Source organism: Argopecten irradians, chromosome 3 (genome assembly GCF_041381155.1).
Source record: "Argopecten irradians isolate NY chromosome 3, Ai_NY, whole genome shotgun sequence".
Classification (NCBI taxonomy): domain Eukaryota; kingdom Metazoa; phylum Mollusca; class Bivalvia; order Pectinida; family Pectinidae; genus Argopecten; species Argopecten irradians.
In genome coordinates this window covers 7,327,444-7,564,087 of record NC_091136.1, presented here as the reverse complement: position 1 = coordinate 7,564,087, position 236,644 = coordinate 7,327,444, and the positions used below count along the sequence as shown (strand labels likewise).

The 236,644-nt window shown below is 34.6% G+C and overlaps 5 protein-coding genes across 7 annotated transcripts; 2 read left to right on the top strand and 3 right to left on the bottom strand.

Annotated features, from left to right (window-relative positions):
* Positions 1-11,239: 11,239 nt before the first annotated feature.
* LOC138317185 (medium-chain acyl-CoA ligase ACSF2, mitochondrial-like) lies at positions 11,240-13,635 on the bottom strand. The gene has a single exon (XM_069258737.1). The coding sequence runs from the start codon at positions 13,619-13,621 to the stop codon at positions 11,948-11,950; it is 1,674 nt and encodes a 557-aa protein (XP_069114838.1). The 5' UTR covers positions 13,622-13,635; the 3' UTR covers positions 11,240-11,947.
* A 4,882-nt stretch (positions 13,636-18,517) lies between these two features.
* Positions 18,518-39,832, top strand: LOC138317452 (protein sel-1 homolog 3-like). The gene is made up of 24 exons (XM_069259128.1): positions 18,518-18,589; positions 21,327-21,885; positions 22,269-22,395; positions 23,486-23,616; positions 24,205-24,320; positions 24,611-24,669; positions 25,046-25,178; positions 25,967-26,105; positions 27,287-27,501; positions 28,455-28,589; positions 29,753-29,870; positions 30,294-30,355; positions 31,035-31,154; positions 31,728-31,865; positions 32,092-32,154; positions 32,450-32,623; positions 32,887-33,011; positions 33,283-33,366; positions 33,786-33,876; positions 34,001-34,091; positions 34,351-34,457; positions 35,323-35,450; positions 35,765-35,867; positions 36,765-39,832. The coding sequence occupies exons 1-24, from the start codon at positions 18,524-18,526 to the stop codon at positions 36,867-36,869; spliced, it is 3,189 nt and encodes a 1,062-aa protein (XP_069115229.1). The 5' UTR covers positions 18,518-18,523; the 3' UTR covers positions 36,870-39,832.
* Positions 39,833-39,970: 138 nt separating this feature from the next.
* Positions 39,971-62,900, bottom strand: LOC138317451 (serine-rich adhesin for platelets-like). Of its 2 annotated transcripts, XM_069259126.1 has the most exons (5): positions 62,426-62,900; positions 47,158-51,429; positions 46,624-46,732; positions 45,118-45,195; positions 39,971-41,990 (listed from the first exon to the last, which is right to left on the bottom strand). In XM_069259126.1, exons 1-5 carry the CDS (start codon positions 62,478-62,480, stop codon positions 41,948-41,950), a joined length of 4,557 nt encoding a protein of 1,518 aa, XP_069115227.1. In that variant the 5' UTR covers positions 62,481-62,900; the 3' UTR covers positions 39,971-41,947. The 2 variants fall into 2 exon arrangements, with proteins under 2 accessions (XP_069115227.1, XP_069115228.1); XM_069259127.1 differs by lacking the exon at positions 46,624-46,732 and having other exon boundaries at positions 39,972-41,990.
* A 24,419-nt stretch (positions 62,901-87,319) lies between these two features.
* LOC138317450 (fibrocystin-L-like) lies at positions 87,320-157,060 on the top strand. The gene is made up of 56 exons (XM_069259125.1): positions 87,320-87,484; positions 103,472-103,697; positions 104,060-104,141; positions 104,632-104,689; positions 105,560-105,653; positions 106,854-106,907; positions 107,024-107,097; positions 109,170-109,212; positions 110,327-110,397; positions 110,927-111,028; positions 111,296-111,385; positions 111,968-112,236; positions 112,890-112,978; positions 113,635-113,909; positions 114,631-114,780; positions 115,978-116,129; positions 116,515-116,748; positions 116,964-117,094; positions 117,566-117,717; positions 118,250-118,404; positions 119,051-119,150; positions 120,374-120,528; positions 121,456-121,578; positions 122,454-122,559; positions 122,981-123,250; positions 124,239-124,363; positions 124,525-124,660; positions 124,888-125,074; positions 125,390-125,634; positions 125,949-126,137; positions 127,725-127,901; positions 128,603-130,087; positions 130,402-130,551; positions 131,560-131,725; positions 133,324-133,480; positions 133,840-134,079; positions 134,442-134,571; positions 135,636-136,016; positions 137,012-138,507; positions 139,848-140,013; positions 141,789-142,040; positions 142,206-142,472; positions 142,833-143,081; positions 143,377-143,544; positions 143,723-143,956; positions 144,148-144,846; positions 146,223-146,385; positions 146,867-147,102; positions 148,065-148,310; positions 148,615-149,148; positions 149,872-150,167; positions 150,592-150,963; positions 151,968-152,361; positions 153,490-153,671; positions 154,312-154,459; positions 154,721-157,060. The coding sequence occupies exons 1-56, from the start codon at positions 87,421-87,423 to the stop codon at positions 154,888-154,890; spliced, it is 13,359 nt and encodes a 4,452-aa protein (XP_069115226.1). The 5' UTR covers positions 87,320-87,420; the 3' UTR covers positions 154,891-157,060.
* Positions 157,061-173,975: 16,915 nt separating this feature from the next.
* Positions 173,976-230,911, bottom strand: LOC138317449 (fibrocystin-L-like). 2 transcript variants are annotated; one of them, XM_069259123.1, is made up of 56 exons: positions 230,800-230,911; positions 214,558-214,652; positions 207,018-207,237; positions 206,661-206,751; positions 205,838-205,895; positions 205,592-205,685; positions 205,162-205,209; positions 204,700-204,779; positions 204,467-204,509; positions 204,047-204,117; positions 203,495-203,605; positions 203,102-203,191; positions 202,653-202,921; positions 202,304-202,392; positions 201,608-201,891; positions 201,141-201,290; positions 200,476-200,627; positions 199,763-199,999; positions 199,412-199,542; positions 198,998-199,149; positions 198,234-198,388; positions 197,643-197,742; positions 197,113-197,267; positions 196,821-196,943; positions 195,776-195,881; positions 195,191-195,460; positions 194,539-194,663; positions 194,238-194,373; positions 193,397-193,583; positions 192,795-193,039; positions 192,256-192,444; positions 191,757-191,933; positions 189,896-191,386; positions 189,466-189,615; positions 188,907-189,072; positions 188,372-188,528; positions 187,967-188,206; positions 187,624-187,753; positions 186,850-187,230; positions 185,065-186,560; positions 184,603-184,768; positions 183,725-184,249; positions 183,218-183,466; positions 182,846-183,013; positions 182,163-182,396; positions 181,256-181,957; positions 180,820-180,982; positions 180,377-180,612; positions 179,713-179,958; positions 178,915-179,451; positions 178,285-178,580; positions 177,693-178,064; positions 176,788-177,178; positions 176,274-176,455; positions 175,737-175,887; positions 173,976-175,530 (listed from the first exon to the last, which is right to left on the bottom strand). In XM_069259123.1, the coding sequence occupies exons 2-56, from the start codon at positions 214,622-214,624 to the stop codon at positions 175,217-175,219; spliced, it is 13,548 nt and encodes a 4,515-aa protein (XP_069115224.1). In that variant the 5' UTR covers positions 214,625-214,652; positions 230,800-230,911; the 3' UTR covers positions 173,976-175,216. The 2 variants fall into 2 exon arrangements, with proteins under 2 accessions (XP_069115224.1, XP_069115225.1); XM_069259124.1 differs by lacking the exon at positions 230,800-230,911 and adding an exon at positions 219,554-219,608.
* Between the last annotated feature and the right edge of the window lie 5,733 nt (positions 230,912-236,644).

Below are 236,644 nucleotides of genomic sequence, written 5' to 3'. Positions count from 1 at the left end.
TTCATTATTTATATTCAAATATCCATTAAACTCCATTTTCGATGCAAGTTAGAATTATGATATGAAATGATTAATCTAGGTCATCTTAATTTCTTTAATATGCGCATTGTATGTAATCCAAGCGAAGCCAGTTTACAACGACTAATTAGATGAGTTCCGGGTGATTTTGTCACAGTCGTTAAGCACGCGTCGCCATGGATACATAGTTGATGGAGCTGAACATGCTTCCCTATGGTACAGTGATGAAGTGGGACACCACAATCGTTAGAGAGTCACTCGGCCACGCTTATATATACATAGACATTAGCAGCTGGGTATGTCAATAATCAAGCTTCCTCGTACGGAATGACACTTGTATAACAGATAAAAACTAGCCTACTTATAATACCATATCATATTGGCAGCGATCAATCAGGAATGTAGATTGGTTTTAGAATTGTGTATCAAAATAAACAAATGTTTTAATCTAGCGAAGAATGTACTAATGCTTTTTTATGTATTTTCACTCGAATAATATGTGCTTAGTTTGGTTCAAACCACGTGTGTTATTTAGTTCTCTGTAGTGGGTCTTAGATTTATTAGCGTGCTACATATAGGTAATTATACATCACGAATGTGATTACATGGTGTTACCGAAACACTTAATTACATAACATTAATAAGAAGTAGACTTTTAAAATCGGCTAAGCGTCCCGCTATCACAAGGAAACTAAGCAAAATTTACCACAGCCTCTTAGGGGACGTGCTGCGCTGTGTCTTTGTTATAATGCTTCAGTTGATAGAGACCGCAGATCCAAATTATTTCGCTATCTAAGATTTGTTAACGTTTGTCACTGTCCAGGTTAAATGGAGTTTTCAAGTCTGTTAATCTGTCACTTATTTTGAAGAAAGGCATCTCGCATACCTGCGAATAAAAAGAAATTGAGATCTACCTTCTTGCTAGACTTTTTTTTCTGTGTGGGGGGGGGGGGGGGGGGGGCTAGTGCTATATATGTTGAATTCCAAATTGACTACAATATTTATTATGAAATTCCAATATTGATTACCTCCCCCTGTCAGAAACACGCTTGACAGAATTTTAAAATTTCTTTACATATTTTACATCTACTTGTATTGCCCAACCCACACATTAAACATTTGAAACTGATGTGCCCTGAATACCCAATCAGCAGGCTTCGAAACATTCACCTCTCTGTGTGCCCACAAGGGGATTTCCTGGAATCTATTTTTGGTTTGATTCTGCGGTCCCTTAAATGGCCTTAGCGGTACAGGTGCATAACGATTAACGAACTAATAGACATATTCCCTGTCTTCATTCATTTGATCACAATTAATCTCACCACATATTTTATCATTACCTGAAACCTAACAATAGAGTGATTAGCAGTTTTATTTCTAGAAATTTAACCTTGATGAAACGACAAAATCTTTTTATTGTGAACTAAAATGCTTCTCTGTAAGTTTCGTGTAAGATTTTTTTACATTAGCATTGCAATGTGTGTTATGGATTTTGACTCTAACTAACTTTATAGTAATTTCGTATAGTGTTATTCATTGTTATTTATTCATTAGTATCAATTTAATATGTGGCTTATTGACCTATTGTTAATTCTTGTCACAAAATTTCGAGCCATGGTAGATATAATGGCAGTGCTCACTGCATTGTCCAGCAGGCCATTTGTTAGCTGAATGCCGGTGTAACAATTCCAATATAAAACATTGAGACTAAGAGGCCCAGAAAGCCCACTTAGATTGGTTACTATCGGTGATGAATGGATACAATTGTACTGCTATCTACATGTTATAAAATCTAATGGAGAGAATTTGATTCAAATTCTCGCAGTGTACACCTATTTAAGGCACAGTCTGGCACAGTCCATTCTATAGTAAAGAATGTACTGCGTTTATACTCCATTTTCTACGCCACGAGAAAAAAACACGGTCGCCATTAGACCTACGTATAAACATTGACAGAAGTTACAAAATATGACAACTGCAAATTAAACTCCAAGTTTCCCCCCAAATATTATACTGATAATTTCAATAAACAATTACTGTTTTCTAAGTCTTACTTGGTAAAACACCTTAAACGATGTGTGATTATGACCAAATTAAAATTTGCCTTCGTAGATACCCCAAGCGCACTGCAGCCATTACATACAGTACTGCCGAGATCCCGAATTTCGTCATTTTTCATAGTCACAAAATTATGTATTCTGGTTAACTTTTTCGTCAGAAATTTTGGAATTTAGTTTATAACATTCAAATGAGTTCATTTTATAGTTACTTTTTATCATATTTTTTTAACAAAACTTCGAGTATTTTAGGATTCTCGAAGCCGTGCGCAATGTGTCCTGGTCGGCATTTATAGTAATTACGATCTACATTGTAGCTATATCATAAATCTAAATGTAGTCTATCTAACATGTATTCAAATTATTTAAAAGTAATATCACCTCAATTTGGGACTTCACATAACGGCACATGGAATAAAAGTGATTAAAAATTTAAAAAAAATAAACTCATGAAATTGAACGATTTCACTATTTTATTTTTCGAGATATCGGCAGCCATACTGTACGTCTACGTACACATACATGTATATCTTCATTTATGTGTAACGGTGGTTTATACCATTCATTTAAATTAATATATACATGGGAAATAACGAAATATATATATTTTACAAGTACTTATTGAGATATGTGTTGGTAATTACGTATAAATATTATTAATTTCCCAACTATCGGCTGTTGCCCGAGGTGATCTACCAGCGAAGCCATGCACGAGCGGCCGTGGTCTGGCCAGGTGGTTCACATTTCGTTATATTTATATTAAATAGTGTTATGAACAGATTTTTCGTGTATAACAAAAATATGATACATTGAAATCATTTATCTATTCATAACTTTTTCACACACATGGATTTCTACGTGTGAACAAAAAGCGGGTACGTGTGACGGCCCGGCACCGCTTCGCAAGCTAGCTTCAACACTAAATCTAAACAAAATATATTTAGCAATAAACACTTGTAAATATAAATGTCTGTAACCTCTGGAAAACAATAAGAAACTATTTTGAAATCAAAATTTGCAAGTATGAAAGTGTATAACTTTTGTCAAAGTATCGATTGTGTAGCAGGGATGTACGTATCTGTTATTGTTTTTATTAGTCGCCATACCGTGTTTGTACCTTTGAGGACCCGGATGTAAACTTTCTGTGACGTCACGCCATCTTTTCTGAAATCTCCTATACGGAGTTGTACCTTTGAGCGCCCGGATGTACCTTTGTGTGACGTCATCGCCATCTTTTCTGAAATCTCCTATTGTACTGCTATCTATATGTTATAAAATCTAATGGAGTGAATTTGATTCAAATTCTCGCAGTGTCACCGGCACCGTCCATTCATAGTAATCCACAGTCTGGCACAGTCCATTCATAGTAAAGAAAGTCTGGCACAGTCCATTCACACTAACGACAAGCTATAATTAAATCTACCAGCTAAAGTCTCTTTCCGGTTTTGGTCTATACTTAACCTTTCTGCAATCGTCGAATGGGCTATATAATTGCTTTAAACTTCTCAATGCCATCTAAAAGTAGCAAACATGCTAATGTGTACAACGTGATACGGTTTGTGAAATGTCCTGTATGTTTTGGGAGATCATATATTCGTATTGTGTCTCCTTGTGATAGTGATATGAACTTTTACCTTTTCTATAGTGGAATACAAACCAACATAAACTAAACGAATAAACTTTATTGACACTTTCGACAGAAAGATGCTTCACCGCTAACGGACCATAAATGATACTCATCATTTGAACTATAATTGGAGTTTAATCGTATATATATATATATGTCTAATTAACACAATAATAATATAAAATAATTTATTTTGCCTTTGGTACATGCGCAATCAGTACATCATTCCATATAGGACATAGTGCCACGGATTATTTTTTTCGGGATGCAATTATTCATTTTTAATATCTTTATCTTCAAGTAAAATTAGAAGCTCAAAACTCTCACTAGTTGGTAATAGTGTAAAGTAAGTAACTTTTGTAACAGAAGAAAAATACTTAATCGTCTGCTCCTGTATTTGATAGAGAAAATACCGTTTGTCAGCGGTGGAGCATCTTTAATAAAGAGATGCCGTGAGTATTTATACAAAACAATGTATACAACCTTATAACGCTGAGCTACTGTAAACCAACTTTCTTTCGCGTACGATTCATTTTTGCGAATTTTGCTATCAAAGTAAATTCGCGAAAGTTTATCTCCGCGAAATCATATTTTAGACCGTTCTAGCACAATTCAATGTATTTCCATTTTATTTTAAATCCCCGAAACTTAATCTCTGCGAAAATGTTTTGATTACACAAGTGAAAATTGCGAAATCTAGTAGCCACGGAAGAAAGTTGGATGACAGTATGTATTAGATATATACACATATTTTTCTGTAAATTGAATATTTCAAAATATCAAGAAACCGCTAGATACCGTAAATTATAAGACGTTGCAGCAGAATATTTGCCTTCAGCAGCTTTCTTTAACTTTTTGAAATTATTCAGCAAACGGACACTTGATGTAAGGTGAGAGTTGTTTGTACCTTAAAGCGCACAAATATTCAGGGCGGGTTGAATAATAAACGTAATTATACAGCAAACGGACAGTTGATGTAAGGTGAGAGTTGTTTGTACCTTAAAGCGCACAAATATTCAGGGCTTGTTGAATAATAAACGTAATTATACAGCAAACGGACAGTTGATGTAAGGTGAGAGTTGTTTGTACCTTAAAGCGCACAAATATTCAGGGCTTGTTGAATAATAAACGTAATTATACAGCAAACGGACAGTTGATGTAAGGTGAGAGTTGTTTGTACCTTAAAGCGCACAAATATTCAGGGCTTGTTGAATAATGAACGTAATTATACAGCAAACGGACAGTTGATGTAAGGTGAGAGTTGTTTGTACCTTAAAGCGCACAAATATTCAGGGCGGGTTGAATAATAAACGTAATTATGCAGCAAACGGACAGTTGATGTAAGGTGAGAGTTGTTTGTACCTTAAAGCGCACAAATATTCAGGGCGGGTTGAATAATAAACGTAATTATACAGCAAACGGACAGTTGATGTAAGGTGAGAGTTGTTTGTACCTTAAAGCGCACAAATATTCAGGGCGGGTTGAATAATAAACGTAATTATACAGCAAACGGACAGTTGATGTAAGGTGAGAGTTGTTTGTACCTTAAAGCGCACAAATATTCAGGGCGGGTTGAATAATAAACGTTTTTATAAGTTAATTGTAAACGTTTTTAGAAGTTGATGCAAATAAAGTTTAATTATATAAGCTTTCAGAAAATCATTTCCAGGAAACGTTCTACGGGGTGTGCCCTGTTACAAACATTTTGTATACTTGGAAGGCTTTCCCGAGTTTATGTGATATGTCCGAGTTTGGTGACTTCAGTGTTATTGAGGGAAACTGGCTAGTATGCACCGTTAATATTATAGTGGAATCTCATCATCAGCGGCGCATCGCAGCAAAATTGCACCAGACTTCAAGACCTTATTCCTCTGTCACATTATACTGAAAAATTGAACAAACAAGTGTTTTGATCTGTATATAACCCGGAATGTGGAGGCTGGAAACGTGTCCCGTAACAAACAATATTGACATTAGACGTTAACATGATTAAACCCCCCACTTGCACTGGGGGAGATTATCGTCGTTTCTTCTGCTTTCTAATTGCCATTTTTCTTTTTAACATTTCCATTGACACCGTCGCTATCTTGGCCTTTAATTGAGCACATGCTTCAGTAACCAACCATAAGTCTCGAGCTAAGATTTTGTAACATCCCAACCTTGGCTACGCCCTCAGTTACAAAATCTTAGCCCTCGACTGGGATAACCACATATCTCTTAATATATTATATAAGTCTTTGGCTGGAAACGACACTATATCCATATGAAATATGGGAGATATTAGAATTTTTCCCATCTTTGAGGGTAGGGCAAAAAAATATCTACCCGAGACTTGCCACCCGAGTTGTGTCTATAGCTGTATCTAGAATTTGCAAGGTATTTAACAAACATACGTTGTAGTATATGATGTATTCGTTAACAGAAAAAAATGTTTGACATGTATAGCCGTCACCACGAAAACCACATTCGTTTTTAAATTCAAATATGTTTTCTCTCAATACATTTTGCACGTTCTCTTTCGATGCAAAGAAATCTTGTTCGTCATAATAACTGCTCAGGTCATTAAAGGACATTATTTCGAATGTATTGACTAGTCCTCTGCAAAAATAAAAATAAACTCTTGAAAATATATCAGGTACGAGCCAATTTAACACAGTTAATTGACATTAACGGCTGTTCAAATGAAGTCTCGTTAAAGCTTCTGCGCCAATTGCTTTTCTATAAAGCTTCCCATTGCATAATTTAGGAAATACTTCAAACCATAAGAAGTATGCCGGCACATCGCCAAGACTGTCAATAGTTTGTCCCTTGAACATAGTAAGTTCAAAGAAGTTTCTCACGTCTTCAGGACTAACCTCACTAGGCGACACATAACAAACGCAGACTTCTTCATGAAGTCGTCGGTCTGGGACAGGCACTACACATACCTCTTTGATCGTCTCCATTTGTTTCCAATGTAGCTCTATACTGCTAGGATATATCTTGATAGTGGCTCGGGATATGACCTCAACATCTCTGCCGAGGAGAGAACAAGTTTCTGGTCGTGGATACTTTAACCATTGTCATCCCGTCCTGTACCATTTCTCGTCTGCAAAAGCATCTGCTATGAGCTGCGGATTTTCAAAATATTCCTTCCATAACGTACGGTGAACGAACCTGGACATGTCCAACCACTCCCCTCTTGACCGGAAATATCTCGGTCGGTCCCACCACTCGGATCTCCACACCAGGCCAGGGCCTACCAATATCTCCCACTTCGAACTTTGAGTTGATGTCAGAATATATACATCCACTGATCACAGCCGATTCGGTACTAGCATATAAAATTATCAAATTACGACAGAATTTCCAAATAACTTCAATATAACATTTGTCTATCATCTGGGAGGAGGTTGTAATACTTTGCAATCTATACCCACCTTCTGTTGCAGACTTGGGCAACTCCAATAAATCGTTGATTTCAAAAGGCATAAGAATTGCATCTGTACAATTCTCTTCCTTGATAACATGCCATACGAATCAGCGTTTTGACGTCCTATTGTTACAGATGTTTCAATCACGACTCTAGTTTCATTTTGTACAATATTGTTGAGAAAAGTTCCGGAAATCCACTGAAACGATGCGCGCAAAAAAGCGAATACTTCGACTGTTTTTTCAAATGCTGGTTACAAGTATTAATATAAAAGTGTGTATGGGAAACTTGTTTGGGTACACCAGTACTTCCAATCTCTCCCAGAGTGCATTGTGCGGTTACCGTTCATTTATACTCTGGGAAAGATTGGTAACCGCAATGCACTCTGGGAGAGATTGCAGTACTTCCGGACGAAGTGTAAACTACTGCATTGTCATTTGGGTAAATGTCTGGTAGAATTACCTGATCAAGTTCCAATAATAGTATGTTTCCTAGAGTTTCATGCTTTTTTGAATTCGTGTGATTCAACATTCCTAAGAAAAATTACCATAACTCTTTCATTATATGCATTGTTAGCTCACCTCGTCCGAAGGGGCCAAAAGGGGTCAATTTGGCTTATTTCCATATAAACGACTTCTTCTCTGAAACCAAGCATGGGGTAGCACCCATAATGCAAATGTAGCATCTTTATAGGGTGGGGATTCAAAATTGTACAAATGATGGGGCTGACCCCCTTGGGGCCTGAGGGGCGGTGGTCCAAAAGGGGGTCAATTTGGCTATTTCCATAGAAACAACTTCTTCTCTGAACTAAGCATGGAATAGCACTCATAATGCAATGGTAGTATCGTTTATAGGGTGGGGATTCAAAATTTGTATACAAATGATGGGGCTGACCCCGGGGGGGGGCCTGAGGGGGCGGAGTCAAAAGGGTCAATTTGGCTATTTTCATATAAACGACATTCTTCTTCTGAAAACAAGCATAGGATAGCACCCATAATGTAATGGTACCATCCTTATAGGGGTGGGAGTCAAAAATGTACAAATGATGGGGCTGACCTCCCGGGGGCCTGAGGGGCGGGGTCAAAAAGGGGCCAAATTTGGCTATTTCCAAATAAACGACTTCTCTCTGAAACTAAGCATGGTATAGCACCCATAATGCAATGGTACCATCCTTATAGGGTGGGGATTCAAAATTGTGCAAATGATATGTGGGCATGGCTGGTGAGGCTTGTCATTGATTCTCATAGATGGTATAACAGGAGCTTTCAGGAAACAGTAAGCTGTGTTCACAACGTCATGGTACAAAACTTCTTTAACGTGACCGCTCTCCACATACCTAAACAAAACAAAAAATAATAATATAACTTTGATCAAAATATTTCATGTTGGTTGATACTTTCGGTATAGATCTATATGAGAAACGTTCATGGCTTTAGTTATTATATTCTAGAATTATGTGTAATGCACCTATTTCACACCGCTCCTTCGTGGCCCTAAATAAATATCATAAAATCAAACAGGTGACCACAGTACCTGTATCGTAGGCCTGAAGATTTATCGTATATTTCTACCACGGACGGCCACATTAGATGGAGTGTCGTATGTGTTCTCTAGGTCTACTGTAGAGAAGTCTTACAGAAGACATGTAGGCCTATGTTTTTACTTTTAAATGTTAGCAGTTGCATTTATTGTATAGTCGGCGATTGAACACGTGATATTAATGTTAACAACTTACTTGTAAGCTTCCAAGCTCTTGTATGCTCTCATTGAGTCTGGACTGAACATGGACGGCGTCTCTATCAAATAAACGAATACGTGGGAGAAGCTAAGGTTCGGCCATAAGTAAGGATCATTTATCCACTCTGCCTTCGAAATGGTGTAAGGATCTGGTAACGCCGCTGTACACTTGTTTACTTTGAGCTTTTCGAAATATCTCGTCTTAACATCGGAAGGTAGCGAATCAACGTAGCTCCTCCCACTGCCCTCTTTTCCGACTGACGTCAGTTTAAACCTGCTCGCCATTGGTGTTGTTGTAAGTTATTTACATAACAAAGATGGCTATCCATCATAGCTTTGACCGGAGGAAGTAAGATGTTATACCTGCCACAATCCACTAATATCAGTTTTGCATCCATAAGTTGCTCCTTTGCATCATAAGCAGTTTTCATACTGATGCTGATATTCAAAACGACCGCACCAGCCAACATAACTCCCAGTGTTCCGACTACCAACTCAAGTGAATTTCGGACCCAACACACCAATAGCATCTCCTTTTCTAACTCCCTGCGACACCAAGTACTTTGCAAGTTGTTCTGCCTTTTGGTACAGACTAGCATGTGTCAAGCTTGATCTTGATCCGTCCACGTCTCTGAGAACTATAACCTCTCGGTTAGGATATAATTCTGCATTTTCTCGCATTTGCTCTTCAGTATTTTCAGTGTTCTGATTACGAAGTCCTTTGACTTTTATTAAGTGCTTATCGAATATGCTATGGGCATAAAAACAAAAGCAATAACATCGAGATGAAAAAAGGAAATTAGCACTTTATATGTTATGTTATGATAAGATTGTGAAATAAAACGTAAATACAGCCAATACATTGTGGAATAATTACTTGCTATATCTTTGACTTCATCAAACAACTTTATATGTCATGACTATGTAACATATCTTGGGTAAACATTAAATGTAATATACATTTTTTAACGAAGTTAAAACATTTTTATCACCCTGAGTGATAGACAATTAAAATAGTCCGTATATGTTCTTGGTCAAAATATCCTTCAGGTAGGGTGTTAGAATTGTACCTTCTGATCGTAAAAGGCGACTAACTATAGGATATTTTCTCTTTTTTCTAACAGCTCCCTTGGCATATAAAAACGATTGCATGTATTCTTTTTTTGTTTTAAAAGTAACATTAATAAACCCACCAATCTTACATTGTTATCTTAAGTCAATTACATATACTGATTTTACATTGTCTTTTGTTTTAAACATAAACGTATTGCCATCTAGGCTATATTGTAACAAAGAAACATGTAATGCATGTATATTAAAGTACATATCTTAAATATTACATCCTTATCAATAACCAGCACAACTGTTTGATGGTGCTAAATGCTAAATCTTGAAAAATCGTGGTTCGATTTTCGTGTCTTGTTAATTTTAATTATACAAATATATATATTTCTATAACAATGATGCTTCACAAATTTGACCTTTTTATTTTTATGAGAATGTTTTGTGTAATTTACAAGCATCTTTTTTTTTTACCTCATTATCACCAAACATTAATTTCTACGAGAATTGAAGCAATTTTATCCCCGAAAAAGGCATGGATATAAATCACAAACCTGTACTCAATACAAATATCATAGAATATTTTATTTGTAATTGTCATAAACGGTGTGGAAAAAAGATCGCATTTCCATCTCTCCAAAACATTGACAGAAGATGTATAATAACATACCGGGTAATTACTTTAAAATAGAACGATTTTAAATACATGTATAGGAAACGTTCGGGTTATGAAAGAATATCACCTTAATGTTTAAGACCTTATTTAAACTAGTGGTTTTTTGTATGCCTATATATCACTTCTTAGGTGCACTTGAACATAACTTAGTTGATATAAAGTTGATACCAAATATTATATATTTGAATCATATAATCTAGAGCGGCCATTTTCCTGACAAGGTCAAAAAGGACTTGATATATATAGGTTTATGGGGGTATACACCTCAATTGGTCTTGAGACCAATATAACATTATGAACTGTGACGCAAACAGATGGGTCAATTAATGTTTTCAATCAACTTCTGTAAGTCGATCATTGTTTTGCAGGGGTTGACGTGGGCAACGATGGCCAATAATATTGGCAAAATAGCAGATGAAATTATTTTTATTATTGATCTTTGCAACGGCACTAACATTATAGTCATAGCGAATTTTGCACCGCTCTCTTTTTATATGGCATTTAGAGATGAATTTTAGATTCATATGGTAAGATGAGCCATTCACTTACCAATTCCAACATAAATAAAAATAAACAATATTAAAACATTCTTTATTTTCAAACACCGTGATAGACAAAAAACAACCACACAGCATTATCTTATCTAAGTTTACGTTACGTTACAATTATATGAACTTATAGGATTCTCTGGTAAAAACAAAAATAACCCCAACATAAAATAACCGTCACCATGACAATCGGTATTGTTTACTACATGTGAAAGGTATGTCAATAACAAAACATTTTACATCAAAGCTGGTTACGTATTCTTTTTATCACATAGATTATCTGGGTTTTTTTCTGTTGCTATAGCGTTAAAATAACAGCTTGGCTCTTTTTAACGATGGTCTCTATTATAAAACATTTGTATTTACGGTGCAACTTGAAATATATCTTACACTGTATGTAGCTGTGTGAAATCATGAAAACGTTTTGTGGTTAGTGATAACATCTGAAAGCTTAATGTTAACAATGATAAAACGAAAGCTGCCATACAACGCTAATTACATAGCATGCAGTATGTGGTAATGGTACGTTAACAAAAAAACTATACTATAGTATCTGTGTTCTGTCTGCTGCAATAACAGAAACTTTAACTTTATAGTGCTATTTCATCCATAGTGTAACCTTACTGCACTAAAACTACGAAGAAAGCCAGATAGAGCATCATATAATGTCACTTTAATATCTTCTCTGTGATAGAGTTTACGTAGTGTTAGGATTACACTAAATAGACACTAAATATTATTTACTGTAGACAGGTCCTATGGTCTATAAGGAAAATGCCAAGATACCATTAACTTTTACAGAGCATGTAGTTACAATCTCGATATTGCATTAAGGCGTATTGCCTTTCTATCAAGCTTTCCATTGCATAGCTTAGGAAATGCGTCAAACCGTAAGAAGTAAGATGGCATATCGCCAAGAGAGTCAAAAGTGTTTTTCTTGAATAATCTCAATTCAAAAAAGTTTCTGACGTCATCTGGTGAGGTCTTTATATATGATGTATAACAAACGCAGATTTCTTCATATAGTCGTCGATCAGGCACGGCCACGACGCAGATCTCTTCGATTGACTCCATCTGTTTTAAAAATAGCTCTATACTGCTAGGATATATCTTATTTCCGGCTCTTGATATAATCTCCACCTCTCTGCCGAGAAGAATTAAGTTTCCTGCTGTAGATACTTTACCGTTGTCGCCTGTCCTGTACCATTTCCCTTCTGCGAAAGCATCTGCTGTGAGCTGGGGATTGCCAACATATTCCTTCATAACGTACGGTGAACGGACCTGAACATGTCCAGCCACTCCCCTCCTGACCGGAATATCTCGGTCGTCCACCACTCTGACCTCCACACCAGGCCAGGGCCTACCGACATTTCCCACTTCGAACCTTGAGCTGATGTCAGAATAAGTGTACGCAGTGATTACTTTACTTTCGGTAGAGCCATATGAAATGACGAAATCGTGGCAGATTTTCCCAACAACTCTCTTATAAAAGCTGCCGATTATCTGACCACCTGTCACAAGTCTCTGCAAACGGAACCCGTCTTCAGTGAAAGAGTCAGGTAACTCTAATAAGTCATTGATTACATAGGGCAGAAGCGTCGCGTCGGTGCAGTTTTCATCACTCACCACCCGCCATAAGAACTCAGCGTTTAGGTTTTTTATTGATTCAGCTGTGTCCGTTGTAATCCTGGTTTCATTCCGAATGATGCTAAAAAGAAATGATCCGGAAAGCCACTGAAAAGAATTGACTGAAAAGCGAATAATTCTAGCATCAGCCGAATTAAAGGTAAGTCGTTCTCGAGAGTTAATGAAGCTATAGTGAGTATGGCCAGCCTTCTTTGGTGTGCCAGTACTTCCGGAGGAAGCGAAGACTATCGCAATGTCTTCTGGGTTAATGTCTGGTAGAACAACCTCATCCAGTTTTAATTGGTATACGCTTTCTAATGTTTCGGCCTTCATCAAATCGCCCAAGGCAATTTTTCTAAGGCAAAATACCATAAAAGTTTCATCACATGCATTGTTTTCGGTGTGGATAACACAATTATCTAGCATAGCTTTGACCAGAGGAAGTAAACTATTATCTTTGCCGCAATCCACCATTACTAATTTTGCATTCACCAGCCGTAACTGTTCCTTTACATCTAGTGCTGTTTTCATACTGATGTTGATATTTAAAACCACTGCTCCAGCCAACATTATTCCCAATGTCCCAACTGCCATTTCAAGTGAATTTGGACCTACCAGGCCTACGTAGTCTCCTCGTGTAACTCCTTGCTTGACCAGATACTTTGCAAGTTGTTCTGCCTTTATGTACAGACTAGCGTTTGTTAAACTTGATCTGGATCCGTCAACTTCTCGTAATACTAATAACTCCATGTCAGGATATACCAGAGCATTTTCCTGTGCGAGCTGGGTTACGGTTGTGTACAGAAAAGGCTGGTTACGTGGAGTGTGAAGGTAGCTGATATCCGTCAAACCAGCCATTTTAGTCACCTACAACACAGTTAACGTTGTCTATTATCATTAATTCAGAATGGGACTCATTCACGTACCACGTGATTGTTATACCCGATAAAGTTTGTGCGGGACTATTGTTTCTATTTGGGATAGAATGACTTTCAAAGACGATATCCCACGCTAATGCCATTTCAGTGTAAATATTACAAAGAGTTACGTTCCACCACCACTTGAGATGCTTATTCGGCACAAACGTTATCGGCTATCATCTCATTGTGATATACATTGCATGTGGATATAAACACAGACTCTGATACAGAACATACGAAATTGTAACATAACGGATAAAAGGCATATCTTCAAATTCAAAACGTATTTAATCTTAATCCATTAGATAAATCATGCAATTAAAACAGGCCTACATATCAATCATCAAGTGACAAATAAGAAGTTTATATAAAATTAGGAAAAAAATGATTATAATCCAATACTCTTCTGGCGTAACTCAAATAACGAATCTTGAATGAAATAAATAGTTTGATATATTTGCTTTGAATTTTTATTTTAATTCGAAACACTCGATTGATATGGACATTGAGTTGTGTTTATCGTTAAATGATTCGTGTTGTGCCGTTAACAGCGTTTGTACATATATCGACCAAGATATCCATACTTAGGCATTTGAAATATAAAAAAGTACAGAGGTATTATAATTATAAAATGTATAATATACCCTGTACACTCCTACTACAGCCCTCCTACCGCAGTGAAATATTGACTTTACATATCCAACCTAAAAGGGTTTTGTTCAGAACATAAAAAAATTCATATTCACACTTTGATATAAAAACAAAATAAGTGATAGACTGGTCTTTATCCGTCAAGTGTGATTATACAGCTCACGCTTAGTAGCTTTACGGCGACGGACTAACTTACGTGTAACTTTTGACCATAAAGTGTGACGGGGTATGTTAATCAATGTCCTCTTTGAGGAAGAATACGCTGCTACTACAGTTTATAAACCGCAAGTCATACCTATCTTCCCGTAACTACAAGTTGCATATATTGGAAGCTTTCCTTTCTTGACCCTATCAATTAATTTAGACGTTAGCATAAGAGATGAATCCATTAAAGTAATATGTGCCGTATTTTTCATACTCACGAATCAAAATAAACTTTTTATATGTTATTCATCACCAAAAGTTATTAACATTTTGAAAATTACAGTACTTTCAATGCATTGGTTTTAATTTCACAACTATAAATAAGAGCAGAAAATGATTTGTAGCAGTACTGCCGAAAATCATTATATGTACATCTATAGTAAAGCGAAATGAGTACCTACGGTCAGACCATGAAGTCAAATTGTGGTCTACAATTTCATTTCACATTTTTACAATGTTATTAGTTATTATAAAGCGATTTCTGCAGGAAAGCTTCCATCTAAATATACATAAGGCATAAAAACAACAATTTTCCAGTACATAATTTCTGTGTTGTAACTAACGTTTATAAGGCATCTGAAGCCATTTTAATGATTTTCACGGCTTAATTACTCAAACCTTATGATTTGCAATAGATTAACGAAGAAAAATCGGCACATATAACTTTAAATGATATCAATGTAGCCCTGGTCAAGACATTCCAATTTGTAACAATGATCTTCATCTAACAACCCTGTGATTTAAAGAAGAACTTGATAATGTAAGTGTTTGCGCAGTTGCGTGAACATTCGTTAGAAGTGAAAGCGGTACAACAGCAAATTAATTCCGGGTAGAAAGAGAGACAGACGGCAAGTAAAACAATAGTTACCCCATTTTCGGTTCGAACGAATATGATTAAAATAAAATAATCTAAACGACACAGAAAAAAAAGAACTAAGAGTTAAAGGGAGTGATTAAAATATCGTCTCAGTAGTTACAACAATATCATTGTGACATTACACAAGCGATAATAGTAACAGTAGCTGTATGCTTTGAATAGCTTACCGTTGTATTATATGGAATATGCTGTACAGTTTGTCACGTTCCTCGGTCTGACGTGAACATATGACATCAACAGCACCGTCCCTCACCATTTGGTACTGGCTTACTTGTCTTAAATATAGTTAATGTATTCATATAGTATCGACATATTTAAGCGAATTCTATTATCGTAAAACGAAAGCAGTTTTATGAAAATTAAAATTAAAATCTTCACCATATTTATGGGTCGTAAATGATACCAAATGGGGAACATGTGTGTTTATATTCAGATATTTCAATAATGATGGCTAATATTGAATTTCGATATGATTGTTATTACTAGAATATGTGTGCCTAAAATGATACTTTTTGTCAGGCGATTGAAATCCTGACCATTCTATACAAAACTTGTTGATACAAGAGAAACAATGACTATTTGTTATCGTTTTGAGTACCATCGCTTCCGCCCCTCCTAGTTTTTGAAACGGCGGACGTCGTATGCAAATCCTGACTATTTACTTATAGCCACACTATACGTAAATATCAACAAAAATTCAAGTTAAATTCGACTCCGATATTGTTAGTATTATTTGATGTAGTTGAAATTAAGATATATTAAAGAATATTTATAATGTTATTTTGATAACTTTGGTACAGCAGTTGTTCAAAGTCGATACATGTAAACATGTCTTCATTTTAAACTTGTCGCCATAGAAGTTACGATTATTGCCGAACGGAAGTCGGAAAGTTCATGACCCGTTTTCGGAAGAGTTCGGACAGACGTTACGTAATTACGGTAGTCACGTGACGTTCTCGGCAACGACGTTACAATGTCGACTAACTTCAGCTTGTGGGACCAACCTAGCGATGTTCAATATTTATTTGATTTTCATCAAAAGTTTCCGAATCATTATTGCTGACCTTGACTTCGATTTAGTCCTGTCTCTGCATGATTTACAACAGGATTTTTTTTCAACATTCTTCTAAATCATAAAAAAATAAGAAAGATACGAATATTGGGCCTTTAAAAGTAAATCTAGCTTTTCCACAAAATAATTCATTATTATTTGGTTTGCTATTGAATGATCAAATTATATTATCTAAGAACTGACAGCCGTTGACAGGAAAATGGTACAAAAGGAAACTTGTAATATATACTAAAGAATTTAGTATCTAGAGTCCGATATATGTTTTTCAAGATCTGGGCCGTTTACACAATCTCTCCCAGGGTTCATCGTAGTCCCACATTCAAATTATTAGGACCGCAATGCACCCTGGGAGAGATTGCCATTTACAGAGGTGAAATTGTGTAGACCGCAATGCACCCTGGGAGAGATTGGTACATCATATGTGGATGCCATATGTTACAGTGTAGATATTGTTTGTTAAAACGAATTGAGTCATTAAAAAGTTTTGTTATAGTCTACATGGTAAAGATTTTCTTTCATATTCACTATTTCAAAGTTATTGTCAGTAAAATTGATATAAAACAATGTGTATGTGTACAGATTACAAAAGAGATTAGATATTCAAATTTGGTAGCTAAACGGCTAAAAATTGTCAGATATATTTCTCTCATTTCTTACTGCCATTGCATGTTCTGTGTCTAATGATACTTTGTAGTAACTTAGCATTTATAGTAGAAAATAGTAGAAGTCGCCTCTCTCGCTTTATTGAATTTACTAGAAAAGAAATCAAACAGTTCAAAACTAACAAGATCTGAATAAATATTCAAAATCATCACTCTGTAAAAAACGTAATAAATAGATTAAAGTAAAAATCTTACATGGGTCTGAAAGTGGACAAGTATTTCTCCCATACTCCACATGGATATCCCGTGGTTGCTAGGTAAAAGACACTTCTATCTTACACTGGGAGGTGTAACACAGCTCACACGCGCTAGACAATAACGTGACGTCATTAATACATGCAGCGTAACTGCGGCGTGCATTGTAGATAACGTCATCAATATTGACGCATAACGACGTTCCTTCGATAATGGCGCGATGAAAAAGCTGAAAACCAACTGGAATTTCATCATTTTTTTCCACTATGTATGGCAGAAATAAAATCAAACATGGGTCTGTCACGTAGACAGGAATATCTCAAAACCCGTGGAAGATTTGGCCGTCAACTCTCGACTAGCCTCGTGTTTACAAGCTTGAATCGTTTACTCGGGTTGAGATATCCCTGTGCACTTGACAGACCTATGTAAGATTCTATTAATTTCAACCCGAGTGAAAGATTTTGGCTGGTCAATCCGAGGCTTGCCGAGGGTTGACGGGCAACATCTTTCACGAGGGTTGAGGTATCCCTGTCAACTTGACAGACCCATGATTGATTCTTTTTCTCCCATACTCTCACGAAACATTATAAAAATGCAGTTTTAGAAACATATCTAAAGCGCTACCATCATAGGAACGTCGCTGCACGTCAAAATTAATGACGTCGCCGACAATAGACGCCGCTGTATTCATGACGTCACGTCATTGTCTAGTGACCTTGGGATATCGCTGTCAAGTATGGGAGAAAACCCTATCAATTATTGGAGAATATTTTTCGTACATTGTTATCACTACACGTATACCGGAATATGCATTTAGCTTGTAATTTCAACATTTTTCATGTATTTATCTTTAGTGTTTGCTCTGTTGCAGTGTCCTGTCCCAAATATTCAATGTTTTGTATGCATTAAAGTGCAGAGAACTGTTATTGTTTTGCATTACACTACATGTAAAACAAAACCTTATCTACCCTGTATATTGTGCAATGTTCCTAGTTGTGACCTTTAAAGCGATTTCTCAGTATCATGGTTGTTCGTCATGTCCATGTACGAATATTCTATTTCACATGAAAAATGTCGATTTCACCTAAACCCAAATCATGACGTCACCACGATGCGACAGCTGGAGAAAATATCGGGTTAAAGGAAGACAACTCTATCATTAGTAACATACACATCAAGATGGCGAAATACCTTACGAACTTTCTTCGTCGACACCTTATACCTGTTCTGGTAGTAATCACTCAGGTAAGTCAGAGTAATCAACAGGTGTGCTTGCGTTACGTCTTAGATATGTTAATTCGAAATTATATTGTTATTTAAAATAGCCGGCTGATGGCGATATATATTTTAAATCCATTTCAAATGTTATAGTAGGGTGACGTGTGCATTGACCGAGACAGTTGTATATACGGTTTGTACGAAGATCTGTGAGAAATGGACCTTCTTTTGATGTCCGTTCAGGTGTGATGGGTAAATTAAATGTACATAGATACCCTTCTGTGTTACTTAGATGGTGTTTATGTACCAGATGTATTCAATTTACATATATACGATGTGTCTTTATAATATCTGTATCTTATTCCACTCTTCTCAAATGTTGAGTTATTCATTTGGCTTGATAATAGAAGTTCGTATATTTTCTCAGAGGATAAATGCTTTTATTTAATTCTGTAAATAAGAAAAAATCATTTACTTTGCCACGTTCGTTAATTATATATGTGCCGTGAAGGATAAAGCGCTACTATGTTTTTGCTTCAATTGAAAATCGCGTAGTAAATAAATGTATGAACAGTGTGATACGAAAATAAAACGAAACTAACTGTGGTTAACAAACTACTTTGTCTTAAGTGTCTGTGAGTTTGTGTATAAATAGTGATTTGTTTATACAAAATGCGTTCAGTTTTGTAAATCCTGTGTATTAAAGATAAAAAAGAGGGCTAGTGTACACGATATTTGCAAAGTTTTGCCACGTACCCGTCTAGTGAATTTAAACATCCAGGATTACATTGATCGGATGCACGGTAGGGGTTACTGCCTTTCAACCTTATCTTTCAACTTTGTTATCTGGCCAAACTTAGATACGTACTAGCGCAATTTAGATCTTTTTCATTCAACAGCATTATCAGTTTAAGTAATAAAGCTGAGAGGAAATGCATTTGTCAAGTTTTGAATACGACAGAACACTTACATTCCTTTCAATGCTATTTGCTGAAATCCCCTTTATTGAACCCCTTATGTTTTGTTAAAATCCTATGTAAATATAATGGAATCAATTTCCGTATCTGACAACGAGTATCAATTTGAGGTTCCCTACGGGTTAAGTAAGGATTCTTCGAAACATCTGTTGCCAGTCAGAGAGAGGAATCGATAAACAAATAATACAAATGAACTAGTGACAACTATTGATACCCCAGACGACATTGTGTTGTCTACAAAGGTGACAGCATGTAGGATCACAGAGGTCTGTAATGATAAACTTAAAAAAATAACAATTAACCAGAGTTAGGAATCTCGACTCTTGATTATAATAGTTATCCTCATTAAGTTCATCATTACAAACCTTCGTGCTCAAATAGTGTCGAGGTTATAGATGTCACGTAATGACCTAATGGCTTTCGCTGTTTTTATTGTATTGTTCACTTCATAAGAACACGATACTTTTAAGATCATTAAACTTAGTATATCGAATAGAATACAGTATTTATGAATTAAAAAAAAATATTATAAAATTTGTAATATCATAGATTTTTATACATCGACCGTTTTTGTGACTAACATTGTACATGTATAAATACACTATAAAGTAATTTCTTGAGCAGTAAATGAGGATTAACTTGCAAATATTGTAGACAATTTAGCGATAGGTAAAAAGTCAAAATGCATTATAGGGTGCTGTTTGCTTAATTTGTTTTGTAGCTCAATCACATCCTAATTTATGGAAGTTAGCAATATAATAAACATAATCTTTCAAAGTGACAAATCTTTTGAGAAACCTTTTTTTCTCTCTAAATTTACGCCATTGTAAAAGCCTAACATATATAAAATACCTTACTTAAACAATACACATGTCTATTCTTTGAAATGCTTTTGATTTTATATATAAATATGTAACAATATTCAATTTTATAGTTTTTATCGCTGCAGTTGTTTGAAATAGAGAAGAAAGAATGTAACATGTACAATACTTAGATGCTTTGTTGAACGCGATTAATATATATCATATAACGTACCAATGAGTGTAATATTGTAATGATGATATTAATATCATATACTGTAAACGTGGACTTTTTCGCGAGTGCTCAATTTCGCGATTTGCATGCGTTGAACTTTTGCGGTGTTATTAATTTCGTGATAGATACACTTTTAGACTTTTAACAGCAAAGTTTGTACATGAACAAAATATTACGTGCGGGGGAGATTTTCGCGATCAAGTGACATTCACATAATTAGCGTTAATATCCCCCTCACGAAAATTTCCCCGTTTACAGTATATGTAACATAATATTTGAATCACATAACTAGTTTTAATGAGATGTAGACAAAGCCCTCATTTACGTTTAGATATATCAAAGTGAGGCGAAGTCAGGCTTAGGGTAACGATTTTTTTTCGTAAAACCGGGTATCATATAAAAACAAACAATACTCAAAAACAAGATAGCAATGATGAATTATATCTCAAAATTAATACCGAAAATGTACACAAAAAAACGCTGAACATTTTTAAATGTCAGTGACGAATTTAAGAATGTTACAAACAACTAGAAAATGAACAATCAGTAATTTCCCATTTTTTGACTCTGCAATGCACTTTTTCCTTTATCTCGCTGTTGTAATATCATGAAAATGAGAAATAAAGAATATCTTTATATTAACATGATGATGTAAATTAGTAGCCGTATATTCTAATTTGTTTACGTCATAAAATGTCTTCTAAATTTTGTATGGTCTGTTAACGTTCATGTTGATTTTTAAACCAAAACAGGTTTACGGAAGTCGATATCCAAGTACTGTTTCCATGGAAACGGGAAAACAGAATCACGAAGATTCGGATATAATACAAATACTAAACCCACCAGAAGTACTATTCACCGGACAGAAAGTGATGGTTGAATATCGCTGTTCCCGGGATAGAATAATCGGACTAGAAATTACCGGAAGTACCGCTAAACAAAAAGAGGACAGGAAGCTGTTTCAAAAAGCATGGAAGTGTAATTCGGGAAGTCACAGTGTAAGGACAAAACGAGTGACGTTAAGGTTTCCTGATAGTATAGCGTTTAGACCGGATTTATTTAATTCAAAGATGACATTTGTAAATTCGCCAAAATTAAAAGCATGGAATCTAGATCCAGTGTGGTGGCCAAGCTGCCGGAAGTATCATAATGCGTTTTGGAGAGCTACAGCAAAGGTATCCTATGACGTCACATTACCTCATCCGTATGCTAGGCCATCCAAAGGCGGATTTAACTCTTGCCCCAAATGGCCTCTTCTCATATTAGCGGATGCAAAAATGAAAACAATAGAAATGTGTCCAAGAGAGCCAGGTAACTATTTTTACCATTTTTTTATTTAACAGTTCATATTTCCAATGTATACTTTCTAATACCGTCCAGTAGATGTATTGCGGTGTCAAACAATGCAGGTATGAAAATATGGAAATAGATTAAATTTTTTTCTCATTTTTTTATATAATTGTTAATAGTTGTTATTCTAAACGTTATATCAAAACCATGAATAAACATGGTTCATTTGTATATCTTTTCAGACATTGAAATTTACGCGGTTTTATCTAATATTATTTTGAATTTATTGGAACTTAGGTGAAGTAAACCTTCATGTCCGCGGTAAAAGGTGGACTATGCCACGTAATTTTGAGTTTATGCAAATCAAAAATAAATTATGAGATTTTCATTTTCATTTCTTCCAGAATATATAAATACTATCAACTTTCCCGTAGCAATCAATGGACTTTCATACGGAGTTGTACGAAAATTCCCAAAATACAATGATAGTACGTTAGAAGCCATTCGGCAAGATTCCTTCCGAAAACCAGTGTAAGTATTTCTGATCATCCAATTTGAAAACCACATATAAAAGTATCTTCTATTACGTTAAAGTTATTTATCTGTTATCTTACAATTTCAACATTACGTTTTCTGCTTAAAGGATAGAATTGGTGAAATGATGAATCTTTCATTGTTTATATCGATCTATTTAAAATTAGGCTTGTAAATTCCCGCTCCACTATGATGCTCTACGTTACGCTTAAATACAAGAGTCACCTCAACCGGGGAATTATTTGATCTTATAGTGGAGCGTAACATAGCGCATTGTATTGAAACGGAATTCTAATTTTAATTAGATTGTTGTTCAAATCAAAAGACTATCTTGTATTACGTAATGTTCGCTTGAGAATAAGACCTATCACTTGTAAGGATAGAATTATTATATTAATCTGTGTTAAAAGAATACTTTTAGAATTCAGAGGCAAACGTTTCATGCCAACCCACCACGTTATCATCCATCTGCGATTACCTTAGATTAGGTTTAGATGACGTATGCCCTGCTATAGGTTATCATTATGTCCATAGACAATGTTTATGGATATCTAAGTCCAGCGTCATACTTAACATTTTTGATAGGATTTTATTGAACTCTGTATAGCTATGTTTTATTGCAATTTACCTCCGCACTGTAAATTGTTTGTTTGATTTTCTCCCCAAAAATAATGGAATTTAACAATATTAAATCTTCGCAAAAAAAAATTAAATCATGATATGGTTCCCTCGTTTGTAGTTTTTTTATGTTAATAGATTCAATTTTTCCTGACAGTGACTTCTACTTATCGTTATATGCTATGCCCTGTTTTATCTTTGCTCATCACTGCGACATCTGCTTATCGTTATATGCTATAGTCTGTATCTTTTTTCCTCAGTGCACGACCTCTACTTATCGTTATATGCTATGCCCTGTTTCATATTTACTCATTACCGCGACTTTTTCTTGTTGGTATATGCTATGCTCCTTTTTGGATTTACTCATTTGCTATTCTTTGTTTCAAATTTACTTCTCAATGTGACTTTTACTTACAAATATTTCCTAAGCTCTGTTTCAAATATAGATAGTTTCTATGCTCTGTTTCAGATTTACTCTGTCCATGTGGATATACATACTAGATTATTGTAAGTTTTCTAACACGGGATTGTGTAGTTTGATGTACCATGTGACCTGGAACTCCACGTTTATGACTCCGCTAGTGTTTGTGAACAGAAAAGGTAAGTAATAAATGGTGAATTTAAATAAAGGACTTAAAATTAAACGAGCACCTAAACCAAACTCTTTTGGCTATCTTGTAATAAATTTGTGTTGCAAAAAGTTCAGCTTATTGATGAATCAAAGCGACTAACACATTTACATTATCACCAGTTTATGTGTAAGTTGAGATATGTAAAAGATAAATATTTTCATATTTTCTTTTCTGTTTTAAATAATACCGATGCATTTGATATTATTTGATTTCACAATCTAATTTTGACGATAATATATTCACATTGGGAATCATTCTCGATTGTGATATTCAGCATTTTAAAGGGTATTGCGCTGTAGAAATCCAGGAATAAAAAACGAGACTTCAATCTAACAAGTTTGGTCAACACGCTTTAATTTACTAACCGTTTAGGGAATTTTTGTATATGAATAAAAACAAATTATTTTGTTGATCTAATTGATATAGCTAAAGACTTATTGGAGTATTGCTTTATGGTTTAACATAAAACAATATAAATGTTGTTCCCTTTGACTTTTGTCCGATTTGAATAAATTTGACAGTTTCAATTTTAATGTCCTAAATACTTCCGTTAAAGGGCAACTTCATATCCAGATGAGCAAGGAGAACCATGATACACTAGCAGCCGTTACCAACATCAAAGTCCCCAGGAAAGAGTGGTTTAGACTCGTTCTGACCTTCGCAAGGAATCACGTAAGTCACAGGAACAAAATTGTAGCGCATGTGCAATAAAAAAAATCGTTCCAAGAAGTTTAAGTGAAAATTCATAGAAGCGAGTACAAATGATACCTGAATCCATCGCATGCACAAATAAAACCACAAAATCAAATATAAAAAAATTGTAATAGATGGTTTACAATGAAAACTTTCAATTTGATTTGGTTAAGAGAATTGAAATAAATTCTGAATATGAATTAAGCGTTTTAGTTTAATTATGGTTAATAAATTAAAAAAATGTTTTGAACATGCCTTATCTGTTTCAGTGGAATTTAGTAATAACTCACGGGAAGCATCTAAATGAAACAACTACAACGTCTTACAAGTGGGTACATAAATTGTTTATATACCCGTAGCTATGTGCATACTCTTAAGTAAATATTTAAATGAAAAAATATCCATGATTAATTCCTATCAAAACGCTAATTTTGCAATATAGACATACTATGAAAAAACAAATCAACATTATATATACGGTGCATTTTGTAAGTATATGCAAATTCAAATGGGTATCGTATACGTGTGTGCTATTTTTTTTAGATTTTAATGAAATTGATATTCTACAGTTTATAAACACATTATTTGCCTTGTTACCCGAACAAACATGGCAATTTTAAAAACAAAATAAACGCATACATTTGTGAGCATTAGTTAATGACTTCCGTAATTGGTGACTGACCAACATTAACAATATAATCCAGCGTTCCCGGAGCCACCTTCATGGACGATACGGCGGGACATTTTGTGTTCGGAGCCTTTGATACCATACCGTCCTTCAAAGGGTATATAGGTCAGGCGACCTTCTACCGGAACAAACTGTGGCGTTCTGAAGAGGTATAGATTTATACTTATATATATGTATATATATATATATATATAATATCCATAGAAAGAGGATTTTTGCTTTCTTCAAATTAATATTTTACCTCAAACATATCTTATAATAAAATATGTTCCAGTTCCAGACAAAAACCTCAGAAATTTTAATGTTGCGAATGAACTTTCCTATAACCTATCGGGGGTAGTTTATTCATCGATACAATCTATGTAAAATGATGATCAACGTTTTATTCACAATCTTTAACTGCAACACATTTTATATTTACCAACGTTCCAATCAATTTTCTCTTTCAACGTTGCACATGAACTCCGTGAATGCCTATCTGAAATAGTACAGATAATCTATTTTATATTTGTACCTTAGATCTATTAAATCTCTTCCATAATATTATCTGCACTTTTTCAATGATATACCGTAAATGAAGACGGATAAAACCTGTTATTAGTGTTTGTATAACTGTTGAAATGTTTATGCGTTTATATTAATATGACATTTTGTTTATTCCGACATGCAATACTATTAAGTTTTTAGATATCTTATTTTGTAAAATTGCCTCTCTCTCGAACGATGTTTGAATCATTAGAATATATCAAGGAAATTCAACTACAAATGTACATAAAAACCTTGATTTTAATGGGTTTTAGTTATATATTTTCAGAATTCCATTCCAACTTAAAAAATAATAATCGGGATTATTCATTTAACCACTTATTGAAAATGGAGACCGCATAGAATTGTAGCATATGAATACTAAAAATTGTCTTTATTCTACTCCTCGTAGATCCCCCTGCCAAGTCCTTACCACGCCATGTTTGAACTTGACCTCTCCCAGAGGTCGGTTAGATGTGAAAGGTTCCAGGCCTGGGTCTATGGTCGTAGCTCCTACTATGTCAAGCAGGTGAAAGCAACACGTCAGGCAGGTATGTTAAATACAAGGCTCTGCGTTCGAGGCCCGTAACGTAACACAATAAGTTCTAAAATATCACAGTATGTAATGTAACTTCCAAAAAATTTCTTACTGTGGTGCCGTTCTTGTAATAACATGGGTTTTTCTTCTCTTGCTTAACTATAATATTATTGATATATATAATTTAATTAATACTATTTAAATATCTGATGATATGAGTGCCCGAGTCACAATATCGAAGCCTTCTGTTAAAACTGGCCTTGTAATATAGTAGGATTCATCTGGATAGTCTTACCTCGAAATACTATAATTGTAATATCTACGTGCAGGCAATGTTCACATTAAATGATAGAAATGTAGTGTATTAACCTAGTGCAAAGATGCATGAAATTTGCATAAAAATAACTAGTTCTTGTTACGAAATTACTCGTAATTGCATAGTTACGTTTAAATTGATTTGTTAGCATTTTTAACACACCTGTCCCGAAAAGATAAAAAGATAAAATATTTCAGAAATTTGTGATCTAGAATTTATTGCATTATTCACGTATAGGAAAACCTTGAACACAAAGTCATTTACACCTGGTTTGACTGTGGTTTTCTTGAATTTGTTTGTCAACGTATACGTAATTTGTAAGAAAGATAAATACTATAAGGCTCTTTCATATGTTGATATCCTAGGCTTGCAATCCAATTCTCCATGCAGGAACATTGCACATTTTCAACGTAAATTCTGTTGTTAGCATCTTTTATAGGAAAACCAACCTAGTTTCTGAAAAAAATGTTGCAATTTTACCTAGATTGAGTATTTTTGCTAACGCCATGACGTTATAGTATAACTACATAAAAGCCGACCATGGGAATAAGATCTTGCATCAAAGAGTATTACATTGTATGTTCCGGTGCCATTACTTATTTTCTTTTCGAAACTGGTGACATATTATTTTATCTCTTGTATTAAAGAGGTATATATGTCTAGTGTAAATTTAATAATTTATCACATGACTGGCTCGTCCAGCCATGTCATACAGACATGTCAAAAACATTGTAAAACACATGTGTGATAACACTATTATGATGTAACATGTAGTTTTTATGTCATAATCTATATTTCATATTTCATAGCCAATCATGTAACATCCCGGATATCCTCACGGAACAGCATATTGTGACAGATATTTGTTGTTGTTATAGATCAGTGCCATACATATTTCTTCAACCTTTGGAGGACTATTACGAACAAGAAACATGATGAAGATTTTTCTAACCGTTGTCATCGATTTGGGGAGCCTAAATCTAAATTGTACGGCTACATGGACAGACTGATTAAGCGTTTCATACATAGGAGTCGATTTCCTTCATCGGAGCAGATTGGAGAAAAACTTTACAAAAAAGCTGTCAGATATATTGTAAGTGCCAGTGTAGAGTTATGCTTTGGTCACAATGATCGGCCGGCATCCGGGAATAGAAGGTAATAGGGAGTACACCAGTGGTTTCGCCATTTTTCCGACATCGGACAACACCGGTCAAAACATTTTCACATATCATTTACATTAAAAAGGAGGCCGTACGTGCATACGGTAATCGTACGGCGTTTGTTTCGAAGATAATTTTTTGGGGACCAGTGAGGCAGTGAATATCGACGGAACATATAATGCTAATCGGCCGAATATCATAGTATGTCTATACGATAACCGGCCTATTCACCGGATAACGTACGACTATCGCTCGATTATCTTACGGACAACGAACGATATGTACCAGACCGGCCGAAACAATGTCGGACGGTGTTATTGCCGCTCGATTACCGGCCGCATTTCGGACGATTGTAAAAGATGCGTGAAGTATATGTTACGGTACACAGGAGAGATTTTAACTTGCAGTTAAAACTGTTCGGGCACAACCCCGATTATGCCCGAAAGCCTCAGCCACTTGCCGGCCATGTCTGGTTTCCGGCCGGGATCCAGACCAAAATGACTAAAAAACCATGCCGGGAGTACACCCTAAGCCTAATCGAAAGGGGTTGTGACCAAAGCATTATGCGTGGTATTGTCATACTTATGTAAGAGCGTTTTATTTATCTTACGTATAATATTGCGATTAAACTCTCAAGTATATATGTCCTGTGACACCAAATATTTAACATAGTCTCCCATAACACACGCAGTAAACACAGTAATACTGGAACAGTTGTCGTTAAATGACTTCTTCATCGATGTCAATGGTTATCTTATGTCAGCTATCATAGGCCCATTTGGTATTATACGCTGTTGGTTAAGGATTTAAAAAAAAATTGTTTGTTTACATTTGTTTACGAATAAAAATGATATTGAACCAGTTATGGATTTTTTGTTTTCAACAGGATAATGGATTTAGTGACGTGAGACGTGCCATACCTTTATTGAAGCAAGCTAGTTGCTATGGCAACTATGATGCCATGTATTTGCTGGCCACTCTACTGAACAATGGCGTTACAGTAAAAGCAGATGAGCGACAGGTGAGTTAGTTTTTTGACATTCATAATATGACTAATTCACGATACCTGATCATTTTGTGCGCGACTGTTGTTTCAATAGGTGATAAAATGACGTCAAAAGATGATATCCCACGCTAACGTCATGTCAGTCGGGAGATAACAAAGAATTACGTTCCATTACCATTGGAGATACTAGTCCCGCACAAAAGTCATCGGGTATCTCGAGATACGTGAATTTTCCCATTCCAAATATTTTCGAAAAATATTATAGTACATATCCTATCAATTGTTTATATTGATGAGGCCAACTTGGTATCGTTAAATAACGGTTTGAGACTACTTTTAAGGTTTACTTAAAATAGTAAAGGATCATATGTATAGTGAATAGAATTTTCAAGGAGCCATTTTGAGGATAATGTTTCGAGCTCCAAATGATAATTTTTCGCCTTACCCACCAATGTCCAGTCTGAAATTATCGTTATATAAAGTGATCATTTGCCATATAAAAATGTGTGTTCTATAATCTTATTTCCGCCCTCTGTGATCTCTGACTTATCTTGGGTATTTATCAAAGCTTCTGGTTCTACTTTTTAAGTCTTTATTAAAGTCAGTTTTTATGTAGTGCCAGAGGTTTGGGTCCCCCACTCATGCATTCAATTATTTTACAAAGTGTCTCTTTTGTTTAATATATATAATGCTATTCATTAGTCAGTATGATGTTTTTTTTGCTATATATTTGATATCGTTCATGTATTTATAAATTGTCACCATTTGTGTCTTTCATTTGTGTGTTTTTTATGTGAATATATGGAGGATGCATATAGTATATTTTCTTGGTCCGTACTTGCGCAAAAATTAATGATTCTGATCAAAAATATTTAACTGGTTTTGTTACTTAAGTAAAGACCAAAACTAAATTCAAAATAATAAAACAAATGTTTTAAGACTAGGAAACTTGGGGAAAGTGTGACCTGATATTAAATGTGAAACAAAAATGAAGGACTGTGCATCCTCATATGTTGCCCAATGGTATCGGGCTAGGATACATATGTATCAGAAATATTGCCTGGTTGAAAGATTATAAAAACAACAGAACAATACAAATGCAATAGCTTATAATAAAGGGATGTGACAAAGCATTAAGAATGCTGTCAGAATTGCATCAACCTTTTGCTCCTGATCAGGCCCAAGCTTACCTGATGAAAGGATGTCTAGAGAAACACCGACTCTGCTGTCTTGCCATGGCGCACAAACATCGGTATGGACTGGACGGGGTTCCTCAGGACTTGGAACAGGCTTACTGTAAGTCTATACAACTGTCCCCGACTAGAGAAATTAAAAGCTACATTTATAACAGGAGTTGTATAATGGTATAGATCTTGGAGAAGAACTTCTGCGATAAAGCACGTTGTTTGATAATGTATATTTAACTAAATACCATTTTTTCTGCACTATGTTCTATGTAATTATTATGTCAGATTGTTAACGAAATGACAACAAAACATGATGTTTTTATATCAAAGTAATTTTTGTTTTCTTTTGTTTTAAAACTAAATGAAAAGCGAATTGTAAGTACTAATATCCAAAATAAACAAATTCAAGCTATTGAATAAAATGTAAAATATTTATTTGGCAGGTGTTTTAGAGGATAGTTCTGTAAAAGAAGAAAAGATCATTAAGAAAGTTGGTAAACTAATTGTTTTATTTGCATTTTTCAAAATTTAGTGTATTACAAGTACGTAGCTGACACCGTTAGGGTCGACAAGGAAACTCATAAGGAAACCGACGTAAGTATCTATCATAATGTACTTCTCTAGTGTTTGTGTTGTTTACTGGGCTCTATCCATTATCATAAAGCCACACATAAATGAGCAGGAATTCCTGGATAATGCAACTTTAATGATATAACAACCATCCATGTTCTATTAGAACATTTCTTAACAAAATTGTATGTATCTGATTGGTCTGTGCTTTTTCAGAGTTAACGTCCTACTCTCTTTCTTCTTATCTAAACTTAAAGATGCTCAACCGCCAACAGATCATAAATGATACTCATCATTTGAACAATAATTGGGGTTTAATCGTGTATATGCATGTCTAATTAACACAAAAAATAATATAAAATAATTTGTTTTGATTTTGGTGCATGCGCAATCAGTACTTCATTCCATATAGGATATAGTGTCAGGGAATTTTTTCGGGATGCAATTAATTATTTTTTATATTTTAAACTTTAAGTAAAATTAGAAGCTCAAACTTTTCAATGGTGAAAATGGTGTAAAGTAAGTAACTTTTGTAACTGAAGAAAAATACCAAATCGTCTGCTTCTGTTTTTGATAGTGAAAAAATACCATTTGTCAGCGGTGGAGCATCTTTAATATTGGCTAATCAAATCATCATAAGCTATTGACTTGTACAGTCATTTTACTTTGTGTTTATGTGTTGATGCATTACATTTGATACCAGGTATTGACGGAATCCGTGCGGCTTACAAATGAGGAACAGCTCCGTGAGCAGACGGACGAGGATGGCGATGTGTTTCAGTGGCTGAAACACCAAGCGAGCAACGGGGTCCTATCAGCACAGGTGTGCCACATGTCAAATGATAGATCAGGCGCGTGGCTCAATACAAATGTCATGTTTTGTGTTGGCTACTTTTGCGAGTTATCGTTCTTTATGAGTTTTATTAGGAAAGACTAAAACGTCAAGTCGTTTCTTAAAAGGGAAAACAGTTTGCTTTGGCAAGTATTGATGATTAAAACAAAGTTTACAAATTACATTTATTTTTCTTTAAAGTAACATGCATATAGCAATGTTTATGACGCAAACCATTTCCTGTGAGTAATACGATCCTCAATTACCCTTACATTTGTTTATTTCTTTAATAATGACATTGATCTTCGGAGACCACGTGGATTGATTTCAAAGGCGCGACTGACTCCTGAAATCTTGAAATGCTATCTTATAAACAAAACGAGGATGAACACACTAATGCACTTTATTAAAGTGAAGTAGACTATAGAACGTTTTCCATCTGGTTTTCTACATGTAACTGTGAGACTATTATGTATATAGTTTTCTTTGTAAAATAAAATTTAAGTAAATCGCACTTTTGAAAACATTCCCAACTGAAAATTGATTTATGCTTATCTTTGATAGCAACACATGGCGCGCGCTCTGTTCTGGGGCTCGCAGGGATTGAAAAGAAATATGGCGGCTGCCACGGAGTACTTCCGGTTAGGGGCACAAGCTCAAGATCCACAGGCTATGTATGACTACGGAATCATTTTGCTGAAGGCAAGTTTATCTTCGGCATTTACGTTACAGTTATAGATAAATTCGGAATGTCTAAGGAGAATTTTGTTTACTTATAAAGTAAAATATATACCGAATACTTAAATATATAACAAATGCTATTTTTAGTCTACCTAAGCCGTTCCTATTACAATTCTAAACAATCACTTGAAATATATAATCGGAAATGGTGTCTGTGCGTAATTACTCTTCGTTGTTGCTACAATAGGGCCAAGGTACCAAAAAGAACAAGACAGAAGGTCTCCAGCAGATACAAGCTAGTGCAGAAAAGGTATATAACTGAATCATAAAAATTCTTTATTATATAAACTGATAATGTCACTCTTTGGGCCTCAGCCGTCAAATAAGATAGAATATATTAGGAGAAATCGGAGCTAGAATGAATTTGTATGTATCTTGGTTCCATCTTCACATGGATGCATAAAATAACGCTGCCGTTCATACAAAATAATATCAAGAATATCAGGAAAGTATCAAATAACCAATATTTTCAGTCTATTGTAAACGAAAATTGAATACTCTTTCTAGTTAATGTTTCTGATTGTTGCTTGTCATTGGATATAAAGAGAAATCCGTCTGCATTGAACGCGCTTGGTTGGTACGCTCACAACTTTGAGAAGAATATGACGGCTGCAGTATATTACTTTGAGAAAGCGTTCCGAGGAGGCAATGCAGATGCTGCTTATAATCTTGGGTTATTTCATCTCAATGGAGAGTATCCAGGGAAACCAAGGAATTCTGTAAGTATCAATGTATCACATTAACAGTATTTTCTAGCTACTAATCATGCACTTTTTTTCTTCAAACCGATGGCAAAATGAAGCGGTTTGACGCATGCAATATGAAACATTATTCGAAATTAAAAAAAAATAAATACTGTGCTTGGGTTTCCTCTCTCTTATCTTTATTGGGATTAAACTAATTTTGACTAAATTTCTTTCGATAGTAATGTTGTCTATCAGAATGTAGTGTTAATTCTGTTAAACTGTTCACATATTTCCAGGACACAGCGTTAGACTATTTTAATTTTGCGGCCACACGGAACCAGATTGATGCCGGTGTATATGTGGCCTACCTGAATATGAAGGGGACCAGACTTAGAGGTCGGCAGGTGTATGTGGCAGCTGAGTAAGTTTTATAAACAATCTGAAATGACGATATTACAAATAGATTCATTGAAATAATCAGGCGATTCTGGTATATACAATGTATTGTTTGTAATGGAGACGTTTTGATAATGATTTTTGAGTCATGGATATATGAAATTATGATACATTTTCGATACAGGATAACAACGAAATATCCGTTTGTGATGCTATTATACCTATGTCCACAGGGAAAGAAATGGCGTCCGCCTGCTGTAGTAGAATAATATTTGGTGTATCTTTTATGATTTCAGATGGGCCAGATTCATTGCTGAGAAAAATCCGGCTCTTGGATTCGTTCTTAGAAAAGGCCTGAAAGCCTTCAGAGATGGAGACAAGTAATTATTTAACAACGTTGTAAAAAACATTCATGTATCAGTTATGTAGTCCTAAACGAAATATCTTGATGATTCTATAAGACAATCAGATATATCAATGGTTGGGTCTGGTTTCCATTGCTTAACATCACACTGTGTTTTAATTATGGTTTAGAATGATCCTTCTCGATAACGCAGATCAACATGGCTCCAAATATAGGTATAGTCAGAATTTCAATACGTTTTAATAATGATGCATATATTAAAAAGTGTTAAATTATTCTCGAATTAGTTCTTCAACAAATACTTCAGACTTGTAAATGATTGATATATTTAGAATCCAAATGATATCAAAACACTATGCAAAATAACGATGGTATTATTTAATGTAACTCTGATATTAAACTATCTTATTACTTCTCTGACTGATTTTCTTACAGACCAGTTGCCCTTCTGTATTACATGATGGCTGCAGATGCTGGAATAGAGGCGGGCTCCTTTAATCTGGCATGGTTGTGTGAGGAAAATCAGGTAAGTAACGCATATAAGTTCAATGATCAAGTAATTGACAATTTAACACAATGTCAATTTCACATTTATATCGCCATATCTAAAACTTACATTTCATTGGTGTTTACAATATCACACTATTTAGGATGGCATCGTCAGTTTTATTGAGAAGGAGTGTCAGTGGCGACAGTACAACATTACTACTCATAGAGAACAACAGTTTATCGACCCATATGGTGAGTAAAACATTAATCTGTGTGCCCCTGTTATTAGAATCAATTTCATTTCAAGCGCTTTTGATATCTACTTATGCACTAGATGGACATGTTCTTCCAGTTATAATGATTATTCATTAGCAATTTGTTTTTATTCATTTACTTACTTATTAGTTTGATATACGAAGATGCATTGAATGGATCATTTTCTTAAATTTTTGGTCATGACTTCGACCGCAATCTTATCAGAATTTCTATTTATATGTTGATGGTGTTTCAGCCTTGATTAAGATGGGGGATTACTACTGGTATGGATGTGGCGGTAAAAGAGACACGACAAAGGCGGCCGATATGTATTCTCAGGCGGCCAAGAAAAAAGACCCACACGTACGTAAATATCAATTATATCTTGTGAATGCTCTGTGTAGTAGGGAGAAAGATTCTTCATATGAACATTGTTATACTTTTAAATGGTATATGGCTTCCACTATAAACCAGCTTCCTTCGAGCGATTTACTGTCGCAAATTTCTCAATCGCTGATATATAGAGGATATTCCATATTTCTTGATGAATACCAGTTATATTTCATCGAGTGAGGTGGACACTTATAAATTGTATAAGCATGAATAGAAAAATCAAAGTCTCCTCATCACGAGATGAAATATTATTGGTAATCATCAAGATTCTATTTATTACATTTGTTTTCCCACTTCCATATACAGAAGATCATCACAACAAGTTCCGCCAGGGGTTATAAATTTAAATTGAGTTATTTGCCCTTGCGATTATTACGTCGCAATTTGCGAGAGCACAACGTCATATTTCTACACAAAATTATGACGTGAATGTTGTGCACAAACTAATGACGTAACAACCAAAATTGATATTTCCACTGGAGTGACTATATCGCTTTTATGTTCACCGTAAAACCTTATTTTTCACTGGGAAATATGATACATATTTTGATTTAGTTCTCAAACCTGCAAATGTTATTTTTAATAGAAATCTTGAAAATTAGTAGCCACGATAGTCAATAAGTTTACACCATTTGATTATAGGGCAAGTGGGTTATATTTTTTGTATTTTGTCATTTAATCTGTTTCCAGGATTTGGAGTTGTATCTTCCATTACAAATTTCAGCTTTTAACATATTCCATGCTTACAAAGAAATATGATTGTATTATCCATACAGGCGATGCTTTTGACATCAACAATTGTTTTAGCAATCCGATTTAATGTCTTATTTCACAGGCAATATTTAATTTGGGACTGATGCTGGAGGAGGGAACGAGGATCAACCCATCAGTCTGGAATAACCTCCGTATCTCCAAAGAGGTCCAGTCTAACAACTACACTCTTCTCACCTCTATCTACCGGAAGTAAGTCCATACATATGTAATAAGGACATGTTCAGATATTGGGTTACTTTATATCAGTAAACAAAACATACCGGAATGATACGAATATCAATTGGTGCATCGCAAAATTTCACAGCAGTCTTAGTAACATGTATGCCATTTGATGAATGTTTGTTAGTTTAAATAAGCGACTTTATTTCTATTTTATTTGTCAGATTTGCAATATGTCACAATGCGTCATGCATATATTAAAAAAATGGAGTCACGACTCGTAGATGAATACGTAAGATAAAATTAAGGCTGTTTGTTATAGTATTTATATTATTACTATTCAGATGCCGAGATTCCACTAAAACAGAGGCTTTTTTACCATGCTCTATGGCATTATACCGTATCCAGTTCATGCAGGCATGGAACAAGTACAGTGACATCATACAAGTAAGTTTTCAGGAGTATTATTGTAGCAATGTTTGATATTAACATTCATTTATCTTCCTCGTTCCATTTCCTCCAAATATGTAAGGCAAAAACGAGAAATAGGAATTGTAATTATTGAATAACTCAAATTAAAGTGATGTTCAAATATCACAAGTTTGTTTAGGTAACATTAGGTTGTATCCTGTCAATTTGATTTAACATGTTTCTCTATTTTACAAATTTCACTAAATTTTGCATTCTTTAATTCTTTGACAATAGCTCGGGTTGCGATTATAGCGAAATGTATATATATGTACTTTTTCTATATAGAAAATTAAAATTTCTAGACAGACATTCAGCAAAATTAAGACATTGACGTTATATGGTGCTCTGAAGATATGACAAAAATATTTAATTTATTTTATATAATGTATAGAGTAGTTCAGAGATCAACTACAAGGTATAGAATTATCGTCATTGTTGTCGTTAAAGATGACATGCCGGGAATTCTATGATTATGCAAATATGTATTTCAAATATGTTAGATGTCCCTGCATTTTAATTAATATGTAGTGCATTGACTTAAGGGGTCATTTGATTGAGTATATGTTTTTGTTAATATGAGGTCGAACGGCGGAATTGTTGACGACTTCAAAATTATATATGTAAGATAGATTTAACAACAGTTTGAAAGTAGACAAACACAAATACTACAAAGACTCCAACCATTCTGAGCAAGCCATACAAATGACTCCAGCTCGTTATCCAGTGTTTGCAGGTAGGTAATGATTGTGAAGTCAAGTGGTTGCGAGATGTGTATCTGTATACTTGCATATATAAAATATTATCACAGCTTGGTATGCGGAATTGAATGGATTCAATGCCTTCATGAGTGACACATTTTCCTCTGCTTTACAGACGGTCAGTTTCATTCTATCCGGCGTTGTAACCGTCATCAGCTTTCGTCACATCGTCCAGTCGTTGAGAGATCGTCATCGTCCGGCTGAGCTGGACATTCTGTAACAAGGCGGTATTATGTTATCCTCAAAATTAGCCAAATATGTTACTTTCAATCGTCTCGAAATGCTGAATGTTCCAGGCTTGGGAGCAAGCAAACGTACCGACGTTACAATTAAGATTATGTTTAGTGCGTCACAATAATCATAGATAAAATGTAAGGCAAGTTATTTTACTACTGCGGAAAAAATAATTTACTTCATACACGAGTGTAATCCTTTAGTTAAGAGTTGAAAATGTATTACAATTTATGTTACTCTGTACTCGTTGGTTGGTTTTGATTGATGCAGAGTGGTAAAATAATTTTGTAGTATGAAGACCTTGTGGCCGAATAATTTAATAGTTAATGAATCTAGGAATTACTGGATAATTTGCTCTTGCTATTTAATGTAATAATCAAATGTTCGTTTTAAAAGATAATTATTGTTTCCTAAATGGGTATTGTACTTCCATAAATTCTTTTTTACCGTTTTCCGTATTTAATGACAGTGTAGGCAAACCGTGAAATCATCTAAATTGGTGTTTATACATAAAGTCCGCAGGAGAGGTACCTGTGAAACAAAGGCGGTACCGATGGATGGTTTCTACATATTAATGATTGAAAAAATAGAGAATTGCAATATACCTGATAAAAAGCAATATGTATCTAGTCATATGGATAGGAATTTTATACATCAAGTGGTATGATGTGTTCTCTCGTGTATAGGTCTGTTTGAATTACGTTCAGGAATTGGTCGTTATGTTACCTGCATACAAATTCATTTATTTACATCACAAAGTGTATATACCAACATTTTCATCTCATTGATATTTTAAATTGTTTGTGTTAAATTAGTTATGCGAAGATTATAAATTTGCCTATAGGATCAAAGACTTCTGATTGTTCAGTATGAGTGGACTATACTTATTCTATTTCGACTTCATTTTCACGTTGTAGATGCTTAGGTATGATTCATTCGAAAAATGATTATTTCATTAACACTATTGTTGGTTTAAAATGATATAACATTTTGTTTAAATGTAAACTGTGATATAGCTGTTAAACCGTGGCTTGTTTTGTTTTAGTTTACTTACTGCAACTTGTCAACAAATATAGTGTGTTGTTGTACAGGAGTTGTCTCCCATTACATTTAACTACTTTGATGAGGTAGTAAAATGATGAAAGTTCACACATTCTAGTTAAAAGTATTGATATAAGGACCACTATAATTAAACGACAGAAATGCATTACGAAATATATAAGTCTATTGCTAGTGGCCTATTGAATGAAAGCAATGGAACACATCATTGTTAATATGTGTTTCACAGCTTGTTATTCAACGCAGTGTATGTTAGCACGAATTAGCCCATGATGTACTTTTGTATTTCTTGGTTATGATGGTTTTTTCCCATTTTTTTAGGTATGAGAAACAGTAGTTTTAAATCGACGAGTTCCTATCAAACCACGTATTTTCATGATAATATTCCAAGCTGTACCAAATATTTGACTCTTTTTTTATTTTTTGGTTGTATGTTGCATTCACCCTCGTTTTATTTGATGTTACATCATTGCTCTCTAGTCATTTTTCTGAATGTGTACTGTTGTTTTAATTGTTTTTATGTTGAGTTTTGCTTTGTTTTGTATATAAACCAATTTTGCTTTAACAAAACTATTTCATTCTATTTATATCATTTAGATCATTGATCTTATTCTCACGCGAAACAGTACATCAGAAGTGAATCGGACGAAATTCCACATTTGCATATAAATATTTTTAGATATCATTAACCTTAATGTCCAATTATTATTCCAACAATTTAAAATCGTTGTTTGCTGACATGTTCAATGCATCATTTGAAATATATATTTGTAGAAAATGCAATTTACAGACCAGTAAAGAAATAAAAATATTTCTGATACAACGAATTCGTTATCCTATCCTTTGCGATGCAGTTTCCCCTTAAGTTAAGGAATATAGGAGGTTTCTTTCACGAATCGATTAGTTGCTACAGCGATATGGTCTTGCCTCATAACATTAACAATATTTTTTCTCAATAAAATATGTTTGTGTTTTTATACATTATTCGTATCCTGTCGTAATCTTCATCATCGGAGGTTGTCTTCCTATAACCATGTGTACTGTTAAAATGTCTTATTAGTACTAATTGAGTATTTCATGGACAATCATATTCTAGCTTATCTATAATGGACGATATAAAAATCATCAACCATGTCATTTATTGTTACCGATATAGTATTGTATACATATACCAAAAATAAAATACCATAACCTCACAATTGTACGAAATGTCATATTTTAGTATATATCGTTTGATTGACAGTCTATGCAGTATTACTGGGTGCGATATATCTGTATTTGTCGTAACAACTAAATACTGTATTTTATGAGATATGAGCTTTATAAAACTGCCAAAACTGTAATCGACGTCGCATATAAATATGTGTTATCTGGAACTTCTGGATTCATGAACAAGCATTTCTTTCGTGGACCTTCAAAATGATATATTTTCTTCATATTTATTTTATCCTACTATGCTTTTTATTCATGTCTGATACGTTTTATATTCATTTTAATTGACATTGATTTTGAAATTTTCGCGGAAGTTTTATTGAATACCTATGCGATATCATATTTGAATTTGAGTAAAGCGTAGCAAGAAACATTTACATAACACAAGTTGTATTTCAGTAGAACTATAAATGTTAATAAATATTTACTGAACAATGAATGATAAATATGTTTCTAGGTTTTTCTCATTGAACAGGTATTTTGTTAACGTAAAACTTTCGTATTAACTACTGTGTGAATAGAAGTCAATCTGCTATTACTCTACTACATTTTGTTGATTTTGGTCTTAACGTGCCTCTAACAAAAACCTCTAGTAAAATTTGTATCTCCATACATGTTTGATCAATATTTCTGTCATGTCGTTAATTTTGTTTTTGAAATAAATGGTTGGTAAATTGATTTGGGTTTATGCTTAATTTCAACACAAATACAATAAACATTCTTTGTTTTCATTTTACATCATAATATAGATCCAATTTGTTTTGAAAAATAGTAATAAAATTTAAACAATAAATCATTGTTTCATTTATTGTTTTTTTGCAATCACAAGGAGAACCGGCTTTTAAATATCTTCCTCGAAATGTACAAATCTTGTGCTACATACATGTGTGTACACGCATGGTTAATATTATCCAAAAATCCAGCATCAATTCACTGTATCCTAACATTTTATTAGTTATTTATAATTGATCGCATGATCAATATAGCTTTACCGCCGATATTTATGTAAATAGTTCCTTTTATCTTTCCTCTTCCTCCATTTATAGAATGTAAATTTCATTTACTTCACTGATTTAGTACGTTGTTCATTTATTGCATTGTTTTTTTAAATATTTTTTTGCAAAAGTAATAAGCATTATTTAAGATATTAAGATCGAATAATTACTATATTTTTAACAATATTTTTTATAATTGCTACCTTTTATATTTCTTCTTCAATCATTTCAATCATATAAATATCGGCTCTAAGTGTTTTACACAATATTAAACCTTCGGCTATCAATCAAAATTGACATTTATATTATTTATATTAAAACATCAATGACGCAATATCTCAGATATTTTCGACTGATGAAAATTAACTTTGGATTTTATTAAAATAACATCTGATCAATCTTTTTCCATTTTGACAACTTCTTTTTTTGGCCATAATTCACACCTCTTTAATATTGATTGATGGATATAATCTTTGATCTTTATCAAATAGCACAAACTACAGTATCATTACATTTCACTTTATTAACTAATTCCGTTTTGATAAATTATGTACTATACAAACATTTGATGTTTTTTACATTATTGGAACATAATATGAAGTGTAGAGAGACTATAAACAAAGTGTCAAATTTATGTGAAATGAACTAGCAAATTATGAAATTTATTCATAATCAATCATCATGTTTTTGTTACATGCATTGGTTACTAAATATCACTCATTTTAGGAACTAAATAGTCAGCATATTTGTAATGAAGTTATTTAATTGGAAATGTTTGAATTGAGTTCTGACTTTTCTTAATTATCAGAAATAATTAAACTCACTCAAAAATGATATATTCACTCTCACTACCAACTCTTCCATAACCTTCTTTCATTACGGGATACACATAATAACAAAAGCACTAAAATATACAATAATAATTTTCTTCACTAATTTCAAACATTCTTTGAGCAAAACACATCTTGGTTTTACATCTTTAAATTCAATTTAAATATTAACTTTGTATTAGATAGATTCCGTTATCAGTTGCATTTGGAACCGTTTGTAATGTTGACCTTTAAAATACGTTGAAAAACAAAGATATCATATTGCGACAATCCAAGGTCATACATCTTTCCAATATGTTAAAAATTAAAATGTTTCGCTTTCTAACAACAAAGTCACAAAAGCCAAAAGCGTTTGTTTTTTTATCTTATATATGAAGACACTTTTGTGTCGTGATGATCAAAATTGAGACATATGTACATAATCTTAAGTAACTTGATGACATCATGGCTTTGGCAAAAAATATGATATTACGAAAAGTTTAATTGGTTAAAACAAACAAATAAAGGGTTTCGTTATCATGGAGCTTATAAATTACTCAGTTAACAAAGGAAATATTTTCGTCATCTAAAAGTGTTAATGCAAATGATCACCCATATGTTCTACTACCAAATTTACTTAATATATAAAGTAAATTACGTAAGCTGTAACGGCATCAGAAACATTTTCATAATCAATTCAGCTATTATTGTCATTACGGAATAAAACGGGAATAAATAATGATCAATAACTTTTACACACAAATTCACCACTGACTACATTAGGCTCATAATTAAGCGTTTGCATAGCACAATTTGGAAATTCACTTAATTTTGTGGCGAAATTAACACATGGAAATGTCTTTGCACATAGTATTGAATCGTTGTCCCAATTCACAGATGATATAACCTCGTTTGTGTCAACTTTCCCCCATGATTTGACCGAGGTGAAGAGCGACCCCTAGTGTTTTTACTTTTGAACGGTTATGACGTCATCTAGCATTTACATATGTCACCACCGGAACGTAACGAATCCTGAAATGAACAAAAATGTTTCAAAGCGTTAGCACAACATGATCATGACTATGATAACATCTGCTGGTGACATAAACTTAGAGTATATAATGATGATTTTAAAATACATATGGATGGTTTGTCAAGTATCATTTTCGATAAAATAAATAATATGCAGAAGTTACATTCAAACATATAATCTAAAGAAGTGGCATTTAAGACGAAATGAAAAAAAATCTTATGATAAATATTTCTTTCGCTAACCTCTAAATGTAGTATTCATGTATTTTCCATACACGACGAGACGTAAATAAAAACCAAAAACAAAAAAATGAAATGTTTCCTGTTTTTATATCAATATGCACTGACCCTATCACTAGGCCATTGAGAGAAATGTACACTTTTCTCTCTCTATTAATATTATCTAGTACATATATATCTACTTACGGATACAAGGGACTTCACCTTGTCCCTCACGATACACGAGGAACAGTTAATATCTATACAAAATTATATCTATACAAACTCACTACTACAACACAGCAACATGTTTCATTTAAAAAAAATCTATTTCTAAAACCTAATCAACATATTATGAACTAAAACATTGATCCACGAAGTATTTGAAAAGTGTAAGGTTCAAATGTTTGGTATACATATACATAATTATATTACAAATCGTAATATCGAACGATATTGAATTTATCTAAAAGATTACCAAAATCACCATTTGCACGTTCCCGTCGTTGGTTTAGCAATTTTTTTTTTATTATTTTTTTGTAACGAATGATTTGTGTTTTCTAAATGCCACCCCTATTTGTCATTGAAAGTGATTTAATTATATTTGACAAATGAACAAAGTTGTTTCAAAGGGAAATAATAAAAAAGAATGAAGATTTACAAAATGCGTTAAATGATAAATGAAATTGACTCCTGACGCCGAATTTAAGAGGAAATAACTGTTTAGAAGCATGTGAAAAGATAGATAACAACTGAAAAAGATAAATTGAAAACAAAAAGCAACAACCTTAAAAGTTGCTCGGACATCAAACACATACTATGCACATGTTCTTTAGTGTTCTTTTGTATTTCTTTTATTCGCGACATCTTAGTATTTCGGGTCTAGACAACCGCAGACTTCAAAGGTATGTTACAGACTTCAATAAAGCAAACCGTTCTAGCTGTTCTATAGCTATGCGCAACTGCTTTACCACTCCTGACCTATCAGGGAGATATCATTTGTCAGTGGGACTTTTTCTCTAATATCATAATGGGAACTAATGTAATAAGTCATTAACGAGGCATTCTGTGTTAGTTTTTACAGACGGACAGGACACAGAGGTTACCATGGCGTTAAGGGGAAATCCAGTCGCACATGATATGAACATGAATCATATTTCACCGGACCGGAGACATGTGGTGTATACACTAATGAGAAAGTGATTATCTGTGTTCAGAAATGGATCATGACTGACGTTGAACACGTTATGAATGTACTCATCAGCGCGGCAGAGCTACACATGTTTTATGGTATATCTCACCGGCTGTTCCGGAAATAGTGTCATTCGCGTTGACAATTATTATATTAAACATCCCCAAACAACAAACTTACATCTAGGTTTTACAGTTTAATTCAGTTGTATTGCCTAATGTGAGGCTATGCTGACCTTTATCAAGGACATGCTCTTTTGTCGATGTGACTTTTTTTTTACATTTTTACATTCAATGCTTGAACAATTTTTAATATTCAAAAAATACTTTAAGTTATGCCTGGTATTTCTATATAATGATGCATTACAAAAAGCTAAGAAAATTTTACTATTGATGATTTTTTTTAAGTCCTCAAATGCAAATGATATCGAACAATTCACATCTTTTCACAGTGAAATCTAAAGATTAATGATGAAAATACGTGTGGAAATTTCAATTAATTGATAAAAACACAGAATTTACAATGGATATTAAAGTTTAGCGGGAAAATCTTTTTTAAATATCAAATCAATTTTTTTACTTCATTGTACTTGTCGGAGCATAAAGGACTAGATACGATAATGGCTCTTTTTGGCCCCTAAATCTACCAAATTTTAAATTAAGTATTTAGAAATTAAGTTGCCGCGTTTGAAATATTGAATACACCCCTGATTAAAACTTAATGATGTTTTTGTTGACAGAAAGTATGTTTTTGCTATATAACCATGGTAACTTTGCATAAATTATGCAAATTTGAAAATTTTGTCAATTTTGGCACATATTTTGATAGTTTTTCTTTTAAAAGCAATAGAGCGCATTCTAGAACAAACTTTATATTTTAAGAGAATTAGCAGACTCGAAAAATACATCATTTTGAGAAATATAAAGTTTGTTCTAGAATGCGCTCTATGTTAACTAGATGAAAAACTGCATAAAAAATGCCAATTTTGATGAAATTTTCACATTTTGCATAATTTATGCATAATAAAATGGTTGCCATGGCAACTAGAACTGCTTTATTACCTTATAGCACTATCAAATATGTCCGGTATGTAGTTAATATTTGAAATGCAAGAATAACATCTTAAAATAACAGACTTTGAAAAATAGCGGATTTGGGGGCCATAGATGACCCTTACCATATCTAGTCCTTTGTTGTATTTGAATATATTTTCTTCGAACGTTGCGCCCTATGTCTGAAAAGAAATAAGTAAGCGGGGAATACCTAAAGAGGGCAAACGTAAATAGGTCTCGAGGCAGATTGAAATACACCTGTATTGGTATCTTGAACCTTGGCCAGGACGTAATAAAATGTAGTAAGTGGAATATTACTTTGTTTCTTGATGAATAACAATTATTTTTATTCATGAAACGATTCTCAACCAATTCAATAAAATGTAAGTGGTATTCATCAAAAAATAATTTGTTATACTTCAACTTTTTTCAGGTATCGAAAGATATGTTGAAGACAATTGTGAAAAATTACCCAAAAGCCACAGAGAGGCACAGAAATGAGTTTATGCAGATGACTAATTATAACGAAATCTTTTGCGATATTAATGATATCATGGTATTAGGTAGTGTTCTATAACAAGTGAACTTTCCTGCATGGAGCAAATGGATCAGATTGGAATCACAAGTTATCGTCACCTCGCCAGTATCTGATGTCAGGACTTACCTTGAATTGAAATGTCCTATCACACCAAACGGCGTCTGATATGGTCTGCTGTCTTGTCTTTTGTGCCACGTGATAACGCTATATTGTAAACGGGTAGTTGTATTAGCACATATAGAAATTTATGATTTAATTTAATATCACTTCGCGCAAATAAAGCAGCAGGTTTACCCAATATACGCTTTTTGAAAAAAAAATCATTCAAAATATCTGTAATGCAGTCGACCCTCGCTAACTCAAAATCGTTATTTCAAAACTGTCGATCTCGTTATTTCGAAGGTGCTGATATGACATGAAACAGGGTGCAGGATTTACAATGTATTTATTACCTGCCTCTGCCAGGGATCGAACTCGGGACCTATGGATAACTAGTCTGACGCTCAACCGATCGAGCTTCTCTTACTAACGCTAAAATAAATTCAGATATGTTCCATCAATACAAAACGTTCTTAGAGTAAACAAGAATTGACTGCAAAACCGCGTAGTAGCATATATAGTAAGCAGAAAAAAATCACATGTAACGCAAAAGCTGCGATTAGAGCAAAGCAAAAAATTATCCCTGGTGGTTTACTTTTTTCTTTTACTTCTTTTTGAATACACTTGACCTGAAAAATTAATACGACTGCTCTGGTAATATGCTAATTTGGAGTAAGATAATTCTATCAAAGCATAGATAAACAGACTACAGTTTGTCGAAATAATATAACTAGACTGAACATACTTACACTAAATATCTATCACACTTTATTGTATCCGGTATCAGTTTTGCTAAATTAATGTACCATGTACATCTCCCTTTTGGCACGTTTGAGTATTTTTTGGCGAAGGAGTAAACTGAATTACCTAGCTTATTCCTGGTACTCACTTTTCACCGAAGTATCAATACATTAACAGACTAAGCTAAGCTAAGTTCACTGGATTATAGACTTTTGACACAGGTTTGTGCTATGTACTACTACGCCACAGTAGGTTACATTTGATAACTGACATTCGACACTGGTTGCGTCCCGCACCAGTTCACTACATACGCTACAGTAGGTTACATTTGATAACTGATATTTGACACTGGTTGTGTCCCGCACCGGTTCACTACGCTACATAGGATATCTGATAACTGACATTTTACACTGGTTACGTCCCGCACCAGTTCAGTACGCTACAGTAGGTTACATTTGATAACTGACATTTGACACTGGATGCGTCCCGCACCAGTTCACTACGCTACAGTAGGTTATATCTGATAACTGATATTTGACACTGGTTGCGTCCCGCACCAGTTCCCTACGCTACAGTAGGTTATATCTGATAACTGACATTTGACACTGGTTACGTCCCGCACCAGTTCACTACGCTACATAGGTTATATCTGATAACTGACATTTGCTATTGGTTGTGCCCGACACCAATTCACTACGCTACAGTAGGTTATACTTGATACCTTACATTTACAACACATTTTGTGCCTGCGTCAGCACACTAAGGTACACAGAGTTACACTTGATGACTCACATTTGACACGAGTTGTGTCCTGTAGAGAGGATGACGGCGTTCTCTTGATATGTGACGTCATACACAGGACACATGTTGCTCTTTCTGCCTATGGTGGTAATATTCACCGCTGACGAGGGGAGAGAGTGAGTTTTAAAGGGATGCATGCGTGTTAAAGCTTGTTAATATTAGGCATAGGTCTATAGCAACTTATGCAATGAGCGCGTAATATTAATTGGCACTTATCAATTCAAATACAAGCAAATAAAATTGTAAGAATCCCAATTCAGCTGAACAAGCGTGAGGATGGGGAAATACCAGATTTTGCCTAAGTGCAGAACGTAATAAATGCGCTGTGCAAAATTCAAGATCGATTGAAGCAATTCTGCAAAGCTGATTTTACAGTATGAGTTTTAGCAAATACGCAAAATACAGCGCAAGCTAATTAAAAACATGTTAAACATTGTTATAATAGGTTTTAGTACAGCGCTTTAAAACATTTGTTAAAATGGCATACTAAAGGACAAAACCACGTCATAAGCAATTTAAACTTACAATTCCAACGTCCCTCTTTTTCTAAGGCAAGTTCCCTTGCTTCGCTCCTAGCTGTTGACTTCCACGCCTCACCCGTGTCCGATCCGCTCCTCGAATGACTACCAAAACCCCCGGGTCGTTGTAACCTACGTAGCGCCTGGGCTTGAACTCGTGCGGCTGTGGCGGATCCTTGACCTGATGTTGAGGCACTTTGCCTTGATGTGGCGCGCCGTCGTTCTACCGTTCCAGGTGTATACTTGTTAGACTGAGAACTTTTTCCAGACGTTAGACTTCCACTGCTGCTTTTGGCGTTTACATTTGTATTACTATTTGAACTTATCTTATTCTGTGTAAGGTTAGGGCTACTATCTGGGCTAGACTTTACTGAAGTCTTTACATGTTTAGATGTAGCTTGTTTATTATTACTGGCACTATTACTATCAATATGGACATTGTTTATATCGGTCGATATTGTCTCTGATGCTTTATTCGTTACTGTCTTTGCCACAGTTTTCTGTCCGCCACTAATGTTTCGTTCTTTAACATTGTCTTTGGAATATGCTCCGCTGTTAGCATTTACATTCTTGCTTTGATGAGTTTTAGAAACTATTTTCACACTGCTTTTTGATCCCTGAACAACTTTTCCAAGTCCTACTGCCTCCTCTTCAGGTCTTTGTTCACCGTTAACACGTCGTACTTTAACGTTTAGTGTACGGAACTGCATATCATTTACTGGCCCTGTCAGACGTAATATTGGAGTTCTACTTTTAGTATTTTCTGGATTTTGACTATCCATTATGGAATTTCCTTCAGATATCTTGTGATTGCTGCTGCTGATTACTCCTAGCAGATTTGTGTTGCTATTAAGAAGTGCTTCTGCGTCAACCCCGTCCACAATACTACCACGCCCAGGCGCCATGTCAATTGTATTAGGGTGCTGTCCTAAAACACCCGTGGACGACAGTTTTGCTATGACGTCATTTCTTGGTAATCCTTTTTGTTGTTGACCTTGGTCTTGGGTCGGTTGCTGTTTCGTTCTTTCAATATCACGGAGAAGATTAAGAACTCGAGGGTTATCCGACGACAATGTCTGATCTATGTTAGTTATGAGGTCGGTATTAGTCGGGCTACCAGAAGCGCCTAATCCATTCTCTGTCGTCATTTCGATGAAGTGTTTTATCACTGACGCTGGACGTTGTTGGTCAATCAGGTTTTTGATATTTTTCATGTGTCTATTTCTATCTGGAGACGTTTTAACAGCTGCTTTGTCGATATTGTTATCGCTACCCCATGATTGTCTGTTATCATTATTCGGTCGTATGATTGCTGGGACAGGTTTGGATGACTTTGATTTGGGCTTGATGACCGAAAACGTACTAGTTTCGAACACGATAGGTTCATGTTTCTGTTGGTTTACATTTGGAGTATCTGGCTTATTGGCTTCGTTAGTCTGTCTGCTTCCTTTCGCTTTGTGTCCACGTAGTATAGGTTTCGGCATGAAGACGAAATTCCCTCGTTGACGGTTGCTTCCTCCTTGGTTGCCTTTGCTTTTCTTTGCAGTTGGATCAGACACCACCATCTTCATTGCAATAGTGACATGAGCTGTTTCAGGTAACATTGGTTTTTTGCTGACTTTGGTGTTTTCTACCATTGGCTTTTCGGTCACATGATCTACGGCCGATGGACGTTCTATATTGATATTCCCATTCTTACGTTTCCCTGAGCTAGATTGGGGATATGCATGACTTCCTTTTTCTTCCGTTTGATGTGCAATTGCACTATTTATGTCTTTGAAAATAGGTTGTTTCTCCTGGTGTGGAATAGAATTGACTGGTTTCTTTTCTGGAATGGTCTGAAAATTGCGTCTTCTGGTTAAATTTGTTCCCGTGTTTTCCGGCATTGGTGATTTTGAAGGAACTTGTTGTACAGTTGGGCGGAATATTCTGCTTTCCTGTTTGCTGATCACACGGTTATGTTGTCTAGGAAGTTGAAATTGCCTGTTATCATTATTTAGGTGACTCGGCTGGGTAGGAAATCGTTGCTGCGGTCCAAAATGTCTTTGTACATTCTGCCAATCATGCTTATTTCGATCTGTATTACTTGTTTGTGTATTAACAGGTTTTGGATCAACCCAGCCTTCAGTTGTAGTTTTATAAGCAGTGTTTGGAGGCAAATTTATCCTGGATGGCTTAGGTGTTATTCTCCCTGACACTACGGGTTGTGGGTCTACCCAGCCTTCGGGAGCAGTCTGATGCACATTTGTTGGCGACGTGTTTGTCCTTGATGGTATAGGTGTGACTATTTTTGGAACTACGGGTTTCGGGTCTATCCAATCCTCCGGGGCAGTCTGATGTACATTTATTGGCGATAAATCTGTCCTACGCGAGTTTGGTGTGACTGTCATTGGAACTAAGGGTTTTGGGTCAACCCAGCCCTCAGGTGCTGTTTCATGTACATTTGTCGGAGGCATGTTTTTCTTAGGGGATTCAGGCGCACTATTTCTTGGCACAACGGGATGTGGATCAACCCAGCCTTCAGGGGCTGTCTCTTGTACAGTATGTTTTGGAGACACATTTGCATTTGATGCTATGGACGACATTTTTCGTTGCATCGGTGTTCCAGTATGTGATGGTTGTCGTATTGTTCCTTGCGTCCCTCTCACTTGTGACCTAACTGTGGTCGGAGTATGTCCATTTGGATTAAATAGTTGCGTTTGTGCTGGTCGTTGGGCCATAGGAGTAAATCGATTTGTCGCCTTCGGTCGTGTTTGGGCAGGGTTAGCATTGATGGATGGCTTTGCATGAGCAGTAGTTCGTGTTCCTTCAAATTCCTGTCGAATCAAAGAAGCTTGATTTAACTGTTGTTCAGTATTCGTATCTTGGTTTATTGCATTAGCCCCAAATCGAGGTGAAGTGTCAAGCCAAGCACTACCAAAAGTATTCCCTTCCGTTCGCTGTGAATCTGGATTTCCTGTCCTTGGATGTGTTTGGCCATTAGATAATGAATCAGGAACACTTTCCTGTTTTGTTACAGCTTCCTTTTCATTTGTCGGATTTTCACGATTTGTTTCTGTTTGCTTCGTTCCTTGATTTACATGTTCAACAGAACCAGCATATGTCGTCCATCCGCTCTTTGCTTTTGAGTTATCTATTTGTCGTTGATAAGGTTTCTCGCCAATTTCAACCCAGCGTCCCTGGAAGTGAGTGTCTTGTGTTTTTCTACCTTGACCCGCTTGATTCTGATTTCCTGAGCTAGTGTTTATTCCACTTTCCCATGTATTTAATGCTGGTCTTGTTTTCTTTGGAGCTTTGGTAGTTGTTGTTTTTCTCCCTTCAAATTCGTTTTCGACCTCAGCAGTACGTCCACGCACGGTAACCCTTCCACTTGTAACCGAACCACCCGGTGCTACCGTTGTGACATCTTCAGCCTCGTATTCCTGTGTAGTGGTCGTTTTCTGTGTATTTGAGACGCTTGATTTAGTCGTCCTATCTTCAGCTTCTATAGCTTCGTGATCGGCGCCTATCCCTCCTTGTGTTTGACCACCTCCCTGTGGTATGCCTTCCTCTGGTTCATAATCACCCATCCCACCATGACCTTGCCCATAGGTACTGCCTGGTGTAACGTCCTCGGGCTCGATTTCCTCTCCTTGGTTACGCATCTGTTGTTGCCTTTGATAATGTGCCCATGTACGATATCTCTGTTGACCTTGGCCCCGGTTTTGACTCAAACGACCTCGACCTTGCTGGTCCTGGCGATTATGCGGACTACGTTTTTCGTAATTATTAACTCCGGTATTCCTAGTATTTTCACCCGTTACCCCTGAACGTTTTTCACTTGATCCAGACCAAAACGATGTCCCTGACCTTGATTTCCCTCGTGCATTACCATTATTTGCTACTCCCGTTCCACTTCCAGTTTCACCAGTGTTGACAACCTCCTCGCCTTCATTGTCGTGTTTCCCTCTAGTCCTTGACAGCCTATTTTCGTAATTTGAATTGCTCTTGTGTTTACTGTCTAGGTATGCACTATACAATGTTTCTCCCATTGATATTTCTTCACTGCTGCTATCAGACTCGTCACTGCTATCAACTGACTGAACGAACCTTCCGTAGCGGCGTCGTAACGATTTATTGTCTGCATCAGAGATAACCTTTGAGATGGCGTTATTTATAGCTCCGTCGCTGTTCCTATTTAAGTCAAATTTATCCAGATCGCCCATATTTGACCAAAGAAAGTCCCAGCCGCCGCCTTTACCGAGTCCGAATCCCCATTGGCAGTATGCAGCAGGAAAACCTAAAAAAAACAGCAATGAAACTTGTCTCAAATAACTATCTCAAAAAAGTATATTTTCATAAATCATGATCTATCAAATCAACATAGCAAAAAGAGTGTTGTAATCCACATTCCTTTTGTGGCTACTAAACTGGGTTTTTTTTCAAAATAAGTTCTCGGGATTAACTTTCATGAAATTGTTTTTTAATCGAAATATAAATATAGATTCTAGATTTTATGAATATCTTTTCACGGAGATGTATTTTCGCAAGTATACTTTGATTGTAAAATAAACAAACAAAACTTAACATGGTTAAAACGAAATAATTCCGAAGACACATAATAAGGATAATATAATTACAATAATGTTATACAGGTGATTTAGTTGTCGTCCTGATTTAGGAAATCGACAAAGAATAAACTCTGGATCATCGTATGATTGATGATGTAAACTATATGAGGAAATAAGATGTTGTTCAGGGTTGTATGATTTATTGCAGCTGGGGACTCTTTTCAGACATGATATTGCGGAAGCTTATGGCACAGAAATTAATGAATAAAATCCGTTGAACAGATTGTTCATTTAGGATAACTTGTTTAAATGTTTCCCAGATGTTGACCAATAACAAGAAATATTTAAGAAAATGAAACGTATAACAAATTGTAATTGTAAATTAATCATCGTGATGCAAACTTGTATTAATATTGAAGAGTTATGAAAAATGATGCAAAGTTGTAATTGATTGAATTAATTAAATTCAATTTACAAAATATAACCTTGGTAAAAGTATAAATTCATTGAAAAACTTAAAAAGTAATGTAAGTGTAATAATAGAACACAATTTTCAATCAAAACATTTATTTTTAATTTTATAGAATTTTTATATATTAATAGTATTAACAAATAGAAACAATCTTTAGAGTTATGCAAATTGTTGAAATATATTTTACTTTGTATACCATCAAACGTCTTTAAAAGGGAAGCTGAAAACTCTCCCGAAGCAGGACTTTTTGGAGGTGATTCTTGCATAAATACGTTTGTATATATATCAAGTAATACGATTTGGTACCATGCATAAATTTTGTTGACTTTTTATCAAATTTAATCGCTTCTAAGTGTTTTGATAAGTTCTAGAGCAAAACAGAATTGATCAATAATAATATGATTTTTTTATGTTCTATTTGCATATTCAAAGGGGAGATAACATCACAAACAAAACAACTGCAAAAGATTAACCAACACCATCGCCTTTTTAACTTAAGATTCATCGCTTAGTATAAGAATAACAGTTGCAAATATGTAGTGTGTGTGTCTGTTGCAATGATTTGTCTCGCATTTTCACATACTGTCGCCATTCGTTGTGATATATATATAGACAGAATAATGCCGTTTCTTTAAACAGTTGTTTCATGAAATGACATAACATTTTTTTTTTACATTCTTTTTATGTTTAAATGTTAGTGACATTAATGTTTGTGTAGATTCTAAGTGTCATAGGTTGTAATTTCTGTTTTCATTTTTTACATAATAAGGAATTATTGTGTAATTACGGGGATACGGATGAACATATCTAAAAAAAACAACAAAAAAAAAAAAAAAAAAACACAACATGTAAGGTAAAAAACATACCACTGACTAAAACCTAGAATTCAAAAGAGCCATTTGACCTTGGCAAAGGTCACTGGGACGACCTGATGATGACGTCATAGACTTAAAACACAAAATGGACAACATCGAAACGTATAATGTCAAACAAGAAACTATGCCTCATGTTAAAACAAGCTTTGCTATGAATGTATGTAAATGTCAAATGCATCGCTGAAATACTGAACTTTCTGTTTTATCAAATGGTGCAGTTCAAGTATGCTGACATTTACATGCAGTGCTTTTTTTCATTTTTGTTATTTTTGTTACCATGAATGGCGTTTACCACTTATCTTTGTCTGTCTGGTGGATGATGAATCATCTGAATTGAAATGACTACAAATTCAACTCGTTTGGTGATTATGATCTTGGTATTTCCACTATTTCGATGCTTAAGTTGCACCATATGATAGTTTTGTGATGTATGATTTACAATATGTATCTATCTTTAGATTTAAGTTATATGTACCGTAATTTTCACACTCAATAATCAGATCCGAGTTTTAAAATATTTATTTACCAATAAAGTGTACCGCCATTTTAAGAAAATAACAACTCTTACAATATTTAGGGCTTACCTTCACAAGTAATAATAAAAGCTGAAAGAGCAGTACTGCAAAAATCCATTTAATTTATATCTACAGTGCAGTAAAATGAGTACATATGGTTGGACCATTAAGCAGAATTGTAGAATTTCGTTGGACAGTGTTATTAGTAATTGTGATTTCTGCCGGTATATTTCCATCTTAATATCTTAATATAAAAAAGACATAAAAAAAGAATGTTAAGTCGACATAATGTTTACATGGCGTCATACACGTTTGTCTATCCATTTTGATGATATTCACGTCTTAATCCATCAAATCTAATGTTTTCAAATGATTACCAAAAAGAAAAAATAACTTGTCAAAATGCTTGTCCAGTTAAGGCACATATTAAGATTAAACAGGGAAACAGTCACACCAAAAGTGCCACGTATTTTAAGCATCAAGAAATACATTTTTTATGATTTCCTGTCAAATTTTTATGACAATTTGATGTATTTTTACTGTGAACACAAAACGTCTAGCATCCGGTGAAACTGTCGAACCGTGTAACGCCTCAAACGTCGGTGACAGAATGAAACCTCCTACACAAAGTAGACATTCATATTTTTTATATCAAGACGAAAAACTTCATACATCCAATTACACACTGCTAAATGTTGTCGCTGACATAGACAACCTTTGTTTTATCGTTTTATCAAGTATGTAAAACTTTGATTACATGAAAGGATTGAAAAAATATGAAGTGTGAGATAATTTAATGTAAATTCGGCAAAAGTAGTGAAATATGATAATTTGTGAAATAGATTGCTTAATCTTTATTGTTTTAATGTAACATTTGTCTTTCGTCTGTTTTAAAAAAGTGATGTATAATGCATTTATATTTATGAGGCAGAAAACTCGAAAATGGTCTTAAACAAATAAAGACGATACAACTTTGTGATAAAATTTCTAAAGTTGTCGCTAGCAAAAAGACAACAACAAAAAAAAAAACAAAAAAAAAAAACACGAAAAGACGAAAATATAACGATATCATCTCTTAAAGTGACTACTGAAACCTGCGATATAATTGATGTCGAACCAGAACTGCAAAGACTCAGAATATTTTGTTTTGTTTCGAGATAATAAAATGTTGTATAATATCCAACGTTTATTTCATCTAGATAAAACATGATATTTATTCTGCGATGTGTATACTACGAGCTTTTCAATCAAAGTTATAGAAGAAGCGTGAGCCTATTAACAAATGTAATGCATCAATAGAACGACCATTCTGCATTTTCTGTTGATAACTTTTTAAATTGATCATTAGTTTATTATTGAGATAATCTTCTCTTGTTTACAGGGCTTTGTCACACTTTATGAATCACTCCGCAGGCAAATAAACAGGCTGTGCGTCAATACTTTAGTATTGATGGATATGTCTGTAGTTTGACGTTACATGTTATGACGGCTCTCAGCGTCGTTGTACAGATGAATACCTCTGATGTTATCTTATTTGAAATAAGGTGATGTCAGCCCGCTATGTCAAAATCAACAGGATTGGTGATATCGGTAGTTAGATATGTATAATGATACTATTGTTTGTTTGAAGATGTTCCACCGCTGGCAAATGGTATTTTTGCATAAACAGGAGCAGACGATTTAGAATTTTTTCTTCAGTTACAAAAGTTACTTACTTTACACCATTACCAGCATTGAAAAGTTTGAGCTTCTAATTTTACCTCAAGTTAAAAATATGAAAAATGATTAATTGCATCCTGAAAAATCCCTTGTCTCTATATCCTATATTGAGTGAACTGGTTGCGCATGCACCAAAGGCGAAATACATTATCATATATTATTTTTTGTGTTAATAAGACATATATATATATACAATTAAACACCAATTATTGTTCAAATGATGGATATCATTTATGCTCTGTCGGCGGTGGAGCATCTTTCATCTGTATGAATGATCCTCTCACAAAAAGACAACACCAGTACTGTTTGTGAATGTCTGATACATGCATGATTGTTGTATATTACTATTATGATTAAATCTGCTTTAAAACTATTTCACGTAATACATTCTATGTGTGTCGTGTAGTTTTGAAATGACAAAAAATTACATCCAAGATAAATAAATATGACTTATAGAGCGTTCAAAACAGAAAATTAGATACAATAAGTAATAACTTTGTAACTATATATCTATAAATGGTTTCAGCGCCTTTCGATATTGCTGTCTTTTTGCTCGTTATGCCACATATTTTATTTTCATAGAAACCACGATATGCTGACCCATGTTAAAATATAAAAGCATTGAGCCATGTTAACATATGAAAACACGTATCATAATTGTAAGAATAAGGAAGCATGTCCATTTGTATTCGTAATTACGAATGCAAGAAAAAATTGTATCTTACATATGTAAAGAAACCTATAATCATACCGTACCAGTCTCTCTGAAACCACTTTTTACATATCTGAAATAGTTTTTGTAATCTGCAATGAATAAGCATCAACGTCACAATTTTATTTGAATATGGGCCAATCAGATATTTTTAGAAATGTAAATGCGGAACTGAAAAAAAGAAAGGCATGCGCAGTACTTCAATCATAGAGCAAATGGATGTCGTGTAAAGTTTTTGTCTGTATTCAAATCAACCATTGATTGTTGATTTCGTTACAAGTGGCAAAAGTAAAATGTACACAACTACACAATGACGTCATCAATGAGATTACATCTGATAATTGTTTTTTTTTCTTTTTTCTTTTTTTACTGTCGTGTAAAGCCGGATAGTGGTCATCCACATATCAATTAATCATAAATTTTGAGAATTGACATAATCAGAACCGGCGATATGTTTTAGAGACTGCGTCAGTCGAATGATAACTTAAATTATCACTTTGAGATTTTAATGAACTTGTCTGTCTTGATTATAGTCCAATAGTTCTTGATATCCGAACTTTTACGTGTACTTAATTATATTTTCAAGTATTCTAGTATAAGAACTATTTATTTTAAGTCATGATAAATATTTGAATTGGTTTTGCTGTGTTCCCGAGTATAAATAACATATCTATTAGTGGTCTTCTTGAGATAGCGGGACTTTAACATATTTGATAGTGCTACCTCACCGACATATCATGCAACATCCACCAATCAGGACATTTCATCTGATCACGTGATAATACTAAATGATATATGCACACAAGGAATTACATCAGTGAACATCGGTGGAAATGGTATGTGTATTAAAACATTTTTTCTAAAACCCGACTGACTCTTCGTCAATTTCATTAAAGATGCTCCACCGTATCAGAGCATAAACGACAATCGTTATTTGAACAACAATTGACGTTGAATTGTTGATATAAGTCTTATAACACAACCAACAATATAACGTATCGTTTCATTCCATATAAGGATTGCTAGGCTATTTTTGGGACGCAATTAATTATTCTTAATATGTTTGTCTTAAAGTAAAATTAGAAACTCAAATTTCTCAATGGTGGTAATAATATTAAATAAATATTTTGTCACTGGAAAAAAATGTTTCGTCTTCTTGTGCTTTTAATAGAGAAAAAAGGAGAATTTGTTAGCGATGCAGCATCTTTAACAGTCGGCCTTACAAAAGTTTGACTATTCTACTGCCTATGCATGCCGAAGTGATATGCACTAATATTAGTATGTAACTGCATGTATATACTGCAGGCTAGCCATTGTCGTACACGCCTTGTAATAGTATAGTGTTGTATCGGTAATGTTTGCCCTTCGGCGACGCTTCACAGGAACGCAGATATGGTTCATCGACCAATGGTCAAATTTGGCGGGAGGCTAAGACCAATAGGCGTTAGGTGACATGATAATATGTACAAGCTACACGGTAGGATGTATGTCACGTGATCAGGAACTTTCCTTTTATGGTGACATGTGAAGGAAGTTTCTCAGAATTTATCTAATTGCTGCATAAATAGTTCGCTTCAGCACGGTTTTTAAAACAAAAAAATCATAATTATGTGCACGATTATTTCCATTTCTTCCTCTATGGATATATTGTCTTATATTCATAAAATATGTTAAAAATTGTTATAGTTGTTTTTATGTTATTTTGTTTGTGCAATCTGACAACAGTCGTCACGCGTACCATGGTGTTATACATTGCTGGTTTTGGTTTTATTATTGAAACGTCCTATTAACAGCCAGGTCTGTTGGTGAAGGAAAGCCGGAGTACCCTGAGAAAAAGCACCGACCAGTGGTCAGTACCTGGCAACTGCCCCACATTGGATTCGAACCCGCATCCCAGAGGTGGAGGGCTTGTGATAATATGTCGGGATATTTTAACCACTCGGCCACCGCGGCCCCTAATACACATTGCTACTTAATACAACTAACATATCGCGAGAGTAGAAAATATTGTCGTCAGAGATATCATTTTTTTCTCATATTCATGTGTACACAAAGGCGTAAACGTTCTTATTCTATAGAACGTCATGCTCTAGCAAATTGGCACTCATTAAAGCTTTATGATGCGTATCTTCCAGGGTCCATAAAACAAACAATGACTAAATAATATGGTGTAATTGCCCTTAAAAGTTATGAATTTTCCTAAAATTGCAAGTCAAGAAACTATGAAGTACAAAGATTTAAATATGCAAAAGTGTATTTCAAACTTGTATTCGGTCCGAACGAAAGTCAAAAGCCACCACCTCCAAAGCTTAGATATGCTTCTTTGCGCATGTCCGGAAATTTTGATATTGTAATATTTGCCTTTCATATGTCCCCAGGTTAATCTCTAATCTACCACATCTCAAAAGTTAATATAAAGGTAATGACAGTCTGACAATTCATGTATACCTCAAATTTCTCTTCACACGATTCAAGAACATAAGTCATTTAAAATATTGCATTTCGTAACAAATGACAAATATCCGAATAGTTAATCAGAATAACTTGTATTGTGTAAAAGCGCTTTAATTAAAAAATCAGTTTTTGAAATGATGTTTACTAGTCACAGTGACAAACTACTGTATACGTGGATATGTTCGCGAGTGTTTAATTTCGCGATTCGCATGCATAAAACTTTCACAGTATTGTTATTTTTGCGATAGATACACTTTAAACCATTTAACAACAAAGTTTTTACACGTACAGAATATTACGCGCGGAAGAAATTTTCGCGATCAAGCGACTTTAACATAGTTAGCGTAAATTTCTTCCTCGCGTAAATTTCTACGCTTATAGTAAAATAATTGTAATTATAATAGACATGGAATCGTTACGATACCGGATAGTGACATTTAAAACATTGTAGATATATGTGATGGGTTATATGATATTGATGTCGAGGTATGTTACAAATTGTACGATACTTATAAAACAGTCTGTTTGAGATGTCTGTGGGGAGTGATAACAGAGTTGCCGTGCAATTGATGTTATGACAATCTGAACAGGTTGAATCCTATATCAACATGACTCGTACATAATGCAAGATCGACTATCAACCCAAGTATTATTCTTTTGGACGTATTTTGACACAGCAGAAACACATAGGTCTACCTCATTAAATCATTAAGCTTGCCGTTCGTTAGGGTTTATAAGTACACAGATTTCACCATTAACGTCAAAACACACTCATATATTTGTTTTACAAATGAGCATGTCCATTCCGCTGTATCGGTGTGTCCAGTGCTACTGACCAGTCGCGCTATTGATAAGGAAATGACAAAGTTATCGTCCGTTTTATTAGGGGAACGCCAATGAGTGACCATTGGTAATAGTATCGACCATGACAGAAAGTAAACAAGACCAGCATTGTCAGCTTACCCTGTTGAATTAAGAAACGATAAATTTGATTAGATAAGAAGAAAATATAAACTGTTATAAAGTCTAAAATTTGAAGTTCATCATGACATTAATCTGATCCAGGTCAGACAATCTAACAAGGAAATAATTAAAACGGTTGATTGATTTCCCGATTGTCCTCGTTTATTGTCGCTTGTCAGTGTAAGTAAGCTGTTTATCATATTGTCATTATTATCAATATCAATCGTTTGTTGTTTTATAGATGCGATACAATGATCCCGTCCCACACGGAACAATTACGGCAAATACAACGTCGAACAGTCTCGACCTTAGACGACGTCAAGACGAAGGGGTAGTGACGTCATCGATACTGATTGGCAGAGATCGTGATGACAATATAGAAATTCGTGTTAAGTAGCCGATCCTCCATATCGATCATCCACAAGAATAGGTGCGTACTTTTCCGATTATTGTATTGACGACGTTCTCAAATCCTCAGGTTTTCCGCCCGTCGCGGGGCGGGCATGCTAGGGATCGAAAGCCGAAAGTTGAGGAGTAAACACAATTGTCATGTCTCACCGTTTCTTTGACGTAATCAGTATAAAGTTTTGTCTGTTGATATCTATGATACGACCTGGAAAAATCATCAGATTGAAAATATATCCCATTTATCAGCCGGGAATGAATCAAGTGCATTTTATATTGCACGCCCAAAACAGGTCAGAGGTATGCCAGTCACGCCTCGCTGTGTACGTATACTGACGTTACGTAGTCTGACGATATCTAATGTATTCACCTTACATGCCAGTGGACTGCTTTAATAAAGTAGTAGGATTTTATAATTAGTACACGTAGGATAACATAATGACGATTAACCCTGCACAATATCCTGTTATAAAATGCGTAATAACTTTTTTTTTTCATAATATTATTTCATATATTTATGCTCTGTAGCTCGATGACGTTCCAAAACAACGCCAAAAGGTCATTTCTATAACCCTTAGTGCCGCCGAGAGAAAGGTGTGTAAAATAGCTAATTAGTATTGTTGTTTATAAACATCAAAGTTCCTACGTAGTTTGCATGCGGCGAATGCAGGAATGGAATTTACGTAATTGCCTAATTAAGTCATCATTTAATCACTGAAATCTAATTAATGCATACCGTAATTATATACTGACATTGTAAATGTCGCGGTTTTTGTTTTTAAACCACAATAGGTAGGTCTATGCACATAATTATGCGATTTCAATATAATGAAGGCGGTTTGCCTTCCTTCCTAGAACATACATGTACATAGTGACCATTTATTGTCGATTATATTGGAATGGATTGTTAATGTAGAAAAAAAGTCTTAACCTTATTTTGTATTGAGTCAAATTATGTACATTCAATGCATATATTAATGCCAAAATTGATCGACTTTACTTACTTTTATCACAATATAAAACAGCTACACACTTTTCAAGTCATGAATACTTTTGTAGATCTATATGAAATGGACATAAATGTCATGTCCATTTATTGTACTCAATCGTTTTAAAGACATTAACTCAACCTTTAATTCTTCACTTTCAAATGTTTGAGATTGTATGAAGGATCTTTCTCATCTTTGTAATTATGTTTACGATTTTGCAACCCATATTGTATTTGCCTACACTTGTAAAAATGTATAATTAGTTGGTAAACCTAATTGAATTAATTGTGTCGTCTTTTGATGGTGTTTTTAAATGTTTTAAAATATATGTGCTTCATTTATAAAGATTGCGGCATAAACAAACGTGTTAAAACCGACCATCATTAAACGACCTTTAACCACAGTAGGTCAACACGAGAGTCTGATGTCACTAACACAAGGAAATGAAAATACATGTTCATGTCCAGGGCAAAAAAGTATTAAACAGAGAGCTACAAATTATGTGGTTAACTAATAGAATATACGAGCAAACACTCGATATGCGATTTGTTGTTCGATGATAGACATAAATTAATAAATATTTCCTGAGCTTTAGATTTCACAAAACCGCATTGCCAAAATCTTAATTTAAGGCCTAAACTTTTCAGTACAATTAAAACAGCCTTTCAAGTTGCGTAGCCCAGGGTAAAAACGGCACATATATAGAAAGATCTCGCCTCTTAATGTGTCTACGAAAACCTGCAAAAATTAATGTTGATCCAGAATTGTAAACATAGAAACTTTTGGTTTGTTTCGCTTAACATCCAAAGTTTATCATACATAGTTAAAACATTATTATGATTTTGCAATATGAATAGTATGAACGTGCCAACCAAAACAATAGAAGTCGCATCAACAGAATGACAATATAAATTGTGCTACATTTTCAATTGATACCTTTTTAAACTTATCATAAGTTTGATATTGGAATAAGCTTATCTTGCTTACAGGGCTTTGTCACACCCTTATAAATCACTCCGCGGTCAAAATTTTAGACAAAATACGTTTTCAATAAATCCGAAAACTTCAACCAGTGTAGTAGACTGAAAAAAAACCAACAAATACATCTCGGCTCTAATGCATAAGAATTCGCATGGAGTTGTTTGATTTGATTTTTGTCGAATTCAATATGAAGACAGGAGTTCTACTTTAATTACATAGTCCAGTTTCTGTGGAAGTAATCATATTATACGTTTGAAATAATCACATTCGAAAGTAAGCTGGTGATCGTTTGTTTTCGGTTAAATCCATTGGCATAAATCTTTTCAAAAATAAATAAAATAAATAAGTATGCGTTAACTTGTATCTAAACCTTATTCTAAGTCTTTACTTCTATATTTCTTAAGTTAAACATAAAGTTCGTTCATCGAAAGTTACAAAATTAATGCAAAACGTTAAAACGCCATGTTTCTGTGGATTTAAAAAAAACTTCAAACATGTACAGACTTTAGGTTGTTCGATGTAATGTAATAAGAAAGAAAACAATAATAAAAATCGAAGTATAATTTAACTGAATTAAAATATTTAACCTTTAGAGCAGGCATTTGGTTAAGACAGATGTGAAGAAAAAAACAATACTTACTAAGAAATAGTCCGAAAAAGACTGTAAAGATTCGCAATGTTGTTGTAGCCTTCATATTGTCGAAAGTAATTTCTATGTTTTAATCCAAAATGTGTCCTTAACTGTATCCACCTTTTCTAAAGTCACTCACATATAAGTAAGGTATTGGTCCACTTGTTAAACTAATAGGTTCCTTGGTGATTTCTGGTAAAATGTCTCTTGAAAAGAAGCGAAAAAAATCCTTTTTGAATTGTTAAAACATCTCGTGAACGTTAGTGTTGAAAAGTTTCTCTCTTAATTAAACGGATAATGTCCCTATGTCCATTAAAGTGATGCGAACGACTTGTAGTAAGTGGTAATAATAGTTCTCTCTCCGAGGGATCAAATTTTTGGTATTTTTCAGTCTATAAAGCGTTCATGACGTGATGTGAACAGCGGAAACCTTTCTCGTTGTACAGGTAGGTAGCGACTAGATGTGTCGGGTTCGGGACATTAACACTAACTATTCGTTTACCTGTATCATTGTTTTATATAGCTGTAATTAATAAACGAATGTCATGTTTACCTAGTAAGATCATAAATCTGTCAGAGTCGCGAGAACAACCCACAATGCAATGCGCCGACGTTCCTTCAATGCACCGTCACATTTAGAAGATTGTCATCACAGTTATTTATAATGTATTGTGCTGTTCAGAATATCTCACCTTTTAGATATATTTTCTGAAATATTCGTATTAGCTTATTTTACGTAAGAGTGACGAATACATGATTGTTTGTGTAATACAGTTGTTTGTGTAGAACTGAAGGCCAGGGAACATAATTTATTTTAACATTTCGTAATAATAAACGCAATTATTCAATTCTACTTGTTTACAAAGTTACGTGGGTGTAATATAACCGAGAAAAACAAATCAAACGATTGATGTGTTATTGATTTTTATTGCAAACCCTTGCATATATTCAAAAGTTCTTCTTTTAAACTTGCGTCATACTATTTAGTAAGAATATATTTTTTATGTTATGGAGATATAACACAACAATTTGAGCTCTAAATAAACCACGAAATTATTTATGGGTTAAAGAACACTCATAAAACTAATCAAAGGAGTTATCAAAAATCATTCTTTCCTTACGAAATAAAAAGTGCATATAAAATGATATGATAAAACAAAACCTCATTTTTGTTTTCTTGCAAATAAATGCAGTGGAGGTCGATATTGAATTCATTACAAAATATTTTTATCCATTCATCTTAAGGTCAGATGTTAACCCGCATGGAACTGTTTGCCATGTGCCATATAAACCGTGTGGTAATGACCCGGAACAAGGTACCCCCTGAAGCGAGAGTGAGAAAATCAGGATTTGAACAGAGCTAAGATTGTTGCATTTATCTGCATTTTAAGACGTTTTTGGATACTGACGTTTGGTGCACGTGTTTCCGAATATATCAGCCATACAATGATATATAAATGGTTTTCTAGAAGTGTCGCAAAAAAAATTGACAGATGTAAACATGTCACCACGCCAAGGGAGGTACCGACGTAAATCGCCTGTCGCTCGAACAAATGCTGGAAAAGAACTTTCCATCGACCATAAATACATATTTTTGTACTACATTACTCTATTATGATATATAAGGGTAGATTCACAAGAAAAATAATTCTTCTTGGCCCCATCTATTTATGTTATGGGAGCAATGTAATATCTCGGTGGTGTACGGCTCATATCTTATATTTTATTTGGTGGGTGTACGGCTCATAGCAAACTCAATATCGCTCAATGCTTATATCGCTTTGATTTAAGAACTAACAGCAATTATGGAATTCCTCTTCAAAGACTTTCTCTAACTAAATCTTCTTTTATACATTCTTCTCTGCATGTATGTAGAATGACTTGGATGAAGCGTCTAGATCAGTATCTTTATCAGCAAATTTAAAAAAAAGTATGTCATGTAATTATGCTGAAAAAGAGCCAGCCTTCTACAATTTTGGTGACACGAATACAAATGTTGTACATGCAAAGTTAAGACATCGGTGCAGTCAGTTAAACTTGTTTCGTGCAAACATCATCAACAGTCTAAATTGTATCAGTGGTCATGAGTGTAAGAGTGCCTATCATTTTTCCCCAATGTAATAAATATTTGAATGGCAGAATTACTTGAATGCTGATATAAATTTGAAAAATTTCACTACGCGGTAGCTTGCTATATTCTGATCATATCATCCAAAGTATTTTCAGACACGTGCATCAATATATAAAGTCCAGCAAAAGATTTTGGTTTTATAAAAGAAAAAAATGTATTTAATGTTATTAATATTGTCAATATATATTGTCTCTTGTTTCGTCATTGTATGTTACGAGAAGGCTTTTTAAAGTTGTAATAACTTTTGCCTGATTTTTTTTGTCTATTGAATTGACAATAAAATATGTTTAAACCAAAACTTTTCAATTTTCTCAACATTCCTATCTTTGACTATCCAGATGGCGACGCATTTATTATAGATGTACGTATTGTCGGGGAATTTGTTCTATATTCGCTGACGTTATATGTCATCTGATGACAAAGATGTGTATATTCATCAGACAAACATTTTTTTTATACAATTTTACACCTCATTTATTGTCTTAATGATATTTAGCGATATTGAGGTCACTATGATATTGAGGTCACTATGAGCCGTACACCACCGAGATATTACATTGCTACCATAACATAAATAGATGGGGCTAAGAAGAATTATTTTTTTTGTGAATCTACCCTTGTATATCATAATAGAGTAATGTAGCACTAAAATATGTATTTAATGGTTGATGTAAAGTTCTTTTCCAGCATCTGTTCGAACGACAGGGGATTTACGTCGGTACCTCCCTTGGCGTGGTGGCATGGTTTACATCTAGTAAGTTTTTTTGTGACACTTCTCGAAAACCATTTATATATCAATGTGTGGCTGATATATTCGGAATCACGTGTAACAAATTTCAGAATCCAAAAACATCTCAAAATGCAGATAATAGCTATGATCTTAGCTCTATTCAAATCCTGATTTTCTCACTCTCGCTTCAGGGAGTACCTAGTTCCGGGGTCATTACCACATGGTATACCTACGGTGACTGTTAATGGTTTTTTCTCAGGATACTCCGACTTTCTTCATTTACCAACAATTTCTGATACTTTTTTTTCTTTTTATCTCTGACTTTTAAGACTTAAACAATTCAAACTACTCCCTTACAATCATTGAACAAACAAACTACATCCCACCATCGGAACACACAAACTACTCCCCAACCATCGGAAAACACAAACTATTTCCCCAACCATCGGAACAAACTACTCCTTACCATCAACAACAAATACTCTTACCATCAAACCATCAGAACACACAAGCTACTCCCTTACCATCACTGAACACACAAACTACTCCCCCACCATCAGAAAACAAAAGCTACATCCCCACCATCAGAATACCCAAACTACTCCCCATCAATCGGAACACAAAAACTACTCCCTTACCATCACTGAACACACAAACTACACACTCACCATCAGAAAACACACAAACTACTCCCCAACCATCGGAACACACAAACTACTCCCCAACCATCGGAACACACAAACTACTCCCCAACCATCGGAACACACAAAATACTCCCTTTCCATCAGAAAACACAAACTGCTCCTCAACCATCGGAACAAACAAACTACTCCCCAACCTCAACATCGAAACACAAAAACTATTCCCTCACAATCGGAACACACAAACTATTCCCTCACCGTCGGAACACACAAACTACTCTCCCGCCATCCGAACACACAAACTCCTCCCAAACGGAAACACTCCCAAACTACTACTCCTACCATCGGAACACACAAACTACTCCCTCACCTCGAAACACAAAAACTATTCCGTTACTATCGGAACACACAAACTACCTCCCCAACCATCGGAACACACAAACTACTCCCCAACCATCGGAACACACAAACTACTCCCCAACCATCGGAACACACAAACTACTCCCCAACCATCGGAACACACAAACTACTCCCCAACCATCGGAACACACAAACTACTCCCCAACCATCGGAACACACAAACTACTCCCCCACCATCGGAACACACAAACTACTCTCAAATTATCGGAACACACACAAATTATACACCCCCCACCATCGGAATACACAAACTACTCCACAACCATCGGAACTCACAAACTACTTCCCAACCATCGGAACACACAAACTACTCCCCAACATCGAACACAAAAACTATTCCCTTACCATCGGAACACACAAACTACTCCCCAACTATCGGAACACACAAACTACTACTCCCTCAACATCGAAACACACAAACTACTCCCCACACCATCGGAACACACAAACTACTCTCCAACCATCGGAACACACAAACTACTCCCTCAACATCTAAACACACAAATTACTCTCCCATTATCGGAACACATAAACTACTTCCAAACCATCGGAACACACGAACTACTCTCCCACCATCGGAACACACAAATTACTCTCCCATTATCGGAACACACAAACTACTCCTTCACCATCGGAACACACAAAAACGCATGATAATGTGCATATATTCGGGATTTTTTTAAACAATATATTATCTTAGTTTCATAATACGCAGGTCATATAAGATAAAAATTGATAGATGACGCAAGTTTGACATTGATAATCGATTGTTTTGTTCTGTCTATAAGAAGAATTGCGATAGAGCTAGTGACCAGCGGTCAACCATGATGTGGTTAGTTTATTTCTAAAATACATCATTTGACGGAGGTGTTGTGTGACATTTACAGATATATAATAACCGACCACCAAGCAGTTTTAGTTATAAACTACCACACTGTGACGTTCATATATTCCAGCGGAAATATGCGCAAAAAATGAAATGTTTAGATATTTGACAAAATCATTAACTATAGATAAAGAGTATTATTTCCGGCAATACCTATCATTAATTATGTTACCCCTTTATAATTAATTATAACTCTGTACAGTTATTGCATATCTGAAAAATTCTTTTAAGAGCGGAAATGAATTTAAAATGTAAAATTCAAAATGATTCTCCTTCATTTTGGTTTATATTAACAGATGAAAGTACATGTTTAAAAATAAAAAGATAGAAAAGAAATTATGAATGTCAAAATATTTTTTAATCTGTACAGCCATATTCATCGATACTATAAAAAAACGCATGGCACAAGTTTCGTATTCTATAGCCCTCTCTCAAACGTCTTGTCATCAATGCATGCTCTGAACTTGAAATGTGACAAAACCAATATGGAGCCAAACTTCGATTTAAGTCTATTAACCTATTTATTATATATAAGCTATACACAGTGATTATTTGGATTTAAGAAACTAGTTTTCAAACTATTATTTGTAATGTGTGACAATTCGAATTGTAATAAAATCTAGTAAAAGCCTGCAACCAACCGGATATATTCAATTATAGTTTTAATTTAACCGTTAATTTTATAGTTTCGTACTTCAATTAAAGCCGATATCATTATACGTTATCAGATAAAACATCATCAGAAGAAAGGCAAATATTATTTTAAATACCACGATTTGAATAGATTAAAACCCGTAAGACCCTTTTTCTTTAAGTTTAGTTGACATTAAATGACATTGATAAGGAACAAATGCATTTTTTGTTCTATAAAACACTTAAAAGGCTCAAGTTACACCCACTTTAATTCGATTTGATAACATGATTTTTAACTTAAAACTATAAACGTGTGTTGCTGTGTCAAAATTGATAAACTGGGGATTAATACGTAGATTTATCAACCCGACAGGGGTTATTAATAAAAAAAGTGGTTCTAGCGGCTTGAATGCTCTCATATCCGCATCCCCGTGTGTATAACGAAAGAGAATCGTGTGTGTTCCAAAACCAACCATTCTTTATTTAATTACCGCCATTCCTAGAATATATCTCTCACACACAATGACACATGCGAGACAATGGAATGATTTTCTTATCAAGGACATATCTAAGGCTGATTAATTGTTTACAGTAATGTGTGTCTGACCTGTTTACGTACAAACATCGTAATATCTTTGTGGTCACATCATCACGATGTGTAACGATAGGTCAGGTGTAAAACTTCCGTATTAACCACGACCGGCTCTTGTATTAGTCAACACGACAAACGAGTCCTTCGAGCGTTTGAAATGATTGAAGATGCTGTAATTTGGATCACGGTTATCGTTATTGTTGTCTGATTCACTTTTAGCATGATAAGATTATGACGTCACTTCCAATATTTTTTGGGGTTAGAGGATGTGTAAATCCAGCCGCTTTAACCACGAAAACGTTTGAATAAGACACAACTGATGTATGTGAGATAATTTTAATTGTCAAACAATTATCCACAAAAAAAACACAAAAAAACCAACAAAAAAACGCGTAACTCACTCATTTTCTGCGTTGTTGAACGGTAAGTGTCATGGTGATTAGAAACTCTTTACCGTTCACAAATTAGCATGGGTTATCATGAGTTCGCTTCCTGCCTGGACCCAGTTGTTCAAGGGGGGTGATTAGGCTAACCACAGTTTAATGACAATTTTCAAATCAAGATAAAATGTTTCTTGTAATACTAAATCTATAAATTTTTACAGAAAATTATATATAATCTTTATTCATTTTACATCAATTGAGAAACAAGTTAAACAATTTATGTAAATCACTCTCGATGGCCCGGATGTAAGCGCACGAGGGGTCTTAGTGTGGGAGAAAACCGGAGTGCCCGGAGTAAACCCACGTGATCGGGCAGGTGACCCATGACCTTTTCACGTCCGTGCCGGGGATCGAACCCCTGCCGGCTAGGTGAAAGGCGAGTAGCTTAACCACTACATCACCCGATCACCCGGAAATTTAAAGTATTTCATTCTCTACCTACATGCCCATATTAGAGAAGACATATCCACAGATTTTGCAGTAAATGAGATTTGAAAATTTCAATTATCGTTTGATTCAGCTAATCACCTTTTGAACAAGTGGTCCAAGGACGCGATACGATTATAGAGTTAGTAAAAAGAGAACGGGCAATACTTGTATGTTTTTTTCCTGGAACTCTTGTTTTCCCTCAACAGTAAAATCTCTCTTGTATCTTTTCAGCTCGTGAGAGTGGAAAACATAATTAAATCGAACGTTTAATACGTCTATTTTATTAATATATGTAATTAGAAAGTGCTTCAACCGAACAGCGTATGCTCTGTGACAGACAGAGGAAATCAAACCAGCTAATCTGTCTTCAAACTAATAAATCAACTCACCACATTTCGAGCTTTGGCCATTTTTTACTGTTAATGAATAATATCAAATGGATATGTTTCAAAGTCATCAATCGTATCCCGAGTTTTTTTTCTAGTCATCTTACTTTTTTTCATCCTTGCAAACAAAAGACCATATATAGGCCGTATAAACGAAAACAAAAAGAAGTAAACAAAAAATCGATACGCAAAATGTATTATAACACGGACATGCTTTTCCTACCTGTTACGAAAAAGAGACAGATGTGACAAAAATACACATAAACGTAATAAAAATCGCTACCTTCATTACAAAAGTGACAAATTGATAGGAAATCAAATTTATCTTATTATAACAGTTTACTTAATTCCGGTCTATGTGAGTGACGTATAGATATACATGTAATCGAAGTGATCTGTTTGTTTCAAGTCATTAATTTATGTAACTATAAATAGTAAGATACGGTTCGATAAACCGTGTGAAGGTTAAGTGTGATTAGGCCAATCGTTGTCTCATCATTATCAGTCACTTCTTGCGGACTTATAGATCCGGTAACTTAATACACATGGTGCGAGACTTGCTAGTATCCATTTAGTTTTTTTGTTTTGTTTTTTTTTTGTTAATCATATGTTACCAAGGTATAAATAACTAAATGTACATTTGACTCCACTTTCGTTAAAAACTTACTAAAAAGTCATTTGTATAGTTGATTAAAAAGTATACACATTAAAGCAATACAATAATGATGGCGTGACGTCATTTCGCCTTCATATTCGTACTTGTTAAAATCATTGTGTTCCGTACATAGACATTTGAGAAAAAAAACACATTTAATACATATTACTGATTCTCAGATAGACATCTGAACATGTGTTGTAAGGTTCATTTATATGTGTTTTTGTTCTGACATTATAATTAGTGAATTTTCTTTTTGTTACATCTACCCGACGATGACCCTCATTGACGTAAAAGGCATTACTAAAGAACATAGTCTTACGTTATTGTACTGATTTCGTCAATGTGGTAACTGGTGGCTATGATACTGTAATAAAAAGCAGAAATACTACAGACATGTAGCTAATTAAAGATTTTCCGATTTTCAATATCCACATAGTTTTAGGTTTGATTTCTCATAACTCTTCTTCATGAAATAATGAGGCCAAATGCGAGATTGAGTATTTGTTGGCTGTCTGAGAGGTTTAATAAATAGTTATTGAGAATAAAAATGAAAGGGTTGTGCATTCATTGACATGGTAAGTGAAGTAATTTTCGTTCTAGCGCGTCCATGTAGTTAGTATCGCTTTGCATTATGGGATTCGTCACACCTATTTACTTATATAAATACAAGTATTCTTTCAATATTGTAAGTAAGTAGGTAAATATGTTTACATTTGCTTATATAATCTTTACAATTATCGATTTTAGTTGCTATATATAATGAAGTTCAAGTCTGGTGGTATGTTTCTTTTTTTTCTTTCAAGCACACGTGCATACTTTACCAAAGTGTGATCAAAGCTCCCCTAAACCCTGATTGGCCTTCCCGTATGTTTGATGAACTGATGCTAAGTGTCCAGAAATTCAGGGACAGAAACCCGATTTTCAATATTTATTTCGACTTAAAGCTGCCTCATTGTAAAATATATCAAAAGCTGAGTCGTTTGATCCGGTTTGCTGGATTATTTGCATTGTTCCGTGATAAGTTGGTTTGGAAGGGATTCGGCAGGGACAACATTGCATCCACATTGTTTCAGCCCTGACTATACCCCTGTCCTTTACAAGTTACGATAGTTGTTGTATATATGTAAACTGCGCGTGCCTCCCGTGATGACACACATTTGAGTTTTATACATAACGTTAATATTTCTTGCTCTGAACATAATCCATAGTATACAGGGAAGCCAGGAAGTTTGGTTGTCCTATAAAGAGTTTTAAAACATATGGATACGTTCCTGTAAGAAATATGAACTTGTCCATGTCGCAATGTGACCTTGTGACCCCGTTATGTGACAATGCGATATTGCGACATGGCCGAAATCAGCCACCGTATAAACTAGTGAACTTCAATCTTTTAAAGTAATTTGAGCTTTAATTAATTTAATTTTAATCTACGATGGCACCCTAATGATAAAAAATACCACACACAATGATCGTAAAAAAAACTTTTAAACTTTCAGTCATTTATTGTCTATGAAAACATAAAAAACGGACCCGCCATGTTGACGAGCTCAGTATATTTATTGTATATGCAATAATATGAAAATAAGCAGAGGTTGATCTGAAGCGAAATTCAATGATCCGTGTACAAAAACAGGGATACAAAAAACAATGTAACAACATTGGCTGGAGCTGTCTTCCTTGATCAAGTATCTTTCTGTTATTTACATACACATTATCTTGTCCTGTGCCCCATACCAGTGTTATGTACCACACACTATACGTCTCGACTACACCCTGAAATATAACACACCCCAAATGTAATTTATTTGTAAATTACAGAGTTTTGTGGAGGGCTGAAGTTGGTTGCGAGTTCCTAGTTCCTAGTTCCGTTTAAGTTAAACGGAACTGAGGTCTAGGTATCAGATCCGTTTAAGGAAATCTGTGTTATAGATATTAATTCCGTTCTGTATTATTCATGGAAGCTCTAAGTTCGATTCCTGTATATAATATGTAATTGAACATGCAATTAGAGGTAGAAATCCTAATAAACGGAACTCCGCTCGTTGGCCAGTATGTTTGTTAAACGGAACTCGGGTCTGGTTCCTAGTTCCGTATAAGCTTAAACGGAACTCGGGTCTGGTTCCTAGTTCCGTATAAGCTTAAACGGAACTCGGGTCTGGTTCCTAGTTCCGTTTAAGTTAAACGGAACTCGGGTCTGGTTCCTAGTTCCGTTTATTAAACGGAACTAGGAACTAGGAACTCGCAACCAACTTCAGCCCTCCGAGTTTTGTATACTTCAACATTGAATTTAATTAACATTTTAACTATTCTGCTACGTGAAATCTCAATACTGTTCGTTCATACACTGTACTGTTACTATTCAAAGCTGATGGCACATATTTAAAAAAAAGTTTTCAGTTTGAAATATATTTCAAGTAATTTACGTGAACGTGTATATATACATGCACAACATGTATTGTATTGCCCATAATGAAAGCAAACCTTAAGTTATAGTTCTTACCAAGTATTTGAGTCATATAAAATATTTTTTTTTTGTAATTTTTTATTTTTTGTCAAACAATACATCAGTTTTACATCAATCACATATTCATGAATTATTGATATAGTTATCTTCCATGCACATCTTTCACTCTGCCATTCTTTCATTCATCATTATAATTTCATTGTTTGATTTTTTTTATAGAGAGAGGGGAGGGAGAGAAAAAAAAATAAAAAAGAACAAAGAATTGGGAAGGAAAGAAGGGATAATGGGATGAACTAGAAACGAGAGATCGTGAAGTATAATATTTAAATGTAGATATATTCTTATATGAAGAATAATGAATCAACTAAATGAAAACACGATTAAAACAAAAAAAAAGTAAAGAAAGAAAAAGAAAGAAAGAAGGGGAAAAAAAAGAAAAAAAAAGAAAAGAAAAAAGAAGAAGGAGGCAAGGAGTTAGATAGTCATTCTATATTTGATAGTTACAATTGAATTAAAAATTACTGCTCAACATCCTGATCAAAAGCAAGCATGACACATGTATGTATGACAACAAATAAATATATATTCTATTTTAATAAAAGATATGTGCAACTGTCAGGGATTTGTGAGTTCTATTAGCTTTATCCATTTTTTCCAATCTTTGGTAAATTTTTTAAAAGTTTTTTTTCTCCTTTTTTATAAGCTATATATCTTTGAACATAATAATAGTCTTTAATACAGTTTAAAAAAGCTGTCACATTTAAAGAACCATGTAAACATCTTGTTTTATAAATATAGTGTTTGATAAAAAGAACAATTTCATTATCGATTCTTTGATATATTCCGTTATGATTAAATTTTCCGAAAAGCATAGTTTCTTTATTAATTGCAAATGGTATAAACAGAATATCTAAAAGACTTTCAAAATTAGCTAAAAAAGCTAAAAAATCCTGAACTTCTATATAAAGAGTCATATAAAATATTTTCTTTCTTTCATTCATTTTTTACGAGTAATGTATTCAACAAGGTATCTAATAAATAAATTTAAAATACTACAAAAAATAATCGAACACTTGTGTTTTTGAGCTATCGTTATCACGAAGCGAAAGGATACACATATATATATATCTATATAGCGTCAAATCGACTGACGTTCATTTTCTTCTTAAATATCTATCAACTCTCGTTCCATCAACATTAAATGAAAATTAATGTGATAACATATCCCTGTATAATATTTACATTTGTGAGCAGAATTATTGTGTGTAGAACATAATCACCTTTTATGTATGACGATGCTATTTTACACCTGTAACCTATTACGTGTACCTCAATACGACATTAAGAGACTGGGTAGCACACAAAGAATATTAATTTGAAATCTAATGATGCCATTAATGATGTAAACTTGTTTTTTTATATATCAAACACTATTTACGATATTTCAAGCATATTCTTTTATGTAAAATGGCCATAAAATAGTGTTTGTTGTTTCGAAATAGCACAAACAAATCTTTGTTCAGCAGCTAAAACACTGTGCGTGTGATGACCATTCACTTTATACTGTTATATTTAGATTCAAGTTTAATAAGCCAGTTAAAATAAATGGGCTATTTTAAATTACATTTGAATACGATCTAAATTTGCCTCTGTGTATTGAGTATATTCACTTCCACTGATTGTTCTACTGTACCTATAACTCACGTCGGTAAGGACGCTGGTCAAGTTTTAGTGATGTTTTCGACACATAAACGCGAAGATCTACGTTCATTATAATGGGATAGAGAGATGCTGTAATTGTTGGTGTCCTAGGCTCAGTTATTATCGGATCAAGGACGTGAAGCCCCATCAAACAATCAGTTTCAATTTGTATATGTTATAAAGGGAGCGAAATGGGTAAGGGTGGCAGGATGGAGAAGAGGCGGGAGCAGCATCAATCTGGGGGGCAGTTTACATTTATTTATCTGACGACAGTCAACATATATCAATCTTGGGATAGTCACCATTTATCAATCTGGGACAGTCAAAATTTATTAATCTGGGGGCAGTCAACATTTATCAATCTTGGGATAGTTACTACTTATCAATCTGGGGGCAGCCAACAGTCAGCAATTGGGGAATAGTCAACACTTAGTAATCTATGGGAGAGTCAACATTTATTTATTTGGGTAAGTTAACATTTATTACATTTATCAAACTGGTTGTTTGATCAAATGGTACAGATATTATGAGTTAGTCCTTCTTATGGGGTAAAGGGCAATAAAAAGAACAATAGCACATAAAAACAATGGGAGTGTATGATAGACAATGCCATTGTGACGTAGTTGACCTATAATGATATGAATATTTCTCATTATATTGCGGTCAGATTCTTTTTGGACTTTATATTAAAGATTTCGTCTCATTAAAAACGACAAAACGTTATTGTTTTGAGTTTAAACGTATTTTATTGCAACCTTTACAACGGGGTCGGGTACAAGTTATTACAACTTATTAAAACCTTCAACAATGACATATAAATAATATTGCCCCAAATAATATCTGTATTAATAAATTTACGAATTTGTATACGCTAGAAATCACTATTTTCTCAGACGGCGTACCTCAAGTGAACTCGTGCTACAATATAAACCAGTGTTATTAGAATACGGTTGCTATTTCAGCGGAATGAAGTGTATGTAACCAGCGGATTCAATATTCGAATTTTCAATCTCCCATCTTGTAAGCGATTCCTTGGGAAAAACCTTGATCTCTTTTTACTTATTTTATACTATCATGAATATAATGTCGATCATATGAATCCAGTTATTCAATCAAATAACTCCATCATTAAAGTAGTATGGTGAATCTCCAATCCGGTTTTGTTATTCGAACTTCCAGTCTGTTTATGTCATTCGAATCTCCAACCCCAATTACGAAGTCCAGTCCCATTGATTTTTTTTCTGAGTTAGCTTGATCTACTCGGTGCGCAAAGGCCAAGCATTTCACTAAGTCACTGTTGTCTTTAACGGTGAAATTCATTATTTATGTGTTAACGGAAAATACTTTAAAGATAAAATAACGGATTAGTAATATCTAATATTCATAGGTCACATGAAGCCATATATTTGATGATGAACTGAAGCGGAATAAACTGCCAATATGGGAACTAGTGGTCACGGAAGCGTGGAGAATGGCCCGAGTCGTGTTAAATTGATCATGAATATCTATGTCCATTCCGTCAGATACTTATTTACAGAAGTAATTCATGACCTGTCAATAACAATATCCTTCATTAGCTGTTTTGTTTATCAATTCCGTTTATCACGTCCTCAATGACGTTAACAGTCGCTTTGAAGGTATTTTTACGGTCCATAAGTCGTGTGATTGTAAAATGTATATTAGTATTCTAAAGAATTTCGATAATTTTGTCCTAGTTTACTTTTGTTATGTATATTATAGGTTCGTCACAATATACCCCAGTAAAGGACCGGTATGATCTTTGTTTATCAGGTTAACAACAGATATTGTTCTACTGACAGGTACTATGCTGAAAGTCCATCGAGGCGTGTGCGACCTTGTACCTCTATCAACCTTAAGGACAACAGTACCCAGTACAAACACTAAACATGACCCATAACATGTCATAATGCATGCATCACAGCATGCATTTCATATGACGCCTATTGGTCTATGACATGGACATCAAAAGACCTGAACTATTTGTACCTTTTGGATAGAAAAAAAATCAGAGAATGATATTCATATCTGTATGAAAGATAAAAAGAAGGAGACGTTACAGAAAACAGAAAATTGATAAATAAACATATACAAAACATGGTCTAACTGGTAAGTAATTTTCATTTAGGTTAATGTTTTGGGAGCATATTCTAATAATGACGTCTAGAACCAATTTGTTCCGTCTGAAATGACGACAGACTGTCTAATCAACGACTGGAGAAAAGGTTGAAGGAGGATGGCTTCAAACTATAATGACAAACTTTCTCTAATGGTTGCCTAGAGTCAAACTAATTTGTTAGCCTTGGGCTTCTAGGTTTTACGGTAGGTGTCACAGAGATGAATTAATATAAAGAACCTAGTATTAAATATATTGGTGGAAATATTTAGATTTCAAAAAATCTAGAATATGACATGTGTACAAATTTGATGTAGGTGACACAAAATGTGGAGTAACGGCAATGGGCAACGGTCCGAGAGATATTGGCGGAACAGAATGGTTATAGGTTAGATAAATTGTTGATGTCAATAACTTGACTGCGTAGAACATGTGTGGGATATTTACAAAATATGTGAAGGGGGCATGAAATAAAGCAGTTATTTCATAACAGACGGACAGACAGACAGACAGATGGACGGACGGAGAGATAAATGGACAGACACACAAAACCCTGCGAAATTTTATCAAACAGATACAGGGCCGACAAACAAAGGATGAACAAAATTTGCAATCGTGGAATTTATAGAATCTTCAAAAGGTTTTGTACGTGGGCAGGAATAGTTCAAACCAACTGTTAGATTTTTGGCTGTCGAGTATTGGCTATGCTTGTGGTGATGGTTGACTTGTATCTTGTGAGTTGGCTATGGTTGACACCTATCACCTTCGTTATACCTATAGATCATGTTGATCCTTGAGTTGGCTATACCTATGGTGAAGGCTGACACCCACTTCGTTAGGTATCCTTGTCGAGTGTTGGTTATACCTATGATGAAGGCTGACACCCACTTCGTTAGGTATCCTTGTCGAGTGTTGGTTTTGCCTATGGTGAAGGCTGACACCCATTTCGTTAGGTATTCTTGTCGAGTGTTGGCTATGCCTATGGTGACGGCTGACACCCACTTCGTTAGGTATTCTTGTCGAGTGTTGGCTATGCCTATGGTGAAGTCTGACACCCACTTCGTTAGGTATTCTTGTCGAGTGTTGGCTATGTCTATAGTGAAGGCTGACACCCACTTAGTTAGGTATCCTTGTCGAGTGTTTGCTATGCCTACGGTGAAGACTGACACCCACTTCGTTAGGTGTCCATGGTGGGAGTTGATCCTAGTGAGAAAGGATTTGACACTGAATCACCTTTTGATATTTGTGGTGCGTTTTTTTTAAAAAGCCTAATTTAATTCTAACTTTAATCTTATTCCTAAAACGTGGTCCACAGACGTGTAAGTATCGAAGATAGGAAAAAATTGTTAAAAATATGTAACAAACATTAGAAAAGCAACTAGAAAAAACACGATTCAAAATACACATAATATCAAGTTTTAGGTCAGGACTCGAGGGATGCCTCTCATTGCAACTATTTTCATTAAAATTGAAAACATGATTCTTGCGCATTGGAAGATCTCATTTTAGGAATAGGGTAAAAGTTGTATTTCATAACAATGGATATTATGAGTTAGTCATTCAACTTCTTTTTATCTAATAAGAATAGCCCTGAACTTAATCGACAATGAATGCCATCAAACTTGTTTATGTCAAAAAACTTGATAAGACTAATGCCGTGAATATATACTTAATTCATTAACATTGAATTAAGTAGTCGTAATTATCAGGTTTAAAAATTTTCTGAATTTGTCAATAACATTATTTACTGAAATATACGTTGTGAAATTAGTGCCAAGCGGTATTTCTGTATAAAAATCGACATCCTGCTTTTATCGGATGATTGAATTCAATTAAAATTTCGCAATTACGTGTAATCATCCGAAACATTCTCCGAAATAGCTGTCTAACATTTTTATGCTACATATATTTATGATTACACGATACATTGAAAAAACATCAGTGGGGAAATTTTGAAAAAAAAATTATCGGTCTTTAATTGTATTTAATGTGGGTATCGATTTTAAAGAGAGTTCAAAATAGATTTGGTCCTTGTAAAATATAGAATTATTTATGGCGATAGGCCAATTAAGTCAATAATGAAATATCAATTATTTATCAAAATTCTTTTGAAACAAGATTTATGTTATTTACAAAGTCATTTATGGCTATAAAGATCAATCAATTATGTCAATAAAACTTCTTTACACATTCTGTAATGTCAAATAAACACCTGCCAGTGTCAGGACATTTATTATTTCTGTCAATACACAAAATATTTAAGCAATATAAATAAATCATTTGAAGTACATTGTATATTAAATTGCGGGATTGGTATTAGATTTTGAAAAAATAAATCATGAGGGTTTAACATCTTTTCTTTAAAAAATTGAAGCATGTTATGATAACCCAATATGTTAGCGTCAAAGTGTTCTCGTAAGCATCAAGAAAAAAGTCATACAGCGCTAAAACAACGTGTTTTTACATTCCTATTTTCAATAAAACTTCTTTACACATTCTTTAATGTCAAATAAACACCTGCCAGTGTCAGGTTATATGTTAATTCTGTCAATACACAAAATATTCAAGCAAGATACATAAATCATTTGAAGTACATTGTATATTAAATTGCGGGATTGGTATTAGATTTTGAAAAAAAAAATCATGAGGGTTTAACATCTTTTCTATAAAAAAGATTGAAGCAAGTTATGATAACCCAATATGTTAGCGTCAAGGCGTTCTCGTAAGCATCAAGAAAAAGTTATACAGCGCTAAAAAACGTGTTTTTACATTCTTATTTTAATTTCTAAAGGTTCTGATATCGTTAACTGTTTTTTTTAAATGTTCCTTATATTTTACAATCGATAGTTGGCCAGTAGTTTAATTTACACAAGCAAAGATTAAAAGTTACATTTTTTTAATATAAAATTTCATGAATAGTACCTGGTATATCTTTGTTTATTGTGATTTTTATTGTGGACATTTTGAAGTCATTCTTAGATCTATGAACAACTATAATGGATATGCTGTTTTAAAGTTTCCGTGCCATTTGTTATATATAAGTTGTTATTTGATACTTTCAAAAATTAAAAATTTGAATTCTAGCCAACTTGTAAAAAACTGTTGGACCAATTAGCAGCCTCTACAGTATTACGTTATGGCAACGTAATTTTTCCATTTCCATTCCGAAGTGGTTCCATTGTATTTGGCATACAAATCAACTTATTCCCATTTCCACTGAAACCGGACAATATCTAATTTCGACTAAACAGAAGCCGGGGAAATTTCCAAAATTTTGGTTGAAGAATCAAATAACTGCAAGTACCATCACACTCAACCTATATAAAACACTTCATCAATAGGAAATAAATTCGTTAGGCTTAGTCACAGATATCTGAGAGCGAAAATAATCTGTTGTAAGGAAATGACAATATCAACAGCATTCTGTAAACGAACTTATTTTAGCGCAGTTAAATTTCCGCGAAAATGCGAAAATCTATAAATTATGATTTTACTGAATTTCGCGATTTCCATTTCAAAACAAGTTCGCGGAGATTAACATGAAGGGATTTAAAATTGTTCGGAAATTACTATCAAAATCAATGATGTACAAGCAAGCTCATTCGCAAAATTACTTGAATCGCGAATTTCACGAAAGTAAATCGTTCGCAAAGAAAAGTTTGTTTAATAAAATAATGCTGCGTTTTCAGTATAATATTTCACTTCTTAGAAGTGCTTAATATTAGATAAAGTGATTATTTTCAGTCTCAGTTCTTCTTCATGTTCTTCTTCTACATATTTGTCACTACAATGGCAACTATTTTTTGGCTCCTTTTCAGAAATGATATAACTCAGTCGAGTGATTATATATATGTGAAAACACGTAATAACTAATTAATATATATAATGCATATATATATATCTACAGAGAGAGTAAACTTTGTCTTTTCAATGAACACCTTGAGAGTGCATTGTATCTAGCAGCCCGTGTAAATAACTTTGTTTACAATATTAGATACATTCAAAGTTTATAAATGAATATTTTGATTTAAATAATGAATATTGAATATCAAATGTAAATGCTTTATGTACCCATGTAAAATCTCTTTAAAAATAAAAGAAAAAATACAAAAAAATATTTGTCACTGCGATACTACATCTGAGCATATATTCCACCATATTTTCTTTTCTCATTATATGATTGAAATTAAAAACCAATTATGAAATTTAAAAAAAAATACCAAAAATGTCCTTAATGTACACCGGCTGCTGCTGATGATGATAATAATGATGCTGATAATGATTTTAGAACTTTAAAATAACGTGGCACTAATTGCTTTTTCCATAAGCTTTCGTGATGAACTCTAGTTAACATTAATTAACTATGACCTCTAAATGATCTGTCTCACTTGATTAATCATCTAGTTAGTACTGTTCTAATTTTTTAAATAATGTATTGTTGACAGAATTGGCACGGGCTATTTATGTCATATTTAAGAAAGAAATTGATTTCAACCTGTTTGTTAAATAGCCCGATTTTACATTATCGATACATCTTAGACGTACCATGGTCCAAAGACAAACAAAAATCAGACACCTGTCAGCTTTGTCACAATAGGTCTGCCAAGGTACCGTTATAATACTGCCGATAAATATTTACAAACATGACTGAGACTTGTGGGGTAATTGTTTGTTTATTGTTGGTCATGTAACCTGAAACACGTACAGTTTTAAGTTCGTGCTAAGGTAAATAAAGAGACCGAAACGGGTTTTCTTAGTACAGAACAGTTTTGTAACAGTTCAGGTGTTATTCATGCATACGTAAATCGAATGAACTTGTTTACGGACGCAAAACGTGAATGCATAAAGGCTTGACATATTCTGTTACGGTTGGTCACCTCGTTTGCGTCCATTGGGAATATCAACAATCTGATCAGAGAGTGGAATTCAAGCATGACCAAACAATTAGATTTCCAACGGATAAAGCAAATCTATATATTGTCTTAAAAACACGTTTTTCTATAATCCAATAAAAAAATACTTCTTAATTTATGTAATATTACAACAATTTTAATTTCATTTCATATTCAGATTGTACGTGTTAATTCAAAATAAAACAAGATATCTTTGGTATACGCGCTTCAACAATGTTGTCCATAAGAGACACTATATAGTGAAAGATGAAGCATACTTTTACCTTTTTAGTTATCTAGCTATGTCAACTTGGAATGACAAAATCGTTTTTAATCATTTGTTCATTACATAAACAGTTACGCAGTTTTTGTGATTGGTGTGAAACCATCAATACAAAAACATTAAACGATTTTTGTTATAGTATTATAACTATTGCTTCGTCGATTAGTCACGGATATTTCTATCTACGAATCTAAGCTTCAACACCCCAACCAACCAACCCCCCAAAAAAAGACAAAAATTAAAATTCACACAAATATTTCATGTTAGACTTTATCGGAAAATTTTCGATGTTTCATCCATCCCTTTAACAATTATTCTGTCAATTTGGTAACTTTTTATATTACCTGACGATATGTTTATCTAAAGACGGCAAATAGCACAGTCATGAACGATATCAATCGATATTTTTAAAGGGGAAATGGGGAAATTTCAAATAAAAAGATAAATGATTGCCGTATTGGTCATGATGTAAAGTTACATGACGAACAGGAAAATATTAATGACAATACACGGAAATAAAGATTTTACAATGCTATTAAAAATCACCTACATGCGATTGCGCATTATGAAAATCACTTGAAAAAATGATTATTGTATCTTACCAGTATCTAGTATCAGTTTTCAATTTTTGTGTTCAGTTTGATAATTCAACAAAATTTTCAAACATATATCATAAATAGTAATGTTTTAGTCACGTCAAAATGAAAGTTTTAAACCAGTACATATGGACAAAGACTGAAGAAACTAATGTTTTCGGTATGTTAATGGCAATTTTTGACACATTTTTGTCTTAAATTGACATTAACTATGCTTTTAATTACTTCTCTGGCGTTTATTACTGTCACCCGGGGCGTGTATTGAGGCGTGTGTCGACTTGATCTTTATTTCATTACGTATAAATATCAAAGTCATAAACCAATAAAACACTTATAAAACTTGTCAATATTCCAATGTCAATGGGAAGTTTATGGATTCACATGGATCGTAAACCGAAATTAAAAAGTATTGATCTTGAGACGGGTCACATTAAATTATTCAATGTATATCTAAGTAAGCTGATAAACGGAACCTGTTGAGATAAAATGTCACTGATCTAAATATGTGCTATCGATCAACGTGTAATGGATAAAAACATTAACATTTAGTTTTTAGAACAGGATGGCGGCGTGACTGTCACAGTATCGCTAAAATCAAATAAACCTGAATTGTTTACTGGTAGATATTAACAAACATTGTCATAACAATTGTTGGAAAACAAATAAGTCGTACTTTTATCATATTTGCATTTTTTCCCTTTGAAATACCTTCGTTTATTTTGATGGTATTTCGGTATGTATTTTTTATGATCCTCACAAATTTACTAATGAATTAAGTATTTTTTAATCCTTCGGCCTAATGTTTTTCACACTTATTCATTTATCAATCCCTACACACGTTTTTGATACATTCGTTGTTCCTTTTCATGACTTTACGTCTAAAAATACGAATATAAATCCTTCAATCATTTCGGTTATTGTGCTTTCAAGTTAGGAAACAATTTCAAATTGAAACGATCGTAAAACTGATCAATATTGTTAAAAACTAAATTTTGGTCAAAAAGGTCCTAAAGTCTACTTCAAATAACTTTCTAATCAATTCAAAAATAATACAATTCGATCATGTTTCAATATTAATTTGTGTATTTTCATTACTGAAAATAATAATTGATAAAGTCCATAACTGAAACGTAAATATGTTCCACTGACTTACAATTACGTCAACTATTCCTGCTAAGCCGAAATCCCTCTATCGCACGGAGACACAGTTCTGAGTTTTGTAATTAATATCTAATCCAAGGATATCCTTTCTAATGATACAATATGTTTAATTACACAAATCAAAATATAAAAAAGGTGACACTAAATCCCAATGGTGATAGGCTTGGAATATGGATATTAATATTTAGTTCTTTTGTAATAATAGAAGAAACTGCGCTGAATATTTAGTTCCTTATGAAATAAGAAAAAACTGCACTGAACCAGGCTATCAATTTCCAAAAAAGAGTTTTAAATTGCTGATTAAATTTCCTAAATTTATACAAAAATAAATTTACTAGGGTATACTTTATCGGTATTTAAATGTTTGCATTCACAACATTTAAAAAACATGTTTAAACGGTGTCAGCACACCCTTTTCACACCATGGCTATAAAGATTTAAGATTTGAGTGGCCATTAAAAACAACAGGATATACAAGCTTCAGTTACGGCTTACCCTACAAGTGTGCCAACAAGTTAGAGTTAGGATATCAACAGTCAACACGAACAATGATCAGTATAATACAGACAGGTTTCAATTTCTTGGTAAATTTCATATTTTCCCTATTTTACCCTCAGTTTTACGTAACTGGAAACCCCTGCAACAAAACATCCTGGTCATTAGTTTCCATGGCTACCACATTATAAACAACATTGTATAATGGTATATGTATGTAAATAAGTTTCTGGTTTTGCACATAAAGGGTGGTACAGGAAGTGTATTATACCATTATGCTTGATTACATATCACTGACGAAAAAACTCGCATAATTATTAAATGTAATTTCCTAAAAGATATCTGGTGTACAGAGGCCCAGATAGACACTTTAACAAATATTACTGGTAACACTGTCTGACACCAACGTATTAGAAATCAAACTCTCATATTGATTTGATAGTTGAAATGGCATTTCGTTCAGAAATAAAAAAAAATGAAATTATTCCGTGCTTTTAAATGTATACCTAATACGTATGGAAAGTTGTGCAATACGGATGTATCGACAGACAAAATAATCATGAATATTTGTAGGACTCAAAACATTCAGTACTGGCAAATTAAAATATTAATGCATTGGTCCAGATCATTTTAATATTGATGAAAAGAATATTCATTTTACGGTTCAGCAAGATGCATTACTGCAGTTTGAATTATTTTAGTTTAGACTGTTTCAAACGATGAAGTGTATTATAGCGTAAGCATTAGCAGCTTTCATCATATCCTACGTTTTATTTATTTCCATTTTTGGATGAATATAGTTTTAACTTTTATAATAATTGCAGTTCACGAATCAGCCAGTTCTTGTAACGCAGTTCAAGGATTGTTGAAAAAAATTATCTATTAGGATTAAAATGTTGTTAACAACCAGTGTCACTAACAGACAATCTTACTGCCGTTTGCATTGTGTGTATATGTCGGTATGCGGTGGGATGCGGTGGTATATTCGTGTTGTGTCATCTTGTACATTTAAAAGTAGGTTCCGTGGTATTTTTATAGTGCTACCTCGCTGAAACATGCCACCAAAGACATCGAACAACACATCACACCCGGTAACATTATACGGAAAACGGATAAACCAATCGTCCCACTCCCTTATGCTGAGCGCTAAGCAGGAACAAAACACTATCGCTTATGGTGTGTCTCGGCCAAGAGATGGAATTCAAAGGCTTACTCACAAACGTGAACGCTCAACTCTAGGTCAATCGTGAAGCGGCGTCTAGATAGGGCTAAAGAGAAAAAGTTCAGTACAAAAGAAGAGAAAACATCCCTAAAGTCGCTTTTTACACTGCTTTTGGGGCAGTAGGAACAACTCTAACGCCCTACCTTTAAGGCAGACACTGGGGGTCTTAGACTCTATGATTAAGATGGCATTGTATAATTTGTGTCTTTTTATTTTGTAAGTTTACTTTTTAATTAAATTATTTGCATTGTAATACATGTATAGTTCTATATAAGTTACCGTTAATTCACCTCTACACGCCTGTATTTAACGTTGCCTTAAGCTACACTATGGTTATTGTAGAGACGGCCTGGCTAGTCCTGATATGGACTGTTGCGTCGCCATTGATCGGTTACAAACAAAGTTACACATGGGTTAAAATGAAATATCCCGGCATTTTGTGAGCTTTGCGTTACTTAGTACTATGATAAGGCCAAATATAGTTAAAACTACTGTCATGATCAGTCAATTAGGATAATTTGATGAAATATATAGTTTGAGGTATTCAATTGTATTAATACTTGAAATGAGAGGGATGAAATCTGAAAGAAAAATGTGAATGTTAATATATGAAAACATCGAAGTGAAGCTACTTATTCACAGTTGTGCGTGTTTTTTCTGGATCCTGATGGGTATTTTAGGGTTATGAATTTGTGACCTTTTTGATTTCTAACATAGAAATATAAATTCTTTAAAATAGATTTTTTTTCAATGATAAGCAGTGACAATGTATACCAAGTTAAGTTGAAACAATGCCTACCAAAATCTGTATCCGAACCGTACAAACACAAGTAATGAAGCTTTAAAATCGTTTTTATTAAAAAAACTTTTTATATGTGACAGAAGAGTACAACTAATCATGTAATATATCAATAGTAAAAATAGCCTTGTTACCTAGCTGTGATTTCAGACAAAGACATGGTACAATTTTTGTAGGGTAAATAACAGCAAAAAATTACATTGACCTGGCGCTTTGTGACGGGTTCGTGGATACGATGTACCGCATATCTTAATTATCAAATAATTAATTGGTTTAATTAAAGGATAGTAACTAGACCACAAGAACGTCTTTATTTTTAGCGCTTTCTACTCAAATCGAAAATAAATTGATAATGAGTCGTGTTCAAAGGTATACGTTTCACCGTTTTGCCCTAACACCTCAAAGTTATGTTCAAATGGGTTTGGTATTTGGGACATTTATGAACATCATATAAGGTAAAGGTGAAAAATCGCAGATCAGAAATCAATAAAACAATATAACGACATTTTCAAAACCAACGATAACAAATGGGACAGCAGTCGTTGAATCAGTAACAGTTTACATCTGTAATACCAGATCGAGCATTTGTTTGACAGGAACAGTTAATCATTTAGTTACCATAAATGGGTATTGTCATCTCTGATACTATGACATTAAACGAAGTTCGCAATAGTATAACAGATCAAAAGTGATAATGACAGATGTACACCAGATAGACATAGCATGTTTATAAGAAGGGAAAGTTTGAATATTAATTCCTACTTTTTTAAAGCCAAAACTCATATTCTGAGATGATTGGTGTAATTATAAAACCCATGATGCTATGGACAAATTATGATCTCTTTTTTATAAAGAAAAAATGCTTGCCGACAAGACTAAATACAATGTTGCAACGCATATGCCGTGGATTTCAAAAGTGCCAACTCATATTGCATCTTCTAAAAAGAGCGACATCCATAATTGATTCGATTTCGTGATTGATCATCTTCGATCGAACAGACTAAGGTTACATTCAGTAAACGTTAAGCCTATGTCTTGTTTTGCATCGCTGATTTTTTTTTGTATACTCATCCGCGTGTAGAACTACAGGAGGATACGAAACTATTCAACTGTGACCATTGTAATGACAGGTCACTGTTGATTGGTGTAGAGTCTATTGTATCAAGTGTTCCGATTGGTTGTATCTACTATAGAACACGGGTACAGTGGGGCGGTAGGTCACACACCTCGATGTAACATGCTTATATACACCTGGTAAATGACACATGTTTCTTGCCCAAATGAACTAAAATTGACCTAAAGTGTGGAATGGCGTGCGGCGATCGGGTATTTCTGTGCGTTGCCGCTGTCTTGCTTCTGGTCAGGTTTTCAGGTAAGTGACCTTTACCTTTTATAGTATCTGTATTTATTGCATTATATGCATTCAACAGCATCTCATCCTATATTTAACAATATTCGTTTCTATGAAGATGTTTTAGAGGCGTTTTACAGGGTTACATATGATATTAAACGTTTTTAAAATGAACATATTCCTTCATTGGCCATAAACAAGATGTCATAATGTCAAATACAGTTTTGATGAAGACATTTAAAAGGGATGCATAACGCAATGCGTAATCCTGGTTTAAATATTCTTATAGGAACAAAACAAAAACTAAAATCAAGTAGTAGAGCAACCATTGTTATAGTATATGTATAAGTCGATACGAAAACCTCGGTGTGTAGTGAAAGATACATCGATAGCGTTTTAGCTGCACGCGATCGCAACATCTGACGGTCGGGTAATAGGACTATATACAACCTAGTCTCTGATTAATTTATACTGGTGTTTACTCGAGTCTTCAGACAATAACAGGGTGGCTGTGCTATAGTAAAGTAAGTGTAGACCAAAGAGATTACGAAGATGTGCAAGGAAGACGAATAAAATATAAATATCGAATTTTGCATTTTTGAAACATTAAAGAGGTTCTACCGCCGAGCACAAACGACACCCATCATTTAAACAGTAACTGATTATAATCGTGTTTATATGTGTCTAATTTACTCAAATATTTAACTTAAATGCATATCAAATGATTCATTTTGCTTTTGGTGCATGTAAAATCAGTACTGAATTCCATATAGGGCATATTGCCATAGGCTTTATTTATCTTGAATTAAAATAAGACGCTCAAACGTTTGAATAATTTGGAAGTGAAGAAAAATTCAAATTCTTCTGTTCCTATTTTTTTGAGAAAAAATGCCATTGGTCGGCGATGGAGCATTCAAGAGTATTGGTATACCAGGGGATCGTCCCTGAATTCTAGACTTAGATTCTAGAATATCAAAACAGAACGAAGAGCTATATATTTTGTTGTTTGGAGCACACATATAAAGAGGTAGATGTAAAATGTGTGATTAGCTACTGTTGTGTGGAGCACTGTCTAAAAATAAACGCCTACTTCATTTAAATGTGATTAATTTTGAAGAATGCTCGAAGTTTTTAAAACCAATTTGTTCAGTTTTAATCGTGATCATTAATTACCGCTGCTAAAATGACGCATACATTCAAAATTCATTTTTGTGGTATGATAATAACTTTCCTTTTTAAACTGTTGTATGTTACATTACTGAAACACATGAATCTGTTGCGCAACAAGCTTCACGCGCATACTGACTTTTCAGTTTAGGATAAAACTTTGTCCAAGTGTACTCGACCAAGTTAATCTACATCCTGACCTTGCCTGGCCTTAGTGTGTCAGACAATAAACTGTAACAGACTACAACAAATTAAGTATAGCACCTTTGAACCTGATTTTTTATTTGTTTGTTCGTCACGTACTCGGTTGAAGCAGACCGCTGTCTAGTAAACTTTTAATGGCAATTTCAAACCACTTTACGTTTTAATAAAGGGCTATTGTTGACCATTTAAGTTTTATGACACGCTATCACGTGACATCCGACTGATTTTTTCTACTTAATATAACTTGCTCCGTATTGTTAATTAATGTCACGTCATTGAAGATGTGTCTTCGTTTATTAAGCATTACAGAGTTATGAAACACTAATTATGACTAAATAATATCATGTTTTTGTATTTATGTTTAGAATAATCATATCAATATTTAAGTATCCTTGTGAGCCTTGGTGACTAGATAGTAAGTGCTCAAGACTCCCCAAACTGAAGATAGAGTCAAAATTAATGATTTAGGTTACCGAATAAATTTGTGTTTCAGTTTAGATCTACTGCACTTGAGTCGGTGACAATAAGTCCCGAATATACTTTTTACACGAATAACTTTTTTAGTATTATATATTGACACTCAGTATGGCAATTTTTTTATAATGTATCAGACTATGAAAGAGTAAAGAGACAGACAATATCGCTGTCCACCTTGAACTGGGACGGAAGGGAGGGACAGGAAGAAGCGGAAATTGTGTTGAACGATACGTTGTTTGTTTTAACGATATTGACTATGTCATATACTTTTTAGTGTCACCAACGTCTTCGGCATCAATACAATGACAAGAAACTGATTTGTTATACATCCCAATGACAGGTGTCATAACAGCTGTAAATCATTGTATCCGGTTCTCCGTGTACCGCAGCTGACTTAACAGTGGAAATATATGTTTGTCATTGCAAAATGTTGTAAATTGTATTTTTTAGTATCCAAAAAAATATCTATCATATCAATATCTCTGACATTTTACTGATAAGCCGCGTGAAAGAATAACGGATTTTGACTTTCCATAAATTGATTGAAATAATAATGACAATACATTGTCAGTTAACTCATTATTTATAGAAAGAAAATTCGTCTTTTAGCTATACGATCCATTGAATACTTAATGTTACTCCTCTTGCATGTATATTTTGACATTTCATCTGATATTTGTGAGTGACAGGTATAAATGGGACAAAGCAAATGTAGGATACAGTATACACATAGGCGATTACGTGATAACTACACTGATATGTTATTATCGCACGTTCTAATTTGTAGGTAATAGATAACGTCAAAATCCCAAATATGGTATATAGCAAAGTACGCTTTAAATTTTGTGTTATTATCAGACTGGTAAAGAAAAAGTTAATGAATCAACAAGTCAGCATTGTATTTTATGGTGTAGCAACCATAACCTTTTTGTTAGAAATAATCGACCCAGTTTGTGCCAAATGTTTTGAAATGTATCCATCTTCGTGCAGCAATAGCTTACTTTGTTTACATATGGACATTACGGATCCGGCCTAAATACACAAACCTATTGTCTGCGCATTCAGACTGCAATTTTATACCAACATCATCAATAATGGAATATTTGTTTCATTGATATCTATAACTGATACACGTTATTTTTTAATATCTTTGTATTGTCGTAATGGAATACCCATTGTTTACGTACATATTCTGCGTCAATAAGTCAATGATCCTAAACAAAAAACCCACTATGATAGGTACGCGATCCTCAACAAAGACTTTACTATACCCCGGTAAGTGTATCAACGCTCCTTAACTTGTCAATCACGAATGCGCCCGCTGTAACTACCTATAGGTACACATGTTGACGACGTGTACAAAACTCGACGATTAAGTTTCATAGGTATCACAATATCGCAGGTAGGGGAGAAAGTGAGGAGGAAGCCTAGCAGTTAAGGTGTACTACTTATATGACTCATTTTGAACTTGATTCTGTTTCAGTCTTACGTGATACAGGTATCATTATTTGAATAAAAAGTGATATCTTTAGAAATATATCTTGTTTATTTTAATGTAGAATTTTATCGCTCGAAAAATGTTACCCGAAGAAATGCGAATGCAATTTATTGGTAATGGTAATATTACCCAAGTGAATAGGTAATAATGCAAAGATGATATAAAATTTAATCTCAAGGAAATGAATGGGGGATTTAACTGAAATGGGTAGACGATATTTTCTTAATGCCTAGTTAATTTCATAAACATAATAGCTTAATATCTCGCTGTTTTACAATTCACAGAGTAGAACCCGTTGAACCGTGAAGTAGTAGGTGATATCACTACTACAACACTGAGTAGTTGATGCAACTTAGAAATATAATTCATATAAATAAATTAACAGGTAAGTTGATTAAAAAGAGGAGTTGACATAGGGATATCATCAATTGGTTTATGTATACAGATATAATGATATCATGTTAGAGTTGGGGTCGAGGTAGAAACGAGCGAAGGCCGTCTTTGATTAACATATAACTATCACAATATCCAATTCAGTAGAAATCGGTCCAGATGATCAGGGGCACTGTCACAAAAGCTTGTATTTCTTAATCAAAATACACAGAAATGCTAAAATTAAGAAAAGGATGATATTTAATGATATATCTATGATATATGTTATATAAAACGAGATGTGTAAGACCTGACTTCAGCAATGTTTAGTAATCATTTATTATTCCTAAATGTATTACTATTGCTTATAAACTTATAACAATGAAATAACAATGAAATATAAATTAGATATGTGAAGTCTCCAACTTACCAACACATTCGACATGCTACATGTAGATAATCGCCATCGAAAGAGAACATTAATTTGATATTTACAATTCATCTCTTGGGGAACAAAAATGTTGTGTACATTCTACAAATGATACGATTTTGGATCTACCAGTTTAATTGAAAAAAAAAATAGAAAAATAAAAATATCAAAAAACCATACCGCGCGTCCCGGTTAAATTATAATTGAGATTTGTGAGATTCTAAAATAAAATACGTGGATACTTTTCAATTAAGTACATCAACCATTTACTCCAAGCAGTCAAAAAGCACAGTTTGAAATTCATATTTTCAAAATTAACCAAGTCATTTATTTTATGATTGCGCTATGTTTATTCAAATGTTACTGTATAATCGTGAAGGGAGTTCGGCTCGCTGTGTAAATGATTCCCATTTATAATATCATATCACGAAAACAAATGCCGGTAATTTGTACACTAGTATTGTAAAGTCTCTTTAAAAAGGTAATATTTCATGGATATGATCATTGTCAGTCAGTGAAATGATAAAAATCTCATTTAGAAAGTTAATCGTTATTTTAACTACTTATTTCGTGTAATTTTATACCAATTCATTCACTTATGAATCATTTTATTCCGTTCATTATCTGCCAATGGCATTTACCGGTTTAAAGGCGCTAGAGACTCGAACCATGCATATACTGTTAGCATCATGTTAGAATGGTGTATGATAATTATGTTTAAACAAGGAGTTTTGCATACTAACAATATACTTGCAATCAGACTTTGACAGTCGAGCTGGGTGGATACTGTGGATGGTAAAATCAACTGTCTTGACTCTTCCAATTTGTAATAGAGGATAAAAACCCTTCATTACCTTCACAACCCAAGGCCTTCTAGAATCCGGGTATCAACCAAAGACACACAAAGTGTGATATTGTTATAGAAGATGAATGTACGAAGATTACATTTGGTAAAGCGTAATTGTTATTGCAGCGAGATAAATTCAAGTGTACACTGACACTCGCACATATCGCGTTTATGAGACCGAATGGATTTTGAGTTATTTACATGTTTACGTTGACCTGGCGGATATTTACCCATTTACATTAAATAATCATGCTAACAGTATGTAATGAAAGTGTCTGATACCTGCTTCTGTGAAAAGATGACCCGGATCTACTCAAGGATGCCGCGCTAGTTAAGGTCAGGTTATTAACCCTTTGCCGTTATAATGTCCTGAATAATTGAGCTGGCTGACACCCACTGTTTATATACTTTCATACTTCGGCTACCACAGGAGATTGGGAAACGACTCGGTCTCACATAATTGTATCTATCTATGTAAATTATCACCTAGTTATAGAAGTCAAATGTTTAAACGAGAATATCTACTGTAAAGCTTGGTTGTAATAAATAACGCCAATCACGTTGTCAATGTTTTAATCACATTACAGACTGAGATGTGTATATACATGGTTACTTTCCTTCAAACGATGACAACAATAATTATAATGATGATTGGAAGGAACATTATGGTTTGTAACGAGAAAAAATGATGATTGGAAGGAACATTATGGTTTGTAACGAGAAAAAATGCTAAGATGAATCAGATACGATTCATTGATTATTCTTTAAAATCAATGATGCGGAATAATTATTACATCTCCTGAACTGTGATGGTAATTTGGCGGATATGAATCAGGAAACAGTACATGTGACCTAGAAGGCCCCTCGCTGATACCAATTATGATCTCTGGTGATAAACGTACCGTTGTATTTTAAAAGAAAAATATCTCCCCGGGTTTTGGATGAGGGAAATGCCATAACGAAGTCGAGAATATTAGACAAACTATTTCTCATCAAAGTGGGCTGCTATTACTGACAGAGTATGTGTGACATACATGTATGTGTATTTAAGGGGTCTTGGAGAGATGAGGAGATCGAGTTGGGTTTAATTTCACTTTTGCAGATACATATTATGTAGTTTGCAATATATCTGATATCATCCATTCGCATTCCCTGTCTACATTCTCAGTTCGATCTGCGATCGACTGCATCAGTTACAGTACTACTTCACTTAATGAGGAGTTGGAACAAACGATGAATATTTAATATCTCGTTTCCAGAGGCATGATCAAGTAAACTCAAGAATATTGGAAAATGTGTGAGGTACATGAGTATACGTTTACATCGACCGCTAAGATACACTTCCATTGCGTACGGCATAGTGTTCGGGGTATAATAAGACAATGCCAGATGTTTATTGCTAAATCTTCTAAAGCAATGATGTAATGGATAATGGTAGAATGTCATTAGGGTTACTAAGTATAAACTATCAGGGGTTACTTGGTTTATTTTATAATAATTATACGTATATACGTATACGTAAACGCGGTTTAATTAGACGTTATACTTACGCTAAAAAGTTTAATCGTTTACTGTACACCAACTCTCTTCCGCAAGCGATCTACTTTCTCGCATTTCGCGATCCAAATAAATTCGCGAAAGTTGATCTCCGCGAATTAACATCTAGATCATTTTTCCAGTCAATTTTTCAAATTTGTTAATCTTCGCGATCTTGTTTTAGAATGGAAAATACTTCTATCAACAATTTGCACAAAAATGTAATAGTTTACCAAATACTGTCTTAATTTATAATTATTGAACTCTTTGTTCTTTTTTTTAATGTAAAGTGTATCTCTACTAGAAACAAATAAAAATTTGATGATGAAAAGTGATGTACATGTAAAGATGCAAATATAAAAAGAAATGTATTTTAAGTGGGCAATTCACTGCACAAAATTATAGATCTATATATTAATATGACGCGGTCGGTATAGATAGGTTTTACTGGCTTAAGGCGCACGTGTACAAACACGAAACCAGACGTACAGTATAATATATACAGGTAGGCATGGATGACTAAGGATTTTGCCTATAGTCGATAAAGCTGTTAGTGTATGTAAATGAAATAAAAAAAAATGTAAATTTTATCTCATTTATGTCACCGCTAATCCCAGGTGCACTTATCAGAAATCCTTTACATGGTACCGAGACACAATTGTTCTGATTTTCCTCAACCGGTTTAGAGTTTTTTCTAACAATACTCTTTACATGTTTTAAAGTTTCATGTTTTTTAATGTTCATTAATTTGCAATCTGATCGTGACTACACCAAAACTGAAGTTAATTTAAATGAGGTTTATATATATATATATCTACCGTGTCGGTAGTTTCAAGTTACTTGATTCCTTTGATCTACAGTAAACAATGTTACATTACAGGCACATGGTTTTTTTTCATAACTTAACTAAATATCTCGATTCATTTGGATGTGTAACAGGGCACAGCTTCAGCCGGTGATCAAACTGACGACCCTTCGTCGCCGAATCAATCAGGACGCATGCGCATATCTGCCTCCCCTCCACCTATTCCTCATCATCAGCATAACGTTTATATCCATGAATGATCTCAACAGTTATATTACGTTAATCCAAACACAATAATCATCTTATCATCAGTAAGTAATGACAGTTTTTTTATAAGCTGACCATAAGGTAAACTTAAAATGTAAAAAGATGTATTATCGAATATATTTTCACGTTAATGCCTCATTGTTTGGATATGTACAAATAAATATGATCTAAGACAAATATCAAAAACGTTTAATTCTCCTTCTATCGGTATTTAAAGGTAATGTGTCTCTAATAGGCATTTGAGATTTACTAAAATATTTAAATACTATTAAGGTTGTTGTTTACGTGATTATGAATATAAATCAATTTTATTGGTAGTTAACAGAATTACGGTGACACACTCGAGATACCACGGTGTTCGTCACATTTTAAACACGCACGGACCTGCGTCGGAACTCCTCTATTTTACGTAATGATGCGTGACATTTAACGGACTAGATACAGATTGAACAGTAGTTTGATTGCGTTAAAAGTGGTATGACCGCTATCAAAACACTGTTCAATATATATATTTATATAAATAAGTATACTTTTACATGTTCATCGTCAAATCTAAAACCATGTTAGCTACTAAGTTGGGTTACTATGGTAGTCAGGATGGCCGAAGATAAAGTTCCGATTTTTTAACGTTGTAGTGTCAGTTTGCTTGAAAACTTTCAATTATTTTTGAAATATTTTTTCTACCTGATCATATATCAATAATTATCATTTCGAATAAAAAAAAATGAGATAACCGGGATGGTGATGCGGTCCGAAGTGGAGCGAGCCGCTATATTAAATTCTTCATAGTCATATATAACTTTCATTTTATTGTACGGAGGAGGTAAGTGTTTGGATGGTGTGTGTAGGCCTATTTTGAATACAAGACGGATGGTAAAGCTGATGTTACTGTTTTAGATACAGTATTGTGTTTTTTTTCTGGAAACCTGTATATGATCTGTTAACCTGTTGTTCTCCAATCAGTTGTTCTGAATATTTAGGTGAGAGGAGTGACCGTACACACATACCTGTACTATCGTAACTATGGAATTCCCCGGACATTCCGCAGGAAAGCCTCCAGTTTGCAGCCACAACCACCGATTCATTTTGTTGTTTATCACTGTTACAATGCTTGAATATCTATTCTGTTTTTATATCAAATACATCTTTAATTGAATCTTATAAAAAAATCTTTATTGTTATTTCGAAATTCGTCAACTTATGATGAAGAAACATTGTTTACATTTCCTACAGTACTGTCAACTGAGTACTGACGAGCATAGTATTGTCTGTGCCGCCTTAGGACCAGTCTTGAGACCAATAAAGACCGAAATCGTCTTTTAGTTTATCATGAATTCAAACAAAATCTGTCATATGTTTAAACAAAAAATGTGAATTAAGTAATTAAAGTTTATTTAGATTATCATATGACGCAAAATTTTACCGAAGCGTGAACTAGAAGTAGTCCGATCCTGCAGTGGGTTTGTATTCATACATGTTCGTCCTTGCGTTCACGCTAATTTGAACGCAACTCCCCTCTCGTTGACTATATAGGAAGATATGTAAATATATATGTAAATATATGATGATAACTGAAAACTTAGTTGACTTTATGTTACTTTAATCAGTAGGTTATTGTTGTTTCTGCTGTGATTAAATCTGTTTTTTATTAAATTATCGTAAAGTGATAAAAATCTTAAAATATATTAAAATCATAAAATGAGAAGACTTGGCAGCGTTTTAACTGAAATAATAATCGTATAATGTCCCTACAAGGAGTTCCATCAGACTGAATAGCCCTTTAATTTAAAGTTAAGTTGTACTTTAAACAGTTGTACTGTTTTCATGATTTCTAAAGTACACGTATCCGATTCAATATTTTAAGCCTGCGACTAGCTCAAACTCCACATTATAACTCGTTGATATTTAATGCTTTTAACCAATTTTGCATCATTTTTTTTTATTAGATCAAATGGAATTAAATTTTGGATCGGGCAGCAGGCGAAGCCAATATACGCCTTCTCCATATGATTACATGCATCTACATGTATACTTTATTTTTAAACGTATATTTGCACTAGATTGGTTCTGTATTTTGTATCAGTCATGAGCAAATGATTACTAGCATATAAGAATTGTTTATAATGTCGTGCAGTTATGTTCTGCACCGGATGGGCTACTATACTACAAGAGTTCCCGAGATATAAGTACAACAGCCAGTGCATCTGCCATGGTGGATGTTAATTCTTTATATAGGCTTCGTATTTATGCAAAAGGTGTCTCAAATTTGTGTTAATTTCAGGTGAGAAACTCCTCTCGAAGTTTTAAGTTTTGCTCATCTCTGCTCGGAAAAAATACTTTCGTTTCATAAAAAACTCATATGATATAAAAACTCGTTTATGATCCTATCTATACACCTATATATACATATATAAACAAAAAGGTGGAGCTCCAAAGCATGCCACAAAACTAAAGTGACTTCAGTCAGTTCAGAAACACAAGACAGAAAATCAAAACACAACAATGTTAACGTGCTCTTGCAAAATTTTAATCTACTTGTATTTGTGTTACGACATATCCAGTCTTTTTCGCGATATAATATAGTTTTACAACATTTATTTATGTAAAAACGATGATATTCTTTTTTATAAGAAAAATAGCATTCCTACGTTCACGCAAAAAAAAAAAAAAAATCTCACCTTCCATGCACCTTCCATGTTTGCGAAAACATTCAAGTATACTTTCTTGTAAAGAAAATATAAAATAATAAAGGTATTTTTGTTTATCACATGCGTATCGTACAAGGATGTATCGCGTGGCTACCCATGCGATATAACCTTGTGACGTCACTGTGTTAACAAAATTACTATTTCCCTAGTTAAATATAATTTCAGATTATTTTCCTTATCTTTAATATATAATGCAAACACAGATTTGCATTAAAATATTATGCATTTTTTATTGATGGAGAGCTGACTTACAGTCACTGTGTTTTTTTCGAATTTTATCAAGATGTCAAAGTATTTTAATCGTAAAATTGTAATAAAAACGTCGAATTTTGAGTAAAAACATTCTTTCATGTGCAGATAGGATAGCATCATTCTTTTCGCGGGAACACAAAATAGTATAGCACCCTCGGAAACCTCGAGTTTTACGACATCTCAGGTAGAATACCTCTATCATTAATATTGACATATGATAGAATCATATAATATACCAACATGCACAATGTCTATAATACACTGACACTTTTGTACAAAACTTGTTTAAATCAGCATTACCTTACGGGTGATATACCGTCGATAATGAAGAATAAAGATAAGAACATTAGAATAGAAATCGATATACCATATTCTTTCAACAAAACTTTTCTTAAACGCTTTTTATAAGATAAAGAATGAGGTGCTCAAAGAACTTCTTTGAGTAGATTAGCTGCTAACTATGATGAGTACACAAAAGCTAAAATTAATTAGTCATAAAAATATCACATGTTTTATTAATAATTACTGCATATCAATTATTTAGAATAAAAAATCTCATGAATTATCAATAATTACTGCATATTAATTAGTCTGAAAAAATCACATAAATTATCAGTATTTACTGTCTTACTAGTCCTAAGGACCAAATAGTGACTGTTTACATCGAATTAAAAGTTATTAACAGCAGGTTATTATATAATTAAATAATCCAATATTCTTTTTAAATTGCCACGGTTTTTGTAGCACCTAAATTGTCAAATTTGTAATCTTTGCACCACCTAAATTGTCACATTTGTAATCATTGCACCACCTAAATTGTCACACTTAAAATTGTCACATTTGTAATTTTTGTACCACCAAAATTGTCACATTAATTTTGTAATTTTTGTACCACCTACAATGTTACATTACATAAAGCGACGTCCTGTATTTTAACAATCTTTATATGGTAGAAAATGACAACCGTCGTGTGAATCATGCACCAGCACAAGGTGAAAGATGTGCGGATCATTCAACAATTAAAATTACTGAACCTGCAGTCTCGACCCTTTAATTGTTCAAAAATCATTTACTTCTCGACATTTTTATTTGAATAACTTACTTGTCTGATATAAATATCTGATTAAGCATAGTCATGGTTGTAGAAAGCATTAAAATGCGTGATATAATGCTGCGTTTTCTCAATAAAGCCAATATATATTGGTTGTGTATTGTATTACCACCACTGGTTCTGATAAGCTACAGAACTACAGTGTAAAAATAAATCAGTTCGCAGCTGCGACTAATCTAGCTTAAACATATTATAGCGGAACCATTACAAAACACTTTTTATTGTTAGCTTGCTATATAACAGATATATAGGTTAATTTAGCTTTAACATATGCTTTAAAATGAGTTTTTAAATAGTTTCGTTTATATTTTATAAACGCAGTTAATACAACACACTTTTTATTGTTAATTTGCAAAAAAACGGGTTATTGATATTGAAAATGTCTTTGCTGTTGAACGAGCCAAAATAAGATATGTTACAATTTTGAATATTTTTTATCCCTGACGCATCCTCGCGTGATAGGAAATCCTATTAGTGTAAATGTCGAGTTTTAGTCTTTCTGTAGATTAGTTTACACCTCTCTTAGACGTTTTTCAGCGATATTTTGTGTAAATCATGCATACTGCAAGTCGAAACATATAGGACAGTTTGTTAGAACATGACATGATATCAATTGACTATGGAGAAGTGAAATTAACAGCACAATACCATCACATTTTGGTAACTAACTGGGTGAATGATTAGTAAAAAAAAATGTTATTTTTTTATTTGCATATGATGGTTATAAGTGACATAAATACAGCATGAACTAACGATTTTACTACTCAGTATTCTAATACAGGGTTATACCCTCGTATATATTCAGCATTAATACCTTACGAATTTGTTTATATTCACCTTATGGAACAATTAAAACAATGAATAAATAGACAGTTATTTTCTGATCTTTCTATTGACAAAAAAGTGTCCTACGGGACCATAAAAATCGTCAGTCTGACGGTAAGTCCATCATAAATGATATTTGTTCCTCGTGATTGGCGAGAGATAGATACAATGTCAATTTGACAATTTGAACTGATTTCCAGTATCGAAAAACACCCACACATGGTCGCAGTGGGAAGCGACATGTATACTTTTTGTTGTTTAGGGTCAGCCATAAGTACAAAAGGTCGGGTACGTTTCATTAAATATTCTGCCTTGTGGGATAATGGATTCAATCGGCATTAAGTGGTTTTAAGTACTTAATCATTCATGGCCGGCCGTGAGAAGATAATTGCGATTGACCGAGTGTCTCCTTAAGAAGATGTACACACTTGTAATCGTTTAAAATACGCCATTTGGTCGTTTTACAATGCAGAAATATCAATGCGCGAATTTGTGTCTGGAGTTGAAGTTTTATTCTGTCGTAAAATATTCATGTTTTAATCGCTGATCCGTCTGTGTTTAGTCAATAACTAGTTTGGTGTCAATACGTTTTGATAGTGTCTTTTCAACACGTTTTGGTAGTGTCTTTTCAACACGTTTTTTAGTGTCTTTTATAGACGTTTGCTTCTTGTTATACCTACTACCCTCTGGCTGTTATATAGAAATGAAACATCTCACTTTGGCATGTAGATGCATTGTGTCACCATCAGGAGAAATGCGATATCCGTCTATACTATTTTCTATGCTGTTGCAAGGTTCGGTTTGTTGGGTCTAACATAATACAGTTAGGCTCATTTGAGGGCGTTCAAGGTTTAGGAGGCGGGGAAAGCAGGGAAATTACTTCCTCCCCCGAAAACAATCCTACCGACCAGCAGTTGCGTACGGTATTTTACTACTACCCCACTAGAAGTTCGAACTTGATGCCCAAAGTTGGAGTGCTCATCTAAACAGTTGGTCCTGATATCGCGAGGACACACGCACCAATCTACATGTACCAAGGTTTAATATCCTCTATATACGGAGGAGACCTCCTTATAACCTCGTAAACTAGGACATTTTACATCAAACCTACCTAGTTTTGGGACGCTGCCCGCAAACAACCGTAGCGTGATCAGCACAAATATACGATATCGATTTGTATAGGAGGGCCGTGGGATTGATACTGTATCAAAATCAACCATGACGTGACTTAACAGAAATGATGTTGAACGCTGCTTAAATATTAGCATTGTTATTAACGGTACTTATTTTTTTCCCTTTAAGCTGTTCAACCATGATTTGGATAGTTAGTCTTCCAATAGCAACAAAATCAACAGATACGCTCTATAGTCAAGTCTCATTAATGTTCTTTGTGGATAACAATGGACACGTTGGCTCTGTATATATATTGTTTATAATGGCCCGCTCAAATATTCATAGCCCGATAATTATCTATCTATATAGAAGACACCCTTTTGAACGTTGATAGTTATTAGTCTATGTGAAGCGGTTAAATTGCGCATGGGCTGCCAAATTGGTGGATACGGTTAATTGCTGCAGTCCATAAAGATCGTCTATAGTATGGTCAGTGACACTGATATGAATACCAATAAGATATTTCAGGAATACTTTTTATTGTTTGTTGTTTACTGGTGTGTAAACTTTATTTTTTGTACAGATATTTTAAATAACGCGTGTTAGCGCGTCATGTTTAAATATCCGTACAAAATTGCAGTTTACACACCAGTAAACAACAAACAATAACAATCATTCCTTATTTTTAGATTTCGACCGACCTTTCATTAAAAATTAAGTGTTCAAACAAAATCAAACTATGCTTTTTCAATCTTATACGATTGTTGGAACAGCTGGTCAATAGATGGAATCCCGGAACTGCTGGCTTCAATATGGCAGGAAATGTTGTCAAATTCATACAGTACACAAAATACAGCTCCACATTAACTTATCTCTTTTTCAACCCATTTATACAATATTTGTTAAATTTTTTATTTGCTGATATATAATTAAAAATTTACAGTATGCTTATACATACAGTATATTGGAGATTTGTCATACAGATACGATAGGCGTAATCGGATACGCATTCGCACTACTTGCGGAAGTCATAGTTCCAGTGTGTGTATGCAAGTGTAAACGATTTCGCAGTTGGTAAGGTTATATAGCAAAGAGAAAACGGAAATGTAAATCTATATATATACCCATCACGTAATTCAATAAAAATCCTTACTTGTAATGAAAATAACCTAACTCAGTATTTGAATAGTTAGACTATAAACTCTCAACGTCATATTGCAGACAAAATGTCAATGTTTTTGTGACTTCATACAGTTAGCTTAGACTATGAATACGCAATACGCTCTTCGGAATTTTATGTACAAGAGCTTTTAAATCATTTGGCAATGTATTGATTCCTTATTTCTGAGGTTTTGTCTAAACTTGCATATTTTGTATTTTACTTATTATACAATTGCGTGCCACACATTACAATACTCATTCCATTGACCATGTGAAATCGTCAGATGTTACTATGCTTAGGCGAAATTGAGGATGGATTTCAATTCATTTTACTTCTCTTCGGATATATTCAAAAAGTATTACTTATTCTGAAATATTTTAGCTAGTATTTGTATTTAGAGTTTTATATTTAATTGAAAAGTATGAGATAAGTGCAACATTTGGGTAAATATAATGTTAGTGCATTTAAATTAGAATAACATTCTGCGTATAATAGTAATAATAATTTAATAATATGAATATTTGGTGTTTCAAATTCAACATGTGTTTACTTTGCATACAGAAAGGAAATCATCGAATGACCTCAACCGTTGATATGATGTTGGTTATTGGAAACAATCTAAACATGCAAATATCATAAAAAAAACATGGTTTAACGGTCTTGTCCCTCTTTTTCCAAGCGGTAAAACGTTGTGAAATGCTTAAGCGACAATTTAATTTTAGTGCTTGTTTAACTCAAATAGGTGAAATTATATTTAATTCCTCCTTATCGTTTTCCCCGACATTTAATTTATACATCGTACGCTGCTGTACACGTGGACATGTGGACGCGATAATCGAGTGGTCAAGATATATCGATATATTACCACAACAATTCACCTCCCAGTCGCGAGTTCAAATCTATTGCTGGGCAGGTCGATGTATTTTTCCAGGTACTCCGGTTCTCCTCCATCATATATATATATATAGTATATCATAATCAAACCTTACCAAAAAGTCCAATGTAGAGTAGATTTTCCTGGGTACTCCGGATTGATGAAAATTAATTAGAATACCTTTGGTTACAGGTGAATATTGTGTGTTGTAAAGTGATGTCAAAATATTTAATATATCATATCAAGAGGAATATGATATTTAACATCAAATTATCATCAAACAGCATAAATTTTAAAAACCTTAACGTTATTTATTTATATAATAACTATATTTGTATTCATTTGTTTTCCATTTTTTAGAAAGTGCTCAAGTAACAGGAATCAACCCGTCAACAGGAAGCACAAATGGAGCTACCAAACTCAGCATTTCAGGAAATGGGTTTTCTAAAAACGAATTTTCATTCGGTGGATCAGTATCTACAACGCCCGTTGGCAATAAAGTCACACTAGTGTCTGGAGCTCAACAGTTTGATTGCCCTGTATTTATCGATGGCACTCACGAAACTCAAATCTTGTGCATCACTGAGTAAGTAGTAAATAAAGCAAATACGGCAAAATTTTACACTCCTGGCTTTCAACTCAATTGTCAATTTCAGTGAATAATCAAATACAGGGTAAGATGACAACTGAAGAATATACCCCTTAGGTTTAAGATTTCCCGTTTCACATGAAATGGAGTGGACCATTTTATTATTCTCTTCTGTGAAATGTAAATATACTACTGAAGTTAGAGCATTAAGATAAAATTTACTTCCCTCATATAACGTGTTTGGAATGTTCTGCATACCAGTCGGTCATTTTGTACTAAATTGTCAGGTTAAATCTGCTGATGCTGAAGACGTATTATTTTGATCTCATTAACACTAATTATTATAATTTTACTAACAGACCAATGCCGGAAGGAGAATACGAAATCAAGCTTTCAGTCGACGGTGACGAAATCGACGTCTGTCGTGGTTGCACATTTACTGTAAGTATTTATAACTTTTGGCATAAGCCCGGGCTTAGTGGTTTTTACACAAGTCAATTTGCGCATGTTCATGATTCATTTAGGAAATTGCTTTGTTCGTTTTGTAATTGTAGACACTTCCCAATACATAGTATATATTGCCTGTAAACATGTCTATATTTAATGTGTAACTATGGTAATTAGGTTTTGCGTCTTATTGTGATAGCGTGAGCCTTGACATGATGGACTCGTGGCGTACAGATGTAGGTAGTGTATAGCCCGTGACGTCATCAATCAGCACACCCTAACATTATATTAACAACGAAAAAATAGTGGAAAATGATGTTTTTCGTTTGACGGTGGATAGAATCTGGAATGGGGCTTACGTTTTAATCGAGTATACAGATTTCTTGGGCAGATACACAATGTTGATTTCGCGTCGATAACATATTATTTTACCATGTAGTTCGTTATTTGCCAAACTACGATGATTGTTACGTTTCGCTTGCAGACAAAAGATGCCAACACACCAACCATTACCAATATCGAGCCTCGTTACGGAGCCGTTGGTAAGCGTTATGGATATTTAACACCTGGCAATAAAAATGTTTAAAACACACTTTTTAAGTAAAGGAAATTATGAAGGAAGAAATAATACATGAAAGTAATGAGAAAAAAAAGAAGTAAAGGTTCAATAAGGCCATATTTGTTTTTTTCCTATTGTGCGTTCGTGTACTGATATGCGCTATAAGTAAACATCGGGTATAATCAGCCATTGGGCAATAAAAGACATTTTCTGAGGTGTAAGATTTGATGACAATTTGGTTTTGAAGACGAAAGGCACATAACCTGTACCAATGTGAACATCTAGAAAAACCCATTAAAACACAGTTACAACGAACCTCTGGGGACCAACGATATTACTTGTTATATAATAGGGATTGAAGTATCTTTCTGGTGGCTCTATCGAAGAAAAAAGTTGAGTAGGGTATCGATATTTGGAATGAACCGAGAATCAAACATTGCAACGTATTATAGGAACATTCATCGTAGATAAAAATTACTGCTTTCCAACCATGAACTTGTTAATTATAAACGTTTAGAAAACATGTTTTCTTTTCATGTGTTTTATATTTTTGCATTATTAGGTGGTAAGCTTTAGGAAAATTGATATGACGCAAAATGTGAAAAAAACACAACTAACCAAAATTAAGATTAACCCTATTTGAGTTTGGTTTCTCTGAAAGCGAAATTCAATATCGTGTTACTGTACATGCAATTTGTTGATAATGTTTGATCCTCAAAATCTGACGACAGCGTATCGCTTTATTACATATGACAGAAATGAACTTCGTATTAACACTTTTGTATTTTAAAAAAAATCAAAAGGTCTGGATCTGTTGAATTTATGACAATTGAATACAACATTTATTCTTAAGGTACAATTGTGAAGATTACTGGGAAGATATTTACAGACATATTCACCAGTAGTAACGCATCGGCTACCAATGGACAGCAAGCGAGTATTCGAAGGTAATGGTCATATACTGAAGGTATATGCATTTCAGTACTGTCGTTTAATGACGCATAAAGCTGTAAATTGCACATTCTACTTGTGCCATTGGCCTAATTGGTTTCAATCACATGAAGTCTTGGTATCTCTTGATGGTAGCAAGGGCAACAAGTTTTACATAATCATTGATAACTATAATAATTAGCCCATTGAAGCGATATTTAGGAAAGCCTCTCTTTGAAATCCTGTTTAATTTACTATAATAACATTGTATAGTAAATGTTGAAATCCTGTCTGCAACATCCTTGCGTAAAATTTTATATACATATTGACCATGGGCCACAGGGGGAAAATATGACAAAGTCAAATAGAGTAATTGAAGAAGCACATTTTAAATGAAATATCTATCTGTGTCCGAAATAACTTGCACACGAAAATAAATTATATCGTTAAAGATGATGGGTATGAATAAATGCCAATTAAGAAACTATGATATATGAGTTTTTCAGTCTATCACCGCCCCTATGGAAGTTGGTTTCGTGATTATACATCTTACAGTTGAGATTTTCAACTAGGTTATCGAGCTCACCCCTATTTAGCGAGCCCAGGAGATAAAACTCTTTCTGTATGCATGTCTTTATTATACACATCTGGGCGTTAGTCAGGTAAACGATACGGGACATCTGGGCCTTTTGTTTAAAAAATACCCCATCTATTGCTGTTCATCTCCTACAAATAGGATGAAGTGAAAAAATGAAAGAGTGCTGTCTGGAATCTCCAAAGATATAATATTGTGCAACTGTAGTAACTAATAGTTATTATGTGGATTTGTACGTAAAAAAGTTTATCCTTTGTTTGGTATGTATAATGCTATGTCTTAGTCAGTATGGCATTTTATTTGCTTGTGTATAATATCGTTTAAGAATATATTAAATGGTAGCTTTTTCACACAAATCTATTTTTTGTAGACGTTTTGAACGTCTTGGTTTTGTGGCAGAGTTTTGGTAAACCCCACTTATGATTTTCTTTATTTTACAAAGTGTCTCCTTTGTTTAAAATATATAATGCTATGCCTTAGTCAGTATGACATTTTTAATTGTTTGTCTATATCTTTTGTATAATACTAAATGCCATCATCCGGTGGCCATTTCACACAATATTTTTTGTTGTTGTTTATGTGACAAGATGGAGGATGCATAAAATATTTCTTCTGTTATCAGAGTATACGTTGGAGAGTCCCTGTGTGAGCTGGAAATCAACAACAGCAATGATCTGTAAGTAAAGTGTAATCTGATCTTCTAGTAGAAGCGTAGTGTGCATTTAATGATAGACTTTTTCTCAAAAATACTTAACAGGTGTATTTAATATCAACTTACGTTTCTTCCAACAGTCATGGTATTCAAGTGGACAGCTCAAATAACGGATTCATCAAGTGCAGAATTCCTGAAACTGGACCGAAGATAGGTGAGTGTTATTTATACTGAATAACCCATTGCCAGCGGCGAATGACCCAATACCGAGCCGAAGATACAATGTACGGGAGTGTAATTTGAAAGGAGTTGATGCTTAGTTAAATAAGTTATATGTGCCGTGATTTTCATACTGACGAATCAAAAAGAGCTTTTGATATGTTCTTCACCGTCCAATATTACCAGCATTTTGAGAATTACAATACTTTATATGCATAGGTTTTAATTTTACAAGCACAAATAATAGCTTAAAATTATTTATTCAGTACTGCCCAAAATCATTATGTTTACATCAACAGCGCAGTGATGTGCACAAGGTCCGACCATTAAGACAAGTTATGGTTTATAATTTCATTTCAAATTTCTACAGTGTTATAAGTAATTATAAAGTGAATTCTGCAGGTACAATGTATAATTCCAATGCATAAAACTGTTTTTAAAGTGCATACAGTTTGTATTGAAACTGATGTTTTTGAGGCATCATATATGTTTGTCTGTCCATTTCAATGATTTTCACAGCTTAATTCATCAAAACTCTTGGTTTTCATTAGATCACCGAAAAAAAATTAGCTCGTCAAAAATGTTTGTTTAGTGAAGGCACATATAACTTTAAGGAATAGCATAAAGGTAGTAATGTAATGACTTCATTGAAAACGCCACTAATATTGGTTAAGAGTTACTTTTGTCGGGAAGTGCACTAAGTGAGATTAATAGTCTCTTTCCAAGATCGGCAATTAGAAAATGTTGTTATTTGACCGTTACAATAACATGGAACAACAGTTTGGAGTTGCTCCCCTTTATCGGTAATAGCCTTGAGATAGACATTCAACTTTTGCCATTGGGCCAATAAGATAAATAAGTGCCCTTAGAGCGAAATCTTAATTTGACTTTTGTAAGTCATACTATAAGAGTGATGGAACAGCATAAAACTTATATACTCTAAGGTATATTACAAACATCAAGATTAAATCAGTGAAGCGATATAAAACTTATTATCAAGCCACTCGAGTATGACACAATATCAACTTTAATTAACTTAAATTAAGTTAGGAAAAGAGTGGTTTCTTCTTAATGTTATACACAGTAATGTTCCAGGGGAAATAACTCTCTTTCAAGTAATTATCAAAGAACCTTAAAGAGCCACTACCATTCCGAAACGACGTTTATTTTTTTAAATGGAAATGAAAACTAAATTGATAATTTTATAGAGCCATACAACTTACCGTTACTACACTTATCATCACATTCTTAACAATTTAATTTTAACAAATTCAATGCTAATATTCATAACGCGGGTCGTTTAATGTTTCCCGCCGTCGTCCTAATAACCGCGCGTCGGTTGATTATCACTGCACGAGACGACAAAACAGCGAAATGAAGCTTTACTATGAACAAAGCTTACACAGAGAATCTAGCATTTGGTCGGTGTTATAACATCCTCTTAGGGCATTGATGTACATTTTCGTATATTATTATTATTTTTGTTAAGAAACTTCTAATTTTTGTTTCGCTACGGAAGGGGACCTTTAAGACTTAAGAAACGATTACTAAACTTTGACATCTTTCTGTTTATATCTTAAAGTTGCTCCACCACCGACAGAGCATAAATGATGTTCATCATTTGAACTATAACTGGTGTTTAATCATGTATAAATATGTCTAATGAACACAAAAAAATAAAATAAAAAAGATTATTTTGCCTTTGGCGCTGGCGCAATCAGTACTTCATTCCATATAGGATATAGTGCCATGGAATTTTTTCGGGATGCAATTAGTTAGTTTTTAAATCTTTGATTTAAAATTAAATGAGAATCTCAAACTTTTCAATGGTGGTAATGGTGTAAAGTAAGTAACTTTTGTAACTGAAGAAAAATACTGAATCGTCTGATCCTGTTTTTAATAGTGAAAAAATACAGCGGTGGAGCATCTTTAATAACAACTTATAACTGGCATTGTCTTTATGAACATTCTTGATTAATTTTCAAATTTATAATACGGCTATGTGATATATACATAATGCTACACTGAGATGGGTTTTCTATGTGTCTGTCATTTTTTATTTCTCAGGTAACATCAACGCATCGTTTTTGATATCACACGAGTACGGAAGGTGAGTACTTCATCAAATCATATATCAACATTGCATTACTGTAAACGTGGAAGTTTATGCGAGGAGGACATTTTCGCTTATTACGCGATGGTCGCCTGATCGCGAAAAAATCTACCGCGCGTAGCATTTTGTTCATAGCTAAACTTTGTTGTTAAAAATGCATCTATCTGAAAAATAACCCTGCAAGTTTTATGCATACAAATCGCGAAAATAAACACCCACGAAAATATCCATGTCTACAGTATCTGGTTCAAAATGATTACAATCCAGAAGAACATCACGTTCCATTAAAGATTTGTAAACTGTTTTCCACAATGTTGCTATTTTCGATATGGATGATAAATGATAATAAATAAATGCAAATAGAACCGCCATTAGCCTATTAATCAACAATTAATATTAAAGTCTGCCATGCATGCCTAGATGTTTACGCATTTGTGAATACAATGAATTATTAATCCGTTGCATTTTGTTAAATAACGTAGCTAATTACAGACAGTGTGGATAGTTAAGTTAATGATTGGAGATTTAAAGTGGATATTAAATACAATGCAGATCAAATACTTAGGTTATTTTAAAATATTTAGATATCTAATACAGTAACTATTTAAGGTCTTGCTTGTAGATTGTTTCACTAGTTACCTTATTAAAAGTAAACATGCATAGTGAATTCCAATGACATTGAATGTGCAATGATGAATTTTCCCAAATCAGTAAGCGTTAATGACGTTATTGTCTGTATAGTGACGTCACAATAATGCCGGGTTCTCCCGTCATAATTGGGTTTTTGTTTCAAAGAGATGTGAAAAAAGAATAGGCCCATAAAAATATGGGATTTAAACACATTATTTGAAAGGCTATTTATCCTGTCAAAGTTCTGTGTGAATTTGCGGCCGTCATTTCGGTCCTGTTCTTGCTGCAATTTTTGCTGACTATCCTTCCATAATGAGAAATTTTAATGAATAATGAGAAGATATTAAGTACAATTTGCAGTTAGAATAAGACCAACAAACGGGTCGCAGGATAAATAACGTGATTTTTTTTAGTATGAAAAGAAAGACAAATGGATTATAAAGATAGATAAAATACTAATCTTATGCATTTTTGTATCCAGGTCTCTGCCGAATAGCGATCTGTACCGCGTGAGTCACAATGGTCAGATACATATGTTCCAGACATATGCAGGTACGTTTGATGTGGAAACTACTGAACACATGGTACATATAAAAGCTATTGCTAGATTCTAGTGTAATCAGGTACTGGCATAGGGCGTTGTCTCGTCTCCGGGTACTACGGCTATATTCACTCACCTATTCCGGTCTATAGTATCAAGTGTAAGGAATGTGTAATAAGGCAATACATATTGTATCTAGTTAGAAAAGTGTTATCAGGATGTTTGTTTGTGTTATGTTCCAGAGACACATCTACCGGCCTTAGAAATAGTCACTATTTTAACACAAAATCAAGGAATTAGAGGATATACCAGTTTGGGTTATGTGAAATGGAATGATAATACCAATATTGGACGTGGTCTTCATTTTCAATAAGGTTTTACTGCACAGTTTATATTTTGCGTGTGATTGCAAACACTTAAGACTGATGTTTAGTAAAAACTAATATCCGCATATGATACCCGTAAGAGTTTCCAGAACATGCATGCTTTTGTGCGTTATGGACTGTATATCTTATTCATTCTTCACTTTTGTGGCAACAGAGGTTACATCTGTGAGTCCGTCTAGTGGTAGTGTTATGGGAGGGACCCTCCTCTCGATTAACGGACACAGCTTTGACAGGAACTCTACAGTGAGTGTTGACGGTAAGTACAGTAAAAACTGATAAACAAAGCCTTTTTATCGCCAGTTTTGTTTACTGATAATTTATATGAAATGGAAAGACGTCAGATATGATAGCTCTGTTACCGATCATTCGGAATGAAATGCTGAAGTGTCAAGTTCTTGTATCCATATTGTAGTATAAGCTACAACTGTAAAACAATATATATTCTTTTCTTCTTAAAATGTGATTTTTAATACTTATATAGCATGCTAGCATGCAGAATCAATAATGAATTTTTAATATTTAGGAGCACCGTGCACAGTTAAAAGTGTAACAAATACACTAATAACGTGTGAGACGGCCGCCAAGCCGACACAAACTCCGCAAATACATGCAGGTATGTACACGTATGAAATAAACTTTTTTTTTTACTAAAACAACATTGTTATAATTGTCATTGAATTATATGTTTTCTATGCTGCTTCAATGGTATATTTTCTACGCTACTTCAATGGTTTATTTTCTACGCTGCCTCATTGGTTTATTTTCTAAGATTCTTCAATAGTTTATCTTCTACGGCTGTGTTAATGGCTAATTATATAGCGGGATCGAGTATGAGGATATTATTGGGTTTTTTTCACTATCGTTAAAACATTCATAAACTCATAGAAACCATTCAACGACGTGGGTAGAAGTGACAACTTAATCCGGATGGAACTTATCATATTTATCATAATATCTTGCCTGATATTAAAGGCAAGGGGTGTGTTTACTGCGACGTAATAATAAGACATGATTAATGAAAGAGTTCCATAGATAAGTTATATCAAGAGTATCTATTACGCTATGGGAACTGGGCTAAGTAACTATTTTCATTTTTGTTGACCTGTTATATATTTCATATACCATTCTTTTTTTTAAATTAACTCAAAATGTCAATGTCTAACACCTTTCTTGCCACCATCATTGTCCTTGCTAGGTAACCGTGGTCTGAAGGTGGAGATCTGGAATGCGACCACAAAGACTCAAGCTTTGTTGTCCGAAGTAGGATCTTTAAACAGTAGCGCGGCCGACTACTTCACGGATTTCTCGGACGAGGCCTACTACTTTGATGACACTATGGACAATATGGTGACCAAGATGAGTGGGTTTTATGTTGCTCCTTATGATGGAATGTATAGTTTCCACATCATGGCTGACGACGGGGCCGAACTTTACCTGAGCACCGATGATAATCCCGCTAATTTGGTAAGGCGCCAAGATTTAACTTCTCAGAAATAAAGGCCGATTAAAATTTGAAACGTCAAACGTTACCTGTCTATGGTGTTTAAAATCCTAAGATAACAGTGCAAGTAAAGTATAAAAAGGTTGTTATCTTAATCTCTTTAATGTAAAAAAGTGTAGGTGATTACATCGCTCAGAAATCGTTACAAATGCAGAAATTCTCAGAAACTATTGTTCGATTGTTGACTGAAGAGATATTTTGCATACGTTTAAATTGTTAATTGTCATACATACCGGCGTGTCGAATATTCTTTCAACGAACGTCGTTTAAGATGAGTTGCAAGGATTTATCCGGGAAACAAAACAGTTGTTTAATCAGTCACATTTGAATCATTTTCCTTTTCGTGATGAAATTAACACTGTAGACTGTCTCCGAGTCTAAAGACCGGTAGAAACATTTCATCGGACTGGCCTGAACACCTAAGGTGCAGAGTTTGAACAGTTTACTGACATGGCATGAAGCTTTGATATATAAAATTTCCTTTTTTTAGAACATAATGCTATTGCACGAAACCAAAACGCATTTCTTTATTTTGATCTCAAATTCATATATCAAAACTATCACATTAAATATTTTATGCAAATATTGAAATCCGGTGATGTTTGTTTGATTTTAGGAAAGAATTGCGTACGCTGGTTTAACGAGTAACTACCACACAGCGAGCAGCCAAAGTTCTGCGTGGAAGACATTAGTCAAAGACAACAAGTATGAATTTTATCTTATATTGACATACGTACCCATTACGTTTGTTTGGGGACATGATGTTGTAGTGAATTATAATGAATATACAAGTTAAGTGTTTGGAAGCTGATGATGTTTCGTAGAAGCCATACTTTTGGCACTGTACCAAACCGTTTGATAAAGAGAAGTCATACTTCATAATTCAATACTTGATACTGTGCATCATATCAGCACGTGGACTTTTATGCTGTGTAAGAAAACATTGCATTTGAAATACAACTATATCTAGATAGGGAAATATTTAAATCTAAACTTAATTTGTTCTAGTAAGAATAGTAAGTATCTGTTCGGTGGGACCCAGTATGTGATTGGCGTATAGTCGCTAATTACTGAAGTTTATTTATTTTCATATCTTGTATTTAGAACAATGTTTAATTTGGTGTAATACATTGCACCATTGATATAATAAACATATGAATACATCACGAAACAACATACTGAGGTTTGTTTGGGGCAAGGTGAATAAATATTTTCCTTAGCAGTATCCGGCCCATATATCAGGGACAAGTCTTTTTAGATAATTTGATATTATCGCATATTTCAAAATAACTTTAAAATCTATCAAATAATATGTCACTATAAGAATGTAGGTTTGATAGTTTTTTTTAATATGTTTCAAGATATTATATGGAGGTTTACCATCGAGAAGTTGGAAACAATGCATATGCGAAAGTGTCGGCCCGATATTACAATACCACGGAGAAGCGCCACTCGATCCCAGAGAGACAGAAGGTAGAGGTAACTTCGGTAGTCGCACAGGAGAAACAAAACATCACATTTTCCGGATTTACTGCCGGTTCTGCCACATCCACAGTGCAGACTGTGACGGTGGAGAAGAAGGTAGCAGGTTCTGAAGGAGGAACGTACCGACTGTCTCTGTACGGCGTAGCGACTGGTATATATCTATACATTTTTACTTTGCCATTGCACTGTACATATATTTTGCTACTCAGCCCAATGTATGATAATTTCCTATATTTGTACATGAACATTGTCATTTTGACTCTGGCGCACTAAAATCTTCATCCGAGTTCAAGAGGTCACGAAAAGACAGGATTAAATATGTGAGAGTATTCACTAAAAATATTGAAATATATTTAAAATTGATCAATATAAAAATATATTCTAAGTAAAATATTTTAAACGGATTGAAGTTTTGTATTTTTCTTAGTCTGTGCCATCAAATGGTATTTAGTAATAGTTATATTTTTGCATTATAACTAATATATATTTTCTTTCATAATAAAATAACATGTCATCGATTTAACAAAAACTATAACTTCACATTCATAATTTATTATGTAAGCTGAATGGTATAATTTATTTATTTATTAGAGATCAAATAATATATATTATATAATATAGAACAAAATCCTGTTGACCTTGAACTTTAATAAATGCACTTATACATACAGAAGTATACACATTTTAAAATGTTTGCTCTTTCAAAATGTTCACATTTCTTAAGTTCCCTTTTGTTTGACATATGGGTGCTAATGTCACATGTCTTGTTATCGATGCCTAACATAATAATTCACTGACCAGAGAACAAAAATATACTCAATTAAAAAAGTTTCAGATTCACATGTTTCTACTTTTGCCACTTTTGTTTACAGCGGAGATAGAATTCATAGAAGACAACGCCGACGCTGTTGCCACTGCTGTCAACAACCTTGCAGTGTTTGATGATGGGGAGACAGTGTCAGTAACAGAGGCAGCGTCCACAGGCGGTTTGGAATACACCATCACCTTCACATCAGATAGAGGTACGCATAGATGTCTTAGATTCGGTAATTCTTCTCATTTAAACTTCTAATCAATTTGACAAATCTTTGAAATCTGAACATAAACGACTTGACGTAATTGATAATTATAGGGCCACTCATTGACAGGTGTAAGGTTTTACATCCGTATAGATATATATATATGTTCCTCCAATTGTTTCCTGTTAACTATAAAATTGATGGGTATTTTGTTCCCATATTTAGCATAAGCTTCCCATCCCATAGTAATATGATAATTGTCCTGTGATGTCAAGGGTCAAAATTGTGCAAAATCAACGATCAGGATCAACGTAAAATTAAGTCATGTATCTGATGATTAAAATCAAATACAAATCACTTTATGAAGAAAAATTGCCATGGAAATACTTCATGGCGTCAAGTTTACATGTACTGCGTCAGGAGTCAAAATATTTATAACGTTATCAAGAAAGAAAATTGCAAAGGTATTAAGGAAACTCTACCTAAAATGAGCAGTAGGTAAGGTCAATATAAGATTTGACATTATTTTTATGAATTTGACATTATTTTTATGAATAAGACAACTGACTATAAGTCATCTCACTGAATCAACGAAATTAATGGTCATTGCCCATGCATTTTCAAACTGGGGGGACTGCAAGTTATTGTCAAATAATAGTGATGCTTTAAATGTTCTAGAGACTTGTGACCAGTCTACATGGTACCAAATAATTTGTTAACAATTAGTATATTTGATATTGAAGGTCACATGATTGTGGTAGACTCTGTGGTAGCGTAACCTGATGGTCAGTTATTTAGCGAGCCACATTCAGGCCTACTATTGTATTGTCCAATGCCTACCTTTTTTGTGGTACATTAACATCAAATTGCTGACTTTCAGTTTTAGTTCAGACAAACGTAACGTGTGGTGTTTGAACGAATTTGAATCCGGCTGAACCATTTAGTATTTTGCTTGTCTTGATTTTTAACAAAGTGACCATGTTCACTGACACTACGTTGTTTTCTTTGAAATCATAGTTGGAACAGCTAGTGTATGATAAGGAAATTTTCAAAATCTAGAACAATTTTATTTGGATTGTAATGAAAACAAACACCGGAACATCAACGCTACTTATAATTCTTTTACCGAGGAGGTAAAGGTGCACAGTTATCTTAAATAGACCACGAACTTAAATATAAATTGGCTTTCAAATTTTGTAGGTGATTTTCCGCTTTTCCAATATGAGGCTTCAGATTTACTCACAGTGACCGTGGCCAAGACTACGACTGGTACACCAAGTGGGACTAAGGTAGCCCTAGCCATTGCCGGGGTTCCTGCTCCGTTGGTCAGCCCAGATGCTTTGCCTGCAGAGGTTTGTCTTCCATCAGCGAATTTGGTCCATTTTTCATTTTGGGGGAATCGTGAAATTTATAAATCATATCTAACACAGTCCGTTCAACAAAATTAACGTGACTGAACCTTGTAAACTGATATACAATTGAAACCAGTACTTTTTGTGAATCTGCAATACTAAACAGTGAAGTATTAGTTGCATTTGTATTTCGTTACTGTTTTACATAAATATTTTTTTTGACTAGATCTGTTGTTATCGGGGTAGTGTAATAAGTGTAATATGGGAGTATCTCTTTCTTCTAAAACAAAACTAGGACAACATCATTCTTTAAATCGATAAATATCGCTTAAGTAAACAATCTCTAAAAGTTAATAATATATTAACCAACCTATTTTTCTGATAGATACAAAGCTCATTGGATAACGTCTTTGGTACCCGTTGTCCGTCGTTTATTTCGAGCCCTGCCGGAAAGAAAGTACATCACACCTTTGAGTCGTCTTCCGACACTCCTTCCCACAATCGATGGAAACGGTATTCAGAGACGGAGGCTTTCTGCGGCAAATATGTCGTTAAAAATCCAACGTATCTCTTTAAAACAGACCAAAATACAGATTCTCTTCAAGTGACTGGACTGAAGGTATGACATTGAATGATCTCGTCTTTTTAAGATGTACGCATATGCAAAGTAGAAATATACCAAAACTAGTCTATGATACTGGTCTGATATGATTAAGTAATGTGTTGAGATATATGAAAAATACGTCGTTCATATATTTATACCTAGTAAAGCAAAGGTTTCATGCAAACACCTAGTTGATTATTATAATCAACATTTTTTGCCTTGTCTTGTAGCTGTGCTTTGCTCACAAAGGTGACATCAATACGAAACTAAGAGTATCATACACCTATACAGATCAACAATCTGAGAAAAAAGATGCTGTGTCTGACCTGTTAAATGCCATCACTACCACCACAAACACAGAGTACGTAGCCAAAAACAGACACTTTTCTATTTCATTGTTGCTATGTTTAAAGTCACAGGCATATATAGCGCACGAAATGTGTTTTCCTACTGAACGATATTTTGCTGTGATTAACCTTTGTACGCTAGACTCATGCGGTGTTATTGTGTCGATGTTTAAAATTTCCATGACTTCTAATCACCCTCGAATATTTTTAATGTAACTATGAATTAGTTTACAAAAGAAAAAAAAACCCGGTAGAGGTAATAAAAGATAGTTTTGGACTTATTGTCATGGGATCTCGAATAATTATTATTCACGTTTCTCTAAGAACTCTTCTCATAATTGTTAGATATGAAATGTAACTAAATGTTCATTGTATCTAGTCAATCATCCCCATTATACGATTTCCTAATTTTACGTTTTATCAAAATGGTTTATATCAGTGACACCTCTTGTCCACGAGAGATAAAACTTTATTTCCATCGACAGGTGGGAATACAACTGCGTTGATTTATCGACCGCCCTCAGCAGCAAAATTTCAGGAGGAAGTAATTTCTTCCTCCATTATGCTAGAATGTATCGCACTGGTGATGTGTACGTTGACGAAGTGTATTTGGGTACAAGGGTGCCGACTACTGATGGTAATTTTATTGCTGAAATATTTTTTGTAATAATATATATTATATTTTTAATGAGCGGAGTGCAATGGTTCCATTGTTATAGTATGTACATATATAACACTTAATACATGTAAGCGGGCTAATCAATCTACTTGCACATATCGAGTCTCGCATTTTAAAACATTACATAAACAGTTCAGAATATCTGGAAATGGTTCAGTTTAAGACCTTGGTATTGACCAAAAATAAACATACACTGTACTCAACATTTAGAATTCAAAATTTCGATGTTTTTGCGTTAGTATAAATCTAACTATATATCATTTTGATCTCGGACAATGGTTGGTCCTAATAAGTTAGCTTGCCTTTAATAGTCACAATACAGTTTCTTTTTCATATACATATTTGTCATCGTACCGTCAATGACGTAAAAATAAAGTTACATGTATAAATCGAGTTCATCCCTGTTTTTGTTTCTATAGATATTACAATAATTATAATATATACGTAGTAAAAGTTTAATATTTATAACTTATTCCTGTGATTATTACAGCTGAGATATACAAACAACGATTGAAGGGGGCCCTGTTGAACGGTTATCGTATGGATAGGCTTACTGTGACTGGCTTACCTGGAAGCTACCTGGTTACACTCTATCCATTTGACTGTGGAAATGGCTTCCCTCTCTTTACCCATGAATCTGGACAGGTATTAAACAATTTTAATCATTTATCCTGATATTTCTTTTAACGTATACTGACCACACAGGAAGCAAATTGATCGTGTAAATATGAACTAGAAATGCACGGTTTTTAACCAATACGTTGGCATGGTTACTTAGTGGATAGGTAAAGGTTATTTGTATGGAATAAGCAATCATTTAGGTATTAGACCAATACTCTCCAAACTTCCTCATTTGTTGTTACTAGCCAATGATTTGATATTCATAAACATTATCCATTCCCTTCAAGGTTTCCATTAGATTATGAAATATTATTTAGCGAACTATGGTTTTAACGAAATGCTGTTGACACACAAAAATTCGTTGTAACCGTGTTTCAATATAGCATGTATCAATTGTTTCCACTGGTATTAGATGAAACATTTTACCATTAAAAATGATAAAATAATGTGCAATGATGAATACTGAGTGTGTTCTAATGCTTTATAAGATAGCCAAATGATGGACCTAATTTCCAAAAGTCAATTTGTTAGAATGGTCGCAACTTGGGGGTAGCGGGGTAGTTGTTCACCGTTCGCTTACAGTTTTCGTTTGGGTAAAACACATGATGTTATGTAGCAAAATTGCAATATTATAATTTTTCAAATAAGTTTCTGTTTTAAAATGTTGTAGTTAAAATCTGGTGCAGAGGTCAAAGTAACCCGAGTACAGGCTGCCACACCACCTATAGGAGGCACATTCGCCTTAACATTCCTCGGACAGAAAACACCCGGTAAGTCAGCCTTAACATTCCTCGGACAGAAAACACCCGGTAAGACTTCCTTAACATTCCTCGGACAGAAAACACCCGGTAAGTCAGCCTTAACATTCCTCGGACAGAGAACACCCGATAAGTCTGCCTTAACATTCTTCGGACAGAAAGCGACCGGTAAGTCAGCCTTAACATTCCTCGGACAGAAAACACCCTGTAAGACTTCCTTAACATTCCTCGGCAGAAAACACCCAGTAAGGCTGCCTTAACATTCCTCGGACAGAAAACACCCGGTAAGACTTCCTTAACATTCCTCGGACAGAACACCCAGTAAGTCTTGCAAGAAACAATTCCTTAACATTCCTCGGACAGAACACCCAGTAAGTCTTGCAAGAAACAATTTATGTAATAAAGCTATATACGGTGATTTCCATATCCAAGAAGCAAGAAGAGCTTTTGATACGTTACTACTACCAACATTATGAGAATAAGGATACTTACAATGTATAGGTTTTAATTCTATAAATACTAATACGAGCTGGAAATAATTTTGAGTTACTGCCACTACAGTGCAAGGGGGTCTATGTGGTCACATCATGAAACTAATTGCAAGTTGTGGTTTATAATGTCACATTTGGGCAATGCTTTAGTACCTGTAAAGTGATTTATGTGTGTATGTTTCCATCTAAACATACATAAGGCATAAAAACAGGATTTTTTCTGTTCATAAATTCTAAATTTATAAGGCATCAAACATGTTTGTCTGTCCATTTGAATGACTTTCACAGTTCACAGCTTAATTCATCAAAACGGATTGTTTTCCATAGATTACTGTAGAAAAAAATAACATGACAAAGTTTTGTCCAGGTATTGCAATTATAACTTTAAAGAAGCATTACGTACGACAATTCCGATAAAAATAAGTCAAAATGGCATAGCAATGATAAATTAATAATCAGTATGCAGTGGCATTGAACATTATTTTAAGTATGATGATAGTTAGGTTATTTCGTTAAATACGATCTGATATATGTTAATTGTTTCTAACCAGGAAAATATTCATTTAAATACTCAACTAAACTTGAAATATTTTGAGTTTAAGCGATATGGCAAACTTCACTTACTGTCTGGTGCCCGTTCCAAGTGTGTATTTGTATTCGATAGTTAAATGAATGTTACACTGAAATATCGAGTTTTAAGACAAAAACCGTCCCATATATTATTTAAACATTGGATTGTTACAGACCTTAGCGTTACCGTAGAGACTGAAGCTTTAGAAACATACCTGGAAGCAATTAACGGTGTGGACGACGTCACTATTATAAAGGAAGGAGATTGTTCCAACTTTAACTGGTTTATAACTTACAATTCTCTAGCTGGGGACCAGTCACTGATCCAGGTAGGTCTTCTTGTTCTAGCAATACCTGCAACGTTTTCATTTCAGTTTTGTATGCCTAGTTACATTCATATTTCGTCTCCTCAATATTTTGATAATTTGTCATACATAGTTCAACCATTAGGGTTATATCCGATTTCAAAATATTCGTGGTTTTTTTCCAAATAAATCGGGCTAATTTTGAGTTATTCAAGTATATTCGTGTTTTTCTATCTCTATTTGAGTTAGTCGAATAAAACTCGATTTTAGCCACTTGAAATTTAGATTCCTAATTTACATTTGATTTCAGTATGGAATTTGCATCATTGTTAATTGAGAGTTCATTATGTCCTTAGTGGCTTCATCGGTGATTGTCTATATTGGGAGGTCAGACCAGCGTCACTTTTTGTCTTATTAAGCATTTGCAGAGAGACATTAAAACATTCAACCATCCCATTACTGCATTTTCGATAAATAATGGAAACGAATAAAAAAATAAAATCAGAAGTCATTTTTCTACGGATGTATTGCGGTTAATAAAAATTAAAAAAAAACCCAAAACAGCCCGCCCCTAAAAAAACAACATTGAAATACCATTATCCTAGTTTACTTATCATAGTTTAACTTGTTTACTTGCATAGAGTTCTTATGACGTTACAAACAATTTTATTTTGTTGATTCGAGAAATGTATTCTACATTACGCGTTTTTCTCTTTATTGCAATTTCGAATGGATTTCAGTTCCTTTTAATAAAATTGTTATTCGAATATTGAAATAGACAGTGATCAAATTTCCAATAAACAGGTACTTTGATTCTCTTCCCCTTACTGATACCCCTCATGTGCAGGGTATACAATACTTGTATATGGTCCAACACATGCAATTTAATAATAATGTAAATTTGGTTTAAACATTGCTGTTTACCTATAATAAAATGAATCCCTGTTTCAGGCGCATACCGAAAGTCTCACTGGACCGTCTGTTAGTATGATACCTAGAGATGAGGTTCATGGCCACCTATTGTTCGACCCGATTTTCGGAGAAAATCTACGATTTCCTGCTGATCAACCACAGGTAAACAACGAGAATAAGCATTATAACAAAGGTTACTCGGAACATGTTATGGATGCTATATATAAATTATTAAGCATATCTTCATTCAGTATTCCGTCTTTGCATATTACAGACTTAGCTCCCTTGCGGAAAGGTATCCATTGTGACGTCATTATTTTGTGAGCGCAATTTACGTCGTTTTCTCAAAAAGTGTGACGTTGCGCTCGTAAACACATGACGTCACAATCAATACCTACCCGCAAGAGTACATAACTCTGTAATATGCAAATACAGAATAAATACTTAAATCATTCAATAATAAACTTTACCATCAGTGCCTGATAACGTCATTGATGTGTTTTAAATTTTGTTCATGTAAATGCGAATCCCAGCTAACTGTCAATAGTAGACATGTTGACGGGGTGGCATACACAGTTAGATATAATAACACGCAGCAACCATTATATGGTGTTATACCGAGAGTTGAAATAATGCCAAGTTTTAGCACACAACATATCCAAGTTTTAGCACACAACATATCAAAACTTAAAATTAACAAATTATATGAATCGTTGGAAGGCCTGTGATCATGGCACCTGTAAGATTATTGCTGAAGGTAATTTTACTTTCGGAAAAATAAAAGTCGATTATATTCAAATCCGTTTGGCTTTCATAATATCTGCTCATAATGTAGTCTGCCACAAGGATATCCTTTTCCCCACATTAATAGTCCTCTCGATATGATGATGATATACCATCTTTATCTAATATGATTTGATAATATACCATTTTAGTGCAGTGCCAGATTAAAATCAACTCCAAGTATTACATCAGGTAGAAATCATTCCATTACCTGTACATGTCTCTGTATAATTGATGTACATTTGCTATTGAAGGTCGCAGTAACGGTTAATGATGTTACATCTAAGTGTTCCGGTAGTTGCAGTTTTGAATGGTTACAAAGTAGCACCCCATCTGTAACTGGAATTACACCAGCCACGGGTAAGTATGGACGATAAAGGGGTTTATTCAAATGTCAAACATATACCTCAATAGGTGATATGAGGAGGTAACTGTTTGTAAATTTGAAAAATGAAATATTAAAGAAAGAACGTGAAGAATATAGTATCTTACTGGTACAACAAATGATGCGGGTGAATTATCTTTAAAAGGTTGTTGCTTCGTCAGTGTTTAAGTAACTGTTATTGTGGTTAGCGCAGGCAATAATGTTATTTACTATTTTGCATTCTGCTCAAGGCGTGTTGCTCCGGAAGTCTTGTCACGCACGTGATTGAATACTAAATATCCACTTACCAAAGATGCAAAAATCTTGACAATTCTTCTATTTTTTCCCTGCTATATCAATTGCAAACCTGATAGTAAGATGGTTTTGTAAAACAAATTGTGACACTATCTATTAAAGGACAACAAGGCACTGTGGCTACTATAACTGGGACTGGATTTAGCAGTACTGCCTCAGACAACTCTGTTATGGTTGGAGGCGTGGCTTGTAGTGTTACTACCGCCTCCTCCACGTCAATCACTTGTACCGTTGGTAATGGCTTAGAGGGAATCCACAAGGTCAGCGTTAGTGTCACCGGATACGGACTAGCGCAGCATAGCAGTGGTGACGTACAATACATCTACACGACAGGGATCACCAGCTTCTCCCCCGCCTCTAGTTCTCTTGGGGGTAGGTGTATACCTTCGCACCTTTGTTGTTTAGGATACACGATCGTATTACCTTTTCGCGTATGACTATAATAAGGTGGGACAAGATACAATATATAAGTACCGACCATATCTCAATCATATCGTATTTGTTGCAAATATTCATTGAACAGTATGTAGTTACGTTTCAATGTATTTTAGGTGATTCAGATCTGATATATCGGTCTGAGAGTTATTTCCCTTTGTTTTACTCCACCAGTTCTGACCCGATTAGATATAACTGAAACGAAGCTAATGCCTCGTAATAGGGATATTACGTTATTCGACCTATCGGTTTATTGTCTTGTTATTAGATGATCAATAATTTTTCGGGAACTGAGAGCATATTGTTATATAAAGGTAACGGCGCCATTAATAGTTGATACTTAAATTATTCAGAAAACATTTGTTAGTGTTTATCAGATCTAAACATACAAAAGCATGAATTTTATTGTGCATAAATTCTAACGTCTATAAGGCATTCATACATGTTTGTACGTCCATTGCAATGATTTTCTCAGTTGAATTCAACAAAACTTTCAATAGATTACTGAAGACAAAATAACATAACAAAATAAACTTGCAGAAAATTGTTAGTAGTGTAAAGTGGCATTGAACATTGAGAAAAATTGTAGTTAGGTTGATTGGATAAAAATCTAACGTATGCTAAGAATATTTTATCATGAGTACAGTGTACTACAAATGCCTTGGTGCAAATAGTATAAAATACTAAAACTATTTAGACCATATATGTCTTTGACAAATCTGATAAAGCAACAATCGATAGCCTTTTAAATAAATTACTAATTTTCTGAGTTTTAAACCCTATTTGTATAATTGCAAAGCCAATATCAAGCCATGATATTACTGTATTTCAGATGGTTCATCTATTTTGAGACTGAAATCGAAATAAGTTTTCATGTTGCGAATGCACGTGATTTCACTTACGTTTTAACAATAAACTTTAACAGGTGGCGTAAACATGACCGTGGACGGATATGGCTTTAGGAGTGACGCGACAGTGACCATTGATGGACAGAACTGCCCAGTTATCGCCAATTCTCCTGACCAGCTTGTTTGTGTGATTCCAGCAAAGGTTAATATCTTTATAGATGCAGTTGAAAAAGTAAATTTGTCATCTTTCGTACATTTATATTAACCCTTATTTTTTACTATTTTATTTTATTTTATCCTTATGTAATCTGGCGATATTAAGTTTTCATGTGATTCTAAGTGTCAAGCTCTACATTTTGACAGACATCAGCAGGGACTGTGTCGGTGGCTGTACTTATGACCGGCGTTGACACCTCTACTGCGTCCAGTTCCTTTACATACGAGTCTAGTATCACGGCACAGATATCGTCAGTTACACCAACCACGTCAGGAGTTCAAGGTATTATTAGGTCATCGGCCCCAGTTCACATCGACACAATTCATATACCTTTTCAAACATTAATCTAGTTTGCACACATAATAAGTATTTTGCCTGATTTTACTCATTGCAGAAAAGAAGATAGTTTTCCTATTTATAGCTCTACTGGAACAATATGACTACAGTGTTGTTTCGACCAAAAATAACTTGTAGGAATAAAGTATGATTTATTCGTATTATAATACTAGGAGGAACTGCACTGACGGTTACTGGATCCGGGTTCGGTACTTCTGGTACTTTGATTATTGGTGGAACGGTCGTCCCGACTTCGTCGTTCACGGATACACAGGTGACAGCGACTCTGCCTCCTCTAACACCGGGTACACATGCTGTCCAATTGATTGTAGGAACTGATGGAGCTGCTGTTCTCGCCAGGTAGGTCAGAAGTAAACTGGTGTCAAAGTTGAAAGAGAACGCACTAAGGTAATACTAAATAAAAAAGATGGCAGATTGTTTATGTCGATAGGGAATTTGAAGTCAAAGGTATTATCTTATACGCGTTCTTAGTACAAGATGAATATTGATCGTAGGAACGAGGCATAAGCTCAATATTGACCTGGTTGTGACATTACAATATCGACTCGCTATTTCTGAGAATGGAAATATCAAGTCATGATAAGATATATCAACCTACACTTACCCGGTATACGTTTGAATGTTCTCTGTATTGGCCTATTTTTTCTTTCATAGCACCAGTGCCGTGCCTACCATTGACTACGTTATGAGAGTTACCAACGTGTACCCACTTCAAGGATCCCTTCACGGAGGGACCAAAGTTACCATCACTGGGGACGGCTTGGCTGCTGATGCTGAAGTTAAGTTTGGAGATACTCCGTGTAACGTTGACAATGCTACAGCAACATCAACACAGATCGTTTGTACGATCGGACACACAGGGACTACTCACCAGGTCGACAACCAGGGAAAAGATAGAGGTAAGGAACATTTCTGGTTGAATGAGGAAGATGAAAAACTATACCACTGTCATAATAAGAAATGTGAACAACCAGTATTGGTTTACGCAATCACATTAATTCATAATAGAAATACTAATGTCATATTCGAAGTACATGAAGTCTGCTTCAAAGAGACACAAGTAGTCACCCTCAAAGGTTGAAAAAATAAATTAGAATACATGTATATGTAGTCGATTATATTGCTCATAATTGAATGTACCTCATTCCAAAACGGTCTTGTCACTTTTTGGTTTTATTTATTGTTTTATTTCTATGAATTGCTTTATTTGTAGTACATGGTACGGGCTATGCCTGGAATCCAAAGAACATCGATGTGGAATTAGGGGACACAGTGAGATGGCAATGGTTTTACCCTAGCTATGTTACGGGGCAAGAACCAAGACTGGAACAGACACCAAATGCAAGTGCAACAACACACCAGCCTGATGGATTTATCAGTGGTTTAGAGGGCACGAAATCAGGTAAGGATGAGTTCATTTGCTGAAAAACATAAAGGGGCGTATTAAACCAGTCTGGAAAAACAATTAATCGTCAATAATATAATGTGTTTATCCCCACCCTAAGGTACCTAGTTTCCATTAGGCAGGGTAAAGTTTTCAATAAATTGTTTGTCTAACTCCGCAGATGCAGTTTTGTGCAATGTGTGTATATATACCGAACTATTTTCACATTATCATTAGGCTATCTTTACGTTCCAAGATATATCCTCACCTTCTACATATAAATTCGCTGCTTTCGGAATTTTGTTCACGCCATAGATCTTTAAGCTCATATATTTTGAATGATTTCTATAAATTGTTGCGTGGTTTAATAATTGATGTATGGTATCTTATAATGTTTATTAAGATACACATTTATGTTTTAGCCAATGTTGTTCAAGACTACCTTCATCTCCACACATGTGAATTTATCACACTTAATAATGATGCATCATCTTTTAAATACATTGCCCTTAGAATCTACCATTTGCATCACGTTTTGATTCAGTATTATCAATATTCGTCACTTTGGTCAGTATAACTACCCATTTAAAAGCAAAAACCATGATTTCATACATATGGAATTCCTCCTATACTCTTCAATTCATTAACCTATGTATATTTATTTTCTTTTTTTTACAATTATTTGTAAGTAAAGTTATTATATCTTATTTTTTGTAATAACCAAAAGTAAAAACTATTTACCGCTTTGCTTCGTCTCTTAGTACATTCATGGTGCATTTAGGATGCTAGTTTTTGATAATAAGAATTCTAGTTCCTATGATATTGACCTAAAAATTATCTTTTGATATACAGTTGCTTAAGATGCATCATTAGTAGGACTATTGAGTTTGTTCAAGGATGAGCTACATGATTTCTAGAAGAAAAATGGGCCGAACGTAATTACATTATTTTATATGCACAACTACAATCTCCAATGATACAAAATTGTAAAAATTTTTGTGTCGAGGATATACTAAATAGGTGAAATATATTCAACAATCAATTCACTAAAAACAGGTTAGAAAACGGATCTGGGGCTCAAAAAGGATCCAACCCATATGTGGTACTTTCTACTTTCTTGTCTTTTCTTAGACATGATCGGCGTAAATGATGTTCTGATTATAGACGTTTATTAAACCTGTGGTGTAAGCTTGGACTGTAGATTTGTTTTCTCATTTCAGTCTTACGCTATATTTCAGGTGATCAACTTGATTTATATCACATTACATGTTCTTGAATACGACTTCTCTTCACAAGCTGAGTCCGTCGGTTTTACTGTGTTATCATTTAAAATATATGTAGTTTAATTATCTATCACATTGTCTGCCTGATATCCAGTGACGTAGCCAATATAATATTAGTACTAGTATAACCTGGTGCGTTTGGTATTGACAGGATATGCATTATGAAATTATTTCCTGACGTCGGAAAGTGACACAAAAGCGACGTCTTGTAAAGGCCCGCAACACCAACACCCCCCACCATAGAAAAAAAATTAAAAACTCGATTCATGAAATGTTTTCTTAAATGAACACTCATTTAAGATCCCAAGTTTGTTTCTTACAGGGGTCTTTGAGTTCCAGTTTAATACGCCGGGGAAGAACTACTACTGGAGTGGTTATGTTAACGAATACCTAACTGCGTCATTTCGGGGAGCCGTGAATGTGGTGAACAAGAACTCCTACGTCGCAGATATGACCCTTAAATTAGGAGGATTTGAGGCCACATACGACAAAACCTCAGGTCAGTAAAGATTACTTCAATTAAAAAGATTTCTTAGGAGTTCCACCCCAGAGAACTGTAAGTTTACAACATTGCGTAGTAATTTTTTGCATAAACAATTTATGTTCAGATAATATTATGTTAAATGTCGTTCAATATTTCTAATTGTTATATACACAAATGCACATAAATTTCAACTCTAACACAGGGAAAATACAAAAAAAAAGAAATATTCGCGAGGAATAAGAATAAATCCTTACGGATATTTAAGGTATAATTAGCAAATCAATATATTGATTTTACATTGATTGGTGATTTTCTAAATAATGGATTTATCTGATTGTAGCGTAGAAAAGCCATATTTTCCAAACCAACTTTTTCATAACAAAAAAACATGTATATATAGTATATACCTTTACATACTCCAATTAACAGCTTGTTGTATTTCATTAAGGTAGTCATCCAGGTATAGTTAAAGTCGTGTGCGTTCAGGTCAAACTAGGTCAAAATATTGTATTGATCAAGATATGCACAGGTAATGACTTTTAATTCATTACTTTTTGATACACAAGCTTCAAAAATCTACAATTTATCAACAACTCTGATTGTTCCTCTTCCAATACGTATCGGTATATGTTTATATATACTAACAGAAGATGTAGTAGTTCGTGTGTACCAGTATTAAGTGAAATTGAGTATTTTCTTTGTTTGCATTGTATTAGGTGTAAGTAACCCGACATCCTCTGGACCCTGTATACCTACCCTCAGCGCTATATCCGGATGCTCAGACCCAGCCCCTACGGGAGGAGATGCAGCAAAGTTCAACTTCAAATTCTGGTCCTGCCTAACTCCAACTATAACTGCTGTAGATAAACAAAATGGCACGGCCCAAGACGATATCACAATAGACGGTACAGGGATATCTTCGACAACGTGTCATAACGAGGTTTTCTTCGGTAGGGACGCATGTTTAATATCTGCTGCCACAGCTTCCACTATTACCTGCAAGCTTGACAGTTCCTTAAGTCCCCCGATAGGCGTACAGCAGTCTGTATCTATGCGTGTTGGAAATCTTGGATACGCTCGCGTAGCGATTGCTGGACAGAGAACTAGGACATTTGCTGCTATACCTGTTGTTACCGGTTTTTCACCGTCGATGGGTTCTTTGGAAGGAAACACTGTGCTTAGTATTAACGGAGCAGGATTTCAAGGAAGTGATGCAGATTTAGACGTTCGCATTGCAGATAATCCATGTACTGTACTATCTCAAAACTACACAACTATCGTCTGCTCCACGCCAAAATCATCTACAGAGGGTGCAAAATTACTCACTGTTAAGGTAAAAGCGGGGGGTCAGATGGTTCCTGCCGAATGTCAATCATGTGACTTTACTTATGATCCTGGGTCTACTCCAACCGTCACATCAGTCTCCCCATCAACGCTAGACGGTTCATCAACAACACTAACAATCCAGGGAAGCCGTTTTGGATCCTCCACTACTGCTTTAAGTGTGACTGTTGGAGGAGAGGCTTGTGATGTGACTGAAGCAACGGGCACAACTGTCAAGTGTACAATCGCCGCTATAAAAGTCGGATCGCAGCCATTAGTGGTTGATGTGGCACAGAATGGCCGCGCCAAACATGAAGGCTCTCCTGTCAAAGTTACAGGACAGGCTCATATTATATCCGTTTCCCCGTCATCTGGTAGCACAAATGGAGGAACAAAAGTCTCCATTACAGGTAACGGGTTTATTGATACTGCTACCGTCACAATTGATGGTCAAAATTGCCCAGTGGAATCGGTTACACTTGCGAAAATCGTCTGCACAACAACGGCACACGCGGCTGCCGATAACCGTGAGCTTGTCGTTACTTCTGATGGAACTACATACTCTGCTGAGATGTTTAATTATACAACTGCTGCAACACCAGAAATAGCATCGGTCTCACCAACATCCGGGACTGCAGGCCAAAATGTCATTATTGGAGGAACAAATTTTGGGGCGACCATCCCTGAAAATTCTGTTACACTTGGTGGCAGAGAGTGTGTGGTGACCGCTGCAACCACATCACAAATAACTTGTACTGTCGGTAACTATCAGTCAGGAAGTTATTCCTTTCTTGTTTATGTAGACGGAAAAGGAAACTCGAACAACGACAAGATGTTTACATTTGATATGACGGCTACAGATATCAGTCCAAATGCTGGTAGGTATTAATTCGTTCGTTTTGATGGCTTTACAATCCTTGCTTTAGCTAAATTATTAGTACATAGAAAAATAACAGATATGTCCAAATGATTCAATGTTCAGTTTTATAAATATATACATATTTTTATTTTGACTAGTACCCCTATGATACAGTGTTTACTATTATTCTGATTAAGATAATATCCTATCATAATTTTTTGAGCGGATCTGACAACACTCCATTACATTTCACATTAGGATGACATTTCGGGTGACCAAATAAACTACTACCATTCAGGCAATGGTCTGACACTTGAACACATCTGTTCACAGGAAGTACCAGTGGAGACCAGACCGTGACCATTTCCGGATCCGGCTTCGATAATACCACATCAGTAACTATTTGCTCCAAGCCCTGTCTGCAATCAACTCAGTACAATTCAACAGAAACACAAATTGTCTGTGTCACACCTGCTGCCACGGGTAAGTTCTAGGATACACTGTTGGGCACAATTTTTTATTCAAACTGATATGTTTATTGGCGTATATCACCTGTTTACATAGCCATTACCATGTATTCACAAAAAAGATTTTCCGTTTCGGCAATGATCACGTTTAAAATACCAACAGAAAGTGACAAAAGAGAAAGAAAAATGGCCTTATTTCGGTAAACAAAGTAAAAAAGACATTTAACAAGAATATATAAATACTCTTGTAAATAAACATATAAACTTTGTTTATTAACATTGATTACGAAACAAGTTATATAACTTATGTAAATCACTCTCGATGGCCCGGATGTAAGCGCGCAAGGGATCTTAGTGTGGGAGGAAACCGGAGTGCCCGGAGAAAACCAGCGTGATCGGGCAGGTGACCCCCTAACCTTTCATGTCCGCGCCGGGGATCGAACCCCGGCCGGCTAGGTGAAAGGCGAGTGGCTTTTTTATCATAAAATTATTGTTTTAATTTCCCAGACATAGGGCCGCAGGGGTTGAGTTTGGTGAAACCGATCACCCATTGCACCCGATTTAACAAGAATAAAGTATGTTACACAGAATCAGTTTTGAGTCTACAGCTTAAATCAAAATATTTTAAGTATATAACACAATAGCTGATTAGTATGGCGTTGAAAACCGTGCAAAATACGGAGCTCACCAAAAAAGGAATGACTCATTTGCCTAAGTCCATGAGATATTTTCATTAATTTACATGTTAGACAAATAATCTTATTAGAAACCATACAACGTGTCCAAATTTGGCTAACCATCGCTTCATTCTCATACAATATTTATCTATATTCTTACGTATCAACATGACGTCCATGCAAAAACAAACCTCAGATTCGGTCAGAATTTTTTTCACTGGAAATGTAAATCGATAGCTATTTTCTTATTTCAACGTTTACCGAAAAACATAACGAATGCTCATAACTCAACTCACCTTATATGTTCTTACACATTCTTTATTATTTTCTCATTGTCTTTCATTTAGGAACAGCTACTGTGGATTGTGAGGTTAGCGTTGTTGTAAACTCTGTAACACGAGTACTGAGCTACAAATATGATTCAGCACTGACCCCCGAGGTTACCGCGGTGGCTCCTTCACTTGGCGGTACTGGCGGTGGGACGAGAATCACAGTGTCAGGCTTAGGATTTGGGTATGCTACATCAGAACTCTTATTGTAAAAAAACATACAAATATATACTGTTATGTTGTTCTTTTATTTATATTTTATTTATTTATTATTGAATAACTGATTGAGGTGTATTTGATAAAGTTTTGTAGGTTAAACGATATGTCGTTTTTAAATGTCACATATATTTTGTACCCTACATCAATAAGAAACAAGAATAGTAAGTTAAAATTGTTTCTGAACATTTGATTTAAAGAAATTTCAAATTATCTTATTCTCTATATCAAGTTGCCGATTTCAGCTATACAATTGTTATTCATAATTTGACATTCACAATATCAAGTATCAAGTGGTAATGACCGATATTTTTTTAATTCTATATAATTTTCAATGTTTTATTCCAACGTTTAAGGAGTATTCAAGTTACTTGCAGTTTTACTGAAATGTGCTAATTCAGAAGAGTAGGGAAATAAGTGTTATAAAGTGTCATACAATCGTGCTATCATCAGCGGTGTGTAAACTCTTTATCCTATCCAAAATGGCTTGTTCTCATACTCAGAATTGATTGCAAAGCCAATGCTTTAACAATAAAGATATGTTTTTTTTATCTTTGAATATTGCATATAGAGGAATTGGGGTTCATCAAAATTAAATTCCAGTTAATAGGTTCAGTTTAATAAACCGCGATCTACAGATCACATGCTGGACAGTATATACCGTTCAAAATGAACATATTTTACACATTTGATATTTAAACATTAGTCAAGGTTTAATTTTATCAACTTGAAAATGTTGAAATGACCACTCGGTGCGTTTGAATTTCCAAGTTATTTTTGTATCACACAAAATTCGATTCTATGAATGAAAAATTAACAAGATCATTAAGGTAAATTGGAAGAAAAGCTCCATAGACCAGATATTATTCTAAGAAAGCACGTCTACATAGCTAAGCAAGGTTTATTTTGCTATAAAATTTTAACTTTTACTGACACTGAGTTGTTATTATAAAGTCTTTTGATAATCTAGGCATTGCTTTACAGCCTAACCGTGTTATCGGTAGTATATTGGTATGAGGGCTGACATTTTTGTTGAAATTATGAAACGATTGTATTTTCCCTACCTTATAGTAGTCGGATTTGCCAAATTACGGCATTACGCAATAGATCACAACAATTTATGCATATCGGATATCTACAATTCAACAGTTAGAGATGAAACACTGTCTCTTCGATCGTTCAATAGCTGGTTTGTTTCGTAAATCATGTTAATAAAATTATCTTTCCCTTTTCACAGAAGTTTATCACACCACTTTTTATTTGTAATTTATTTAATTTCAGCAACACAGAGATATTCAGCATTTACAACTCATGTTAAATACGTTTTTCAAAAAGAAATCAATAGCTGATTTTAATAAATATTGTTAATTTTCAGTAAATTTGGAATATTTGATAAAGCATGTGTATCACGGGAGTCCATTCTTATGTGAAAGAAACAACTCTGGTTCACATGTTCTAAACTTCGATTGCTTTAATACATATACCTAATAGCTTTTAACCATTCCAGTTGCACACATAAGATAATGTTATATGATGTTGAAGTCTCGTGTCTCCTCATACAAACAGGACTACCAAGTCTGACGTTGCTGTTTCTATAGAGGGTAGTGTATGTGTTGTGGACTCGGTAACCGACACCCAAATTGTCTGTGATACTGGGTCTATCGCAGCATCTGTCCGAGGCAAGGTCCGCGTGGAGATCGCAGGGAACGGAAAGGCCATACAAGTATGTAACTATTGACATTATATCAGCATATGTTAAAAAGTCACCAATTTTGTTAAAGTATCTGACGGTGTATGTTAGTAATTATTATATTCAGCATGTTAAATAAAGCATATTAAGACATGTATAAATTAAAGAAGGTGGCATACACTTACGATATCGTTACATTAAATGAATGACTTTAACCAGTATTCAATCATTTGATTCGATTTGGCTAGAATGACCTTTTTGCAACAACAAATTAAAGATATTCAATGATCTGACATCGCATGTGTGACATGTTAAGTAAATGCTGACTCTTATTTATACCAAAAATATGTTACACATATCAAAGTTTACTGTTGACGGTGTAATTTACACAGACTGGAGCCGATTACCATTACGTAGACCGTTGGTCCTCGATATATACCTGGGGTGGCACCACACTACCAACAGATGGAGATCTTGTCGTTATAAAAGAGGGCCAAACCATTTACCTTGACACATCTACTGCCAAACTTAAACTGCTCCTTATACAAGGAGGGGAAATGATCTTTGATGACAATCAAGACGTTACACTAGACGTCGAAATTGTCCTTGTTACAGACGGGGGCTTACTCCAGGTAAATAATACTTTCTTTAAAGAAATTCTCTTAATGCTCACTTATTAGCGTTATTTTACACATAGATTGTAAGTAAATCTTTGATTTATTTGAACTTTTATCAGAAAGTTTCTGTCTATTAAAATATATATGTATATTGCCTGAAGTTATACCATTATATTTCTGACATACCAATACATTCACATGTACTATTTGCCAAAATGCCTTAGTATACTAGTGCAAAGGCCACTTTTTACGTATATTACCATGCTTCATAATATTTGTTAATATTGATATTATGAAAAGTTTGATAAACATTAGTCTTAAATCGTGATCAAAAGAAAGAAGTTAATGGTTATGAATATAGTTTATGTTTTTTCCAGGTCGGCACACGCGAAAATCCTTTCCGGCACAATGCTCTCATTCTACTACGGGGCACTCATCGCAGCAAAGAACTTCCGATTTATGGAACTAAGGCAGTAGCCGTCCGTGAAGGAACTCTTGACATGCATGGTAACTCATTATTGTTAACACAGTATTTTTGTGTGAATTATACTGTCATATCAAAGTTGCTGAGTGAATTAGCTACTCGAATGTAGGACGTAATCTTGTTGTGTTGCGAATTCTGCTGATTCAACATCTCTTAATTATGTATGATAAGATAAAACTGAGAAGATGTTAATACGGACAATATACAGTAAGAATAGGACTAAAATGCGTGTCGTTAATTCACTCTGCAATTTTACTTTGACAGGATCATTTAAGGCGCTACAATGATAAATAGACAATTACAAAGGTGTAACCTTGCTTATATATCGCTTTCTAGACAAATTGTTATGTGAACCTTATAGTGCACTTCCTTAAAGTGGTTTCAATCACTTTGTTGATAAATTCTATCGAGAAAGGTGATGGCAGGCGGTCAGCATTATGTAGATTTATACAGATTGGAAACAAAAACTGAATCTTCCAATATAAAATATCGTCATTCACCTTGATAAGTGTTGCCATCTTGCCATATATGTATTCATTTGAATACAACTAAACAAAAACATTGAAATCACACCTGTATGTGGTAATGAACAACAAAATGTAGAGTAGTGTTGATGACACACGTAAATGTTATAATCCTGATATGTCTGTAATCTTAGATTGTACTCCACTGATTCATCGGCATCATTCGCATGAACAAAGGGATACGGTAGTTACATTAACAATGCAGCTTTGGTACACTTGTATTTACTGCGCAAGTTTCATATATATGTCTAAACCTTTTTTTAATGTAATTGCGCGATCGGTACTGAAAATATTAATAGTCTCTAGTGTCGATCAGCGTGCACATATTGAACCAAAAAATTCAATATGTGCATTACATACTCTATATATCGAAAACTAAAACTGAGTAGCCTTTAGTTATAAATCTACCCTATTACTACTTTACCTACTATAAATTCCCTACAGACTGTAAATGCTTGCTGAGAGACTTCATATGATTTTATTATTGAGCTCAATAATAAGTTGTAACCTAGGGCATCATATTTTAACTTATAATGCTTATCAAAGTGATGCGTTTGTTTAAGGTATACCTACACCAATTACGTGGACTAGACTTGCAGAAACAGCTAATGCTGGTACCAATATACTTAAACTGAAAACACCTGTTAACTGGAGGACTGGCGACAACATCGCAATTGCATCCACTGGAGGTCACGCCTCACAGTCTGAAAATGAATATCATACTATCACAAGCATTGCTGGAGATAACAGAACCCTGACGCTGGAATCGAATCTTGCATATAATCATATAGCTGTTACAGAAAGTTTTGGGACTGGTCCGAACGCGGCTACCTTGGAATTCGCCGCTGAAGTTGGACTTTTATCACATAATGTTAGAGTGGAAGGGTACAGTGACCCACAGTGGGTGGAAGATATCGAGGCTTGTCCCGATGGCTTTGATACCGGTAAGTTTATAAGGTTATTACATGATGATTTTGAATTTGCGATTGATAAACGTTCACGAGATATAATACAGCAAAGCACAGTATGGGAATATCATGAAAATCTTAAAATAGAAAATGCCATAAACACCATACAATATCACAACATTCACTGACTACACTCCCTTTGATATATTCATGACATATGATTTGATTATAATTCCGTGTTTGCATATAACAAAGTTGTCTGCCCTTGCGTGTAGGTAATGAATATGACGTCTGCTTGCGAGCGTAACGTCATACGGTATGAATTACGGTCACAAAATAATGACGTATCCAAAGGGAGCTAACTCTGTAATATGAAAAGACGGAATATGCATTTCAGGAACGACTACTGTTGTTTTAAAACCTTCAAATAAGTTACATACACAACATGTAAGTGCACACATGTAAGATGATAACAATAGTCTGTCGATATAAGAATCACTGTTAAGAGGTAGGTATCGACTTGAGATAATATTCCAAAACTGCAACTCGACACATTTGCCGAATGCTGTGTCGTTTTGCCAACTTTCTAACGAATACTGATCTGTAAGAGTTTGCATCTACCTCGGAGATTATATAGAATCGTAATAATTATCTTGCTTATCGATATAAAAACTTAAAAATAGATGGATAATATCAAACTTATATTCGTTTCGAAAACATGTATTATATAAGAAATGCCTCATGAACTTAACATTGATGGTACATTTGGTTATACATTATATATTTTGTCTCAACAAAGATATTATTATAGATAGGGGTTGCATTTTATCAAAACGTAATGCTATTGATAAAGGTACATTTGAATAAGGTTATACTCGTATATCAATAGGCATTTCACGCTTTAATTTTCCGTCCTTTTGTTAATTTTGTCCTTATGTCCACATTGGTTGACTACTAAAAAGTATTAAAATTCTTATATTGATTGAAAAATCTCATATACAACTTTACGTTCCTTTCTTTTGACCCTGCAGGTGAGTTTGCTGTCCAGACGTGTTTCCAAGGACGATTCGGACAAGAAATGGGTAGTGACGAGTTTGGTGGACAAATAATTATTCACAAACCAAATCAAGATCTCAATACAACTATCGCTCGATTAAGTTACATTGAGCTAAAGCACATGGGTCAGGCTTTTAGATTAGGACGTTACCCTGTCCATTTCCATCTGAATGGAGACATGTCTGATAGTTATGTCATAGGACTTGGTATACATGAAACATTTAATCGTGCGGTCAATATACACGGTACTTACCAGCTACGGGTTGAACATACAGTGATATACAATATCATGGGAGGCGCCTTCTTCCTGGAGGATGGGATAGAATCTGGTAACACCATCCAGTATAATCTAGCCATTTTCGTCCGACCAAGCAATAGTCTTCTAAATGATGATGTTACCCCTGCTGCATTCTGGTGCACAAATCCAAACAACACAATTCGGCATAACGCTGCTGCCGGCGGTTCCCACTTTGGGTTCTGGTATCGCATGCACGATAATCCAGAAGGACCGTCATTTACAACAGAAATTTGCCCTAAAGTGATGACCCTGGCAGAATTCCGGAATAACAGCGCTCACTCCCTCGGTTGGTTTGGTCTGTGGATCTTCCCTACCTACACTCCGAGAGAAAGAGGTGAATGCGGTTCCTCCAATCCTACACCTGCACGTTTTGAAGATTTTTTTGCATGGAATTGTGAGAAAGGGGCAGAAACAGTTAACACCGGTCAACTTCAGTTCATAAGATTTATACTTGTAGCTAACCAAAAGGCTGGTTTTGAAGGAAAACTCATGTTTGAAGGAGAAGCGTTAGCGGGTAGTGACCCTTCAAATGAATCCGCAATCATTGATTCTCTTATCGTAGGGCATACGTCGTTTAATTCTTTTTGTACTATAGGCGGTATCGTTTTTCCCTACGGGTTCGGCTTCCGTGTAACTAATGTTGAACTTGTCAATTTCAATAGGGATACCTGTGCCTGTTTGACTTGGACTAGGATAGATGGAACATGTTCTGATCAATGTGCTGGATTCACATATAAAACGTCAGGATTGATCTTTACTACTTCGCCAAATCGTGTACGTTATGCCTGGATATTTGAGGGCGTTTTACATGATTTAGACGGCAGTTTATGTGGAAGTGTCGGATGCAAAGTCGTTCCTGAAACAGAGACACTACCACATTACTGTACAGCCTTCTCACATTCCGTGGGGAAAATTAATGCAAGTGTGTGTGCATCAACTGTATCATTTCGTCGGTTTGGTTTTAATAATATTTTGCCGTCATCTTTGGAGTTCAAGCAATTAAACTTAACAAATCAGTATGGTTTATCACTGGGTGAATTCCGTGATAAGAGGATAACACACAAGATGGGCTGGGTAGTGCTTCTTGTCTTAGGAGAGACTTACGACCTATCCTTCGTAAATTCCCCAACACAAACGAACCTCAGCTTCTCCGGAACATTGTACCATTTTGAGGTAAGCCAGTGTTTCTATGTTCCATTTGATAACACTAAAATACTGATTAAGTTTAGTTTGTTTGTTGACTATCCATAAAGTATCTAATGTAAATCAAACAACATGCAATTCAGATTGGAAAATATATTGAAAATTTTCTTTATCAAAATTTGCCTCGGAGATATCCCTAGATATGTCAGTGTCGTATCCAAGGAGGTGGTATGCATTTTCCTTTTTCTCTGCTTAGACCCTCCACTTGACAACCCCAGGACTTCATGTCTTCATTTGCGTATTTCTTAAAATATCTCCTCTCAGATACACTTGCTCCGATATGGCAGATAACAATGTCAAACTGAAAATAAATACTGCAACACGTTACAAGGTTTCATTGAAGTCATACATGACTGTATTGTCAGCTAGATCCCAAGATATGTCCAATACGAGCTAATAAAACACTTCAATATATACTAGGTGTTACACGTACATGGACACGCATTTTCCCTTTATAGTTTGTATACGAAAGAGTCGGTGGAGTGCATCGAATACTTTTGGATACGTGGACAGGTTATTACTTTAATTTCTATTCACATGTGCAGGAATATGATTTTGATAAACATCTAAATGATAGTTTAGATGACTTGACATAATTTCTTGATGAAACAAATTTTACAGGTAAAGTACACAGTGGACAACTGCTAGGGTTATATAAACAGTATAGACTGAGCGCACATGTGTTGATTCACGATCTTTGTGTAGGGGTCGGTGAGCGTGTCTGAGAGTACCGTTAGATAGTAAAACAAAAATGTCTGTCCTTGACAAGGAAATATCTCGTAAACGATTCTTGAATTGTAAGGATACTTATTTTCTATTTCAATTAAATGCATTTTAACTTGCATTATCAGCTTTAACGTCATGTATTAAGGTAATTTAAGAACGGCTCCTTCAGAGGAAATGTGGCAAGTGTTGAATGCTTGTGTGCTTTTCGATAATCCGATAAGCTATGGTTCTAGTTTTTTTTTATCATTTATGGAGTATTGTATCGCTAAGAGCATACAATCAAAGACATATATAACAATATGCCCAAACTCAAAACATCATATGAAGTGATATATGCACTTCCTTCTTGTCAAATGTGAAGTGACATTAGAAACTGTCACTACGTATTAAGTGATCAGCAAAGAAGTAGCACTCAAAACGCTTCGCACCAAGAGAAACGCTCCATCCATGTTCTAAACCTAACGCATTGGCAAGAAAAAAACATCGAAGAAAAAGTAAAGAAAGTATCGGATAAATCGCCTTATTTGCATGAACAAGTAATACCACTTAAAAGACATTTCACTGAATGTCGTTTTGTTTTGTAGAGTAACGACCACGTATTTTTCCGACTACCTATGGCGAAGAAACCTGATAGATTAAAGAGCAGTGGACGCGGGTTTGTTGATCCTATCGTTGGGTCTCTGGATCCAAACACACATTCAAACGGGGACTGGACTTACGATCATTATGAAAATAAAGCCACCATTCTTGGTAAGTTTTGTATAATTAATCACCATTCAATTCAGTTTTGTTTTTAAATATTTCTTTTATTATGAAAAAAAAATATCTTAATTTTTTCTGTTTAAATATCTTTAAAGAATGAAATATAAAGTGCCAAGCTACGTTAACTATTGTCTGTGTTCTGATCTACAAACATCCGTTAATGTTGTACACATTTGACAAGGAAGTCACATTAATCAAGCCAACACCCTTCCGTTGCCACTGTAATCCATTCGAGTTCTGGCTGTTTTTATATCTAAGGGGAAATACTATTAATCATGACAAACGGATCACAAATTGTCATTTTTGTCCAACGTATCAAACGTTATTTATTCCATTTTTTGGTGTAAAATTCACTAAATAAATTTTTTGGAAATTTATTTGAAACGCTTAAAAATAACAATTTCTATAGGTAATGTAAGGATGTTTGGCATACAAGTATTGCAGCAGTTTTACAACATGCTATTAGATATGGTAGTGAATGAGTATTGAGGAAATGTGTATTCTGCCGATGCAATGCCCTGGGTTCTTATGCCACTCCCAAAGAAGGTATATTTCCAATACTGTCAAAGTATTTGTTTGTTTGGGTTTTTTTTTCGCAATTTAAATGACTATTGTTAAGACAGTCATTGTATAATTGAGCTTAACTGTTGGAGGCACTTCAGCGCTAATGTTTGATTTCGCCAAAAAATAGTGCTTTTGCATTATTTTATATCGAGATATATTTTCATCATACTTAAAGCGAGAATTTTCAATTGCTTAAGAATCCATTTGGAATATATAAAAAATAATATATATGAGATTTAATTACAAGAAATTATGTTTTTGTCATCGAGATATACAACAAACTGCTGAAGAGAACAGTATTGCTTATATGTATTTCATAATTTCATCGACAAACTTTAAAGTAATGTCCCTAGGTAGTAAAGATACATGGATGTATGGTCTCCATAAGATAACTTGAAAACGAAAGATTCGATTTTGTTAAAACGTCATCTCATGATAGCTGATACAAATGTATATTATCATCGTTTTGGATTAAAGATGATCTACTGTATATTTTCGTTTCCTGTCGACAATATGAGAACAGAGTTTGTAGATTTTTTTTTTTAAATTCAGATTTGTGAGGTAGCACAGACCATCTTTGGTCAAAATGTTCAATGCAAATGTCACTCTTACTAAAACTAGGTTAATATGGAAGTAAACTGTAATAGCGTGCGAGATCGACAGGGGACGTAAAATACTTAATCGTTACTGATAATGCTTATTCAGCTCAACTTCATGTAAAAAAACTGAAGCTGCAAGACCTTTGTTCAACTTACACCTGTCATGTAATTTTAATGAAATGTGATCATAATCTCTGACCTTATTGTCACTTAATGAAGTAGCTAGTCAATAGCATTATTTGATTCCCCTCACTATCACATCTGATTTCAGTATTACGTATACTAAAAGCATAGTTATAATCAATCATGATGCTATCTTTAGCAGCAATGCGTCGACGAAACTAATATTAGATGGACAGTTACTCTAAGTAATAACACATATTCTTTTTAACCAATGCGACGTCGATTATTTTGTCTAGAGATTAAGGAAATGGTGAATATTTCCACACATAAGTTGGCTTTTCTTTTGAATTTAAAGAACATTAATTAGTCTGTAATGTTTCTTCTACAAATCTATCAAATTTATTATATTTGTGCATTAAACACGAATCAGCATTTTCCTATTATTTGTAAAGACACATTGCCATCTTTTATGTTCAGTAAAGGGAAGTGAAAATACTGCCAGAAGGAAGAAGCGTGCAGCCGGTTCCATGTCTACGGCTGGGAGTACGGCTATGGGTTTCCAAGCTTTTAAGTGTTTTTACGCCAACTGTACACCTCCACCGGACCCCAACACCGTACCGCCTGTTAACGAACGCCCCTCAGACTTCGTATATTGGTCTAATCCGACCTCATGGACATGGTTAAACAATACACTACCAGTAACGGACACTGACCTCACAATACCGAAAGGTAAAATATGACAAAACAATTAAATACGTATGACTATTGTATCATTAAAGCTGCATTAGGCTATACAACTAACATACATTTTATATCATCTTTCCTTTGAAAGCTTTCATTATACTTATAGACCAATTATACATAATATCCATTAAGGTTGAGTTTTAATTTCAGATGTATGGATGGTGGCGGATATGGCCATCCCTTCCTTCAACAAAGTATTTCTGTATGGAGCACTGGAGTTCGACCACGGTTCCTCTGCACCATACCGAGATATAGATCTCAACGCTACCCACATCATCATACTGGGAGGTCGGCTTGTCATTGGTTGGCCTGATGCCCCGTACCTAGGTAACTCCCAGGTTATACTGAGAGGCGACTGGAATACACCAGATTTTACAGACTACCCTAACGCCCCTGCAATTGGATCCAAGGTCATCGGTTAGTTTCGTTTTACTTAATTTTAAATTATTTAAGGTTAAAGAGTTCAATTCTAATCCCATTGTTTTAGTTTTGTTTTGAATTCCAAATGGTATTCACAAACCCATCTTTTCTCCAAATATTTTAACTTTTAAATAGAATTATATATGAGGCGTCCCTGGATCATCTGAATGAAATTCTATCAAATCATTCATTACTAAAATGACGAAATATTAATTCGATAAACTTAATTATTGTTTTATTGAAATATTGTAGTACATGTATTTAATACAGAGAGAAAAGCATGTCCCCTTTCGAAAATAATTACTGCCAAATAGTATAGGAGGTTAGGCATGTATAATTATTCTAATTAATTTCCAGCTGTATTTGGTGGCCTTGACCTTCACGGAAAGGATATGGGGGTATACTGGACCCGCTTAGCTTCAACTGCGGTTGCAGGCGATAATACAATCACGTTAGCGGAAGCTGTCAACTGGACGGCAGGAAGCGAGATCGTGCTAGCTCCTACTGGATACGACGCGTGGGAAACTGAGATTTTCAAGATCATAAGTGTGTCATCGGATAAAATAACACTGACCTTAAATACCACCCTGTCCTACAGACATGTCGGTTAGTATTGTATTGTAATCTAATAGTTATGCTTAAGTTGTGACAAAGTAACGTAAGTCATAAATTTGTATCATAATTCTATATGTAATTAACACTTCCCTCCATGTTTTTTTTTTCTTTTAGTATTTACAGGTTGTCTGTAATTGACGGTTCTTTATACTTTACACCTTAAACATATAATTCGTCGCTATACATTATAACATTAAACCATATTATTATCATATTATTACACGATACCATTATAACGGAAACATAATATTTCGAGCTTTTCATTTTTTTACTTCTTCAATAACAGTTCACACCGAAACACTGGGCAGTAAAAGTATTAGTCTCGGAGCTGAGGTGGGGCTTCTAACGCGTAACGTCAAGGTCATTGGAGAATGGTATCCAAAGCTAATACAGGAATCATTCGGTGCCCGAATTCTAGTAGGAACAGCACAGCACGGCGGAAGTCAGTACACAGGTAAATAGTGGGTTTCTCATGCTTTTGTTTTTAAATTGCCTTGACAAAAAAATTGATACTGTATGAATTGAATGCTTATCATCACGATTGTCGCATGTTTAACATTCTAGTTGACGTGATGCGGTTGGAACAAAGTAGCCTCTCTTTCGTGTTTTCATTTATACTTCTCTCTTTATAGGTTTTGCCCGAGTAGATAATGTTGAGTTCTTCCGTAGCGGACAAGAAGGTTACACTGAGTTCTACGATCCTAGGTATTCCATAGCATTCCTTGATACGGGGACTGTTAATCACATCAAGCCTTCGTATATAAGGCAATGTGCATTTCACGATGGCTTCGGACCAGCTGTCGGAAGTTTTGCAGCTCATAATCTGACAGTAGAAGACAACGTTATACACCATACAGTCTGGTGGGGTAAGCTTGCTTTATCTTTCGACCTTTGAATTTCATATTGATATGTGATTATTGATGTCCGTGTATCCAGAAAAAATGGGAATGCAATTATAAATGCGTAATGTTACTTTACGACCGCTTAGGTATATTTCTTATTTCATCAGTTAAATGTCAATATCATAATCAAGTCAGTTATCATTTTTATTCTTCAGCAATCGAGATAAGATCTGACTATAATCAACTTCGACGGAATCTGGTCGTTCTTGTGATTTGGGAAGGTTCCTACCTCGATCGGGAGGAAACTAATAATTTCCGCCACAATGGTGCTTTCCAGGCCACAGAAGCCAAGTGGATTATCATAGATGGAAATGTAGTTGCGGGCGCTGAGAGAGCAGGTTATAGATTGAATGCAGAGGCATGCGACAGTTCTGGCTACGGCAGTAACATGGCTCATACTTGTCTCATGGGGATTGGTATATATCCAGAAGATGCACTTACTGTTTCCTGTGTCCTTATATCTAATTTTACAATCTGGAAATGTCGCGACGTAGGAATGTACTACCAGAACGCGTTCAGTGTAGAATTTCGGAATAACATATTGGTGGAGAACACTGTAGGCAGTGTAGCATTAGTTGTTGGCCCATCAACCGTCAGTCACCTGTATGCTAACAAGTATGTCTTATACAAAGATTCGTGGGTTGTCGGTGCCACAACGTCATTCGATTGCACGGCCGATGCATTGAAAAGTGACGAAAATATCAGGTTCAGCAGTCAGGCCCGTACTTGGGTTGATCAGAGCCACGTTGGAATAGGTGGGACTATCTTTACCCAAGCATCTAACAACATGCCGAAGAAACCTCATCTCGGTGAAATGGCCTACAACGCAATCGCTGGAGTAACGAGAATTGAAGGTTGGTGAATCACTGATAACTTAAACAAATTGAAAGCTGTGTGCAATTCCCCATTTTGCATTGTCAATAGGTTTAATTTTTTTAAAGAAAGAAAATGAAGTTGTTTGTTGAAAAGGTAATATTTTTTATTATCAGAAATAAGCAACGATCATAGTTTTTATGTACTTGTATTGGACTTAATGGTTGAGAATTGCAAATGTAAATATTACTATATCATTTTAAGTTTTGTACATGGATATAAAAAATCGATAGTATCAAAATAATGAAACATTCAATGGTAGTGTGTGATAACAATTGCGATACAATAAGACCATCTTCGTTAATTTCATACATCGACTGGGTAAGATATATAGAGATATGCATAGATGGAACATTTAGTTTCCATGATTTTCCAATGTATGCGATATATAAAGGTTACACAATGAGTGGTTGTTGAATACTGAATTTATTCCACACGAGTGAGTTTGTTTTTAAAGTTACTTACAAAAGACCGAGATTTAGCAATAACTTACGAGTGTGAAATAAATTCAATATCCAACATCCACGAGTTGTGTGACCTGCTTCTACTTCAATGATATTCGCTTTTAGCCGATGGAAATATGCTGAAATATGCAAGTAGGACATGATAATATTTTCATCGGGAAAAAAGGTACTAATTAATATTCAAAAGTCAGATTCTAATAAACAATCTGTTGGTATTATTTTTTTTCTAATTGGGAATATCTTTAAGATAAAATGACTCTCATATAACGTCTTATTGAGTTTAATTTTTCTCATAGTTGCTTTAGTAATATAAAACTCTGTGTTGGACTATGTAAAATCATGCGCACGGCACGATGCCTTTTGCCAAATGATAATAATCATGCCATTGTAATCAAGTTCAAGTCCATTTTAGACTTGTCTAATCTACTAAACTTATCAGTGAAATCCTTTCCAACAAAATGCGTTACACATATCATTAGTATTTCATGTCGATTTTACACCCTGCATGAATAAGTCACGTATTTTGACATAACGACCACGGCACAAACACTTTCCAACACCAGTTGGGACGTTAAGCGGCGATCACATAGTATGACGTCATTCGATTATTGATTTCGTTGACAAATGAGGACGTGGCACCAAAAAACACAGTTCGGTCAAAGCGTGCCGTGTTAGCTAATCAGAATGCGTACAGAGTCTGTGGTATAAACAAATTGTAAATCAACAGCTGCACTGTTAATTTGATAGCCCGAGAGTTGAATAACATCGTCTATCGTGATAGAATTATGTATACACCTTAAGTATATGTAATCAATATGGTTCCATAGATAAAAATGTATATGTGTTTACATATTACCCATTTCAATAGATTTATGATATCTTTTATTCAAAAGGTATACATTTCGGTCATTTTAAATCTACTTGTGGAAAAAATGACTTTGCGTTTACCACCACTGCCAAGGGCGATGACCTACAGCATCCTATTGAATCCAAGAATATACAATTTACTGATGTCCTGAAAAGCAACAAGATTCATATCCAAAGACCAAATGTTGGGTGAGTCGCTAAAAAGCCAAATTACATGGTTTGAAACTGTTTTAGTTTGTCGAAATAACCTAAATAATATAAGCTGTTTGATTAATTATATCACTGATATCTGCAGCTTAATCCTTCGGAAATTAACAATATTTGGTCTTTAATCATTTATTTGTACATTTGGTGATATTAAGAATAGCACATACACTGATCTTTCTGGTTTACTTTTTAAGTATAGGGTATTAACAATTCATTGATGTTAAAACGCAGTAATGTCCCCTTTAAAATATTAGTTTTATATTGTAATATGTTTAAATAGAATAACTCATTGCTTCATAGGTTTATATGTGTTATAAAAATTTTATAGATATGACTACATACGTCTGTTAAAAAAACTAATATGACATATGTACATGTATTATAAAGACAAAGCCAATTGATTTCAATGAATTATGTTGGTTTGAACTTTTGATGATAATAATTGTTTCTTATTTTTCCACAGGAAAATTAATAGTGCTGACTGCGTAGATATGGACTGTGATGGCTTGAAAAAGAACTGTTTTGTTGACGAGGACGGCACATTCCTTGACGGAAATCCTGGAGCAATAATTTCCCAGTCGGAGTGGCAATGGAACGGTGATCCACGAAGAGGTCTCGGAGATTATCGAATACCGAAAGAGATGCTGACCACACTTGACGGAACACGTATACCTGTTAATGATATTGCTCCTCACAAAGGTTGATACATTTTTATTTACAATTACTTGGCACTTCTACTATACAAACTAACCAAAGCAAAGTGAAGTCTTTGACGGTATAACTGACACCTAAAACGTGACCATTATGACGTCACTATTGTTGACATGGTGGCGTCAACTGATCACCGTCAAAATGGTTGTTCATCTCGTGGATGAAATCGTCGTTGATGAACACTTTTCCTGGTCAAGCTTAAACAATGTTAATGCTAAAACCCAAAAATTAGTTGATAATGTAAATATAAGTATTAAACTGTCTTTCTATGTCATCTATGGTCTATTTAGATACCGGAACATTGCAGACACCTATATCACAATGCGTTAACGCGCATTATAAAGATTGTCTGGAAAGCTCTGGCATCCATATAGACCATAGATACCATTGAAAGACAGTTTAATGCATAACTAAATGCAATACGCTACATTAATTATAAATCATAAGTCTGTCAATGTAATTGGTGTAATTGATCCAGATGAATTTAGTTGTTTAATGGTATTAATGTATGATATATCTATATGAGTGTTCAAGACGTAACAGACAGTAATAAAATGACACAACACTTGACAAATGTAATTGCAAGGTCATTGGTCATAATTACCTTATCGATAATATTAATAATGGTTTACGAATAACTTAATGAAATACGTCGCATGATGCTATTTAAAGATGCCCATCACACATGAGCCCATAGTATTATTACAGTTTGCTGTTGCATCATTAAATTAATTTATATCAAGACAAAATGCTGTTTACCTAATGCCACAATTATATATCAAACTATTTTAATTGGCCTTCATATTTTTGTCTGGGCGAAAGCCGGGCTTGAGAAAAAAATACCCCAGGTAATTAAAATCAATGACTGTATTTAAAGTTTGTTATTATGTACATTTCATTTTTATATCTATTTCTTTGTGTGGTTAAAAATTGCTCCTCGCTATCCACAGGGATCATCAGAAACGCTCAATGTGAGCTGAACTCAGTCTGGCAAGCTTACGAATGTCACAACCTCAATTACAAAATGCTGATCATTGAGAGTATGGACGCAGACACCGAGACCCGCCGAGTCTCACCTGTCGCTATACTAGGTGATGGTTACCTTGACCTCATTAACGGTCCACAGGACCACGGCTGGTGTAGTGGATATACCTGCCGGAAGAGGGTATCAACATTTGCAGCAATTGTTGCCATGGGTACAGTTATTTGTTCTCCTTTGTCATGTAAAAAAATCTTAAATAGAAGGAGATAAAAGCTCCATATCAGTTGACATAAGGTTTAACTAGGCTAAACAATATGATCGGAAAATGGTCAGACCATGGTAAACAGTAATTGATGTTTATGGAATTAATTTTTATCAATAAAATAGTAAATTTTCTGACCATTTAAACGCATGACACTGATAAATTATGTATTATTCTGTTAAGTTAACTGCATTTTAATCGACCGTGTGCTATGTTTACTCTCGGTTTATCGTGCAATAATTGACTTCTCTTGCAGGAAAAGAATACCTGATCCATTTCACTGGCACGACACCTCAGCATCTCCGTTTCCTTCTTCTCAATTCAAATGAAACGGACTCGATCAAACTTGCAGTATGGTACTCCCAACAATTTAGACTTGACGTTTTCGTCGATGGCAATTTTATTGCACCGGAAAATTCTAGAACCGAAAACGGAAAATACATCCTCGATCCCCCTCAGTATGAAGGACATTACATGCCAAATGCTTCCCTTTCGTCAGGTGAAAGTTACCAGGATCGGGACAGTGGATTGCTTCATTTTACCTTAAGGGGAAACAAACCTTTGGAAATAAAGACGATCCCCTCTGTAATTGTATCCTTCCTGCTGCCACCTATGACAGTTGATGAATTCTTTGGAGAGAACCTTATACACAACCTTGCAAATTTCTTCGACATCGACCCAAGCAAGGTTCGCATTGTTAAGATTGTAAGTGAGGCATCAAAACGAAGACGGAAGAGGTCAACAGGAAATAGCGAAGTGGTAGTTGAGGTTGCTGATGTTCCCAATAGCAGTGAGTCTCATTCTTCTATACAGAAATTGCCTGTTTCTTTTTAGAAAGACAATCCTGATCTTCTGTTTTATTATGTATTACTATGCCATTTATGAGTCTACATAAAAACTAGTATAAATTTACGTTTTTAATTGAATCATTTGATTATCACAACCTACTCAGACTGAAATAAATACTGAACAAAAAGCTTCAAAAAAACACGAGAGTTAAAAACACTATTTTTACGATTTAAGTTTTTGTAGTTGTCTAAGTCCACTTTATTTCTATTTTCAATCCATTACCACCACAAGTTCTTAGATGTGCATGACATACACGATTGTAGTTATCACAAAATCTCAGAATATACGATACGAGTTATTTAATAAATATCATATCTAGGTATCCTGGTTATTATTATCGTATATTCATACTGACAGGGGACCATTTCATAATTAATGTTGGTCATCGGCTTTTCTCAAAAATACTGTAGAATCGATCTGGTTAGATAGACCTACAATGTCGCAGATTATGAATCGATCCAGGACAATGTATAACTCTAGCCGTAGAAAGATCGTACACAAATTGAATAAGCTAGATCAAAGTTGGTGACTTAAACCGTAATTTGATGTACGTGATGTATATTGAACGTTTCGGAATATTTAACATCTGCATTTTTAAAAAAATCCATATTTTATTTAGAATGTGTTCTATCAAGTAACAATGTTTAATTAAATTTGTTCACAGATGTCAATGACTCTTCAGATTTATCGCTAGAACAGCTACGGAATATATCAACTTCACTCATTAATGAAGGACAGATCGGAAACTTAAGCGAAGTCTTAAATACCACTATTACGGGCGTAGCTGTGGTAGAACCGCCTGCAACTCCTGGAACTCCGGAGTGGAATTCCACTACAAATGAATCACCTTATACCATCATAATACAGGCTGCAGATATGCGCTTTAACCCCGCGCCGGAACCACAACATGAAGGCGTCGTTTTCAAGACACAACCAAAGATACAAGTGTTGGACGCACAGGTATACTTTGTTGCGTCATTCTGCACCTAGCTTCACGAACATCTCTGAATTTTTAGGAATACATTAACGTTAAAATTGGTGAACTTTACAAAAAATAAGGAAGAATTCCAAACTGAATATTTCTCCTTAACTTTCGTAATGCTTTGTTATGAAGAATCTTAAGCTAAGGATTGTTCATTAAACTAGGTTAAGGTAAATAGTTTAGGTGCCTGCCCTAGCGGGTATCGTTGTATGGATTTTTTTCTGTAGATACTGCCATATTTCAGAAAGTGATAAAGTGCAAACAAAGTAAAGCAATAAAATGGATTTACACACAAAATCGCCCTACATATGTCCTAGCACATTGTTAATTGATAATCTAGTAAATTTCATCTGAAAATCCTCTTTAACGAAGTTCGGTTTTGAAATATTTCTATCTATCCAGGGTCAGCCCATCACACAACTGGGGACAGCAGAACAGCCCTGGCAGATCACTGCGTCGCTACGCCCTGGCGGATCCAACCCGTTAGCTAACCTTATCGGTAATCTCACCGTTGAGTTTGTTAATGGCTGGGCCAACTTTACCGATCTCCTCATCACACAGTTCGGTACTGACTTCTACATCGACTTTGATCTGACTGTCCCGGCGGACTCCAACTTTTCCATCTCTTCTGCCCCACTCACTGTGACCGGTCGACCTATCGAGCCATCAATCATATCTATGACTTCAAACGTTTTAGAAGGCAACTATTTTTCTATCGGTGTTGAACTTCGGGATGGAGTTTCATCTGAGATCATTCCAGACATTGCATGGAGGGTGAGTTACGTGTCTGTGTAAAGATTGTTACGTAAAACATGAGTGTAAATGTCAAATGGGGGCCGCGGTGGCATTGTGGTTAAGATGTTTCGACTTATTACCACAAGCCCTACACCTCTTGATCGTGGTTTTGAATCCCATGTGGGGCAATTACCAGGTACTGACCGCTGGTCGGTGATTTTTCTCCTGGTACTCCGGTTTTCCTCCAGCAATAAACCTTGCACGTCCTTATATGACTATGGCTGTTAAGTTTTCGAACATGTCGATTCATGATACAGAAACTTTTCTCTGCTGAATACAGCAAATGGTAATTTGATCATATGACCACGAAAACCGGGAAATAATTCCACAACTATCTGATTTAAATTCATTATCGGTAATATTTTGGAAGTATTCAGTAAGTTAGAGATATCAGATTCCATTTAGACTTCAATATGACAGCTTTATTTGATGAAATTACGAAAATGTCTTTCCTTCTGTAGTGAATGAAGTTATTTCTATATGTGTTGGTAGTTGATCTTATGTTCCCTATCATATTTTTACATATTACACCGTTGTGCAACTTTGAATTATGTCGCATTTTTTGTTTCAAATAAGCACTGAATAAAATAAAGAACATGGTGAGGGAAGTCACGCGATAAAATTCGGTAATTGTAATTTTCCGAAAAAGGCGTAATTTTTTTCACACATACACTGTGTATAGGTAAAATTATAATGTGTTGTACATAAGTAGATTCCTTTAGGTAGAATTTGATGTCTGCACATAATTTATAACGAGAAATAACCATCAATGTGGTACTCTTTTATATGAAAAGCCTTAACAGCAACAAGATTATGAGATCTATAATACGGGCTAAAACAAAACTATATCATCAACAGCATTACTATAGTGATAGAATGATAAATGTTTATTTCCGAAATTAACGCAGTTTCATCAAAGATGTACCACTGTGAACCTACACGTTGTTATTGATATTATAATTTGACATTCTTGGCTATGACAGGGTCATACTTGGACAATGGCAGCATCACTTAACCACCCAGAACACCACACGGGCTCCATGCTTGGATCTACTGAGACGGTATTCTCAACATCTTCCAGTTCAGCACATTTTTATTCGCTGAACTTCACATCGTTTGGTATATACGCCTTAAAGCTTCACATCTACACAACGCCAGCTGCCTATGACCTATATAAGGAGGTACAGGTGTTAGTGAAGTCCCAGGAACAGACAAGCATAGTTATCGAACAGACATCACCAGTAGTCATGAAATTTGAGTCAGCAAACTATGCCGAGGTTGTTGGTAATGACAGCCAAGCCTTCGCCGCCATGATGGCAAATCGGTTCATCGTAATGTTTTCCAACCTCATCTTCAATTCTGTGGCTATAACAGAAGGTAGGTATTGCATTGTAAATACGTTATATGTTTATGTCTACATGACTAGTATTTTAAAAAAGTATATACATTTTAGCAATATTGAATTTCCTTTCATACCTACGGGTGTAATACTGGCTGGTCTAGGGCAATACACTCATGCCGCCTGAGGCTGTATTGCATGGCTATCCAAGCAATTAAGCCTTGTGACGTCACGGCGTCAACAAAATTTCTGTTTCCTCGGTAAAATTTTAACAGTTTTTTTCACAAACTTTACTGGTTTTACTATAAAAGATGCAAACAACGGAATTTAATTTTTATTGAAAATATCATGTATTTTGTCTTAAAAAATGACTTTCAGCCGTGGATTTCTTCGAATTTATTTCAAAATGGCGGGATATTATAGTTGTAAAATTGCAATAAACCGTCGAGGTATGAAAGAAAAATACTCTTTCATAAGTGGATATGAAGGATAGGGATATTCTACACTCGGGATCACAAAATGTTGCAAAACCCTCGGCGGGTTTTACTACATTTTGTAACCCTCGGGTAGAATATCCCTATTACCTTCATATCCACTTATGAAAGAGGCTTATATTACGTATGGTTTAAGTAAGTTTACCATGCCTCGGTTGTGGGACAATAAAATTACTGATATTGGGAATAATTCGCGTATCACGTGATACCCAAAAACGTTTCTGTGGGCCTATTGTTTCTATTGGTAATGGAATGGTGTCAAAAGATGATATCCGTCATTTTCGCGGGAAGTTACGTTCTATCACCACTTTATATATTAGTCCCGCAATAACGTTATCGGGTATCACATGGTACGTGAAACAGTCCCGTAGAAAAACAAATATCGAACACATTCGTAGACACTTGCATTCTATGTGAACACTTTTATGCATTTTACAAACATTTTTTTAAACAAATGCTTTTATTCATTATTGTTTCACGTATTTGTACATCATTATTTGAAAAAATATTTTACATTTCAATTCTAATAGTTTATTTTTAAAATGTTAATGTACGCATGACACGCGTTCAGACTATTTGTCTGAAGTTCTCGTCCGTGTTATAGGTTCACAAGAATGATACATAATACGTCGTATATAACGAATCACCATGATTATTATTTCATTACCCTAGGGAGTATCATTGTGACATACTCTGTCAGTGGATCTATCTCCGATGTGAATACAACCGTCTACACCATGTGCGAGTCGATCCAGAATGGATCTACCTTCAACTTCAACTCCCAGTCACTTACTCTGTCCGGTTATCTGACTGTAGGTGGGGTGGCCTACTACGGAGTTCACTGTGGCCCGATCGTAAGTTGTGCTGTATATAAGAATGTTTTACCTTTTTGGGGGAATTATCATAATGTCTGAAGTTTTTATTTGAACTACTGAAAAAACTGATGTTTCCCTGCAGAATTAATTAACTCTTGATGTATATTGAGTTTTGTAATTTCTGTGATCGACGTTTGTGGTATTTCTCAGAAGTAGACATTGGTGTTAGTTCTTGTGTTGTACTGTTTTGTGTGAAAAAACTGTAAAACAAATCAAAGATAAATCATGCAGATCGTGCAATAAGACTTGTTTATTAATACTCCAGTCTGTAACATGAAATTAGCATCCGGATTTTTATTTTTAAATAACATCATTAATTAGGTTTCCAATGGTAAATTACTGCTAATCAATAAGTTTACTGGAATATAATGGTGTGGAACATAATCCATTCCAAAAATGAAAATGAGCAGTTTGCATTTGCTGCTATGTATTCACTTTCATCCCATAAATCAAAATACTTATCGTCGTATCGTAGCTTTTAGTTCAAGCCATAACGCTTTACACTCTGACTTTATTTTGTCTATTAATGTATATTCATACATGTAAATTACTCTTGTGTACGATATGCCCTTGATGACGTAAGACTTTTCGTTTACACATCAAATTGTTCTTTTTTTAGTCTACCACCACAACACCCGATAGTGATACAAACGAAACACAACTGGCTTTGATTATCGCCCTGGTTGTAGTCTCGGTACTTCTCATCATAGCTATTCTGGCAATCGTCCTGTGGAAGTGCAAGGTGTATCCGAAAACCAAGACAAGAGGTAAGCGACAGAAAGAAATGGTCAGAAAGATGAGGATAATGATTTGGACTGGCGTGAATATATCACAACCAAATAGCATAGTTTAATGATGACTTAACAGAACAACTTTCTTTGCTTTGCTTACAAATATAATGATCTTGATATGGCGGGTTAATAAGTTTCTTATATCAGAATGAATTTGTTAAAAATGTATTGATATGTCTTATAATGCCATAGTTTAAATGTCATATGAATGCACTTTTTGTGATTTTTTTTTATTAGATCTGACCAAGTATGAAGGCTACTTGGAGCAACCAAAGACCATTGAGGATATCCTGTTCCGGGAACAATCCTTTATGAGTATCCGAGAAAAGTCGGCCGGCATACCCCAGGCTCCCGCCGCCACCAATCTCGGCTACAACCAGGGAACGAAGAGTCCCCTGCCATTCTAAAATTGTCCAGTTTCGCTTATTCCAGTGAAAGTGATTACAAAGAAAATAACATTATGTGCGAACGTTTGAGTGATTTTCATATGAATTTTAGACATATTTAAAGAAATATGGTAGATCCGTCCAAATTGTGTATCTTAAATATTATAATTACCTAAAAATGGCGCAAAATTTTCTTGAAATAAACAATCAAGCCTTAAGTCAATGAAACCAAGAGTGGTAGCAAATCTGTGATATTATTCTCACTTTTTTTATATATAGCTTATTGTAACTTAGTAATTGTGATATAACTGCTGAAATATTGTATAACTAATAGTAACTCTTTTATCTGATACAAAGTTATCTTGTTGTATGTTGTAGATGATGTTATCTTTGTGAGTTTCTTATCTTTATATACAAATATCCAACAGTTAAATTTTATTGAATCAAAATTTAAAACGTTTTCTTTGAAATGTAAAATGAATATATACAATTTGTAAAAAAAGATATATTTTAATATATTGGCATTTTGGACATAGAAATAATTTAAATTATCTATATTTTTTTTATATAATTTTTGTCTTCAGTTTTTGTCTTTATCTCTTATAAAACATAAACTGCATGCCGACAAATAAGGATACTTACAATCAGCGGTATACGAATACGTATATGTAAGTACGTTTTGGAAGGGGAACGAACATTATTTATAAGATATGTCTTCTTTTTTTATTTTCGTGTTTTGAATATTGAATTGAAAATAAACGCATATTATCGTAATTTGCATGCTAGAAGTAAAATACTCTTCAGCGTGTAAATAAACATTTCTGGAAGGCTATCCGTTCAATCGAATACGCACGATCATTGCGTAACTGCCGTGTACATTGTATATTGTACCTGTGTCACAGTGTGCTCTGTGTGATACCTGGGTAACGGGAATGATTATTCGCTTAATTTTATAGTTTGTTTATTGTATAACGGTTGATTAAAACATGTGATCATAAGAGGGGAGAATTACAATGTGTTTTATTACATATGAATAAAATAGACGCAAAATAGAAAATATGGAATGTTTTATGAATAATGGCCGCTCCCCTTTCAATACGTTTCCGTCTTCGTATACCACTTATTGTAAGTATCCCTCATTAGGCCTTTTATCAATCTTCAAAAGTCAAAAACGCGTTTACCAGTTTTGTTATCCGTCCTGTCAGATATATGGTGTTATTAGAAGATTCCGTCCATATGACAATGAGTGACATATATCTTACCTTATATTGATAACGTCCTTTCCTTAATAGTTATATTATACATGTTCGTTTTGTTGCTAAAATATCGACCATTTATCAGACAGCTGACTGGTTTTGGCCAGGGTCAAGTACATGTAGTCAGCGAAATGATAAAGGATTTCAAGTGTAATAATAACACTTTTTTACAATTAAATGTCATAATATTATTGTTTTATTACTGTTTTAGAAAACACTGTAATTCTTATGATCTGTTTTTCTCAAAACAAACAAAAAACGTTCGGTAAGCGTACACTGTGTTTAAAACTGGGTAAATTGAAACATAAAGGAAATAACAAAGGTGAATCTTAGTATTGAACATTTAATAATTCGTTCTAATTGTTTATATCTGTTGTTTCCTGTCTTGAAATGTATGATACCGGCATAGATAAACAGTGTTATATATATACATATATTATTCTTAGGCTGTGATAAGGAAGAAACCTTAAAATCAATTAAGATTGTTAACGTCGTTATATCAAATTTATATTTATAGCTTGAAGTTTAGCATTATTTTCATTTTTAACAAATGATTATTTAACAATTATTTAACAAGTTAATTCATTTATTAGAAGTGTTTGTTACTAAGTTGAGTGTATTCCAATGTGTTTTGAGCATATCCATGTTATTAGTTATCTAAATCTGTAATTATATATCTCATATTTTATAATGAACATGTAACTAGACTAAATAAAGTAAAAAAATGATCGAAAAAAGATACTGGGCTCATTAAAAAATATGCTGTATTAAGAAAAATATCAGATTTAAAATTGGCAATAGTTGTAAAATATTTCCATTACTCTGCAAGATCACTTATCAAATATTAAGGTTGTATTTCGATCAAATTGATAATTATCTCCGTGTACATTTTTATATTGATATGATTCTAAAAGATAATGCATGATATATTTTAAGGAATAAATAACATAAAGTCGTTTGAAATTTTTATAAAATTAATTGTGCGAGTTAAAAGATCTTTTAGAAATTAACCATTTTGTAACTCTTATTGATACATAATAAAAGCGTTTGTTTTCTGCATTATAATCGTTGTTTGTTTCCTACTTTCTACTTTGCGTTTCTCAACATGGTTCTTTACTTTATCATAAATTTCAGGGAACAACCAACTAAATGAAAAAAAAGATCTTCGAAATGGCCCCCTGTGTATACAAGATTAACGCCAGGGTATATATTTTGACCCGGCCACTGATTGGCTGGTTAATTATAAATTTTAAAAATAAAAATGTTTTCTGACAAGCAATCATTCCTAGAGAACAATGGTATGACTTAGGAAACCCAGACTTAAATTTGGGTTCTAATATCAGTTTTGATAATGAATACATTCGCTAAAACACTAGAATTTCAAGATATTATAAAGGAAAATGCACCTTATTTCCAAATGGCTTCCATGGTTTTGGTTTGAGCTGAAGGACACATTTTTTTAATTCTATCTAGTATTATATGATAACATATACTTTAACTTTAGAACACAATAGTTAACTCGTATTCAGTTGTTTTAATATTACATTACAAAACTTAATCAAACTTTACCACCATGGTCTATTTGAAAGCTTTTTCTCTTTAAGTTGTTCCCTTTAATCGACGAGATCCTCAATTGTGGGAAAATAAAAACAGCTTCCAATATAACGCGTGAACAGTTAAATACAGTTTCAAATGTGTACCCATCAATGAACCATCAATCACTCAAGGGCTACACATATAACGCGAAGACGAATAAGAAAGGATGAAAGAAGGGTTTGATATTGCAAGAAATAAACAAATTTAAGCAAGCTTCATATTGATGCCAGAAACAGATCGCGATAGATTTCTTTTGAAATGATCTGTCCAATGCTTTATCAGAAATATCACTACTCTCGATATTTATAATTCTACTACAGCGAGTCAGACAATGAATGATTTGTTTCGTTGCCACATCACCAATGCAAAAAATCCATAAGGCTTTCCTGCCAATGTTTTACCAATATCACTGAAGCAACTGTGGAAGGTTTTATACAGCATTGTTACATGTAGTAGTAATTATAGTGGATTTATTTTCCAAATTGTCCATTTAAAGAAAAATTATTACATAATAAATAATTTTGTAAACGCAACACCATACATATTAACAAGAAGCACAAAAACGAATATTATTTTATTGATACACATACAATACAATTAAAAGGGATACGACACGCAACGGAACAAGTAATCGAAAAACTTAATTAACATTACACTTCAGGTGGGGGAAATGGGTAATTGAGTACGGGTGACTCCCTACAGCTAATAAAACATTTAACTTTGAAATAGTGACAAATGAATTTTAAGATCAAGTTAGTTTTGTTACAAGATAAATGACAAAAGGCTTATTATACCATCGTGGTTTTTAATCTACTCCCCTGTGAGTAGCACACATGTGAAATCTGTTAGGTTTTATGCTGAGAAAAAACCTCAAAGGCATTTATTGTCGAAAATTGAACATTTATTAAATGCCAGTGAATCAATTAATAAAAAAGCTAAAAGCATAAAAAGTTGGGGAAATCTTAAAAAACCGCCAACCTTCTTTACAAGCAATAAACTTAAAACAAACAAACAAAAAATACATAATCATAATATAAGGAGGTAAGAAAGGGGTGGTGGAGGGCAAGTTAAAAAGTTTTCACCCCCGCCATTGATTTTTCAACAAAGCATCTAAATAAAACAAAGCGATCACGTGACCGTCTAGACGGCAGTGATTAATAAGAAAGTAAGGACAAGACCAAAAATCCGGAAAAAATAATCTGGATTAGTAAAAATTAAAAATTAATCAAATTGAAAAACAGATAGTATAAATTACTTTATGTTCCACATAAATACAAGTATTTTTTTCTTACAGGAAATCCGTTTTATATCCGTAGATGCATTGCATTGGAACCGGTGGAATAACATTATCTCCTTATTTTAACAAATTGCAATTTACTTTTTATTATTTTATTTATTCATTAGATAAAACACTTTTAAATATGCGTGGTTAATTCAAAATATGGGCATGCAAAATATATTTTCTGTGATGCATTTATAATAGTGAATAACTCGAGCCCGAAAACAATCAAGGTCAATAAAGGTATATCTACAGAAGTAATGCAAAAATGTTAAACATCAAATTAAAATCACACTACACGTGGCTTGCAGCAAGAATTTGGAAAATCCATGGTCCGTTCTCGGAAAATTACGGAAAGATGTTACATAGTTATAGTAGGCACATGATTAACGACATAATTTGATTTCACAATTTTTCTCAATCTTGAAAAAGAAAATCAGATAGGTATGGATATTGGGACTTAAACGTTAATCTGCATATAAATGTACTTTTTTCAAGAACCATAAATTGCAATTCAAGTTAAAATACAAATCTAATATATTAAAGTGAAGTTCAAATTAACAATGTTTTAAGCTTTCACTTCTATAGGTTTAAATGAAATGAGACAATGAAAGACGATATCATAATAACAATATTAATTATGCATGAATGAAGAGTTGCCTTCCTTTGAATACGAAGGATGAGTCGCAGATACATCAATGAATACTTTCGTTGAGTTCTCGCATCGTTATGCGTATTCATTATAAATAATTACGGTTCCCATGATTCTCTTCTCTGAATGAACATTATAACATTTATTTTAAAACGACATCTATCATTTATTGGATCACTTTAAAGATGTTCCACCACCAACAGAGCATAAATGGTATTAATCACTTGAACAATAATTGGTGTTTAATCGTATATATATATGTCTAATAAACACAAAAAATAATATAAAATAATTTGTTTTGCCTTTGGTGCGTGGGCAATCAGTACTTAATTCCATATAGGATATAGTGCCACGGAATTTTTTCGGGATGCAGTTAATTATTTTTTGTAACTTTAACTTGAAGTGAAATTAGAAGCTCAAACTTTTCAATGGTGGTAATGGTGTAAAGTAAGTAACTTTTGTAACTGAAGAAAAATACTAAATCGTCTGCTCGTGTTTTTGATAGTGAAAAAATGTCATTTATCAGCGGTGGAGCATCTTTAAATGGTTGGAATATCCGAAAGTTTGAGTTAATTATGGGATATACAGAATGGCATTTATTTTGTAATGTGTGTTGACAAAATTACCTTACATTAGATTTACAAGATCTTTTTTCTTAAGCTCCAAACGTAATATTAGTAACAATACGGCGTCTAAGCTGTCATTCGGTGCGAGTGTTTTATGACCTAATTTTTAGTCAAATTGCTTCACATATGACATATTTTTGGACATTGCAATTTGTATCATGTAGTCCACTTCCGTATAACACGGCGCAATTTCCATCGTCATTAACAAAATGAATCCGAGCGGAAGTGCCGTCACTCCATGTCCACTTCCCTTTGTAATCACGTGACACACCGACAAGCCACGATTTCCCACTTCCTGTGGTTAAACAATAACACAAGTTTGTGAACTGTATCATTCAAATCATAATACTCTCAGAATATAAACCATTTTAACACATAAGATGCATGAATCGCAACTGAATCAGTATTATGTTACGTTACACTATCAGAATTTCATAACATACATACATTTTACTATGATAACGGACCATGTATAGGGTTGTTTGCTGAAACTATATCAAAATAACTAAATAGTGTCATGATTGTACACCATTATTGATTTATATCTTGAAACGTAATAAAAGATAAGTAATGATAATGTTACCGTAAACTCCCTGTATCATGTTGTTAAGAGCATGCCGTTTATCATCCGTGTCTAGTATAGCAATTCGTCCTGGCACCATACCACAAAGCTCATCTCCGCCACTGTAGGTTACCCAGACAGGAAACGTCCAAAAGTACAATGCATCAACCCTCACCACTGCTTTGATGTAATTGACTTCGATGGATGGAACTTGAGGGGAAAATGTATATTTGAGATATCTTGAATTGATCTTACGTTATCATACACAATGCATCTACTTAATTAGGTGGATCTTATTCATTTTTCAGATAATAAACGTTGTTGAAATATCGACCTAATCTAATAATATTCTATTCTTTTTATTACTTCCGCTCACTTTAATGGTAAACGATATACTCCCACTGATTACCCTTAGAGAGTGTAGAGCACTGTCTAAGTAGTAAAATTAAAGTTTAATTTTGATAAATTTGAACGTACACCATGAATAAAACATTGTAACAAGTATAAATTAGTAGTATTTCATCCTACAGATTTTCCTAATTTATTAACATTATGACTTTTGAATATCAATTACTGTCTTTTGAAATATCTCGGTGCAAGTGAAAATGCGTAATTGCGAGGTTGTTTCATTTTAATCTAGTCAAAGGCTGAATTTTAATTAACATTATGTATATGAACTGAAGTACTTTACCTATACGCGGCATACAGACCGGTGGTGAATTCTTCAAAACAACGCAAGTGTTCGAGTTGTTACATCCAAGAAGTCGACAATTTCCGCTCACGTCCTGTATTGATCATAGAAATACATATTTATTTCGTAATACAATGTATGCTAAATCAAAACAAATACAATGTCTGCTACAAAAAAAGCAAATGCAATGTATGATACAATAACAACAAATACGGTATAAGCTACAACAAAACAAATGCAATGTATGCTATAAAAAGCAAAAGCAATGTTTGCCACAAAAACAATTGCAATGAATGCCACAAGAAAATAAATACAATGTATGCTACAACAAAACAAATACAGTGTATGCTACAACAAAAACAAATACAATAAAAGCTATAAAAAGACAAATACAATGTCTGCTACAAAAAAGACAATGTATGCGACAAAAACAAATGCAATGTATGCTACAAAAAATACAATGTATGCTACAACAAACAAATACAATGTATGCTACAACAAAACAAATACAATGTATGCTACAACACTACAAATACAAACTCGAACACAAATACATAATAGAATTGGTGTACACATACATGTAACACACAGAAATACAAAATATAATTGGTGTATTAAAGTCGCACACGGTATACGAAAAACATGCTCTGAAAAACGCTGTCAACGGTATAACTTCCGTTGAAATAATGCAAGAAATCGACCTTGAATAACATACGTACTGGGTTATAGATGCAGTATATTCATGAAAACTTTCCCTAGCGCGACAGCAACACGAAAACTTTTGACATTTGGACAACCACACAGGTCAGTTGGATTTAAGATCAAAGAGAAGGGGATGATCCCTCATTAGATGGTCACAGACATTACTTAATTTATTCGGATCGTTTCCTTAGTGTAAGATTTGAACCTGCTCTCCCCATTTTTGAAGTAGAAGGACGACTGAATATCATTTCATTATTGTTTTAGAATTCCTTACTATTTTCTACTTTACAGTGGGACACCATAGTCTATAAAAGTGGTAGTTCATGCTAAGCTCGCAGCATAATATAAGAGTCTTTCATATGAGGATATGCAGGATAGGGATATTCTACCCGAGTGTCATAAAATGTTGTAAAACCCGAGGCTTATCGAGGGTTTTGCAACATTTTGTGATCCCGAGGGTAGAATATCCCTATCCTTCATATCCACTTATGAAGGAGTACTTTTCTTTCATATCTCGACGTTCTATTGAAATTTTACAACTACTATATCCCGCCATTTTAAAATAAATTTGAAGAAATCCACGGCTGAAAGTCAATTTTTCATACATGAAAAATTACGTGATATTTCCAAGAAAAATTCCGTTGTTTGCATCGTTTATATTATTATACCTCAAGTGAGAATCCTGCATTCTGATTGGTCGAGAGATATTTGGTATTTTACACTATCACACGACAGGTAACATTAGAACAATAGGAAACAATAGACACGTTCGTAGCAACCCCCTAGCAACGGGTGATAGTGTATTTTTGACAGTGCAAAATATTAACCGCCCGAAAAAGATGTGCACTCGTTTCTATTTTCGACGCCATCTTTGTTTTTTGAAGCGACGCTCCAAAATTTATCTGGAACTATTTTGTAATAGTTTTGCCAAATTAGTCTGTTTATCAATAAAAAAAATATTAAGGATGGAGCTTTCCGTTCACGTCTTTTCGCTTACCGTCCAAGTGCTATATGTTGGTTTTTATGAACCCGTCGGTGATTAGGTGAACGGAAGACATGCGATTTCAAGCGTCTTCGTGACGTTGCTAATGTTGTAAACAGACGACGGGACGAAATAAAAATTCATTGAGATTTAAAAAAAACGTTAAGATTTAAACAAACGCAGGAGACAAGACAACAAGAATTTTCATTAAATGTTTATTGTGAGTATTCTTTTTATAATGCAATGATAGTTAGCGCTACTGAGTAGAAGCTGATATACTAATCCACTGCCGACGGTGACTGTTCGACTTTTGCTAAAATCAATTAAAATGTTTCAATAGATTGCAAATACTTGAAAACTAGTTTGGTTTCTAGACTTTTGGTATAATAAAATAAATACTACCTGCATTAGAGGGTGACAGTGCCTAGTGTCACCCCTCGGAATATCACTGTCACCCTCGGCTTCGCCTCGGGTAACAGTGACATCCTCGGGGTGACACTAGGCACTGTCACCCTCTAATGCAGGTAGTATTTATATAGTGTAAACCAGTCAAGTTAATGAAAAAAAATGTTAAAATTTTACCAAGGAAATAGAAATTTTGTTGACGCCGTGAGGTCACGAGGCTTTATTGCATGGGTAGCCATTCAATACAGCCTCAGGCGGCATGAGTGTATTGTCCTAGACCAGCCAGTATTACACCCGTAGGTATGAAAGAAAAGAGAGTATTGCCTGTAGTCAGAAAAAATGTTATTGGATGTGGTGTTCTGCTGAGGCTTAAGTGAGGTAATACTATAAATGAGTCCTACTTTAATCACCAGCTTTAAAATGACGCCTTGGTTTAAAAACAGGTTTAGCAAATTTATCGCAGGTTTTAAAAATGTCAACTTATAACGCAAAGTTAAACACGTCGACTCGATCGGTCGTATCGCGTAGTCATTGTAATCGTCCCGCAAATCGCGCAACCGGTTCACACACCCACTGTAGTGCCACAGTACAAAATTCAAATTATGTCTTCTTTTAGATGACCATTTCAATTTATACTCCCCGATTTTTTTTTAATAACGTCCATTGAAGAGAACCGTATATTTTGTATTTTGGTTTCGTCCCATCGTCTGTTTACAACATTAGCAACGTCACGAAGACGCTTGAAATCGCATGTCTTCCATTCACCTAATCACCGACGGGTTCATAAAAACCAACATATAGCGCTTGGACGGTAAGCGAAAAGGCGTAAACGGAAAGCTCCGTCCTTTATTTGAAAACAATATATTGATAAACAGATTAATTTGGCAAAAACCATTGAAGAGAACCGTATATTTTGTATTTTGGTTTCGTCCCATCGTCTGTTTACAACATTAGCAACGTCACGAAGACGCTTGAAATCGCATGTCTTCCATTCACCTAATCACCGACGGGTTCATAAAAACCAACATATAGCGCTTGGACGGTAAGCGAAAAGGCGTAAACGGAAAGCTCCGTCCTTTATTTGAAAACAATATATTGATAAACAGATTAATTTGGCAAAACTTTTACTAAATAGCTCCAGACAAATTTTGAAGCGTCGCTTCAAAAAACAAAGATGGCGTCGAAAAAGAAACGAGTGCGCATCTTTTTTGGGCGGTTAATATTTTGCACTGTCAAAAATACACTATCACCCGTTGCTAGGGGGTTAGGGGGCTACGAACGTGTCCATTTTTTCCTATTGTTCTTATGTTACCTGCCGTGTGATAGTGTAAAATACCAAATATCTCTCGACCAATCAAAATGCAGGATTTTCACTTGAGGTATAATAAACATATAATTATGTAAATACGATAAATAAGGCGATGTCGTTAGATAATAAAGGAATATCGAATAGATTGAAAAGGAGTTTTTTTACGGCAGAATGTTTTAATTGATTTACGTAAATATTCTTGAATGCATAAGAAGGGAAGTAAATTTATTGCAAATGGTAGAAGGACTGATTCACTGTTCCCTTTGATTGTACTTAACTTGTCTTCGGCAGTCAATATAAGCAGCACAATTGACAATCAAAATCTAAATGACTGTACATATGTGAAATATATATTTAAGTGGCGTGCTGTGCCTATTTCACTAAGGTAGTGAATGTGACTATGTCTGTGGAATATGCAGATGGGGTTTTCATTCAACACTACACATTAGCTTTAATAGCTTTAAATCAAACATTATCATCAATATGATAGAAAAAGAAAATTCAGAAGGAAAAATCCAGCAACAAAAAGAAACAACCTAAAAGAACAAATAGAAACAAAACGAAAAAACAAACAAACAAACAAAAACATATAGAGAAAAACAGCATCAAGAGTTAACTAAAAACGCAAGACTCCTCAAAATCAAAACAAAAACGAATTTAGGGTGCAACAACGAAATACATCATCATTCTTTTGAGAAAAAATAACATAAATAATATATAATTTGTAAATAATAGCAAACAGCATTAATATCACTATACCGTACAGTTACTATACTAGATAATGACAACATTATTACGAAGGACACAGAAACATAATATACATAGAGATTGGAAACTCCTTCTTTATCTTTGTTGACAGGCATAGTGACCTCTGGTTTAAAGGCATTTTCCCTTGGCTAAATACTTTTGAGTGTATTCTTTTAAACATGATATCTTTGCATCAATACAAAGTTTAAACATTATATCATGGTTTGATGTGACTAGTTTTTCCAATTGATGTTATTTAATGTGATTTTTGAAAGTATGAAAATCGACAATTTTACCTGATTTTTTTTTTTTTTTTTTTTGAAAATCAGACACTCAAAACCGGAAGTGGGTTTTGTTTCATTAATATTTAAGTGAAATCTTTATTTTTTCTTTCCAAAATCGTACTCAAACCATCTGAAAATTACTGAACTTTTATAACATATCAAAGTTATTCTGCCGTATTTAACTATTTAAAAATTATTTATTAACCCTTAAGCCCATACAGAGGTACATCTGCCGATAGTAAAAATGGCGGAGTTGAAATCTCTATGTATATATGTTTCTGATAGACATTACATTCGGAATTGCGTATCTCCTCAAGTACACGTAATCATCAGCAACACCTGAATAGTCGAGACATCCACCACTACCATAGAGATAACATTGTAGTCTGGCCGCACTGTATGATAGCACTTCACAGTCCGAGAGGCGAATACACGCCTTCTGGCACTGGATATATCCCAGAGGTTTCCATGACATCAAGGGGAAAGCACAACGAATGTCTGTGACTGCGTTTCCGAAGTCGGACACTATCGCGCCATAACTGCCACATATATGTAAAAATGCATGTATGTACAAACAAATTTCGATTTTTCGGTTTGATTCCATTGTCATGGTATCAAGGGGTCAAAGTCTAAAAGTTGATATACATGAGTCAAGACACGTCTATCCCCGTTTGTATAACGCGAGTCAATGATGATCCTGATATTAAACGTTTTAGCTTCTCCTATGTTACCACAATATGCTTAATCCATCAAATATCGTTTATCCTACCATGCTGGAAACGCTCATCTGTCTGTATCATTGCTTTCCTTGGTCTACATAACTACCTGCAGTGACAGTCAGACGGAGCACAATAGTGCTGCTGGAAACTCCTGGTGTCAGAAGCTGGGTGTCTAAGTCGAACAGCTTACGCCCTTGAAATCCTATACAGTCTGGTTTTTCATCAAACACTTTATACTGTGTTGCAGATGATAGTTTCCACGAATTCTATTGCCTAATATAGGAAAATCACAGTCAAATAGTTATAGGCCCAGTTCTTAACTCAATGCTGCTTTTGTTTTATCTGTAGTCCGTTTTACCTATACAAAGTAAATAAACCGTGAAACGAGCGAGCATATATTATTCATTATCAACTCTAATTGAATTATCAAAATTTACATACCGTCAACTCAAATGGGGATATATATATGGTGGTCACATTTAAGTGACAATTTCATGCTCCGTGAATCGTGAGACGAAAACAGATCGTTAAATCACGTCAAACTAAATATGCTATGCAACTAAGCTCTCGTAACGTTATCACGTAAATTTATCCATTTTCATTAGATCTTTATATTGACATTGTGCTCATAATGAACCAATTATTTTCTTTTCACTTGTTAAAGAATAATTTTTAATCAACATTACGTTCATTCCACGATGAAAATTGTACGGAGTAAATCTAAATATAAAACCGATCTGATATGTTTATTTATCAATTTTAAATGGAGTTTTGCAATGTAAAAGTATGGACGAGTCGCTACGCTGAACTTTTGCAACAAAATGGCATATTTTTTACAGATATTATAAAATTCCACACTGACAACTCAAACCGGTCCGATACATTTTTGCTCCAGTCCTCGGGCGAAAATGGCAGCTGTCATCAGTTTCAGGAAGGCTGTAGAAAATTAATTTAAAGGCCCATCACCTTTCCGAAACAAAAACATAACTTTCTAAAAAACGTTTATAACATCAGGAAATATAAATTGATAGCCTATGATGAGGTTACAATACCAAACAAATGCAAGATTTCCTCGAAATCTATGTAACAGTGAAGCTACCTTTCTCTGTTTTGCTGTCTGTCACAGTGATAGTCAACTAGCTACCGCTCGGTAATTAGGACGACGGCGGGAAACATAATACGACCCGCGTTATGAAAATTAAGATTTAATTTATTTAAATCTAATTGTTTAGAAGGTGATTACAGGTATAGTATTAGCGGTAAGCTAATAACTTTTGCAACTCCACAAATTTATCAATCTCGTTTTACATTTCAATTTAAAAAAATAAAAGCCGTTTCGGAAAGATAGTGGGCCTTTAAGAAGTATTTATTTTGATGATTTAACGTTCTCTTCCAGTAAGTATTGAATATGATAAGTACCCAGAAATTAGTCACAGAATTTCACCTTCCACTCGTCTGATTATCGAACATATTCTTTTCAATTGTGAAACATAATTCTCGGATTAGAAAGAAAAGTCACCATTATTGTTATTAAACACAGCCTAGCTACTAAGGCATTTCTCGTGATGTTTCGAAAATTACATCATTATCGTCTGTCGATATACATGACCAGTATAGCGTATTAAGACTGGAGATGTATTGACTGTATGTTGGTACGAGATACGTACTGACTCTGCGTGCAAGCGTGAACGAAAACAAATTAAAATTCTTTACCTGGCGTAGTTATCGAAACGTCGAAAACAGATATAATTGTGTTGTTTGTTTGAAATGACCATTTATATATTTTCCCTTTATATCGCATATTGGTTTATGCACAAAGGAGCAATGAAATAACATATAAATGAAATTCATTTAACTACTACATCGGCACCAATATCTAGCTAAACAAACACCATTACATAAAGGGTATTGCCAAAGCTATTGTTTCTTCTATCCAATACAAAAATGGATTTACTAAAATTAGAAATTAATTCCTTCCTTTGGTAAAAATTAAAGAACTGGGCGTTTCCAAATTCATACAAATAACTAATTGGTACATCAATCAATCATTAAAACTCAATGCAAAGCATAATTAATAAAAATGCTAACAAGTTGCATGTATATGTTTTATTTACAATCTCTCAAGACGATTACAAATTGTATTAGAACCGATGCACCTTATCGAAAAAAATATCGATAATATATAATTTTCATGATAATCTGTAGAACCATCTTGTTCTCAAGATGACGTCATTACAACGGTTGGTAAATTTTACCTGTTTTTATCTGGTTTCAAATTCAATAGTGACATAGGAAGGTCTTTGTTTTCTTACAAAGTGGTTTAATTAGCACATTGATCACAAAAAAAAACATTTACGTAGAGAGGAATAATTCGCGGAATTAACAAAAGCAGTCAATCCCCGATAAACTTATACATGTTTGTAGACTTAACAAGTAATTAATTACTGGTTTACTATTAATTACTGAGTTATTGTTATTTTATTTAATCAAATTTCTTTTGGCGTTCTTTAACAATATTACACATTTTCGATATACCAGGGGTTTCTATCACTGTCGTCATATACAACCTGGACTATGTATATGCGACAAAGGATGAGCTGTTAAAGTGTACACGGAACGGAAAATTACATTTTTAAATGTTATTCTATATTGATTTCCTGACAAGAATGTTGAAATCCTCATCAAAATCGGCCGCTTCAGTCCCCAGATACCGTCCTTCTAAGTGCTTGATTTTTACCAGTATGTCGACTGCTAATCAGGGAATCGGCCGCTCACGCTGATTAAGAGAGTAGCCGGATGTGACGTCACGAGGACAACGGTAGTGAGCTATTTGGCAGTGGGGTTATAGCACAAAGGTGGACACATATGCATTTACATATTGGTTTTTTTTTTTTAGAATTTCACAAATATACACACAGTTTTGATGACAACATGATTATATATTAGGAAATATTGCAACTGAAATAAGGCTAAATTACATATATATAAGCAGTCTAAAGGCATCACATAGTGTACCTAATGTAAACTTTTATGCATTACCTATGCTGATATTTTGGCTCTGGTTTCCTTCTCTTAAACCTAGAGATCGTCAGTTCCTGTTTTATAGACACAAATCACACATAAATTATGACAAACTGCGGTTTAATATTGTAAGTTTTCACTATCCGAATCTAATAAAGAGAACCGAAATTCGGGAAAAACGTTGGCGTTATATAATTATCTATTTGAATTTGTTTCTCTTGTTTCCACCCCCGAAATAAAAGCGGTCGCCATTATCATACATAATTATCACAAGGATTTAAATTGAAGTGAACTACAAGGATTCGTGTCTAGAGTCTCCAAATTTATACTGATATATTAAGAAGCAAACTACCTCGGTGTTTTTCATTTTTTCAGACCCTATGAACACCTTACGGGAATGACCAAAAACGCGTTTTTCCTCTACAAAGCGCACTTGTCTTATCGAGCAAACGAAATCTAGAATATTCGTCATTTAAAGTTTCTTAAATTAACGATTCACGTTTATTACCTGGCTATCTAGAAAGACCGGAAATTTAGATTAGAGGATATGAGTCTTTTATAATTTTCGTTTAAAAACAAACGTACGAGCTTCCTTTGAAATGACGGCCCCGCACTTGAGATCTTAAGGCACCATAACCCCTTCGCACGTATTATACGTTTAGCTATATTCATCTCTAAATGTAGACTGCCTAACCGGTATTCGGATATAAGTTTAAAGGAAATCAACCACAATTTGGGTCGTCGGCATAACGCCAAGGACGTGATATGGAGTCTTATAAATACCTTGTCCTCAAATTTCTCACGTATCACAAGTAGAGCTACAACTAAATCAACATAAAGCAGCCAGTCCTTGGGACTTCTCCTAAAGATCAAACAGTATGTCTTATACCTTGCTGTAATTTGTTTATACGATAGAAAAGTAAAAAATCATTAATTATTAGCATTTGAATTTGTTTTCTGTAGCCGGGTACATTAGAAGTAGTGCTTGAGCTTCGTTACATGTATATGATATGTACTGTAAAACCAGGATTATATAATGTATACAAAATATGACATTATACTACAATTAACTGGTGGTCTATAGCTACCTTAACCTATGGACTGATATAATTTTGGACGCACGACGCGTGCTTTTCAAGAAAGCGTGACAGGTCATTTCACACCTTTCTTACGTATCTGGTCAGCTCTCTTATTAGCCGGGATTGACCACGCGTTTTAGTTAACTGCAGTATACAGGACAGGTATAGAGATTAACACAGCACGACATTGGCTATTCGGAGGTTGCTGATTTCAATTCTGAATTCTTTATTTCTTTGAACCTTACGGTTCATTAGAAAAGGTACACACTAGACGACCTAGTCGGGTTTTGGATAACATAATCAAGAACATATACACGTCCTTGATATATTATTCAGGTATATATATATATGTGGTTCCAAAACACCGCCGATATACAACATACATGTACGTGGATTATTATGTGCAATATATTGGCATACATATATATTATGCAGTGATCGCTCAGAGATGTTCATTTACAGAAATGTATCTACGACAGGTACATCAATATGTGTGTGGTATTAATCCCTATTTCCAAGCGTATTCCAAACTCATATCTGTGATTGAGGATACTATCAAATAGGTATCGGACATGCACATGGGTATTTCTATCTTCAAAATCGATGTTTACAAACAGTTGGTTTATATTAGATGACAGTCATCGAAAATCGCAACTCTAACTTATGCGAGTAGAGTCGACCCGTTACGCTTGTCCTACTCGCGATCGTGCGTCACAGGTCAGGGGTTTCCCGAATCGGGGTCATCAGGTGTGTGTTCTAGAGAAAAGTCGAGATATAATACCAAAATCGCCATTAAACTCGCACTTTCTCCATTCCAAATCTTATCCAATGACGCATTTTTCAAACTGTATACACCAAACCATTCCATGTATACTTAAATTGGCCCTTCGATGTAAATTGAATAACGATATACACTGTGTGGCTTAATTTGCTGTGTCGCCCTTGGTAATCTTCAAAAGAATTATCTACACATCTGTTGTTTGGCATTTGTTTTCTCCTACTTGCCTTCAAATGTACTATGCCCATGTGGATATATTGACCATGATATTAGCCCCGGTAATAACAATACAATTCTGTCGCCAAAATTTTCGCAAAAGTGAAATTTCTTTCGCCAAATAAGATTTTTTTGCAGCCAATTTAGAAAAATTAAAATTTGAATGTTCAAATGAAGAATTATCCCCCTTTCCAATAAATATTAGTTTAGGTAAGTATGGAAATGCATTGATTAAACAAACACGAATGAAAGTTTCATTTTTCACGATATATCATTTAGTAGAAATGTTTCTAAGCACTTTTTTCTTTAAAAAATATCAACATCAATTTATTGAATTTCATATACACATTAAAGGTATTCTTAAATTAATTCCCATGTTATTATATCTCTAAGAAATCAAAATACGTAAAACAGGTGAGTAATTATAACATTAAAAGAATTTTTATTTATTTTGGTTTATTTGAAATAATTCTGATTTTTTTTTGGGTGTAGAAAAGCACGTGCACTTAAAAATGTTTTTTTTAATCCTTATGTCTTCATCTGTATTATTAAATGAATAAATCTTATTTCTAAAAAATCGTAATGCGTGGGTGTTTGGAACTAGAAGAATAAAACTATGTGTTAATTTTCAATTTCTAGGTGTTGAATGTTGAAAAAAATATGTATGAAAATCCCGAATTTATTGACTTCCGGTTCAGATACTAGTGTATACTAGTGTTATGTAAACACACCGACATGGGTCACTGCCTCTGCTAATTGACAGCTTACATGTTAACTTACCAAGTCATGACACTAATTAATAAACAATCTGGACTGTGATTTACCTGGATAAGATCTTGTTTCAACCTCTACAAATAACGATTGTATTGATGAACACATGGCTTCAGGTTTTGAATGGGCGATTTTTTTGTCGCCAAAAAAATCGCCAAAGTCGCCAAAGTCATTATTTTATCGCCAATGAAATATTTTATTCGCAAAATGCGACATTGGCGACCGCTGGCGTGAACCCGTTACGTTGTCCTCGTGGCGTCACAGGTGATCAGGGGTTTCCCGAATCGATGTCAATGGCTTGAGGCTTCAGTAATGTGTTTTAGAGAAAAGTCGCATTAACTGTAATACCAAATCGCTATGAAACTCGTACTTTCTCCATTCTAAATTTTATCCAATGACGCATTTTTCAAACTCTATACACCAAACCATTCCACGTACACCTTAAGTTGGTCCTTCGATATAAATCGAATAACGATATACACTGTGTGGCTTAATTTGCTGTGTCGCCCTTAGTAATCTTCAAAACAATTATCTACACATTTGTTTTCTCCTAACCGGCCTTCAATGCATGCCATGGTGTTTTATATTGACGATAGTAGCCCGGTATATTTCGATGATAATTAAATCTTTCATGGTAATTTTTGATGATTAATTATTTTAATAATCGCGATGAATGGAAGAGAGGACAATACGTACATTTTGTACATCTGCCACAAAGTAGCCTTACCAACCACAACTGGCGTTGTCCAGTGCATGAATTAGCAACCGCTTATCTGACGTCAATACCATTGTGACGTCATGATTATCGTTTCAGCAATCATGGAAAAAAATACCGTAAATTGGGATATTTTGACGTTTTTGTATCAATACAGGACCGTTTAATATTGGTGTGTTTGAGGAGTTTTTTTCTGTTTTCTGCAACTGGTTCATAGCTATTATCTGAACGAAAGATGATCAATTGCCGACAAAGCATAAGCGACACCCATGATAATTTGCAATATACAAATGTAACTGGCTTATAATGACGTTTTTATGTATCTAATTAACACAAAAATGCATATAAAATAATTCGGTTTGCTTTTTGTGCATGCACAATCATTACTAATTACAAATTGGGTTAGTGTCATGGATTTTTGTTGGGTTGCAATTAATCATTCTTTATTCAATACTTTTATCTTGAATTAAAATAAGAAGCTCAAACTTTTCAACGTTGGTAATGTTATAAAGAAAGTAACTTTTGTAACTGAAGAAAAATATTAATTAGTCTACTCCTGATTTCGATAAAGAAATAAATACCATTTGTTGGCGGTGGAGCATCTTTAAATGCTCATGAGAGCTCTATACCTTCTTACACACACAAGTTAGCTTACACGTAGGGCTATCCTCAAACATAGTCAATTATCTTAGAGAAAACAAATCAAACCCTTGATGTATTGCTTGAAAAAGTAATTTAATAGATCAAACAAGAGAACAATATCTATTATGATCTAACATTATGTGATTCTAAACCTTTTAAATTGATGACGTGTTACCAACAAATTACACATCTTCCGTTAAATAAGCATAGAATGATATACCATCTATTCAGATTATTCAAATGCGTAGATATCAGTTATTGAATACATTTATGAAACGTTTCGAATGCAAAGTGTTATGAAGAAAGATATTTCATCAAAATCAGAACAAACGTCAATAAAATTATCAAAACTTTTTCTCTAATCTATTTTGCTATTATTTTCTTGGTTTGTTTTCATTTATATTTTTTTAGCTTAAAATCGTCTTTTTTAGTGAATATATTTCAAACAGTACAAAAGAATATAAAGCTATTATTTTTTTATTATAATCCATTCTAGTATTGATGATAATGAAAGAGAGAACAAATGAAGAAATATGTCATATCTATAATATCAGAATATAGAAAAAAATATTAATTGTTTCTAATAAAAAATCAAAAAAATTTTGAGCAACCATAGTCGTCTGCATCAAATATTTCCTAAATTGAGACCAGACTTTTTGTGTTAAGTCAAGTTGATATCACATGTACAAAAAATAAATCATCTCAAATATAAGAATTAAAAATATCACAGATACATGAGAAACACTCTTTAATAAAGTACAAAACGGTTTTAACTGACTGTATTTGCTAGTGACAGCACAAAATATTGTGTGAATTTAAAATAATCAAATTTAGTTTGTTTTAAAAACAATTAATCCAATTGTACGTTTCTTATGCACTTCAAGCTTGAGCTTCATGGTGTGTGTTGTGACGCTTAAATTAATGTGAACTCAAAAATTAATATAAAAATATAAAACATAAGATAGTATATTAACTATTCAACACGGACAACACGAAATGGACGGATTATTGTAGCGAAAGGTACTTAAAATATGCAGTTTATTAACGATTTAAAATCAAAAGTTGCCGCTGTGAGTTTTTGCTGACCAAAAAGCTGCACAGCTTGTCATAAGCCAAAAAAAAAAGTTAAAAAATATATACAAAACGAAAATAGAATTAACAATCAAATTCTAACTCTAAATATCTCTCCGACGTAAAAGTACTATATCCTCTAAATATATTGATGTTCGACAATACACTATACATTATGCGGCTATAATATCACACAATATCACAGATTTGCTACGGTAAACTGTCCTTCCATGGTAAGGGGATGCTACTGTGGGTCAGGAAGCCTTGGCGTGTAGAAGGGCAGAGGACTTACCCTGCCCTGGTGATGGTACAGCTGGTCTGCGTTAGGGGGTGGGCTAGGACCCAACAGGTCTCGGTGGTGGCTGTTGTACAGCTGGTCAGAGTTAGGGGGCGGAAAAGGGCTCCTGTTTTGCCGGAAAAGATTGTTAATGCCGGTGGCGGCTGGGGCCTGTGGAAGACCAGCAGACTTGTCTCGTATACTCATAAACGACTGCTCGCGGAATAGGACGTCCTCAATCTTGCTGGGGTACCCAATGTAGTTAGTGTAGTTATTCAGATCTGTAACAGAAAACAACAAACAATGATGATATGATTTTTCTTATTTCTTCATCGAATAACATATTTGTGTAAGTTAAAGTACATACATGACGGTCGAAGATACAAAATATCTCATCAAGGGGCCGACGAAATGTTTTATGAAAAATCTACAAATGCGTGATATCCCAATTCAAAACTTGGGATGATTGATAAAAAAGAAATCTTACCTCTGGTCTTGGTTTTCGGGTAAACCTTGCACTTCCAGATTACGATACCGACAACAACGCACACCAGAAGTGTAGAAACAACAGCAAGGGAGATAATCAGGGCCAGGTTGGTGGTGTCATTAAGGTCATTCGAACTACTAGACGACGAACTCTGTAATTTAGACATCATTTTACAATTGAAATCTTTCACAATGCTTTTGTGTCTATACGCTTATATGCTGTCTCCATAATCCGTCAAAAACTATTCGGAACGTTTAGTGACACAAGAATATTCTTAAACGAAACACATGTACATTTGAAAACACAGCATTGAACGGTATGGTCATAATGGCCTTTTAGTACAGTACAACTTATTTGATACACAAAACAGTTTGTATCTGCTAACAAACAAAAAAACACAAAGAAAAAAGAAACAGTAATTCGACAAAATAGATGTAAATTCCATAGATTAAGTGATGTTACATAAACTGTGTCACTGTTTTGCGTACCAATAAAATATATTTGTAAAACACAAGCTTTGAATGAGACAGTACTTACAATAGGCCCACATGAGACGCCATAGTAAGAGACACCACCAACTGTCAGGTATCCAGACAGAGTAAGGGACTGGGAGTTGAAGTTAAAACCGGTACCGTTTTGGATCGTATCACACATGCCATATACGGTCGAGTTGACGCCTGATATTCCTCCGCTGATGGAGTACGTCACCACGATACTGCCTGTGATTACATTGATAAAGTTAGTTGATAATGAAGATTTATAAACACCCGATAGATTTTTGATCGTTTTTTTTATCTTACATCAATTTGAGAAGAAAGCATGCTTTGTTGGCATTGCGTTTAAAAACGCATTTTAGTGAAAAATAAACAGGCTATTGAGATTCTGTTTTGACTGCAATTTATTTGAAAGGGTTGTTGAAGCTATTATTAATCATATCACATATTCAATCTGAGTAAGAGTATATGTATTTGAAATTAAATTGATAATAAATAATAATGTAAAATATATACGTGTATGTAGGCAATATGTACAATGGTGTTTATATGTTTACCTTCGGTAACAGTGACAGAATTAACGAGTACATCTGGGTATTTCACAGCGAAGTAGTTTCCCATCATGGTGGCAAACGGCTTTTCATCTGTCCCAACAACCGAATTGAAATCAGAGTCAAACTTCATCTGCACCTGTGTGGTCTGTTCAATCGTAATACTTGTTTGGGCTAGGGACTTGACCACAATCTGAACCTCCTCAGTGAGATCGTAACCTGCCGGTGTTGTGTAGATCCGAAGCTTTAAGGCGTAGATGCCAAAGGACGTGAAATTTAATGAGTAGAAGTTAGCTGAACTGGAAGACGTGGAGAATATCGTCTCGTTCGTCCCAAGCATCGATCCAGTGTGATGTTCCGGTTGGTTCAGTTCCGCTGTCAATGTCCAGGTATGGCCCTATTTGAAATAATGCTTTTTTATGAACTTTTATGTATCTTAATTCAGTGCAAAAAGATATCCACTAAAGGTTATTTCTGAACATTTTTGAAAAATTGTATAACTTTATGTTGATCTTTGAAAATATGTTCTTCCCTGAATGACCGAACTAAACCACTATTAACCCCTGTCAAACTTCATTCATATAAATACACAAATATGCATTTTAGATTAGTTAAGCTGAACAAATGTTACAACCGACGTACTATGTGTTGTACAATTTCAAAGATATTCCATGCTATGATATCGAAAGGTTTTTCTTTCTTTAATAACAATGCGATCTTCAGCGGAACCGGTATTAATTGGTTCGTAAATCGTAAATAAAGAATATCATCAAATAAGAAAAATATCATGATTATCCCAAACGACGTAGCATCGTACCATCCTATGCATGTTGAAAAGAGGGGATTCACCGGTATGTAAAAGACGATATAGATAGAATGAAATTAAAAGTTAGGAATTTGAATTAACTCACCCTCCAAGCAATATCTGGGATTAGCTCGGATGTAATTTCGTCACGAAGCTCCACACAAATAGAAAAGTAGTTATTCTCAATAACAGTTGACGTCATAGATGCAACGGATGGTTTGATTGGTCGTCCAGCAACAGTGAGTGGGCCAGACGAGATGGAGAAGTTGGAGTCCGCCGGGACAGTTAGATCAAAGTCGATGTAGAAGTCCGTGCCAAACTGTGTGATGAGGAGATCAGTAAAGTTGGCCCAGCCATTAACAAACTCAACTGTGAGGTTACCGGTAAGATTGGCTAGCGGGTTGGATCCGCCAGGGCGTAGCGACGCAGTGATCTGCCAGGGCTGTGAAGGCGTTCCTAACTTTGTAATTGGCTGACCCTGTTAGGTAAGCAGACAAATATAAGTTCATTATAGAAAACAACATATAACTGATTGGCTGAGTAAGTAACGGTTCATAGAGATAACATTGGTTTTTTGTTTAAATATTATCCAAACGCAAACACAAATATTCCGAAATAGCACATTCATCAAAGACTAACACAGAATTAAGTAAAATCCTGCACACGCGGATAAATATGTCACGCAAAACAAAACTTACTGCTGCATCCAACACTTGTATTTTCGGCTGCGTCGTGAAGACAACTCCCTCATGCTGCGGTTCTGGTGCGGGGTTGAATCGCATGCTGGCAGCTTCTACGATGACGGTGTAAGGGGATTCATTTGTTGTAGTATTCCATTCGGGAGAGTCCGGTGTCGGCAGAGGTTCCACTACAGCCACGCCTACCACTGTCAGATTAATCACCTGGCTGATGTTCCCGAGCTGTACTTCGTTGACTAGGGTAGCTGATATATTCTGTAACTGTGTTTGGGATAAATCACTTGAGTCGTTGATATCTGTAACAAAACGATAAGTCGCCTATATTGTAAATGTTTGACTATGCTATTGTATAATGAGATATCGGATTAAAATAAGCAAAGCGATACAAGTTTCTTTTTACGAAACGCAATATATATATAAGCATTGCATCCAGAAATAAAAATGGATCCTTTAAAGATAAGCAATCGGATTGTATAAAAACAATAAATTGTTATCATAGTTACGCCAATTATATAAATCTACTTTACTAACAATTTTTAAGCATTGAGAACTACCAAACCCTTTTTTTGTGATTATGAAATGTATTAACACCCTTTTATTTTAGTTCCCTTGAGCAAAACAACCACTTACTGGAATGAGGAGTGTCAGAAATCTCTACAACAACCTCGTCGTAGCCTGTTGACCTCTTACGTCTTCCTGCTGGAGTTGTCTCCCTTACAACCTTCACAACTCGCACTTTGTGAGGAGGAAGATCAAAGAAAGCTGCAAGATGTTGGACTAATTGATCCCCATAGAACTGATCGACGGTCATAGCTGGGAACTGGAATGATACAATTACAGATGGATCTGTTTTCACTTGTACCACCTTGTTACCTCTGATAGTGAAATGAAGAAGTCCTGAGTCACGGTCGTAGTAATTTTGCCCTGATGTGTCAGAGACGTTTGGCATGAACTCCTCCGGGTAAGTTGGCGGATCCAGTATATATGCGCCGTTAACGGTCCTGCCATTTTTAGGCGGTACTAAATTTCCATCTACAAACAGGTCGCGCCTGTTGGGTTGTGAGTACCATACTGACAGCTTTATGGAGTCTGTATCGTCGGAATTTAGAAGGAAGTATCGAAGATGTTGTGGAGAGGTGCCGGTAAAGTGAATTAGATATTCCTTGCCTGAAATAACAAACATACCTCCATCAGGTGGTTAAATTTAAAACATACATGTACATATATATTAATATATATATTAACTTTACTGTGATAAATAGCCAATTTTATTGGCAAAATGAAAGAAAAAAAATGAACACACAACCAACATTAATGATGTACATATTGGTAGTTTGGGAATAAGGCTAATATCAAAATCTCATTGGATGGTCGGAATCTTGAACTTATTTTGTCTAATGTTGTCATCCATATACATAATGATAATACCTGTTACGACTAAGGCCATGAATGTGGAGAGACGTTTCCGGCAGGTATATCCACTACACCAGCCGTGATCCTGTGGACCGTTAATGAGGTCAAGGTAACCATCACCTAGTATAGCGACAGGTGAGACTCGGCGGGTCTCGGTGTCAGAGTCCATACTTTCAATGATCAACATCTTGTATTCCATGTCATGGCATTCATACGCCTGCCATGCGGAGTGCAGAACGCAGTTGCTGTTTCGAATGATTCCTTGAACGGAATGAGAACGTACAATCATTTTTTTTTTAAATCAGATAAAAAAAGGAATTTTAACATATATATGTATATGTGCACTTGCTAGATTATAACGTTAAGGATTAAGTATCGTAAATTAGATTTTAACACATTTTATGGTATAAAATCATAGCTGATTAATAATTCAAGAAACTAACAAGCGAATTTTTCAAACAATTTTGACAATTGAATTTGTTTATTAATGAGTCCGGTTATATTCATAATTTCCTAGACTGACGTGTTAGTCATATCCCTATTATGAGCCAATGGTTATATGTATTAAAAAACTTTATTTTAGGACATTAAGAAAAATTAATACGACTGATCAAATCCAATGGTGAAAAAAAAAACATCTGCCACAATAATCTCTGTTGCCAATTGATCTACACTATACCTTTATTCGGAGCAATGTCATTGACAGGTATACGTGTTCCGTCAAGTGTGGTCAGCATCTCTTTCGGAATTCGGTAATCCCCTAAACCTCTTCTTGGATCTCCACCCCATTGCCACTCCGACTCGGAAATGACAGCTCCAAGATTTCCACCCAGGAATGTACCATCCACATCAAGAAACAAATCCTTCTTTAAGCCGTCACAGTCCATATCCACGCAGTCAGCACTGTTGATCTTCCTGTATAAAAATGCAATGATTTACTGAGAAAAGTTTTCCTTCAACGTTGCTTCAATTGTGTCTTCGGACCCATAGGCCTACTTCAGTTCAAATATTTTTATCATAGGATAAAAAGCAAGCACATGTTCTAAATTATTTATTTATTTGAATAGAAAACGTTTTCATTACATGAAACACCCTCCCAGTACTCAATGCATTCTTACTTACCCGACGTTTGGTCTATGGTAGAATATTTTGCTGTCTGTTTCCACATCAGTGAGTACTGCACCCCGGGATTCAATTGGATGTTGTCCATCATCACCTTTAGCATTAGTTGCAACAGCGATATCCTTCTTGCCACATGTGGTTTTAAAATGTGCAAATGTGTTTCCTGTATAATAAAATATTGAAGAAATATTTTCAAAACCATTCTGTATATTCGTTTCGTATCTATCTGCCTTTACTGTGACAAAAGTAAAATCTATATTTTAATGTTGTTCTTCATTATTTTAATTATGGACACTACTATTTACATAATATTATTTTGTTTACTGTACGTTTAGTAATGCCCTATACTTTTTTGGAATGATTTGGGAATTATTGAACTCGATTCATCAATAAATATGAGTAATTCAATCCACCGTAATTTCGAAATTTGACTCACCTTCAAGTCGTGTTATCCCCATGATTGAATTATATGACATTGTTCCGAAATGTGGTTTCTTCGGCATATTATTCCCGCTTTGGAAGAAGTTTGTAAATGCAACGCCAGTGTGACTTCCATCGGTGATCCAAGAGCGAGCTTGACCACTAAATCGGATGTTATCGTCTGTCTTCCATGCGTCTGTCGAGCAGTCAAACGAAGACGTGGCACCTACAAACAGCGAATCTTTGACCAAGATGTATTTGTCGGCGTATTGATGACCGACAGCCGAAGGACCGACTACAAAAGATGCACTACCGACTGTGTTTTCTACCGAGACAATGTCACGGATTTCTGCACTTTCTGCGTTCTGATAGTATATAGCGCCATCTCGAATTTTCCAAACAGTGAAATTAGATATAAGAACACAGGAAACAGTAAGTTTGTCTTCTGGGAATATTCCGAATCCCATCAGAGAGCTATGAGCCAAATTACTGCCGTAACCAGCGCTTCCGCACTGCATTGCATTTAGTCTGTAGCCTACTCTCTCTGCTCCGGCAACAACGTTATCTTCTATCACAATCGACTTTGCTTCTGGTGCGTTGATGGCTCCGTTGTAACGATAATTAAAAGATTCCTCTCTGTCTTGGTAAGCACCCTCCCATACGACAAGTGTTACAAGGTTCCGACGAAGTTGCGTGTCATCCGAGGATGTCTCAATGCCTAAGGATAAATAGGTAACAACATGAAATGTAATCTGCACTCAATCTTAAGTTGATATAAAAACTTAAAAAGAAGACAATTATATTGATTAAATGATTACACTTTAAATTAAGCTTTGAAACAACTCAAATGAAGGAAATTGTAAGGAAAGGTCTTGATATTGATAGAAGAAGTCAGTAAATAATAATGAATAATCGTTTCTTACCCCACCAAACTGTATGATGTACAATATTATCCTCAATCGGCAAATTGTGTGTTCCAAAGACGCCGATGGCTGGTGAAAATCCATTGTGGAATGCACATTTCCTAATGTACGACGGCTTGATGTTGTTCACGGTTCCTCCGTCAAGGAATGTCACTGAAAATCTGGCATCATAGAACTCTGTGAAACCTTCCTGTCCGGTGTGGAAGAACTCAACATTGCTCAATCTGGCAAAGCCTATTAAAATAGATAAATCAAATGTTAAAAAAAACATGTTGTGTGGTAAAAAACTTTTTTAAACATTTAAAAATAAATCAAATATAAAATACATTGTGTATATGTGTGGTGTTGTGGAGAGGGTGGTCTTTTTAAAGGATTTAAGCAAATATATCAGAGAATAATGTGAATCTTAAACATTTTCATAGGAAACTGTAACTGAAATATAAGAACATATGTTTTACCTTACCGGTGTAATACATTCGTTCGAAGAATTTTAAATTCAGGAACCCCATTAAGTTAAGGATTATTAGTGAAATCAGGGCCTGATTTTTTACTGATAAACTACATAATTACTAGCAAAATAGCATTTGACATTCTTGGTCATTTATTATTTACTAAAAGTTCTAGATAACTCTTCATCGGTAAAACAGAAAAAAACTTTTATAACGCGATTCTCATGTATTTACCAATATACTGGTTGCTGCCTTGCTGTGCTGTTCCCACCAGTGTCCGGGCACCGAATGATTCTTTGAATAGTTTATCATATTCCTCTCCAATGATCTTAACATTTCTTGTGAGAAGGCCGACCTCAGCCCCGAGACTGATTGTTCTGCTGCCGATGGTTTCGGTGTGGACTGAGGATTTAAATGGCGACAATATTAATTAAACAATAACTTAAAAAAGAGAGAGCAGCGATAGTGTGTGCATTAAAAATGAAGCATTTTCTGACAAAGATAAATGACTATTGTATTGTTATGGTTACAAATAAATAAATGACTATTGTATTGTTATGGGTACAAATAAATGTATTATTTTGCCCAAATATTGGTAATACATACCAACATGTCTGTACAGGAGCGAGCTGTTGAGGGTCAGAGTTAATCCGTCCTGAGACACACTGTTTATCCTGAAAGTCTCTGTTTCCCACGCGTCGTATCCTGTAGGAGCTAGCACGATCTCGCTGCCAGCCGTCCAGTTGACAGCTTGCGCTAACGTGATTGTATTATCGCCTGCAACCGCAGTTGACCCTAAGCGTGTCCAGTATACACCAACATCCTTCCCGTGAAGGTCAAGGCCACCGAACACACCTGAAAGAAATGAAACACATGAATATTTATTGTCACCTTCGATTAGGATTTTCTATTTATTTACTTAAATATAGCCTATGAACATATCACATTTTCCTCAGATATATATATATATATATCTTTAAAAGAATGTCTGTTTCTTAAAGTATCACATAATCCCTTTTTGTCTATTAAGTATTTTAGCTAAATATTTTCAAATATACATGAATATTTTACACTAGATAAAATTACGAAAACAAAATTCATAAATAAACTTACCGATAGCCTTAGCGCCAACTGTCGGGGCGTTAGTCAGGTCTGTGTACTCTTTGGTATTCCAGTTGCCCCTCAGTATAATTTGAGAGTTACCTAGGTACGGGGCATCGGGCCAACCAATTACAAGCCGACCTCCCAATATGATGATGTGGGTAGCGTTGAGATCTATGTCTCGGTATGGTGCAGACGTACCGTGGTCGAACTCCAGTACTCCATACAAAATTACTTTGTTGAAGGAAGGGATGGCCATATCCGCCACCATCCATACATCTGATGGTATTTCAAGGTCAGTGTCCGCCACTGGTAGTGTATTATTTAACCAGGTCCAGGAGTTCGGCTCGGACCAGTATACAAAGTCTGAGCTTCGCTGGGTTGTAGGGGGCACTGTGTTGGGGTCCGGTGGGGGAGTGCAGTTGGCGTAAAAACACTTAAAGGCCTGGAAATCGAACGATATACTGGCGGCACCAGTTGGCAAAGCTGGTGAACCACGCTTCTTCCTTCCAGTGTTTCCACCTCCATTTCCCTTTACTGAAACGAATAAGCATTTATAAAAAAATGTTCTAGCATGCCTTCCTTTTTACCAATGTAAAACGAGATTTATTATATCAGAAAAAAACAGTAATTATGGAGTAATTTCATTGATTACTGAAAAAAGTTCTATTATGTGATCAAAGTGTTTAAGTTAACATTTGATCTACATAGACATTGAATTATGTATACATAACAATTGTAAAAACTATACTCAATATGTCCAAAAAAGGAGTAAACCATAAATGATTCTCTCCTTCCTGAAACATTTTCATATATTAGATGTTATTCTATTGCTTTAAAATGCACTCATAAGAGAAGACGTAAAGCTGTATTCGGTTATGTAAACTCACCAAGAATTGTAATTTCATCTGTGTAGTGGTTGTAAGTCCAGTCACCATTGATATGGACGTTTGGATCTAGCGGAATATCTGAGGATTCAACAAAACCACGAGCATCACTTTTCAGTCTGTCGGGTTTCTTGTTGACCTTTTGGCGTAAGTAAATGTAATCGGTGGCCTAAAAATATAAAAGGATGTTGGAAATATCAACAACAAATATATTAAGTGTCTTATCAATGCAACTCTTTATAAAACCTCAATGATATCAAATATCCTTATGTCTTACTCGGAGAAACACGGGTATCTAAATGACATTGCTTAGCATGACTTCAACAAAAATTGCTAATTGTTGAAATAAAGCATAATCGTTCGTCACTTACTTCATATTGACCCTTAAGCAAATAAATACCTTCTATTTTTTATGAATTGTTTATTGTGATTTATATAATATTCACTCTACGGTATAAAACTCACCTCAAAATGGTAGAATGTTCCAGAAAAACTAAGATTTGTTTGTGTCGGTGAGTCAACGAAAGCTATGCTATATTCCTCTCCACTAACGATATTCAGTACCCAACCTTTCTTGTGTGTAATTCTCTTGTCTCGGTATTCAGCCATTGATGAACCATACTGGTTTGTCCAGTTCGACTGTTTGAACTCTAATGACGCGGGCAAAATATTATTAAAGCCAAATCGATGGAACTTTACTGAAGATGGACATGAACTAGCGGGTATACCGAAGTTGAAGTCGGCAAAGTTTGTGCAGCTAGGTGGAAGTGTCCCTGTGGTAGGAATGATCTTACAGCCAACACTGCCACACAAGCTGCCGTCTTTGTCATGCATAACACCCTCAAATAACCAGGCATAACGGCCACGATTCGGAGAATTTGTAAAGGTCAGTCCAGATGTTGGATAAATGAACCCAGCGCATTGGTCTCCGCAGGTCCCATCAATTCTTGTCCAGGTGAAGGCGGAACATCCGGACCTGTCAAAATTGACGAATTCGACGTTGTTGGTCTGGAATCCAAACCCGTACGGATATACAATGGCCCCATTAGTGCAAACAGAACTAGGTGAAAACGATGCATGTCCTACGATGAGTGAATCTTTGAGAGCAGCTTCATTTCCAGGGTTTGATGCATCCTCTCCTTCAACAATAAGTTTTCCTTCGAATCCAGCTTTTTTGTTAGCCACTGCCTGGATATCAACGAATTGGAGGGCACCAGTATTTACTGTCTCAACACCCTTCTCATTATTCCATGTGAAAAAAGATTCAAATACAGCTGGTGTAGGGTTAGCGGAACCACACACACCACCTACTCTCGGCGTATAAGTAGGGAAGATCCACAAACCAAACCAACCGAAGGAGTGGGCACTGTTGTTGCGGAATACTCCAAGGGTCATTAATTTAGGACAGACACTGCTTGTAAATGATGGTCCTTCTGGGTGATTATGCATACGGTACCAGAATCCAAAGTGGGAACCGCCGGCAGCAGTGTTATGCTGGATGGTGTTGTTTGGGTTTGTGCACCAGAATGACGCTGGGGTGACGTCATCATTTAATAGACTTGAACTATCCAGCACGAAAATGGCAAGATTGTACTGGATGATGTTACCGGACTCTATTCCATCTTCCAAGAAGAAGGCTCCTCCCATGATGTTGTAAATAACTATGTGTTCAACTAATAGGTTGTGGGTACCGTGAATATTGACTGCACGGTTAAATGTTTCGTGGATACCAAGTCCCCTTGCATAACTATGAGACATATCACCATTAAGATGAAAGTGGAGAGGATATCGGCCAAGCCTAAATGCCTGACCCATGTGGAATAACTCTACATACTCTACTCGGCCGGTGGATTTATGTGTGTCATACTCGGGCGCGTGGATCATGATCTGTCCACCGAACTGGTCACTACCCATTTCTTCGCCAAATCGTCCCTGGAAACACGTCTGAGTGGCAAACTCACCTATAAATAAACGTATCAGATATTATACACTCATTTAAATGACTAATTTTACAAATTGATTTCTAAATATTAAAAAAAAACATAGTGTCATTTTCCAGATACTCATACTTCCCTTATCATGGCGAAAATCTTTTATTACGAAAATTGGTGTGTGCTTATTCATTTGAATGTCTTTTATTCCCGTTGCAAAAATTGCTTTGGCTAAACCATAGATACAATCACAATGCACTGGATAAAGTAAAAAAAAAACGACCATGACATTCTTAATGGAAAAAAACCCAATACTTACCAGTATCAAAACCGTCAGGACAGGCCTCAATTTTCTCAATCCATTGTGCATCACTGTTGCCCTGGACTTTCACATTGTGTGTTAAAAGTCCAACCTCTGCGGCAAATTGTAAGGTTGCTGCATTCGATGATGTTCCGTAATTTTCTGTTACTGAGATGTGAGTGTTTGCGAGATTTGAGTCTAAAGTCAAGGTTCTCTGATCTCCTGCGATATTTGTAATGGTTTTCTGCTCATTCTGGGACTGTGACTTCATGTCTCCAGTAGTGGCAATGATGACCTTGTCCCCAACGTTCCAATTCACTGCTTTCTCCAGCTTGATGATGTTAGTACCGGCATTTGCTGTTTCTGCGAGTTTCGTCCATGTAACTGGAGTAGGTATACCTGTAACAGTAACATTACTTTTTATCGTTAAATTATAGAGATTTTCATAGAACATGTTACGAAACATTTTAGGAAAATGCCAGTTTTCTCTTTGTGTTGTCCTTCGTTACATTTTCGGGAGTATATTCCTATAAATTGAGATGTTGACTTGGATTATGATGTTCTTTTCTCTACGAAATGTTTTCAACCAACACAATATTTAATCACAGCCTCAAACGTGTGGGTGTCAACACATTTCATAAGGGAAACAACTCCACACGTTAAGTCAGACTTTGATTTAATGATTACATCTATAAGTGAAGTGAAGACATAACATTACAACAAAGATCTCAGACACTTAGATCCGGCTGCAGAAATATTATCAATCTAAAGAGAAATAACTCATTTCCTTACCATGCAAGTCAAGCGTGCCTTCACGGATTGCCAACGTCTTCGTGCCATATATGGGCAGTTCTTTACTACGATGATGACCATATAAGGTAATTGTAGCTTTGTGCTGGAATGGTGCTTGCTCTGTTCCAACCTGTTTTTCAAATCTTGATTTTATCATCACAGATCCACTCAGATACTCAACAAAAGTATACGTCTACTATTTTGAATTCAATATACATTTCTCTGCCGTTGAAATAATTATCATGCAGTGACAAAAAAATCAATAATGCACTATCAATATAAATTATAACAGTCCGCACTTTGCAGTTTGACCCATCTGTGTAAAGAATTAAACAAAACGTACCTGAAACAGCCCTCCGTTAGTAACAAGCACGATCTCTGATTTCAGTTCCACGTCTTGGTTATCATCAAAGATGAGTTCTCCTCCTTGGATAAGAAGCATTTTGAGTTTAGCAGTGGTGGTGTCTAGGTAGATGGTTTGGCCAGCACCGATGACGACAAGGTCGCCATCTGTCGGGAGTGACACTCCTCCCCAGGAAAATACCGAGGACCAGACGTCAACGTAGTGATAATCGGCTGCAGTCTGTGAAGAATAACGGGAGTATTAATAGAGAAGAAAACATCAAATCTTACAAAAAGTATACGTTAAGAGGAGAACATAATATTATTCATGTAATATATCCATTTCATTCGTCAGAAAGCTTTGTTAGTTCTCTTCATTTGGACTGCTGCTACATTATGTACATACTTGTATGGCCATTCCGTTCCCTGCTATCTCCACTCGAACCTTGCCTCGGACAGATGCTGTGATAGACCCAGTATCACAGACAATCTGGGTGTCGGTTACCGAGTCCACAACACATACACTACCCTCTATAGAAACAGCACAGTCAGACTTGGAAGTCCTGTGAAACAATAGCAGGATAATGCGAGACATGGAACTAATATGCTGTTTATTAACAATAATTAAAATATTGAAAGGATATAGTCATGGTATCTGTTTACCTACAAACTAGTAAGAGCCTCGCAACTAGTTCTACTTAAAAAACAGGATTCCAATTTTTATCTTATGTAACCGTATCTAACATTCATACATGCATCCCCATTTTGGAACTTGATGAAACAACTTCCCATTGAACGTCATTTCGATTAGCAGAACGACAATTAGAGCAGTACCGTTTTACTAATACTAGTTAGCAAATTATATCATAAACTTGGCTCTTAAAACAAATGAGCAGTCTCGACATTTTAACTGCGATTTTATCATAATAACAGTAACCTACCCGAATCCGGATCCGGCCACCGTGATCCGAGTTCCTCCTCCGGTCCCGCCTCTTGATGGACTTACGCTAGTAATTGCTGGCGTCTTTGTTGAGTCATATGTGTAACTTAACGTTTGAGTAACAGAGTTTACTACAATTGTCACAGTACACACTTCAGTCGTCGTGCCTAAAGATGGATATTTACACAGGATAAATTATAATGTTTTATATTATTGATTCAGGAATAATTAACATCAACCTGCCGTTGTCAGAAACAAGTGACAATAACCAACACATATTTAAATGCAAAATGACAAATTACGTATGTGCGATAACTTTATCTGTAGAATGAAAATCTACCTAATAACAAAGTCCGTTAGTAAACAAAACAGCAAATTAAAAATTTAAAAAATGATGAAATTTTAAAGTGGAAATTGAAATAATTAAATAATGAGATTAAAAGACTCATTTTGAAACAGGAGTCTTCCGCGAATTTGATTTCTAGATGCGAAATAGTAAACTTATAAGAGACAAGAAAAAATACAGTGCATTGTGAGAAATTTTGATCATGGAAATTTACCTGAGGCAGCAGGTGTGACGCAGACATATTGTGTCTCTGTCGAATTATATTTAATAGACTGTGCACAGGCCTGGGAGCAAATAGTCACTGATGTGGTATTATCGAATCCGGATCCGGAAATGGTCACGGTCTGATCTCCACTGGTACTTCCTGTGGATGCAGTATCAATGTTTTATTTTAGAACAATAATACGATTACATTATAATTGACACAAATAACCCATTCAATCAAATATTAAAAGCAACAATAGCAATAATTTCTGTCAAATGTTAAAACGGCAATATATCTAACTAATTTGGCGTAAATATTAAGTTCCGTTGGTAAAATTTGTACTATTTCTGAAAGTTATCCTGAATATGATAATGTCACTTTTACCTGTAGAAAGGCATATACTTCAAAGATTCTACATAAATATTTGATGGGTGCTCACCAGAGTTTGGGGTAATGCTAGAGGCTGTCATGGCAAATGTGAACATTTTATCGTTATTGGAGAGTCCTTTGCCCGAGACATCAACCAGGAATTCGTAACTACCGGCTCTGTAGTCACCAACAGTACATATAATCTGGGTCGTCGAGGCCGAGGTCACAGTACATACCCGTCCGCCTAGTGTGACACTGTTGTCTGCTATGGTTGCACCAAGATTTGTACCACTTATTGTGACTGTTTCGCCGGAGGAACCGGATACTGGCAATATAGTTGATATAACAGGTGTTGCTGCATCTGTATAGTTAAACATTTCAGCTGGGTAAGAGGTTCCTCCTGAGTTAACGACGAGGTTCAGGTTGTTTGCAGGTGCATGTGCCGCTGTGGTACACACGATCTGAGCAAGAGTGACTGAGTCCACAGGGCAATCTGTACCGTCTATGGCGACAGTCGCAGCGTTTCCAAACCCGTTCCCTGCAATGGTAACTTTTGTTCCTCCGTTTGTACTTCCATCGGATGGGTTGACGGATGTTATGACAGCCTGTCCGGTAACAGTGACGGGAGAGCTATCGTGTTTGGCGCGACCCTTCCGGGCGACATCAAGCACTACTGGTTGCGATCCGGCCGGTATAGCAGAGATAGTGCATTTAATGGTGTCAGTTCTTGCCTCTGACGCCGTACATACCTCTCCGCCGACAGTCACGGTGACATCACCAGTGGATGTAGCAAGACGTTTTCCAGATATCGTCAATGTCGTCGATGTGCCATCAAGCGTTGTTGGGGAGACTGATTCTACGCTAGGAGTGGATCCAAGATCGTACGTAAAGTCACATGATTGACATTCAGCTGTTACCATCTGTCCCCCGGCGTTGACTTTGACCTCTAATGGCTTGGCACCGTCAGTAATGGACTTTGGAGTAGAGCAGACGATAGTTGTGTATGAGAGAGAGGAGATAGAACAAGGGTAACCGCCAATAGTAACTGTAACATCAACATTCGGAGCAGCTCCCTGAAATCCTGCTCCAGCAATAGTTAACGACGTGCTTCCCTCCATTGAACCCAATACTGGTGAATAGCTGGAAACAACCGGAATAGCGGCAAATGTTCTTGTAATCTGCCCATCTATAGCTATACGGGCGTTTCCTAGGTTTCCAACACGTACGCCTAAAGACTGTTGTACACCCACGGGAGGATTGGAGGAGGAATCGAGCCTACATGTGATGGCGGAAGCTGAGGCAGCAGAAACTGTGCAGGAATCACTTCCAAATGTAATTTCATTTTGGCATCTTGTAGATGATAGGCCAGTTCCAGTTAAAACGATATCGTCATCTGCCGTACCGTTATTCCTGTTTAAGGAAGTAATGGTTGGAGTAAGACATGACCAAAACTTGAAGTTGAACTTTGCTGCATCTCCTCCAGTAGGGGAAGGGTCTGAACATCCGGATATCGTGCTGAGGGTTCCTACACAGGAGCCGGACGATGAAGGGTTACTTACACCTAAAGAAAACAAATAATGCGAATTTATGTAATTATAAATATTTGACAGACGGAAGAATAAAAAAAAATCACTCGGATGCAATGCTTAAACTTTGTACAGTCAATCAATTTATATATTTTAAGACGAGAATAAAATCGTTAATACAAATCCAAAAAGGTAAGATATCATAATTGGCCTTAAGCAAACCACCAAGTGTTACAGCATAAATATATATACTTGGCTGATTCAAAACTTCTGATTAGGTATGCAAGTTACACATATATATGAATATATCTTCTTAAGATTCAGCATTTGTAATTTTAAAATAATATTGAGATTGTTTAGCAGTTGATGCCCTAACTATTGTTATAATAAGAACTAGTCACTCACCCGAGTTCTTGTCATAGAAAGCCTCAATGTTGCCGATTTTGACACTCAAATCCCCAACGAAGGAATCTTTAGCGACAACATTGACTGACCCACGGAACCATGTGGTTGTATACATATCGACATAATCACTCCAAAAGTATTTCATACCCAGCGTGTTGAATTTGAACTCAAAGGCTCCTGTTGTGAGAATATGTAAATTCATACAGTGCAAACTTTGCAAATTACAAATCATGTTTTACCAAACCGTAAGTATGAATATCATCATGTATAATGTAAAATGATTAGGTATGATTGGGCACACGACGTCTAGCATGGTATTTATTTTAACGACGCCCAAAGCAGGTCTTCGTTGAAAATCTAATATAATTTGATATGAAAATTAACGTCATGTACATGCAAGATATTCTTATTTTTTATTCTTTTTTAGACGAGATAAATATTTTGTGCTTCTGGATAAAAGTGTGGGTAAATTATACAGGAATGGAAACCATTGACTGACCCGTCTTTGTTCCGGTTGGTCCACTACTGAAGCCGTCAGTCTCGGGTGTTGTGGCGCTTGCATTCGGTGTCTGCTGTACCCTGGGTGTCATCCCGGCGACCCAAGTAGGGTAGTCCCAAGTCCAGCGAACCGTATCTCCTTGTTTTACTTGTAGGTTCTTTGGATTCCATGCGTAGCCAATGCCAAATGCTGCAAATAGCAGAAATGATTTGCAATGCATTGTTAAATCAATCTATAGTCTATTCTTTTATATTTACATTGGTGCACTGGTTTGCAGATTTTCAATGCAGAGAACCCTAAAATGAGTTAATAATGTAAGTAGAAGTATTAAACTATCATCCGATGGACTGTATTGTCTATAGGGATAGCGTTGCAGAATATCATTATAAACAACATATCAAGCGCTAATTGGAATGAAAGCTGTCACGTTTAAGGTCCATGCTTTCGAATTCACAATGCAGTATATCATTGTAACATATTATACAAAAACATATGCATTACGTTTTTATTTCTCTATAAATTGACATCTCAGTTCTTACCAAAATGTGATCCTTGGTTGTCGACCTGGTGGGTAGCCCCTGTGTCTCCGATCGTACAAACGATCTGGGTTGATGTCGCTGTAGCAGTGTCAACGTTACACGGAGTATCTCCAAACTTAACTTCAGCATCAGCAGCCAAGCCGTCCCCAGTGATGGTAACTTTGGTCCCTCCATGAAGGGATCCCTGGAGTGGGTACACGTTGGTAACTCTCATAACGTAGTCGATGGTAGGCACGGCACTTGTGCTGTGAAAGAGAAAATAGGTCAATACAAAGACTATTCAAACCGATACCGGGTATCAGTAACAATACCATTTCCACTATTAATATGGTGGAAGTTGAAAGATATATATCATGTGGACTCGATGTTTCCATTCTGAGAAACAACGAGTCGATATCATTATTGTAACCTCACAACCGCGGTAATATCCCATTGTCTAAACGTTAGATTATTCAGGGTGGCGTCCTATGACCAACATTCTTCTTGTTATTAACACGCGTATCAAATAATATTTTCGACATAAACAAACTGCCAAATTTTGATTTATTATTGCCTTTGTGTGTTCCCTTTGTAATATTGACATCAGTTTACTTCTGACCTACCTGGCAAGAACAGCAGCTCCATCAGTTCCTACAATCACTTGGACAGCATGTGTACCCGGTGTTAGAGGAGGCAGAGTCGCTGTCACCTGTGTATCCGTGAACGACGAAGTCGGGACAACCGTTCCACCAATAACCAAAGTACCAGAAGTACCGAACCCTGATCCAGCAATCGTCAGCGCAGTCCCGCCTAGTGTTATAATACGAATAAATCCTTTATTCAAACATTTTTTTTCGGTAAAAAAAACACAGTTAATGTATTGTTCTAGTTATCTAGTTATGTGAAGACTATAAATCGGGAAAATGTCCAACTACCTTTCCGGAATAAAATGTAAAAGTTTCTTAAAAACATTAATAACATAAGAAAATACCTATCAGTAGCCTAAGATGAGGTAACAACACCAAACATATGTAAGATTTCCTACGTGATATATGATAACAGTGGAGAGTAATTTCACTGTTTTGGCGTCTGGTGCAGTGATAGTCAACTACCGTGCTGTAGTTAGAACGATGGCGGGAAACATAAGACGACCCGCAATATGAAAAATAACATTTTATTTATTTTAACTTATTTTTCAGAGGATGATGATAAGTGTAGTATTAACGGTAAGTTAACTACTCTAGAAAATTATCGATCTCATTTTACATTCCTGTTTCAGAAATTGAAAACCGTTTCTGAAAGGTAGTGGATTTTTAACCGTTACTTCATTTTATCTGTAATGAATAAAATCAGTTAAAATACCATTGTTCTGTGCAGACTATATTAATGTTTGAAATGATATATGGTTGGTGTCGATGTGAACTATGACTGATGACCTAATGGCCTTCAATCAACTCTACCGACCTTGAACTCCTGATGTTGTTGGGGTAACTGACGATATCTGTGCCGTTATACCAGAGTCGTATGTAAAGGAACTGGACGCAGTAGAGGTGGCAACGCCGGTCATAAGTACAGCCACCGATACGGCTCCTGCGGATGTCTGTCAAAATGTAAAGCTTGCCACTTAAATTCATATGAAACCTGGCGATCGCAAGATTGCATAAGGGTCATTATTATCAACAAAATGGTAAAAAACTTGTGTAAATATATATATATAAGAAAAATTCAAATGTCCTTTTTCAACTTTATATATATAGATACTAACCTTTGCTGGAATCACACAAACGAGCTGGTCAGGAGAATTGGCGATGACTGGACAGTTCTGTCCATCAATGGTCACTGTTGCGTCACTCCTAAAGCCATATCCGTCTACGGTCATGTTTACACCACCTGTTTCAATGTGAACACAACACTTGCTAAAACGCTGAAGTGAAAGGACTAAAAAAACTACTCTGATGGTATATTTGGTAGAGATTTTCCTTCTCTAACATTGGTATAGATTGATTGCTCAAAAGTGAATATCAATATATTTTCATGTCAAGTGTTAAAAAGCGTGAGGAAATTGATCAACTCGTCGTACTGGAAAATATAAAGACGGATGAACAATGGTGGCTCAAAGAAATTCGGTAAGGTGCCATTATTTTACGTCTTGAGTTAGTGCGATGTTTTCAATGACTACTTTGCTTATTTTCTTACAAACAAATTCCGCATCCTTAAGGGCATACGTACCAGTATTAGAAAAAGACACAAGAAAATAACACAAGTAACGATTTTCCTTTAGCCTGAACGCTTTCGATAAAAAAGTGCCTATTCATAATAGAACTATTCAGAGATTTGAAATGTCAATATCACCGATTATATGGTTTATTTGTTAAACGTTTTGACACATATTCATCATTTTAGTTTCGCATAGATACCTCCTAAGCTGCTTGAAGCAGGTGAGAAATTGTTGACCCCTGTCGTGTAGATATATTGCACGTCACCACCACTGTGCTGACCTAGTCCAGATCCGGCGACGTTAACGTTGACTTTATGAATACCTTCTGGCCCATTACCAATGGTACAAGTGATTGATGTAGAGGTAGCAGCAGTCGCAACACAAGCCACGCCCCCAATAATCACAGAGTTGTCTGAAGCAGTCACGCTGAATCCAGTTCCAGTGATTGTAGCGGCAGTACCGGCAATTCCTTATCAAATACAACAATAATGTAAAGTCAGATAGAAAAGGAACAGAGATGTCCATACCTATACAAGCTAATTGCAATATGACTGTTTTGAAGACATTTCGTGAGTTACAGATATTCAGATGAAAGTAGTAAATAGCTTAATCGAAATTAAAACAACAAATCTTAATTGATATTAGTAATCAACATAACGATTTTATTGATGATTTATATTGTTAAATTCTGTGTTATATGTCGATGAAATTGATCAAATACATTCGTTTGCGTTACAATATACATATTTACAATGATCATAATTTTAATACAGTAATGCCTCACCTGTACCAGGTGAAATGCCAGTAACAGTCGGTGTACTACTAGTCAGCCACTCAAAATCACAGTTGCCAGAACATTTAGTCGGTACATCGTTAATCAGCATCATCGCCTGTGGGATCAAACAACATCAGGAGTGAACAAATATCCGTGTTTCCACAATAACGTATTATATTATCGTCAATTTCGTCGACAATAAAAGGAGCAAAACAAAACCTGAGAAGGACACATAATATACAATAGCTGTTATATATGTTTTTAGCGACTGGTTCATTGTATACGTACAAGTATCGGCCAAAAATATGTCACAAAGAAGTAATTCCAATATTGTGGATGAACAAGTCCGATTTTCGACGCGATCTGCTCCATTATCAAACAACAAAATATGACCATACAACATACATATCAACAAAATAACAAACTTTATCACATAATCCGGCTGATATTCATTGATTTCACCCGTGTTATATTTTTGAGATTGTCACTAGTGTAATATGAACTGGAGCAATTTTCCTCGGTTAGATTCATTGTGATGTGAGACAGAAACAATCAAATGACGTCAGAAAAAATAATGTGACATCGGAATTACGAGGACGGCGGGACAAAATGGCGGCCTCCGCTGGATTTTCGGAAAATATTTTACCGTGAAATTCTTTGTTATATAGGTAATTGTAGTTATGTGATAAAAGTATCTTACATTTGTGTTAATTTCATATCAGATTTTTTGAAACTCGTCCCGAAGTTTTAACTTTTGTTCGCCAAGGCTCGCAAAAATAAAAAAACTTCTTAGACTCGTTTCATAAAATCTCATATGAAATTAACACTTATTTAAGAACCTCTATATCCACATAAAGTGCAAAACAAATGAAATTCATTTATGTCTCGGTCCGTCGCTATTAGGAGTGATCGCCGAAGGCTTGTGTGGTTTATTAATCAAAATCATATCGATGTTGTGTATAAAATATTTACAAAGTATAAAGACATTTAGGGTGGAGAAATGCGTTGAATATGAAAAGATTCGGCATTGAACTCCCATTGGTAAAGGTATTACCTGTGGTTTAGCATTGGGAACTCTGAGGAATTCCCCGGGAATGGGATCGTAAAGAACATGACCGTCGATAACATCCCTCGCTATCATAGAGACAGATTCGCCGGTCAGACTACTGGCATCCACCTGAAAAAAAACACACATAGCAAAATTTAACTGCTGACGAAAGTGAGTCAGGACGAAAAAAATACTATTCGATTTCTTTGACGGTGTTTGAACATCTTAAGGAGTGACGTAAAGGCAAAATGTAAAAATTAAGACGGGAAAAAAACTAAATAGAAAAAGAAAGACTTACCTGGATAAGTGACTGGTCTCCGGCTAGGGAGTCGTATGTTATAAACCAATTAAAGTTAGCACAATCACCTTCCTTTGTTACTGTTACTTCATTCAGTCCCTCGATAGATTTTAAATTATCTGCCAAACTCTCAGTGTCAATAGAAGCAGGTATAGCTACGAAAACAGAAAATAAAAATTACAACTGTTCGCAAATGTTTTCATAAAATAAAAAAATAAAAATATATATATATAATTTGAAAATTAGCTCCCTATCAATTGAATATGTATTGGATATGTTAGTTCTTAGCATTACCTTTCACTTATTTTATTATGTAACAATACCTCTTGTTACGTATCGTAATTGCAATGATAGTTGATTTAAGCCTAATTTTAATGGAAATGAGTTTTCGGAATATTACAATATTAACGGCATATATATATATATATTTTTTTTTTGCATACAGTTATAAAAGTTGATCTACCAATCTAACTCAAATATGACAACCAGCAATATTGATTAGATAAAGATGCTATACATTGACCACATACCGGGAGTTGTCGTTCCCAGGAATGTTAATTTGAAATTTCCTTGAATAGGTGGCGAAGCTGCTTGAACGCGTGAAATAGCCACATTTGCTCCAGAAGGTGTCTGAAATAGTACATTACGTTTGATTTATGCAATTCTCTCTTCCCTTTCTTAAAACGGTGTTTTCCTAGTTTATGTGGTTACATTGTATGTCATTGTCACCAATGACAATAATGAAACTTTTTTTCATATACTAATAATGTTGGCTATCTAAAACTATACATTTAAAATAAGAAAAAAATGTTTGTTTTAAAATATATGCTTTCACATGATTATTCAATTACTGACACTAGAATCTGTTCTTTAAAACAAAAATTAAATAAATCCCTATGCTTACAAAATAATATAATACTGCATTTAACATAATGTATTAAACATAAATAACATACCTCCGGATATTTCAAAATTGCTTTTAAAATTGTATAATTAAACAATAAAAGTATGTGCATGTGGCTTGAGAGTAAGATCGATTGTCACAAATGAGATAGGAAAAATTGTATTTATTTTGGTCGAACACAACACGATTTGTTTGTATTTCAGAATTCTTGTTATACCTGTGATGAGTCGGAGGCAAAAAGAGGGAAGTTATAACCACAGTTAAGTGGTGTCAGTTCGACTTCGTAACTCCCTGCAGATCCCGTAACCAATACACTATCAATCTGAACTCCGTTTGGTTTAGCTGCTGACAGACGCTGCATTGCGATTCCCTCTGAAACATGAATTGATTTTATCACAAATCCGTATCTTACTTTACTTTAATCGGATTGCTTTCAGTTCGACATTGCAAGCAGGAATACAAAACAAATATAAGGTACAAAGTTCGTAGCTGGTTCTGTTCATCAAATAATGTATATTATATAGATCTACAAATTCGACGAGTCTATATATTTCACGGTTTCGTAAACTAAACAAATTCCATTCGCGGTAATTGAATTTCGCGGTAAACCATTTCCTCGTAATGGAATATCCACAGATCAATAAAACTGTAAATGTGACACTATTATTATTTTCTTTGCAATTAATTTTAAGTATAATTGCTTGAGAGCGGTTTCATTTTGGAAAAGAATACACAGTTAAAAGCCGCGCTGATAGTACGATCATGGATCTATTATTTCGAAGTGGATTGAAGACGCGGGTTTCATTTTAACTAAATATGTAACAAAAATAAACCATCCACGAAGTATGCCTGGTATACCAAATCACAATGTGCTGCAAAATGTAAAGAAAATTCATTTGCGCAAGTTATATTTCAAGCAGCTTAATATACAATATGCTACGAATGTGGATGATAACTGAAGTAATATTATTATATATTTACCATCGGTTGTGGGTACAGTTGTACCCATATATACTTCGTCGATATACACGTCGCCAGAGCGAAAGATGATTGCAGCATTCAGAAAGAATCTGCTTCCTCCACTAGCAATGCTGTTCAAAGTGGTTAGGAGGTCAACACAGCTGTACTCCCATCTGCAAGGAAAGAACACAAATATTTCTATCTCTGTCTCAGAAGTCTTCTTATTTAGAAGTCTTATTTAGAAATCAATAGAAAAGAGATACATTATTTGTATGATGAATTCATTTCACAATTAATAATTTAAAATATTTTTGTGTTGACTTATTTTTACGAACTCTAATCACATTAAAATAGACGAAATTTTATTCACACGCATACATTAGTTGATTAACAGACGACATGTCTGAGTAAATAAAAGAGAACCAATCAACTTGCCCTGTGGTACTAGCGGTAGTAATGACGTTAGGCAAAGTGGACCAGGCGTCTACTGTCTCCGACTGCTGGTCCGTATAGGTATAGGAAACTCTCAGGTTTGTACTGATGGCGCCTTGGTGTGCAAAGCAAATCTACAAAACAAAACAATGGAGGTAAGTCAGGAAGGAAAACGAACAACTCCTGTTTAAAGATATCGATGTTATTGCTATTAAACCCGAAGTGGATGTTCCAAAAACTCATGAATTCTCCAAATCGTCAATATATTCTATTCTACTTTCTTGTGAACGACATTAAAGTTTATTTTATTAAAAACAATACGAAATGTAATTTTAGACACATGTATATATTTACCTTTGGGCTTAGAGTAAGTGACAGCGGATCGGTATTGGAATCTGACTTAAAGATATATCTTGGGTTTTTCACGACATATTTTCCACAGAAAGCCTCCATCTCTGAATAACGATTCCATCGATTGTAGGAAGGAGTGTCGGAAGACGACTCAAAGGTGTATTGCACTTTCTTTCCGGCAGGGCTCGAAATAAACGATGGACAACGTGTACTGAACAGCGTTTCCATTGCAGCTTGTACCTGTTATGCAAGGAATAATATCATAATGAGAACACATGATGTAACTGTTGACCTATTCAGTAATGACATGTGTTCATTTCAAACAAAATATCAAATTATACGCAATATCAGAAAATTGATATAAAAACGACGTTATGAAATGCACAGGAAATGTTTAAGCCGGAAGTCTAATTATCAACTACTATAAATAATTTTTTCGCGGCTACTAAATTTCGCGATTTTCGGTTTAATACAAGATCGCGGAGAATAAGTTTCGAAGGCATAAAATTGAATACTGATATATTTTTCAATTTAATTGTGCAAGAACGGTCTAAAATATTATATCGCGAAGATAAACATTCGCAAATTTACCTTGATTCGCGAAAATAAATCGCACGCGAAAGAAACTTACATTACAGTTACCAAATATCCTATTACATTGTATACCCTTCTGTACTGGAAATTTCCTAGACTAGCCCTTACTGTAACTGACATACCTCTGTGGCTGATGCCCCCGGGGCAATCAGGGGAGCAGGAATTCCAGCCATGGACACAGCCACCATGGCACCACTCGGAGAGCCTGTGGTGGTCTTGTCCACGGTTACGCTGAGAGAACCAGAAGGCTCAGCATCAAAAGCGGGGAAATCCCCTGTAAAACGTTACATACTTATTCAATAATGACCAATTTCTAACAAAATGATATAGTAAATCATCCAACAATTAACTAGAACAATGTTGATAAGGAAATGTTTATGTCCAAACATCGCATTATAAAGTATAAATCAAATAGATGTAAAGTATAAAATAAAAAGTTTTAAAGTGTAAAACAAGTATAGGTATGAAGTATAACACAGATGGATATAAAATATAACACAGATAGATATAAAGTATAACACAAATAGGTAAAAAGTATTACACAATCAGGTAAAAAGTATTACACAATCAGGTATAAAGTATAACACAGATAGGTATAAAGTAAAATACAAATGGGTATAAAGTATAAAACAATAGGATATAAAGTATTCCACAGATTGGTATAAAGTATAACACAAATGGGTATAAAGTACATGTATAACACAAATGGTAAAGAGTATAAAATAAATGAGTATAGAGAATAACGCAAAGAGGTATAAATCTTAAACAATCTGCATGATTTCCGTACCTCTATCTGATGTAAAGGTAACGGTGTACCTAATGCCATTGGTAGATGTGGTCTGGTCTGTTACCGAGACACTCTCTCCTCTGTCGAATACCGGCAGTTTGTTGATAGCATTGGCAACATCCGATGAGTCGGCTTGGAACTCTATCAAATCTGCACACAAACAACGTTAATCAGAGTTTACCGCTTTGAAATGTAAAAATGTCGATAATCAAATTTTAATCATTACAGAATATTTTGAGTTAATGCATATGCTTTATATTTATCAATTTGTGCGGGACAGAAATTGCTCGTTACGTCTAAGATACTAATTTCTGATAACTGTTTGCGCTTTATCATGTTCTCACTATAAATTAATTCCGTGCGTCTGCTTTGTCATTCAATATTCTCAATTCATCATTTGATATTTAAGTTAGTGGAAACTTTATTCTTCTCTAAATAGAAACAACTTTACAGCATCTGATATTTACCTGTGAATGCAGTATACAGCGAAAGTCGGAACTGTCCCCCAGACCCTGCTACATTTTCCTCCACTGTGATCGTCTGTACAGCAGAACTACCGGAACCGGAAGTGAATCCGGTAAAAGTCAGACTCTGTTTCTCACGCTTGATAACTGAACTAACTTCGATCTTCTGTTGTTCTGATTTGACGTTATTTGTGTAAGCACTAGTTAGGTTAGTGTTATAGTACCGGGCTGATACCTTAGCATAGGCATCGATTGTACCTTCACGGTGATATACCTCCATATAATACCTGCAAATAGTAGATTAAAAAGACATTAAACTAGAACTATCGCCAGGGTGGACGACTAATACTTCCTAGTTTTAGTAATAAATTTTCACTTTTAATAAAAGAAATTGCAGAAATCTGTATTGTTTACTCAAATTCCCTTTTATGTCAATGTTCTGTGTACCAAAATTGATCAAAATCTGTAAAGTAGTTTAGGAGTTCGTCGGACAAAGTTGTGTCTACAGACAGACAGACAGACGGACGGACAACCGGATTCCAGTATGCCCACTTAAACTCGTTGCGGAGGTATAATTAATGAAATAAGGATCATTATAAAGGTGTGTGGAAGAACCATAACATATCCGTTATGTAACAGATGTTGTATCCTTAATTTAGCCTCATCTTATGTAAATTAAAATGTAAACTAATAACTTACTTGTTGGTCTTTGATAATGTTTTCCTAGACGAACTTTGACTGCTTGCACTATTGTAGTTGGTTGTATAGCTAGCGTAAGCAATCCTCGCCTAAAACACATACAAAACAGTACATGATGTTAAGAAAACCAAGACATAGATTTCTGTATATCTGGAGTGAAGAGATACAGATTTTCAATTGTTTGGCTATTTGATATATTGCTACAAGTATAAGAAGATAACCTTATTTTAATCTAATGTTTTATCTGATCTTTTTGAATTCAGAAAAAAATAGTATTCAATTTCATAACAAACGAGATTAAGTGTAGCGTTTGAGGTTCAGCAGATATTCATAAAGTTATCAACTATACCATATTCGCTGGGTTATCATCGGTACTAAGGTAGAGCTCGGCCCCGTCGTCAGCCATGATGTGGAAGCTGTACTCTCCATCGAATGGAGGCACGAAAAACCCACTCATCTTGGTAACCATATTGTCCATGGTGCTATCGGTGTAGTAGGCCTCGTCCACGAAATCCGTGAAGTAGTCAGCCGCGCTACTGTCCAAAGATCCTACTTCGGACAACAAAGCTTGGGTCTTTGTGGTCGCATTCCAGATCTCCAACTTCAGACCACGGTTACCTAGCAACGATAATACACAATTTAAGCAAAATGTCTCCTCAAATAGGTTACTTCGTAAATAATTCTTACAGTTGGAATTAAAGTGTCCAAGTTTAGGAAACAAAATAACATTCGCCAAACAGTTGCTACGAAAATGTTATTTACTGCCGAAATAACAACCCATAGTATACCAATGCTTACCTGCATGCCTGGTAGGTGCTGAAGTTGGCTTAGCGGCCGTCTCACAGGTAAGAAGTGTTTTAGTAACGGAACGGACAGTGCAGGGAGTACCTACAAAGTAAAGTAAAGTGTTTTTGTATTAAATAATATTGTTTTTATATAAAAATGTATGCATTTGATTCATTTCATATATTTCAATTAGTTTTCCTATTTTTAACACATAAAACGTCTGTACGTTTATTGAGAAATCTTTAACAATTCGCTGTCAATCATTTCAGATACACCGTAATCGGACTTTTATTTTCAGTCCAATGTTTGTTTATGACCATCTTATCAATATCACATTTTTACATATCTTATAAGAATATAATTCTTAATACCGGTGATGTTTAAACGATAGTTATTGATACCCACCTCCGACCATTACCGCAGCACCAGTGCGGGTCTCGTCAAAGTTGTTTCCGTTGATAGAGAGGAGGGTCCCTCCCTCAACACTACCAGTAGACGGACTCACAGAGGTAATTTCTGATACAGGAAATAGACACAATTACCCTAAACTCACACAAAAAATATCCATCTTGCGAAAGACATCAAAAACCGATATAACGTTTAAGGGGTTATGATAAAATGTTTTTCTCAATTAACATGAAATTATAAATAATCGATTTTTTTCATTCCAGTATGTAATCAAGTACATATCAAACCAATACATAAATCATATTGTTAAATATCATATCTTTTCATTTATTGCGGTTTCCAAATCAATACGTATATGGATGATATTATTTCACTACTTATAAACTAATTATATAATGTTTAAAGGAAAGCATAAGAACAAAATTGTTACTCACAAATACAGGGAAAAAAATATTTGAAAAAAAACCCACTCGCACTGTAATGACCAACTTGTTATTCTTCTATACTAGAAAGTATACTTGTTTGAATTACATAGGTTCATCAACTTACCGGAGTATGTTTGGAACATGTATAACTGGTAATTTCCACCAACTTGGTACAGATTCAAGCTAGGATCAGCCCTGAATATAGAAAGCAATCAAAAATGTGGAATTAACTTCACAAAAATGAATTAAGAAATTTCGACAACAGAAAACAGAGCGTGTAAAACAAAACAAAAGTTCTCGCTAGACGTATTACTACTTCCAGTGGTTACGTTCTGCCGTTAATTGAATTGTAAACGCATTCTAAATTCTTCAAAAATTGTGAATTATAAAATCTATACTAATTGCATTTTCTATTATTTTCATTTTTTTTTCTTCTGGATATATCGATTTTAAAAAAAATCTTCTGGCTACTTTTATATATTTATCATTTGATATGTGCCAAGTTATCAATGCCACAGTTCGCTGACCATCATGTAATACACACCTTCCATACTCGTCGGAGATGATAAAGGTACCGTTGATGTTGCCTGCAATTGCGAAACCAATATATTAGTAATGAAAATAGCTTAACATCATATTACATTATAAGTATGCCTTTAATCAACTTGTGTGTTGCTTGTTTAAAAAAATATTCGAAAGGAGTAGCATCACAAGCAAAGATTATCAACATAATCCTACAATGATTTAGGATATACTGGAATTTGAGTGGAATCTTACCTATTTTGGTACCGCTCTCTCCAATCTTACATTTCATGTAACCATTATCGCTATCGCTGCCGTCTAACTGCATCCCGTAACTGTAGAAAATATAGACGGTATTAAGAATTTGTGGATATCATTATTCTTTATTGTGAAACACTGTCTGTCCAGGCCAGACCAGTGTCGTTCCTACAAACTCGCACAGTAGATACATTTGGTGCTTACAATTGGCCATAGTTCAACCTATTAGAAATTAACATTGGTGGTAGAAGATAATATCAACTATGGGTATGATTTAATGAAACATACTGTATTGAGCATTAAAAATGAAAAAAAATCTAAACTTGTATTATCAATCTAAAACGAAGGGAATCTTTTGGCAGATCCATTTTCATATAAACTATGGTTACATAATGAGACAGACTGTATTGGAACCATCTCGATATACATTCAAATAATTTGACCGCTGTTTCTACTTACAAGTCATCACCTAACTTAAGTTCACAACTTTGTCCCCCGACGTAAACTCTGAAAACAAAACCAAGAGAAATATTTTAAATGAAAGCATTTCACTTACGCAAAACTGTAAGTCTTTCATTGTATTGGTGTCATTACGTATCCTTTCACATATATCAATTTAAGATTCAAACTCACAAATGAATTGTTTTCCATATTCAGCTATTCCATAACGGTTACAATGCTTACAGTCTTGTTCAAAAAAGAACTTACAAGCTTTATACTCGAAATTTGCTATAATGGAAAGATAGAAAAATAGTTAGAAATTATTGTTGCAGTGAATGAGACTTTTGATTTTTGTCCTGGCGTCATCATCGTGTACTTTTAGACTATCGGCTACATTTCGATAGTGTAGAAATGTACAGTAAATGAATAGACAGACTTATTGGCTTACCTGAGTACAGTGGCTGTCTTTCCATTTGTAGCCTCGTCAGTGTTGCTACCATATCTATCAGTAAAAATCTTACCGGATAACTTCACAATGGTTCCTAAAACAAATACCAAGTCAACCTCATTTTAATAAAGTCGTTGCAATAAGGAAAACACCAAAAGTCTGGTTGCAAATCTGTCCAAAAAAGGTTATCTAACTTTACATCCATTAAGAAAAAACAGAAAGCTACTAATAATATGAATTTCCTACCTGGAGGACCAGAGCGAGGCTCAATGCTAGTAATCTGTGGTGTGTTCGCAGATTTCGTCTGAATAGAAGAAAATTCAACATAAACATGTGCACAGTATATAACTAAATCTTAAATAAGAGATATCAACTGAATTACAAGCTCTTCGCGGAGCAAAATACTGTTCACCAGCGACATTGGAAATGATATCTGAAGGAAGCAAGTACATTCGTACGTATTTCAATTCAAATCCACGTGATATGTTTGTTTACGTTTGTGGTTCCGTCATATTATTAAAAGATATATAAAATTACACTTCTCTTATTCATTAAGGAACTGCTCTGGTGAAAAGTGATTTTTTCTAATGACTTACTTTTTTTCTAATATGAATATTTTTATACAAATGTTGGAAAAAAGGAATAAAAAATATATGGCCGTGCCAAAAAAAGCTTGTTGAAAATTGGTTATTTCTGAAAACTTTAGTATCAACCTTTAAGTAAAAAGTAATACCTTTTTGAAAATCACAAAAACTCTTTGATTAAAGTAAAATGTTATATTTTGCCTATTTCAACCCCGTACCCGCCTCCCATCGAATATTTTACTTGCTTGTGTAGGATCTGATGAGAGTATGTGGTTAAATTAATGTAATGACATTTGAACTTAAAAAGTTTCGTTTTCTACAAATGATTTCAAACGTAAGGGTTAAAATGTTTTCGCGATATATGAAGAATCTTTCTATCTGAAAACTCAAATGCTACCAATGTTTACCACCATATTAAAATATGCAACTTTGCGCTTTAGATCCATAAATTTGTGTCGACCTTTTGCTGATAGTTTAATACTTACAGAGAAAGGACAGTTGTTACATAAGTTACTATCAGCGATAGCATTCCCGTCCACAGACACTTTCACTGAATACGTGTCAGCGGGCATACGCCTGTGAAGAATGTGAAATATAACTATTGGTAAATTAAATATTTTTGAAATACAAAATCAAACTAAAACAAAATAGTACTAGATAGATATACAAATATAAAAAAAATCGACAGTATTTCATCATGGTACATCATTAACATATAAACCAAACTCAATGCATTATGACGTCAAACGTACATATTCACTATCCCGTTAGTCATACAAGATGGCCTCCGTTGTGATGGAGTTTCACTAGGGTAAATATCTGATAAATGACAATATACCTACACAGTATAACACATGATCTGTGTTTCGTGGGTGCCATCTTTATGTACGGGACAGTCAAACTGTCTGGTCCCTGACACTAGGGTAACCGTGTTACCTAAGTGTTCGTTACCCGCCCCATAGTTAAACTGGTTTGTGGCGAAGCCCGTGCCTTTTATTGTTAGTTTCGTTTCTCCATTTGTACTTCCTTCAGACGGGGTAACACTTGTTACCGTCGCACATTCTACAATGGAAGAAGAAATATTATTGTCGCACCTATATCTGAACAAGGATTTATAAGTCCCATATACGTCCTTGATCTGAATAAGTGTATATCAAACATATCAACTTCATTCAGAATTGATATCTCGTGTATCCTGCATCGCAATGGCTTGCTACTAAATAACATTTATTTTTTAATTATTACCATTGTCATTGTTGTTCATCAAATCATATGTAATTCAAAACAATGCATAGACTAGATATGAGCAGAGTGCGTTTTATCCATTGCATTTCTTTTTTGTTTTGTTTGGTCCCATGTGTCAATTTTTTATCCACTTTGGGAGCAAAACAATTCATATAAGTTAATCAGAGCATTTCTATTGGTTGTAAATGGTGAATTAATTAGTTTTAAGGAGATTTTGATCATCTTAATATGTAGCTCTTTTTGGCTGCGAACGAATCAACAGTTCTTTAATCTATTCAAGTTATTACAAATAAGTATATTTAATTGTTTAATGTCACTTAATAGATCCTCAACAACATCGAACGCAAAATACAGTGATGAAAGAAATTGAATACATTCAATTATATTAACAGCTCAAGTGTCAATGGAATTTGACCTTATAATTCTCAAAAGAATACATAAAAGCATTGCTGTCGAGAAAATTCTTACATTCAATATTACCTGATATATATATTTATGTAGAAATAAAATCTTTTCAAAAGCAATTTTAACGAATAATGTTAGTTACCTTTCGGACGAACTAGAAATGGTAATAAGAAAAATAGAAGACAGAATAGAGTGGGTTTTTTTATAGAATATTGAAAATAAATATCTCCGGTAGATGTTATTTTTGTGAATTTCAAAATATCAAAACAGATTTTAAAGCACTTGAAAACATATGTAGGCTTAATAAACATGTTATTGATAATGAGTAATCACCCGGATTAAAAAGTTTAATAATAAAAATGTTTATTAATGCTAATCAAAACTAGTAATAATCTCGTCCAAACAGTCGTTTGAAGTAACAAGATATTTTCTTACGGAATCAAGATCGTTAAATGATAAGTCTTTATTCATAATCCAATACTGACGTCAACATTAATATTGATTTTCCTAATTATTATAAACGTTAACCTATGTTTACTTTCAATTATGTAAATAAGATTTGTCGATACAATCAACAAGTGATTGAACTATAGACTTAACTTTTAGTTGTAAAAACAACTCTTTTGGAGACGACTGTCGACCGAGTGTTATGTCCAAGGTGTATTGCCTTTTCGGTGAGCCATACAACATTTTCCACAATAGATAGGATTAACATACATTTAGTACGTGTGTACTATTAAAGGGAAGTTTTACTAGTGGAATTGCATTGACGTTTCGTTCAAAACTTAACAGATACGAAATGGTGCTGCGATTGTTTTACTTTCATTTTAGATTTGTCTCATTTTGTGTTGATAAATCAATTTTATAATTATGTTTTCGTACATATTCATTTTTTCTTCATTTTCTCCTTATGTGTGAAATTAATTGCTATTATATTGGAATGAGTTATTTCTATCCTGCATTGGAAATGGATATTGCTATAACGAAATCAGACTATCAATAATACAAAGTAGAAATGCCAAACAAATATAAACGACGTGTTGGCCGGATCAACATTTAACGGTTTATATCAAAAACCTATTACCAAAACAAATATCAATTCACACCTTAGTATGTGTTTACCATTTAAAAATCAATAGGTTATAATTAAATAGCTTGGGTCAGGTCTCTATTGTGAGGACGGGCGTACTGGACATGGCGTTTGGTCAGAACAAATTCAATTATTCGTACAGTTACCTGCCGCAGATACAAATGTACATATCAGACGGGCCAATATCAGTCCACTGTATATACATATTGTATGCGAGTTTATCTTGCCACGTAAATTACAAAACTACAGATGACACAAATTAATGTAATTTGCTCTGTAATTGATTAGATAAAAAGATAAATAATAACATAGGTTTAATTCTTTATTGTATGAACAAATAAAATTGATTAATTTTCATCAAAAAAAGAATTTCAAAAAGTATTAATTATTTGCCAATAATGCAACGCCATTCGTTGAAAATATGACTTATAATTCAAGAATTATATGCCATTTAACATGTTCTAACCACTTTTGCATCTAACTACAGCAAACACACAAAAATGTTGGTGGAGATTTGTACTCTGTTTTACTTTTACTATATAATGTACGTACTTTACATGAAAGGATTTATGTCAAAGTATCTTAACACTTAGTCTATTAATTTCGACTTTGTTTAACCAATTGTGTAAACTGATCGTATTTATTTATCAACATCGAGCTATTTACAATTAATTAACTAGAGACACATAGCTTTGAGAAAACACATTAAATATACACAAATATACATTATGGCTTATTGATCGGTGTGTTTCGGATACAAATTCAACGTTTGGAACTAACATAATTTAATTAAAACAAAAACAATCGATAATTTTATTTGAAACATTCTAAAACTGTTGTTTGCTGACCGGTTGTACTTTCTGATTCAGATGACATTGTAATTGATATTCAATAAGAGAAAGTGTACATTGTTTGCTTATACCTGTTATAAAACCGTCATTTTTTGTGCTAAAATAAGAGATTCTGAAGTCAGAAAGAGGTCATACGATGTAGTTTAAAAGTGGCATCTTTGACTTTTCTCATGTTTGTCTATACTAACAACATCTTCGCGAATGCGATGCATTTCAGCTGTAATAAAAAGCCGAATTCATCCAGAAAATATCTTGAGTCTGGTGTCAAGGCCAGAGTAACCTAGACTATTTTAGAATAGGAGTTATGAATTCGTGAGTCAAAAAATGGTATACAGTGTTAGCATTTGGATGTCAGATACTGATATACGGAGTTGTCCCAACCTAGCATTATAATACACAAAGAGCACATATGTTACATATGGCCCAGGTGGCGTGAGCGTTAATTACTTTATAAACATTATATGTAATTAAACAGGATCGACCCGCGCAGTTTCTGAAGTGTTTTTATAAACTTAAAACGAATAATGAACCTTATTATTTCTTAAAATGAATTTTCCGACACAATTCACGAATGAAGTGTGTCGATTGCCGAGGAATCCGGTGGACTTGTATCAATATTGTCTGTGTCGTACAATACACATCTGTACAATTACCACCGCGGACTTTGAGATGGGATTACAGTCGTTATCGAAGGTTTAAACAGCTAGGTAAAGTATCGGGCACATTTAACTTTAACGTTAGTCAAAATAAACGTGCGAAAAAGCCCATAGATTGACTATGAATAGAAGATCTTAAACTGTAAACTATATAAATCTGGTATTAAAATAGCCCCTGGTCAGTTAGATAATGATCTGCTTAAGCTTATGTCTAGTAAGACTGAATGTCAATAAGGACAGGCGAGTTTCAGCGTATTTTATGCTGATTTACAAAAATCGGGATAGAAGGGTACATGCAAACTCGTTTCACATATGCGTTAACTTATTAATTTCACGACATACGCTAATTAGCGACTTTTTTCAATTGTTATTAAAACTGTATTATTCTGAATATGCATTTTACAGAGTTATCTGCCCTTTCGGGTAAGTATTAATTGTGACGTATAAGTTTGTGAGCGTAACGTCATACTTTTCAAAGAAAACGACGTTAATTTAGCTCACAAAATAATGACGTAACAATCCTTACCTATCTGCAATGTAGGTAACCCTGTAAGATGCACAGACGAAATATATTGGTCACAATCAAATGAAGCATGCCTGTGATCTGACTGTGAGAAGATGTAGTCAAATCTAGGTCGCCTTAAATAGATTTGTGTTATTACGTGTAAACAAATAAATACGTATATTGCTGTTTTTGAAATGGCGCAAAGTCCTATACCGAAAATGATATGAAAATGGACAAATTACGTATAAATTGACAAAATATAGACGTTTGATAATGCATGGAAGACACATTGATAAGCAGAGAAATATTCAAAGAAGCATATTTCATTAAGGAAACTAAACATTGTATATCGTAATACGTGGAAGGAAATGACTATATGTGAGGAAGATTACAGTGCAATTGTGGTACAGCACTTTAATTATAATCTTAATTGTTCACGCTTTGAAGTTTCAGTAAATTGTTTTTACAATTGAATTATGTTCAACCTATCCTGAATACATGTGTATTGAATCTTGAAGTCGGAAGTTCAGCACGGCGCCGACAGTTTAACCAGGTCATTAATCGTTTTGAAACGTTAAAAGGATGAGATTTATTTATGTCTTATCATCCATGCTTAAAATGATAAGTCGTCATTTTGTAAAATGTTATTAATCGGCAGTTGGGATTAGCGGTTGTTTTTTTCTTTCTTCTCGGTGATAAACAGATGGATTAACATTATGCTGCGGGGCACAAATGTTATTTTTGCCGTGTGGTTATTTACAAATAGATTGGCTTAATCTTAGATTTAGTCCATTATAAGTCATTATAATAGTTGGTATAAAAATATTTGTAGCCACTTGAGTTACGTCAAGTCTAGCATAGTTAATAACAGACTCACGTCAGTAAATGTTATGCCCCGAAATAAAAACGTGATCCACTCCACCGACGTCTTAATACTACTTTAACAAATAACAATTGATATGGAAATATCTTAAAGCAATTAACAATCAATAAATCTGTCTGGTAAAATAGAGTATTAGTATATGGATAATGAATATTGGCTATATTGCAAAATATTTTCGATGTTTTCAATATAGTTTGTATCCCATTTTGCATTCAAACAAACCTATATACATGTATAACAAAACTAAATTTCTAAATACAGTTGTGTGTATAGTGTTTAAAGCGGTGGTTAGAGAAAAGATGTTTGATTTTACAATCAACGTACAGTATATGCGAACTCCGTTATGCATATTTAAAAATGCTTCACCGCACCAGAGCATAAACGACACCCTACATTTCAAGAATGCGTTTATATGTCTGATTAACACAAAAATAACATAAAATAATTTATTTGGATTTTGGTGCTTCCACAATCAGTACTTCATAGGCATAGGACATATTGTTAAAACGTATTTTTCGGGATACAATTAATTATTTTTAATATTTTTATCTTTAAGTAAAATTAGAAACTCAAACTTGTCAATGATGGTTATGGTATAAAGTAAGTAACTTTTGTAACTAAAGAAAAATACATTTATCGTCTGCTCCTGTTTTGTATAGAGAGAAACTTCCACTTTTTCAGCGGTGGAGCATCTTTAAGAATTGATTTGAAACATTACTGATGATATTACAATGTGTATGGTCTGATTTGTCGGATATGATGATAACCAAATGACAGCTTGTGGAGTTAAATCGATTATGATGTAAGGACTCGTTCTGTATTGTTTAATCGTGTCATACTAATTCTGTATCGGGTGGTGTAGTGGTTAAGCCACTCGCCTTTCACCTAGCCGGCCGGGGTTTGATCCCCGGCACGGACGTGAAAAGGTTAGGTGTCGCCTGCACGATCACTTGGGTTTTCTCCGGGCACTCCGCTTTCCTCTCAAAATAAGATCCCTCGCGCGCTTACATCCGGGTCATCGAGAATGATTTACATAAGTTGTATAACTTGTTTCGTAATAGATGTAAAATAAATAAAGTTTATATAATTCTGTACCGAATTGATGTTTGATATCAGTTTTTATGTATTGTATCCTGATTGACTTGAACTTTTCATAGATATTTTGCCGCATGATTCTTGCGGTACGATTGCGAAATCCTCATAGCAAAATATTACGGATATTAAAAATAAAAATTAAAAATATCAATCATCTTTTTCAAACTAAAAGCTACAATTGCCAACATTAATTAGGATACTGGGAATTGTAGCACTCAAATACAAAATATGAAAATATGGATATGAATTACTCTGAACTTTTGTAATTGATTTTTTTATCTGAATTAATCATTTTTTCTATATAAACTGATTTCTAATGGTTATGTTAATAATGACGAATGTTTATATTATATTAAAAATAATTTGTATTTTTTGTTTTACATGTTATATAAAAAAAAAACAATTTAAATTTACATTTATATTTATTTTAACGTGTATGCACTTGCTAAATCAACAGCTTTGTAATCAAGTACTAGTAAAACTACAAATTTGGCATACAAAATGTACATTGTCATTTATAACAATCACTGTTTTAACCTTTATCTAAGACTATTCTGAAAAGAAGTTGTTCAACAATTTTTGCCCGAAGAAGGCATGTTAAATATGTTCAATATTTCGAATTAAATTTCGTTCCGTCTGATTAATCACATTTTGGAGGGAAGAAAAATCCTAAACTAATAAACAAAACAAAGCTAGATTGGATGCTACATTCTTTATTAATATTTCATTTGACAACCATCTTCACGAAGATTTTTCCGGAATCATGTCTGCGAGCGACACACTTGTACAGTGATATTTGTCTTAAGTCGCGCTCCGACAGTTTTAACAGTGATCGATAACAATTACTTGCCGTTGTATCGATGTAAGCTTAATTGTTTTCCTATGAATCTCATCGATCAGGATAACATCTTATATAACTTAATCGGCCTATAAAATAAACCATGACGTTGTACGACCATCGTCAATGGAAGGCTCAAATCTCTCAATAACGTTTTTCGAAAACAATCATTCAACGAAATCAGACTATTTTCTTTTCTTTTCGAAAACAGTTATGAAACTGATGCAATATATGATTAAGATTCTATATATGGCACTTTCAAAAACACAAGTGATCGAGAACACAAAAAACTACAATTAAGGACATGGTTAAAAGTTAATAAAGAAGGAAACGTCAATTTTGAAGAATCAAGAGCCGTCACATTACATGTATGCTATTGTTCTTACAGTAATGTAACAAATGACATTCATATTGGATTTAAATGAAAAGGGTATATTATGCGAAAGCACACATATTATATGTATATAACACACAAGTTGTGTCATTGCTGAATTGGTACTAAAGGAATTTTAATCATCTGCGTTTTGTCTTTTAGCTGAGAAAACGCCGACTAGTATCTGATGAGATAAATAAGACAATCAAATGGGGATGGATTTCTATTAGGGAGTTATTTTTGTCTTTTTATTCATTGTGGAGATTGAAATATTTGACTTATATTGTCATTTCGTTCCAGAGAGCCAGCCATGTTCTTTTATACTTTTAATTCTGTCTGTTGCAAATATTGTTTATTCAGAGTTTTGTCTTAATGCTACAATGCACATGAGAAAGAAAGAAAGAAAGAAAGAAAAACAGGAAGAAATATGTGTGGACTTACCCGAAAAATTCACCAGTGCGAAAATGACGGCTACTTGTATAAGTAGCCTTCGTCTAGCTAACGCCATGCCACTTCACCAGACAAGTCTCTTCCTTCTGCAAATCAAATCACGTTCAGTTATATTAATACATAACATACAAAAATCAATCAGGTGGGCTTGGACACTATCGCTGATCGATGGGAGGACCAACCAATTGTAACACGTACAATTCTGACCAATAAACCGTGACCGACCACTGTCCACTTAACACACGTCAGCAGTTATTAATCTGGTAAAATAGTTACGAAACCGGCCAGAAAATGTTCGGATCTGTATATGGCACGCGAGTTCAAGGACGACCATGGAATAATTCAATTAAAATATCGGCAAGTGAAAGAGAAATATCATGGGGTACATGATTGAAATTTTGGTTTCATAACCTGTCTGTTTCTTTTTGCCATAATATTACTAAATACCTTCTACGTTTCGTATGAACTATGAATTGTTTTGGCAGTGTGGGTGTCAGTAGCGTCAGCATTAAGGTTGGAGTTTAATCAAGTTCTGACAAAGGTTTGGACTTATCATGATAGCCGAGCTTATTTCACTAAATAGAACAATTGAATTTCAACATGTAGGTGGTAAAAATGGACTTCGAATTATCAGTATTACATGAACTTCTGTCGTCTTTATCGGAGGGGTAGAATTTAAAATAATAGTATATTAGGAGGTGAAACTATCACCTTGAGGAGCATACTGGTTATAAAATAGCTCTCTCCCTCCCAATCTCTCCCTTTCTCACTCTTCCCTCACTCTCTCCCTCTCTCTCTCCCTCTCACTCTCTCCCTCTCTCTCTCCCTCTCTCTCTCTCTCTCTCTCTCTCTCTCTCTCTCTCTCTCTCTCTCTCTCTCTCTCTCTCTCTCTCTCTCTCTCTCTCTCAAATACAACTTTATATATTATGTATATCTTATCTCGTGCCATCTTGTCTATGTAATTTGAATGTTTTATCTTTTAGGAACGGGCTTTAAATAAGTTGTAAAACTTGTGCCCAATCCCATGGAGCATTTTGCAATAAAATATGTTTAAATCAAACATGTAAGTGTTTTGCTTTAGCTCATTATCAAAGAAAGTACTAATTAAAAGCAAGATGATTCAATTAATAAAAAAGTTATGAGTATGTCAGTGAATATGATCTTAACATTTTAACATCCAGTTCATTACAAATGATACCATTAGTTGAATAATTATAATACACTTACGATACACATTTCTTCTCAAAAGTGACAGTTTCTATCTCAACAATTATTAAAACCAAAAGCAGGACGTACCTGAATTTAATGCATTATAAATACCAATTTCAGACACATATCTAGTTTATCTCGTATAACATTTGAAACGTAATTCAAATGTATTTAAAATTTAAAAAAAGGGTCAAAACTTATTATCATCCCGTCAAACAGGCTCTATCGACAATGTGCCTACACATATATGTTCATAACGGGATATGAATTCCGATATAGAACAAAGATTTTATATCCATTCCCGATTTCGTCCATATTATATAACTCAGAGGTACATATGTAAACGCTTTTATAATGCTACATGTTTGTACAACGCTGAAGAATGGTAATTTTTTCTCTATCAAAAATAGGGGCAGACGAATAAGTATTTTTCTGAAGTTACAGAAGTTACTAACTTTACATCATTACCATAATTGTAAAGTTTGAGCTTCTTATTTTATTTCAAGATGAAAATATTTGAAATAATTAATTGCATCCCGAAGAAAGTCCATGATTGAGCATCCAGCAATTCAAAATACATTGTATACACGTATTATTTTTGTTTTAACCAGACATAGATTTAGTGAGTGAACGCCAATCATCGTTCAAATGATAAGTAATGTCTATGCTCTGTCGACTAACACTATCTAAGAAATGGCCGGTTCGTCTGAAAATTAGACCAGCCGCAATTCTCGGACACGCGTACTGTTCAATATCTGACCCAAACTCTGTTTATCAAATTCCGGAATTAAAAAAAAAATGACGTTAAAGAGACTTAAAATTACTAAAATCATTGAAGTATATTATAAATGTAGGTATTAAGGATTAGATATTTGTGACAATCCCTAAGATCAATTATCAGTCGTTACAATCTCCGACAGTCGGGTATTAAAGGGCGCTGACTGGTAATTAGAAATCGACGCCAGTAAATATCAACAGTGACGGCAGGAAAACTTTGAACTTCGTAGTCATTCCGTCAATCACACAGGGAGCGGGCCTTGGACTATTAAAATCCCGGAATTACTATACTTATACAATAAACCCCATATTTGTACAGGAACGTAAAGATTTTGATTGCCAATGTGAAGCCATTGAGGTCAATGGACAATACTATAACACTTCATTACATATGTAAGCTAAATATCATAGCAAAGGAATGGTTGCTGTTTTTGCCTAGCCCCAGAATTATGAAAACAATTTCAGACTATTTCATCAACTTACTGATTAAAACGTCATATCTAATAATTAACTATACAAAAAGTCCAAAAAGGATTCCACCATGGAATAAATGGCTATTTGTTTTTCTTGGCCATTCGCCATCATTCTGATGCAGTAATTAACAAAATAGAGCGATGTTTAACCGAGTATGTCTAAATGCAATTAAATAATCGACATGTTGACCATATATAAACAGTAGCCGGAATAATTTGAGAAAATTGGCAATTTCCGAATGAATTTTCAAATAAATCAATTTCATACAGGTGTTGTTATCAACTTATCAGTGAAATACAATTTGGCAGTATGCTTTTCCCCCAGTGTTTTTGACTCATTAAATTCAATTGTTAAAAGAAAAAAGAAAATGCACATCCAATTACGTAAAAAAATGTTTCTTTTCACCAACTCAACACAAAATCTATATAGTTTACAGCACTGGACGTTGATCTGCATTTCAGATAGAATGGTATTCTCGATACTCCATGGTTACTTTCACTGTTGTTATATTCAAACGATAGTGATAAACCCCAGGAGAATCGAGGATGATGGAAGAGCGGGTGGGACATAAGGAGATGAATTTTAGACTGGGTGTTTGGTTTTGTTAGCTTAACGTCCCTTTAACACCCGGGGTCATGTAAGGACGTACCAGATTTCTTAGTGGAGGAAATTAAGCCGTTGTACATGGAGAAAAATAACCGACCATCGGTCAGTACCTGGTAACTATCCCACATGGGATTCGAACTCGCATCCCAGAGTGCTTGTGGTAATATGCGAGACATCTTAACCGCTCGGCCACCGTGACCCCATTAGACCGGATAAATAGACAGAAATATATAGTTCTCTGTATGAAATCAAACTCAGCATCACTTTGCAAATTTTTGTATACATTTTTGTATATTTAAGGATTAAATTGAATAGATTTTTTATGTTATGGAGATATAACACAAAAATCTGAGTGTACTCTAAATAAACTGCGAAGCGGTTTATGATGAGAGTACACTCAGATTTTTGTGTTATATCTCCATAACATACAAAAAAATCTATTCAAATTAATCCTTATAATTCAATTTACTAAAGATAATCTTTTCAACATTCAAAATTCATTTTGGGACTCTTTTGTCTATGAAATGATAACGCCGTCATCTCAGCCAATCAGAAGCAACGTTACAAACGGCGACGCCATTTTTTCCTTTAGAGGCAAATAAAGTAAATTTTTAAGCCAATGAAAATGCTCGTAATATTCATTGAATAAACCTTTGGTAATAACCACGGTATAGTATATTATGTTTTCGACGTTAATCACTTGCCTTGGTACTGTACATAAAAAATGGATACACGGGAAATGTGTGTGTCATTAATTACAGTAACTTAAACCCGATACGAAATGAATCGGAGATTCCAACAGTATACAAATCCATGGAATGTTGAAACATAATACAAATGTAACAGCATGCAAATTACTCTGCTAGTGTTAACCAGAAATGGACTGATGGAGTTTGTCAATCTATTTAAACACTGGATGATTGTCGTTGGCGGAACCTTCGAACGAATAGATCATAAAACAGGACCGATAGACGAAATGTACTGGGGCTAACAGTGAACGAACCCAGGAATCTGAGAATTAGTTACAGTTTTTATAGAGATTGAATAGTATTTTGATTGGGTTAAAGGTGGTATGAACGTAATGTGATACAGACAGGCGAGATGAGTGACCGTACACACATACTGACGTAACTATGAAATTTCCCGAACATTCCTCCTCAGGAAAGCCCCCCCCCCAATCACCCCTCATCTCAGCCATTCTAAATCGTAATTTTGTTCCCAGGGGACCCAGGGGAGACCCCCGGACCCCCAAACACCAAAATCTCACGCCTTCGGGCGCTCGCAAATTCATCAAAATGCTAAATCGAAATATTTTCCCCGGGGAAGACCCCCAAACCCCCCAAACTAGGAAAAGATAACCTTATCTTTAACAACTACATGCAATGAGGGTCTGATGGCCAGTCTAGATTCATCCAAGTATTACGCGTAAGGAGATGGCAAAACATGTCGAACTTTTTTAGTTCTTCTTCTCTTAAAGACGCACTTACCAGCTACAAGTCTAAACATAGGAGTGCATTTGACAAACCTATTCCATCCAATGTAAAGGTTTAATTAAGCTTCTAATATCTTAATTATTAGAAATAATTCAAAATACCATAGAGTGGAATAAATGGGATGTTCTGCATAATCAATAATTTAACTTGCGTATGCAAATTGAAAATTAGTAAATTAATTGAAAAGTACAAATGTTGCCTTAAAGTTTTATGTTCCGTAAATGGGCGGAAATTTTAACATGTTAATTTTCCTTCAGTAATCTATTGAAAGCCACCAATTTTCTGTAAATCTAAAAAAACATCGTAATGCTTTCCGCACATAAATGTCTCTTACCTTTGATTGTAAATTGCTCTAATTTTATCATCATGTGTGCACTTTGGGAAGAAAACTTCCTCGTATTAAATATTAAATATTTTGCATTGCTTACCTTTTTTAAGAAAACTGCTGTTTCTTGAATTATTTCCACCTGTGTACCGTCCGTGTTGTTTTTGTTATTATATGATCAATTTACCCTGTACTTTTATACACGATTGCTTCTTAAAATGTTTAGATCTATACATTCGTCACAATGTTTATGATAAGCTGTTGATTGAAAGAAAAAGTCACCTTTCACACTTATCCAATTAACCGGATTAAAAGTGGCGTTAACCGGCCATTACATGTACATGTCCCGGCAGGACTAATCCATTGTGACGTCACGAGTCGAGCAGACGTCCAAGCGCTCCCGCTATTTATATCTCGTAACAATGGTAGATTACAAAACGGCGGATTAAAATGTTGTCCACTAGATTTGTACACTGTCTTTAAAATGACCCAAGTCCGGCTATAAACATTTGCTGTGTCTTATTAGTGACGTCACACGGGTCATTCTTTAAAGGGACAATTCACTCACGCTAATTCTTTTACATAACCAAGAAGCAAAATATGGCATAAATGTATTGTTCTACATTTCTTATGAAACACATAACATAAGATATTGACAAATTCCACGTCATTGTTTAGTATTTTAATTGATACCGTTGTAATCACAAATCGTTGATCAATACGATTAAGCAGGTACAATATGTACGCTGTACCAATATCCGAGCCAAGGTCACGCACGTTAAACAAATGAACTACATAACCACTGTGGAGGTGATATAATGATTTTTTAGGCAAGACAATTCACCTAATATGGTAAACACACTTCTGTCAGAGCGATTTGAGCTGTTCTAGACAAAAGTAGCATTACTCTACGAGCAAGGGACTGGGTTCGGCTTACAAGATATTCGACCACAATGTGTAATGGCGGACAGCGAGTGAGTTTGAATATTTCACACGCATTTCACCACCATGGGATTTTCTGACATATCACAGTAAAACCGACTGATCTAATTTGCATTAGAACTGGGGGTTTTCCGATATATATACAAATTTTAATGTTCTCGTAGAATGAATTGTCCCTTTAACCTGCTTTCTGGATATACAAATGTTTCACGATCTCTCGATTTTACCTCAAAACAATTCCACGTATTACGTCAATGTTAGAAAATAATAGTGAATTATGCAGTTCTAACTTATTTATTCGATACAAAGGCAGTTATTTACAAAAGTTCAAAGCTATTTTATAATCGACACGTCACGAAAGATATATCGAAGTCTTAATTACGCAAGAGCTTGGAATGACGGGGTAGAGGAAACCCAAATATGGTATTTTTACAACAATCTAGGACCACGCTTAGAAGCAATGCTAGAATATGGAATATTTTTCCTGGGGATGATATCAGCTAATATATATATACTTTTACGAACAGGAGGCCGGTGTAGAGGAACGTGACTGTTCCTGGAAAACAACTATAACTAATATTAATTTACTGGACGACGAGGAAATAATGAAAATAAGGTTCTCGTAATTTACATGTGTTGCGACAAATCTATAAAATAGACCATAATACCAGAAATTTCGAGCATCCTACAAATATAATAGCACTGCATTTTGGAACGTATTTAAAGTGAAGTATACAGTTTACTGCAAACAGCATAATACACCATTTGTGGATTAAAATATGCTATGGAAACTTGCAGATATGATGAACATCAATGTACACTTGTTATCCATCAAATTATTGATTTAAGTAATTTATATAATCCATGTTATTTATGGAGTCCGAGACGAGATGTGTACATATACGGAAATCCTAACGAGTGAAGGGAGACAATCGCTATTATTTGTATACTTGCTTGCCTCATGCAATACATCTATGTCCCCTGAGGCTGTATTATACGGCTTCGTCACGCAGTCAACACTTTTTTTCCGATATATTTATCTTACATCTTTTTCATAAACTAGGCAGGTTTTACCCGAAAAAGATTCACACATGTGGATTGCATTAAAAATGTAACACAATTTCTAGTGTGGAAAATAACGGAATATCATAAATTTATAAAATTGCAATAAAACGTTAAGGTATGAGAGAAAAATTATCTTTCATGATAGGAATAGTCTACCCTTGGGGTCACAAACTGTTGTAAAATCGTCGGCAAGTCTCGGGATCACAAAATGTTGTAAAACCCCCAGGAAGTCTTTAAGTACTAATTAGTGTTAAGTTGAATATCTTTAAATATAAGAAAAAAAATACCAAATTCCACGTAGTTAGCAAAATGTGATGGTGCTGTGCTTTTTGCCAGTCAGTAGATAAAAAATGTAGCATGCATGCCTTCAATTAAGGAGTTACGACAAATCCAATATATTTTTCGAAAAATAAAAATGTTTAAAAAAATACATGTTATTTGGCAAACTAACAATAAAAAGTGTTTTGTATTGATTGTGTGGTTATATAAAGGAAACTATTTAAAACATCTGTATAAAATAAATTAGTCATAGGTCGTACATGAAAACTAATTTATTATTGTAATTTGTATGCTTATCAGTACCAGTGGAAGTGATTACAATATAACAACCAAAATTACATTGGGTTTATTGAGAAAACACAACAGTATATCACGCATTTTTAATTTTTTTTCTACCCCCATGACTATGCTGAATTAGATATATATATATCAGAAGAGTGACTATTCCAATAAAGAGGTAAATGGTTTTGTGAACAAAAAAGGATCGAGACTGCAGGTTCAGTAATTTTAATTGTTGAATAATCCGCACATCTTTCACCTTGTGCTGGTGCGCGATTCACACGATGGTTGTCATTGTCTACCATATAAAGATTGTTAAAATATAGGACGTCGCTTTATGTAATGTAAACTTCTAGGTGGCACAAAACTTACAAATGTGACAATTTTAGAATAATATTAGTTTCTTTAATTACATAATTACCTGCTATTAGCAACTTTCAATTCAATGTGAACAGTCACTATTTGGGCCTTAGCACTCGTTATATACAGTAATTACTGATAATTTATGTGATTTTTCTGACTTATTGATATGCAGTAATTATTGATAATTTATGTGATATTTTTTTCTTCTATGTAATTGATTTTAGCTTTTGTGTACTCATCATAGTTAGCAGGTAATCTACTCAAAGAAGTCCTTTGAACGCTTTTTACGTATTCTTATCATTCTATCTTATAAAAAGCGTGTAAGAAAAGTTTTGTTGAAAGAATGGTATATCGATTTCTGTTTTAATGTTTAATCTTTATTCTGTATAATCGACGGCATGTCATCTGTAAGGTACAGTATGCTAATTTAACTGACAAATTGGACCTGAAAGTTTTGTGCAAAAGCGTTAGTGCGTTATTAACATTGTGCATGATGGTCTATTATAAGACTCTTTCATATGTCGATATGAAGGATTTGTTACTGTTCATTTAGAAATAAGACACGTCAGTTCCCCATATACATTGTATACCATTTGCAAGATAATTTGAATGCAAATTCCGATGGTTGCGTTATTTATAATAGTAAAACGAGTATAGTTTCTGAAAAATAATGTTACATCAATTTTCTATAAGGATACCACCACTTAGTGTTCATTGAGTTGTAACCCGAATTCTAGAATTTCTTGGTTCGAATAGAACGGTATTTCGCTCATACCTACAGAAGTAGTACTGGCTGGTCTCAATACGTCAACACAATCATACAATACATGGGCGAAGAAGCGGGGAGGGGGAGGGGGGGGATTGCAGGGCAATGCCCCCCGTTGCCCAGGACGTGGGGCAAACATGTCTTTTTGCCCCCCCCCTCCCCCCACCATTTTCGCCCAGTGAAATGTTCAAAAAATGCACGTTTGAATGAAAAAAGGGTCCTCCTGTTCATTTTTGTAGTTTCTGTCTAAAAGAATTTTGAGATACAATATTGCAGCTCCCCGCAAACACCAAAATCTCGCGCCTTCGGCGCTCGCAAAATCATCAAAATTCTAAATCGTAATATTTTTCCAGGGGATCCAGCGGACCCCCCCAAAATCCCACGCTAATTTGCGTATTCATTAATTTCTTGTTAGCGACGCCACTTTTTATATAGAACTGATGTGTACAAGGATTATATGTAATGATATATGAAATAATCAAGTATCTCCTGTGGCGCGCGAGGGGGTGGTGGTGTTACGAAATATTGAGGACCTTTGCCCCCCCCCCCCCCCCCCCCACCCCCCTTTGGACCTTTGCCCCCCCCCCCCCATTACGTTTCATCTTCCTACGCCACTGAAATAGATGCAATCAATGGCACTAAAATTGAAAATTTCACGCTAATTCCATAATACAATTGACTTGCAGTCGCGGTTTTCTGCGAACTTCTTTCAAAATTGCGGGATATCATAGTTGTAGAATTGTAATAAAACATCGAAATATAATTAACTTACATAGCGATCTTATATTGGCAGATTCTATATCACATAGCACGATATGAGAGAAAACACAATGTTATTTCATGTATAGATATGAAGGATAATGATACTAGTCTTCTACCCCGGGATCACAAAAAGTTGTAAAACCCTCGGATAGAATGTCCCTAATATATCTTTATATCCAGATATGAAAGAGCCTTATATTATACTACACCGCAAATTATTAATTTATAATAACCAAATAATTTGATAATCTACAATATACCATCCAGCCCAACTAAAACTCCTGAGGATGAAACGACACGGAGTATCGAGAATGGGGACGGTGTGTTCTCCATTTGCACACTTTTTAGAGAACAAAGAAAAATGTTGGTATAGGAGAACGATGAAAGACCAATTATAGTCAGTTCCATAATATTTTTTACCTGTGTTTACCTGAGTGGGCAAACGGAGATATACAGCCATAGGTCAAGAAATAGGTCACAATGACTTACTTTGGTACCTGACAACCCGCTATAGTTTGGTCAAAAGTTTGGTCAAAAGTATATTTTTACAGTAAGAAAAACTTCATTTTTAACATTTATTAACATTTATCATAAAACATTCTCATGATACAGGATATGTTTGTTTTAATCCATAGCGCATTTAACATTTAATTGCCAGATTGGCAGACAGCCATAAAATAAAAAGAATACGGTGAGTTAATAAAGTCAATGAAATGGTTTTAAAAGGTTGTATACAGTTACACAAAATAAGTTGTTAAAATTACGACTCACTTTTTAAATGAAATTTTTACAAACCTTACAATGCAGGTGCACAAATTACCGGCATATGTTTTGTGATAAGATATAATACCCGGGAATCATTCACACAACGAGCCGAATTTACTTCACAATTAGATGGTAACATTTGGACATATTACAATTAAAAATGAATTCGTTGGTTGATTTTTCAAATATGAAATAAGTTGTTTACGTACTAAATTGAACAGTCATCGCGTGTTTTATATTAGACTTTTATAATTGTTATACAAAAATCATAATACCAGGGACCTAGACACATTATCTTTCTAAATTACACTCAGCCTGGTAGATCTAATCTTGTATCATGAGCACAATATACACACGATTGCGTACCTAAAAAGATATTATTGCACATTAATCGTTCTCCTGTAATGGCGATAATCTAGCTTGTCAAACATTTATGTTTTGGTTTTTTTACGTGGAAATTTTCAAATTTATTGTTTGCTTTATTTTATTTCAGATATTTAAGTTATTTATGTCTCTTTTTCCATATTAATATACTTCTTTGTCTACTTATTCAGCACTAACGTCCACATTATCACGCCACTGTTTTGGATGAGATGGGTCTGGTCGTCGTCAGTATGTATAACCGTGTTCTTAACCAGGAAATGCGTTTATGTTTTAATCTTAAACCTGCATAAGGACGTGGGCTATTTTAATGTGAATGAAAGCCGAAGAACCAAGAGAAAAACCAAAGGGCCACGGCAATCGCCATACACCAGCTTCGAACAAATTACAGTAATACGATGGAGAAAAAAATTCCTAATTCAACAATATCTATTAGTATTATGGCCGAATGATGTTTATCAAGCTTCATCAAAATAAAATACGAATTTGGTTTGTTCATGGGTCATTTCTGTGTACTGCTCTAATGACCACATAGAAGAGATTTATATATATATACACATATATATAAGAAATAAAATCAATAACGACTGACAAGTGAGCGTTTTCGTTAAATTTATCATATATATATATATATACAGTCACAACATTTTTCTCCCATACTTGACAAGGTTATTTCGAGGTTGCTAGGGAAAAGATAACTCTCGTGAAAGATATTGGCCGCCAACTCTCAAAAAACCTCGGGTTGACCAGCCAAAATCTTTCACTCGAGTTGAGATATCCCTGACTTGACAGACCCATGTAAGATTCTATAAATCTTAATACTCATATAATTAATTTTTTCTTTGTTTCTGGCTTTCTGATTGGCCTATTCATTTTTTTCATTCCCCGATGAAAAAAAAAAAAAAAAAAAATCAGAGAATGGCGCGGAGACCCAACGTTATCGTGACGTCACAATAGAAACATTGACGTTGCGTATCGATTTGGAAAAAATAATCCCTTGGAAAAAATCAATGGAATCGTACGTGTAAACGTTTTTCATTTTATAAAGTAGCATGGAAAATTAAAGTGAATAGTCGGGCAAAGAAAACCAGTCTAAATGCGTTCATTGGCCTTCCAAAAGTTCTCATATATTAATACGACGGTCAAGTTCTGCTTAGTTTCCCAGTTCTGGCCATTAAAGTAAAGAAAAGTTGAAAGCATTAAAAGCGAGGCTGCGTGGAAATGTAACCACGGACATAGTGAGCCGGGAGGACGTTTTAGAATTTCCATACTTTAAATTAATTTCTTCGTACGCAGACAGATTTTGACGAGAGATTTTGTTTTTCCATTTCATAAGAAATTATACTGGATACATTCACACCATTTTTACCGACTTTAGCCATCCTTGCCCGACTGTTCACTTTAATTATAAGCATTGAAGTCACTATTTTTTGATTTCATCGGGGTATGAAATAAATTTTGTTTGCAAACTTTTGTGAGAATCCGCTACGCGGATTCACACAGTTTGCAAACAAAATTTCTTTCATACCCCGATGAAATTACAAAATAGTGACTTCAATGCTAAAGTAAATTAAGGAAAATAAGCAATTGTTTTTGATAACATCAATGAACGCTTATTTCATAGATAACATACTGGAATCATACAAACGTAGAATAGCAATGGATTTTAGAGTCGATTGAAGTGTTCAGCCTCGAAATTAAATATGTAAGATAATAGGACAATAGGTTTCCGTGACATACTGTATTATTCACAAAGAATCTTAAAAAAGTATCGCTTTTATAATTGCAATTATTAATAACAGAACACAATATTCATAACTTAAACCGCAATTAGGCATTAACAATACATGTCAGCACACACTGGATGTACTTAGTTCAGGTCTAAATGAAAGATCATTTTATTATTTACAATTTAAATACAAGAACAAGGTCACGCTGGGAATGAAGGTTTTAACATTGTAAAACTATACACTGACGTAAGACTCATAGTCAGTGTATTTGAAATAGCTGTTCAGTTTCACTAGTTTTTAATACACTTTGTATCTCATTTAATCAAGGAAATCAATATCGTCTTTTGAAAACTTCAAAGCCTTAGAACACATTTGTTCAATTAAGTTTTACAAGTAATAGTTCTATTACGAGTATCAAATAATCGTTAAACAATATTTAGTGAAGTCACGACTTGCATATCTCGTTTCACAAAACATATATCATAGATAATATTGTAAGATATCATCTTTTTGTGATTTTCATTTGGGCTAGATCTTCGGTATTCCTTTTTGTGTAGTTTAATTAAGTAATACAAACTTTTGTGGCAGTGTCCTCTGATCAACTGGGCCGATTTCTACTGATGATCCAACATATGTAGATGTGTGTGATTGCTTATTATGATAGTTATATGGTAATCAAGGACGGACTCCCTTCCACCTCGACCCGAACTCTAACATAATACTTGTATCAGTATACTGCACATTATATCTGTATAGATAAATCAATTGATGATATCCCTATATCATATTAATTAGGGACAATTATTGCTTAACTATCTATGAATTATTACCTGTTTTCTTGGCTAACATTTTCCAAACGAATTTAATGCAGTCATATTTCTTTGAGTAATATTTTTGTGTGATATATTTCTACATCATGATATTTTTTAAAGACATCACCTTTTATTTTGATGATGATACATGTATCACGTAAGAATGAAATGGAATGAAGACCAGAATGACTCATATTAGATTGTCACACCTTCATCTTTTCACTTCCTCCTCGCTTACTCACACCATCGATATTTTGATTTAAATGGTCGAGTTTTCTTCATGTCATCATATCTACATATACATGTCCTATTTCTAGTTACAGCGGGTCCATACGTGATTGACCTCACGCATTAAGGTGCATTGATGCAATGTACACTACACGGGGTATAGTTAAGTCTTTGTAGATGATCACGTGCATATATACATATTACGTATAGCGGGTTTTTTTTCTCTGGTTCATTGAGTTCTTGACGCTGAATATGTACGTAAACAATGGGTATTCAATTACGACAATACCAACAAAATCTGCAAAAATCATGACCAAATAAACAAACGTGTATTAGATTTAAACATCCATGGAACAAATATTCAATTACTGACGATATTTGGGCTTTAAAAAATGCTGTCTGCATGCGCTGACAATAGGTTTGTGTATTTAGGCCAGGTGCGTAATGTCATAATGTAATTGCTGCACGAAGATGGATACAATCCAAAAGACTTGAGATAAACTGGGTCGAATTTTATATATCTGTAGAAAAACATTGTTCTATCAGCATAAAAGTATGAAAGACCTGTGGATGCATTGTTTTAATTAGTAATGTAATATTCAGAATTTAAAGCATAGTTCGCAGCTAAACGGAACTCGGAACCAAATCCGAGTTCCGTTTTACTTAAACGGAACTCGGAAATGGAAGTCGATCGAAAACTAAATTAAAGTAGATTTACCACTAGTAATCCATGAAAAAAGACAACAGGCAACATTTCTATTATGTCCGAAGCACATTCACTACTTTTATCTAAAATGATAGAAAAATTCCTCTATCGGAACTCGGAACTGGTCCGTTTTATTTAAACGGAAATAGTAGATATTTGAAAACGTATTTAAACTGACTCTATCATAAAATGTCGATCATGGCAAAACACAACAGACAATATTTGTAACATATTGAAATATTTAAAAAATAAAGTTTTACTTAAACGGAACTCGAAACTGGTTCCGTGTTCCGTTTAGCTTAAACGGAACTCGGAACTCGGAAACAGCTCACCATGTAAAAGTGACAAATATGCTCTATATTTATGATTTTACATTATTGCATTATTATCATTACCATTGACCCATATTAAACTATCACAGGGATATCTCGCTCGAATCTTACAGACGAAATATCAAAACACAAATGATAGTTGAGTAACATTTAACTACCGTAACAAGCAATTTAGAATTTTGTCGAATTTGTATAGCGCCAAACACTTGAATTGTTTGTGTTCTTATTCTAATAAATTTAGTTTAAAATTCAGTCTTCGTTCTTACGGCTAATGAATAATTTCTAATGGATTATTGATATTCTATTATGTAGTTTACCTTTTTCTTTGCATAGACAGTAAAAAACTGCAATTCAGACAGTTGTGCAATACTGCAGTTGATATAGATTTTTTTTTACTGATAAGTCAGCTAAAGTACCAAGCGAACAGAACCGAGTACTATGATTCACTGATACATTAAGATATCTGGTAAATCAATATCTTGTATCTCCGATTTCGTTCAGAAGAGATTGATGACAGTGAGGAGCATATGAACAGAGAAGCAACTTTGACAGCCAATTTTGATAAAACATGCAGCGTATGATAACGAACTATTTCCGTTTCTTTCTCATCCACCCCCGTTCCAGGTTCGATACCTACACTGTTTTGTATTGTCTTTCTTGAAAATGCAACGTGTATCTAGACTCTTTCATATTCTAATATATGTACATTATAAAAAAATCACCATTTCGATATTTGTCCTGCATCCAGCATTGGAAATGACAGAATACATCTACCACATACATATTTTTATGTATTTGTCGGAAAAGAGATGTGTTTTAGAATTCCTGTACCTGCGCAAAACATTGCTTGAACAGCGAGCAAATTTGCAATATTGTTCGCTTTTCATAATAAAAGTAATATACAAAAAATATCTTTAATGACTGTTGCAAGATAAAAGCATAGCTAGCAAAAGCTGTATTTTTGACAGGGGTCAAAAGAGAAAAAAATGGCGAGCTTTTCTTAACCATCGCCAAGATACAGCTTATAATTTAAGACGTTGATAATTTATTTTCTATATATTGATACATATATATCAATGTCAAAATCCTATTTAGAATTCATTGTGACCGACTTGGATGTAGAATGAAACACAAATTTATTCAACCTGGAGAATCTTGGTTATGTATATATACATGTATGATGGCAGAGCATACACTTACTATCTAATCAACGAAACCCATAAGAATTATTAAGATATTCAAAACATAAATACAAAAGAACGATTGTGTCTTGTCATTCGTGTTCCATCACTCTGTAAGGCACTAAACATTACAACGAAGACACATCTTCGCTTACACCGTAAATCAATGTCATGGAGTAAACAAGTTTTAGGTGAAATAATCAGTTGTATATCACATGCTATCGCGTCATATAACTAAAACGGCAAACAATAGAAATGTTCACAAATTATTTGAAATTGCCAATAAATTTTACTCAACAGATAAACACACCACAAGAACAGGATGTAAACTAATTTGGAAGATTACACTAGAAATAGTATTTACCTTGAATCAAAATCAGAATGTGCTTGCTTGCAGCTTCTTGCGAAACAGTGTATTGCGGAAAAAGACGCAAATTTAAAGTTTACACTATAGTTAGTTGGCCCTTTTAGCAGCATGCAATGGTGATAGAGTGTACAGAAAATAGGATTTGTTAAAGCCGAGAATTCATCCAACAAAAACTCAAAAACTAAAATGAAATAGGCATTTCGTTCATGTTAAAGACAATGCAGTGTTTTGTCCGACAGCAGGCAATCAAACGTATTACATCCAGATCTAATTTGAATTCATTTGATTGTAATAAACTCGTTTAAAGCCGAACGCTGTTGACTAAACTTTAAATGCCAATTTCAAATTAATTTATGTTAAAGATCATTTACCCGAACATCAGATTACTTACAAAAATGTCCGATTGATGCACGCCAATCACACTTTCAGTTCTTTTGGTGAAAAAACGTGCGTCATTTACCAGGTGTACAGAAGCATGTTGCACTCAGGTGTGTGAGCTACCAGCACACTGTACCCGTGTTCTATAGTAGACACAACCAATCAGAACACTTGATACAATAGACCCTACACCAATCAGCAGTAGCCTGTTATTACAAAACATGGCAACAGTTGGTAGTTTCCAATCCTCCTGTCATCATACACGTGGACGAATATTAGGATAATCAGCGATGCAAAACAGGGATAGGGTAATACACAGAGTTAACAGTTATGCTCATTGCAAGGTCAGGTACAAGTTTACAAGTATATACTATAGAGACAGTTTACAGGTAACAAACAGTCAACGAGGCATCTTATAAAGATATATATGTGTGTGTTTCAATGCACATTAGTTAGTTAAAATGTTAACTTATGCAATGAAAAATAAATGCAATAGAACAATCAGCTCTAGAAATCAACTGTGTTCAACGCGCATAACCCATTCATTCCACATCAACATTCTAATCGTTTCCAGCTTTTACCAGAACAGAAAGTTGAATTTTAACCTTGTTTTTGTATGAAACACGAAAACAAAAACAAATACGTGCAATACTGTATATAATATGTGCATGTATTTCCTTTTCAATGTAACTTTAAGCAGTGATCTTTCATCGATTGTGGACTGCGTTGAGAGAGAAATATCTCTCTATATCAAATTTGCACTGATTCACAGTCATGTGGAGGGTGATACATAGCATATCGACTCGATGTTTTTGTTTTAGCAAACACCGAGTTAATATTTCAATTGTGACGTCACCCAAAAATTGATACTGCGTTTGCGACGTCATAATATCCCGACGTTGAGTTCTTCGGGTAGATGTAGTCGAACCATTTGCTATATTATGTTGTTTGAAGCAAACATTTTAAAATAATTATCAATATAATTATAAAATATAATGAAAACATTATGGACCTTTGTCGGAGGTCATTATTTGACATTCTACCAGAGCGGTATTATATATTATCATATGACTGGTGCTTTTGCTGTATTTTGATTGGCCAATACGTTTCTCAGAAGTATTCATCAACTGCGATATCAACCCCGAAATCGGCGGCAAAAAACACGCGAGGTTACTGGACTCAGTCCAGATACCTCTCGCGAGTCCAGTAACCTGTGTCAAAAATAGATCGAGGAAAACTCCCTTGAGATGTAACGTCATAATCATTTTGACGTCGAGTCGTACCCAAATATAGCGTAACGGGAGTTTCCCTCATTCAATGACGTCGGGATAATCTGCTGTGACGTCATTATTAAAGTCGGCAACATAGATGGCGGAAGGCAGCAAGTTTACTGCTATCAACGGTGATCAACTGCAAACTTCAATTTATGGAAAACGTTCAAGAATGCCAGACGGCCTGTAGTTGTTACAATACCCCGGTTCTACCAGTCTATACCGTTAGCAAGACGCATTTGGAAATTTACCATATACTACATGTAAACAGAAAGTTTGCAGATATCGTCCTTTTATCACATGTATTCCTTACCCCTTATCACCGACGGGATAAATAAAAAACAACATATAGCGCTTGGACGGTAAGCGAAAAGATATAAACGAAAAGCTTCGCACTACTTTGAAAAAAAGGATATTGATAAACTGACTATTATGGCAAAACTATTGATAAATATTTTTAGATAAATTATGAGGCGTCGCTTCAAAAATAAAAATGGCGTCCAAAAGAGTGCTCATCTTGTTCGGGCAGTTATTTTGCACAGTCAAACATACACAATCACCAGTTGCTAGGGGAGGGGGTGTGTGTTACTACTAACATGTCTAGTGTCTCCTATTGTTATGCGTCACCACAAATACATGTATCCATCGAACACAAGTGAAGTTGTTCCATCTATCTATGGCGATGGATCTAAGCGTAGATTATATAATTTCATGGCTCCCAAGGATGTAAGATCGTCAAGTCAGACGACAATCTCAAGCACATGGAGCTACTTGAACACCGGTGTTTTGACAACTTCAGCAAACTCCTGTGTGTAAGTGTGCGTCAGCTTCGCGTCTGCACAATAACGGTCACCGAGTTCACACATGGAAATGTGATCGAGTACAAATATATTATGTTATTACGCTTTATATTAACTTTTAGCAAAATTGAATATCTATTTAAAGGTCTCATCTTATTAAATAAAATTATCTCTGAAATTTACTTTGTTTGTCATGTTTATTTTACACTAAAATATTGAACTTTTTGGTCGTCGCGGATGAATAATTCTATCTTACATGAAGAGTCATCATTCGCTGTTCAATTGAGTAACTCCTCTCACTTTTGACCGACTTCTATTGAATAATTACGTCACTTTCAAATGATGATTTTATGGCATAAAATAAAAATAAAAAGTCGTGTAAGTGTAAATATAGGGATTGGATTTCGCTTTTATGTTAACCATGCTTGCAATTGTATGGAGTAATTCCTCTAAGAATATAACGTGCCCCATATGAATATATTTTTAGAGGAATTGCTCCATACAAGCATGGTCAACATAAAAGCGAAATCCAATCCCTATGTGTTAGACAGTGTTACTAGTGTTGTTGAAGCGTCTTTCTTGGCTCATTTACATCAGATATATTTTAGGAAAGTACATTGCATAATTACGTGAGTTTTATTTTTAGTGATATGCAATCAAGCAAAATGGTATAAAACACATCCTGTACCACCCTATATACTTAAAACCAGAAATATTTAGATATAAATACCATTATATTATGTTGTTTGTAGGTTGGTAGCCATGGAAAGTAATGAACAGGATGTTGTGTTTCAGGGTTTTCCAATTACGTAAACTGAGTCAAAGAAATATGTAAATTATGAGATTTAGCACGATATCTGTCTATACTATACTGGTCATTGTTATTGTTGACTGCATTTAAAAGTAATTTTAAAGTATCCGGTTGAATGTTCAAAATGTACAACAGTTTCTTTTACTACATAGCCATGGCGTGAAAAAGGTGTTCTGGGAATTTCTAACATGTTTTCAAAAATTATAAATGCAAACATTTAGATACTGTATAATTGTTAGTAGATTAAATTGGAAATTTCGAAACTTTTTGCTTATTTTGAAGATAGATAGCTCGATTAAAGGCCCACTACCTTTTAAAATCAAAACAAAAAGTTTCTTTAAAACATTATTAACAGAAGGAAATATATATATATTGCCTAAGATGCCTAAAATGCTGAAAATCAAAGCAAATATGACAGGTTAAATCCCTGGAAATAGCTTTAAGAATGTAGTCTCATGGTAAGGGAGACAGATCATGATTTTTTCATACAGACGCTTGAGTTATGACAGTGCCCCAAGCTCTTCAAGCATTTGAATGACCGCGATTTGATTAAAAACCCCTTTTCTGAAGTTTGAATTTATGAATAAATTATTTTATTATTTTTAAAAATAACAACACAAATAATCCTATCAGTCTTAAATTGCAATTTTATGGTAAATATATATTGATTAAACATTGTTAATTATTTTAAAACTAAAACTATTGACATCTAGGCTATATTGTAACAGAAAATTCTGTAGTGAATGTATAAAAAGTATATATTATAGGGGAGATAACTCTATTGTGAATCCCATCTTTTTCAATGAAAAATGAAGGTTTTTTGGTCTTTTTTACCTAATTTCCTCCAAAAATGATCACTAGAAATTAATTATGACGAGAAGTAAAGCATTTTTTTTAAAAAAGGACTGATATATATCACGTCAATTAAACAATATATATATCGTAGAACATTTTGTTAATTAATTTCATTTACTGGGCGGATTTAGTACAGACTAATGCTGTTTTTTCATGTGCAGAATCTACTCAAAAATGGCAAATTTGAATATTTATTTAGAAAAAATAGATGGTTCAATTTCTTCGAAACTTTGACAGAAGATGCATAACAACATATTTACTTCATAAATCAAATATGAAAAATATTGAACGACAGGAAAATATTGGGGGATGTGAGACTACCACCTTAACTACGATTATTTTTTCACTAAAAGCAGCAGAGAATCACTTTACCACCAGCTGACAGCAATAAATATATAAATAAATAAAAAATAAATACACACACTCACGCACATGTACACCACCTCAAGCACACACCCACATACCTACCTACCTACCTCTTAAAACAAAAGTCCACTGCACATAGTACATGTTACAGGCTACACATGTGACATACTTATTCAAATATTCATTTACTAGCGTATATTGTCACACATTAGAATTTAGGAAACAGTATAAACAGTTACAACTGTTTTTTGTTTAGAATTTAAAAAAAATACAAACAAACAAAATAAAACAAAACAAAACAGAACTCATTTTAACTGCTCTCTCAATTGTATTTTTGTTAATTCTGAGTCTGAAAGTCAATTGTTATGCTTAATGTCATTTCTGAACTTCCATATTGTCCACTTCATGATACAAATGAAAGTGTTTATTAATAGGCATAAAGCAAGGCTACCTTTACTAGGACTATATAAAAAGAATATTGTACATCCAGTCAATAAATTTAAGTTAATTTAATTTCAGCGATATTGTGACAGTCACGCAGGTATCCCATTAAATACTGCAGTAAATGTACATGTTTATAATTCATTTTAAGGGATAACTAGATGAGGCTAGTTCTGTCACATAACCACGAAGCAAAACATGACAGAAATGTATTGTTTTACATTCCTTATGAAACAAGTAACAAGAAATATTGACAAATTTCACGACAGTGTTAAGTATTTTGAATAATACCGTTTAAACTCCTAATCATTTATCAATATGAATAAGCATGTATAACATGTATGCTGTATCCATACCCGATAAAAAGTCATGTACGTTACTCAAATGCAATACATAACCACTAGGAGTTAGTGAAATTATATTTAGACAAGAACATGCAGCTTATAACGTAGACACACTACTGTAAGAGCGATTTGATTAGTTCTAGGCCAGGGTTCGGCATACAAGCCGTTCGACTACAATGTGTAATGGCGGACAGCAAGCTAATTTGAATATTTTACATACATTTCACTAATACAGTGGGCTTTTCCGGTATTTAAAAGTTAACTAATCTAATTTCCATTAGAACTGGCTTGTTTCCGATATTATGCAAATTCTAATGAAATCTTAGACTGAATTGTCCCTTTACGTTTCATCGATTAAACATATCATTCTTTTTCAATTAGTGATCTTTAACCTGGTTCTAATTATCAGCTTACATGTTTATACATTTATTAACTCAACATCATTGTAACTCTTGTGTTTGATCTGTGAGTTTAGTTACAAGTGTACATATAACAATCCCGTTAAACCATTAACTACCCATGGCCTATGAAATATTGAAGAGCTCTATAAGTACATTGTACATGTATGTTACTGCTTATGACTTTGGTAATTGTACATTATGAAATAACGAGCAAGTCAACACACGCCTGAATGCATGTCCCACTTGACAGTAATAAATATTTTAAGTCAATAACCCTGGACGAGATTATTGCACAAGATAATTGGTCTCTTCAAAAAATGTTAAAAGTCATATTAACAGAAAATTGCTGCACGTGTTCCGGTTGATACATAAAGTATGTAGGTTGCAGTGCATTTCGACATTGCCAATCTGGATTTTCATTCAAATGGTAACATCGAAGTTGTCACAGGAAAACTTACGCTTTACTCTTACGGTTTCGAGTATCGTATTTGAAGTGATTATCGGCTATAATAGTGAGATAACAGTACAACAACAAATCAATGTAAATAAGAGTCTAATGATTTGTATGC

What these genes read in the sequence shown, in the direction of transcription:
- LOC138317451 (XM_069259126.1), bottom strand. Translation starts at nt 62,480, where the DNA reads ATGAAGGCTACAACAACATTGCGAATCTTTACAGTCTTTTTCGGACTA. An exon ending in CTTTTTCGGACTATTTCTTA is followed by an intron (nt 51,430 to 62,425) that starts GTAAGTATTGTT and finishes TGTTTTTTTTAG; the next exon opens with GTTTTCCTGCTGCATACTGC. An exon ending in AAAAGAGGGACGTTGGAATT is followed by an intron (nt 46,733 to 47,157) that starts GTAAGTTTAAAT and finishes TCCCCTCGTCAG; the next exon opens with CGGTGAATATTACCACCATA.
- LOC138317185 (XM_069258737.1), bottom strand. Translation starts at nt 13,621, where the DNA reads ATGGCTGGTTTGACGGATATCAGCTACCTTCACACTCCACGTAACCAG.
- LOC138317452 (XM_069259128.1), top strand. Translation starts at nt 18,524, where the DNA reads ATGGCGAAATACCTTACGAACTTTCTTCGTCGACACCTTATACCTGTT. An exon ending in CAGGGAAACCAAGGAATTCT is followed by an intron (nt 32,624 to 32,886) that starts GTAAGTATCAAT and finishes ACATATTTCCAG; the next exon opens with GACACAGCGTTAGACTATTT. An exon ending in AGTACAGTGACATCATACAA is followed by an intron (nt 35,868 to 36,764) that starts GTAAGTTTTCAG and finishes TCTGCTTTACAG; the next exon opens with ACGGTCAGTTTCATTCTATC.
- LOC138317449 (XM_069259123.1), bottom strand. Translation starts at nt 214,624, where the DNA reads ATGGCGTTAGCTAGACGAAGGCTACTTATACAAGTAGCCGTCATTTTC. An exon ending in GCCTCGCTCTGGTCCTCCAG is followed by an intron (nt 205,686 to 205,837) that starts GTAGGAAATTCA and finishes TATTTGTTTTAG; the next exon opens with GAACCATTGTGAAGTTATCC. An exon ending in TTCCCAATGCTAAACCACAG is followed by an intron (nt 195,882 to 196,820) that starts GTAATACCTTTA and finishes TTGATCCCACAG; the next exon opens with GCGATGATGCTGATTAACGA.
- LOC138317450 (XM_069259125.1), top strand. Translation starts at nt 87,421, where the DNA reads ATGGCGTGCGGCGATCGGGTATTTCTGTGCGTTGCCGCTGTCTTGCTT. An exon ending in CGCCTCTAGTTCTCTTGGGG is followed by an intron (nt 123,251 to 124,238) that starts GTAGGTGTATAC and finishes AAACTTTAACAG; the next exon opens with GTGGCGTAAACATGACCGTG. An exon ending in GAACATTGTACCATTTTGAG is followed by an intron (nt 138,508 to 139,847) that starts GTAAGCCAGTGT and finishes TTTGTTTTGTAG; the next exon opens with AGTAACGACCACGTATTTTT.